We start from the raw sequence: 246,839 nt of genomic DNA, 5'->3' as shown, positions 1-246,839 counted from the left end.
CCCCATTACACGATGGTTAAGATTAGGGTTGTAGGAGGGTTATTTGACTCTTTGTGACCGATGCTGTGGGCATTACCTGATCTGTGTCATTGGTATTGCAGGCTGCAGATAGACACTTCTTAATTTAGCATCTGCTTGACAGTAAAAACACAAATAATTTGTTTTTATATAATTGTAAGTAAATTTAGGCAACAAGGGGTTAATTCCGTGGCTTGTCTCTGCTTTCATTCTGCAATAGCAGACATTTCCGACATTAATTTCCTCTTTTCTAAGATCACTGGTCAAATGTCTTGTGGACCTGAGCAGATCACCTTTCATCTTTCTTTATTTTCAGATATTGTGTGCTGGTCACATTTTGGCTCATTTTGTATCTCATTATTGTTTGGCTGCTAATTAAGGAAAAAAAGAAACGATTAAAGAGTCTGAGTCGATTAAGAAGTTCACAAGCAGCTAAAGCAGGTCACTAAATTAAGCAAAGGGGTCTGAATGAAAACCTGCAGTTTGGGGTTGGAGACCCCAGATTTAGGACTGTGACAGCACTACCGTGGGCGCGCCAGCCACCCAACCCAACAGAGACAGATTCAGGAGGCACACCGATTTTTAAAAAAAAAACACACATTTTTCTTCACCTCGTGGGAAACGTCTTTCCCGTTTCCCACAGCATGCAATACTTTTCTTGTTCTCTCTTGTCTTTTCTCCTGCATCCCTCCTAGGAAAACTTTGTCTCCCTCCTCCCAACTCTGGCTCCCCGAGTACTGTCTGCTGGCTCCTTTTATATGTTACCTGGATGTGCTCCAGGGGCTTGATGAGCTACTTCCGGGTGTGGTGAAATGATCACCCATACAGGCGCTGGAGCAGCTACAGCGCCCCCTGGTGGCACCCCCGGATTCCAACATGGCTGCAGATAACTCCATCTCCCATGAAGCCCTGCGGGAGTCCCAGGCACCACTGCAAACCATGGGGGCTGCCATCTAGCATCTCCTCCCCCGGTTCTCTCAGCAAAGAGCTGTACTGGCCTGGCAATGACCCCTGCCATCTGTGACAGGATATGTAAAATTCAAACTTCCTATTAAAAATATCACAACTGGCAAAAATCATTTACCAAACCTCTGGCATTCTCTCCTGTTAGTAGATCTTCTGAATCCGATCCCACCACACATCTACTTCCTCTTGTGCTAAATTCTTCCACTCGTCTGCTGGTATTTCATCTAGTCCTGTTGCCTTTCCATTCCTTCATTCTCTTTATTGCTTCCTTTACTTCCTCCCTCCTTATTCTTGGGACAAGCCCTTCATCTGAGACTGCACCCCCAAATTTGACCCTCGGCTTTTCTTCATTCAGCATCTTTTTCAAAGTGCCTCTTCTATCTGTTCTCGATCCTCTCGTGCTGATTCAAGACCACGTCCTACTCCTTTCTCATCTGCTTTACCCGACTCGGATCCTTCCCAGCCTCATTCCGAACCTTCGCTATTCTTAAAATCTTTCTCTCCCATCTTCTTTTGTCTGCCATTTTTTTGTTCTTTTTTTTTTTCTTTCAACCTCCAAGAAAGCGAGAGAGAGAGAGGTTAGGAGCAGACGCTGATACAGCGCGTCGTCGCCGCACACACCACGTGTCAAACCACCTCAGGATCCCAGATTAGGACCCGAGTGCAGCCATCCCACGGGTGACCCCTCAGCACCACACGAGTTCAGGTGGAATGGAACCAGTGGGAGGCTTTTTATGGTGACTGGAGTGCCAATTCTGCCATCTACCTCCAGGTGGCAGATTGGAGGGCCCACATGCGGGGCTGGATGCAGATTAACGTCATTCCCGGGACGCAGCAGTTGCAGGTTAACTCTTTTAGGGCTAATTTTTTTTTCTTTTCTCCCAGGGCTGAATATTTTTCCCAATACTCACTTTTTTTTAAAAAAAAAAAAAAGAACAACAAAGCAATTGTTTAACACACCAAATCAACAAAAAAATTTACTTTTGACAAATGTTACTGTCTTGAGCCTGCATACATACAGTATCTCACCAAAGTGAGTAGACCCCTCACATTTTTGTAAATATTTGATTCTGTCTTTTCATGGGACAACACTGAAGATAAGACACTTTGACACGATGTAAAGTAGTCCGTGTACAGCTTGTATAACAGTGTAAACGTGCTGTCCCCTCACAATAACTCAACACACAGCCATTAACACTAGAATTACCAGAGCCTATGAAAAAACTCATAGATCCATCCCACCAAAAATCCCTTCGCACCTCTCAGTCAGCGTCTTTTGTCCTTTAAATGTGTTGATAAGAAGCAAACAGTCTGCTATCACATCCCCACACTGGCGCACAGTTTTCTCAGCTCAGGTCTGTTTACCTGCGTGTCAGTTGTATAGAGTGAGAAGTCAAGTAAAATGACAACTTTTATAAATACTATATCGTTATTTGTAACGGATGAGTCCGTTTTGAAAAGTGAGTTGCTCGTATTCTTACTATTTTAGTATAAAAACATTTGATTCCAGTCTGTAATGGCCGGTGTAAATGTATAATACTTGGAAAGACTGGCTTTGTTTTTTTTATTTATTTTTTTAAATTCAGTTTTATTCTCTGTCTTGTGAAGTCCGGTAGCCAGTTTGGCTCCCACGGATCGATGTCTGGGTATTCCTCCCACGCAAACCTTGCCGTAGGTGCGTCGGCTGCGCGAATGGTGTCTGATCAGCTGATGCCAGTTCCTCACTCTCCTGCTCGATCTCCTGATCCCTGTCAACAAAATCAGGTTCTGAAAAATCGGACTAATAAGCAAAACATCATCTGGTGAGTATTTAGATTTCTGCACTCCCTCGTGAGATGTCGATGCCATCTTGCCTTTGTTTACATTTGTTTATATTCCGTAATTCACGCACACGCAAGGATTAGGTGCCGAGTCAATGATTCTTAACATTTCTCCGAGCAGAGAGGGAATGCCTGTGATGTTAACAGTGACTTTTGTCGCCATTAACAGCTGATTGTCGCCCTCTACCCCTGGATGTCGACTTTTGTCGACATACACCCTAAAAGAGTTAAGGGTCTTGCTCAAGGGCCCAGTGAAATAAGGTCACTGTTGGAGTTTATGATTACCAGTGCAGATCCCTAGTCACAGGGCCACCACACTAAGAAAATGTTTGTGTTCCATCAGTGTTTGTCTTGGCACTTTTAAAAGGTGGAAATGTGAGCGCGAGGTCCACGAATAGAGGCGAGCTGCTTGAGTGCAGAACAACTAACAGCTGACCTGACAAATAATGAAATGTAAAGGTTTATACAAACTCTTAAAGAGAACAAACTGAAAGTGGCCCACGGATGACTTTCTCGCCTAAAACTCTGATTTTAGAAGTAAAATAGTGCCAATACTACACTCATATGAAAAAGTTTGGGACCCCCTCTTAATTCTTTGGATTTTTGTTTCTCATTGGCTGAGCTTTCAAAGTATTAACTTCCTTTGAATATACGACATACCTTATGGACACAGTAGGATTTCAGCAGTGACATTACGTTTATTGGATTAACAGAAAATATGCATCCTAACAAAATTCGACAGGTGCATAAATGTGGGCACCCCAACAGAGATATGACATCAATACTCAGTTGAGCCTCCTTGCCCTCCTCGACGCTGTCCTCCTATAGCCTGTGATGAGTGTCTGGATTCTGGATGGAGGTATTTCTGACCATTCTTCATACAAGATCTCTCCAGTTCAGTTCAATTTGATGGACAGCCTGCTTCAAATCATCCCATAGATTGTCGATGATCTTCAAGTCAGGGGACTGTGACGGCCATTCCAGAACATTGTACTTCTCCCTCTGCATGAATGTCGTTGTAGATTTCCAACTGTGTTTTGGGTCATTGTCTTGTTGGACTATCCAACCCCTGCGTAACTTCAACTTTGTGACTGATACTTGAACATTATCTTGAAGAATCTGTTGCTATTGGGTTGAATTCATCCGACCCTCGACTTTAACAAGGGCCCCAGTCCCTGAACTGGCCACACAGCCTGACCGCATGATGGGACCTCCACCAAATCTGAAAGGAGGTAGCAGGTGTTTTTCTTGGCATGCGGTGTTCTTCTTCCACCATACAAATCGCTTTTTGTTCTGACCAAATAACTCCATGTTTGTCTCATCAGTCCAAAGCACTTTGTTCCCAAATGAATCTGGCTTGCCTAAATGAGCATTTGATACAACAAGCGACTCTGTTTGTGACGTGAGTGCAGAAAGGGCTTCTTTCTCCTCACCTTGCCATACAGATGTTCTGAATTTTAGAACAATGTACAGATACACCATCTGCAGCGAGATGTTCTTGCAGGTCTTTGGAGGTGATCTGTGGTTGTCTGTCACCATTCTCACAATCCTGTCATGTGTCACTCCTGTATTTGTCTTGACCTACCAGAACTGCTGGTTTAACATCAACTGTGCCTGTGGCCTTCCATTTCCTGATTCCATTCCTTACAGTTGATACTGACAGTTTAAACCTCTGAGATGGCTTTTTGTAGCCTTCCCCTAAACCAGGAGACTCAACAATCTTTGTTTTCAGATCTTTGGAGAGTTGCTTTGAGGATCCCATGCTGTCTGTCACTCTTGAGAGGAGAGTCAAAGGGAAGGAAGCACAACTTGCGACTGACCACCTTAAATACCTTTGACCACTCATGATTGGACACCCCTGTCTATGAAGTTCAAGGCTCAACGAGCTCATCCAACCAGTTTGGTGTTGTAAGTAATCAGCATTGAGCAGTGACAGCCATTCAAATCAGCACAATAACAAGGGGACCCACATTTGTGCACAGCTAGTTTTTGATATTTGATTTCATTTCATAACTAAATACTGCGTCACTAAAAATCTTTGTTCTGAAAACACCGCAGTGGTCAGATGTTCCTAGGAAATGAAAGACACACCACTGGTATCTTTGTTGTTGACAGGACAGTCCATTATTATGCAGGCTGAGAGGGGTTCCCAAACTTTTTCATATTACTGTATGTTTATTGATTGTTCACCAGTTAGGGGACAGAGTCAATGTGCACAGAAATAAGAAAATCGCACAGTCAATATGTCTGTTGTGGTGGGCTGCTGGAATTCTTGCCCTGCCAGGACGCTCAGAGTGTGGAAAGGCCAGGCAGAGAGTATTTTCAGGACAGTTGCTGCCCCAGGCCAACAGAGGGCAGCCACCTTTGTTTCCAGTGGGTCCTGTTGGAACCCATGGCCCCCACCTGGGGGCACATGGAAATTTCCAGGGCCTTATTTGGCCACACTTCTGCCACACCCCAAAGTGTGACCGGAAGAAGTTTGTTGGACACCTGGAGTCCTTCCGGGTGCCCTAGAAAAAGGTGCCAGTCCCCACCATTCAATGGCCAGAGTTGGGAGGAAGAGGACAAAGCCTGAGAAAGAGTGGAGGGGGAAGGATTGTTGGCAAGAAGGGACTGTGTATTGGTGTGTTGGTGCTGGTGATTGTGCACTTTAACACTGTAAGTATACCAGGTGTTGTGTTGACCCCGTGTCCTGCCTGTGTGTGTCCGGGTTAGGGTGGCTGAACACGTCATAGTGGCTCATGCTGTGTAATTGAAATCTGTCGGAGTGGTTTTGGTCATTTATTGTGCAGGACTGTAGTGCCCACTGCACATGGAGGGTTTTTATCTTGTTTGGTTAATTCCAGAAAACAACCACAACTCCTCAGCTCCCATGGTCAGATCCCATTCATCCGTTTTCTTCACCTGGGGTCACAGGAAGTTCCAGAAGTAAGGCAAATATCAACCTGAGAATGCATGCCAGTCCACTGCAGGGTACCCTGGGCACACACTTCCACACTCGGAAGCACCGGACAATGACTAACACAGCAAACACATGCAGGAGATGAGCATCCAGCAGAGGGTGCTCTCTTCCCTGGGATGTGTTTTCTTGATGCAGAATTGACTGCCATCCCTTTAGTACCCATGGCGGAAAATAATTACAAGAGAGAAATACGAAACAAAAAGAGAGATCTGTATTTAACTTGCTTCACAAGGAAAAATTCACTCCTAGAATATAATGAATAATCCTGCAGGAATATGTATTTGGGGTGGAGAGAAGTATAGGGACATCACAGCCAAGTAGGAGAATGTCGACAAATCAGATGTCCCATCCAGCAACAGCGGCACTATAGTGAGACACTTCTGATGTTGTGCTGGATCCTCTGCATTAAAAACACTCACATAATTATATATTCGTATATTCACAGAATTCATGTCAGATATGAGTGACTAGCAGAAGGACTGGCTGGCTATTAATACCTTCACCTGTTCTCATCATTTATCACAGACTCAGATATGGGGTTTGAACCATATTGGTCAAGCAGACATCAAACTGCAGACATTTCTAAAAGAACCTGCTTGTGTGTCCTTTACAGGCCAAGTCTGCCATACCTGATGCACAGCTGCCATTTGTCCGTCTCCCTGGCACTCTCTCTCTCTTTCTCTCTCTGCCTTTCTTTCTTTCTCTCTCTCTCCCTTTCTTTTTCTCTCTCTCTCTATCTATGCCTTTCTCTTTCTTTCTCTCTCTGCCTGCCTTTCTTTCTTTCTTTCTCTTTCTTTCTTTCTTTCTTTCTCTTTTATGCTTTTCTCTCTTTCTATACCTTTCTCTCTTTCTGTCTCTTTGCCTTTCTTTCTTTCTCTGCCTTTCTCTCTCTCTCTGTCTCTGACTTTCTCTCTCTTTCTCTCTCTATGCCTTTTTCTCTATTTCTTTCACTCTCTCTCTGTCTCTTTCTTTCTCTCTTTCTATGCCTCTCTCTCTCTCTCTCTCTCTCTCTCTCTCTCTCTCTCTCTCTCTCTCTCTGTCTGTCTCTTTCTTTCTCTCAGCCACATTTCATTTGGCACAGATAACCTCCTTGCTGCAGATGGTGAAACGGAGAAGGCAGGAGGACGACATGAAGGGCCACACACAATGTGGACAGAGCAGGAATGTGACCTCGGTGTAAGGCAGCACCAAGCAGTGTGACAGATGCATTTTTTTTAATAGTTTATTACCCAAAATAATACTAATAACTAAAGTATATTATTGCAGGATTCCTGGAGAATCGTCGTTCCTCTGTGCCTTCATTTGCTGGCTGCGCTCCTCCGTACAGACAGCAAAAGATGCAGAAGCTGAAGAAATCAACGAGAGGAGCAGAGGAGGAGACAGCAGCTCCCTCCCGGTATCACTGTCTGCCTGCGGACCACCCAACACAGACGGAAGCCCCCGATCCTGACCAGAATCAAGTCCATAATACGGATCGTGAGGCTTTATACGTGAGCCAAAAAGCTGACTGTGAAAATCAGCTCATTCACTCCGTTCCGAAGCCATTTGCCTGTTCGGTTTGTGGCCGACAGTGTGCTACTCATCGCAGCCTCCAAAGACATAGGCAGGTTCATTCTAGAAAACGGCTCTGTACTTGTTCTGAATGTGGCAAACGTTTCTTTGACTGTAACACCCTGCGGCGTCACACAAGAGTTCATACTGGAGAGAAGCCCTATGCCTGTTCTGATTGTGGTAAACGATTCACATTTTTAAGTAATTTTCATAACCATTTGAGAATCCACAGTGGAGAGAAGCCTTATGGTTGTAGTGAATGTCACAAACGGTTCTCACAAATAGGCCACCTTCGGACCCACACAAGAATCCACACTGGAGAGAAGCCATATTGCTGTTCTGAATGCGACAGACAATTCTCAGATATTAGTGCCCTTCAAAACCACAGAAAGTTTCACACTGGAGAACAAATGTATTGCTGTTCAGAATGTGGCCGACGATGTGCTAATCCAAGTAGTCTCCAACGACACATGCGTGTTCACACTGGAGAGAGGCCGTGCATTTGTGGTGAATGTGGCAAACAATTCTTTGATCGCAACACTCTTCAGCGGCACACACGGATTCATACAGGAGAGAAACCCTATTGCTGCTCTGAATGTGGTAAACGATTCTCTTACAGTAGCTCTCTTCAGGCACATCAACAAATTCACACTGGAGAGAAGCCGTATGTCTGTTCGGAATGTGGCAAACGATTTCCACACAGAAATAGTCTGCACAGACATGAAAAAATTCACACTGGCGGGAGAAAATCCTGCAGCCCAGAATGTGGCAAGCAATTTGGCTGTAATAGTGCTCTCCGGCGGCACACGCACATTCATACCGGAGAGAAACCGTACAGCTGTGCCAAATGCAACAAGAGATTTTCTTATAAGAGCAGTCTTTACAATCATTCAAAAATTCACAATGAAGAAAAATCTTATTGCTGTTCTGAGTGTGGTAAACGATTGTCATGTTTAAGTCATTTTCATAGCCACTTGAGAATTCACAGTGCAGAAAGGCCTTATGGTTGTGACGAATGTGGTAAACGATTCTTACGAGAAAGAAGCCTACGGATGCACATTAGAATCCATACAGGAGAGAGGCCATATTGCTGTTCAGAATGTGGCAAAATATTCTGCGAACGAAGCAGTCTTAAAAGGCACACACGAATCCACACTGGAGAAAAACCGTATGGCTGCGCTGAATGTGGTAAACGATTCTCTGACAGGAGCTCTCTTCAGAGCCACACAAGGCTTCACACTGGAGACAAACCATACCGCTGTTCAGAATGTGGCCGGCGATGTGCTAATCCTAGCAGTCTCCAACGACACATGTGAGTTCATACCGGGGAAAGGCCATGTTCCTGTTCTGAATGTGGCAAACAATTCTTTGACCGTAACACTCTTCTGCGGCATACACGGATTCATACGGGAGAGAAACCTTACTGCTGTCCTGAATGTGGCAAGAGTTTTTCTTACAGTGGCTCTCTTCAGAAGCACAGACGAATTCACACAGGAGAGAAGCCATATTGCTGTTCTGAATGTGGCAAACAGTTCCTGGACAGTAGTTCTCTTCGACAGCACACACAAACTCACATGGGAGAGAAGCCATACTGTTGTTCTGAATGTGGGAAAAGATTTTCACAAAAAAACAACCTTAAATATCACTCAAATATTCACAATCGAGAGAAAAGAACATCAGTTCTAAGCTAGCTGACTAAAAATGAACAAAAAATGAAAAACTGAACCTTTGCTGGAAAAGAAACTTCCAGGAGATAGATATATAGATAGAATTTAATTTTAATATAGTAGGCAGGATTAGATAGATAGATATATAGATAGGTGAAAGGCACTTTATAATAGATAGATATGAAAGGCACTACATGATAGATAAAGTGAAAGGCACTATTAGATAGATAGATACTTTATTAATCCCAAGGGGAAATTCGCATACTCCAGCGGCAGCATACTAATGATAAAAAAAAAAACAATATTAAAGAGTGATAACAATGCAGGTATAACAGACAATAACTTTGTATAATGTTAACGTTTAACCCCCCAACCATCACCACCACCCACGGGTGGAATTGAAGAGTCGCATAGTGTGGGGTCTGCTCAGACTGTCAGTGGAGCAGGATGGTGACAGCAGTGTGTCGCTGAAGCTGCTCCTCTGTCTGGAGATGATCCTGTTCAGTGGATGCAGTGGATTCTCCATGATTGACAGGAGTCTGCTCAGCGCCCGCTGCTCTGCCATGGATGTCAAACTGTCCAGCTCCATGCCTACAATAGAGCCTGCCTTCCTCACCAGTTTGTTCAGGCGTGAGGCGTTCTTCTTCTTTATGCTGCCTCCCCAGCACACCACCGCGTAGAAGAGGGCGCTCACCACAACCGTCTAATAGAACATCTGCAGCATCTTATTGCAGATGTTGAAGGACAACAGTCTTCTAATGAAGTATAGTCGGCTCTGTCCTCTCTTGCACTGTGCATCAGTAATGGATTTGATACCTTCCTACCCATTACTATCACTTTATATCAAATGAATAAGGAGGCATAATTAGCAAAACTTTTCTGATGCTAAAAGCCGGGTCTTGCTGGAAATTTACAGTAACAGCAGTTAGGGTCACATAACTGAAATGTCCTGCCTAAAGCACGACTGTTAGCACACAAAACCCATTGGGAGAAACTCACCTTGAAAGAATCCTCTTTGGTGTTCTGAATGTTGAGAAATGATTCTTACAAATAGCTGCATGTCATTAATACATGAAACGTAATTCATAGTGGACAGAACCTGGTGGGTAGAACACCTCTGTGGCTTTTCTCCATTGTTCAACAATTGGACAGATAGTTTGGTTCCATTTATGTTTGGAAGTACCTCAATTTCCTGTGTGTTTAGACAAATCTGTGTTTTTCTTTGTACTCCTCATGTCATTAGTAAAGTTTGTGTTTGAATTTGTTACCAAGTTCTGGGATGCACCCAGTGAAGAGCTTTAAACAGTAATAAACTGAATTGAACTGGACATGTTCTTGTTGTCCCTAGTGAACTAACAATTTTTATACTTTATTGGCCTTCATAGCCATTGAAAGGGAAGGTCTACAGGATGGTAGTGAGACCAACTATGTTATATGGGCTGGAGACGGTGGCACAGGAGACAGAGCTGGAGGTGGCAGAGCTAAAGAGGCTAAGATTTGCATTGGATGTGACAAGGGTGGACAGGATTAGAAATGAGGACATTAGAGGGTCAGCTCAGGTGGGGAGACAAAGTCAGAGATATGAGATTGCATTGGTTTGGACATGTGGAGAGGAGAGATGAGGGGTATATTGAGTGAAGGGTGCTAAGGATAGAGCTGCCAGGGAAGAGGAGAAGAGAAAGGCCTAAGCGAAGGTGGTGAGGAATGATGTGCAGGTGATGGGTGTGACAGAGCAAGATGATGAGGACAGAAAAATATGGAAGAAGATAATCTGCTGTAGAGACCTCTAACGGGAACAGTAGAAGAAGATTGGCCTTCATAGCCATTAAAGAAGTCATACTGGTAAGAAACCTCATATCTGTTCAAAATGTGGCAAGCGTTTCTCAAGCAACAACAGACTTAATAGCTACATGAGAATTCACACTGGTCAGGAATGAATACATCAATAAATAGATGAGGGTCCTCCCTGCGTGGAGTTTGCATGTTCTCCCCGTGTCTGCATGGGTTTCCTCCCACAGTCCAAAGATATGCAGGTCGGTTGGATTGGCGATTCTAAAATTGTCCCTAGTGTGTGCTTGGTGTGTGTGTGTGTGTGTGTGTGCCCTGTGGTGGGCTGGCACCCTGCCCGGGGTTTGTTTCCTGCCTTGCGCCCTGTGTTTGCTGGGATTGGCTCCAGCTGATCCCTGTGACCCTGTGTTAGGATATGGCGGGTTGGATAATGGACGGATGGATAAATAGATAAGATAAAATAAGATAGAAATGATAAAACAACAGAATGTGCAAACAGACATTTCCCAAATGTGGAAGAAGACCACCAATATCTTACCAGTGATTACGAGATCAAGAGGACTTAACAAATGAAATTTCCAAGCACATGCCCTACAAATTAATGTCATCACCTACAAATTAAAAAAAAAAAGGAGACACCCTGGGTATGAAGAAGGTACTGGGTCAACCCCTAATGGCAAACTTAAGAAAACAGCAACACCCTAAATGATTACAACTAAGGTCTTGTTAATTCTTGTCTAGACCACAAGGGAAGGTAACCTTTTCTGTAACAAAACTAACTCCAGAATGTGAAACTTACAAACGAGAAGCCTTCAGAGCCACATGGGGATCCGCAATGGAGAAGAGCCTCCATCGCTGCTCTCAATGTAGCAAATGATTTTCTGAGAGCAGAGGTTTCCAAAACCATACAAGAGTCCACACTGGAGAAAAGCCGTATTATTCTTTGACATGTGGTAAGAGATTCCCACAAATCAGCGTAGTCACACAAGCATTCATAGTACCACACAATATGTACTTCATAATAACAACCATTTTCCCATCTTCCATCTGTGCTTCTGCATTCTTCTCGACAGACCTATTGGAGAGCGCTTGGGTGATGCTCAGATGATCTGGTAAAGAACATGAGAGACTAACGAGTCAAAATGGGAACCTCGGGGTCAACAAAAGTTCTGGTATAGTTATGGAAAAAGCTCAAGTGTCTTCCATACTAAGGACCTCTTTGCAGCTTTCAAATGGTGGTGTCATCTCTTGGATAAGAAGATCTGGATTATAAATTTATAAATCCAGACATCATTACTATGAACATGGAGAGAAAGTTAATAAGCTTTTAGCTCAACAAATTCGCAAGCAAGAAGTCCGCAACGCAATCCCAGTAATCACCAACATGAACGGAGACAAAATCATCGACCATAAAAATATAATGCACACATTTAGAGACTACTATAAATCCTTATATACTACTGAGTTTAAAGAAGACAACACACAATTTAGTGCATTTCTGGATACGTTACAGATACCACAAATAGACACTTTTAGTGCGGAGGAACTCGATAAACCTCTGGCGTTATCAGAATTACTAGATGCTATAAAGTCAATTCAAGGGGGGAAAGCACCAGGCCCTGATGGCTACCCTGCAGAATTTTACAAGAAATTCTCTGCTCAGCTAGCTCCCCTCCTATTAGTAACATTTACAGAAGCCAGAGACAATCAAACTCCTCCTCAAACTTTTCGCCAAGCATTAATCACCGTTTTTCCAAAACAAAATAAGGACTTAATACAATGTGCATCATACAGACCAATTTCACTTCTGAATAATGACGCTAAGATACTCTCAAAAATCATAGCTGGAAGGATTGAGAAAGTGTTCCCTTTGGTAATATCACAAGATCAAACTGGATTTATCAAGGGCCGACACTTATCCTCAAATCTTTGACGCCTATTTAATGTAATATACTCACCAACTAAATCAAACACCCCAGAAATATTACTCTCATTGGATGGAGAAAAAGCATTTGACATGATTGAATGAAAAAACCTTTTTACTAAATTGGAGAAATTTGGGTTTGGCCCAAACATTTGTGCATGGATCAAACTACTTTATACCAATCCAGAAGCTTCCGTTTGTATCAACAGCATTTGTTCAGACTACTTTAAACTAGAACGTGGTACCAGACAAGGATGCCCCTTGTCACCACTACTGTTTGCAATCGCCATTGAACCACTGGCAGTTCACTGTCGAAATACTGATCAGATAAAGGGGATTACCAGGGGTGGGGTTTGACTTGTTTTCAATACTACTTTTTGTAAAAATTGATTGATTTGTATGGAATGAATGTAATAAAATTAATACAATTTCAAAAAAAAAAAAAAGATCTGGAGGAGTTGTCACCGTTAAAGGACCCTTGAGTTCAGCTGTGTGTGTGTGTCAGAGAGTTGAACATTTAGCATGAAGTCTGGTCACCCTGTCATGAGCAGGATACTGAAGTACAGCTGGCTTAAGTATCCACACGATAGAAACAGACACGAAGTGGAGAAAGTTACAATGTTGGAATGTCCGACGTAACCCCCATTGAGATGTTGTGAGTGAACTTGAGGCGAGTGTTTCACGCTTGAAGAATCCCAAAGTCTCTCCGAGCCGAAGCAGTTTTGAGAGGACGGGTGGGCCACCGCATTGTGAGACAAGGACAAGGAAGACTGGGAGGTGGGAGGTGTAAACTGGGGAAGCTGGGGGAATGGGTGTTGATTCTGGAGGGTGATTCACTTTTCAGATTAAATACTGCATTATTTTTAATAAAATAATGACGGATATTTTGGGTTATTTATTTATGCTTTGTTCCTGTTATTGAGTAACACTAATAATTAAGGATCACATTTGTCAAGCCTCCTACTCCAACACTCAAACACACACACACACTCAATTGACTGAATACTTCATGTTCAGATATGTCTTCATATACATATTGTAGCACAATAAAGATTACTTGCTTGTCTGCTCAGACCAGTTACAGTACTAACAAAATACTACAGAGACTGAAGCATATGCCGTATTTATAGAATTATATCAATATACTGTATATATATATATATATATATATATATATATATATATATATATATATATATATATATATATACACACAGTATATTTGCATGTATGTGTGTGTTTCTTTAGGTTATAATATTTGTTGTTCTGATTGGCTGTTCAGTACCCTCATTGACCTGTGGATGAAAGTTTTCACTGACACTACTGGTGCCAATGAAGAGGAGTGAGAGAAGGGGCTGCGCAAGATGGCTGAGCTCTTCAATCATCCTGTGTGCCTTTCTAAGGCGGTGAGTGTTGTGTCTGTAGAACACCAATGGCGTTTGTATAAACTGGAGTGAGCATTTTCAAATTCTAGAGAAACAATCAGGCGGGACACGTCAGACACATGAACCGACTAAGAAAAATGCAGGGCAGATGGACACGGCAACAGTTCTGATAGCTGAAGGGACACCGAGCGTGTGATCGGTTTAAATGATGGCATAATGAGGGCAGTAGTGTAATGTTGTTATGCTTCCAGAAAACAAATTAGAATTGTCGTTCTTATTATTTTTACTTTGAAGGGTCCCCAAGGAGAAATGTGGGCTTCATAACACATCAAATTCAATAAAGAATCAAAATGACGGTGATTTATTATAATTGCAGTGAAATCCAATGTCCTCCAAATCACAAACCCAACAGTGGCCTTCATAATGATTGAGACAAAGCCCCCCTCTGCTCCACAGTTTATAAAGACGACTCAAACAATTGAGACATTGTGATTAAAGTGCACATGGCAGACTTTCTCTTAACAATAACATTTATAATATTTTTATAACACATTTTCATACAAGTGATGAGGCTCAAAGTGTTTCACAGGATGAAGAAAGAGAAAAAAGACACAATCCAGAAATAAGATTAGGCAGGACTAATTAACACAGAATAAAAGTGAGGTCCGATGGCCAGGGTAGGGAGGACAGAAAAAACAAAACAAAAAAGAAAACTCCAGAGGGCTGGAGAAGAACAAAAAGAAAATCTGCAGGGGTCCCAGGCTACGAGACCACCCAACCCCTTCTCATTAGACATTCTGCCTAACATCAAAGATCTCATTCAGTCCTCACGGTTTTCAGGTTTCACATGGAAGAATTTGACAATGATGATGGTCATTTAAGGGGAAGATGCAGACATTTCGGTCACACAGCACTTTTTCTACACGGTCCACCCCCCATTTCCGGGCAGTATAATGTGTGGTGTCACAGGTGCTTGTGATCCCTCAGGTGGGTTTCATTTCTTCATAAGATATCCCGGCTTGCTTTGACCCTTCGGAGTCTGCAGCTGCCTTTGTTCAATATGAAGACAAGAGCTGTGACAGTGAAAGTCAAGGAAGCCATCATGAGGCTGATAAACAAGAATCAAACTATTGGGAAAACCTTAGGGTGAGCAAAATCAGGAATATCATGAAGAAGAACAAATGCACCAGTGGGCTCAGTAATCACAAATCAATGATAGGCCAAGGAAGACCTGCACTGATGATGACAGAAGAATCCTCACTATGGTCAAGAAAAAGCCCCCAAACGCCTGTGCAACCCATCAGAAACAGATTTCAGGGGGACGATGCGTGTGTGTCAGAGAGGACTATCAGCAGAAAACTGAAACACAGAGGAGGCCACACTGCAAGATGGAGACCACAGCAATAGGATGGACAGAGTAGTAGAGAAGTTTGGACTTCAATGAGCCTGCAGAATTCTCGGTGAAGGTCTTGTGGACAGACAAGAGGAAGATGAACCTCATCAGAGTGATGGCGAGAGAAAAGTGTGGAGACAACAAGGAAATGGCCAAGATCCAAAGCAGACCACCTCATCGGTTACACATGGCAGTGCTGGGGGTGTTATGGCTTGGGTATGCATGGCTGCCACAGGACCTGACTGACGCACTTCACTTCATCGATGATGGAACCTCTGATGGCACAGTGAATTCTGAGGCGAGTACAAACATCTGATCTGCTCCGGGTCCAGTTGAAGACTCCAAACTCCCTGGAAGGCGTTTCATCCTACAACAAGATAATGAGCCAAACAGACTGCTGAGGACACACAGGAGTTTATCAAGATGCTACAAAATGGAAAATTCTGGAATGGTCAAACCAGTCACCTGATTTCAGTCTGATTGAGCAGGCTTTCCATATGCTGAAGGGGGACAAGCCCCCCACCAAAACAAGAAGGAGCTGAAGATGAGAGGCTTGGCAGAGCATCAGCTGAGAAGACCCTCATTACCTGTGAGGGACACGTGACAAAGATCTAAATATGACAATGGCGTTAATGGACCTGCCATTCATTTCTGTGTCCCAAATATTATGAAATGGGGACGACCAAAATATCTGCAAATCCCCTTCAATGACAGTCTGCACTGTGCACTTTAATCCCAATTGAAGCCTTGCATTGAAATGCACAAGCCAAGCAATGAATGATGGGCTGCGTGTCATGTCAGCCTTACGGCACGTCACGCAGCGGGCAGCTTTAAAATGGGCACCGGAGCGGGCGCATTTCATTCACGTCATGTCTGCCGATTTACAAATTCTATACTAGAAATGCATCCACTTCAATGTCTAAAATCTTCACGTCCAAAAACGTGACCAATTGGACGACGACTTTAATAGACCCGCCACTCCTGTGTCTCCCAAACGTTACGGTGACCATGAAGAAAAAGTGCTGCGTGACTGGAACGCCTGCGAATCCCCTCTGATAAAAGTCTGCACTGTGCACTTTCATTGTTTGATTTTGTAATTGTAACTGTGGAGCAAAAAAATTAAATCAAGCAGATGTCCCAAACATTACTGGGGGTCCTGCATGCGCTCAAACTGCACGTTCGGTCCGAGTGACAAGTCACGACTCTGCATGTACAGGTGCATCTCAATAAATTAGAATATCATCAAAAGGTTCATTTATTTCAGCTAATTCAACTCAAAATGTGAACCTCAAATATTCCATGGATTCATTCCACACAGAGTGATATATTTCAAGCGTTTATTTCTTTTCATTTTGCTGATTGTGGCCTACAGGTAATGAAAACCCCAAATTCAGTATCTCAGACAATTAGAACATTGTTGACAAAGTTCCATATTGTCAACTCCTGGTGTGACACTCCACTCGGCTAATGACCCCAAATCACCTGCAGAGGGGTCCCGAGCCTTGGAATGGTCTCTCCGTCTGGTCCAGTAGGCCACACCATCAGACTGCTGACCTGACAGTTGTCCAGAAGACCGTCATTGAGACCCTCCCTCCACAAGGGGGCAAAGTCACTGCTAAAGAAGCTGGCTGTTCACAGAGTGCTGCATCCAAGAAGATTATTGGACAGTTGAGTGGAAGGAAAAAATGGTGCCCAAGCAATAGGGACAACCACAGCCTTGAGGGGACTGTGAAGAATTTAGGGGACTGCAGCTGGAGTTGGTGCTTCAAGTGCCACCACCACACAGACATGTGTATCCGGGACGGGGGCTACAACTGTCATAGCATTCCTGGTGTCGAGCCACTCCTGAACCAGAGAGAACGTCAGAAGCGTCTTACCTGGGCTAAGGTAGAAAACGGACCGGACTGTTAACAGCTCAGGGGTCCAAAGTTCTCGTGTCAGATGAAAGTCAATTTGGACATCAAGGCTCCCGAGTCTGGAGGAAGAGTGGAGAGGCACAGAATCCCAAGTTGCTTGAGGGTCCAGTGTGAAGTTTCCACAGTCAGTGATGATTTGGGGAGCCTGCTGGTGTTGATCCACTGAGTTTTATTTGGCAAGTCCAAAGTCAGTGCAGCCAGACATCTACCAGGAGATTTGAGCTTTATGGAGATGCTGATTTCATTTTCCAGCAGGACTTGGCACCTGCCCACACTGCCAAATGTACCAATAGCTGGTTTAATGGCCAATGGTGAGTATCACTGGGCTGGATTGGCCAATAAACTCGCCCATGAGGGACACCAGAGTCAACAATGCAGACGAGCTGAAGCATCCTGGGATTCCATAACACCTCAGCAGTGCCACAGGCTGATCGCCTCCATGCCACGCCGCGCTGATGCAGTCATCCATGCCAAAGGAGCTCCGACTGAGTATTGAGTGGCTACATGGGCAGACTGTTCAGTAGGCCAACATTTCTGTGTTAATCAGCTTGATGGCTGAGGTCTCCAGGACTCTAAAAACAAATCCAAATCCTATTATGGGATGTCATCTACTGTTAAATTCTGCTCTACACTTTTATTTTTATTTGATTTGTATACTGTATTGAGGATTTGTTCTGTGCTGTGTATTGTAATTCCCCCTTCTCTCTGACACCCACTGCATGCCCAACCTACCTGGAAAGGGGTCTCTCTTTGAACTGCTTTTCCTAAGGTTTCTTCCATTTATTTATTTTTTTTTCTTTGCCTTCAGAGAGAGTCAAGGCTGGGGTCTGTCAAAAGGCAGGGCCTGTTAAAGCCCATTGTGGCACTTCTTGTGTGATTTTGGACTATACAAAAATAAATTGTACTGCTGTGCATTGTACATATGTAGTTCTGAACCTCAGACTAATCATTTGGGTGGTTATCTACCAGGTAAAGCTTGTGGTTGGTCGGCCAGGCGTCAAACCTCTGCCACATCGTCTCAGTAGTAAGAAACAGCTCATATGTGATAGAGTATACCCACTGTATGATCTGCTTCTTACAACGGATAGGATGTTGCAGATGTCTGTCAACTGGCCGACCAAACCACAAGCGTTTCCTGGTAGGAAACCCCTCAAATAATCCGATTGCGATTCAGACTTACGGATGTAATTCTCCGATCTTCACCCTGTCAAGTAAGCAATCCAGCAACCGTGGCACAACATCAGAGGATGTTTGAAGTTTGATCCCCATAAGGAAAAGCAAAGCTGCGTCCGCCTGACCAGCCCCAATAAGGGCGAAACACGTGTCGTGTACTCTGTATTACTTGACAGGCGCTGTATAGCACATACTTTGTTAATGAACATGGGGAAATTAAAATTAGGGATTAGAAATGATTTCGTTTCCATTTTGGTTTGCATTGAACAGAATTGGCATCTTGACGTACCTGCTCCAGCGTTCCACCCCCGCTCTCTCCAGTTGTTGACCGGTTAGAATGCAATTGAAGAACGATTAGTAACATCCTTTGTATATGATGATAAGATAGACTGCTTAGGGGAAACATTGAAAGACTTGCCTCTGCAGATTAGAAACACTTTTATTTATTAAGCAGGTTTAAATACAACAGTCTGTATGGATTTTAAACAAAAACATATTGCTGCAATGTGAACACACAACAACTAATAATCAAAAGACCGGAAACAAGAGGATTGTGAGGCTTACACTATTACTGGCTGACGTACCTGCATCATCGATTAGACAGAATTATACTTGCCCCCCAGGGGGAAATTAGGCTGTTTATAAGATTGGTCGTATACTATTCAATACAAAAGGCAAAAAAAAAGACATCCCGATAAAGAATTCAGCAGCCTACATACTTTAGGAAAACTAAAACAGTAACCGTAACTGGTGGCATAATGTAGCTCAATATAATACAGCATATTCCTTGGTGTGGCTACAACTATAATAACATTTAAGTAGAAACCCAGGAAAAAGCATTTACAGCATCCATCATACACGTCTCACAGAACTTGAACACGGTGGACTTCTGTGATGAGATAGATAGATAGATGAACACGGTGGACTTCTGGGATGAGATAGATAGATAGATAGATAGATAGATAGATAGATGAACACGGTGGACTTCTGGGATTGGATGGATGGATGGATGGATGGATGGATGGATGGATAGATGGATAGGATACCGAAAGGGAATTTCAAACTTTACAGAAGCTCAGACAAATAAAAACGATGTCCTCCAAAATCATTACATTTCAATTTGTGCTCAATGGTGACAGAAAGTACGAGGTGGGAGTCAAGCTAAAGTTAGAAAATGGGGTTGATCAGAAAATGGAACGAACCTTCACAGAACTCATCATGTAGTTTCTCAATGTCGTCTCCATCCTTGACAATGCACTTGCACCACCTGCCTGGAAGTACCTGCAGAATTAAAGGCTTTGTCCTTGCCAGTCACTCGTGCACTGCTTTCTTCACGTCATCATCTGTCTTGATCCGACGACGCCCACCAAGATGGTTTTTCTGGGTGGTCCAAAAACGTGGAAATCACACGGTGCCAAATAAGGAGGATGTGGCAATACCTCAAACTTCAGTTTTTCCAGACAGGCCTTGGTGTTCTTAGCAGTGTGTGGGTGGGCATTATCTTGCAGAACCTAAAAGGACCCCTTGAGACAGCAGTCCCCACCACTTGGATCGAATAGCAGGCTTCGCATTGGTCTCCAGCAAGTCACAGTAACTTGGCACTAGTGACAGTAGGACCCCTCAGCATGTAGTGTTCAACAATAACTCGGTTGCACTTGTGGTGGCGAGGACGAAACAAAACCTGTTATTCTGCTGGTACTGCCAGGCAGGTAGTGCAAGTGCATCGAGAAGGGTGGAGATGACATTGAGAAATGAATGACAGCATCAGTTTTGTGAAGGGTCATTCCACTTTCTAATCAATCCCATTTTCTAACTTTAGCTTGACTCCCCCTTGTATTTAAGGCACACTCGACACAGATCCGAGTTGCAGGGAGAGGAAGCGCATCCCTTGCCGTTTTTGTACCCCTCACAACATGGCACCATATACAGAATTGATCACCGGCGATTAAATCAGTGCATCCCTCCGCCTTGCTGGTTGCACAGTCGAGCAGCAGCTAAAACATTTTTGTGTGGGTGATCGTGGTTTAACCCCATCTTTGATAATCAATTAGGTGCCGTTACTCCCAGTGACAAAATTCTGGATATTATATATATATATACTATTATTTCTTTTTTTTTTTTGTTTTCCAGTTTGTTACATCCAGTGAAAAATTAGGTTCTTCTGAGCTTTCCGTTTTGACTGAATGCAACATTTCTAATCCCGGTTTAAAATAACTTAAACACATCGCTGTTCTGTTATGTACAACACTGAACACTGTCTGTACTATTTCCTTTGGAAGGACAAGTTAAATTTGTACTTTGTGAAAAATTCCAAGTTCTCTCTTATTTGCTTTGGTACTGTTTTGCTATTGGTATTGAAGCCAACTTTTCAGTATCACTCCAACACTATTCTACTACAGCCTAACACCGGCAACATGCACTTTCTTAGTTATTTCTTTTTAAGGTTACTATATTTACAACAACAGTAAGATTTCTCTTCAGTGTGAATTTTTAATGATTATGAAATCTGTTGTCATGGGAAACCCTCCTCTCACATTCACAACTGCTTAATGGCGTGACTTCTTATGCGATTCTGTACACTGCTGTTATGGGAGAAGCGTTTGCCACATTGTGAACAGCATCGTGGCCTCTCTCTCAAGCATGAATCTGTGTGTGCCTCTGAAGAGAGCTACTGTGATAGAATCTTTTACCGCATTCCAAGCAGCTATATGGCTTCTCTCCTGTGTGGATCTGTACGTGCCTCTGAAGAGCACTGCTTTGAGAGAATCGTTTATCACATTTAGAACAATTGAAGGGCTTCTCTCCAGTATGAATTTGTGTGTGCCTCTGAAGGGAGCTACTGTGACTGAAATTCTTGCCACATTCGGGACAGACATATGGCTTCTCTCCAGCATGAGTTCTTTTGTGAGAATGAAGACTGCCACTGTTGCTGAACTGTTTGCCACATTCAGGGCAAACATAGGGTTTCTCTCCTGTGTGAATTCTTAAGTGGTTCTGAAGTCTGCTGTTGCGGGAGAATCGTTTGCCACACTCCGAACAGCAAAATGGTTTTTCTCCAGTATGGATTCTTGCATGTCTATGGAGACTGGAAAATTCAGAAAATCTTTTGCCACATTCAGAGCAGCAATAAGGCTTCTCCCCAGTATGAATTCTGATGTGGTTCTGAAGATGGCTACTGTAGTAAAATCTTTTACCACATTCAGAACAGCCATAGGGCCTCTCTCCAGTATGAATCCTTGTGTGGCACAGAAGTTGGCTACTGACAGTGAATCGTTTTCCACATTCAACACAGCCATAGGGCTTTTCTCCAGTATGAATTCTTGTGTGCCTTTGGAGGTTGTAACTGTCAGAAAATCGTTTGCCACATTCAGAACAGCAATGAGTTTTTTCCCCGGTATGAATACTTATTTGTGCCTGAAAACTGCTGTTATGGAGGAATCGTTTTACAAATTCAGAACAAGAATATGGACTTAGTGCTCTGTGGACCAGCTCATGATCTTTACAGTCAGATTGGTTATCAAATGTTTCTCCACAACCTTGGATGGGATGTAAAAACTCCTGATTTGTATGATATACCTGTTGTCCGTCAGTACCGACGACTCCCGTTTCTGCTAGTTTGCCAGCAAGGTAAGTACCATACTGCAAAGATGCCACAGTCATATTCTCTAATCCTCTTGTTGGTTTCTTCATCTTCCCATTATCCTGTTTCTCCTGCATTGTGCAATGAAGAAATGACTGAGCAGATGAAGACGTCGAGAAGCTGCCATTTTCTAGGATGTCTGCAATGAAACAAGCAGTTTTGTTAAATCTTTGAAATTCTCAGTTTGGTGAGATGCTATCATTTCTATGAAGCTGTGCCTCCTGATCTTTAACGTGACCCTTCAGTGGATGTGCCATCTTTAAATGATGGACTCAGACCAGAAGCTTATTTTGTAATTTGCATTCATATATTAAAGAGAGGATGGCACGGTGGGTAGAGCTGCTGCCTCGCAGTTAGGAGACCCGGGTTCGCTTCCCAGGTCCTCCCTGTGTGGAGTTTGCATGTTCTCCCACAGTCCAAAGACATGCAGGTTAGGTGTATTGGTGATCCTAAATTGTCCCTAGTGTGTGCTTGGTGTGTGTGTGTGTCCTGCCCGAGGTTTGTTTCCTGTGTTGGCTTGGATTTGCTCTAGCAGACCCCCGTGACCCTGTAGGTGGGATATAGCGGGTTGGATAATGGATGGATGGATGGATTGATTTTAAAGAGATGATCGGCATGTTTGATCAGACCAATTTTCAGGGTTTAACTAAAAATCACATCCTTTAGTTGTTTGACAGTGCAATAAGCAGGCCATAATATGCTGTGAACAACATTCTGCCCTGGAAGCAATTTCCACATACTTCTGGAAAATTCCCAGGTGCTTCCAAGGCCATTTAAGAAATTAACCCCTTGGTGGCCTTACTGAGTGAGGCAGGTAGAAAAGTGTCAATGCCACAAAGAGTGGCGGGGCTTAGAGCTGAACGTGGGGTGTGAGACGACACCCATAACCCCAGTCACACTGTGAGGGACGAAATGGCATTGTTAAAATCAAGATTTCATTAAATAAAGACAAAATTACAGCACATAAATGGTGAGTAAGTAACAAAATGATACAATCAAGGTGCAGCACGTGATATTATTTATAACATTAGAAGTCGCCAGATGAGAGTAGGCCATTCAGCAGAACAAAGCTCGCCAGTCCTCTCCACTTATTTCTTCCAAGGAAACATCAAGTCGAGTTTTGAAAGCCCCTAACGTCTTACTGTGTACCACACTACTTGGTCGCTTATTCCAAGTGTCTGTGTGTAAAGAAAAACTTCCTAATGTTGGGGTGGAATTTCCCCTTAACAAGTTTCCAACTGTGTCCCTGTGTTCTTGATGAACTCATTTTAAAATCTCGATCCACTGCACTAATTCACTTCATCATTTTAATCACTTCAGTCGGGTCTCCTCTTCATCTCCTTAAGGCTCAGCTCTTTTAATCTTTCCTCATAACTCATCCCCTGTAGACCTCAATCAGCCTAGTCGCTCTTCTCTGGACATTCTCCAGTGCTGCTACGTATGTCCTTTTGTAGTCCCAAACTGCACCCTGGACACCAGATGAGGCCTCACCAGTGTGTTATAAAGCTTGAGCAGAACCTCCTGTGACTTGTACTTCACACATCAAGGCGCTATATGACCTGACACTCTGTTAACCTTCTGAACACAATAGTGTCGAGTTCACTATGACTCCTAAATCCTTCTCCTAAGGTGTACTTAGAGCTCCCATCGTGTATTCAAACCTCACATTTTGACTTCCTATGTGTAATTATTTACATTTACTGACATTACATTTCAACCCCTGTAGCCCTGGAATCAGCCTATTCACTCGTCTCTGGACCTTCTCTTGTGCTGTTATGTCCTTTTAGTAGTATGGAGTCCCAAATTGCACCCCAGACTCCAGATGAGGCCTCAACAGTTATAAAGCCTGAGCAGAACCTCCTGTGACTTGTACTGCACACGTCAAGGTGCTATATGACCTGATATTCTGTTAGCTTTCTTAATGGCTTCTGAACACAATAGTGTCGAGTCCACTATGACTCCTAAATCCTTCTCATAAGGTGGACTCTCGATTTTCAGATCTCACATTGTGTATTCAAACCTCACATTTTTACTGTAATACATTTACTGACATTAAACTTCATCTGCCACAAATCTGCCCAAGCCTGTCAGCTGTCCAAGTCCTTCTGTGATGATAAAACGGATTCCAAATGATCTGCTAATCCACCTATCTTGGTATCGTCTGCAAATTTAACCAGCTTGTTACTTATATTTTAATATAAATAAATGATTTAGAGAGAAAATAGCAGCAGCCCCAGCTGGTCACCACTCTTAACATCACCCAGTTCTGATGAGGTTCCTCACACCATCATCACCCTCTGCTTCCTGTGTCTGAGCTAATTCTGCACCCATCTAAAAACATCACCCTGAACTCCCACTTCCTTTAGTTTGATGCCCAACCTCTCATGTGGCACCTTATCAAATGCTTTCTGAAAGTCCAGATAAATAATATCATAAGCTCCACTTTAATCAGATCCTTTTGTTGCCTCCTCATAAAATTCCAACATGTTAGTAAAACACGACCTCCCTCTTCTAAACCCATGCTGACTGTTCAGTAAACTCCTGTCCTTGCCATGTGTTGCTCAATCTTATCCTTAATAATTCCTTCCATTCATTTTCCTGTGATGCTTGTTAAGCTTACTGGCCTATAGTTGCTTGGATCTGCCCTGTCACCCTTTTTATATAATGGGATGATATTTGCCATTTTCCAGTCCTTTAGAATCTCTCCAGTGCGCAGTGACTTCCTAAAAATGTGTCAGTGGTTTCTATCTATGCTCACTAGCCTCCTTAAGAACACGAGGATAAATATTATCTGGTCCAGGGGCCTCATGTATAACGCCGTGCGTAGAACTCGCACTATAACATGGCGTAAGCACAAAGCACAAAAGCAGGAAATGTGTTTACATAAATCCCGATCAGAAAAATCCAGATGCAGGAATCCTCCCAGAATTCCGCCTCTTTGAATATGCAAATCAATATAAATCACCCTTAAGCGCAGCCTTCTGTGAAAAGACAATGGGAAAAGCACGGGGAAAATATAAGAATTTCAGCGAATACCAAGTGGAGGCAAAGGAAAAACATACTATTTGTTCAAATAAACCGCGGTATAATCAACAAAATGAAGTTGATCGAGTGACATAGCGTGTTGGAGAAACTTGAAAGCTCACATTCACAAAAGTCGCACAGTGCCGGAAATAAAAAGAAGTCACATATCAAAGTCGCTGTGAAAAGCCGAGTTGTAGCCCACTGTCTGAGTGTCATATGAAAGATTATTAGGGTACAGAGAAAAAAGGCACACGGTGGGGAAAAAGCACGAAATGTCAACTTCAATCTCGACATTTCCACTTTAATCTCGTAGTTTATTTTGTCATTAAAGTAGAACATTATAAACTTCATCTTAAAATCGTTTAATTAACCAGTTTCTCAAATCCCATCGTAATTAAAGTAGCACGTTAAATGCTTTGTTTTGTATTTGATCTTCTACTCGTATGTGCTCTGTGTGTGAATCACTACTTGCTTCTTAAACCGGCTCTCTTCCTCCAACTGGACACAGAGTCCATGACATTCGTGATATTACAGCTCTCTGAATAACTAAAATACTGAGATGTATACGTGATGTCATTTTCATGATGATAGGAGCTAAAGCACGTTATTAAACATGTGTTTCACTTCGATGAAATAATTTATTGCAGCAGTACAATCAGGGGCGGCTCTAGGCTTGTGGTGGCACTGGGCAGAGGAAGAATCGGTGGCTCCTTCGCCCGCCCGTCAGTAAGGTAGCTTATGCACGGTGGATGGCCACGTCCATTGCGGACACTGCATAGCCGCCTCATGCTCATGACACAAGCATTTAACTTTTGTCGAAATTTGTCGCTGCGTTTTTAGCTGTGTTGTTATTTTCTCTTTGTTTTATATTCAATATATATTGGCGTAGCCGTCACTGCAGTCCTTGCTTTTCTTTCCCCAAGTAACCAATCGCGATAAAATCAGCTCTGTAATAGAAGTTAAGCCATCTGTAAGCTTAGCGCCGATTCTTCAAAACGTTTAACACTAGAATTACCAGAGCCTACGAAAAACTCGTAATTCCGTCCCACCATAAATCGCTTCTTAAATCCCTTCACACCTCTCCGCCAGCGTCCTTTGTCCTCTAAATGTGCTGATAAAGAGAAGCTTGGAGCAGCCGGCTATTCATCCCACCACCAATTTAGAACGTGCACAAACCTTTTGATTCCCAAGCGGGGGCTGAGTCTCTTGAACCACGGAGGCAGTTACAATAAACGGCTGTCAATGTCGCATGTTAAGGCGGCTTTTTGTTTCTGCAGTTATATTTTTTGAATAAAAGCACAATTGTGTTATTCTTGTGAAAATGTTTCTTTGCTATTTGGACTTCAGGCTTCATACATTATATAGTTTATGTCTACATTTTGTCATCTACTACTAGAATATAAAAAACGTTTCTGTTTTAACAATGTGTGGACACAGATTACTGTAGAAACGGAACAGACATGAAATGCGTGTGTTCCAAACAACGATCTATGATTTCCACTCTAAAACTCCACTTCACTCCCAGATACTCAATCAAGGCCTGAGCTGAGAGAAGTTCGTTCACGTTCTGAATTGGTGAGGGGATGGAATAGCCGGCTGCTCAAAGCTTCTCTTTATCAGCACATTTAGAGGACAAAGGGCGCTGGCGGAGAGGTGTGAAGGGATTTAAGAAGCGATTTAAGGTGGGACGGAATTACAAGCTTTTTCATAGGCTCTGGTAATTCTAGTGTTAAAGAACATTGAAATATCTTCGTAGTACATGTTTAATTATTCTATCCTTCACGACACTCCCAGTGAAGAATAGAGATTATTTAAATGAAGTTAAAGTTTTATGTGTATAATTTAATAAACATTTTGCTGCATTTCACCTTAAAAATGATATCGTCATCATATGTAAATACGCGCTTTATAAAGTGGCTCAGGTTGTGAGATATTATAACTGTAGTGCAAGTTTACAGTGGGGTGATTGTACTTATAAGTACCAACAGTTCTACAAGGAGCACTTGATGGAGTGCATTTAAAGTTCTTGGGATGAAACTGTTTGTGAACCGCGAGGTCCGTACAGGACAGTCTTTAAAACGTTTTGCAGTGGCTGAGTCAGCGTGTCCTTAAAGCTTTATACCGATAATTCTCTTTACTATCAGCTGCTGCTGTGATTCACACTCAGATACAGTGATATAAATACTCCGAGTCGTGCAGTGAGAGTAATATGGAAAAAGATGATCCGCTGTGGCAACTCCTAACGGGAGGAGCTGAAAGAAGATGATGATGAAGAAGGAGGAGAAGAAGAAGAAGAAGAAGGTGCAGTGAGAGTAACAACGCTAAAGCAGTTCTGGTATTTGGAATACTATGGCTGTTCCCTGGACCATTATATTGTTACAAGTTAATTACAATCAGATGCATTACACTAATAAACAATATGCGGTTAGTTTCTGTGTATTTATAAAGCCATGAAAATAAAGAGTAATCACACAAGAACAGTACCATTGCTTTGACGCTGGGTGCCGCCAGTCTGCTAAACCGAGCGGAGAACTTGCGTACGACAAGGCATGAGGTACCGTGGAAAAGTGCGTGGCTTTACGCCAAGTGTAGGTTTTATACATCGCGATTTGAACGTGGAAAAGTTCTTACGTAACATTTCAGTGCGTACACACCGTTTTTACATGAGGCCCCAGGTTGTTTGTTTGAGTAAATGAAGGTGAAATGAAGAGAGACAGATGAGGAGCGACAGAGCACCTCTGCGGCAAGGAGCAAGAGGCAGGAGATTCAGGAGTGAGCTTCAGGGCTGCCGTAGCCTGATGCCAAAGAAAGGGCACTTCTACTGAGTCACTGCTAAGGAGCAGGAGGGGCCCGATATGCGGTGTCACCCGCAGACAGTGAGGGACTGGTGGGAGAGACCTATGCAGCTCGGCACGGCGCCCCAGGATTTCCTGAAAGGCCAGACAATGGGGAGGCGAGCAAGAATGGGATGATGGACTCGGTGGGAACGTCTCCTCCTCCTGTGAGGTCTGAACAGGATGAGGGAAGGAGGTGCCAGGTGAGAAAGGGCAGCACTGGGGCTCCGTTTTTGTGGAGTGCCCCTGGATTTTACTGGAACATGTTTATTATTCCTTTGAACCTTCACCTTCACACTGTTTAATGGACTATTTATTTCTTGGAGAGTTGGTGCACAGCACTGTTTTGTGGAATGATTTTAAACAAAATTACTAACTCACTTTTGCAGCTAGCCCTTGGCCGGAGGTGTGTGTCCTCATTTGCCCAGCTCATCTCAGTTACGGTAATCGATGGTAGGGGGTTCAAGGGGCTCCCCAAAAATACCAGGAGTGTGGTGCCAACCTGCTCCATCACAGGGGTCCATGAAGGAAAGGGAAGAAGGAGGGAGAAAGGATGGAAGCCAGGGGAGGATAGCAGATGGCATTTGACTTAGTAATAGTTTACATGCTCTTTCTTTGAGAAGAATTTAAAATCAACTTGTGAATTATAGGAATGGTAGAAAAGGAATCCAGACAAACTAATATGCAGAAGATGTAATTTGAAAGAGATAAAGAATCCCAAGGACATGAATGGGGAACGTGCGACAGCACAGCCTAAAGTGGTGGTGGGACTGGGAGATGAGATTCGGCAAGAGAATGAAACCGGAGCAAGCAGCACCAAGGATGGCGTGGAGGAGACGAGAAGAGGAAGAGCTTGAGTGCGGGTTTAGGGAGAACGTTTTAAATGAAGTGGAAAGTTGTATTGAAAGCAGGTGAAGTGGGACACCAGGAAGGAGCCCAACTGGGGACAAAGATACTACATGTGGTGGTGGAACAGAGAGGCGCAGGATGTGATGAAGGCTAAAGTTGGAACCAATCTTGGAATGTGAGACGATGTCCGAGGAGTGGAGATGAAGTGTACTGGTGCTGATATTTAAGAATAAGGGGATGTGCAGAGCTGCAGTAACTACAGGGGGATAAAACTGATGAGCCACAGCATGAAGTTATGGGAATGAGTAGTGGAAGCTCAGTTAAGAAGTGAGGTGATGATGAGTGAGCAGCAGGATGGTTTCATTCCAAGAAAGAGCACCACAGATGAGATGTTTGCTCTGAGGATGTTGATGGAGAAGTTTAGAGAGAAGGCCAGAAGGAGTTGCATTGCGTCTTTGTGAACCTTCAGAAAGCAAATGACAGGGTGAGTGAGATGAGCTGTGGTGTTGTATGAGGAAGTCAGGAGTGGCAGAGAAGTACATAGCAGTTGTACAGGATATGTACGAGGGAAGTGTGACCGTGGTGAGGTCTGAGGTAGGAGTGACGGAGGTGGGATTACATCAGGGATCAGCTCTGAGTCCTTTCTTATTAGCAATGGACAGGCTGACAGATGAGATTAGACAGGAGTCCCCGTGGACTGTGATGTTTGCTGATGACATTGTGATCTGTAGTGAGAGGAGGGAGCAGGATGAGGAGACCCTGGAGAGGTGGAGATATGAGAAGAGAGGAATGAAGGTCAGCAGGACCACCAAGACAGAATACATGTGTGTGAATGAGAGGAAGGTCAGTGGAATGGTGAGGATGAGGGAGTAGAGTTGGCAAAGGTGGAGGAGTTTAAATACTTAAGATCAACAGTACAGAGTAATGAGGATTGTGAAGAGAAGTGAAGAAGAGAGTGCAGGCAGGGTGGAGTGGGTGGAGAAGAGTGTCAGGAGTGATTAATGACAGACGGGTATCAGCAAGAGTGAAAGAGGTGGTCTACAGGACGGTAGTGAGACCAGCTATGTTATATGGGCTGGAGACGGTGGCACAGGAGACAGAGCTGGAGGCGGCAGAGTTAAAGATGATAAGATTGGCAATGAGGGTGGACAGGATTAGAAATGAGGACATTAGAGGGTCAGGTCAGGTGGGACAGTTGGGAGACAAAGTCAGAGAAACCAGTTTGCGCTCGGTTGGACATGTGCAGAGGAGAGATTCTGATTATATTGGGAGAAGGATGTTAACGATAGAGCTTCCAGGGAAGAGGAAAAGATGAAGGTCTACGAGGAGGTTTATGGATATGGCGAGAGAGGACATGCAGGTGATGGAGGTGACAGAACAAGAAGACGAGGACAGAAAAATATGGAAGAAGATGATCCACTGTGGCGAACCCTAACGGGAGCAGCCGAAAGAAGAAGTGGTATCCCAAGATTGAGAAATGGATGCAGAGATAATGCACAGAGTGGAAGAAGGTATCGGGAATATTGTGTGACTGAAGAATCAAGGCAAGGACTAACAGTTTTTAAGATGGAGATAAGACCAGAAATGATTTATGGAGCTGAGATATGGAAAGAAAATTAAGGAGAAGAAGTTGGATGGGGCAGAAAAGAGAATGTGGAAATGGATGTGTAGACTTACAAGAAAGGACAGAAGAGCTTTGGAAGATAGTGGATTAAAGATAAATAGGATGAAGACAGAATATCTTAGGTTTAATGATGATGATGATCAGGTCACAGCACAAAACAATATTAAAGACACAAAATGAACCAACACACAAACAACAACCTCAGTCCATCACACAATAAATGAAAATCAAGAAAGGTGACGGCCTGCTCACTAATGTTGATCTGCTCAGGTCCCCCAAAACATTTAGACAGCCAGCGCTCTTAGAAAAGAGAAAAACCAACAGTTTTGGAAATGTCTGCCATGGCAGAATGAGTGCCATGGAATTAAATAACGGGTTTAATGAGCAACGAGAATGGGCTTCAAATTAAGAAACTGAAGGAAGTGAAGTTGGTTGGAGTCTGAGGCCCCAACTTAGTTGCTCATCTGTTGGCTCACCTCACCTCAGAGTTATGTTTAAGGAAAAAAAAAAGAATCAACTCAGAGGTCAAAGTCTCATGAATTGCCAATAAGAATAAAGGGAAAGAGTTCATTAGCAGCAAAAACTGGTCACTGATTAGGAAAAGAGCCACAGTAGCTCTCCAGGACTGGAGTTGGAGACCCCTGCTCTAGAGGGAGAGTGTGCACCCCTAAGGTGCAATCATCCCTCCAAAGCTGGTTGTAAAACTGAGCAGGTTGGGCCTGAACGCCACCCTCTGCAATTGGATCCTGGACTTCTTGACAGAGAGGCCCCAGTCAGTTCGGATGGGCTGCAACACCTCCAGCAACATCACACTGAGCACTGGAGCACCGCAGGGCTGTGTGCTTAGTCCTCTGCTCTTCACCCTGCTGCCTCATGACTGCACAGCCACGCACAACACCAACCACGTCATCAAATTTTAGGATGATACGACGGTGCTGGGACTGATAAGCAGGGATGATGAAAGAGCATACAGATATCAGGTGGAACGGCTGTCTGCATTGGTGTGAAGGCAACAATCTATCTCTCAATGTCGACAAGACAAAAGAGATAATTGTGGACTTCAGAAAATCACGTCCTGCCCACATCCCGCTCAACATCAACGGTTCAGATGTGGAGACTATTAGGAGTACCAAGTTCCTCGGTGTGCACTTAACTGAGGAACTTACGTGGACACATAACACCTCATCACTAATCAAGAAAGCCCAGCAGAGACGACACTTCCTGAGGCGGCTGAATCAAGCACGTCTTCCCCCTTCCATCCTCACCATGTTCTACAGAAGGCACTATGGAGAGTTTTCTGACCAGCTGCATCACTGTCTGGTATGGCAACTGCGACATATCCGACCGCAAGGGCCTGTAAAGGATAGTGAAGACAGCAGAGAACATCATTGGTGTGCCTCTCCCTTCACTACAGGACATATTTTATAAACGCGGTGTCCGCAAGGCCTGCAGCATTGTGCAGGACCCCTTACACCCCTCACATGGACTGTTCACACTTCTGCCATCCAAGAGAAGATACTGCAGCATCAAAGCCAAATCTGCCAGGCTGCAGGAGAGTTTGTACCCCCAAGCTGTCAGACTCCTTAACATCAGGCTGCCCCCTGGGACCTTCCACACGGCCTCAACCACCACCTCTAAAAACAGAACTTTTATACATGAAAACCACTGTCCAGCTAAGAACTTTAAATCTCATACTGACCTCTAAGGATTTATGAAGCATTCTGACCTGTCATTGTTTACACACGTCTTAAACAACTATTATCATACACTGATAATTTCTGTATTATCTATATCTAATAATTAAGGGGCCTGAGTCTTAAGTTGTGAATCAATTATGAAGGCAAAGCAGCTCAATCTGGTCACTAATTAAGAAAAGGGTTAGAATGAAAACCTGTAGCCGCGGTAGCTCACTGGGACTGGAGTTGGAAACCCCTGCTGGTCGCCAGCTCCAGTCCTGGAGGACCAACATGGCCGCAGGTTTTCTTTTGTTTTTTATAGGTGAACTGTTTTTCCTGCTAATTAACTTCTTTTGAATTCATTTTAACAGACCTGCTCTTGAAGACTCAGATGCCTTAACTGTTTCTTTTTCCTTAATTAGCAACCAAACAATAATGAGATACAAAATGAGCCAAGACAAATGGTGTCCATAATACAATATCTGAAAATAAAGACAGATGAAGGTCTCAGGAATGTCAATCTGCTAAGGTCCACAAAACATTTTACCAGTGCTCTTAGAAAGAGATCATCAACAATTTTGGAAATGTCTGCTAATACACCATGAGAGCAGCAACAAGCCACAGAATTAAAGAACTGGTGTAATTAACGACAAGAATCAGCGCCTAATTAAGCAACTGGTTGGAGTGAATTTGGTTGGAGTTTGAGGCCCTGACTTAGACATTTCATTTCTGTTTGGGTGTCGTTTAAGGAAAGAAATGAAGTAATTCAGAGGAACAAACCTTAAAAAAGCAATTCACTGATAATGAATTCACAAGAAGTTATTTAGCAGCACAAACAGAGTAGAGTAGAATGAAAACCTGCAGCCCCGGTGGTCCTCCAGGATCAAACTTTGCGACCCCTGATCTAGAGGACACCTGAGGCAGGTCCGCCAATTCTTTACTGCAATGCAGGTCAGCTGGCATCTCCTGCAGATGTAGCCCTGTTAGAAGACTGGCTTTTCCAAGCCTTCATCCAAAGAGTCCAATATCGAGCAGAGCTTTCATTGCACTGGCCGCATTATTAAAATCTAAGATTCTAAAACTAACTTAACTGTTTCTTTTTCTTCTTTTTTTAATAGAAATTAAGTTATTTAACTTAAATGGTACAACTTAAAAAAAAAAAAAAAAGCCAAAGAAATTAGATTGCAGAACCGCTGCTGCTATTTAACATGTTCTGTCCCCTTAAGCTTCTGGAATATTCTCCCTCTCAGCTGTATCCGGTTTGTCCTTCTGTGAGGTAAACTTTACTTTTCTGTCTCTGTTCTCCTAACTTTGCATTCCACTTATTTATTACGTAAACGCCTCTCCACTTGTACTGTTTGTATCTCCCCGTATTCATGAACCCTTACGCTGCCACCCGCTTAACTGTACCATCTCCGGATCGTTAAGAATTGTTCCTATTTAAAAATAAATAAAACTTGCGTAGTAAGGATCTGCTGCTAGTTAATTTCTTACTGTCTTATCCGCTCCTACAGCCCCTTGTGCCTGATCGGCGTCTTAACGCTGGCCGCTTATCTGCGCACCGCTGAGCATTCCCGTTTATCGCTTTTAAATCAGCCGCGCGCGCGGCTTTTATTTAAATTACGGAAACGCTCTTGCAGTTGCTTCTTAACTATTTAGTGATAAGACGCGGTTATTTACTTACAGAAGCTGCTGCTTTCTGCTGCCTCTTCGACGCTAGTTCAAATACAAATATAAGTACAAGTAACTTTTCCACCACCAAACACCCAGCTACTTTTGCTCACAGTGGCGTAGCTTCGAAGTTCGTCAGGCTCTGGGCGGGGCGATGCTTTAATGTGCAAATCTCTAACATATCTGAATATGTTAACCTATTTAAACAGAAAATTAAAATGACGTATTGAGGAAAAAGGAGGATGAATTTAGCATAGATTTATTCATATACATTGGGTACGGAAAGTATTCAGACCCCCTTCAATTTTTCACTCTTTGTTATATTGCAGCCATTTGCTAAAGTAATTTAAATTATTTTTTTTCCTCATTAATGTACACACAGCACCCCATATTGACAGACACAAAAAATATTTTTTGTAAATTGTTGCAGATTTATTAAAAAAAAAAAACCTGAAATATCGTATGGTCCCCTTTGCTGTGACACTGTGATATTTAACTCCGGTGCTTTCCATTTCTTCTGCTCATCCTTGAGATCCCTTCATTTGAGTCCAGCTGTGTTTGATTCTACTGACTGGACATGATTAGCAAAGCCACACACCTGTCTGTCTATATAAGACCTTACAGCTCACAATGCACGTCAGAGCAATGCTAATGGTGAACGGTTGTCTGCATTGGTGTGAAGGCAACAATCTATCTCTCAATGTCGACAAGACAAAAGAGATAATCGTGGACTTCAGAAAATCACGTCCTGCCCACATCCCGCTCAACATCAACGGTTCAGATGTGGAGACTATTAGGAGTACCAAGTTCCTCGGTGTGCACTTAACTGAGGAACTTACGTGGACACATAACACCTCATCACTAATCAAGAAAGCCCAGCAGAGCGACGACACTTCCTGAGGGGCTGAATCAAGCACGTCTTCCCCCTTCCATCCTCACCATGTTCTACAGAAGGCACTATGGAGAGTTTTCTGACCAGCTGCATCACTGTCTGGTATGGCAACTGCGACATATCCGACCGCAAGGGCCTGTAAAGGATAGTGAAGACAGCAGAGAACATCATTGGTGTGCCTCTCCCTTCACTACAGGACATATTTTATAAACGCGGTGTCCGCAAGGCCTGCAGCATTGTGCAGGACCCCTTACACCCCTCACATGGACTGTTCACACTTCTGCCATCCAAGAGAAGATACTGCAGCATCAAAGCCAAATCTGCCAGGCTGCAGGAGAGTTTGTACCCCAAGCTGTCAGACTCCTTAACATCAGGCTGCCCCCTGGGACCTTCCACACGGCCTCAACCACCACCTCTAAAAACAGAACTTTTATACATGAAAACCACTGTCCAGCTAAGAACTTTAAATCTCATACTGACCTCTAAGGATTTATGAAGCATTCTGACCTGTCATTGTTTACACACGTCTTAAACAACTATTATCATACACTGATAATTTCTGTATTATCTATATCTAATAATTAAGGGGCCTGAGTCTTAAGTTGTGAATCAATTATGAAGGCAAAGCAGCTCAATCTGGTCACTAATTAAGAAAAGGGTTAGAATGAAAACCTGTAGCCGCGGTAGCTCACTGGGACTGGAGTTGGAAACCCCTGCTGGTCGCCAGCTCCAGTCCTGGAGGACCAACATGGCCGCAGGTTTTCTTTTGTTTTTTATAGGTGAACTGTTTTTCCTGCTAATTAACTTCTTTTGAATTCATTTTAACAGACCTGCTCTTGAAGACTCAGATGCCTTAACTGTTTCTTTTTCCTTAATTAGCAACCAAACAATAATGAGATACAAAATGAGCCAAGACAAATGGTGTCCATAATACAATATCTGAAAATAAAGACAGATGAAGGTCTCAGGAATGTCAATCTGCTAAGGTCCACAAAACATTTTACCAGTGCTCTTAGAAAGAGATCATTAACAATTTTGGAAATGTCTGCTAATACACCATGAGAGCAGCAACAAGCCACAGAATTAAAGAACTGGTGTAATGCTGACAAGAATCAGCGCCTAATTAAGCAACTGGTTGGAGTGAATTTGGTTGGAGTTTGAGGCCCTGACTTAGACATTTCATTTCTGTTTGGGTGTCGTTTAAGGAAAGAAATGAAGTAATTCAGAGGAACAAACCTTAAAAAAGCAATTCACTGATAATGAATTCACAAGAAGTTATTTAGCAGCACAAACAGAGTAGAGTAGAATGAAAACCTGCAGCCCCGGTGGTCCTCCAGGATCAAACTTTGCGACCCCTGATCTAGAGGACACCTGAGGCAGGTCCGCCAATTCTTTACTGCAATGCAGGTCAGCTGGCATCTCCTGCAGATGTAGCCCTGTTAGAAGACTGGCTTTTCCAAGCCTTCATCCAAAGAGTCCAATATCGAGCAGAGCTTTCATTGCACTGGCCGCATTATTAAAATCTAAGATTCTAAAACTAACTTAACTGTTTCTTTTTCTTCTTTTTTTAATAGAAATTAAGTTATTTAACTTAAATGGTACAACTTAAAAAAAAAAAAAAAGCCAAAGAAATTAGATTGCAGAACCGCTGCTGCTATTTAACATGTTCTGTCCCCTTAAGCTTCTGGAATATACTATTTAGTGATAAGACGCGGTTATTTACTTACAGAAGCTGCTGCTTTCTGCCCTGCCTCTTCGACGCTAGTTCAAATACAAATATAAGTACAAGTAACTTTTCCACCACTAAACACCCAGCTACTTTTGCTCACAGTGGCGTAGCTCGAGTTCGTCAGGCTCTGGGCGGGGCGATGCTTTAATGTGCCACCCTCTAACATATCTGAATATGTTAACCTATTTAAACAGAAAATTAAAATGACGTATTGAGGAAAAAGGAGGATGAATTTAGCATAGATTTATTCATATACAGTGGGTACGGAAAGTATTCAGACCCCCTTCAATTTTTCACTCTTTGTTATATTGCAGCCATTTGCTAAAGTCATTTAAATTATTTTTTTTCCTCATTAATGTACACACAGCACCCCATATTGACAGACACAAAAAATATTTTTTGTAAATTGTTGCAGATTTATTAAAAAAAAAAACCTGAAATATCGTATGGTCCCCTTTGCTGTGACACTCGTATATTTAACTCCGGTGCTTTCCATTTCTTCTGCTCATCCTTGAGATCTCCTTCATTTGAGTCCAGCTGTGTTTGATTCTACTGACTGGACTTGATTAGCAAAGCCACACACCTGTCTGTCTATATAAGACCTTACGGCTCACAATGCACGTCAGAGCAAATGAGAATCAGGAGGTCAAAGGAACTGCCTGAAGAGCTCAGAGACAGAATTGTGGCAAGGCACAGATCTGGCCAAGGTTACACAAAAATTTCTGCTGCACTTAAGGTTCCCAAGAGCACAGTGGCCTCCATAATCCTTAAATGGGAGACGTTTGGGACGACCAGAACCCTTCCTAGAGCTGGCGTCCGGCCAAGCTGAGCTACCGGGGGAGAACAGCCTTGGTGAGAGAGGTAAAGAAGAACCCAAAGATCACTTTGCCTGAGCTCCAGAGATGCAGTCAGGAGATGGGAGAAAGTTGTAGAAAGTCAACCATCACTGCAGCCCTCCACCAGTCAGGGCTTTATGGCAGAGTGGCCTGTCGGAAGCCTCTCCTCAGTGCAAGACACATGACAGCCCGCATGGAGTTTGCTAAAAGACACCTGAAGGACTCTGGATGGTGAGAAATAAGATTCTCTGGTCTGATGAGACCAAGATAGAACTTTTTGGCCTCAATTCTAAGCATTATGTGTGGAGACAACCAGGCACTTCCCATCACTTGTCCAATACAGTCCCCACAGTGAAGCATGGCGGTGGCAGCATCATGCTGTGGGGGTGTTTTTCAGCTGCAGGGACAGGACGACTGGTTGCAATCGAGGAAAAGATGAATGCGGCCAAGTACAGGGATATCCTGGACAAAAACCTTCTCCAGAGTGCTAAGGACCTCAGACTGGGCCGAAGGTTTACCTTCCAACAAGACAATGACCCTAAGCACACAGCTAAAATAATGAAGGAGTGGCTTCACAACAACTCTGTGACTGTTCTTGAATGGCCCAGCCAGAGCCCTGACTTAAACCCAATGGAGCATCTCTGGAGAGACCTAAAAATGGCTGTCCACCAACGTTTACCATCCAACCTGACACAACTGGAGAGGATCTGCAAGGAGGAATGGCAGAAGATCTCCAAATCAGGTGTGAAAAACTTGTTGCATCTTTCATAAGAAGACTCCTGGCTGTATGAGCTCAAAAGGGGGCTTCTACTAAATACTGAGCAAAGGGGCTGAATACTTAGGACCAGGTGATATTTCAGTTTGTCTTTTTTAATAAATCTGCAACAAATTCAAAAATCCTTTTTTTTGTCTGTCAATATGGGGTGCAGTGTGTACATTAATGAGGAAAAAAATTAATTTAAATGACTTTAGCAAATGGCTGCAATATAACAAAGAGTGAAAAACTCCTCCTTGAACCGTCACCTTATCGTGGTGGAGGGGTTTGCGTGTCCCAATGATCCTAGGAGCTATGTTGTCCGGGGCTTTATGCCCCTGGTAGGGCCACCCAAGGCAAACTGGTCCTAGGTGAGGGATGAGACAGAGCGGTTCAATAAACCTTCAATGAAAATAAAACTTGGACAACGCTTTCCCTTGCCCGACGCTGGTCACCGGGCCCCCTCTGGAGCCAGGCCTGGAGGTGGGGCTCGATGGCGCGCCTGGTGGCCGGGCCTGCACCCATGGGGCTCGGCCGGGCACAGCCCAAGAGGTAACGTGGGTCCTCCTCCCCATGGGCTCACCACCTATGGGAGGGGCCAAGGAGGTTGGGTGCAGTGTGAGTTGGGTGGTGGCCGGAGGCGGGGACCTTGGCGGTCTGATCCTCGGCTACAGAAACTGTCTCTTGGGACATGGAATGTCACCTCTCTGAAGGGAAGGAGCCTGAGCTTAGTGCGCGAGGTCGAGAGGTTCTGGCTAGATATAGTCGGACTCACCTCGACGCACAGCTTGGACTCTGGAACCAATCTCCTTGAGAGGGGCTGGACTCTCTACCACTCTGGAGTTGCCCCCGGTGAGAGGTGCCGAGCAGGTGTGGGCATACTTATTGCCCCCACTGGAGCCTGTGCATTGGGGTTTACCCCGTGGACGAGAGGGTGGCCTCCCTCCGCCGGGTGGGGAAGGGTCCTGACTGTTGTTTGTGCGTATAACAGCAGTTTGGAGTATCCACCCTTTTTGGAGTCTCTGGAGGGGTTGCTAGAGGGCATACCTTCTGGGGATTCCCTCGTTTTGCTGGGAGACTTCAATGCTCACGTGGGCAATGACAGTGAGACCTGGAAGGGTGTGATTGGGAGGAATGGCCCCCCCGATCTGAACCCGAGCGGTGTTTTGTTATTGGACTTCTGTGCTCGTCATGGATTGTCCATAACGAACACCATGTTCAAGCATAAGGGTGTTCATATGTGCACTTGGCACCAGGACACCCTAGGCCTCAGGTCGATGATCGACTTTGTGGTCGTGTCGCCGGACTTGCGCCATATGTCTTGGACACTCGGGTGAAGAGAGGGGCGGAGCTGTCAACTGATCACCACCTGGTGGTGAGTTGGCTTCATGGTGGGGAAGATGCCGGTCAGACCTGGTAGGCCCAAACGTGTTGTGAGGGTCTGCTGGGAACGGCTGGCAGAGTCCCCTGTCAGAAGTAGCTTCAACTCCCACCTCCGCAGAACTTCAACCACGCCCCGAGGGAGGTGGGGACATTGAGTCCAATGGGCCATGTTCCGTGCCTCTATTGTTGAGGCGGCTGACCGAGCTGTGGCCGCAAGGTGGTCGGTGCCTGTCGTGGCGGCAATCCCCAACCCGTTGGTGGACACCGCGGTGAGGATGCCGTCAAGCTGAAGAAGGAGTCCTATAGGACTTTTTGTCCTGTGGGTCTCTGGAGGCAGCTGATAGGTACCGCAGGCCAAGCGAACGCTGCTTCGGTTGTTGCTGAGGCAAAACTTCGGGCATGGGAGGAGTTTGAGAGGCCATGGAGAACGACTTTGGACGGCTTCGAGGAGATTCTGGTCCACCGTCCGGCGTCTCAGGAGGGGAAGCAGTGCAGTGTCAACACCGTATATGGTGGGGATGGTGCGCTGCTGACCTCGACTTGGGGCGCTAGGGTCGGTGGGAGGAGTACTTCAAGACCTCCTCAATCCCACTAACATGCCTTCCAATGAGGAAGCAGAGCCTGGGGACTCTGAGGTGGGCTCTCCCATCTCTGGGACTGAAGTCACCGAGGTGGTCAAAAAACTCCTTGGTGGCAGGGCCCCGGGTGGATGAGATACCGGAGTTCCTTAAGGCTCTGGATGTTGTAGGACTGTCTTGGTTGACACGTCTCTGCAACATCGCATGGACATCGGGACAGTGCCTCTGGATTGGCAGACCGGGGTGGTGGTCCCCTCTTTAAAAGGGGACGGAGGGTGTGTTCCAACTATAGAGGGATCACACTCCTCAGCCTCCCTGGAAAAGTCTATTCGGGGTTCTGGAGAGGAGGGTCCGTCGGATAGTGAACCTCGGATTCAGGAGGAACAGTGTGGTTTTCGGCCTGGTCGGAACAGTGGACCAGCTCTTCACCCTTAGCAGAGTCCTGGAGGGTGCATGGGAGTTTGCCCGACCGGTCTACATGTGTTTTGTGGACTTGGAAAAGGCATTGACCGTGTCCCTCGGGAATCCTGTGGGGGTGCTCGGGAGTATGGGGTACCGGACCCCATGATAAGAGCTGTTCAGTCTCTGTACAACCGGTGTCAGAGCTTGGTCCGCATTGCCCGTTTCCAGTGAGAGTTGGACTCCGCCAGGGCTGCCCTTTGTCACCGATTCTGTTCATAACTTTTATGGACAGAATTTCTAGGCGCAGCCAGGGTGTTGAAGGGGTCCGGTTTGGTGGACTCAGGATTGGGTCACTGCTTTTTGCAGATGATGTTGTCCTGTTTGCTTCATCAGGCCGTGATCTTCAGCTCTCTGGATCGGTTCGCAGCTGAGTGTGAAGCGGCTGGGATGAGAATCAGCACCTCCAAATCCGAGAGCATGGTCCTCAGCCGGAAAAGGGTGGAGTGCCCTCTCAGGGTTGGGGGAGAGATCCTGCCCCAAGTGGAGGAGTTCAAGTATCTCGGGGTCTTGTTCACGAGTGAGGGAAGAATGGAGCGTGAGATCGACAGGCGGATCGGTGCGGCATCCACAGTGATGCGGCTCTGCATCGGTCTGTCGTGGTGAAAAGGAGCTGAGCCGTAAGGCAAAGCTCTCAATTTACCAGTCGATCTACGCTCCTACCCTCACCTATGGTCATGAGCTATGGGTAGTGACCAAAAAAACGAGATCGCGAATACAAGCGGCTGAAATGAGTTTCCTCCGCAGGGTGTCTGGGCTTTCCCTTAAAGATAGGGTCAGAAGCTCAGTCATCCGGGAGGGGCTCAGAGTAGAGCCGCTGCTCCTCCGCATCGAGAGGAGTCAGATGAAGTGGCTCGGGCATCTGATCAGGATGCCTCCTGGGCGCCTCCCTGGTGAGGTGTTCCGGGCACGTCCAACCGGGAGGAGACCCCGGGGAAGACCCAGGACACGCTGGAGGGACTATGTCTCCCGGCTGGCCTGGGAACGCCTTTGGGATTCTCCCGGAAGAGCTGGAAGAAGTGGCGGGGAGAGGGAAGTCTGGGCCTCTCTGCTTGCTGCTGCCCCCGCGACCCGACCTCGGATAAGCGGAAGAGGATGGATGGAATGGATGGATGGTGAAAAATTGAAAGGGGGTCTGAATACTTTCCGTACCCACTGTATATGAATAAATTTATGCAAAATTCATCCTCATTTTTCCTCAATACGTCATTTTAATTTTCTGTTTAAATAGGTTAACATATTCAGATATGTTAGAGGGTGGCACATTAAAGCATCGCCCCGCCCAGAGCCTGACGAACTCGAGCTACGCCACTGTGAGCAAAAGTAGCTGGGTGTTTGGTGGTGGAAAAAGTTACTTGTACTTATATTTGTACTTTATTTTTTTTTTTTTTCATTTAAATTAATTTAAATGATTTTAGCAAATGGCTGCAATATAACAAAGAGTGAAAGATTGACGGGGATCTGAATACTTTCCGTACCCACTGCATATTTACAAACAGCGGTACTTGTGTACTGCACGGACCCTTTTCTATCATCGTGACGCAAATCAGATTTTCGTTTTTAACAAAAGGCACCCAAAGGAGACATTAACATTAGGGACCTATAGGCAACTATGCTCCACCCCCACTAACTTTAAGGTTAGTATTTGTGGTTGGGGTGGTCAGTCTAATAAATTAAACTCCAAAAGTTAAGCAACCGGGGCGCATTGCCTACGGAATCCAACACTAGAATGGGTAGGAACGGCCGTCCGCTTAGTACACAAGTACCGAAACAGCAATCATTTCTCACATATAAATTACACATAAGCATCAAGTAGTTAATAATTAGAACACGGCTTATCCATCCATCGATTATCCACCGCTTATCCAAGGTCGGGTCCCGGGGGCAGCAGCCTAAGCAGGGAAGCCCAGACCTCCCTCTCCCCGGCAACCTCCTCCAGCTCTTCTGGGAGGACCCCAAGGCGTTCCAAGGCCAGCCAGGAGATATAATCCCTCCAGAGTGTCCTTCTCCCAGTGGGGCATGCCCGGAACACCCCCCTAGGGAGGCGTCCAGGGGGCCATCCTAACCAGATGCCCGAATCACCTCAACTGGCTCAACTCAATGCGGAGGAGCAGCGGGCTCTACTCTGAGTCTCTCCGGGATAACTGAACTCCTCAACCTGTCTCGAAGGGAAAGTCCAGCCACCCTGCGGAGAAAACTCATTCCGCGATCTTGGCTCTTTCGGTCAGTGACCAAAAGGTCGTGGCCATAGGCGAGGGCAGGAACGTAGATCGACTGGTAAATCGACAGACTCAACTTTTGGCTCAGCTCTCTCTTTTCACCAAGATGGACCGTTGCAGAGCCCGCAAATCCGTCGCTTATCAGCGAGTCTACACTATATATACAGTAATCCCTCCTCGATAACGGAGGTTGCGTTCCAGAACCCCCCGCGATAGGTGAAAATCCGCGAAGTAGAAACCATATGTTTGTATGGTTATTTTTAGATATTTTAAGCCCTTATAAACTCTCCCACCCTGTTAACATTATTAGAGCCCTCTAGACATGAAATAACACCCATTAGTCAAAAGTTTAATCTGTCCTCCATGACAAGACAGAGATGACAGTTCTTTCTCACAATTAAAAGAATTCAAACATATCTTCCTCTTCAAAGGAGCGCCGTCAGGAGCGGAGAATTTCAGAGAGAGAGAGAAAAGCAAACAATCAAAAATCAATACGTGCTGTTTGGGCTTTGAAGTGTGCAAAGCAATGAAGGGATCAATGTGAAGGTAGCCTTTCAGCATTTTTAGAGGAGCGTCCGTCCGTATCTTCTAAGCAAACAGCCCCTCCGTCAGGCGCAGAGAGAGTGAGAGAGACAGAGAAAAGCAAACAATCAAGCACTGAACGGGAAGAATATCTTATATCATTGAGGAGTTTTAGTTAATACGTAATATATGCTCTGATTGGGTAGCTTCTCAGCCATCCGCCAATAGCGTCCCTTGTATGAAATCAACTGGGCAAAGCAACTGAGGAAGCGTGTAACCTAAATTAAAAGACCCAGTGTCCGCAGAAATCCGCGAAGCAGCGAAAAATCCGTGATATATATTTAGATGTGCTTACATTTAAAATCCGCGATGGAGTGAAGCCGTGAAAGTCGAAGCGCGATATAGCGGGGGATCACTGTTTTAGTTTAATATAATTACGCTGTGAAAACTAGAACCGGCGTCGAGTACAAGTGATAGGTGGGGATGTTTTCTGCGCAGTGCAAGAACGCATTCGGATTGATAACGAAGCGAAATTATAAATTGTAAATGAGTTGTTTATCTTCCACGAAATTATTAATCGGTGTAATGTTTAAGTTTGTTTGTGTTATTGTCTCGTACATGTCAACTGCTGTGTCTGATGCCGTCACAGAAGGACAGACTGAAAACAATTGTTGAAGTATTTGTGGTTACAAATCAGAGAATTTGACTTGAGTGTTGTGATGTAAGATTTTGCATATAACCTGATAAATGCTTTTTACATCTTTATTTATAATGTAATTATAATTTAGGCAAAGCAATGTAATTTAGTGTTACTGTGGTGAGAGGCATTCGTGTTTGCCCACCCCCTTTACGACTAAGTCTCTTTGTAATTTTACGACAGGATTTGGGAGATGTGTCTTAAACCAGTTTGTCGAGTGTTTCTTTGCTAAAGTCTTTCTACCCCCGCAAGTAGGCTAAGGTGTACTTTAACATACGGTTTGGGGGCTGGCAGGTGATAAGATGTTCCATTTCCCCCATTGGTCTGAGGTATGGCTGTTTGGAATTGGCTTGTCTCAGAGGCCTCTAAGTACCATGATGTCCTATTGGCTGTAGGGGTTGGACAGAAAAATCATAAATTTGCTGGCTTTATCTCACTCTCTTTCTTTTACTAACATCTGATGAAGAAGACAACACAATGGACAGCACAGCTTGGCAGCCATATTGAACAGACATGTGGCAGAAAGCTGAGCACCAACGATTCCTTAACTAGAGACATTTTGATTAACTGCAAGTCTGTGTGCCGCCTGAATTACACATCACCATTTTATCAGGTGGTATGGTTGCCAATATTCAAATGTACTTTGCATTTTGTTATTATTTATGAATATTATCAGTAATACATTATTTTATGTGTGACTTAACTCCCTCTTGTCTTTTTACTACATCTAATTGTCTGAGGTTATAGATATAGAAGGGAAGGTGGGGAGAAGTTATATAAAATAATATCCTATAAACAGTGGCAAGTCTGTGGGATTAGGTATTCTAAGGCTGCATATTAATAATACAATAGGGGGAAGTAGAGCAATACAGTGGTGTGAAAAACTATTTGCCCCCTTCCTGATTTCTTATTCTTTTGCATGTTTGTCACACAAAATGTTTCTGATCATCAAACACATTTAACCATTAGTCAAATATAACACAAGTAAACACAAAATGCAGTTTTTAAATGATGGTTTTTATTATTTAGGGAGAAAACAAAATCCAAACCTACATGGCCCTGTGTGAAAAAGTAATTGCCCCCTGAACCTAATAGCTGGTTGGGCCACCCTTAGCAGCAATAACTGCAATCAAGCGTTTGATAACTTGCAATGAGTCTTTTACAGCGCTCTGGAGGAATTTTGGCCCAATCATCTTTGCAGAATTGTTGTAATTCAGCTTTATTTGAGGGTTTTCTAGCATGAAGCGCCTTTTTAAGGTCATGCCATAGCATCTCAATTGGATTCAGGTCAGGACTTTGACTAGGCCACTCCAAAGTCTTCATTTTGTTTTTCTTCAGCCATTCACAGGTGGATTTGCTGGTGTGTTTTGGGTCATTGTCCTGTTGCAGCACCCAAGATCGCTTCAGCTTGAGTTGACGAACAGATGGCCGGACATTCTCCTTCAGGATTTTTTGGTAGACAGTAGAATTCATGGTTCCATCTATCACAGCAAGCCTTCCAGGTCCTGAAGCAGCAAAACAACCCCAGACCATCACACTCCCACCACCATATTTTACTGTTGGTATGATGTTCTTTTTCTGAAATGCTGTGTTCCTTTTACGCCAGATGTAACGGGACATTTGCCTTCCAAAAAGTTCAACTTTTGTCTCATCAGTCCACAAGGTATTTTCCCAAAAGTCTTGGCAATCATTGAGATGTTTCTTAGCAAAACTGAGACGAGCCCTAATGTTCTTTTTGCTTAACAGTGGTTTGCGTCTTGGAAATCTGCCATGCAGGTCGTTTTTGCAGGCCAGTCTCTTTCTTATGGTGGAGTCGTGAACACTGACCTTAAATGAGGCAAGTGAGGCCTGCAGTTCTTTAGACGTTGTCCTGGGGTCTTTTGTGACCTCTCGGATGAGTCGTCTCTGCGCTCTTGGGGTCATTTTGGTCGGCCGCCACTCCTGGGAAGGTTCACCACTGTTCCATGTTTTTGCCATTTGTGGATAATGGCTCTCACTGTGGTTCACTGGAGTCCCAAAGCTTTAGAAATGGCTTTATAACCTTTACCAGACTGATAGATCTCAATGACTTCTGTTCTCATTTGTTCCTGAATTTCTTTGGATCTTGGCATGATGTCTAGCTTTTGAGGTGCTTTTGGTCTACTTCTCTGTGTCAGGCAGCTCCTATTGAAGTGATTTCTTGATTGAAACAGGTGTGGCAGTAATCAGGCCTGGGGGTGGCTACGGAAATTGAACTCAGGTGTGATACACCACAGTTAGGTGATTTTTGAACAAGGGGGCAATTACTTTTTCACACAGGGCCATGTAGGTTTGGATTTTTTCTCCCTAAATAATAAAAACCATCATTTAAAAACTGCATTTTGTGTTTAATTGTGTTATATTTGACTAATGGTTAAATGTGTTTGATGATCAGAAACATTTTGTGTAAATAAAACATGCAAAAGAATAAGAATTCAGGAAGGGGGCAAATAGTTTTTCACACCACTGTATGTATATTATTCTACCAAGATAAAACAATGAGTGATATTTGTCCGAAACCTGTTGCTTACACACGAATTGTACAGAGCCTTTTGGCTAATAATGCCGGCGCTTAAAAAAATGGGTCACCCCTGTTTGGGAGAAACAAAAAAAAAGCAAAACCTTCTAAAGCGGGGGAAGCTTCAAGAATTCCTTAGCGACAACCACAACCCATGTTTACAGGAGCAAACTGCCATTTCAATTAACTCTCACACCACAGAAAACACAACAACTCAGCAGCCGCTCTCGTCTCAGCGTGAGTTATTCAGCAATCTGATCGGCTGTTCAAATGAAATCGAGCGTGTGTCCCGCCCTGAGTTACACCAACTAAAAGTGGAAAGACAACCACACAGAACATTGAAATGTTATTACGTATTCACCTTCTTTTCCGTTGACTCTTACCACCTACCTGTTCCCACGCTCCCAGATGACTCATCTGCTTCCCTCCTGTTTCCCCTTTTGACTTTCTCCTCAAACTCAGATTTCAGTTTCATTGAATTCTGCCGGGAGGCCAGTTGCCCCGTGTGAGTAACAACCCAATGCTGTACGCTGGAGTGAAACTCTTCACAGGCCTCTTGTTTGAAAACCTGCTCCGGTTCGTGGTTTTGCAGTTCAGGGCCCGCAGAGAAATCTTCTGAATCCTCGGCTTTAATGTCAATAGTCTTCTCCTTTTTACAAACTGAAATGGTTCCTTCGAAATCCTCCAGCTTCACGCACAAATTGTCGGGCGCAGCCCACTCGCAGTCCTCTTTTTTAATGTGTGCCAGTCTTTTACCCCAGTCAGTTTCTTCGGCTGAGGCCATGCCTGGTGGAAAACTCTTCTCTCCTGCCCAACTGTCTGCTCTTCACTTCTAAGATCTCCTTCTCACACTGACAGCCCGGGCCCGGAGGCCATCAAGACACCTCAACTGCACGGCCATGTAAACCGAGGAGGCGGCTCCTTTTCTGACCTGTCGAAATAGAAAAGTGATAAAATTACTTCATAAAAAAAAAAAAAGTCATTAAGAAAATTACTGAGAGCAGTTCCAGAAAACAAACAACTGAGTTTTGCGAGAGTTTTGAAATGCTGTGAACCCTCCATGTTAGGCTAAGAAGCAGACTTCGAGTGAAGACCAAGCCAAGAAAATGGAGAGATGAGAAACAGCAGCAACAACATTTATTTCTATAGCACATTTTCAAACACAGTGTAGCTCAGCGGTTCTCAAACTGGGGTCCACGTGACCGTGAGAAAGGACTGCACATTTATACTATTTATATTTTTAGAATTATTAACCTTTACCATCCGAGGGGAAGTAAGTGACTGAGCTCCGTCGTTACCCGCCAGCACCAATCCGCTGTTCCATTATTTGCTGCCACCGCATTGTTTCCCCACCATTATGGCTCGGCCCAAACCAGCCCCTTATTATTTCTATCATAATCAAAAATGATCGATTCTTTGGTAGAATCCAAACACTCGCGAACAGTTTTCGGATATTTTAGAAGCGAATAAGAGCGCTAGAGGTGGACACACATAATCCACAAACAACATATTTTACATGTTTTGTGTTTTTAAGTGGCGAGATTGCCCGCTCAACGCAAATGACGTAAAAGTGCTCATAATGAATCAATTCAAAATAAGAAGCGGCTAAAAAAAAAATCGACAATGAAGAAAAGAGTCTGGTCGTTCCATTGATTTTGATTTGAATTTTAAGGTCTCACTGAAGCAGAACAGTGGATAGAATTAGATAAGATCCAAATTCATCCATCCATCCATCCATTTTCCAACCCGCTGAATCTGAACACAGGGTCACGGGGGTCTGCTGGAGCCAATCCCAGCCAACACAGGGCACAAAGGCAGGAACCAAACCGGGCAGGGTGCCAAACACACACTAGGGCCAATTTAGAATCGCCGATCCACCTAAACCGGCATGTCTTTGGACTGTGGGAGGAAACCCACGCAGACACGGGGAGAACAAGCAGACTCCACGCAGGGAGGACCCGGGAAGCGAACCACAGGTCTCCTAACTGTGAGGCAGCAGTGCTACCCACTGCGCCACCGTGCCACCCAAGATCCAAACTCTTCTTGTGAAATAGTGTTTTGTTGCTAAAAAGAAATATTATTATTATTAATTCATTACATTTATATAGCGCTTTCCTCAGTACTCAAAGCGCTGTCCACACAGGGAGGAACCAGGAAGCGAACCCACAACCTTCCACAGTCTCCTAACTGTGAGGCAGCAGCACTACCACTGCGCCACCGTGCCGCCCAAGATCCAAATTCTTCTTGTGAAATGGTGCTTTTTTTGTTGCTAAAAAGAAATAATAACAATAATAATAATTCATTACATTTATATAGCACTTTTCTCAGTACTCAAAGCGCTGTCCACACAGGGAGGAACCAGGAAGCGAACCCACAACCTTCCACAGTCTCCTTACTGCAAAGCAGCACTACCACTACCACCTGTGAGGAGTAGGAAATAGGAAAAATATTTAAGCTTAGGAACTTCATACTACCCGAACTCTAGGAAAACAATCGCCCTCTGAGAGTAAACACCCATCCTTCTATAGAAAAGCGGTCGGGACTGTCCTTCCATTCCTTGAGTGCTACGCAGGCATGGAGTTTCACACACGCCCCGTCCATTTTGCAATGCATGATGGGATTTGTAGTTTTGTTTTTCCAGGTAAAAAATGATTTTCTACTCTAGACTGTGCGATTTCTTCTTCTTCTTTCTTACTATATAAAAGCAGTCGGGATTGTCCTTCCGTCCCGTGAGTGGAAAGCATAGCGGTATTCCGCTTATCACAGACTTATTACTTGCAGCTTGCGGTACGAAGCGACGTGATGTGAGCAGAGTTCTGGTGCTCCCATCGTTCCCTTGCTTTTGTGCACGATGCGCTGGAAAAATAGACAAAATGATGTCTCTGGAAATAATTCATGTTGATGGAGTACAAATGCCTCACCGCGTACTAAATATCAGGGGGGTTCAAAAGGGCGACCTCAATATAGAAAAAAAAGTTTACATTTCATCACAAAAACAACAGAAACTACGAGTATTAACGTAATACCGCTCAAATGCAATATAACCAAATGAATGAGTTTGTATAAAATATCAAATTGATCTACATATTGAATTGCCTTAAGAAGTGGTCAACTTAAAAGGCGGGTCAGCCTAGTATTGCATATTTTCAGTTAATCCAATAAACTTCATGTCACTTCTGAAATCCTTCTATTACCATAAGGCATGTCAGATATTAAAAGGAAGTTCATACTTTGAAAGCTCAGCCAATGAGAAGCAAAAATCCAAAGAATTAAGAGGGGGTCCCAAACTTTTTCATATGACTGTATATGTACATTTTTTTACTATATATTAATTCAATCAGAGTGCCATTGAAAATCGTTCCACGTGCCACAGGTTGCCGACCCCTGTTCAATACGATCTGAAATTGGAAAAGAATCGAATTCTCACACAGAGGATCTGCTCGAAACATTTTAAAATATGGCAACAAAAAAATGGATTCCCACCCCCACCCCCGAGTCCAGTGTGAAGTTCAGTGGCCTACCAGACAGAAACTGGAAATCTGCCTGCAAACGTGCTTCGATGTCGTGGTGGGCATCATTGCGTTCAAATGAAATCTGTTATTGTGATAACATTGATCTCGACAGTTTTTTTTTTTTTGGGGGGGCAGAGCAGTCTTAACATATGGGCACTGGTCGGAGGTCCACGATATTTTTTGACGCCTATATATGTTTCTATTTAGCTATCAAAACAGGGACCCCAGTGCACTACTTTGCCCGGGGGGTGGTAACACATTATAAGGGACAATAACCCTGGCCAATATGAGTTGATTTTTTTTTTTAAATAGGCAGTAGTGTCCGTTTTCCACAATTTACACAAAAGCAGAACTCACAAGTTTTGGGCCTCCTTTAATTTAATGATTATTTACGTCAGCTTCAATTTTGGAGATAAGATATTTATAACAAAAATGTTCGATTGTATAACGTCATTAGTGACAAAAAAAAACTTGAATTATAAGAAAAGACCGTCCTGAAGGGTTTTTTCCAAAAATAACTTGAGTAGCTGAAAACAGCACTGGCGCCTAAAGTGGGACTTCTGTGAAGATCTGCGGATATTTCGTTTTGATTGTTTATACAGTAAGTGTTGTGCTTATCGTGGCTCAAGTCTAATTGACTGTTAGAATTGTTTTCACAATTTTTTTGATAGGTTTTACTTCAAATATCTTCTTCTCTATTTTGGGTTTTACTTCAAATATCTTCTTCTCTATATGTTAAATAAAAGTAGACTTCGACGGGATACACTCCTGACTAGTTTTTAACTACTAAACTTGTGACTAGTATTACTGCATACTAAAGATGTTTTTTCTTTTTTTGCTTAGTATGCAATCACCTTACAAATACTTCGATTCTGCCAAGTACTGGACAAGAGGCTGCCGATTCCGGAGTGGTGATGGTCGAGCCTTTGGCTTCCCCGAGAGACCCGAGTTTGTGCGAAGGGGTTCGGCTCAAGTACTGCGAGAAGATTGTGGCGAAGTGCCGTCAACCTCTTCGATGAGTGATCGCCAGCCATTTCTGGACCAAATTACTCAGTCCAGAGCCTGGCTGTCCACTTCTAAACAGGATGGTCAAGAGAACTGCAGACGTATCGTGGCTATGTATAGGATCGGACTCCGAGATACCTGCCCGCTCCAGGTGAGGCCCGAGTGTGTTTTGCTAGCCTGATAAACTCCGGCGGAACGCCAATCGCGGGATGGTAGGGACGACCGTGCAAGTCGGGTGCCGTTCTTGCTTAAAACTAATGGACTTGTGCACACTGCCGTGACTCGCTTTTTCGCGTTTTCACTCCATCCTTCGGGCTTCCTTTATTTCTCCACCTTTCCCCATTCATCGCCCACACGCCGCTCTTGCCTTTCAGTCATCCCTCGAAAGTCGTTACCTGCTCCGCTTCTCTTCCTTCTCCCCTTCCACCCGGTATTCTCTTCCCTCGGCTCGATGCTTTTGTTCTTACCGTTACGCCTCCTTTTCAGCGCTGTTTCTCTCCTCCTCTTTCTTTCTAATTTCTCTTCTATTGTTCGCTCTTGTCCCAGATGTGCGACTCGTATGTCAGTCCGAGCAGCCCGCCTGCTGAATCAAACAAAGAGAAACAAAACGAGTCATCAGAGAGCGACTCGAGAGAAAGTTGTTAGGAAAAACAAGCGATAAACATCGGGTAAATACTGCCATCTACTGGGCGGAGGGAGGATTATGTACGAAATATTCGTATTCCTCTGTTGCTAATACGGAATGGCATTGGTGACATAATGAAATACATAAAATGGCAATGATTAAATAAATTAGCGCATGCAAACGTACCGCGGCGTATATAAATGATTCAAAATTATGAAATAAAGGGGACATAAATAAAAAAATAATCTAATTATTACTAAATGTTGTCTAATTATCGTGAATTACAATGTCATTCTCTATATGCTCTATACCAGTGTTTCCCAAACTCGGTCCTGGGGACCCCTGTGGCTGCAGGTTTTTGATCCAACCAGCTTCTTTTTTTAATTGAACTCCTGGGCTAATTAAGTGAACTGATATTTCCCAAGTTCTGTGTTTAGGGAACTAATATAGAAATTAGAAAACTAAGTTTGCGAAAAAAAAATATTAAAATGTACCAAGTAGTTATATATGAATGTTTTTTGTTTTCTTTTTAACAGTATTTTCATCTTGATTTTCATTCTACTTTTCTAGGTGTTCTAATTGATTAATGAATCCATTATTTACTAATCAGTGGGTCTGACTCTAAAGTAGTTGTAGCCTTTGATTATTCAGTGTTGTTTGCCTGGGTGTCTGATCTGCTTGTTTTAAATTGTCATTATTAAGATACAACGAATGGGGAAAAACTGCACAGAGAAAGGGCAAAGTATAATGAAATCAACAAAAGAGAGTTAAGCATTTAAATCTATAGCAAAAGCACAAATATTTATAAATGTCTTATGAATGTAAAAATCATGCTGCTGTGCTTTTCTCAATGTCGAATAAAAGAAAAAAAAATACCAGCTAATTAAATGAAATCAGTGTTATCAGGTGTTGTCACTGATTAAGAATCCGGTTGGAACAAAAACCTGCAGCCACAGGGGGTCCCCAGGACCGAGTTGGGGAAACACTGCTCTATACCGTTCCTTTGCAAAACTACCGCAGAGAGATAGATAGATAGATAGATAGATAGATAGATAGATAGATAGATAGATAGATGTGAAAGGCACTATATAATAATAGATAGATAGATAGACGTGAAAGACACTATATAATAATAGATAGATAGATAGATAGGAACGGCAGAATATAATTGATAGATATAAAAGGCACTATAGATAGATAGATAGATAGATAGATAAAATGGCCGTATATAATAATAGATAGATAGACATATAGATAGGAAAGGCAGAATATAATTGATAGATATGAAAGGCGCTATAGATAGATAGATATATTTTTTTAAACAACCTTTATTATAAACATAAAAAACCCTCAATATAAAAATATACACAGTCAAATGACAAAAAAGCCAAATTTCAGAATAAACAAAAGAACCATACATCAGACCACCATTACTCCCCCTTTACAGTCCTCCTACTCCGCACATTAATAAGAAAATCAAATGTTAATTCATTATAACACAAAGACCACCATTACACCCCCTTTACACTCCTCCCACTCCACACATTAATAGATTATTTTAAAATTAAAAATTAAACTTTACTTTGTGCAATGACAAAAAACATGAACACAGCAGTCATATGCAGTTAATAAATATGTTGCATTACTCCACTACTATTGCCCCATACACGCTTCCTACTCCACACATAAAGTACAGAATTTCCATAATAAATAGTTCATAATTTGTTCATTAACCCACTATTCCCTTAAACATGCCTCCTGATCCACACATAAATAATAAATAATTGTCCATAATAAACACACAATTCATAATCAGTTTACTCCACCATCACTCCCCCTGTACTCGTCTCCTACTCCGTACATCGCTCTCCATTATACACACAGCATTGCATTCCCCAGGAGTCTCCTATTCTGCGCTTTCAATCAACCATGATTTAAATATTTTGAAGGACATTTAAAGAAGTCACCACCCAGTCACCAGCTTGCCCTTCTCAACAGAGCACAAAGCCCCCCCAAGCCCCCATAAATCACAGAAGGTCTGCATGTCTCCAATGAGTTGATGGTAAGTGAATTCCAACTTCAATCAGCACTTCACCAGCACTTTAAACATCACAAGCACATCGGTGGTCTTTCAGTTTTTCTCTGTTTCTCCTGGTTTTGAGGATTGACAGTTTTGCTTGGCCCAGTAGATAATTTCCCAGCACACACTTGTTTCTCTGTCTCTGAGTATACTTAATACCAAAAATAAAGCCAACAGTTGACAATGACAGTCCTATTCTATCCAAAAGTGTCTTGAGAAATGTAAAAAATGGTTCGAGCCGTTTGCAGTTAACAAAAAGATGAAAGACAGTCTCTCGCTGTTGACAAAACGGACAACAGTCAGATGTTCCCGGTGAAATAACCGATAAAAAGGAGTTGGTGGTGAGAGCCCCATGAAGAATCCTCCATTGCAGGTCGCCAATTCTTTTTTGCAGTGGTTGTTTGTAAAAAGTTCTCCACGCTGGAGTTTCATTCACTCCAACATGCAGTTCTTGTCTCCACCGTGTGTCTGGCAAGTCTCTAAGAAATTTATAAAAAGTCACCTTAACACACACCTGGTAGAGCTCATTTTTTCCCATCGTGTCAAACTGCTTGTCTATTAAGTTGCCAAATATCAGAATGGATCCTGGACGGTCAGTGCAGTCTGTGACGTTGGGCTTGACTTGGATGACGAGCTCTGTGACTACTGAGTTGAAGATCGGATTGTCTGGAGAGACGCTCTGGCACAGTGACCCTGCTCCTAAGTTGACCAAGGCTTCCTTAAACTGGCACAGAAAGTGGTGTACGAGACGTTCAGACCTCACGCCCAGGACCGATGTGAGGTGTGCTGCGGTGTGCCATGTGCTAGTGTGGTTATTTAAAAGATGGCCAATCTTCATGATTCCACTTTTAATAAGGTTTGAGGTGAAGTGACAAGAGAAGAGCAGAGGAGATTTCAGCACATTATTCCAAATCAGAGGTTCCTCTAAAAACAATGAAGATTGCCAAAAACAAAACGAGATCTCATAAGTTTACTATGCCAGGTAAGCAACATGGACTGATAAAATTTTGCCAAAACTGATAAAGTTAGTTTGGAGACGTCTAAGAGGAGTAGCTGTTTGTCAAATTTTAACTCGCTCACTTTGTGTAAAATTACAAACGCCAGGTCTCTCCAAGGCAGGCCGTCTGGACCATAGAACAGCCTCTGCAGCGTCTGGAGCCTGAAGGCCTCGATTTTACTCCTGACGTCAATCAGTCCCTGCCCTCCTTCTGCCACTGGTAGGTGCAGCACACCTCTCTGGACCCAGTGTAGACTGTCCCAAAAAAAGTCAAGGATGATCGTCTGTACGGATTTGATCAGAGCTACTGGTGGATCAGCACACCTGAGCTTGTGCCAAAACATGGAGGCCATCAAGTTATTCAGGATTAACACCCTGCCTCTACATGAAATGTCCCTCAGAAGCCACTTCCAACGGTTCAGCCTTGCTTGGATCAGATCTGTCCACCCCACCCAATTGTCTACAGCGGTGCCATTTGTGCCTAAATACACCCCCAGGTACTTAAACACGTTTTTATTCCATTGGAGGGTCTCAGGAAGAGCTGGAGGAGACGCGAGTTCCCAGTCACCCAGCAAGAAAGCATTGCTCTTGAGCCAATTGACTTTCGCTGTCGTCAGTCTTTGAAAAACGTCTAAGCAGTTGACTAAAGTGTCCACCTCAGATGAAGAAGACACAAACACAGTCACATCATCTGCGTAGGCAACGACTTTAAAACAAGTAGTGGGGCAAACTGGGATGCTGAGACCAGAAAGACGACGCCTGAGCTGCTCTAGGAGGGGCTCAATTGACAGAGAGTAGAGCAACCCTGGCAAATACCCTTGGTGACAGAGAAGGGGGCTGCCAGGGCACCGTTAATCTTCAGAACGCCAAATATATTTGAGAAAAGCATTTCAATGTATTTGGAGAAGGAGGACCCAAACCCAAAAGCTTGTAGGACTCTGAACAGATATTGGTGATCCACTCTGTCAAAAGCTTTTTCTTGATCCCAGGAGATCATTCCTGCCTTTAAACCGAGAAGCTTTGAAGTCGTAATCAGGTCTCGCACCAGAGATAGATAGATAGATAGATAGATAGATAGATAGATAGATAGATAGATAGATAGATAGATAGATAGATAGATAGATAGATAGATAGATAGATAGATAGATAGATAGATAGATAGATAGATAGATAGATAGATAGATAGATAGATAGATAGATACACAGAATGATAGATACAGTTATATAAAAAAGTTTGGGACCCCCTCTCAGCCTGCATAATAATGGACTCTCCTTTCAACCAAAAAGATACCAGTGGTCTGTCTTTCATTTCCTAGGAACATCTGAGCACTGCGGTGTTTTCCGAACAAAGATTTTTAGCGACGCAGTATTTAGTTATGAAATTAAACCAAATGTGAAAAACTGGCTGTGCACAAATGTGGGTCCCCTTGTCATTGTGCTGATTTGAATGGCTGTCACTGCTTAATGCTGATTACTGACAACACCAAATTGGTTGGATGAGCTCATCAAGCCTTGAACTTCACAGACAGGAGTGTCCAATCACGAGTGGTCAAAGGTATTTAAGTTGGTCCATTGCAAGTTGTGCTTCCTTCCCTTTGACTCTCCTCTGAAGAGTAACAGACAGCATGGGATCCTCAAAGCAACTCTTAAAAGATCTGAAAACAAAGATTGTTGAGTCCCCTGGTTTAGGGGAAGGCTACAAAAAGCCATCTCAGAGGTTTAAACTGTCAGTTTCAAGTGTAAGGAATGGAATCAGGAAATGGAAGGCCACAGGCACAGTTGCTGTTAAACCAACCCAGCACGTCTGGCAGGCCAAGAAAAATACAGGAGCAGCAAATGAAGAGGCAGGATTGTGAGAATGGTTACAGACAACCCACAGATCACCTCCAAAGACCTGCAAGAACATCTCGCTGCAGATGGTGTGTCTGTACATCGTTCTACAAGTCAGCGCAATTTGAACAAAGAACATCTGTATGGCAGGGTGATGAGAAAGAAGCCCTTTCTGCACTCACGCCACAAAGAGAGTCGCTTGTGGTATCAAATGCTCATTTAGACAATCCAGATTCATTTGGGAACAAAGTGCTTTGGACTGATGAGACAGAAATGGAGTTATTTGGTCAGAACAAAAAGTGATTTGCATGGCGGAAGAAGAACACTGCAGTCCAAGAAAAACCCCTGCTACCTCCTGTCAAATTTGGTGGAGGTCCCATCATGCTGTGGGGCTGTGTGGCCAGTTCAGGGACTGGGGCCCTTGTTAAAGTCGAGGGTCGGATGAATTCAACCCAATATCAACCAATTCTTCAGGATAATGTTCAGGCATCAGTCACAAAGTTGAAGTTATGCAGGGGTTGGATAGTCCAACAAGACAATGACCCAAAACACAGTTGGAAATCTACAAAGGCATTCATGCAGAGGGAGAAGTACGATGTTCTGCAATGACCGTCAGAGTCCCCTGACTTGAATATCGAACATCAAAAATGTATGGGATGATTTGAAGCAGGCTGTCCGTACTCGGCAGCCATCAAATTGACCTGAACTGGAGAGATTTTGTATGAAGAATGGTCAGAAATACCTCCATCCAGAATCCAGACACTCACCACAGGCTATAGGAGGACAGCGTCGAGAGGCAAAAGGAGGCTCAACTGAGTATTGATGTCATATCTCTGTTGCGGTGCCCACATTTATGCACCTGTCTAATCTGGTTTTGAAGCACATTGCATATTTTCTGTTAATCCAATAAACTTAATGTCACTGCTTAAATCCCACTGTTTCCATAAGGCATGTCGTATATTAAAAGGAAATTGCTACTTTGAAAGCTCAGCCAATGAGAAACAAAAATCCAAAGAATTAAGAGGGGGTCCCAAACTGTTTCATATGACTGTATAGGAGCATCAAAATCAAGACTAATAGACTGAATAGCAGTTTCTACCCTATTGCTATTAGGGCCAGAGACGTAGGGTTTTCAGCGCCCGGGGACAACTGAAGATTTTGCGCCCTCTCCTGTTTGCCAACAATGCAATGGGGAAGCGAAAGAAATTTTTTTAAAATGTATTTAAAATAATAGTATTTTTTAAAAAAAATCCTATTTTTTATTTTAAATAGTTTTAAATTTTTAAATATTTAAATTTTTTAAAGCACTTTTATGCCTATATTTTCAAGGTTTCGCTAAATTTATAAAGATAGACCGAAGTAAAATAATTAAGACAACAATGGTAGTTCGAAAATATAATTATCTATATAATAAATGCCCAGCGCGGTGTCCGTGTCCGTGTCCTGTTCAGCGTTCCTTTTGGCTTTATAGCCGCCCCGTAGAAAAGTCCCAGTCCCTCGCAAGAAACGGACACTCAGCATTCACACAGATTAGCTCAATGACGCGTCTCTGCCGCACAACGAAAGGCAACTGAAACCCCTGCAGAGAGAGAAGACAGATTACGCCGTGATCGCGATAGAAAGACGCAAAAGCGTGCGAATGAGACACCCGACGAGAGGTCCTTACGATCGAGTCCTTCAACTGTGGTCATCCAACACGCAGCGTAGCGCGCGGCAAGTTCCAAGTTCTAAAATATTATTCAAATATAACATTGCAAAAACTTAAACATTACATTGGATATAATAGTATAATAACCTGAAAATGAAGTTAGTATAAAGAAAAAAATAGTTTGATTTATAATGCTTTAAATGTAATTGTTAACTTCAAAGAGAAATTTTCCTAGCCTTTGCTGCTGCAAATTTATCGATTAGTTCATCAAAATGTCTGCTGTCGGTATGCTGCAGCATCTTTTGTTACAAAAATCAAGAATATGTATATAATAATTAAAAATGTATATGTTACTTATCCCTTAAACTATGTTGTCTGAAACATGAAAAAAAAATGAAAGAATGCATGAGATCCTGATTAACTTATTGTAATTTAGAAGTCAAATGTTTGTACGGGTTTGTATAATTTAATAAATCAAAAGTCTCCAAAAATGATAATACCGCCTAATGTTCTTTAAAATCTAAATCCGTCATTAGTTTTTGTAAGAAAAAAATCGTTTTCCGCATTTAAAAATTATTTTAAAGAAAGTATATAGCAAATTGAAAAAGCAACAGTATATTTATAAAAACTGCATTACTTACAATTTATTCGTACGAAAATATGATGGGGAAACGTCTAGACCTTCGCAGCCATCTATTGCAATACTTCACCGCAGCCCAATCAATTTTCTATCAAACATATAAACACAAATCACTTGGCACACAGAAATGGCGTTTGCAACAACTTAAGACAATGATACACTAATGCCTGATGTCAGTCTCGCGACCTGTTTAATAATGTCAGAAGTGTTTCTGGGTGGGAGTCAAGCATGTTAGAGTAGTGGAGGGGATAAATTATTGTCTGTTGGGTATATAGAACTAATACGTGCTTCGAAATCAGAAAGAGATAAAAAAAAAAAAATTGGAAAAAGATACCCTCATACTGATTTATGTAAATATTTTTTTATGTACTTTTTAGTGCATTTAAGAATGGAAAACGTTTCATTTTAAAATTTTGTAAGATCAATTTGGCGCCCCCTGGATGCTGCGCCTGGGGACAGATGTCCCCCCCTTGAGCTATGCCACTGATTAGGGCACTGAATGCCACCTAATTACCTCCAATGCAGCAGTGCAATAGATGACATCTTGTGTAATAGAGTTTCATGTGAAATAAGGTTTTGTGTTGAATGTTTGTGTATCTTCTTATCCTTTTGTAACTACTATTTATTTATTTATATTTTGTCACCACAGGGACTGCACCTAATTTGGTTGTATTTGTTACAATGACAATAGATTTTCTGATTCTGATATTCAATAAAATGAACAAAACATAAGAATATAAACCAAAAAATGGATTCTTATTTCATTTTTTATTAGAGAAAACTGTGCAATATTTAACATACAAAGTGACTGCCCCCCCTGGACTCAATACCTGTTCCCCCAGCTCTCCCAGTTCCATATCACTCAGTGTCTCACCATGCGGTGCCCCATTCATCCTCACAGAAAAGATTCAACCCAGGGGCATTTTGGGAGTTTTCTATCATGAAATACTCACTTTGGGTTTTGCCACATCGTCTAACTTGGGATTACGTTGGCTATTCCAACATTCTAACTTTGCTTTTCTTCCTCTCTATGTGTAGTTTGGATTATCGTATTGATACATAACCCAGCTTTACTTTAAGAATCCCGTTCATGACTTGATGTCCTGAGTTCATGCTCAATAGTCCTCGGACATGTAAGTGTTGCCAACTCCTCCAGATCTCTTATCTAAAAGTAACAAAAATAATTTGACAGCTGCATTGCGGTTCTTACTACGCAATGCATGTTAGCAGAATTTTTATTGGGACAAAGGCTCCCATTTTGGGTTGTAGTATACTTTTTCAGACCCCCTTAGTATTACCCAAGCACGTGGACACAAATGTAAGATTGTCCAGAGTAAATCATAAAGCATCAGCTTTTTGTTTTTCCTTGTACTGTATGATATTGTCAATTCTTGTGTGACTGTGCTAATTTGTGGGAATCGTTTACCTCATTCTATAGTGAGGCTTTTCTTCACTGTGATCTCTTCAGAAACCATTGCGGTCAGAAAATCACTTGACACATTTAGCATGGTAATACAGATTATCATCAGCATGGATTCTTGGGTGGCTCAGATGGCCTTTTTTTGTTTATGAGTGTTGATTGTCATATTCAGGACTGTCACGGGGAATCTCTTGAGGACTGGTTTCTATACAAAGGATTATGTTTTGTTTATAGTCTGGACAAGAATTAATGTCACACGTGCACCCCACCACAATGTCTGTGTTTGATTCTTTTCTCTAGTGTCAATGTTTAAGTGGTAGTTAAGGCTGCTTCTTTGTCAAAATCGTTTACCAGATTCAGGACAGCAAATATCGCTTCTGTCCAATATGAATTTGTGTGCTGCCTAACACCACCACAGTCAAAGAATTATTTGTCACACTCAGAATAAGAAAATGGCCTTTCTCCAGTATGAAACTGCATGTGCGTTTAGAGACTGCAAGGACTAGCACATTATCTGCCACCTTCTAAACAGCTATATGTTTTTTTTTCTCTCTAGTGTGAAACCGTGTGTGGCTCTGAAGAGCACTACTATTAGTGAATCGTTTACTGCATACAGAACAGCAATACGGCTTTGCCGTAGTGTGAATTCGAGTGTGTTGCCGAAGATTGCCAATGTCATTGAATCGTTTACCACATTCAGAACACACATAGGGCTTTTCGCCAGTGTGAATGCGTGTGTGCCTCTGAAGTGTGCTAGCATGAGAGAATCGTTTGCCGCACTCTGAACAACAGTGAGGTTTCTCTCCAGTGTGAATTCTGATGTGACTCTGTAGGCCACTTTCTCGTATGAATCGTTTGCCACATTCATTGCAACCATAAGGCTTCTCTCCACTATGAATTCTCAAGTGGATATGAAAAGTACTTAAAACTGAGAATCCTTTACCACATTCAGAACAGCAGTATGGCTTTGCCGTAGTGTGAATTCGTGCATGCTGCCGGAGATTGCGGCTGTCAGGGAATCCTTTACCACATTCAGAACAGACATACGGCTTTTCTCCAGTGTGAATTTGTGTGTGCCTCTGAAGATTGCGACTGTCAGTGAATCCTTTACCGCACTGAGGACAGACATGTGGCTTTTCTCTAGTGTGAATGCGTATATGCCTCAGAAGTGTGCTACCATGAGAGAATCGTTTGCCACATTCTGAACAACAGTGAGGTTTCACTCCAGTGTGAATTCTGATGTGGCTCCGTAGGCCGCTTCCTCGTATGAACCGTTTGCCACATTCACTGCAACAATAAGGCTTCTCTCCGCTGTGAATTCTCAAGTGGATATGAAAAGTATTTAAAACTGAGAATTCTTTACCACATTCAGGACAGCAATAAGGTTTTTCTCCAGTGTGAATTTTTGTATGATTTTGAAGGCTGCTGTTATCTGAAAATCTTTTGCCACATTCGGCACAGCCAAATGGCTTCTCTCCAGTATGAACGCGTGTGTGCCGCTGAAGAGCGCTGTTTCGAGGGAATCGTTTGCCACACTCTGGGCAGCAGTGGGGCTTTTCTCCAGAGTGAATTTTTTTATGTCTGTGTAGACTGTTTCTGTGTGAAAATACTTTGCCACATTCAGAGCAGACATGTGGCTTTTGAACTGTATGAATCGATTTATCAGAGTCAGAGTTGTTTGCAAATGTTTTTCTATTCTTCTCGTTGGTATGCAGGGCTTGTTGGTGTGCATTATGTACTGCTTGCTGGTCACTGTCGATGGCTTCTGTCTGTGTCAGTTTGGCAGCAGGAAGAGAACTGCACGGTAAAGAGGCTGCTATCAAATTCTCGGATCCTCTTGATGATTTCTTCATCTCCTGCTCGTGTTTCTGTTGCAGGCTGCAATGATGTGTTGTCTGACCAAATGAAGATGGGGAGAAGCTGCTGGTCTCCTGGAAATCTGAAATGCAAACAGTTCATTTTTTTATACATATTATATTTAAAAAGATATATTTGTCCTACTGGTTTAGTGCTGCTGCCTCACCCCTCCAGTTCCATTTCTGCTCTGTCCCCTGGGAACGTGGACTTTACAGATGCTGAGAAATTAATTCACACGTTTGTTTTCAGTCGACTAGATTACTGTAACGCACTCCTCTCAGGACCACCCAAAAAAAGACATAAATCGTTTGCAACGAGTGCAGAATGCAGCTGCTAGAATCCTAACTAGGAAAAGAAAATCCGAACACATTTCTCCAGTTTTGATGTCACTACACTGGTTACCTGTGTCATTCAGAATTGACTTTAAAATACTGCTTATGGTTTATTAAGCCTTAAATAATCTCGCTCCATCTTATATATCGGAATGTCTGACACCTTATATTCCAAATCGTAACCTCAGATCTTCAAATGAGTGTCTGCTTAGAATTCCAAGAGCAAAACTTAAAGAAGTGGTGAGGCGGGCGGCCTTCTGCTGTTATGCACCTAAAATCTGGAATTACTGACTGATAGAAATTCGCCAAGCACTTTAAAAAAAACTGCTAAAAACTCATTACTTTAACGTAGCTTTCTCAGAGCTTCATCTTGGTTTAATCCTGATGCTCTGTATATTCAATTAATTACCATTACTATCCATGGCTCCAAAATCCAGACTAACCCCTACTCTCTCTTCTGTTCTTTTTCCGGTTTTCTGTGATCTGCACCACCACCTGATCAAAGCACCGTGATGTCCTTACATTGATGGATTAAAGGCCAGAGGTCCACATGACCGTCATCATCAAGTCCTTCCATGAGAACCCTGAATACCATGAGGACTGATTGAGGTCATTGATGTCAGGTAGAATGCCTAGAGGGGGGCTGGTCAGGTGGTCTCATGGTCTGGACCCCCTACAGATTTTATTTATTTTTTGTTTTTTCTGTCCTCCCTGGCCATCGGACCTTACTGTTATTCTATGTTAATGAGTTTTGTGTTTTTTTCTCTTTCTTCATCATGTAAAGCACTTTGAACTCCATTATTTGTATGAAAATGTGCTATAGAAATAAAGGTTGTTGTTGCCTGCCTGTTCACCTCTTGTCTGTCAAGTTCTTCCATCTTCCTCTCATAACCCAACAGTTGTGTAAGCTGTGCTAATCACCATCGGGTGTGACTGAGTGTGGATGTGTGTGTGCCAGTTGCCTTGCAGTGGACTGGCATCTATTCTCAGGGTTATATCTGCCTGTGACCCCAGGTCAAGACAATGGATGAATGGGATTCTGATGAGAGGAGTTAATGAACCGTGTCTGCCACGAGCATTCAGCTTAACTGAGGCTTAAGCTCCTCCGTGTCCTCTGGGCACTATCACACCCTGACTATTTGATATTTCCGCTGCACTTTGTAAGCTTCCTCCTCGTGTTGATCCTCCTGATCTTTAACAGGACCCCGCAGTAGACATCTCGTCTTCAGTGATGGACTCCGTGCCAGAGCTGCGTCTTTTACCAGCCTCACCTCAGAAGGGCTGGGTGAACAGACAATCTACAGCACGGGTGTCAAACTCCAAGCCTGGAGGGCGGCAGTGGCTACAGGTTTTCATTCTCACCCTATTCCTAATCAGTTTTCACAGCTAATTCACTTCTTTCTCGTCCTTTTAATAGCCCTGGTAGAAGGATTCAGTCCTCTGAATTGATACTTATCTTCATTAAATCGCAGCAAAACAGAAATGAGATGTGATACGAGCCGACACATGACCAGCTAAACTGGGGCTTCAAACTCCAACCAGTCTCTCAATGAGAAGCTGATTCTCGCTGTTAATTAAGCCCGTTATTTAATTCCATCGCCTGTTGCTGCTCTCATTCTGCCACATCAGACATTTCCAGAACTGTTGATTTTCTGGGTTTTTTTTTCCGTCAAAAGGTTTTGGTGACCTGAGAGATCAGCCTTACTGAGACCTTCGCCTTTCTTTATATTCAGATGTTGTGTGATGGGCACAGGTGAGCTGGTCATGTGGTGACTCGTTTTGTGTCTCGTTATTGTCTGGCTGCTAATTAAGGAAAAACAAACAACTAAAGGGCCAGTCAAGTTAATTAAAAGAAGTAATCAGCAGCAAAAATGGGTTACTAATGAAGAAGGTGGGAAGAATGAAAACCTGCAGCCACTGCGGCCCTCCGGGACTGGAGTTCGACACCCCTGATATACAGTAATAGCAATCTGGGACAGACACTTGGGTCTTCTACAGTTTATTTATGAAATAAACAAAAAGAAGAGATGTTTTAAAAACCTATCTCGAAGTAAAAAAGTAAGTATAGCTATACATTGTCTTACATTAGTAAGGCCCAGTGCTTAGCATATACACTTTAGGCTCCAACTCAGTGCTTTGTGAAGAAACCATTGGGGGGTTTAGGGTGTATGTGTGTGTGACGGCGGTCAGCTGACCAACAGCAACTGGAATATGACAGGTCAGTTTGGCTGCCTCTGCTGACGCAGGGTTCAAACTGTATGGACTTCACATGTTCTCTGTATGTCTGCACAAGTCATCCCCAGGAAACTCTGGTTCTTGTTTTACAGTGGGGGTATGGAAAGTATTCAGACCCCCTTCAATTTTTCACTCTTTGTTATATTGCAGCTATTTGCTAAAATCATTTAAATTCCTCATTAATGTACACACTGCACCCCATATTGACAGACAAAAAAAACAGAATTTTTGAAATTGTTGCAGATTTATTAAAAATGACAAACTGAACTATCACCTGGTCCTAAGTATTCAGCCCCTTTGCTCAGTATTTAGTAGAAGCCCCCTTTTGAGCTCATACAGCCAGGAGTCTTCTTGGGAAAGATGCAACAAGTTTTTCACGCCTGGATTTGGGGATCCTCTGCCATTCCTCCTTGCAGATCCTCTCCAGTTCTGTCAGGTTGGATGGTAAACGTTGGTGGACAGCCATCTTTAGGTCTCTCCAGAGATGCTCCATTGGGTTTAAGTCAGAGCTCTGGCTGGGCCATTCAAGAACAGTCACAGAGTTGTTGTGAAGCCACTCCTTCGTTATTTTAGCTGTGTGCTTAGGGTCATTGTCTTGTTGGAAGGTAAACCTTTGGCCCAGTCTGAGGTCCTTAGCACTCTGGAGAAGGTTTTTGTCCAGGATATCCCTGTACTTGGCTGCATTCATCTTTCCCTCGATTGCAACCAGTCGTCCTGTCCCTGCAGCTGAAAAACACCCCCACAGCATGATGCTGCCACCACCATGCTTCACTGTGGAGACTGTATTGGACAAGTGATGAGCAGTGCCTGGTTGTCTCCACACATACCGCTTAGAATTAAGGCCAAAAAGTTCTATCTTGGTCTCATCACCATCTCAGAGTCCTTCAGGTGTCTTTTAGCAAACTCCATGCGGGCTGTCATGTGTCTTGCATTGAGGAGAGGCGTCCGACAGGCCACTCTGCCATAAAGCCCTGACTGGTGGAGGGCTGCAGTGATGGTTGACTTTCTACAACTTTCTCCCATCTCCTGACTACATCTCTGGAGCTCAGCCAAAGTGATCTTTGGGTTCTCCTTTACCTCTCTCACCAAGGCTCTTCTCCCCCGGTAGCTCAGCTTGGCTGGACGGCCAGCTCTAGGAAGTGCTCTGGTCATCCCAAACGTCTCCCATTTAAGGATTATGGAGGCCACTGTGCTCTTGGGAACCTTAAGTGCAGCAGAAATTTTTGTGTAACCTTGGCCAGATCTGTGCCTTGCCACAATTCTGTCTCTGAGCTCTTCAGGCAGTTCCTTTGACCTCCTGATTCTCATTTGCTCTGACGTGCATTCTGAGCTGTAAGGTCTTATATAGACAGACAGGTGTGTGGCTTTGCTAATCAAGTCCAGTCAGTAGAATCAAACACAGCTGGACTCAAATGAAGGAGATCTCAAGGATGAGCAGAAGAAATGGAAAGCACCGGAGTTAAATATACGAGTGTCACAGCAAAGGGGCTGAATACTTAGGACCATGCGATATTTCAGTTTTTCTTTTTTAGTAAATCTGTAACAATTTCAAAAATTATTTTTTGTGTCCGTCAATATGGGGTGCTGTGTGTACATTAATGAGGAAAAAAAATAATTTAAATAATTTTAGCAAATGGCTGCAATATAACAAAGAGTGAAAGATTGAAGGGGGTCTGAATACTTTCCGTACCCACTGTATATATTTAGTCTCATTACTTACTTATTCCAACACTCCCAGGTGGCTTCTGCTCTTCTTCTCTCCCACGTCCTTCATTGGCTTTCTCCTCCAACTTAGAAAACTCCGATTTCGGGTCCACTGAATTCTGCTGGGTAGCGGCCAGTTGTCCCGTATTAGTAACCCAATGCTGTAAAATGGATTGCGAGCCTACAAAAAACTCTTGCTTGACATCACTTCCCGTTTCGAGGGGCTGCAGTTCAAGACTCCCTGAGAAACTTCCAGAATCCTCAGCTTTCATTTCACCCGTCTCCGCGTGGCACTCCTCATCCTTAAAAATGGAAATCTTTCCTTCACAAGTCTCCCCCTTCGAACACAAATCATCTGGCGAGCCCCAGTCGCTGTCCTCTTGTTTAATGGGTGTCATTCTTTGATTCGTGCCGTTATCCGAGGCCATCATTTTTGTAGACCTCTTCTCTCCCCCAAGATGCACTTTTTTAATGGCCTGCCTGGAGGCTGTTAGACACTTCACTGCATGGGCCTGGTAATCTGGGGATGAGGCTCTTTGTTACCTGTCAAAATAAGAGAGAGAGAGAGAATTACTTCATAGACACAAGCATATCGTGTGAGAGGTAACGTCCAGTTTTTAAACACACACACAGAAAACTATTAACTACATTTTTACAATGGACCTAAAACGCTCATCGGGGAATCCTGTGGGGGGTGCTCCCGGAGTATGGGGTACCGGACCCCCTGACCGGTGTCAGAGCTTGGTCCGCATTGTTGGCAGTAAGTCAAACCCGTTTCCAGTGAGAGGGCTACCCTTTGTCACCGATTCTGTTCATAACTTTTATGGACAGAAGTTCTAGGCGCAGCCAGGGTGTTGAAGGGGTCCGGTTTGGTGGACTCAGGATTGGGTCACTGCTTTTTGCAGATGATGTTGTCCTGTTTGCTTCATCAGGCCGTGATCTTCAGCTCTCTGAATCGGTTCGCAGCTGAGTGTGGCGGCTGGGATGAGAATCAGCACCTCCAAATCCGAGAGCATGGTCCTCAGCCGGAAAAGGGTGGAGTGCCCTCTCAGGGTTGGGGGAGAGATCCTGCCCCAAGTGGAGGAGTTCAAGTATCTCGGGGTCTTGTTCACGAGTGAGGGAAGAATGGAGCGTGAGATCGACAGGCGGATCGGTGCGGCGTCCACAGTGATGTGGGCTCTGCATCAGTCTGTCGTGGTGAAAAAGGAGCTGAGCTGTAAGGCAAAGCTCTCAATTTACCAGTTGATCTACGCTCCTACCCTCACCTATGGTCATGAGCTATGGGTAGTGACCAAAAGAACGAGATCGCTGAATACAAGCAGCTGAAATGAGTTTCCTCCGCAGGGGTGTCTGGGCTTTCCCTTAAAGATAGGGTGAGAAGCTCAGAGTCAGACCGCTCCTCCGGAGAGGCTCAGATGAGGTGGCTCGCTGCAGGATGCCTCCTGGACGCCTCCCTGGTGAGGTGTTCCGGGCACGTCCAACCGGGAGGAGGCCCCGGGGAAGACCCAGGACACGCTGGAGGGACAATGTCTCCCGACCGGCCTGGGAACGCCTTGGGATTCTCCCGGAAGAGCTGGAGGAAGTGGCCGGGGAGAGTGAAGTCTGGGCCTCTCTGCTTAAGCTGCTGCCCCCGCGACCCGACCTCGGATAAGCGGAAGAGGATGGAGGGATGGATGGATGGACCTAAAACGCTGTGAACTTTCTGTGATAGCCAAAGAAGATCTCAGCAGAGGAGAAAAATGGACTTGGCAGGATAACCAACTTGAACTGACTGAGACAAAGCAAAGACACGGGAAAAGCGGGGAAAGTTTTATTTTATTTTTTTTTTTAAAAACGGCTTTTTTATTTTTAATCATTTCATACTGGTGGCACTCAAGTCTAGTAAAAATATAACAAAAACAAAACCTGAATTTGACTTAAATTGTGCGGACCACCAGGAGGCACACCAACACCCACAGATGTGGGACAGAAAGGTAAGCACACTCTTATTTTTTTTTCCTTGTGGGAAACGCCTTCCCTGTCTCCCACCTGTATGGCACAGTTAAATACGACCAGGGTGCATGCAATTCTCTTTCTTCCTTTGTCCTTCGCTTCTTTCCCTCTCTCTTCCTCCACTCCATCTGGCAAGCTTCATCTTCTCCCACCCGACTCTGGCTTCTGGAGTAATGGATGCTGGATCATTTTTGATAAGTGCTCCAGGTACTCGTTGACCTACTTTTGGCAGCACTTCTGCCACACCCGGGCTGTGGTCCCTCATGACCCTCTCCATGCCAATCAGGTACCGCTGTGCTGTGACAGCTCTGTGCCCCCTACCCCAAACCTGTTTGGTACAACCACACAAAAGTGAGCAGAAAGAATGTAACAGGAGAGAAAAAGAAAACGCACATAAAAGCAACATCACAAATGAAATTGAACCGAAACAGAAAGTGTTGAGCTCAAACCCGAACTAAACATTTGGAGCGGAGTGGTGGCTCTGAGGCGAAGGATCTGTGTTGGTATCCAGAAGGCGGCCGGTTCCAATCCCCGTCACTGCCAAAAGAGATCCTACTCTGCTGGGCCCTTGAGCAAGACCCTAAACCTTCAATTGCTCCTGCGCTCAGACCCCAAGAGGTATGCGAAAACGAACAATTTCCTAATACAAGAAATTGTATAAGGCGAAAAATAAAGAACTCGACCTTGTAAGCTCCGTAATGGCCACACAATTCAGAGACACTCAAAGGATGAAGAACAGGACAGCGTGACACAGAAGACAAATGAATACCACAGAAGTCTTTTTTATAACAAACTCGTCTCAAGAGCCAGGCCTTTAATGACCTCTTGGGCACGGCCATCAGCAGTGTGCCTGTCTGAAGAGAGAGTGTCGACCTCATTGAGAGGTTTACTTACCTTGGCAGTGACATTCTTCCTATGAAGTCAGTAGATGGATTGTGAGAGCATGGGGGTTCATGAGGTCGCTGGAAAGGAGTGTGTGGCATAAGGTCCAAGCCTTTAGAGTCCTGATGCTTCCTGTTTGTGAGACATGGACCTGAGATGAAGACTGGACTCCTTCACGTGTGTCTCTTCAGAGAATCCTCGGGTCATGCTGGTTTGACTTTGTGTTGCTCACGGAGTCCCGAATGAGGCACATGACCTGCATTGTGATGGGGAGTCAGTTATGGCACTACGGCCGTGTGGAGCGATTACCCGAGGGCGATCCCACTTGTTGAGGGCTCCAGTGGCTGGACCAGGCCGTGGGGATGCCCATGTGATGCCTGGCAGCGGCAGATAGAGGGTCATTTCTGGCTCACAGAACCATCATTGCTGAGGCCGAGGAGACACCCACGTAACGCCTGGCTGCGACAGACAGAGGGTCATTTCTGGAGGATGGGAGTGGACCGCGTGTCTGCCTTTGGGTTTTCCAACCAGGATCCCAAGCTGTTTCGTCGTGTGGTGGCTGTGGCAACATGCTATACCAGTGCGAGCCCCCACAAGCCGACCAATTTGGCCATCTAGTCCAAACATTCTCAACCTATTCTTTTCCTGTGCCCCCATTCCCAATTTGTAACATGAAGGCCATTACTCGTAATCCCCCCATTACACATTTCTTCTTTTACCAACTGATTGTCTACAAACTTATCAAAGCCATGTTTGCAAATACCGTATACATACTCGCGGATAAGTCAGGACTTGATTTTACCGTATAATTTCGGGTATTTTATAATGTCGGTCGTATAAGTCGAATGCGGAAAGCTCATGCTATTGGTCCAAGAGATTATGATATGCTAACGCCCACCTGAGAGAGTAACCGTGGAGCACACGGCCTCTTTACTCTACGTGGGTGCGGCAAAGCGATGTATCAGCGTGTACTCCTCTCTCTCCGTCTCTCTATCGTGCCTACATGACCACACGGTAATACCCAAACTATTCCGAAGCGACTGCTTTGTGTTTTTTGTATCTCACACCCTCATACACCTTTATCGTAAGAGCATCCCTTATCTACGATGGAGCGTTCGATCAGAAGAAAATATGAAAAAGTCGTTGAAGTGGCGTGAGAAATTGGTGACCGCACTGCTGCGACAAAATTTGATGCGTCTGAGAAACTGGTGTGAAATTAGAGGAGGCAAGAAGAACGGGCGTACGAGTCGGGGGCGGATTTCATGACCTTTTTTATGACTTACACGCGAGTATATACGGTAAGCCGTTTTGTTTGATGTGCGGTATGTTCAGCTAATGGAGTAGAGTTGAGTTTTCACTTCACCGGACTCGTTTAAGTCCACTGCCCTTCAGTCCAACTGTCTCGGGTCACAAAAAGGAGACGTCTACTCAAACGTTTCACACACTGCAGAATTTTGGTCATTGCAAATCGGCCGCCAGATTAACGGGACTCTCGACAGTTTTCTGAGGGTTTGCACTTGGCTGTTTCGTTGTACTTTATTAGAAATTAGCCGCAGTGGCAAAGGAGAAAAGGAGCACGCAACTGTCAAAAAGCTAGACGGATCAATGCCTAGCTCTCAAGGTGAATTACTCGAAGAATGGACCAAGTACTTCGAGAATCTTCCAAATGGAAACCTCCCCTCAGCCACCGACACACTCCCAAGTCCAGCCGCCAGGGACCTCCCGATCGAGACCAACAACTTTTCGCGGGCTGAATTTGATGCTGCTGCTGTTGACCAACTGAAGGAGCACAAATCCCCTGGTATTGACTATGCGTTCTCGCCTGAAGTTCTTAAAGAAGGTGGCGATTTCATTCGTACAAAGCTACTCACGATTTGCCGATATGTTTACGAAAACAACACGGCGCCGAAGCAATGGACTACTAACATCGTAGTTCCTATACCTAAAAAAAGGCAACCTACAACTTATGACAAACTATCGAGGCATATCATTAATGCCAAGTGTACAACGTTATGCTACTCAATCGAATTCAATCTGAAGTCGACACTCTATTACGTCCCAATCAAGTTGGTTTTTCGCAAAGGGCGCAGTTGCACTCAACAAATCCACATCCTCCGCCGCTTATTCGAAGGTGCAGCTAGCAAAAATCTTCTTTCGGCGACTCTAGAAAAGCTTTTGATTCGGTCAAACGAACATTTATGTTTGCAATTCTTCGCCACTACGGCCTCCAAGAGAAAGCAGTCAACGCAATTCAAACTCTCTATATTGATTCAACCAGCAAAGTGCTTGTAGACAATCACCTCTCAAGCAAGTTTACGACTAGAACCGGAGTACTCCAAGGCGACGTTTTCATTATCGTCATCGATTCCGTCATTGCGTAAGTCAGCAGGAGACTATGGTTTTGTTACTCGTCCTCGCCTCGAACAGAAAATCAACGATTTGGATTTTGCCGATGACATCGGACTGCTTGAAGGCAGTCGCGAAAAAGCCCAACGACAACTTGAACGCGTCAGCAATGAAGGGCAAGTAGTTGGCTTAGAAACAGATGATAGTAAATGCTGATTTCGGCCCTCAACTTCCACTTGTTCTTAGTAACGAGTACATCGAAATAGTGAGCGATTTCAAATATCTCGGTTCGATGGTAGCCACTACGTCGAATGACGTCGAGATACGTAAAGGACAAGCATTGGGCGCTGTTATGGTGTATAAAATCTGTACATTTTGGTTTCCATTATATTTTGTTCAAGATAAGACAACAGATGAAATTAACAAATTAAAGCAGGTTTTCTTCCCTTACACCTTACTTTTATAACACTTGTTCATAGCTTCGTGCTAATTTGGTTTTATAGCCTGGGAAAGGATGCTGAGCTGATACCTCAGGCTATTGACGGATGGACATCTGGAACAACAATTTGCTTTATAGCCTGGGACAGGAAGAACTACTGATGCCTCCGAGTACATCAAAGGTTTTGTTGTGTGGGAAAACGGACTGTGAATTAATTCATCAATCATTTGGACAGCCAGCCAATCAGGTGCATGTGTTGTGAAACCAAGGCTTGACATTTCATAATAAATATGCATTGGTTTGGAAAGAAGAAGAGAGAAGCAAAGGGAGAAGAAAGAGAAGCAAAGGGAGAAGAAGAAGAGGAACGGACGAAGACGGCCCTGGTCGTCAGAAAGGCATCATGAACATTGATTGCTAAATCAAACGCCTCCCTGGGACATTCATCCTTGTCATCTGTAACTTTTTCGTAAGCTTTTTCTAAAGACTATATATATTCAGACTTTCCTATCACTACCTGTTTTCTAGTATTCTTTGTTCTTGTGGTATTATTATTATTCTTGTAATAAATACCATGCTGTTTTTAACTTTTAATGCTTTGTCTTAATGTCTAGAGTGATTGAAGTAATAAGTTAGATTTCTTTGAGCACCTGGTGACAGCCGGATTTCTGCCATTATTTCTGTGCTGCGAGGTTTATATGGCTGAGAGTGAAGAGCGCTATACTCAACAGAAGGGACAGATACGATAAAGAAGGTATTCTTGGCTGATGAATGGCCTATAGTCAAGAGTGCTGAGTCTTTGTATGTTTAAATGTATTCTTGTAGACCAAAAGTAATATTTAGGTCTGAGATATCACTAAAACATCGTATTGTTGTTCGTGCCGATAATAAGTAAGTCTCTTGAAGTGCTGAATGACAGGCTGTTATTCCTATAGCACTTGTGTGGTTTAAAGTGCTAAGGGTTAATCAGCGTGTGTGTGTCATTCATGGAGCACTGTTGTGGTTAGGGTCTGTGTGTGTGTGTTCATCTTAAAGTGCAACAGTAGACCAACCCGAGAACGAACTTGACGAGAACATTTACCTTTGAGGAAACAGGTAAAAGGGCAAGTGGAGGGAAATACCACGATAATACAGGCGCCTTTTGGAAAGTAAAAAGCATCTGGCAAGCCAACAACATCCCCATACGCCTCAAAGTGCCCCCGTTTAAAGCCTCCTGTCTAAGCATACTCCAATACGGCAGCGAAGCTCGGATCATAACAAACCAGCTCAAAAACACTCTCGACAGTTTCGCAACCAACTGCTATCGAGTAATCCTCAACATCGAGCGAATCGATCACATACCTGTCTCGGAAATCGTGTCGAACGACAACCACTATCAACTACAGTCCTAGAGCGTCAACTGACATGGGTCGCCCAACCAGATGAATTAATCAGGAAATATGCATTGTACGTCCCACCAGTACAACTAGGCAAGGCCCGCGCTCACATATGCCCAGTACATCTCCAATTCTATCTGCAACGAGAGAAGGACTGTGACAGAGATCGAAAAGGCGGCCCAGGACCGGGTTGCGTGGCGGAAGATCGTTCTCGCCTGCACAAGCACCATCACGTAGTGATACTCGCATGAGCAGCAGACCGATGATGATGATGATGATGATAATGATGATGAGCTTATGAAGACAGGCAATAGAACAATTTTAGAAACGTTTGCAATCTCTCGCCCTACTCTTGTACCTTCAGCGCCTTTCATCGGTATCCGCGTGTGCGTCTGAACATCTCCTGACCGGCGCGTCCTCTCTCGAGCTCGTCCTTGCAACGCCTGCGTCTTAGACTCTTCCATTATCTTCGAGGCGCCCTGATCACCTCCTCCTGCCTGCTTTCACTCTTTTTTTGCTGAGGCACGCGGAGGGTCTTTGGAGAGCCTCCCCTGCCGTGGCTACTCCTCGCGAGACAGGCCAGGCTGAGCACTCAGACGGACGGGACACACAGACTTTAGTGCTTTACTATACGGCAGAGAGATTTTTCCCTTCTCCATTGACCGAGTAATTCACAAGTCCTCGTGACCCCAGAATTTGTTTTTTTAGGGTGCGTGTGTGTGTGTGTGTGTGTGTGTGTGTGTGTGAGATGGCTCGTTTCAGAAAATCACTCAAATTCAGCAGTCCTGGGTGAGGAATTCTGAGTCCTGGATAACAGCTCACCTTCAGTAAGTGAACGTGTGACACCAAGCAGTGTAGAAGGAAAAATGTTATATTAACATAAAGAATAGCAAAGAGCCATAAAAAAAAGTAATTAAAATCTTCTAAAACATTAAGATTACGCATAGATTAGAATGTTAAGCAAATAAGATAGGTCGAGCAAATAGTTAACTAAAAAAATCAGTTATATTGCATTATTTTTTAGGCTTACAGTAAAATTTCCAGAGTAAGAAAAGAACAGCAAATTGACGCACCGAGACCAGCTTTGGACAGGATAAGAGTTTGAGAAGACCAGCGATTCAAGGCTAGCAAGCGATAACACAGAGAAGATGCCTCTGAAAGGCGCGTATCGAAAACCAGCTGGGCTGACGAATCAGCAGAAAGGCAACAAAAAGGCTTTTGCCGTAAGCAGGGTCACGCTGACACAATGCATGAAGAGAAAACCTTAGTAAATTCAGGCATTAGCAAAAATACTAGAAGAATATATTAGCAATTAACTTTAGTGTAGAAATCAAGACAAATCAAGCATGCCAAGCAATGATTAAATGAAAGCACATACTATACTTCTTTTTAATTAAAAGCGGGGTCATTTTTGCTAAATCGCTTGTAATTCGACCTCTCCAAATTAGAATCATTGCTGTTATTGAACTATCTGGAGTATAAACACATGTTTGGTCTCTTTGTAAAGGTCACATTCTCTAGTTTCACCCTTAGTAGTCAGAATCACTGTAGGTGTGACTGATCAAAAGTTATGCACATTAGAGCTCACAGGAAAAATGAATTTTTTTGTTCTCGCCTAAGTTTTTTTGTGAAAATAAAGGAAAATAAAGCTGCAGTAGGTAGGTGGGGACAGAAACACACTATGTACCAACAGAATAACTTGTTGACTACTCACATTTCAAATTTGAAAAGAATACCAGTCAAAATGACATTTTTACACCAGTTTTTATGTGGGCATGCCCAGGGGCTTTTTAGAGGGACCATTATCCACATTTTGGAACGTATGGAAAAAGTGTAATAACTTTTGAATGCTTCAACCCACAGATATCAATGAGGGCTCGACTGAAAGCTCACACCTAAAGGAATCTATATCTACATACAGTGTCACTCTATTAGTTATAAAAATAATAAAAACAATAAAAAATACACATTTCTATGTAAAAATAGTCAATACAAGTCTTATGGGCCAAAAAAATATTTATATATATATATTTATATATATATATATATATATATATATATATATATATATTTTATTTTTACTTTTTTTTAATAAAATGCACACAAACTATATACATTTTGTTACAAACTGTTACAATACAGCTCAGCGTTTTTCCACGTGCCACTGATTGTAGCAATCGTTAGCAGGCAGAAAGCACAAGGGCGTGGCACATGTCGCTCTCTGCCATTAGACGTCTCCTGGTCGATCGATAACTGTCACGGCGCGTACATGCATCTATTATTTAATCGAGAGTGTATTTACGTTTATCTGTACTTTTATCCATATTTAAAATGCGAAAAAACTTGGTGAAATCACAATAAACAACCACGCAGACTGCAGACTGGCACGAATGCCAGCTTCGCGCAGCTCCGATCGGTTTTGTTTACAAGTTGGCATGGCAAGTTACATATCGACGTGCTCAGCTGCTCATTGGCTGTAAGTTTGGAGTGACACTCACAGCGTCCAATCAAACTGGTAGATTCTACCAGGGTTTGGAGTTGTGCGTCATCGTTCAGCTGTCTCTGACACTCGTTGGCTATACGAGGTGCCAGTCACCCCCCAGACCCCTCATAATTGGCCAACTTAGGTGTCGATCAGAAGCTAACACTTCCGTGTAACATGCTTTAGCATGGTTATTGCCGACAGAAACAAATTACATCTGATATGACCAAGCTAGTCGAGCTAGTCTCGAGTTAAGAAACGTTTTCTGGAGTTTTTGTCCCTTTGAGGATCTATCGTGTGTTTTGGACCTAATCATTTTACTGGACTTTATTCCCGGGAGCCTTACGGACAGAATGAGATCAATATTGCTCGGAAATATTGATGTTTGACTTGCAGAGAGCCTTCAAAGGTAGGAAAAGTCAGATCTTAAAAAGTATTTACTTCTCTGTAAAAAAGGATTTAGTGTCAGTGCTGTGGTTGTTGTGTGTCAAAATGGTTTATATCATCGGAAAGACGAGACTCTGAATTTTCATTTGATGTGTAGTATGTCGAGGTCCATGACAGAGGGGCATGCACACATGGCTGTGATATGATTGTGACGTCGTAAAATCGTCGTTATGTACCGGGACCGGTACGTGTGCATGTTAAGTCCTTCAGTTCACTATTATAAAAAGTTTGGAAGGTTTAAGAAAGAAAATGATGAGAGGAAAACCATATATATGGAATTGAAGCCTTGGCCAGTTAGAGAAAATGGGAACAAAATAGAAAAATAGAAATACCACGAGGGGGCCAGTGATAGGAAAGTAAGGAGATGATAAGGGTTCCCATGGAAACTCAAGGCTCGGCCGGACAGGAATAGAAGGGAGTCAGAGAAGACGGGCAAGAGAGCGAGGTCAGAAAAGATCGGGAATGACATAAGAAAAGCCCAAAGATGGTAAGAGGAAGCCATCCACCCAGTCTTAGACCAATCAAAATAAGCCAAACAGACACCAAGAGGAACAATGGACAGTAAAACCAGGTGCAGGATGAGCTAATCGAACGAGGCCAAAATGACAAGAAATTGTTATAAAAACTTCAATTGCTGTAATGTTCGGGGCTCAATCTCACTCGGCCGAATTGAGTTGAGTCCATGTGGTTGATTTATTGCAATAAAGCCTTAAAACTCTGTCTGTCTATCTCGAGTCCTATTAGCCTTTATTATTAGGTAAAAAGCCTTCTGATGATTCATTTTTTGCCACGACAACAGCAGATGTCTCCTTCACGTTTGAGCTTTTCTCTTTGCCTTACGTTATCATCATCATCATCGGGTGCAAACCTTTCCACTCAGTTAGATGTGTTACTTGGACACGACATGGATTTTTTTTTTTTTTTAAACATAAGCCGTTTTTCCATTTTGATTACTGTGTATATAAAAGCCCTGCATGAATGAATGAATGAATGAATGAATGAATGAACAGGCGGAAACACCACTGATTGTACAAAATGGAAGACAAAAGCTGATCTGGTGGCCCTCACTCCAGTTATCATGAAGTGTTTCGAAACAACTGGTCCGACGACACGTCACTGTGGATCCACACCAGTACGCGTACAGAACAAACAGGTCCACCAGCCATCTCCACAGCCTTGCCTGCTGCACCGTTTCTCATCTTGTGCGGATGCTCTTTGTTTCTAAAACATTTGTATTCCAGATAGACGAGTTCACAAAACTCGCTGGCTTAGGACTTTCACAATCCGTCTGCCACTGGATCAAAGACTTTCCGACTAACCACCCCCAGGTGGTTAGATTAGGCCTCTACTTCTCCTGCATACTGAACACCAGAGCCCTGCAAGGCTATGTGCTGAGCCCTCTCCTTATATGCATTCTATATAGTCATATGAAAAACTTTGGGAACCCCTCTCAGCCTGCATAATAATGGACTCTCCTTTCAACAATAAACATACCAGTGGTCTGTCTTTCATTTCCTAGGAACATCTGAGCACTGCTGTGTTTTCCGAACAAAGGTTTTTCGTGAAGCAGTATTTAGTTGTATGAAATGAAATCAAATGTGAAAAACTGGCTGTGCACAAATGTGGGTCCCCTTGTCATTGTGCTGATTGGAATGGCTGTCACTGCTCAGTGCTGATTACTTGGTTGGATGAGCTCGTTGAGCCTTGAACTTCATAGACAGGAGTGTCCAATCACGAGTGGTCAAAGGTATTTAAGGTGGTCCATTGCAAGTTGTGCTTCCTTCCCTTTGACTCTCCTCTGAAGAGTGACAGACAGCATGGGATCCTCAAAGCAACTCTCCAAAGATCTGAAAACAAAGATTGTTGAGTCTCCTGGTTTAGGTGAAGGCTACAAAAAGCTACCTCAGACGTTTAAACTGTCAGTTTCAACTGTAAGGAATGGAATCAGGAAATGGAAGGCCACAGGCACAGTTGCTGTTAAACCAACCCAGCAGGTCTGACAGGCCAAGAAAAATACAGGAGCGGCATATGAGCAGGATTGTGAGAATGCTTACAGACAACCCACAGATCACCTCCAGAGACCTGCAAGAACGTCTCGCTGCAGATGGTGTATCTGTACATCGTTCTACAATTCAGAGCAACAGTATGGCAGGGTGATGAGAAAGAAGCAAACAAACAGAGTCGCTTGTTGTATTCAATGCTCATTTAGACAAGACAGAATTATTTTGGAAACAAAGTGCTTTGGACTGATGAGACAACAATGGAGTTATTTGGTCAGAACAAAAAGTGCTTTGTATGGCGAAAGAAGAACACCGCATTCCAAGAAAAACACCTGCTACCTCCTGTCAGATTTGCTGGAGGTCCATCATGCTGTGTGGCTAGTTCAGGGACTGGGGCCCTTGTTAAAGTCGAGGGTCGGAGGAATTCAACCCAATATCAACAAATTCTTCAGGATAATGTTCAAGCATCAGTCACAAAGTTGAAGTTACGCAGGGGTTGGATAGTCCAACAAGACAACGAGCCAAAACACAAAGGCATTCATGCAGAGGGAGAAGTACAATGTTCTAGAATGGCCGTCACAGTCTCCTGACTTGAATATCGAACATCGAAAATCTATTGGATGATTTGAAGCAGGCTGTCCATGCCTGGCAGCCATCACATTGAACTGAACTGGAGAGATCTTGTATGAAGAATGGTCAGAAATACCTCCATCCAGAATCCAGACACTCATCACAGGCTATAGGAGGACAGCGTCGAGAGGCAAAAGGAGGCTCCACTGAGTATTGATGTCATATCTCTGTTGGGGTGCCCACATTTATGCACCTGTCTAATTTTGTTACGATGCATATTGCATATTTTCTGTTAATCCAATAAACTTAATGTCACTGCTGAAATACTAATGTTTCCATAAGGCAGGTCAGATATTAAAAGGAAGTTGCTACTTTGAAAGCTCAGCCAATGAGAAACAAAAATCCAAAGAATTAAGAGGGGGTCCCAAACTTTTTCATATGACTGTATCTATGACTCTGTTCCCTCTCATTCCACCAACACCATCATTAAGTTCATGGATGACATGACAGGACCAGGCAGGCAGTGTGGTGTCGTGGTTAAGGCTTTGGACTTCCAACCCTGTGTGACACCACTGCGTGAACCTGAGCAAGTCACTTGACCTGCCTGGTCTCCATCTGGAAAACTAGAATTGGAACCAGTTGTATTAGGTAAAGGCGCTAGCCAAATGTGTAAAAATGCCTGTAATTGGACTCATTTCTGAGACCACCTATAGGGATGAGGTCCAAAGACTGCACTGAGGAGAACCTCGCCCTGAACTCTACTAAACCAACAGAACTTATAAAAGACTTCCAGAGTCACAACTCAAACCACAACCTGATATACAGTACATCGGTGGAGACTGTGTGTTTGTGGGTGCACACAATGCAGAACATTTCTCCTGGTCCAGAATCTTCTACTAACTGAGGATCCTCAGAACAAAACAACCTGCTGGCATCCTTTTACCGCTGCTCCACTGAGAGTGCGCGGTCGTGCCGGCAGCTCAATGAGCCCTTGAGAAGATCACAAACTCTGCCCAGAAAACGTTTGGCTGCACCACATCACTCTCTTTGGAGAAACTCTTCAGCTCTCACTGTCTCAACAGAGCAGCCGACATCATAAAAGAGCCTCACCACCCTGGATGCCACCTGCTTGAGTTGCTGCCCTCTGGTGTGCTCTTCAGGTCCATCCAATGGCAGGCGAACAGATTGAAGGACGGTTTGTACCCCAGAGCCGTACGAGAACTGAAAACTGTTAAACGCTTCCATCCATCATCTAACCTGCTATATCCTAACTACAGGGTCACGGGGGTCTACTGGAGCCAATCCCAGCCAACACAGGGCACAAGGCAGGAAACAAACCCCGGGCAGGGTGCCAGCCCACCGCAGGGCACACACAACCACAATTTAGAATCGCCAATGCACCTAACCTGCGTTTCTTTGGACTGTGGGAGGAAACCCAGGCAGACACGCAGGGAGGACCCAGGAAGCGAATTCAGGTCTCCTAACTGCGAAACAGCAGCACTACCCACTGCGCCACCATGCCGCCCTAAACACTTCGAATGATTGACAATGGCCAACATAGCAGCAGTCACTCGTATTTCTTTGCAAATTCTATTATTTATCTATTGCTATTATTGCACTCAGTTCATATGTGCATTAAACCCAAGAGCAATATTTAGTTACTCTATTAGATTGTATTATATTGTACGTAGGCAGGGATCGCACGTTGTCGCCCCCACCACACAACGGACCACCAGGATTGGGACCCGAGACCCGTATTATGTGTGAATGTACCTTTAGGGTTGCAGCAATTTCGCTGTACTAAGTGCAATGACAAAAAATAAGGGAATTGGAAGAGGAATAAAGTGACAGGTGCTACTGAAACCCTGCCCTGCTATCTCAGCAGACGCATAGTGCGGTGGAAATCGACATCCTTCATCAAAGTAAGAAACTCATCGATAAAATCCTTTTGGGTCATAATCAGGCAGGTTGAAAAGCGTGTCCATCTGCGTCAGCACCGAGCTGAGGAAGGAACATCTACCACAGCAGTCTGACCGATCGGTCACCATCTATTCACTGTATGGTTGCTGTTATGAATCGAAAAAAGTGAAGGTGCTTTCTGGAACCTTCACACGGATGGGTCATCTGGGAACCAGCAATGATTCCTCTATGGCAGCGGTCCTGGGGACGCCCTGTGGTTGGAGGTTTTTGTTCCAAGCAGCTTCTGTTTTTAATTGAACTCCTGGGCTGATTAAGCGAGATGTTGTTTCTCCAAGTTCTGTGTTTTGGGAACAATATAGAAATTAGAAAACTAAGTTTGCTAAAAAAAAAAATATATATTAAAATGTGCCAAGCAGTTCTATAGGAATAATGTATTTTTGATTTCGTTTTAACAGTATTTTCATCTTGATTTTCATTCTACTTTTCTAGGTGTTCTAATTGTTTAATTAATCCATTATTCACTAATTGTTGCGTCTGACTTTAATATTCTGTCTGATCTGCTCCTTTTAAATTGTCATTATTAAGATACAACGAAGGGGGAAAAACTGCATGGAGAAAAGGGTAAAATATAATGAAATCAACAAAAGTGAGTTCAGCATTTAAATCTATAGCAAACTCAGAAATATTTCTAAATGTCTTATAAATGTAAAAATCAGGCTGCTGGGCTTTTCTGAATGTCGAATTGTCGAGGGAAAAAAAAAAATTACCAGCTCAGCTCAGCTCAGCGTTATCAGGTGTTGTCATTGATTAGGACTCTGGGTGGGACAAAAACCTGCAGCGACAGGGGGGTCAACAGGACCGAGTCTGGGAAACGCTGCTCTATGGGATGGCTCTGATGAAGCGCTCTGGCACCTTGAAGTTTTAAGGGTGTAGGCCACCTCGTGGGATACAAGCAGATCAAGAAAACTGAAGTCCGTCTTAGTCAGGAACCTGTTGTTATTATGGAGCTACACAAACAAAAGATCGTTCTGGAACCTGCACGTGGATAATTCTATAGGGCACCAAAACTGGTACCACCCACTCAACTCCCCCTTTCTATAGGCCACCAAATCTAGTACCCCCCCCCACCTTCATTAGGGCACCCAAACTAGTACCATCTCCTCAACTCCCCTTCTATAGGGCACCAAAACTAGTACCACATCCTTAACTCCCCTTCTATAGGGCACCAAAACTAGTACCACCCCTCAACTCCCCTCTATAGGGCACCAAAACTAGTACCCCCTTTAGGGCAACAAACCCCAACCCTGATATCCAAAAGGAATCGCTCTGAGGAACCACTTCTTTATTTTTAGGAGTGCAGGCGACCAATTTAGAGCCAGAAGTGATTCTCTGCAATCGGCAGCAACTATACAGTGTGCTATGTACAAGCATTTTTTTTTAAATAATTCAAATATTATAATATGCAATTTGTATTTATTTTTATTACCCTATGTACCTAACAAGTTATGTTGCATTACTGCTTTAATCTTTTTTTTTCTTTTTTTCTGCTCTCGATGCAAACGCACTTATTGTTTTGTTTAATTTACTGTAGAGAATCCGTTTTTCACAAAATTACAAAGGATGTGTGATTATTAAATGCTCCTTGTTGATAATACTGTATCAACTTGGGCTTTGCGCTAAAATAATGCCAATAAATATTACGGTTTTGACACGATGAGGGAACCCCCGAGTCAGCACTGCGTCACAGCAGCCCACCAGGTCCAGCAAGCAGGGACGTTCTTAGGCATACGCGAACTACGCATCCGCGCAGCTAGGGCCCCGACTTACAATTTTATTTATTTACTAGGCTGACCCGCCTTTTAAGATGACCACTTCTTAAGGCAATTCAATATGTAGATCAATTTGATATTTTATACAAACTCATTCATTTGGTTATATTGCATTTGAGCGGTATTACTTTAATACTCGTAGTTTCTGTTGTTTTTTGTGATGAAATTTAAACTTTTTTTCTATATTGAGGTCGCCCTTTTGAACCCCCCTGATATTTACTACGCGGTGAGGCATTTGTACTCCATCAACATTAATTATTTCCAGAGACATAATTTTGTCTATTTTTCCAGCGCATCGCGCACAAAAGCAAGGGAACGATGGGAGCACCAGAACTCTGCTCACATCATGTCCCTTCGTACCGCAAGCTGCAAGTAGTAAGTCTGTGATAAGCAGAATACCGCTACGCTTTCCACTCACGGGACTGAAGGCCAATCCCGACCGCTTTTATATAGTAAGAAAGAAGAAGAAGATATCGCACAGTCTGGAGCAGAAAATCATCTTTTGCCTGGAAAAACGAAACATGCATTGCAAAATGGACGGGGCGTGTGTGAAGCTCCGCGCCTGCGTAGTACTCACGGGACGGAAGGACAATCCCGACTGCATTTATATAGTTGGATTTTGTTGTCGGGCTGTGGGCCTGAGGCCCCTGTCATGCCCCATGGCACTGCAGCCGTCTGTGCCGTCCTTTACCAGATCCAGAACAAAATCAATATTTTACCACTCTGCATACACACACGCGTACATGTAGGCCTACTGGTCATCTAAGGCCTTTTCCTGAAATTTTATTAGAACACCTTCCTGAGCTCAGGAAGGGATCCAGGGATCCCCCCCCTCCAAGCCCTGCGCATTTCTTAACCGCGTAGGGCGCCCAAACTGCTTAAGAACGGCCCTGCAGCAAGGTCGCACGGACCTTTGAATTCGAGGGACTTGTTTATATATATTAAAAAAAAAAAAACTTGTGACTAACTGGTGAAGATTTTGATGAGTTTTCTTGTTACTGTTGTTTCATTGTCATAGTATCACTTTCTCTATTTATAACATAAAAAGACGTTGAACAATGTGCCGCATGTAGCGAGCTGCAGCTCCTTACTCGATCGCTCAGTATCCCAGCAGCCAATAGGCCGGCCGCCAAGTACTTGAATATGCGCTGTACGTGAACTGCTACGCGCGCCGTCTAAATTTAGTTAACGTGGGCGTGTGTAAGTCAGTGAAATAATCAGGTAACTTTTTCGCCACATTGCGGCGATTGTATGTTTTTTTTGTCAGTGGATCGTATAGGTTCAAGTGAAATGGCTTGCTTTGCAACATGATCAGCATCCAACAGAACGAGTACTTGAATTAAAGCAGCTGGCAGATAGATACACGTTGGGCTTCACAAATGTTTGCGCGTGACGCGGTCGGGAATCGTTTTGTTGGTTTGCTAAAACTGCTGAACTCAATACAAGAGGAAAACAAGCGTGATTCGTGCCTACGAGGCCAAAGCGTCGATCTGTCTCATTGACTTTAATTTTGTTTCCAGTCTAACGGTTTTCGGAGAAGTCCTGAAACTTACGAGGAGTCTGATCGGCTGCAAAACAGAAAGCTCCTAATTAGTCGTGGATGCAATTTAGTTCAAACGCTCGCGCAAGCTTTCAGTGATAAGAGAAATCAACTTCGGTGCGACGGATTTGTTACAAAAGCAAAGGGCATTTTTAACAGTGCCCATAGGGATTGTTGTCTGCGGAAAGACGGAGAAAAGTGCCAAAGCGTATTGCTGAATTAGTTGTTACTAGACCGATTGGTGTTGACGACGGCAGATGTAGTGGCGAAGAAACTTTAAATTATATGAGTATGGGATTCTTGATAACGCTTTATGTGAATTAGAGCGTCGCTTTTCATCTAGCAATGTTCGCGTGATCTCAGCAATAGATTCTTTCGTACCAAGCAGTGAAAAGTTCTTAGATGTTGAGGATTTGACTCATCTGGCGGAGCAATTACAAAACAAACGCCACCGCTTTAGACATTGAAATAAAGCAACTACGCGGCGTTTAGTCGCGCGAAAGAAGAGTTGTGAATTTGTAACCACTTCTTTGCTGGACGTGTTGCAATTCGTTGAAAAATATGAAGACGCTTTCTACGTAACAAAACGACTACCGCGTGTACAATACCAGAGACATCTCCTGAGACCGAGAGATCATTCAGTAAACTTAAGTTGATCAAAACGATCAACAATGACAGACGTGCGCTTGTCAAATATTGCAATAATTTCCATACATGCTGAGAGAATGCCAAGAAATTAGATTTGGATCGTGTGATTGACAAATGCATTCAAATATTTCCTAATTTTCGCATTATGCTAAAATGAACATACACCTGCGGACTGCTGGACTAGTATGAAAAGTCAAGAATGTGTTAACTTGCTGTACTGACCTACTGAAATAGCAAGCCATGCACGACGCATTGTTTCAGTTTTTGCATATATAATTGTGTTCTGTGTTTGCTTCATTGCCTGCCGAGGACCTGTTGATTTGAACTGACTGGCGCCGCCATTCCACCCTCTTTTCCCGAGAAGTCCAACTTTGATACCCACCGAGTCAGACTGCACGTCCAAGGCGTCTTTATTTTCTCGTTATATGAAAACGGTACTTTTTTTAGTGCGCCTTAACCCGACCCTACCCACACGTCCCCATGGCATTCCCTCGTAATGAAAACGCTAGTCCTTGGGAAACATGGAGTCTCTGATTTGTGTTTAATTTCTCCGCACAATACGCTCGCACTGAACGACGAGCGAGTGGCTTACACCGCGGCCTGGGGAGACTCGGACGGTGTTCTGTTGAACCACGGAACATATGGAAATGTTTTACGCATGCGCATTATGCGTTTATTCGAAAACGGTCAATAAATAAGTTTAAGTACATTTAATTAAAACTGAACCTGCTAAAATTATTATTTGCCTTTTAAGCCATTAGGAGTAAACGTATTCAATGCCTCAATCCAATGCATTTCCGATTTTAATCTGTTTGTTGTCCAGCATTGTTGGAATTGTAAATCGAAATGATTGGTATGTGCAACCTTAGGGAAAAAAAATGGCTGATGATGAGTAATACCATAAAAATGCTGTGTTCATTTCAACGTTTGAAAATGTGCACGTGTATCTTATTTCGACAAGGCAGGACAAATCGACAGAGCGCCGGCGTAAAAGGAAACGGGAAAGTCGGAGTGTGCGGCAGAGGGACGGCGAGCTATCATCTCTAAAAAGGTCGGGAGGACTGACTTGCACGGCCTATCGCTGCTCTCTCTTTCAGTCTGCTTCTTACTTTATTCGTTTTTTCTATCCCTCATCCCGATTACATCGTCCACGCAAACTCTTCGTTTTTTCTGTCCAAACCCCGACATTCCTTCCCTCTCCCACCCGGTATTTCCTTCTTTGCTCGATGCTCTCTCGTTGCTTACCGATACTTCTCTTCACTGCCTTTTCTCTCTCTCTCTTTTTCTTTTCTTTCTTTTGCTCACTTTCGTCCCTGAAGATCACAGATTTCCCACAGCAATACGATTAGCACGCCGGAGGAATTTAGCAAAGAGAAACAAAACGAGTCATCAGAGAGCGACCTATTGGGAAGGTGTTTGTAAAGTGATACAAATCGGGTGCACAGTGCCATCCACTGGCCGGAGGGAGGATTCTTTGTGTTTGTTTTCTCTAGTCTTAAAATTCGTCGCTTTCGAATAATGCAGTACAACTCAATAATTAAAACTCGCGAAGGATTGGCATGTGACCGACAGTAATCATTTTACCAATTCAGGAACAGCCTTTATTCAGTTGCCTACTTGACTTTAATATGCTTTTATACAGAAGCTCCGCCGAGTCGTTAAGGTTAACACACAGCGCGTCCTTACTGCACAAACTGCTGTTTCCAACCTTGCGCCCAGTGCCGCCAGGGGGGTATTCCAGAAAGCTTGGTTAACTTACCATTTGGTAAATCATAACCTCTGCGTTGATTTACCCCAAACCCGCATACCATGAGTATGTCGGTTCCAAAACACCTGAGAAGAGTAATTTTAATCAACCTCCTACTGGTTACCCAGAGTTAATGCGCGTGCACCGTGCATACCTAAAGACGTTTTCAATGGATCGCCGATTTCACGAGTCCAAATGGAAGATCAAGGAGAAAAAAAGCGAGCGGCATATTTCACAGAGGTGGAGTTGGAGGTGTTAATGCAGGCGTTTGAAGAATTCAAGCCTATCATAATGAAAAAAAGTAATACGGCTGCATCGGCTAAAGAAATAGAGTTGGCTTGGCAAAAAATAACGGACAGAGTAAATGCGTGAGTGTACTAAATTGCAAAATTGACATCGCCTCCCTTTTATTATACTGTAAAATAATGAAACACCCCTTCCGCACCCTTTTCACTGTTAAATCACTTTGAATGCATTCACTTTTCCTGCCATTCATTTCTTTAGGTTAAAATAACAATGTGTATTGACTAGGAATATATGGTTTCTTATTTAATAAGGTGTAATCCGTCTGGATGCAGAAGAACTTTGAGGCAAGTCAAAATGAAACATAAAAACATACTGCAAAAAGGTAATAGTTGATTACACGATCACTGAACTATTGATTAAACACGATTTAGTATATTCTGTCTGTCATGTAGCTAATAGAAAGCAAGCTGAAGCCCGTCTAACTGGCGGGGCCCACCACCACCTCCCCTCACCCCATCTGAGGAGCTGGCTCTGTCCCTTAATAAAGGGCGACCAGTGGTTGCTGGCATTCCAGGGGGCACTTCGTCACACACACCATGCACCACAAGTAGCATGGTGAAATGTAAGTTTACCACTGTGATTTGTTTTCATTATATGACTTAATAAATTACTATCTCTGTCACTTAAAGGCTTCTTCAACATGCTTAATGTTTTTATGCAGGCTGACTTTATTGAACTGCATATGCTGTGTAGGCTACTGTGTGCTTAGTTGTATTACTGTGACATGTTTTTTTCCTGCATTTTTGGTTTTTCTTTGATAATATTGAGAATTTAATGGGTTGTATTTTCCTATAGATACTGATAGAGGGATTGTATTATTGGACCCTACAGAAAGGACACAGTCTGTCACAGCTGTAAGTGTTTTGTTGTCAGGTACCTTTAGTTGCTTTTAGATATTTTTTTTCTTTTTGCCAGATAATGTATACTTGCATATTTCCTCTATAGGTTGAAGATGACGATGAAGAGACCACATCTGCTGTGACAGAAGTGGACAATGCTGGTGGATCCACTGAGGTATGATGCATACCATTATAATGCATGCCCCCTTTTTACATTAGAGTAACAAACTGTCATTGTCCTTTCACAGTACATACCTGGGGATTTGCCCACAGATGACGGTCCTTCAACCTCAATGCACGATCTAAGCAGTGTAAGAATTTATGTGCATTTGTCCATATTTTAATGTTATTGTCTGACAGAATCTCATTCATTTAATTATTTTTGGCTTCCTAGTTGCCAGCAAAGGAGCTGTATAAGGTCCATCTTCAAAAACAAATAAGAAAAAGTGACATGGAGATGGACCTTATACAGCTTCAAATGGAGGCGAAAAGGCTATCCATAAAAAAAAAGCAACATTAGAAATAGAATTACTGGAGCATCGCCTTAAGGTGAGAACTTGTGTGATTATTAATCTGTTGCATGTTAAACGTGTGTGTGTGTGTGTGTGTGTATATATATATATATATATATATATATATATATATATAAGCAATGTAATACAAAAAACACATTTTATTTCACTTTCATTGTTTTTCAGGAAATAAAGAAATGAACCACACCGCAGACCAGTGCACACAATTTAATAAAAGTAATTCTGAGAAATCCTGTCTCTCAAAAGTCTTCCATCTCTGTTGTATGGAAAAATCTGTAGGGGTTCCTCTGGGCCATCTTCTTCAATACAAGGAGGGTGGCTCTCTCCTCTTATAGTGGCAATGTTGTGAAGCACAACACAAGCCACTATGATGTCGCATGCCCTCTCTGGACTGACCCGGAGCCCACACAGACACTGAAACCTAGACTTGAGGATCCCTATGGTCATCTCCACCTTGGCCCGTGTTCGGCTGTGAGCCAGGTTGAAGCGTGTCTGTGGTCCAGGATCAGGTTCAGGGTAGGGTGTCATTAAGCAGGGCAGACAAGGGTATCCTCTGTCCCCCAGCAAGTAACCATTGTACTGTCCTGTAATGATTCAAGTGTACAACACAAATATAGTGCAAAAGGGAAAAAAAAACAATATTTCATAAAGCGAAACATACCCTGCTGAAATGTCTGGCATAATGATGACTCATGGAAAATTCTGGCATCGTGCACAGATCCTGGCCATTTTGCCTCAACATTAGTAATAATGTGGGTTGCCTCACATATTACCTGTGGTTGAAAAGTGGAAAACTGTAATGAGTTTACTGATTTTAACAAGGCAAAAAATTAAGGACACAAAATCCAGTTCTTACCTGCACATTGATACTATGAATAGATTTCCTATTAACATAGTCTCCCTCATTCATTGAAGGAGCTTTAATAGGAATGTGGGTGCCATCAATGCACCCAATTACATTTGGAAACCCTGAAATAGAAAGTCATATAGGGAAGTATCAAGTGTGTGTGCAGGATGAATACATCTATAGATATAAATAGTATGACTACATATTAAATATGCGTCATGAATTTTACTACAAAGGACAAACCTGCCACTCTGTGGAATTCCTCTTTAATTACACGCAGAGGTTTATGGCCAGGGAACTGTACAAACTTGTGTAAGAAGTGTTTCAGTGCCAGACATACTGTGCGAACGGCTCTACACACAGTTGCCTTTCCCACATGCTCTGCATCGCCCACATTATACAAAAAATGCCCTGAGGCAACAAAACCGAAGTGCTATGCACAGAATGTTTTCTGTGCTAAGCGCAGACCCGCGGTTTGGGACATGTGCAATATGCGGTGCCAAGAGATGGGTCAAGTAGATTAACGATTCTTTTGAAAACCGATAACGCTCTTTTAAAAAATCATTTGGAAATGAAAAGACATCAATACGCGGTCTTATTACTCTCTCCCGGCGGACAAAACCTCGGATAATTTGTGCTTCCACGTCCACAGGATCTTCATCAAAAGGGCACGCAATGCTCAGTAACCTTCTGAAAGAAACTTACCCTGGAACATAACCTGCTCGGTGGCAGGTTATCTTCAGAGAGTAAGCTGCTATGGTTACATACATACCCAGAAAGTTACCTCCGTTTTTGGAACCGAAAGTTGAGGTTATCCACTAACTTACCCTTAAACTTACCCGGGTATGTCACATAACCTGCTTTCTGGAATACCCCCCAGGACTGGTTCCAGTCTCCTGTGATGCTGAACTGGATTAGGTAGGTTTGAGTGTGACAATGGCTATTATAATGGAGTTCATAATGAACTTCTCAACAGATTTAATGTGTATGACGATGGTTGAATGGAGAGTCAGCAACAAAATTAAGTTCAAGGTAATGTTTGTCTCTCTGTTTTCCTGGGTAAGCGTACTCTACTTTGTCTCATGCCTCAGGACCCTCCTGAGCTGTACTGGGGTGAATGTAGAAAAGTGTAAACTTACTATATGTAATTTTAGTTATAAACGTCCCCAAAATAAACGGTTCTTGTAAATAATTGGTAGCCTACGGATGGTACGTTTTAGTACAGGCACTAATTAACATTACACCTCATGGACCGCGTTTCCATGCTAAGCCGCTAGAAGCACAGTTGCTGCAGGGGGCATTGGGGAGTATCTGTTTGTGTGACGCCCTGTTCTCCTTTTTCTGCTTCTGGAAAGTAAAAATAAAAAATAAAATGGATAGATAGATCGAGAAAAAACTTCTGTTTGGTCCCGACGTGCCCCTGAGTTGACTTGCCTTTACACAATGCGGAGCAGGACAGATTCCAGTCAGTTAAACAAATAGAGAGACATCACAACTCGCGTGCGAGAAGCGTAAAAAATCAGTTCACGGGCGCGAGGCGGAAATCTTTCATTTACAATCATACACCGGGTGGGGGTTGAATTCTGTCTGTTTAAGCTTTTGTGTGTGTTTAATTATTTATTTATTTATTTATATTGTTTTTATTCTAGTTTGACTATGCAGCCATTTTGATCGACTTGATTGTATGCAATTTTATTTCCTTCAAAAAAAGAAGAAAAAAGATAAAGTTATTTAACAGATATTCCTTATGTTGTCAAGTTAAATGTACGATCAAAAGTATTTATTTTCCATAAAAATAAGTCAAAACATTTTTCAAATCAGTGCTCAACGTATGTAAAACAGCTCTAGGACTACAAATATGTTAATATGAATTCACAGTATACCTATGGTAAAATCTTAAAACAATATATCTTTAGCTAAAGACCCAATAATTACATTAGTATATTTCAATTGGTTAAAAGGCTTTAAATATTTAGTAGTAGTATTACCAAAAAATCAAAATAAACTAGAATGCTTCTTAATTTGCAATATGCACTTTGACATTATCTAATTATTCATTAGAATTTATAAATCTTTCCAGTTAAAGTAAATGAATATGTTATATCTATCTACCGACAGTGGGTACGGAAAGTATTCAGACCCCCTTCAATTTTTCACTCTTTGTTATACTGCAGCCATTTGCTAAAATCATTTAAATTATTTTTTTCCTCATTAATGTACACACAGCACCCCATATTGACAGACAAAAAATAATTTTTGAAATTGTTGCAGATTTATTAAAAAAGAAAACCTGAACTATCACCTGGTCCTAAGTATTCAGCCCCTTTGCTGTGACACTCATATATTTCACTCCGGTGCTTTCCATTTCTTCTGATCCTCCTTGAGATCCCCTTCATTTGAGTCCAGCTGTGTTTGATTCTACTGACTGGACTTGATTAGCAAAGCCACACACCTGTCTGTCTATATAAGACCTTACGGCTCACAATGCACGTCAGAGCAAATGAGAATCAGGAGGTCATTGAACTGCCTGAAGAGCTCAGAGACAGAATTGTGGCAAGGCACAGATCTGGCCAAGGTTACACAAAAATTTCTGCTGCACTTAAGGTTCCCAAGAGCACAGTGGCCTCCATAATCCTTAAATGGAAGACGTTTGGGACGACCAGAACCCTTCCTAGAGCTGGTCGTCCGGCCAAGCTGACCTACCAGGGGAGAAGAGCCTTGGTGAGAGAGGTAAAGGAAAACCCAAAGATCACTTTGGCTGAGCTCCAGAGATGCAGTCAGGAGATGGGAGAAAGTTGTAGAAAGTCAACCATCACTGCAGCCCTCCAGCAGTCAGGGCTTTATGGCAGAGTGGCCTGTTGGACGCCTCTCCTCAGTGCAAGACACATGACAGCCCGCATGGAGTTTGCTAAAAGACACCTGAAGGACTCTGAGATGGTGAGAAATAAGATTCTCTGGTCTGATGAGACCAAGATAGAACTTTTTGGCCTCAATTCTAAGCGGTATGTGTGGAGACAACCAGGCACTGCTCATCACTTGTCCAATACAGTCCCCACAGTGAAGCATGGTGGTGGAGCATCATGCTGTGGGGGGGGTTTTCAGCTGCATGGACAGGACGACTGGTTGCAATTGTAAGGGTGGCTTTTTCAGTTATGATTGTGAAGACAATTCCCATTTGGGATTCAACATTCAGAAACATCATTAAGTGGAGCGTAACGACTCTCTGGGGCAAGTCTACACCCCCCAGGGGCTGAAAATGGGTCCGCAGAGAACGACAGGCTCAGCAAAGTGAATTATGTGAATTTCCCCTTGGGATTAATAAAGTATCTCTATCTATCTATCAATCAAAGTAAAGTTCACAACTTGTCTCTTTCTTTCAAATGGTTGAAGCACACAACAACTGTTTCCTTTTATTTTTAACCATCTGAAAGCAACATGGATTTGGTGTTTTGCCTTACATGTTTAATTTCAAGATGCCGAACAACACTTGGTAACATTTTTACGTGAAAAGGTGACAAAACTGGCAGGTATGAAGGCTTTTTCCTTGACAAAGATCCACTGTATGTGGCAAGAAAAAAGTTCATTCATTCATTTTTCTACAGCTTATCCGAGGTCGGGGGGGGCAACAACCTTAATGGTGAGGCCCACATTTCCCTTTCCCCTGCCACACTTCTCAACTCGGACTGTGGGAAGGCCATCTGGGAGATATAATCCTCCCAGTGACTCCTGGTTCTTCGCTCAGCTTGTTGTGCAAGTAAAACCTCCACATTTAAGGCATCTGTACCTCAATTGGTTCCTCTTGATTAGGAGGGTCAGGAGACATTCCACCTCCCAAGAGTCAGTTTATGAGTCTGGGTTTCCAGTCTGCTAAGGCCGCTCTGGTCGCAATGCACCCAGCCCCTATTCCTCCTGCAGGTAGTGGGTACACAGGGGGGCATTTCATCTGCTCGCATGTGGGCATTTCTTGAAGGCCTGGCTCCTGGAGGAGGCCCCCAGTAACCCCATACAAGGCAGGGAACTCTTTAAATTTATGGGTTTCTATTACTAGGGGCTTTGAGACCGATTTGTCTTGGGAGGTCCCATAAAATGGCACCCAGGGTCACAAGGGGCACCCATCCACCGCGACAAGGTGGCAATTCCCAGAGAGGTCACAAACAAAATATTTTTAAAATTTAGAAAAAAGCTTCAGAACACAGTTTTATGGGTCAAATGAATATATAACATGAGTGTGAAGAAAACACTTTGACTTGAAAAACATTGAATTTATACCTGAACTCGTATTGCTTTATTTGAAAGAACGCGCAAAACACCTCATCCACAAAATGAGAGCTAGTAGCAGACTTCCAAACTATGATTTATTTATTGATGACCTTAATTCTTATATAGATCCTGTCAAGAATATTAAAAATAGTAAGGAAATTGAAGCATTACATTTGTTTTCCAAATATAAATTTATTTAATATGTACATATACAGTTTAAAAATGTTATGTATGACAATATTCCCCTGACATTATGTCGTTCTTGGAATGTTTTGTACTTTGTATATTTTGTTATCTGTATTGCAATGATATAATGTATAAATAATAATAATAACTCCGGTTTTTTCCCACAGTCCAAAGACATGCAGGTTGGGTGCATTGGCGATCCTAAATTGTGCCTAGTTGTGTGCTTGGTGTGTCCGTATGTGTGTGCCCTGCGGTGCGCTGGCGTCCTGCACGGTGTTTGTTTCCTGCCTTGTGCCCTGTGTTGGCTGGGATTGGCTCCAGCAGACCCCCGTGACCCTGTAGTTAGGATATAGTGGGTTGGATAATGGATAGATAATAATAATCATAATTAATCATAATTTAAATATGTTATATATGACAATATTCCCCTGGCACATGTCATTCTTGGAGTGTTTTGTACTTTGTATATTTTATCTGTATTGCAATGATATAATGCATAAATGATGATAACAGGCTTTAAAGAATAGAGAACACCGCAACGTTTATAAGAACCCTCCCTCCGCCCAGTAGATGGCAGTGTTGACCTGACGGCCATCACTTTTTTTCCACCGAGTCGCTCGTTGATGTCTCGTTTTGTTTCTCTTTGTTTAATGTCGCCGGTGAGCTGCTCGGAGTGCCGTACGCGACTCGCGCGCACTTCGGAGATAAAATCGAACAGAAAAAGAGATGAGAAAACCAAAAATACAGTGAAGAGAAGAAGTGTTGGTAAGCGACAGGAGCATTAAGCGGTGGAGAGGGGAAACGGACAAGGGAAAAGCTGGGGTGGCGAGGGAGCGATTTATGAAGTGAGAGACAGAGAGATGGGGTGATTCAAAGAGAAGAAAGAAAAGGGTCAGGCGGTCCACGTAAGACCCATCGGGTTTGGTGCCCACTCTCCCTTTTTATGCAGGCCAAGTCTACAGGCTGTCGTGTATTCTCGCTCGCTCGCTCGCCCGCCCAGTCGGTACTTGTCATCCCGCCCGTGTTAATTTCACTAAAACACGAGACTGCAAGTTTCACAACAACTTTTTCCCAAGCAGCGTTTGCGATACAACTAGAGTACCGGAAGGGAACACCTCCGGATAGGGCCGGCTTAAAGCACTGCATGAAAACGGCGGGCGTGCGCGCGCATGGCAGAGATTTTTTTTTTTTGTTTGTTTAAATGTAATGCATTTTCGAGTACTTGAGCAAATTGCGGTGCTTTCTTTATCTTTAAAAAATAAACCATAGAAACGTTTAGAACTAAAAAGTCCATTTTCTTTGTTTCACAAAACCTGAAGCGGCTCGACTCGTCTGTGAGCGCGGGTACTCCACTCCGACGGCTCTCATGGCAGGATCTCTCTTCCTGATCGCCCGTCACTTTAAAGGCTTTATTCTGCCATTTTGTACAAACAGCGGCGTTACCTTCCTTATAGTCATTCATTTCTTCACATTTCTCCTAAAATGATTTTCAGATACTTGGTAATCAAAAGAGTAAAGTGGGTCAAGTTAAAAAAAAAAAATCAAATATCCCATTTCATCTGTAATCTAATCGATCGACTGGTGTGATTTGCGCTATAAGCTGATGATAAACATCAAAGTACAAACTCTTATCGGAAAAACGGCTGTGAAAACAAATTCCTTTATATACTCTCGTGTTAAAATATATTTATCAACAATCGACTGGCGCCATAAGAGAATCGTAAGAGAAGTAGCACTTATCACAATAAAAAAAATTGCTGATTGGCTTTGGCACAGCACGCAGAGAGTAATGGGGGACATTAGGCAATCATGGCAGCACTGGAAATAAGGCAGGAACCAACCCCGGATAGGATGCTAGTGTGCCATCCACCGGGCACATAAACATACACAGTGATGCTGAATTAGTTCAGACTCCTCACTCGGCTTAATCTTCACACCTTTAGGGATCGTTTATACTTCACGCCCAGAACGCGCACGCATGCCCAGCGTTCATTTGACGTGTCCAACGAGCAGGTCCTCAAAAATTAACTCGACGTGTGCGCGAGTTGCAATACCAGCAAAAAGTCGGGGGGCGCAGTGTGATAAAAGTCGGAACGTGACGTCAGAGTCTCTTTACTATCTACATGTGACAGAAAGCTGCTTTGCGGAAGCACATATCGATGTGCGCGCTTCCATGTTTGATGAATGGTTCGATGTGGTGAAGCAAAATGCCGACATACAGATGCATTCGTGGGGCTTTTATATTCAAGCGTCGCATATTCCCGATCGTAATGACACGATACGTTTTAAAACATACCATCTTTTGTGCAGTCTTTTTTTCTGTAGCTTCATCCTGACAGCAGCGGCAAACAGCAATAGTTTACCACACAGAACACCATAAATGTATGATATTCTAACTCTCTGCACATTAAGGCCGGGTTTCTACTTCACGCGACGCATGCTGCAGCGGACGCTCCTGCTACGCAAGCGTTGTAGCGTTTATACTTGCGCGCGTACTTTACGTAAATCTTGAGGAATCCACCAGGTGGCAGTGTGAGATATTATCACGGTGAGAACAGGTTCGGCGTCGCTGTGTTGTGAATTGCCTAGAACACGCATTAAATTCCGATGACACCTTACAGCAATATCTCTGAAAATGATGTTTATTGATAAAATCCATTAATCCAGGGATGTGTCCATTCCAGCGAGCATTGGGTACGAGTAAGAAACAATCCCTGTGCGAGGCCTCGGCTCATCGCAATGTGAATACAAGCACACACATACACTGGTGTCATTTTAGCGACACCAAATTCCCAAATCTGCATATCTTTGGAAGGAAACCGGAGTACAGTGAGGAATACAAGCAGGAAATACGAGCAACATAACTCCCTGCGAGACAGCAGTGCTATTGCTCCGCCACCGTGACACCCCTATGTGTGTAATTATTAACAGTATTCATTATTTAAATGAAATTATATGTAAAATGTAACATACACACTTTAATGCATTTCATCATGAAAGTGACATCAAGTATAAATCTAAAGATTCTAAATGTGCAGAGAGCTGGAATATCAGACATTTCATTTGTTCTGTGTGGTGATCTGTTGCTGTTTGCCGCTGCTGTCAGGTCCAAGAAGCTCGTAGCGATTAAAAACTGGGATGACGTTTTTACGAAGGTCTGCTTTAACACTAGAATTACCAGAGCCTACGAAAAAACTCGTAATTCCGTCCCACCTTAAATCGCTTCTTAAATCTTTTCACACCTCTCCGCCAGCGTCTTTTGTCTTCTAAATGTGCTGATAAAGAGAAGCTATGAGCAGCCGGCTATTCCATCCCCTCGCCAATTCAGAACGTGCACAAACTTCTCTCAGCTCACGCCTTGATTGATTATCTGGGAGTGAAGTGGAGTTTTAGAGTGGAAATAATAGATCATTATTTGGAACACACATTTCATGTGTGTTCCGTTTCTACAGTAATCCGTGTAAACACATTTTTAAAACAGAAACGTTTTTCATATTGTAGAAGTAAACGACAAAATGTAAGCATAAACTAATATAATGTATGAAGCCTAAAGTCCAAATATCAAACACTTCCACAAAAGGTACAAATATAATAGAACAAATATGCTTTTATTCAAAAATATAACTGCAGAAAAAAGCCACCTTAGCAAGCCATATTGACACATACTACAGCTGCCACGATAGCGTAATGGTATCAGCCGCTGACTAGTATCCAAAAGGTCATGAGTTCGATCCCACATGGTTCAGTTTTGAGAAGTAAACTGCTCTTATTCTTAATATTTTAGAATAAAAACACGCATTTGATTTCAGTGTGTAACAGCCAATAATTTATGATACTTGTAAAGGTTAGTTTGTTTTTTTTTATTCACTTTTCATTCTCTGTCTCAGTCGTGTTCAGGATACTTCCCTACCCCCCCATCTGAGAATGCTGTTTTCACATAAAGATGTGCTGTGGCTCTGCAGCGTACTTGTGACTGCATTCTCGTACCAATGCTTGCGAACTGAAGTGCCTGCGTGCGCTTTTCGTGGCATTACACGTCTATTTTTGAGCATGCCCGTGTCGCTCATACACAGGAACATATGTTGGTGTACAAGAATAAAAAACAAGTGCACTTTTATTCTAGATTATAAGTGAAGAAAAAATAAAGCAAGTTACAGTAGGCGGTTGATACGACAGCTTGCGTGGTGCAATGCTAAGAACTGCTGATTTCCGATCCGTGCTATATAAAATCATCACATTCAAATATTAACAATTCCCACACACCCTTCCTACATTCACGACATGTGTACTTGTTGCAGTGTACACATCTCTCTGTGCTGTGGTTCCTATTACACTGAATGAGCACCTGACATTGTACTTTCTTCCCTATATAAATAACATTCGAGTTATAGCGCATCTCCAAATAAATCACATTTGAGTTATAGCGCGTCTCCAAATAAATCACATTCGAGTTATAGCGCGTCTCCAAATAAATCACATTTGAGTTATAGCGCGTCTCCAAATAAATCACATTTGAGTATAGCGCATCTCCACATAAATCACATTTGAGTTATAGCGCGTCTCCAAATAAATCACATTTGAGTTATAGCGCGTCTCCAAATAAATCACATTTGAGTATAACGCATCTCCACATAAATCACATTTGAGTTATAGCGCGTCTCCAAATAAATCACATTTGAGTTATAGCGCGTCTTTATGTGAAAACAGCATTGTCAGATTTTGTGGGGCGAGGGATCGTGAACGCGACTGAGAGAATGGAACTGAATTTATTCAGTGCAGCAGGATCAACGCACAGTACATGCAATATGATTTGAAAACGAACCACGTCCGATCGGGCGCATATTCAAACCCGATCTGACGCTGTTTGTTTTCAAATAATATTGCATTAGTGTGATGATGTTTTTACATATATTGTCTCTTTCATTCATCTTGCGGTTTATAATCAGTGACCGCTGTTTTTCCCGATCTTGCCAGTTCGCACATGTTGCTGTATGGTGCTGTTTCTTTTGTACTCCAGGACATGCAGGGGACAGAATAGTACAGAGCAGTAAGTTCAGCACTATATGCAATCAGACAGACAGACAGGCAGAGAAGGCACTAGATATATAAATAAACAGGGAAGGCACTATATAATAGATATATAAAAAACAGCTATGGGGATAGATATATTGATAGGTAGGAAGGAAAGGCACTATATGATAGGCAGACAGGGAAGCTCCTATATAATAATAAAATTACTGTTATTACTATGTAGATAGACAGGGAGTTCACCGTCGCAGCGAGTATTCAAACCCGATCTGACGCTGTTTGTTTTCAAATAATATTGCATGTACTTAACTATTTTAGAATAAAAACATACATTTGATTTCAGTCAGTCTGTAAGAGCCAGTGTAAATGCATGATAATTGTAAAGGTTAGCTTTTTTTTTTAATTCAGTTCCATTCTCTCAGTTGCGTTCACGATTCCTCCCCAAATCTGACAATGCTGTTTTCACATAAAGACGCGCTATAACTCAAATGTGATTTATTTGGAGACGCTATAACTCAAATGTGATTTATTTGGAGACGCGCTATAACTCAAATGTGATTTATTTGGAGACGCGCTATAACTCAAATGTGATTTATTTGGAGACGCTATAACTCAATGTGATTTATTTGGAGACGCTATAACTCAAATGTGATTTATTTGGAGACGCTTTATAACTCAATGTGATTTATTTGGAGACGCTATAACTCAAATGTGATTTATTTGAGATGCGCTTATAACTCGAATGTTATTTATATAGGGAAGAAAGTACAATGTCAGGTGCTCATTCAGTGTAATAGGAACCACAGCACAGAGAGATGTGTACACTGCAACAAGTACACATGTCGTGAATGTAGGAAGGGTGTGTGGGAATTGTTAATATTTGAATGTGATGATTTTATATAGCACGGATCGAAATCAGCAGTTCTTAGCATTGCACCACGCAAGCTGTCGTGATCAACCGCCTACTGTAACTTGCTTTATTTTTTCTTCACTTATAATCTAGAATAAAAGTGGACTTGTTTTTTATTCTTGTACACCAACATATGTTCCTGTGTTTGAGCGACACGGGCATGCTCAAAAAAATAGACGTGTAATGCCACGAAAAGCGAACGCAGGCACTTCAGTTTGCAAGCATTGGTACGAGAATGCAGTCACAAGTACGCTGCAGAGCCACAGCGCATCTTTATGTGAAAACAGCATTCTCAGATGGGGGGTAGGGAAGGACCCTGAACACGACTGAGACTGAGAATGAAAAGTGAATAAAAAAAAAAAATAATAATAACCTTTACAAGTATCATAAATTACTGGCTGTTACACACTGAAATCAAATGTGTGTTTTTATTCTAAAATAGTAAGAATAAGAGCAGTTTACTTCTCAAAACTGAACCATGTGGGATGAACTCATGACCTTTTGGATACTAGTCAGCGGCTGATACCATTACGCTACCGTGGCAGCTGTAGTAAGTATGTGTCAATATGGCTTGCTAAGGTGGCTTTTTTCTGCAGTTATATTTTTGAATAAAAGCATACTTGTTCTGTTATATTTGTACCTTTTGTGGAAGTGTTTGATATTTGGACTTTAGGCTTCATACATTATATTAGTTTATGCTTACATTTTGTCATTTACTTCTACAATATGAAAAACGTTTCTGTTTTAAAAATGTGTTTACACGGATTACTGTAGAAACGGAACACACGTGAAATGCGTGTATTCCAAATAACGATCTATTATCCACTTCACTCCCAGATAATCAATGAAGGCATGAGCTGGGAGAAGTTTGTGCACGTTTTAAATCGGTGGGGGGATGGAATAGCCGGCTGCTTGCAGCCTGATTTTTATCAGCACATTTAGATGACAAAGGACGCTGGTGGAGAGCTGTGAACGATTTTAAGATGCGATTTAAGGTGGGACGGAATTATGAGTTTTTTCGTTAGCTCTGGTAATTCTAGTGTTAATGATAAAGTTAACTACGAGGGTAAAATGGACATTTCGAGATTAAAGCAGAAATTTCCACTTTAATCACAAAATACACGTTCTCACCATGTCCTTTATTTTTTCTCAGTGGCTCAAATACAGCGCTATACATTATGTTGCTGTTGTTAAGTTGCAAAAATAAAAAGATGGTATGTGAGAGTGCATGGTGTGCAAGAGGCTTTCTGTCAGTTGTAGATAGTAAACAGAGACTCTGACGTCACATACCAACTTTTAGCACACTGCGCCCCCCGACTTTTTTTCTGGTACTGCAACTCACGCACGCGTCGCATTCATCTCAGAGGACACGTCAAATGAACGTGTGGGAGCCATGATGCGAGCGCGTACGCGTTCTGAGCATGAAGTATAAACCGGCCCTAAATCTTTAAGGATTCTAAATGTGCAGAGAGTTGGAGTATCATACATTTAAGGTGTTCTGTGTGATGATCTGTTGCTGTTTGCCGCTGCTGTCAGGTCCAAGAAGCTCGTAGCGATTAAAAACTGGGATGACGTTTTTACGAAGGTCTGCTTTAATAATAAAGTAAACTACGAGGTTAAAGTGGACATTTCGAGATTAAAGCCGAAATTTCCACTTTAATCACAAAATACACGTTTTCACCGTGTCCTTTATTTTTTTCTCAGTGGCTCAAATACAGCGCTATACATTATGTTGCTGTTGTGAAGTTGCAAAAAAAAAAAAAAGATGGAATATGCGACCCTTGAATATAAAAGCACCACGAATGCATCTGTATGTCGGCATTTTGCTTCATCACATCGAACCATTCATCAAACTGAGAAGCGCGCACATCGATCCCCGCAGGATCTGCATAGAGGCTTTCTGTCAGTTGTAGATAGTAAACAGAGACTCTGACGTCACATACCAACTTTTAGCACACTGCGCCCCCCGAGTTTTTTCTGGTACTGCAACTCGCGCACGCGTCTCATTCATTTCTGAGGACCTGCTCGGAGGACACGTCAAATGAACGTGTGGGAGCCATGATGCGAGCGCGTGCGCGTTCTGAGCGTGAAGTATAAACCGGCCCTAAATCTTTAAGGATTCTAAATGTGCAGAGAGTTGGAGTATCATACATTTAAGGTGTTCTGTGTGATGATCTATTGCTGTTTGCCGCTGCTGTCAGGGGGAAGCCACAGAAAAAAAAAGATGGTATGTGAGACTTTTAAAACATATCGTGTCATTATGATCGGGAATATGCGATGCTTGAATATAAAGGCACCACGAATGCATCTGTATGTCGGCATTTTGTTTCACCACATCGAAGCGCACACACCGATCTCGTAGGAGCTTTCTGTCGCATGTAAACAGAGACTCTGACGTCACATTCCTACTTTTAGCACACTGCGCCCCCTTCCGACTTCTTGCTGGTACTGCAACTCGAGCACGCATCGCGTTAGTTTCTGAGCACCTGCTCAGAGGACGCGTGAAATGAACGTGTGGTAGCCATGATGCGGGCGGGTACGACTTCTGAGCATGAAGTATAAACGAGCCCTTAGAATCCTTAGATTTATACTTGATATCACTTTAATGATGACATGCATTAATGTTACATTTTACAGATAAATCGTTCATTTCATTTAAATAATGAATACTGTTAATAATTGCACACGTAGGGGTGACACGGTGGCAGAGCAGTAGCACTGCTGTCTCACAGGGAGTCACGTCGCTGGTGTTCCCTGCCTGCAGTTTGCATGTTTTTCCTGCTGGGTTTCCACACTGGGCTCCGGTTTCCGTCATGCCGGTTTGGTGACACTAAAATGACGCCAGTGTAAGTGTCTGTTTGTATTCACTGAAGCTCCGACTAGGGATTGTTTCTGCCTCGTGCTGGAATAGAAACATCCATGGATTGATGGATTTAATCATTAAACATCCTTTTCAGAGTTATTGCGGTAAGGTGTCATCGAAATTCAATGGCAGTTCCAGGCAATTCACAACACAGGGAAGCCAAAACTCTTCTCACCGTGATGAGATCTCGCACTGCCACCTGGTGGATTCTTCCAGATTTACGTAAAGTACGCGGCGCGCAAGTATAAACAGTGCGCTTGCATAGCAGGAGTGTCCGCTGGAGCATGAAGTATAATCACTGGAGAAGATTAAATGGAGCGCATGGAAACTCTGAACAGGCAGCAGCTCTGAGTGGCAACCAAACCCAAGGACACTGGAGCCATTAATGGTGTAAAAGTAATTCTCCCTCCATACAGAATACAGTGCCTTGTGAAAGTATCCCCATTGGGGGTTCTTCCTGTTTTGTCGCATTACAATCTGGAATTAAAGTGGAGTTTTGAGGGGGTTAGCATCATTTGATTTGCACGGCATGCCTACCAAATGGAAGGTGAAAATATATATATATTTTTTTATTGTGACACAAATAAGACCCCAAAACAGAAATTCCTGAGTGTTCATAAGTATCCTGCATCCCCCCCCCCAAAAAAAAATCAGTCCTTTGTAGATCCCCCTTTGTAATTCCAGCTGCAAGTCTCTTGTTGAACGTCTCTATTAGCTTTGCACCCCTGGCCACTGGGATTGTTGCCCGTTCCTCAAAGCCAAACTGCTCCGACTCCTTCAAGTCTGGCGGGCTGTGTTGGTGTCTGCCGGTCTTCAAGACGTGCCATCGATTCTACTGTACATTGGACGTCTGGACTTTGATGTGGCCATTCTAAGACATTTTCAAGGTTTCCCTTTAAACCACTCCAGTGTCGCTTTAGTCGTATGTTGAGGGTCTTGTCCTGCTGGAGGATGAACTGTCACCCCAGTCTCAAATCCCTGGCAGACTCAGGAATCTGCTTGTATTTAGTGCTGTCCATCTTTTCTTCAATCCTGATCAGTTTTCCTGCCCTCACAGTGTGATGCTGCCACCACCACACTTTGCTGTGGGAATGGTGTTCTCTGGCTGATGGGCAGTGTTGGGTTTGCGCCACACATGGCCAAAATGTTCTTTTCTAGTCCCATCAGACTTGACAACCTTCTTCCATATGTTTGGGTAGTCGGCCACATGCTGGTGGGCAAACTCCAAATGTGTTGTCTTGTTCATTTCCTTCAGTGAAGGCTTGTTTTTCTTCCATCAAGCCCCACTCTGAGGAGTGTACAGCTTAAAGTGGTCCTATGGACAGATACCCTCATCTCTGCTGTGAACCTTCGCAGCTCCTTCAGTGTTATCCTTGGGGTGTTTGTTGCATCTCTGATTGATGCCCTCCTTGCCCTGGTATGTGACCTTTTCTTGGCAGGTTTGTAGTGGTGCCATAGTCTTTCCATTATCTTATAATGGATTTAATGGTGCATCTGTGTGGATATTCAAAGTTTGGGATTTTTCTGTTTTGAATAACCCATCCTGATCAAGGATCAATATGCCTTGTTATTGGCTTTTAGAACTATTGGCTATTTAAAGGAGCCTGGTGGCTCAGACAGGCACTATTATTTTACAGGCCACTGCTTTTGTTTTTAATGTCGCCTGCTTGTTTTGCACTTTTTTTTTTTTTTTTTTTTTTTTTTTGGACCAGGGAAGCTGTTTTTTTTTTTTGTGGGAACTGAGGAAACAAACTTTTGTTTTGGGACATGGCGGCTCTGCTGGGCCTTTTGACTCACCAACGTCTAAATGAGTAGGCATGCATGCTAAACGCAACATCCATTATCCAACCCGCTATATCCTAACACAGGGTTACAGGGGGTTTGCTGGAGCCAATCCCAGCCAGCACAGAGCTCAAGGCAGGAACAAACCCCGGGCAGAGCGCCAGCCCACCACAGGCCAGACTTTGTCTTCCTGTCAATTCAGTTATCACTTTAATTCTGCTGAGAGCTTCCTAGGCTAACATGGGGGCTTCGGCGCATTTCAAATCCTGCGTAAAGCTTAGCTGGTAGTTTTCTCCGTTTGCTTAAAACTGGAAGTTAGCCCTGCAATGTGCTATATAATTATCTTTGGTGACTCTATGAAGTAATTCTATCATTTTTACATTTGCAGGGTATAAAAGAACCTCCTTGGCCGTTCACATGTCAGTTCAGAGAGGTGTCTGATGGCCTCCAGTCCTGATGTGAGGAAGGAATCTTAGAAGATTGGAGATTTGAAGAGAGAGAGAAGAGTTTAACACGGACCATGGCCTCAGCCAAAGAGAATGGCGTGGATCAAAGCCTGGCCCACATTAAACAAGAGGACTGTGAGTGGGGTGCGCTATACGGTCTGTCTGTGAAGCTGGAGGAATGTGAAGGAGAAATCTCCATTTTTAAAGAGGAGGAGTGCAAGGGGGGGATTGTTGAAGTTAAAGTGGAGGAAGAAAAGTTGTCAGTTAGTCTTGAACTGCAGAACCCCGCAACCCAGAATATTTTCAAGCAAGAGAATTTTGAAGAATCTAATTCCGGTTTACAGCCCTGGCCCGCTAATGTCGGACAGCCGGCTACCCAGCAGGACTCTGTAGAGCTGAAATCGGAGCTCCCCGAGTTTGAAGCGAAAGTCAAGGAAGGAAACCGGAGAGAAGGGGAAGAGCCGCAGTCATCTCGGAGTGTGGGAATGAGTAAGTAATGTGATTAAACAGAAGAGAGGGTGCAGCTGATCCCATTTGCAAGTTCCTCCTGTGCACGTTGTGGTGTCTCTGGTAGGTGGAAGCGAGCTTGAGATGCACACATCGAGACGAGCTGCTTGGGTGCAAAACAACTTGCAGTAGCTGACTGAAGAAGTCCTAAACTGTAAAGGTATAGAATAGCTGAATGTCTCCAACACGTGACTCTCCCACACAGAGCTGTCATTTTAAGCAGTTAAACATCACCGATACGAGGGGCAGTCAAAAAGCTCCCGGAATTGTGATATAGCGGGAGAGTGAGAGATCAGATGGATCAGATCCCAGTGTTGTGGAGGGGAGCGCAGCAGGTCTGCAGGGCAGTTACAACAGGTCTGGGTTGGTTTTGGCGTGTAGTATTAATGAGTCAGAAAAATACCATTTTTGGAAGTGTGTGTAAACCAACCAAATTTACAAGTACTGGGTACAAAACGTAGATTTCTGTCAACTTTGGGGCTATTGCTGCTAATAAAGTATCCTATCTATCTATCTATCTATCTATCTATCTATCTATTATATAGTGCCTTATCTATCTATCTATCTATTATATAGTGCCTTATCTATCTATCTATCTATCTATCTATCTATCTATCTATCTATCTATCTATCTATCTATCTATCTATCTATCTTATAGTGCCTTTCATATCTATCTCTGTCTCTGTCTGCGAGACCCGATTACGACTTCAAGCTTTTGACAGAGTGGATCACCAATATCTGTTCAGAGTCTGACAAGCTTTTGCTTTGGGTTCTCCTTCTCCAAATGTGTTCAGATGCTTTACTCAAATATATTTGGCGTTCTGAAGATTAACGGTGCCCTGACAGCCCCCTTCTCTGTCACCAGGGGTATTTGCCAGGGTTGCTCTACTCTCTGTCAATTGAGCCCCTCCTAGAGCAGCTCAGGCGTCGTCTTTCTGGTCTCAGCATCCCAGTTTGCCCCACTACTTGTTTTAAGGTCGTTGCCTACGCAGATGATGTGACTGTGTTTGTGTCTTCTTCATCTGAGGTAAACACTTTAGTCAACTGCTTAGACGTTTTTTAAGGACTGACGACAGCGAAAGTCAATTGGCTCAACAGCAATGCTTTCTTGCTGGGTGACTGGGGACTCGCGTCTTTTCCGGCTCTTCCTGAGACCCTCCAATGGAATAAAAACGCGTTTAAGTACCTGGGGGTGTATTTAGGCACAAATGGCACCGCTGTAGACAATTGGGTGGGGTGGACAGATCTGATCCAAGCAAGGCTGAACCGTTGGAAGTGGCTTCTGAAGGGACATTTCATGTAGAGGCAGGGTGTTAATCCTGAATAACTTGATGGCCTCCATGTTTTGGCACAAGCTCAGGTGTGCTGATCCACCAGTAGCTCTGATCAAATCCGTACAGACGATCATCCTTGACTTTTTTTGGGACAGTCTACACTGGGTCCAGAGAGGTGTGCTGCACCTACCAGTGGCAGAAGGAGGGCAGGGACTGATTGACGTCAGGAGTAAAATCGAGGCCTTCAGGCTCCAGACGCTGTTCTATGGTCCAGACGGCCTGCCCTGCCTTGTCTGTCTGTCTATCAGAAAATGTAATTTTCCCATTATATTTCAAAGCTGAACATGGGACAGTATCTATTTAGTGACATGCTCAGTTCTCCTTTTTCATGCTTAATGTCTGATTTAAGCCATTTGCAAGAGCAACAGATACTTCAACGTGTCCGAGCCTGGCCCGTATTTCGTAACAAACACTTTTTTTTTTTTTTTTTTATCAATCACTTCATAAAGTCTCCTGAATTATTTCCAGTAATACACACATTTAACAGTGCTCAAAATATTTATCAAGCATGTCAATTTATAATAAGCACAAATTAAATCTTCCATTTTTCAGATAGCTTTTATTCCAATTCTGTCCACCCAAACCATCCTATTTTTTTTTAATAGTAACTTATAAGGATTTGCCTCTTCCGTACGCAGTGGTCGCTTTTTTCTTTTGGGTTAGGGTTAGTTTGCATGTTCTCCCCGTGTCTGCGTGGGTTTCCTCCTGCTACTCCAGTTTCCTCCCACAGTCCAAAGACATGCAGGTTAGATGGACTGGCGATTCTAAATTGTGGTTGTGTGTGCCCTGCGGTGGGCTGGCACCCTGCCCCCGGGTTTGTTTCCTGCCTTGTGCCCTGTGTTGGCTGGGATTGGCTCCAGCAGACCCCCCCCCCCCCCGTGACCCTGTAGTTAGGATATAGCGGGTTGCATGATGGATGAAAATGCAAACCTTCCTCAAAAAGGTGGAGTTAAAATTTCCACTTTCACGTTTACTAATTTGATGAAACTGTTATTTCTTTTGATAAAATCACAGCCTCATTTTGAACTTTGTATGTTTTGCCATTTTTAATGCAGCTTGGTGCTTGTCGCTTCTTTATTAACTCTTTTAGGGCGGATGTCGACTTTTGTCGACAGGAGGGGTTGAGGGTGCATGTCGACTAAAGTCGACATCCAGGGATAGAGGGAGATAATCGGCTGTTAATGGCGACAAATCTCACTGTCACGTCACAGCATTCCCTCTGTGCTTGGAGGAATGATAGACTCATCGACTTGGCAACTAATCCTAGCGTGTGCGTGAGTTGCGAAATGTAAACGATGGCAAGATGGCATCGACATGCGACAAGGGAGCGAAGCGAGTGCAGAAAAGAAATCACTTGGCAGACAATGTTTTGCGTATTATCGCGGAGTCGGACTCTGATTTTTCAGAATCGGATTTTATTGACAGTGATCAGGAGATCGAGCAAGAGAGTGAGCTGATCAAACACCAGCCGATGCCACGCCAGCGGATCTGCTGCCAGTTGAGTGCCTTCACGCAGCCGATCTACGGCAAGGTTCGCGTGGGATAAATACACAGACATTGATCCGTTGAGAGCCGATCTGGCTGCTGGACTTCACAAGACGGCATGGCTTGCTGTTGGACACGACAGATCACCAGCTGCTGTACTTCAGGCTGCTCTCTCCTGATGCTGCTTTTCAGCTACCGTCAGACGAGACAAACAGGTAGGCAGAGAAATGTTTTGAATCGCGGGCTGCGTTTGCATCGCATTCTCGTTTTTCAAAGTGTAAACCCACAACAAAAGATGAGATGAAGCGTGCTGTGGTATTACAAATAGAGATGGGACAGAACTGGTGATATCACTTCTGGGAGCACTGGTCCAAACGTGCTTTGTCCCCTGGTGGCTTTGGACAGTTTATGCAGCATGGTGATAGGTATGTGCTGCTGCAAAGCTTTATTCACTTCTGTAATAAATAGAAGCAAACCCCATGGCGTGAGCCAGGCTATAATGCCATGCATAAAGTTCATAAAGTTTCAGAAGATGAAAAGAGGTGACAATACGGTTTTCATGCGGGCAGAAAACTTGGTGGCAGTGGAATGGCACGATGGCAAAAGGGTGACTTGTCTCTCTACAGTACACACTAACAATATGTGTGAGAAAGTGCAGCAACAGACAATTGAAAAGTAGGCACCAAAGCAACACGTATTGTAAGCAGTGCAATGTGGCAATGACTGAAATCGGCTGCTTTGAGCGACATCAGACTGCGCAGGACTTTGCTGTGTAAAATGATTGTGAAATCATCGAGTATGCAGGCTCATACAACATGCAAGACAGGAACATTTGTCAAAAGTAAATATTTGTTGTTGATTTGATATGTTAAACAATTGCTTTGTGTTCTTTTTAAAAAAAATGTTAGTTTTTGGAAAAATATTCAGCCCTGGGAGATAAGAAACAAAAAAAAACAAATTAGCCCTAAAAGAGTTAAATAATGTCGAAAAGCCACAGCTGCATTGCTACCAACCTGTGAAACCAAATGAAACAATCAATTAGGGTGCTAAAACGTAGCCTGGTGTGTCATGTGCTCTGAATTACAAAGTCTAATTACAAAGAGAAGAGTCCGAGTTGGTGGTACCACAACTTGAGGGGTCGGAGTCGGAGGTTTTGTGTACCGAATGCTCCCAAGTCTGGCATTTTAACATTGTGAACTTGTAAATTTGCAACCAAACTGGACAATTCAAAGGAAGCGTTTTCCTAATTCAGATAATGCCTTTAACATTATGCCGTGCACAAATTCAGAACCGTAATGTACTCGGGTATCGGTCTTCTATAGATTAGCACACGGCCTCTCTGACTTTCTTATCAGTGGACATCTTTCCCTTGAGTTACTGTAGATCGAGGATTATTTGTTAAACATCTGCTGAAGCGACAACTGCTCTCTCTGTTACATGTTCTCCTTTAATTTCACAAATTAAAAACTCTTCCAAGCTGTCCCATAATACACCATGTATGCCGTCAGCGTCACTGTTAAAGTCCAGGGCACGCTCCTGCAGGTATCACACACTCTTCTTTGTGAGCCCTCATTGATGTTCTTGATGATCTTTTTGGGGGCTGCTTAAATGTCTTGAGTGCTCATGTAATGGATTGCCTTGGCTCATCTTGAAGTCGTGGTAAACGCTTTCCATTTGTGAAAACGGTTGAGCCTCAGTTTGGAAAGGAGGCCTATTCAAGTCCTTACTCGTAAGCGCTCTTCTTGGAATACCCCAGAAAAATGGAAGTGAAAGGGTGAGACAGAAACGCCAACTAGTGTGCCACTTATCACGTGTTAAGCTTTAATTTATGTTAAAATACTTTAACTAAACTCCTTGTTTCGTTGCAGATTTACAAGAGCAAGAGTCTTCCTTTGCTGAGACGTCTCTTCAGGGCAAACTGCAAGACAAGCAGGACAAGAAGATGAAGAAATCTACAAGAAGGTGTGAGAATCTGATAGCAGCCTCTTCACAGAGTATTTCTCCTCTCTCAAAGGACACCATCGGCACTGACCAACAACAAGGGTGTAACACAGATCAGGAAGGTGAGCAAACATTTAAAAACAAACCTGACTGTGAAGATCAGAAGTCAGTTTATACAAAACCAAAGCCATATTGCTGTTCGGAATGTGGCAAACGATTCCTCCATAACTGCAGGCTTCAGGCACACTTAAAAATTCATACTGGTGAAAAGTCTCATTCCTGCTCTGAATGTGGCAAACGACTTTCTGACATTTACAGTCTCCAAAGACATTTAAGACTCCACACTGGAGAAAAGCCGTATGGCTGTGCTGAATGTGGGAAACGATTTATTCAAAGTAGCCATCTTCAGAGCCACAAAGGCATTCATACTGGAGAGAAGCCGTTTGGCTGTTCAGAATGTGGCAAAACATTCCTCTATAACAGCAATCTTCTGGCACACATAAGAATTCATGTTGGAGAAAAATCTCATTGCTGCTCTGATTGTGGCAAACGGTTTTCTGACAGTCGTAGTCTCCAAAGACATGCCAGAATCCACACTGGAGAAAAGTTGTATGGCTGTGCTGAATGCGGGAAAAGATTTTTTAAAATTAGCAGTCTACAAAGCCACACAAGAATTCATACTGGAGAGAAGCCATATGGCTGCTCTAAATGTGGCAAAAGATTCGCTCAAAGTAGCAATCTTCTGAGCCACACCAGAATTCATACAGGAGAGAAGCCCTATGGCTGTTCTGTGTGTGGCAAACGCTTCACTCAAAGCAGCAGTCTTCAGAGTCACGCAAGAATTCATACAGGAGAGAAGCCATATATTTGTTCTGAATGTGGGAAAAGATTCACTTACCATAGTGCTCTTTGGCATCATAAACAAATTCATACCGGAGAGAAGCCATATTGCTGTTCTGAGTGTGGCAAACGATTCAACAGCAGCAGTCATCTCCATAGCCACTCAAGAATTCATACAGGGGAGAAGCCATATGGCTGTTCTGAATGTGGCAAACGATTCACCCAGAGTAGCAGTCTTCAGAAACACATACGAATGCACACTGTTGTGCAGTTGTGATTGTGGCAGGTGATTTTTCACATAACTGCACCCTTTTCAGTCATTCAGAAATTCTTGCTTAAGAAAAATCTTATTGTTCTAAATGTGCTAAAGGATTCACACGTTTACGTAATTCCCAAGGATCTTTCAGAATTCAAAGTAGTAAAAAGCCTTATTGTTGTACTGAATGTGGTAAATGATTCTCAAAGAGTAATGGAATTCATGGCTGTAAAAAGACTTCACAATGGCAAGAAGCCTCTGAATGGTGGCAAGTGTTTCCCAGACACCAGTCTTTAATGACCACCCTGGAGAGGCCAAGATAAACCGTACTTATTGTGTTCAGATCAAAAGGACCCTTAAAGAAATACCCATCTTGACATCCTGCAAATGACCATAAGTCCATATGAAATGAAAAATGAAGCTTTAATAGGAACAATCCTGGTGCTACACTGAGCCCTCACTGCAAACTGAAAGGAGTAAGAGATCAAGAGAAGCAACGCAACTGTCTTAAGAGTGAGGTTCAGACCACTCTTGATAGTAAGCACACCACAAAAGTTTGGAGGAGCAAACTCTGAGGGTCACGAATGAACGGAGGACAGAAAAGTAACCCTACTTCAGTCTTTGTGAGTACCTTCATGTGGTGGGCTTTGCTTTAGAAGACTGAAAACAAAAGTGATCAAGGTGAACCTACTTTTTACCACATCAAGAGGACTGCACGTCTCTCCCCAGGATTTGAAAGGTGCCCAACGCCTGCTTGGACATTGGTTTTGGGTGATGGTTGGTAATGATTCTGCGATGTGAATTGAAGGCCTACCTCTCCCCCTCATTTTTAGTCAAGAACCTGTCTTCAATTGAAAAACTCAATCCCAAAAGGCAGGGGTGGCCAACTCCGGTCCTGGTGGGCCGCATTGGCTGCAGGTTTTCATTTTCACTGCTAATTTAACTCCTTTTCCTTTCATTTTAATGGCCCTGTTTTTAAGGATTTGGTCCTCTGAATTGATTCCTTTCTTCATTAAATGACAGCCAAACAGAAAGGAGACGTGAAACGAGCCGACAGATGAACTTCAAACTCCAGCCAATTTCACTCCAACCAATAATGAGAAGTCGATTATGGCTGTTTATTAAACCCGTTATTTAATTCCACAGCTTGTTGCTGCTCTCATTCTGCCGCAGCAGACATTTCCAACACTGTTGATTTTCTGTTTTTCCCAAGAACTCCGTCAAAATGTTTGGGTGACCTGAGAGATCAGCATTACTGAGACCTTCGTCCTCCTTTATTTTCAGATACTGTGTGATAGGCACCGGTGAGCTGCTCATGTGGCGGCTCGTTTCGTGTCTCATTATTGTTTGGCTGCTAATTAAGGAAAAAGAAACAACTCAGGGGGCCGGAGACAAGTGAATTAAAACAAAGGCAAAAAAGGTTAACCATTGAAGAGGACGGTCTTTCCAGCAGGGGGCGCTAGCTTCCTGTTTGGAATAGGCTCCTTTGTAATTGCGGCATTTTAAGCAACCCGAAACTATACAGATACAATACTAAAAGGCGATATCCCTCTCATAGTGATACGGCGGTAAGAAATCACATTGGAGAAAATGACTTGGCTTTCTTTAATGATGATTTACGTGGCATAACAGACGAAAGGAAGCCAAATGACAAGCCCATGTGAGAGTCTGCCATTTTTCGTCGCTGCGCTGGAAGGATTTTCAGGATCGGCTGACGTCCTCTCCCATCCGTCCGTCTGCTTCAAAGGTGTGCCGGGCAATGTTCCAAGGTTTTATACCCTTTCTCCATGTGCAGGCCCTCATGCCATTCCAAACAAGACAAAGAGAGGATTCAATTTCATGCACGCAGAAATAGTACAATGCCCATTTTCGCAGTTGTCCCTTTCTCGTCTTCTAATGCTTGCCTAGCAGTTCTAAATGATGAACCCCTTTGTACTAAATCTGGCTCAGCTGTGCACGTGGAAAGGAAAGAAAAAACATTTAAAATATTTGCACAGAGCACAGTGACATTAGGGGGCGGCAGGGTGGCGCAGTGGGTAGCGCTTCTGCCTCGCAGTTAGGAGACCCGGGGTTTGCATGTTCTCCAAAGTTGTTCAGTCCAAAGACATGCAGGTTAGGTGCATTGGTCGATTCTAAATTGTCCCGTGTGTGTGTGTGTGTGTGTGTGTGCCCTGCAGTGGGCTGGCGCCCTGCCCGGGGTTTGTTTCCTGCCTTGCACCCTGTGTTGGCTGGGATTGGCTCCAGCAGACCCCCGTGACCCTGTAGTTAGGATATAGCGGGTTGGATAATGGATGGATGGACAGTGACATTAAACTTATATTCTGATTACAGACGCTTAGAATGACAACCTGCAGCCACTGCGGCCCTCCAGGACCGGAGTCTGACACCCGTGCCCATAAGGCTTAGTTTCCTTGTTTATGATGTGCGACTGATTTTTCCAGAAGTTTCTATTTAACAATATTTTAGCAAAACAAAATGTGTTTTGTAGATTTTGAGCATCCCACTGTATAGCTGATATGGACGTTGTGGCACAAATTAACATGAGTTTTTCTTTTGCCATAGATGTTTTTTCACATTTTTGCTCTCCTTCACCATTGGTCACTATTGCCTTGCTTGTCTAATGTCCTCAACCTTTCTCTCCCTGTTCTGCATGAGAACATCAGATTAAAAATCTCTCTCTCCCATCAATACAAACTACATGTGGTGAGTCCATCGTCTTCATCTTCTTCCCACTTCCGTGTGGGTTTGATGCGCTTGATCGACCTTCTCCATTCAGCTCGGTCCTGCTCCTCCTCCTCCTCCTCCCCAGTCCGACCCTTTTTCTTTCTCTTGATCCATCCTCTTCCCTTTCTGTCGCCCTGCCACTTCCATTCCCATCCCTCTTTTGCTCCCGTTTTCATTGTCTCTCTCGTAGCACTACAACCTCCTTTTCCTGTAGGTATCTTTCTGGCTTGTGTTGTACCTCTGCTTGTCTCGTCTCCTTTGTAACTCCACACGTCCATCTCGGTGTTCTCAATCCTGTTCACGTCCAACTTCTTCTCCTGCTGTGTTCCCGTCTCTCGGCTCCGTACATCATTGCTGGTCTTACAAACCTGACCTTTACCCTTCAGCTCAATTATTTGTTCATCCTGATGCCTTCTTGTAATTGACTCATCCACACTGCACTCTCTGGGTGGTCTCTGCGTCTAGTTTTCCATCACATGGCTACCCCTGATTTTAGATCTTTCAACTCTTTTCTGTAGCCCTTCCTGCAGGCTAACCTGTGAATCCTGATCATCATTAAACCTCAGATATTCTTTTCCTCTTCCAGTTTATCATCAGTCTTCCATCTTCCAAAGCTTGCTTTCTTGCTGCTACACAACACAACGTCATCAGCAAAAAGCCTGCACCTGGGAGGATTGGTCATTCATCTCAGAAGACAACACACCCATAACCAGATCAAAGAGGTCAGGACTTCAAGAAGATCCCTGGTGCAGACCTCCTCAAACTGGTGTATTGTCTGTTAACCCAAGCCCCATACATGCACTAGATGATCCTCACAAGCTTCTCTGGTCCTCCTTTCTCTCTCATGCACTTCCAGACCTCTTGACGTGGCACTCCATCAGAAGCCTTTTCCAAGTCAATAAACACCATAGGCACTCTGTGCTTCTCTATCAGACATCTCAATGCAACGGCAATGCGGTTCTTCCTCTCCCTGGCATAAAACCAAACTGCTTCTCCCCTATAGCGCCTTCTTTCTGTAAGTGTTCACGGTGTGTGACATCAACTTTATCCCTCTGTAGTTTTCAGAATCCTGATTATCGCCCTTCTCCTTATAATCTTCCTCATCCTCCAATATTATCTCAATGCTCATAGACATTCTGCATGAACTCCCAACACCCATCAACTCCCCCTTGTGCTAAACTCTTCAACTCCTTAAACTGGTGTTGCGTTGCTTCTTAAATTATGTTCAATAAGTAGCATATTAACATTTTTGGGGTGGCACGTTCCTTTAATACACTGCCATGTCCTGCACGTGACATCCTCCATAATAGTAGGTTTGCGCTGATCGGTGAAAGCCCCAGCAGAGATGGGCAGCAAATCTTACAGAGTCTGGTAAACAAGAGGATTGACAGAAGAAGCACAAAGAAGAAAATGGCAAAAAAAAAAAAAAAAAGTGGGCTGCCTCGTTAAGAAGCAACTGGACTCTGGTGAGACTTGAACCAGTGTGGTCAGCTAGGGAAGCTGGCCAACCGGTAACAACTTTGAAAATTCAGCATTGATTGCAACCACATCCACCGACCCACCATTTCCCTAAGCTGAATTCTCTTTAAAAAAAAAAAAAAAAGATCTGCATATCAATGGAATGGTTTTATTACAGGTAAACAATAAAATAATTTGATAAAGGGAGATGAAAATACAAGTAAAATTCTGTTACAATGAACTGCAAGGGACCTCAAAAGATATTTCGTAGTAATGAGTCTGTATTTGTCACTATCTTTAACTTGTGATCAGGCGTTTGCAATCATTTCAATAGCTTCTATCACGTTAATTGTATTATTATTACCACGCTGCTTTTAACTTCAAGTCAAGTCGAGCTTTATTGTCATCCTAACGATATACTTACAGTACACAGTAGGACGAAATATCGTCCTTCAGAGTCAAAAGGTGCAATACACAAGATGTATACAGTGTTATGTAGTGCTATGTAATCCAGAGAGTGTAAGGAGTAAAGAGTCCAGTGTGGAGGAGGGCAGCATGGTGTTCAGGAGCCGGACTGCTTGAGGAAAGAAACTATTGCACAATCTAGCAGACCTGCTCCTGGTGCTGCAGAGTCGTCTTCCAGATGGAAGAGGAGTAAACAGTTGGTTGGAGGGGTGGTAAGGATCTGCCATGATGATAGTGGCTTCATGAAGGCAGCGTGAGGTGTAGATCTCCTGCAGACTGGGCAGTGGACTGCCAATAATGTGCTCAGCGGTCCGCACAATCCTCTGAAGGGCTTTGAGGTCGGAGGCATGGCAGTTTCCATACCAGACTGTGATGCAGCTGGTCAGGACGCTTACTATGTTGCCTCTGTAGAAGGTGCTAAGTATGGGTTTAGGGAGGAGCACCTTCTTCAGTCGTCATAGGAAGCAGAGAAGCTGCTGGGCTCTTTTTGTAAGATGGGTGGTGTTTTTGGTCCAGGGCAGGTCCTCTGTGAATGCTGAGTGGAAGATGGGCAGCCTTGGTCTTCCTGAAGTCAACAATCCACTCTTTTGTCTTTTCAACATTAAGAGACAGATTATTGTCTTTGCACCAAAGTGCCAGCCGTTCCACCTCTTCTCTGTACGCCGCATCATCGTCGTTCTCGATGAGTCCCACTACTGTAGTAGTGGTTTGTGTCAGAGTTGGAAGTGCCATCATGGGTCAGCAGCGTGAAGAGTAGCGGGCTCAGCACACAACCCTGGGGGGGCACCTGTGCTCAGTGTGATGGTGTTAGATCTTATATTCCCAATCTGTACTGTTTGGGGTCTTTCAGGGAGAAAGTCCAGAATCCACTTGCAGGTGGAGGTGTTAAGTCCGAGCAGATTCAGCTTACTGATCAGCTGCCTGGGGATGATAGTATTGAATGCTGAGCTGAAGTCAATGAACAGCATTCTTACACGTGCATTACGGTGATCCAGGTGTGACAAAGTCCGGTGGAGTGCCATTGAAATCGTCATCGTCAGTTGATCGGTTTGATTGATATGCAAACTGTAAAGGGTCCAGTTTGGGGGGCAGCTGGTTCTTTATGTGGCTCAAGACTAACTGCTCAAAGCACTTCATAATGATGGAAGTAAGTGCCACTGGGCGGCAGTCATTGAGTTCCGAAGCTGTGGCCGTCTTTGGGACAGGTCTGATGATGGTATTTTTCAAACATTGTGGCACAACAGCCTGGCTCAGGGAGATGTTGCAGATGTCCACTAGGACATCAGTCAGCTGGTCAGCACAGACTCTGAGCACACGTCCAGGTATGTTATCTGGTCCAGCCGCTTTGTGTGGGGTTGACCTTGGTGAGAGTCCTTCTCACACTAGCTGCAGACAGGGACAGGACTTGATTGTCTGGCGAGGGGGTGGTCTTCCATGCTGGTTTGTTGTTCTGTGTCTCAAACCTGGCATAGAAGGTGTTAAGAGCGTCTAGAAGAGAGGGGTCATTAACACACATACGCGGTGGGGCCTTATAATCCGTGATGGTTTGGATGCCCTGCCACATTTGCCGAGAATCTCTCGAGCAGGCGAAGTGATGTCCGGTACAAATCTTGTAATCGATATTGAACCCACTTCCTATTATCCAAATGACTTGCAATTGTGCACACTTACTCACTTCTGATGACAATACATGAATCAATAATTAGTTTCACTAATTGATCAAGTCATCCATGTTAATTAAGAAATGAAATTTTCTTATGAAGAATTGTGCAAGATTTCACCAATAGATGGTGCTAGTAAAAGAGAGAAATATTAAGACCCCTTCTTAAGCGGGGTCATTTTTGCTAAATCGCTTGTAATTCGACCTCTCCAAATTAGAATCATTGCTGTTATTGAACTATCTGGAGTATAAACACATGTTTGGTCTCTTTGTAAAGGTAACATTCTCTAGTTTCACCCTTAGTAGTCAGAATCACTGTAGGTGTGACTGATCAAAAGTTATGCACATTAGAACTCACAAAAATGATTTTTTTTGTTCTCGCCTAAGTTTTTTATGAAAATAAAGGAAAATAAAGCTGCAGTAGGTAGGTGGGGACAGAAACACACTATGTACCAACAGAATAACTTGTTGACTACTCACATTTCAAATTTGAAAAGAATACCTGTAAAATGACATTTTAGCACCAGTTGTTATGTGGGCATGTCCAGGTGCTTTTTAGAGGGACCATTATCCACATTTTGGAACGTATGGAAAAAGTGTAATAACTTTTGAATGCTTCAACCCACAGATATCAATGAGGGCTCTACTGAAAGCTTACACCTAAAGGAATCTATATCTACACACAGTGTCACTCTATTAGTTATAAAAATAATAAAAACAATAAAAAATACACATTTCTATGTAAAAATAGTCAATACAAGTCTTATGGGCCAAAAATATATATATATTTTTTTTTTTTTTTTTTATAAAATGCACACAAACTATATACATTTCTTTTACAAACTGTTACAACACAGCTCAGCGTTTTTCCATGTGCCACTTGATGGCAGCAATCACTAGCAAGCAGAAAGCACAAGGGCGTGGCACATGTCGCTCTCTGCCATTAGACGTCTCCTGGGCGGTTGATTACTTTCACGCGTACATGCATCTATTATTTAATCGAGAGTGTATTTACGTTTATCTTCTACTTTATTCATATTTAAAATGCGAAAAACTTGGCGAAATCACAATAAACAACCACGCACCAACTCTGCAGACTGGCACAAATGCCACCTTCACACAGCTCTGATCGTTTTGTTTACAAGTTAGTATGGCAAGTTACATATCAAAATGCTCGGCTGCTCATTGGCTGTAAGTTTTGAGTGTCAGTCACAGTGTCCAATCAAACTGGTAGATTCTACCAGAGTTCAGCTATACGTCATCCTCAAAGCTGTCTGTGACACTGGTTGGCTATACGAGGTGCCAGTCAACCCCAGACCCGTCGTAATTGGCCAACTTAGGTGTCGATCAGAAGCTAACACTTCCGTGTTTCATGCGGTAGCATGGTTATCGCCGACAGAAACAAATTACGTCTGATATGAGCAATAGAAATGAAAAAAAATTACGTAGCTAGTCTCAAGTTATGAAACGTTTTCTGGAGTTTTTGTCCCTTTGAGAATATATCGTGTGTTTTGGACCTAATCGTTTTACTGGATTATATTCGCTGGAGCCTTACGGACACAATGGGATCAATACTGCTCGGAAATATTGATGTTTGACTTGCAGGGGGTCTTCAAAGGTAGGGACAGTCAACTCTTAAAAGTATGTACTTCTCTGTAAAAAGGCTTTAGTGTCAGTGCTGTGGTTGTTGTGTGTCAAAATGGTTTATATCATCGGAAAGACGAGACTTTGAAGTTTCATTTGATGGGTAGGGTGTCGAGATGCATGGCAGAGGGGCATGCACACATTACTGTGACATCGTCAAAACGCTGTTATGTCCCGGGACCGGCACGTGTGCGCATTAAAGGAAGGAAGTTTTTAAATATTGATTACAAAATTATACTAAAAAAAACCCAATATACTCATATATATATATATATATATATATATATATATATATATATATATATATATATATATATATATATATATATAAATAAGTCACACTTATATTACGTTAAAAAGTATAGTAAAAAGTAGAAAATAAGTCTCTCATACATCACTCGTAAAATAAAAGGGTGGGCACTTTTGCTAAGATTTTATTGATTTATGTAAAGTGCTTTTTAACGTAATATAAGTGTGGCTTTTAAAAAGTATTTTTTACCGTATCTCACAAAAGTGAGTAGACCCCTGACATTTTTCTAAATGTTTGATTCTATCTTTTGATGGGACAACACTGAAGATGTGACACCGTGACACAATGTAAAGTAGTTCATGTACAGCTTGTATCACAGTGTAAACTTGCTGTCCCCTCAAAATAACTCAACACACAGCCATTAATGTCAAACAACAAAAGTGAGTAGACCCACAAGTGAAAAATGTCCAAAGTGTGCCCGATTCGCCATTTTCCCTGCCCGCTGTCATGTGACTCGTTTGTGTTACAAGGTCTCAGGTGTGTTACATTTGCTGTTCTCGCTCTCACACTCTCTGGAAGTGCAACATGGCACCTCATGGCAAAGAACTCCCTGAGGATCTGAAAACAAGAACTGTTGCTCTCCATAAAGATGGCCGAGGCGATAAGAAGATTGGCAACACCCTGAAACTGAGCTGCAGCACGGCGGCCGAGACCACACAGTGACAGGCTCCACTCAGAACAGGCCTCGCCATTGAGTGCCAATGCTCGGCGTCATATCCAGAGGTGGTCTTTTAAAATCAGACGTATGAGTGCTGCCAGCATTGCTGCAGAGGGGGGTCAGCCTGGCAGTACTCAGACCACACGCCCACCGCACATGGCATCAAATTGGTCTGCATGGCTGTCATCCCAGATCTTCTAAAGATGATACACAAGAAAGACAAGCAGATGAAGGACATGGAGTACTGGAACTGATGAGACCGAGAGCAACTGTGGATAAGATGGTGTCAAGTGTGTGTGGGGGCAATCAGGTGAGGAGTACAAAGACAAGCGTGTCTCGCCTACAGTCCAGCATGGTGGTGGGAGTGTCATGGTTTGGGGCGGCATGAGTGCTGCCGGCACTGGGGACCTACAGTTCATTGAGGGCACCATGAATGCCAACATGTACTGTGACCTACTAAAGTAGAGCGTGATCCCCTCCCTGGGCCGCAGGGCAGTAGGCCAACATGATAACCTCCGAGATGACCACCGCCTTGCTAAAGAAACTGAGGGTAAAGGTGCTGGACTGGCCAAGCATGTCTCCAGACCTAAACCCTGTTGAGCGTCTGTGGGGAAGGTGGAGGAGCACAAGGTCTCTAACATCCACCAGCTCTGTGATGTCGTCATGGAGGAGAGGCAACCTGTGACGCTCGTGTGAACTCCATGCCCAAGAGAGTTAAGGCAGTGCTGGAAAATAATGGTGGGTGGCCACACAAAATATGGACACTTTGGGCACAATTTGGACATCTTCAGCCATTCAGAGGTGGATTTGCTGGTGTGTTTTGGGTCATTGTCCTGTTGCAGCACCCAAGATCGCTTCAGCTTGAGTTGACGAACAGATGGCCGGACATTCTCCTTCAGGATTTTTTGGTAGACAGTAGAATTCATGGTTCCATCTATCACAGCAAGCCTTCCAGGTCCTGAAGCAGCAAAACAACCCCAGACCATCACACTGCCACCATCATATTTTACTGTTGGTAGGATGTTCTTTTTCTGAAATGCTGTGTTCCTTTTACGCCAGATGTAACGGGACATTTGCCTTACAAAAAGTTCAACTTTTGTCTCATCAGTCCACAAGGTATTTTCCCAAAAGTCTTGGCAATCATTGAGATGTTTCTTAGCAAAATTGAGACGAGCCCTAATGTTCTTTTTGCTTAACAGTGGTTTGCGTCTTGGAAATCTGCCATGCAGGCTGTTTTTGCAGGCCAGTCTCTTTCTTATGGTGGAGTTGTGAACACTGACCTTAATTGAGGCAAGTGAGGCCTGCAGTTCTTTAGAAGTTGTCCTGGGGTCTTTTGTGACCTCTCGGATGAGTCGTCTCTGCGCTCTTGGGGTAATTTTGGTCGGCCAGCCACTCCTGGGAAGGTTCACCACTGTTCCATGTTTTTGCCATTTGTGGATAATGGCTCTCGCTGTGTGGTTTGCTGGAGTCCCAAAGCTTTAGAAATGGCTTTATAACCTTTACCAGACTGATAGATCTCAATGACTTCTGTTCTCATTTGTTCCTGAATGTCTTTGGATCTTGGCATGATGTGTAGCTTTTGAGGTGCTTTTGGTCTACTTCTCTGTGTCAGGCAGCTCCTATTGAAGTGATTTCTTGATTGAAACAGGAGTGGCAGTAATCAGGCCTGGGGTGGCTACGGAAATTGAACTCAGGTGTGATACACCGCAGTTAGGTGATTTTTGAACAAGGGGGCAATTACTTTTTCACACAGGGCCATGTAGGTTTGGTAAATAATAAAAACCATCATTTAAAAACTGCATTTTGTGTTTACTTGTGTTATATTTGACTAATGGTTAAATGTGTTTGATGATCAGAAACAAGGGGGAAGGGGGCAAATAGTTTTTCACACCACTGTGTATATGTGTATATATATATATATATATATATATATATATATATATATATATATACTGCTCCAAAAATTAAAGGAACACTTTGAAAACACATCAGATCTCAATGGGAAAAAGAAATCCTCCTGAATATCTATACTGATCCAGAGGGCTGTTCCACGAAGCGAGCTTATAAAATCGAGGATTATTTGTAATAGCCTCGCTTGAGTTAGCCTAACAGTTCACTTCAGGCTCATTGAGTTCCACGAACAAAATTCAGGTGTATTTAATCTCCGCTAATTCAAGCCAAGCTTGATAAGCGAGGCTCGTGTGCGTCCCACGCGATATAAAAGGCAGCCTTGTTAATTGATGCTGGATAAGTAAGAATGGAAACTAAGAAAAGAGCTGCGTTTTTTAAGAATTATTATTACAAGCCTATGAGGACTACAAAGCTATAATAACTAGAAAGGGGAACACGAGCTGTATTATCAAAGCTCGTGAGGCTGCATGGCAGAAAATAGCTCACAAGTTAAATGCGTAAGAACATGATTTTAGTAACTTTTGTGTTAGGATGTCAAACTATTTAACAACTAAATGAGAACAGTTTCAAGCCTTCAAAATGTATAGTCATTAAAATTTCCTTTTACATATGCATTTTGTTACCAGTTGTAAGGTACTTTAAGGTTATTTTAACACATTGATAAACAGGACAGCATGTTAATTATATGGGTTCATCTTGGATAAAAAGTGATATATAATTGTAATTATTAATATAATTTTTAATAATGCTTGGTTTCAGGAGCAACATGGGTGGAACGAAAAGGTCCTGGCAGCAAGTGAAGAATGCGTCATTATTGGCATACGCTCCTGCTGCAGTATTGCCACATTATGCAAACTGCACAGGCTACTACAATGTCACGCTCTGTCTGGTGTAACTCGAGATGCCGCAGGCAGTTAAACCTGGATTTTAACTGTCCAAATGTCATTTCAATGCGTGCCCTTGTCTTACAATGGGCATGGTTGAAATGTCTTTCTGCTTGTGTTGCAGGATCTGTATATGGTGTGAGAAGAAACGGTAGACATGGGTATCCTCTGTCACCAAGCAGCACACCAGGAAAAATTCCTATAATGGAAAGTAGACACATTAGACTGTAGTATAATAAACTATAGTATATTTGTGAATTTTAGTTGACTTGCCTTGTCTGAGGCTTTGAGCCAGTGAAGACTCTAAAAAAATTCTGGCATCATGTACTGATCCTGGCCATTTTGCCACAATGTTTGAAATTAGATGTTCAGCAGTGCATACCATCTGAAACATTTTAGGAAATGGTAATGACATACATTGCTAATGTTGGACGACTACACTTTCACCTCTTGTATATAAATGTGAGATATTATCAGTACTTACCTGTACATTAATACTGTGATATGATTTGCGGTTTATGTAATCAGGCTCTGTTGGACCTGCTGGAGCCTTTATCCTCACGTGTGTACAGTCAATGGCTCCAATGACGTTAGGAAAGCCTGACAAATTAAATTCAGTTACTTATCAGGTAATGATTTATGTGCTGTAAATGAGTAGATGTTTAAAGATTAAGCACCATTAATTCCAAAGAAAGTTTCCTTAATGGCAAGAATTCCTCGGTGGCCAGGAAAGGTAATGAATATATTTAAAAGGACTTTAATGCAACGCAAACCTTCCTGATTTCACGGCACACTGTAGCTTTGCTTAAATGTTCAGCATCCCCCACACTGTACAGAAATGAACCACTGGCAAAATAACGCAAAGCGATACACAAAGACTGTGCAACCGTAAGGGCTTTAGAGCGACGTGTGTTTTTAGAAATGTAAGGTTCCAAGAACTGACACAAATATGCAATACTGTGTCTACTAAATCTATAGCGCTCAGTATAAATAATCATCCAAAATGCAACGGATCTATCCTGGGCGAAGTAATTGTGGAACCTGTTGCCTTAAAGCTCTACGAATGAGCCTCGCTCCCTCATCAACTGGATTATGAATAAATGGGCACGCCATGGTTATTCATGTAAAAGCCTTCAATGCACTCCTTGTCATTTTATACTTTCTAAGTAATTAGAATCGCCTGCATGTAATCTGTAATAATTTTATATTGGAGGGTCGATGTGTGCGAAAGAGGGAGTGAACAGCAGCAGAATAATCCAAGCTCCGCAGAATGTCGTGCTGTGACATCACATGGCTTGTCCAATCATATTCATCAAGCTAAGATAAGCTTCACAACTAACCTGCCACGGAGCAGGCTTGTCCAAGAGCATATGTTGGCATAGTAATTAAGCGGAGCTTCAGGTTAGCCTCGTTCGTGGAACCGAATTTGGAGAAATTAAACCGGGATTATCGAAATAAACCTGGATTTTGAGGTTAGCTCGCTTCGTGGAACAGCCCTATAGACTGGGTAATGTGTTAGGAACGAAAGGATGCCACATCGTTTGATGGACATGAAAATGATCAACCTACAGAACCCTGAATTCAAAGACGCCCCAAAAATCAGAGTGAAAACATGATGTGGCAGGCTAGTCCATTTTGTCAAAATTGAACTGCAGCAACTCCAAATTGTATGCAGCACTTTGTATGGCCCCTGTGTTCTTGTATACATGCCTGACAACATCGTGCATGCTTCTAATGAGATGACAGATGGTGGTGTGGGGATCTCCTCCCAGATCTGGACCAGGGCATCACTGAGCTCCTGGACAGTCTGAGGTGCAACCTGGTGGCATTGGATGGACCAAAACATAATGTCCCAGAGGTGTTCTATTGGATTTAGGTCAGGAAAGTGTGGTGGCCAGTCAATGGTATCAATTCCTTCATCCTCCAGGAACTGCCTGCATACTCTCACCACATGAGGCCAGGAATTGTCGTGCACCAGGAGCCACTGTACCAGCATAGGGTCTGACAATGGGTCCAAGGATTTCATCCTGATACCTAATGGCAGCCAAGGTGCCTTTGTCAAGCCTGTAGCGGTCTGTGTGACCCTCCATGGATATGCCTCCCCAGACAATCATTAACCCACCACCAAACTGCTCATGCTGAATGATGTTACAGGCAGCATAATGTTCTCCATGGCTTCTCCAGACCCTTTCACTTCTGTCACGTGCTCAGGGTGAACCTGCTCTCATCTGTAAAGCCCAGGGCACCAGTGGTGCATCTGCCAATTCTGGTATTCTATGGCGAATGCCAATCGAGCTGCATGCTGCTGGGCAGTGAGCTCAGGGCCCATTAGAGGACATGGGGCCCTTGGGTCACCCTCATGAAGTCTTTCTGGTTGTTTGGTCAGAGACATTCACACCAGTGGCCTGCTGGAGGTCATTTTGTAGGGCTCTGGCAGTGCTCATCCTGTTCCTCCTTGCCCAAAGGAGCAGATACTGGTCCTGCTGATGGGTTATGGACCTTCTATGGCCCTCTCCAGCTCTCCTAGAGTAACTGCTTGTCTCCTAGAATCTCCTCCATGCCCTTGAGACTGTGCAGGGAGACACAGCAAACCTTCTGGCAATGACACGTATTGATGTGCCATCCTGGAGAAGTTGGACTACCTGTGCAACCTCTGTAGGGTCCAGGTATCGCCTCATGCTACCAGTAGTGACACTGACTGTAGCCAAATGCAAAACTAGTGAAGAAACAGTCAGAAAAGATGAGGAGGGAAAATGTCAGTGGCCTCCACCTGTTAAACCATTCATTCCTGTTTTGGGGGTCATCTCATTGTTGCCCCTCTAGTGCATCTGTTGTTCATTTCATTAACACCACAGCAGCTGAAACTGATTAACAACCCCCTCTGCTACTTAACTGACCAGATTAATATCCCATAAGTTTCATTGACTTTATGCTATACTCTGATTCAAAAGTGTTCCTTTAATTCTTTTGAGCAGTATATATATATATATATATCATTAAGCTCCTCCTGTCTACTGGTTACTGCGGTGGGCTGGCAACTTGCCCAGGGTTTGTTTCCTGCCTTGCGCCCTGTGTTAGCTGGGATTGGCTCCAGCAGACCCCCGTGAACCTGTAGATATGATATAGCGGGTAGGAAAATGGATGGATGGATGAATAGACGGAGAGGAGGGCTGCATGGTGGTGCAGTGGGTAGCGCTGCTGCTTACCAGGTCCTCCCTGTGTGGAGTTTGCATGTTCTCCATGTGGCTACATTGGTTTCCTCCTGCAGTTCAAAGACATGCAGGTTAGGTGCATTGGTCATCCTAAATTGTCCCTAGTCTGCATGCTTGGTGTGTGTGTGTTTGTGTGTGTATGTGCGACCTGCCTGGGGATTTGTTCCTGCCTCGCACCCTGTGCTGGCTGGGATTGGCTCCAGCAGACCCCCATGACCCTATGTTAGGATATAGCAGGTTGGATAATGACTGACTGACTGATATTCTCACTGCTAGTTCTGGCTTTAGTGCTATTTTTCATGAACCCCATTAACCCGTCATAACCACTCCCCGATCACTAACTGCTCTTCAACAGCACTGTTAGGAATTGCGGGTTTGATGCACACGTCAGATAAGGAATGAGAGCTCAGCAACGACTCACAAACCAAAGGCCACACTTTCAGGAGATGTTCATGACATGACAAGCTAACTTTAGAACCAATTTTGACCTCACTCCCCTCTGATGAATGTGGGGTGGAGCATTGGCATTTATTTTCCATCTATCCATTATCCAACCTGCTATATCCTAACTATAGGGTCACAGGGGTCTGCTGGAGCCAATCCCAGCCAACACAGGGCACAAGGCAGGAAACAAACTCCGGGCAGGGCACCAGACTACCGCAGGGCACACACACACACACACACCAAGCACACACTAGGGACAATTTAGGATGGCCAATGCACCTAACCTGCATGTCTTTGGACTTTGGGAGGAAACCCATACAGACACGGGGAGAACACGAAGGGAGGACCTGGGAAGTGAACCCGGGTCTCCTAACTGCAAGGCTGGCATTTATTAGCCAGAGTTGAATGGGATCTTCTCACAGCAGCCAAAAAGTGTGGCAGGCACAGGTGCCACTGATGAAGCTTCTGCCCCATTTCAGTGTAGCATAATCGGGACCTTCATTAACGTCATTACTTACACCTGCGCTTGCCGTACTACTTCAAGTCAATATGGCTACCATGAGAAAGGCCCATTAGTGATATGGAACCAGGTGAAGCCACCTTAAGTAATGAGAGCTCAGCAACGACTCACCAACCCAAGGCCACACTGTGGTATAGCGGGTCCACGGCTCAGATGAAAAAGCCCAGTTTTTAAATAGATAATCGCCGCACTCGAGGCTTATATAGGGGGCGTGATAGTGTGGCTGGAGCGCTTTGTGATGCGGGCGTTTCCTCACTTAAGTGCACAGTTGAAGAATCGTCTGCGTCCATAATTGATGCTGGGAACTGGCAATCGTCACACCTGAGCCACGTCCCCATGATATGTAGTAGGAGCGCAAGTGTGAAGGGGAGAGAAAAAATAAAAAAAGAAAGAAAGCGAACTGAGGGTAACGGGGAAGATGGCGGCAGAAAGCCGGTGCACAAGCAAGTGAAGACACACTCGCCGTTGAGAATAGAAGGCAGATGAGAAGTGAGCCCTGGCAGGGTGTTTGGCCAGCGCCCGGGGCGGTCGGTAGTCACTCCTGCTGGGGAACCCAAGTCTCAGTCTGGGGAGTGCAGAATGAAACCAGGGATCGGGAAGCCACGAGACCAGTAAGCGGAGAAGGTCAGCTGCCTGGTGCCAAGCCTGGATGGGAGAAGCAGGGGGGTCGCCAGCAGATGAAGGCACCAGCTTGTATTTTAAAGGACTGCTTCCAGCTATTGTTTTAACCTCACTTTGAAAAGGAATTATCTATTGGATTTTAACCTCCACTGATTCACCCGTTTTAGTGGATTATTTATTAAATTCCGCTCTGTTGGGAACGCTGCACTATTTATTTTGCGGTTTTTAAATAAAAGCATTTTTGCATTTTTTCACCTTTACGCACCTTGCTTCGTGGTGTACTCACTGATCAGTTCATCCAGTGACATTACCGACGGTGTCGGGTTTAAAAGCTGGGAGCACAGAGAAGAACCCGCTTCATCACACATATTTTCTGGAGGTGTTCATGGCATGATAAGCTACCTTTGGTAAATACGGACCAATTTTGTCTTCACTCCCCTCTGATGAATGCCAGGCAGAGCTTTGACATTTATTAGTCACAGTAGAATGGGCCCGTCTCATGGCAGCCATTTTGATATGAAACAGTATGGCAGGCACAGGTGTCACTAATGGCGTAGAAGAAGCTTCTGTTCAGTTTCAGTGTAGCATAGCTGGGACCTTCATTAACGTCATTACTTATACCTGCGCTTGCCGTACTACTTCAAGTCAATATGGCTGCCATGACAAAGGCCCCTTAATGATATGAAACCAGGTGATGCCACCTGTAAGGAACGAGAGCTCAGCAACGACTCCAAAGCAAGAGGCCACACTTTCTGGAGATGTTCATGACATGATAAGCTAGTTTTGCTAAACAAATTTTGACCTCACTCCCCCCTGAATAATGCAGGGCAGAGCATTGGCATGTATTAGCCACAGTGGAATGGGCCCGTCTCATGGCAGCCATTTTGACATGAAACAGTATGGCAGGCACAGGTGTCACTAGTGGTGTAGATGAAGCTTCTGCTCAATTTGAGTGTAGCATAACTGGCACCTTCATTAACGTCATTACTTATACCTGCGCTTGCCGTACTACTTCAAGTCAATATGGCTGCCATGACAAAGGCCCCTTAATGATATGAAACCAGGTGATGCCACCTGTAAGGAACGAGAGCTCAGCAACGACTCCAAAGCAAGAGGCCACACTTTCTGGAAATGTTCATGACATGATAAGCTAGCTTTGGTTAAAACTGACCAAATTTTGACCTCACTCCCCTCTGATGAATGGTGGGCAGAGCATTGGCATGTATTAGCCACAGTGGAATGGGCCCTTCTCACGGCAGCCATTTTGACATGAAACAGTATGGCTGGCACAGGTGTCACTAGTGGTGTAGATGAAGCTTCTGCTCAATTTGAGTGCAGCATAACTGGCACCTTCATTAAAGTCATTACTTACACCTGTGCTTACACCTACTATTTCATGTCAATATGGCTGCCATGAGAAAGGCCCATTAGTGATATGAAACCAGGTGATGCCACCTTAAGTAATGAGAGCTCAGCAACGACTCACAAACCAAAGACCACATCTTCTGGAGATGTTCATGACATGATAGGATACCTTTAGTAAAGAAATGACCTCACTCCCCTCTGATGAATGCTGGGAGGAGCTTTGACATTTATTAGCCACAGTAGAATGAGCCCTTCTCACGGCAGCCATTTTGACATGAAACAGTATGGCAGGCACAGGTGTCACTAATGGTGTAGATGAAGCTTCTGTTTAGTTTCAGTGTAGCATAACTGGCACCTTCATTAACATTGTTACTAACACCTGTGCTTGATGTACTACTTCATGTCAATATGGCTGCCATGAGAAAGGCCCATTAGTGATATGAAACCAGGTGATGCCACCTGTAAATAATGAGAGCTCAGCAACGACTCCAAAACCAGAGGCCACACTTTCTGGAGATGTTCATGGCATGATAAGCTATCTTTGGTTAAAATTGACCAAATGTTGACCTTACTCTCCTCTGATGAATGCTGGGCAGAGCATTGGCATGTATTAGCCACAGTGGAATGGACTCTTTTTATAGCAGCCAAATATTATGGCAAGCACAGGTGTCACTAATGACATTGATGAAACTTCTGCTCAATTTCAGTGTGACATAATCGGGACCTTCATTAACGTCATTACTTATACCTGTGCTTGCCGTACTACTTCATGTCAATATGGCGGCCATGAGAAAGGCCCATTAGTGATATGAAACCAGGTCATGCCACTTGTAAGTAATGACATCTCAACAATGACTCACAAACCAAAGGCCACATTTGCTGGAGATGTTTATGACACGATAGCTTTAGTAAAGAAATGACCTCACTCCTCTCTGACGAATGCTGGGTTTATTAGCCACAGTAGAATGGGCCCTTCTCACGGCAGCCATTTTGAAATGAAACAGTATGGCAGGCATGGGTGTCACTAATGGCGTAGATGAAGCTTCTGTTCCATTTCAGTGTAGCGTATCTGGCACCATACTTCATCTGTGCTTGCTGTACTATTTCATGTCAATATGGCTGCCATGAGAAAGGCGCATTAGTGATATGAAACCATGTGATGCCAACTTAAGCAATTAGAGCTCAGCAACGACTCAAAAACCAAAGACCACACTTTCTGGAAACATTCATGACATTATAAGCTAGCCTTAATAAAAAAATAAATAAATAAAAAATGGACCAATTATTTTTTTTTTTTTTGCTATTCCATTTTTAACATTATAATCCCTCATAACATGGTCATTTTCATTTTTGGGATAACATAAGATTTACACAAAACATACAGAGCTGGAAAAGAGCTTTAAAACAATACGGGAACCATTTCTGTACAACTAATAGGTAGCCAGTCATAACCCACAAACACACACCTCCATAAGTTCCCACTTAGCTGAAACCTCCCTTAATTTTGACCCGAGACGCGTGCCATTTCAGTTCCATGGGTTACTCATATGACCAAATCAGCAGGTCAAGTTTCATTAAAATTAGTGACGATGACGTCCAGAAGTGGGACATGGAATTACGGACCACTTTAACTGTTTGTGCTGTAAATTCACAGCATGGTCACGCTGTAGCACCTGAACTGTTCCTAATGTTGGCTTTTTTTGCAGTTTGTACAGGGTGGCGCTAATTGGTAGGGAAACAAGAACATTCTGGAAGCTTTTTTTTTTTTTGAGGTGATCTTCTGTACTCGGCAACCCAACACGGTTTCAGGTGTTTTTTTCCACGCCTACCTCAGTTCTCAGTTTCTCTCGAGCGTGGATATTTGAGTGGTAGTTAAGGTTGCTCATTTGTGAAAAGCGTTTACCACATTCGGAGCAGCAGTACGGCTTCTCTCCAGTATGAATCCGCGTGTGCTGCCGGAGAGTGCTTCGGTCAGCAAATTGTTTGCCACACTCAGAGCAGCAATAAGGCTTCTCTCCCGTATGAATCCGCGTGTGCCGCTGAAGAGTGTTGAGGTCAAAGAATTGCTTGCCACATTCAGAACAAGAACATGGCCTTTCTCCAGTATGAATCCTCATGTGTCTCTGGAGACTGCTAGGATTAGCACATCGTCTGCCACATTCTGAACAGCAATACGGCTTTTCTCCCGTGTGGAATCTGCTGTGGCTGTGAAGAGCGCTACTATCCGTGAATCGTTTGCCACATTCAGAACAGCCATATGGCTTTTCTCCCGTATGAATGCGTGTGTGCTTCTGAAGAGCGCTCGACAAAGAGAATCGTTTGCCACATTCCGAACAACAGTGAGGCTTCTCTCCAGTGTGAATTCGGATGTGCCTCCGTAGATCGCTTGCTTGTATGAACCGTTTACCACATTCACTGCAACAATAAGGCTTCTCGCCGCTGTGAATTCTCAAGTGGTTATGAAAATTACCTAAAAAGGAGAATCCTTTACCACATTCAGAACAGCAATAAGGCTTTTCTCCCATGTGAGTTTTCGAATGATTATGAAGACTGCTGTAATGAGAAAATGTTTTTCCGCATTCGGCACATCCATACGGCTTCTCTCCGGTATGAACGCGTGTGTGCCGCTGAAGAGCGCTGTTATGGGGGAACTGCCTACCACACTCAGCACAATGGTAGGGCTTTTCACCAGTGTGAATTCTTTTATGCGTCTGAAGACGGTTTCTGTGCGGAAATAGTTTGCCACATTCAGAACATGCATACTGCTTCTGAATTGTATGCATCGACTTACTTTTACAGTCAGATTTGTTTCTAAAGGCTTCTTCACACTTCTTGCTGGTGTATAAAGCCTCTTGGTCTGTGTTAAGTCCTTGCGGTCGGTTAGGGGTGATGACTTCCATCGGAGTCAGTTTTACAACATTTGGTGAAGATGTCTGCAGAGAAGTTGATGTCTTTGATCCTCTTGTCGATTTCTTCATCTTCCCGTTGTCCTGTTTCTGCTTCAGGCCGCACTGAGGGGAAGTCTGAGCAGACGAAGACACGGGGAAGCTGCAATTCTCCAAGATATCTGCAAATGACACAAACAGGTTATTTTAATTAATTGTTATAAAATATAATTGTTATACAGTTGTGCTTGAAAGTTTGTGAACCCTTTAGAAGTTTCTACATTTCTGCATAAATATGACCTAAAACATCATCAGATTTTCACTCAAGTCCTAAAAGTAGATAAAGAGAAACCAGTTAAACAAATGAGGCAAAAATATTATACTTGGTCATTTATTTATTGAGGAAAATGATCGAATATTACATATTTGTGAGTGGCAAAAGTATGTGAACCTTTGCTTTCAGTATCTGGTGTGACCCCCCAATAACTGCAACTAAACTTTTCCGGTAACTTCTGATCATTCCTGCACACCGGCTTGGAGGAATTTTCGCCCATTTCTCCGTACAGAACAGCTTCAACTCTGGGATGTTGGTGGGTTTCCTCACATGAACTGCTCTCTTCAGGTCCTTCCACAACATTTCAATTGGATTAAGGTCAGGACTTTGACTTGGCCATTCCAGAACATTCACTTTATTCTTCTTTAACCATTCTTTGGTAGAACGACTTGTGTGCTTAGGGTCGTTGTCTTGCTGCATGACCCACCTTCTCCTGAGATTCAGTTCATGGACAGATGTCCTGACATTTTCCTTTACAATTCTCTGATATAATTCATTGTTCCATCAATGAAGTCAAGCTGTCCTGGCCAGGATGCAGCCAAACACGCCCAAACCATGATACTACCACCGCCATGTTTCACAGATGAGATGAGGTTCTTATGCTGGAATGCAGTGTTTTCCTTTCTCCAAACATAACGCTTTTCATTTAAACCAAAAAGTTCTATTTTGGTCTCATCCGTCCACAAAACATTCTTCCAATAGCCTTCTGGTTTGTCCACGTGATCTTTAGCAAACTGCAGATGAGCAATGTTTTTTGGAGAGCAGTGGCTTTCTCCTTGCAACCCTGCCATGCACACCATTGTTGTTCAGTGTTCTCCTGATGGTGGACTCATGAACATGAACATTAGCCAATGTGAGAGAGGCCTTCAGTTGCTTAGAAGTTACCCTGGGGTCCTTTGTGACCTCGCCGACTATTACATGTGTGCCTTGCTCTTGGAGTGATCTTTGTTGGTCGACCACTCCTGGGGAGGGTAACAATGGTCTTGAATTTCCTCCATTTGTACACAATCTGTCTGACTGTGGATTGGTGGAGTCCAAACTCTTTAGAGATGGTTTGGTAACCTTTTTCAGCCTGATGAGCATCAACAACTCTTTTTGTGAGGTCCTCAGAAATCTCCTTTTGTTTGTGCCATGATACACGTCCATAAACATGTGTTGTGAAGAGCAGACTTTGATAGATCCTGTTCTTTAAATGACACAGGGTGCCCACTCACACCTGATTGGCATCCCATTGATTGAATTTCACCTTCAAACTAACTGATCATCCGAGAGGTTCACATACTTTTGCCACTCACTAATATGTAATATTCAATCATTTTCCTCAATAAATAAATGACCAAGTGTAATATTGTTGTCTCGTTTGTTTAACTGGTTTCTCTTTATCTACTTTTAGGACTTGAGTGAAAATCTGATGAAGTTTTAGATGAAATTTATGCAGAAATATAGACAACTAGCCAACCCGCGGTGTACCATACGCCGCATAATCAGGCCGGTTTTTTAATTATTTTTAAGCACAGGGAGAAAATTAACATTTGAAAAATCGATAATGTAATAAATCAGCAAGAAAAGCAGCATTGTAACAATGCACGGAACGGACCAACACACAATCGTCCATGTGGTGCTCAGGGTGGAACAGGAGGAGAGGAGAAGGACGTCCACTCCACTCCCTCCGTCATGCTAGTCTGCTGATTTCTCGTTCAGTATGCACTGCCTGCTCATGTGCCCACCTCTAACTCGTCACTCGAGTCGTTGTCGTCTTTGTACAGTCCAGATGCACCTGTGGCTCACGTAGACTTTTCATTGCTCTGTGCGGTTTTGGTTGCCTTTGTATATATAATCCACCTGACCACGGTGTGTACAAAGTGCAGGAGTATCTAAGAAGACGCATGTTTGTTGCGGATGCAAATCGCTGTATGTAGCGTGTAAAACAGTTTGCTATGGTCACACGGTCGAGCGTCATAACCAAAAACTCGGTTTTTAAAGACTGCTTACTTCATTGTGTTTTAACCTCAGTTGTAAAGGAACGTTTTAAGGATCCCATGGGATTCCCCTCGCAAACAGTTTTACACGCGCGCATATGGCGATTCACCTCCGCGAGAAACATGCCTCTATTAACAGTCAGCGTGGGTCGGAGCTGCATGTGACCTCTATGACAGACGGATGTAAATGACGCCGGTTTTTCTGTGTCGTCACGTCCGAGTTGGTGGCCGTGGCTCTGTAAGTTGTCGTCGTATCCAATGGTCTTGGAGTTGGTGGGCGTGGCTCCTTCCTGCGTGCGCCATAGGTGTCTCACTTGTCGGCGGCTTAGTGAATCCACGCCCTTCAGTGCTTTCCTGGTTGTCTTGCCTTAGTGAATTATATATATATATATATATATATATATATATATATATATTTATTTATTATATATATATATATATATATATATACACACACATACATATACATTATATATATATATATATACACACACACACACACACACACACACACATACATACATACATACATACATACATACATACATACATACATACATACATATATATATATATATATATATATATATATATACATATACATACATATATAGATTCTAAAGGGTTCACAAACTTTCAAGCACCACTGTACCCGCCTCTCTGGTTACCGCTGCTTTCTCACACTGAGACTCCATTCCTGCTCTAATTTGTCTGTGGGGGCCTTCTGTGTTCTCCCGGCGTCTACTCAATTGGTTCATCTTCCTCTCTTATTCCACAGATGTCTGAGCTGTGCTAATCATGATCTGATAAGCTGGAGTGTGGATGTGTGTGCCAGTGTGCCCGGCAGTGGCCTGGCATCCATTCCTGGGTTACAAATCTGCCTCTGGCCCCAGGTGAAGAAAATGGAGATGGATAGAATCTGAACAGTGGAACTGGCACAGGGTGGCTTTTATGTGGATTCGGGCAGACTCAAGCTCAAGCCCCTTCATCTTCAGTGGTCCCGGTTGCCCCTCACTCTTTGTTATTTTTCAGTGCTCTTCCTTATCTCAGTCCTGCTAATCTTTAGCCGGGCCCCGCAGAGGACGTGTCGCCTATAATGACAGACTCGGCCCCCACGCCATGTCTTATTTCTCCAGAACCGTTGACATTCGCCTCCATGATGCTGCTGGGGTAGGCCTCTGGCCTCCAGTATGTGACGCTCAGTTGGATTAAAAGTGTTTGACAATATTATGGGATGTATGTTAAAGACCCAAGTGTACATTGAATCATCAAACCCTCCCCTCACATTCTGTCAGCTTACATTACATAATAATGTCCGCAAGGAAAGCAACGTGAGCTGCGTAAAATGTGTGCGGCTTTACAGTTTTTAAGATATCTCTGTGTGTGTGTGTGTGTGTGTGTGTGTGGACACGACATCCCAAAAGTGAATCCGTCAATCTGAAGGGAACTCATACGACAGAAGTCTGCCGAGTCTGACCAAAAAATGGCTTACATTGATGGAGCTGTGCAGAGGGAACGATTGTCTGCTTCTTTTGTGCACATTTGTGCCTTCACTGCAGCAGCTCCACTGAGGAAGTGCACGTTTCTTGACACGATTTCCGGCTTTTAAAACACAATAGCGGCCTACATTGCTTCACGGTCAACGGCAGGGCTTTATACGCAGGAAGTCACATGCTGGGCACTTTAGATTGGTTGACGCTCAGTTAGATTTGATCAATTTCTTATTTGCGAGGTGAGCTGCTGTTAGGCGTCATTCACCCAAGCAAGTCGTCTCCTCCATTCTGTGGTGTAGTGGGTCCACAGCGCATGGAACAAAAGGGCCACTTTTAAATAAGCCTCACCTAAGTGCACAGGTGAGAAACTGTCCGCATCCGTGACTGTTTCTGGGGCCGCTGATTTGCCACAGCTGCCATGCCCTCTTGATAAATAGAGGCGCGAGTCGGCTAAGGAGAGGAAAGAAAAGGAAGAGAGACAAAGAAAGATGGAGGTTGCTGGAGAACAGGAAGCAGTGCGAGCGAGCGAGAGAGAGAGAGAGAGAGAGAACGAGTGCAGGCTCACAGGTAGGCAGCTGGGCGTGAGCCCCAAGAAGGGTGTTTTGGGGGCAGAAGGAAACGGTCGCTCCAGCTGAGAGAGCAAGGAGCTGGAGTGACCAGTTGAAGGACGACAGGCTGCGTAAGGCTCTGAAGGCAGCAGGAGTCGGGAGGCTTGGTGGGTGAAGTCCTTGACGTGAGCGTCCTGGTCATCAAGGAAACCAAATCTCGGTCTGGGATGAGGGCGCAAACCGAAGCCAGGGATCGGCCAGACCAGTCGAGCGGAGAAAAGGTCAGCAGCTGAGAGGGCGACTGTCCTGTTGAGGGGCCCAGACGGAAGAAACAGGAGAGACACCAAGTAAAAGATACCGGGCTTTGGATTGCGTTTTAGCCTCGTTGTTTTTAGGAGATTTTTCTAATGGACTTTAACCTCCACGTTCAGCACTTGCTTTTATGGATTATTTATTTGGATTTTTGAAGACGCTGCACGTTATTTCATTTGAACATTGTTTTTGCTGTTGTTGTTTTAATAAAAGCACTTGACACTTGTGCACCATCCCCTTGCTATGCTGTTGCCTCACTGCTAAGCTCGTCAATGACATTATTGACGGTGACAGGTTCAAGGGCTTCCGGACAGATGATGGGAGCATGCAGCGAATCCGCATCGTCACACTTTCAGATTCAATCAAATGTGCATCTTACTCTTAGTCCTACTTACTAAAAATGACAGGGTAAGACTTGGCAAATGTCCTCGGTTCCACTTTGTTTTATGCTCAACCACAGGACTCACTTCTTTCAACACTTCTAGAGGACTTCTGCTCTGCCACTTCTCTCCCATTTCCTCCAAAAACAAACACCACGACGAACACAGGAAGAACTTGAAAATGTGACCAGCCTCACGTTCTTTATACGTTTAATCACGTTACTCACCCGCTGCCACACTCCGAGGCGACTGCTGCTCTTCTCCTTCCTCGATTTTCTCTTCAGGCTCAGATTTTGGCTCTAGAAGATTCTGCTGGGTAGCCTTCGTGGCCCAGGGCTGTAAACAGGAATGCCATTCTTCACCGATACGCCACTTTAAAATATTCCCACTTTCATGCTTTGGCAGCTCCAGCCCCATGGACAAATCTTCCGAATCCTCGACTTTGACCGCAAGGATCTCCCCCTTGGGTTCTTCCTCTTTGAAAACCGAAATCCTTCCTTCACAATCCTCCAGTTTCACACACAAATCCTCCGGTGCACCCCACTCACAGTCCTCTTCTTTAATGTGGGCCAGCGTCGCATCCCTGCCGTCCTCTTTCGCCGAGGCCATGCTCTGTGTGAAACTCTTCACTCCCCTTATGGGTCTCGTCTCACATGGGCAGCCCCGGCCTGGAGGCCATTGGACACACCTCACTGCGTGGCCACTGGTGGGGACAGGGGGACAAGGGGAGGTGGCGCCTTTAGACTCTGCAAATAGAAATGGGATAGAATCACTTCATACACTCGCCAAAAACGACCTGAGCAGCTATTTTTCAGGCTTAACGTACAGGTTATCAAATACAAAGAAAACTACAAGACATTTAAAATACCGGGAATCCCTCATTTTAGCAGATTTGTTGTGAAAACCTACTTGAGACAGAAACACAAAGCCAAGAACAGGGAAAGGGGAGAAAATGCATTTTATCCCCTCCACTTGGACGTGTTGTGATGGACGGTCGGCAGCTCATCCTGGCCGCTAGATGGCATCTTCCCTGCAGCATGGAGGTGCCCCGGATTCCCGCAGGGCACCATGGGAGATGGAGTTTGGCTTCACGGCCCTTATGGGTGCCGTGGGTGCCATCGTGTGACGCTGCAGGGAGACGCAGGGATTTTTATTTTCCCTGTAGCCCGGAAGTACTCCCAAGTCACGGGGACGGAAGAACAGAAGTACTTCCGGGGTGAAGAAAATAGAAGTCTTTATCCGACCCGGAAGTGCTATTGAATCACACGGACAGAAGGACTGGACTGGGTCATGGACTATTTAAAGGACTGATCGAGACCCAACAGGTGGAGCCGGAGTTGGGAGGGAGTGTGACCGAGCTGCTGGGAGCAGAGGAGGATAATTATTGTGTTACTGATCATTGATTTATTGTGTATTGTGGTGGTGGAGGTGCTTGAAAAGCACATTATTTCAAGGAGAAAAGAAATGAAAATATTTCTAGTGCTTTTACCAGCTGTCTGGACGTTTTGTCTGTGGGGTTTGAGGAGCGACATCGCCCTCTAGTGTCAGTATAAAATGGTTCAAATACAGGCTGGTCCAAAATGACAACGAAGCGCCTCGCCGCCTGTCCTCGGCAGAGTTTTCCATTTCCTGAAGAGGAGTCTCGCCGATCAAACGGCATGTGAAGTCGCACATCATCGTCGTCACGCCCTCTTCTAGCGATCAGATTGGAGGCATTCCGCTGGGCAGATAAACCACCGGATTACTGCACAGTGCGGCAGGGCACAAGCACAGCTCCTCTCAACTCCAACCAAGATAACATTTCACAGGAAAGAATCAATTCTGCCCAATAAAAGAAGTCTGTGACGCCCGGGCATTTTTGAGGAGTGTGAGAGTTCACCTCATGAAATGCAACGGAGCCCATCTGGAGATTGAAACAAAGAAATGAATCCTCACCTGAACTGGTGCAAAGCAAGGAATCTGAAAACATCTTAAGACTAAACTGCCACACATCAAGTGCAGGTGGCGCGTTGGCGTGGTGGGTAGTGCTGCTGCATCGCAGTTAGGAGACCCGGGTTCGCTTCCCGGGTCCTCCCTGCGTGGGTTTCCTCCCACAGTCCAAAGACATGCAGGTTAGGTGCATTGGCTCTAGTGGCGCCTTGCCCGGGGTTTCCTGCCTTTTTGGCTGACCCCCCTGTGATCCTGTAATTAGGATATAGTGGGTTGGATACTGGATGGATGGACATCAAGCGCAGAAATCGGGGGATGGTGGTGTGGTGGAAATTAGGACATGAATGTCAGCAGGCTTGGCACCCTCAGAACCGAGTCACCCAAACTCTTCTAGAACATTTCAGTCATTAGTTATCGTTCTGATGCCGATCTTTCAGAACATGGAGTAGGTGCTTACGGCAGCACCCGACGAGAAGAATTCATCATTCATTGCAGAATTCCAATATTTTAGGGTTCCTCTAGAGCAGGGGGTTCTCGCCTGGTCTGGCTTTGGGACTCACCATCACCCCATAATGACAAGCCGCAACCGAAAATTTTCAACGTCTCAAATTTATTGAATGAAAAGATGGTGCAGTTTGAACCTGAGATGGTAGAATTGAATATCACAGTATGCCAAACCAAGAAAATCGAATGATAAACCAAAATGACCAGCAGGTGGCGATGCCAGAGCGGGAGAAATGTACAGTAATCCCCTGCTCTATCACGGTTCAGCTATCGCGCCCCCGCTACATTATGGATTTATTAATACTATTATTATTACTTGGGGGCTCCGCTCGCCCATCCCCTCGTTTGGTTTACCGGATAAACAATTTAAAGAGATTGTTATTTTCATGGCCATTGTTACATATCCATTATTTTCATTTTTACTTTAAAACTTTTGTAAAAACTATAGTTGTCCTTTATTTCTCGCCCCGGGCGTGGTTGAATCTCTTTCTCGCGGCACTTATAATGCTCCCCGCGTTGTGAAATCGGGGTGTGTCTGAACGCAGGCGAAAGAGATGCGATCGGTTCAGCTGGTGTCTCGCTGCTGCTGGCCAGCAGCGTGTTGTGGTTGTCGTGCTTTGCTTCAATCACTTAAACGCCTGTAAAGTAGCTGTCCCTTTTCCACTTCGTGTCTCTGTAGCACTCTTTGTGCTGCTTCTGCCAAGATTACTGTTCTGTTTGCTCTGTGCGTTCTTAAAGAGAATTGGGTGGGGGATAGGGGGGGACGGGGGAGTTGTGTGACGGCTGAACGCACGCTAAAGAGAGGTACCCGGATCTGGTCACGATCGCTTCGCTCCAACCCCCCTCAGGGCTGTGACCCGAATTTTAAATCGCATATTAAATCAGAGGGCGGCACGGGGGCCAGCAGTGGTAGCGCTGCTGCCTCGCAGTTAGGAGACCCGGGTTCGCTTCCCGGGTCCTCCCTGCGTGGAGTTTGCATATTCACCCCATGTCACTTCCTGCTGGCGCTCCAGGTTTCCTCCCACAGTTCAAAGACATGCAGGTTAGGTGGATTTTAAATTGGCCCTAGTGTGTGCTTGGTGTGGGGGTGCCCAGGATTGGATTCCTGCCTTGTGCCCTGTGTTGGCTGGGATTGGCTCCAGCAGACTCTCGTGACCCTGTGTTCAGATTCAGCGGGTTGGAAAATGGATGGATGGATGGATGAATGGATATCAAATATGGCAAAAAATGGGGTGGTCAATAATATTAGCCCCATGTTAATGTTTGCTTTCAAAACACGCCTACACTAATTAACCAATCGGCTTTGAAACCACACCTGTGCAATCAATTGGCTTCCTAACAACACTCAATCAGCATAAAGAGACTCCCAAGGAACAGGGCTCTTGAACACATGAGCGGGACTACTGTTACTGACCATGCCCAAGACAAAGGAAATCAGTCTGGAGCTCAGAAAGAAGAGAGTAGAGGCTTGTGATAAGGGGCAAGGCTACACTGCCATTTCCAAGCGATTCACAGAGTCTGGAACGGCTGTACGTTGCATCATTGCCAAGTACAAGGAGACAAATTCTGTTAGAAACAAACCTGGCCGTGGCCGTGAGCGCAAGATTTCAAGAACTCTGGAGAGAAAAATAGTCAGAGATGTCAGCAAGGAACCCCGGACATCTGCCAAGATGATTGTTGCCGACCTGGCCTCTTCTGAAAGAAGAAACACAGTTGTGAGGGCTCTTCACCGTGGTGGGCTTCACGGCCATCGTCCCAGAAGAACCCCTTTACTCAAAGAGCGGCACATCACAGCCCGACTGAACATTTGAAATGTAAAGATGATTTTTGGAAGTCTGTGCTTTGGTCTGATGAGACGAAACTGGAACTGTTTGGGCACATGGATGTTGCTTATGTTTGGCGAAGAAAGGGACGGGCCTTCAACCCTAGGAACACAGTTGCCACAGTTAAACATGGTGGTGGGAGCATCATGGTGGTGGGAGCATCATGCTGTGGGGCTGTTTTGCAGCCTCAGGCACAGGGAAGCCTTGCTCGGGTGCATGGCATCATGAAAAAAAGAAAATGATGTTGACATTCTGAGGGAGAATATGCAGAAATCTGCTCGTAGTCTAGGCTTAGGTCGTCGCTGGGTCTTCCAGAAAGACAATGACCCAAAGCATACATCAAAATGAGTTCAACAGTTTTTCAAGGATACCAAAACCAAGATCTTGGAGTGGCCCGCACAGAGCCCAGACCTCAATCCCACTGAGAATCTGCGGCAAGTGCTCAAAACTCGGAAACCACGCAATTTGGACCAGCTAGAACAATCTGCGATGGAGGAACGGACCAAAATCCCTCAGGAGACCTGTGCTAATCTAGTAAAGACCTGCTCTAATAGATTGTTGTCAGTATTGACTATTAATGGGCATGGGGCTAATAATTTTGGATGTCTCATTTTTGCCCTTTCTTGTTTCCACTCAGTGTGTCAATAAAATATCCAAACTACAATTAGTGGACCTTGTTATTTTGGACACCGATACGCTTTAAAAAAACAAACATTTGTTGTTAATAGTCATTTTCATATTGGAATCAGGAGTGTTGCCTAATTTCATAAGGGGGGCCTAATAATTTTGGCCATAACTGTAAATCACCGTCATCCTTGACGGTGTAAATCTTAGCGGCCCCTGACCTAGACGACTACAACCAACGGGGCGACGCACACTCCGTATGGACTGGGTCTTTAGGAGAGAAGTCTCGCCAGCGCGGCACTCAGGGGCGGAATAGTCAGACCCCTCAATCAGAGCCTCCATTGCGGACGATGCTGTGAGCTGCGTGGAGTCGAAGTCAAGATCAGTGAATCTGTCTTCACTAACTGATGCCCCCCACGACCCCACCCAACACTCAGTCCATGCAAGCATTGAACAGAGTAGGAGAATGGACGCACCCCCCCGACGGACCCCAGAATCAGTTGGGAAAAAAAACGCAGAGGGTCTGCCTCCACTCTTCCCAGCACCATATAACCATTTTGCAGATTTATAATCTCACGTATATATATATATATATATATATATATATATATATATAGTGGTGTGAAAAACTATTTGCCCCCTTCCTGATTTCTTATTCCTTTGTATGTTTGTCACACAAAATGTTTCTGATCATCAAACACATTTAACCATTAGTCAAATATAACACAAGTAAACACAAAATGCAGTTTTTAAATGATGGTTTTATTATTTACGGAGAAAAAAAGTCCAAACCTACATGGCCCTGTGTGAAAAAGTAATTGCCCCCTAACTGTGGTGTATCACACCTGAGTTCAATTTCGTAGCCACCCCAGGCCTGATTACTGCCACACCTGTTTCAATCAAGAAATCACTTCAATAGGAGCTGCCTGACACAGAGAAGTAGACCAAAAGCACCTCAAAAGCTAGACATCATGCCAAGATCCAAAGAAATTCAGGAACAAATGAGAACAGAAGTCATTGAGATCTATCAGTCTGGTAAAGGTTATAAAGCCATTTCTACAGCTTTGGGACTCCAGCGAACCACAGTGAGAGCCATTATCCACAAATGGCAAAAACATGGAACAGTGGTGAACCTTCAATGGAGTGGCCGGCCGACCAAAATTACCCCAAGAGCGCAGAGACGACTCATCCGAGAGGTCACAAAAGACCCCAGGACAACGTCTAAAGAACTGCAGGCCTCACTTGCCTCAATTAAGGTCAGTGTTCACGACTCCACCATAAGAAAGAGACTGGCCTGCAAAAACGGCCTGCATGGCAGATTTCCAAGGCGCAAACCACTGTTAAGCAAAAGAACATTAGGGCTCGTCTCAATTTTGCTAAGAAACATCTCAATGATTGCCAAGACTTTTGGGAAAATTCCTTGTGGACTGATGAGACAAAAGTTGAACTTTTTGGAAGGCAAATGTCCCGTTACATCTGGCGTAAAAGGAACACAGCATTTCAGAAAAGAACATCATACCAACAGTAAAATATGGTGGTGGTAGTGTGATGGTCTGGGGTTGTTTTGCTGCTTCAGGACCTGGAAGGCTTGCTGTGATAGATGGAACCATGAATTCTACTGTCTACCAAAAATCCTGAAGGAGAATGTCCGGCCATCTGTTCGTCAACTCAAGCTGAAGCGATCTTGGGTGCTGCAACAGGACAATGACCCAAAACACACCAGCAAATCCACCTCTGAATGGCTGAAGAAAAACAAAATGAAGACTTTGGAGTGGCCTAGTCAAAGTCCTGACCTGAATCCAATTGAGATGCTATGGCATGACCTTAAAAAGGCGCTTCATGCTAGAAAACCCTCAAATAAAGCTGAATTACAACAATTCTGCAAAGATGAGTGGGCCAAAATTCCTCCAGAGCGCTGTAAAAGACTCATTGCAAGTTATCGCAAATGCTTGATTGCAGTTATTGCTGCTAAGGGTGGCCCAACCAGTTATTAGGTTCAGGGGGCAATTACTTTTCACACAGGGCCATGTAGGTTTGGATTTTTTCTCCTAAATAATAAAACCATCATTTAAAAACTGCATTTTGTGTTTACTTGTGTTATATTTGACTAATGGTTAAATGTGTTTGATGATCAGAAACATTTTGTGTGACAAACATGCAAAAGAATAAGAAATCAGGAAGGGGGCAAATAGTTTTTCACACCACTGTATATAAACGTCTACACATGGAAGTGTGTGTCGGTCTGTCAAGCCCAGAAGTGCGAGGCTACAGCAATGAAGCTCAAAGGAAGCGACTCTGAAACCAAAGAGAAATCGCTGCCGCGAATACACAAGCGAGGTGAGCACATCGGCAAAACGAAATCTCCGAGGACAGAGAAAGTCGCTTGGCCGCCGACATACAAGGGGGACGAGCAGGTCGGCAGAACGAAACTGACGAGGAGCTGCGAATACACAACTGATGAGATTGACTGACTGATTGATTGATTGATTGATTGAAGTGCAGGAATCCATGGTGTCTTTTTACAGCACGGGCTAACGCAGCTAATACATATAAACTGCTCCAAAAACTGAAAGGACCACTTTGAAAACACCTCAGATCTCGATGGGGAAAACAAATCCTGCTGCGTATCTCTACTGCCATGGACTGATATGGTGATGTATCAGGAACAAAAAGGATGGCAAAGAAAATGATCAACCGACAGAGAGAGGGGGAGAAATCAAAGAAACCCCGGAAATCAAAGGGAACAAATGATGGGGCAGGCAGGCCGGCGAGTCCATTATGCCAACCAAATTGTACTCTGTAGTTTGTATGCCCCTCCCATGCCTGACAACATCCTAATAAGATGACGGATGGTGTCCTGTGGGAATCTCCTCCCACATCTGGACCAGGGCATCACTGAGCTCCTGGACAGTCTGGGGTGTCAGATGGACCCAAACATAATGACCCACCCAGAGGTGTTCTATTGGATTGAGGTCAGGCGAGTGAGCGTGGAGGGGGGAGATAGTCAATGGTATCAATTCCTTCATCCTCTCGCGACATGAGGCTGGGCATTGTCGTGTACCAGGAGGAACCCAGGAGCCACTGCACCAGCATAGGGTCTGACAATGGGTGGTCCAAGGATTTCATCCCGATACCCAATGGCAGTCAAGATGCCATTGTCTAGCCTGTAGAGGTCTGTGCATCCCTCCATGGATATGCCTCCTCAGATATACCATCACTGACCCACCACCAAACCGGTCATGCTGAACGAGGTCACTGGCAGGCTAAACGCCATCCACGGCTTCTCCAGACCCTTTCACGTCTGTCACATGTGCTCTCATCTATGAAAGCACAGGTCGCCCACCAGTGGTGGACCTGCCAATTCTGGTATTCTATGGCAAATGCCAATTGAGCTCCACGGTGCCCACTAGAGGACGTCAGGCCCTCAGGCCACTCTCATGAAGTCCGTTTCTGATTGTTTGCTCAGAGACATTCACACCAGTGGCCTGCCTGCCAGCTGGATGTCATTTTGTAGGCTCTCTGCCAGTGCTCATCCTGTTCCTCCTCACACAAAGGAGCAGATACTGGTGGGTCCTGTTGATGGTTTAAGGTCCTTCTACGAGGGGCCCTGTCCAGCTCTCCTGGAGTAACTGCCTGTCTGTCTCCTGGAATCTCCTCCATGCCCTTCAGACTGTGCTGGGAGACACAACAGACCTTCTGGCAATGCTACGTATTGATGTGCCTGCCATCCAGGAGAAGTTGGACTACCTGTGCCATCAAAAACTGTAAGGTCCAGGTATGGACTCATGTTACCAGTAGTGACACTGGCCGTAGCCAAATGCAAAATGTGTGACAAAACAGAGGAGGAGGGACAAATGTCAGTGGCCTCCCTCCATGAGGGCCTCTTCCAGTGTAAAAAGAGGGGTACAGTAGAAATGTAAGTGATATAGGAGACCTCCTATGATTTTTTTTTTAAATAAATGTTGGAAAATGTTATCCCTCCAAGGTTCACTAGGCATGGGACACACATTTCCACCGCCATAGTCCTGTCATGGAAATGCAGGTCCCCTCCAACAGTCAGATTAGCAGTAGAGTAAAATGTCCTATTGAAGGTCGCACGTGAGCTTTGTAAAGATATCGTGGTCACTTTCATTCTTCCATTTGTTGCCAGCAGCCACAGTAAAGACTCAGCCACAGAAATAATTGTCCTCAATGACAGATTCATTGAAGGGGCACAGAGGAGAAGCAAGGGTTATAAAGGGTTGCTTCAAAACGTATTAAAGAAGCTGAGCACAATTCCATCTATCCAATGTTCATTTTGCAGGCAGCAGCCGGGAATGAGTGACCCTTCCAGTGCGAAAGGACAGCGAATTCCACAAGGCACCGATGTATTCGTATCATAAATCGGACTTCACAAAGGCGGCGGCGAGGTGACTGACTGAGCGGCTGCGCGTGCACGAGATCGGCGGGCAAGACGGCGATAAATCAGCAGGAGAAACGGCGGGCAGAAGTGCACGAGCAAGATGAGGTCAATACAACTGGCAGCCTTTTTTTCCGCACTCTGACATCTTCAAAACGTACCAACATCGAGTAAGAACACTCACAAAGCAACTGGAAATGAGTACCGAGCGCAGTTAGAAGCAAACTAATGAAGCCTCCATTAAATTGTCTTTATTTATTATCTAAAAACCCGGCGTGAGAAATCTCCTACAATCTGGAGCTCCTCGGCGTGTCTCCCTATCCGGATTCCCACCCGTACTCGACTCCCGCGTCCGTCATTGTCATACCTTGCGCACTTTCTGTTCTTCTTGTGGTCTGATAGAAATCTGAACAAGAGTATCACACTAAGCGTGAGCTCGAGGAAACAGAAAGATCTGTAGTCAGATACTCTTGAAATAGACGGAAACAAAACTACACTCGTGACGTCATCAACATGCGACGATGATTCGTTACCGCGCTGCGCATCCGCAGAAGGCGATACCGCTCTTAGCGTCAGATTACTCCGACGTCCATGCTAGGCGCCTGTCAGCAAAATGGAGAAGAAATAAAAAAGAAAGACGGGAGAGAGAGGACGACAAGGAGGAGGATAAAAAGGAGAAGAGGTTCTGGTGAGTAACGGGCGAATCGGGTGGGGAGAGAATACCGGGTGGGAAACGAAAGGAAAGTGCAGCAAAACAGGGGCAGACATGGCGGAATGGCAACTGCCGCGTAGGACCAATGAATGTGAAAAGCAGAAGAATAAAATTTAGCTGCGGCAGTCCGCAAAAGTCAATGCGTTTTAGTGATGAGTTCCACCCTTCCGTTTACGTTCACACTGGCCCAGGTCGCCAGACTTCCGTGTACGCTCCTGTCCTGTCCCGTGCTTGTCATCCAGTCATTGTTTAACGTGCGTAAGAATTCACAAAAATCTGAGATCCCAGATTGGAAGTTTCACAAGGACTTTAAACCAAGTAACCCTTTCAGTACAAACGGAGTGTCCGCCTAACCCCTGTAGACACGGGGAGGGCTGTGGGGTCCTTAGCTCAGACTTGTAGTATCAAATACAACCAATTCATCACAGGACACGTTAGCACACACCGCACTCGTGTTTGATTGGACTTCCAGAAGAGAATTAAAATCATACAGACTCCCAGAAGACTTTAGAGAAAGCGTAATAGGAGTTTATCTTGATCAAAGCAGAAATAACACTGAGAAGGTCAGTAACAATGGTGGGCAGACTTGGAAAAAGTACTCCGACGTGATGCTTGAGTCAAAATTAAAGTACTTCCATTAAAATAGCAAGTATTTAATTAAAAAAAAAATAAGGATATAGATAGATATAGATAGATATAGGTAGATATTGAAAACACATCAGATCTCAATGGGGAAAAAAATCCGGCTGGCTATCTCTACTGCTATGGACTGATATGGTAATGTGTGAGGAACAAAAGACTGGAAATGAAAACGTTGAAACCGACAGAGAGAGGGCTGAATTCAAAGACACCCTGAAAATCAAAGTGAAAAAAGGATGCAGCGGCAGGCGAGTCCATTTGGTCGAAATTTCATTACAGCAACTCCAAATCATACTCAGTAGTTTGTATGGCCCTCACTTTTGAATGAGAGAATAGCATCAAGTGAGTGACACTTGCGGGCTATTGATCTGGTCAGTGAAGTAGCAGAGGGGCTTGCTCATCAGTTTCAGCTGCTTTGGTGCACTAGAGGGGCAACACTGAGATGACCCCCAAAACAGGAATGAATGGTTTAACAGGTGGAGGGAGGCCACTGACATTTTTCCCTCCTCATCTGTTTTGTCACTCATTTTACATTTGGCTATGGTCAGTGTCACTACTGGTAGCATGAGTTCATACCTGAACCCTACAGAGTTTGGTGGCACAGGGAGTTCAACTTCTCCAGAATGGCAGGCACATCAATACCAAGTGCCATTGCCAGAAGGTTTGCTGTCTCCTAGCACAGTCTGAAGGGCATGGAGGAGATTCCAGGAGACAGACAGGCAGTTCCTCTAGGACAGCTGGACAGGGCCCCTCGTAGAAAGTCCTTAACACATCAGCAGGACCCACTGATATCTGCTCCTTCAGCCAAGGAGGAACAGGATGAGCACTGGCAGAGCCTACAAAATGACCTCCAGCTGGCAGGCAGGCCACTGGTGTGAATGTCTCTGACCAAACAATCAGAAACAGACTTCATGAGGGTGGCCTGAGGGACCGACTATGTCCTCTAGTGGGCAGCATGGAGCTCGATTGGCATTTGCCAGAGAATATCCACTGGTCCACTGGTGGACGCACTGTGCTTTTCACAAATGAGAGAAAGTTTACCCTGAGCACATGTGACAGACGTGAAAGGGTCTTGTGAAGCTGTGGAGAACATTATGCTGCCTGTGACATTGTTCAGCATGACCAGTGTGGTGGGGGGTCAGTGATAGTATATCCGAGGAGGCATATCCATGGAGGGACGCACAGACCTCTACAGGCTAGACAACGGCATCTTGACTGCCATTAGGTATCAGGATGAAATCCTTGGACCACCCATTGTCAGACCCTATGCTGGTGCACGACAATGCCCGGCCTCATGTGGATAGAAGTATGAAGGAATTGATGCCATTGACTGGCACCTCCCCTCCACGCTCACTCGCCTGACCTCAATCCAATGGAACACCTCTGGATGGGACACTATGTCTAGATCTCTCTCTCTCTCTCTCTCTCTCTCTCTCTCTCTCTCTCTCTCTCTCTCTCTCTCTCTCTCTCTCTCTCTCTCTCTCTCTCTCTCTCTCTCTCTCTCTCTCTATATATATATATATATATATATATATATATATATATATATATATATATAATTATTATTTTTTTTTTTTTTATTAGGCTGACCCGCCTTTTAGGATGACCACTTCTTAAGGCAATTCAATATGTAGATCAATTTGATATTTTATACAAACTCATTCATTGGGTTATATTGCATTTGAGCGGTATTACTTTAATACTCGTAGTTTCTGTTATTTTTGTGATGAAATTTAAACTTTTTTTCTATATTGAGGTGAGCCCTTTTGAACCCCCCCTGATATTTACTACTGCGTGAGGCATTTGTTCTCCATCAACATTAATTATTTCCAGAGACATAATTTTGTCTATTTTTCCAGCGCATCGCGCACAAAAAGCAAGGAGCGATGGGAGCACCAGAACTCTGCTCACATCATGTAAACTAGATGCAAGCTGCAAGTAGTAAGTCTGTGATAAGCAGAATACCGCTACGCTTTGCACTCACGGGACGGAAGGACAATCCCGACTGCTTTCATATAGAAGGAGTTATAGATATATATAGATGGATATAGAGATATATAGATGGAGATAGAGATATATATATACAGTGGTGTGAAAAACTATTTGCCCCCTTCCTGATTTCTTATTCTTTTGCAGGTTTGTCACACAAAATGTTTCTGATCATCAAACACATTTAACCATTAGTCAAATATAACACAAGTAAACACAAAATGCAGTTTTGAAATGATGGTTTTTATTATTTAGGGAGAAAAAAAAATCCAAACCTACATGGCTCTGTGTGAAAAAGTAATTGCCCCCTTGTTCTAAAATCACCTAACTGTGGTGTATCACACCTGAGTTCAATTTCGTAGCCACCCCCAGGCCTGATTACTGCCACACCTGTTTCAATCAAGAAATCACTTCAATAGGAGCTGCCTGACACAGAGAAGTAGACCAAAAGCACCTCAAAAGCTAGACATCATGCCAAGATCCAAAGAAATTCAGGAACAAATGAGAACAGAAGTAATTGAGATCTATCAGTCTGGTAAAGGTTATAAAGCCATTTCTAAAGCTTTGGGACTCCAGCGAACCACAGTGAGAGCCATTATCCACAAATGGCAAAAACATGGAACAGTGGTGAACCTTCCCAGGAGTGGCGGCCGACCAAAATTACCCCAAGAGCGCAGAGGCGACTCATCCGAGAGGTCACAAAAGACCCCAGGACAACGTCTAAAGAACTGCAGGCCTCACTTGCCTCAATTAAGGTCAGTGTTCACGACTCCACCATAAGAAAGAGACTGGCCTGCAAAAACGGCCTGCATGGCAGATTTCCAAGACGCAAACCACTGTTAAGCAAAAAGAACATTAGGGCTCGTCTCAATTTTGCTAAGAAACATCTCAATGATTGCCAAGACTTTTGGAAAAATACCTTGTGGACTGATGAGACAAAAGTTGAACTTTTGGAAGGCAAATGTCCCATTACATCTGGCGTAAAAGGAACACAGCATTTCAGGAAAAGAACATCATACCAACAGTAAAATATGGTGGTGGTAGTGTGATGGTCTGGGGTTGTTTTGCTGCTTCAGGACCTGGAAGGCTTGCTGTGATAGATGGAACCATGAATTCTACTGTCTACCAAAAATCCTGAAGGAGAATGTCCGGCCATCTGTTCGTCAACTCAAGCTGAAGCGATCTTGGGTGCTGCAACAGGACAATGACCCAAAACACACCAGCAAATCCACCTCTGAATGGCTGAAGAAAAACAAAATGAAGACTTTGGAGTGGCCTAGTCAAAGTCCTGACCTGAATCCAATTGAGATGCTATGGCATGACCTTAAAAAGGCGGTTCATGCTAGAAAACCCTCAAATAAAGCTGAATTACAACAATTCTGCAAAGATGAGTGGGCCAAAATTCCTCCAGAGCGCTGGAAAAGACTCATTGCAAGTTATCGCAAATGCTTGATTGCAGTTATTGCTGCTAAGGGTGGCCCAACCAGTTATTAGGTTCAGGGGGCAATTACTTTTTCACACAGGGCCATGTAGGTTTGGATTTTTTTCTCCCTAAATAATAAAACCATCATTTAAAAACTGCATTTTGTGTTTACTTGTGTTATATTTGACTAATGGTTAAATGTGTTTGATGATCAGAAACATTTTGTGTGACAAACATGCAAAAGAATAAGAAATCAGGAAGGGGGCAAATAGTTTTTTACACCACTGTAGATATATAGATATATAATATAGATATATAGATATATAGATAATATATATATATATATATATATATATTATACACAGTAATCCCTCCTCGATCGCGGGGGTTGCGTTCCAGACCCCGCCCGTGATAGATGAAAATCAGTGAAGTAGAAACCATATGTTTCTATGGTTATTTTTATATATTTTAAGCCCTTATAAACTCTCCCACACTGTTTATAAATATTCCCCGCAGAGTTATACAGCATAAACCCTTTGTATTCTCTTAGATATTAGGTAAGATTCATTGAAATTATGTATGTATATACAGTAAAACCTAAATATTATTTTAAAGAAATCGAGTGTCTCCGATATCATATGTTACAGCCATTACAATAGACATGCCACCAGCAATAAATACATTACAAGCAAGAAAAATAGTATATAGTAAATGTGTGTACAGTGACACTAAGCGTCGCGTACATGTACTTAGTACTGTAAGTAGAAAATTAATTACGGTTACTCACCAACAATGACACGATGACTTGTCCGATAACAATGAGTTTAGTTTTACTGCACAACAAAGGAGAGCGTTACAGCCCTTAAAGGAGCCACTTCAGGCGACTGTGTAGCACCGCCGTTGTTCTTCTTCAATCCAAATCCCTAAAGCAGATTCCATCCAGACTACTGCCTTATTACATCCACTTACAACTTGTTTTGCACCCTGGTTAAAAGGACACTGCGGCCGTAGATCTTATATTCCTTTCCTACTTTTTAAATAAGAATCGTAGCCTCATTGAAGCAGGAGCAGATCGTTTTGAAGCCATAATGAAGGCCTTGACTATGCACAAAGGTTAACTCTTTACACAGCGAAACACGTTGATGCTGAATGAGCGTAACGAGACTTCCTGGTTAACACTGCATTCAGCACACAGGAACTTTGCTGCGTGCTCTATTTGGTTAGCTTCTCCGCCATCTGCCAATAGCGTCCCTTGTATGAAATCAACTGGGCAAACCAACTGAGGAAGCATGTACAGGAAGTAAAAAGACACATTGTCCACAGAACCCGCGAAGCAGCGAAAAATCAGCGTTATATATTTAGTTATGCTTACATATAAAATCCGCGATAGAGTGAAGCCGCGAAAGTCGAAGCGCAATATAGCGAAGGATTACTGTATATATATATACACATACATACACACACACACACGTTGACAAAATTGTTGGTACCCTTCAGTCAATGAAAGAAAAACTCAAAATGGTCACAGAAATAACTTTAATCTGACAAAAGTAATAATAAATAAAAATTCTATGAAATTTAACTAATAAAAGTCAGACATTGCTTTTCAACCATGCTTCAACAGAATTATTTAAAAAAATAAACTCATGAAACAGACCTGGACAAAAATGATGGTACCCCTAGAAAAGCCTGAAAATAATGTGACCAAAGGGACATGTTAATCCAAGGTGTGTCCACTAATTAGCATCACAGGTGTCTACAATCTTGTAATCAGTCAGTGGACCTATATATAGGGCTCCAGGTAGTCACTGTGTTGTTTGGTGACATGGTGTGTACCACACTCAACATGGACCAGAGGAAGCGAAGGAAAGAGTTGTCTCAGGAGATTAGAAAGAAAATTATAGACAAGCATGTCAAAGGTAAAGGCTATAAGACCATCTCGAAGCAGCTTGATGTTCCTGTGACTACAGTTGCACATATTATTCAGAAATTTAAGATCCATGGGACTGTAGCCAACCTCCTGGACGTGGCGCAGGAGGAAAATTGATGACAAATCAAAGAGACGGATAATACGAATGGTAACAAAAGAGCCCAGAAAAACTTCTAAAGAGATCCAAGGTGAACTTCAAGCTCAAGGAACATCAGTGTCAGATCGCACCATCCATCGTTGTTTGAGCCAAAGTGGACTTCATGGGAGACGACCAAGGAGGACACCATTGTTGAAAACAAATCATAAAAAGCCAGACTGGAATTTGCCAAACTACATGTGGACAAGCCACAAAGATTCTGGGAGAATGTCCTATGGACAGATGAGACAAAAATTGAACTTTTTGCCAAGGCACATCAGCTCTATGTTCACAGACGGAAAAATGAAGCATATCAAGAAAAGAACACTGTCCCTTCTGTGAAACATGGAGGAGGCTCTGTTATGTTCTGGGGCTGCTTTGCTGCATCTGGCACAGGGTGTCTTGAATCTGTGCAGGGTACAATGAAATCTCAAGACTATCAAGGGATTCTAGAGAGAAATGTGCTGGCCAGTGTCAGAAAGCTTGGTCTCAGTCGCAGGTCATGGGTCTTGCAACAGGACAATGACCCAAAACACACAGCTAAAAACACCCAAGAATGGCTAAGAGGAAAACATTGGACTATTCTAAAGTGGCCTTCTATGAGCCCTGACCTCAATCCTATTGAGCATCTTTGGAAAGAGCTGAAACATGCCGTCTGGAAAAGGCACCCTTCAAACCTGAGACAACTGGAGCAGTTTGCTCATGAGGAGTGGGCCAAAATACCTGCTGAGAAGTGCAGAAGTCTCATTGACAGTTACAGGAATCGTTTGATTGCAGTGATTGCCTCAAAAGGTTGTGCAACAAAATATTAAGTTAGGGTACCATCATTTTGTCCAGGCCTGTTTCATGAGTTTATTTTTTAAATAATTCTGTTGAAGCATGGTTGAAAATCAATGTCTGACTTTCATTGGTTAAATTTCATAGAATTTTTATTTATTATTACTTTTGTCAGATTAAAGTTATTTCTGTGACCATTTTGAGTTTTTCTTTCATTGACTGAAGGGTACCAACAATTTTGTCCGTGTGTGTGTGTGTGTGTGTGTATGTATATATATTGTATATATATATTGTATATACACATACTAATATAAGGCAAAGCCCTCACTGACTGACTCATCACTAATTCTCCAACTTCCCGTGTAGGTAGAAGGCTGACATTTCGCAGGCTCATTCCTTACAGCTTACTTACAAAAGTTAAGCAGGTTTCATTTGGAAATTCTACGCCTAATGGTCATAACTGAATCCTACTTACGTACATATATATGGTCATAGCCTGCAGCTCAGTCGCCGTGTGAGGGGTTAAATCCGCATCATCACACTTCCCACGTAATTGAGTGCCTGCCCATATAAGGCCGTCTGTCAGCAGCTATCCAATAGACACGCTGCTGCGAAATATTCACGGGTGAAGGACTGTGCTTCTGCAAATGAAGATGAGATGGTCAGGCAAAAACTCCGAGAAAGTGCGAGAGAAACTTTTAAGTGCCGGGTCTTAGTTAACATTAAATAAAGCCGTGAACATCTCACGACATAGCACAAGCACAGCTGAGAATCTTCGATGCATGTACTCCAAGCAGCTCACGTGAACTGACTTTGCAGGACTGGGAAATGTAAACCCATGCATGCAGTGTGTGATGTAACAACCCTCTGACGCTGAACAAGCCTTTTGTAGACATATCAATAGGAAAGCAAGGTGTAAAGCTCAAGTTTAAATTACGTTCATAGGCTGCCGCTGGCGTTTGACATGCCTACGACAAATGCGATATTCACGAGATACAAGTTTAATGAGAAGACGCTGGGTATAAACGAGACTTTTGTTCACTTTGTAATGGAGTGAAAATTGCTGGTGAAGGACTGTGCTTATGCAAACGAATAGGACAGCAGGGTGTAAAGCTTAAGTTTAAATGAAGTTCATAGACACGCTGCCGCTGGCGTTTGTCATGCCTATGATGAATACGATATTCACGAGATACAAGTTTACTGAGAGGATGCAGGGTATAAACGAGACTTTTGTTCACTTTGTAACAGAGTTAAAATTGCTGGTGAAGGACTGTGCTTATGCAAACGAAGATGAGATGGTCAGGGATAGAATAGTGTTTGGCACAAACTCAGCGAAAGTGCGAGAGAATCTTTTAAGTGCCGGGTCTGAGCGAACATTAAATGAAGCCGTGGACATCGCACGAGAGAGCACAAGCACAGCTGAGAACCTTCGATGTACTCTGAGCGGCTCACGTGAACTGACTGTGAACGCAGTACGCAGACAACAAGCAGGAGCTCCAAAGAGCGCTGAACAAAAAACGTATTACGCCATTGAGAAGGCAGCAAAAGAATATGAAGCGAGTGACGCATACAAGCATATTCATAAGTGCAGCTACTGCGGAAACAAAGCACACGGTGTAAACCGTAAGTTTAAATGAAGTTCATAGACAGGCTGCCACTGGCATTTGTCATGCCTAAGACGAATACGATATTCACGAGATACAAGTTTACTGAGAAGACGCAGGGTATAAACGAGACTTTTGATCACTTTGTAACAGAGTTAAAATTGCTGTAATGGAGTGAAAATTGCTAGTGAAGGACTGTGCTTATGCAAACGAATAGGAAAGCAGGGTGTAAAGCTTAAGTTTAAATGAAGTTCATAGACACGCTGCCGCTGGCGTTTGTCATGCCTATGATGAATACGATATTCACGAGATAGATCGCACGAGATAGCACAAGCACAACTGAGAAGTTATATATATATATGTGTGTGTGTGTGTGTGTGTGTGTGTATATATATATATATTTATGTGTGTGTGTGTGTGTGTATATATATATATATATATATATATATATATATATATATATATATATATATATATATATATATATATATATATATATATATATATATATATACAGGCACACACACATACAGTGAGGTCCATAAATATTTGGACAGAGACCACTTTTTTCTAATTTTGGTTCTCTACATCACCACAATGAATTTGAAATGAAACTTGGAATTTGTCCAATTACTTCTGAGCCCCTGAAATGTTCAAAAATTACTTTAGTTGCCTCAAATTTTTGTTTAATCGTTTTGTTCAACCTACTGAATTAAAGCTGAAAGTCTGCACTTCAACTGGAGTTGTTTCATTTCAAATTCATTGTGGTAATGTAGAGAACCAAAATGAGAAAAGAGTTGTCTCCGTCCAAATATTTATGGACCTCGCTGTATATATTTGCAGCTGGAGATCCACAAAGGGAGATACAATTATTCACGCATCATAAAGTAGTTTTTATTCCTGAACTTTCAGCCCCTGCCAGGGGCCTTCATCAGAGGGTAATGATTAGAGTTACAAGAATCAAAGGCAATATATAGCAAAAGTAGCAGGGTGGTGAAGGCTGGGCGTCGGGGGTTTGGTCAGTGTTGGGGTTAGGAGGGTGTTGGTTGTAAAGTCTTGTTTATTATGAATAAGTTCTTCTTAAGTTTGCATATGCTGGGTTTATGTCCAAGTGTCTGTTGATGGCGTCCTCATTTGATAGCCAAGATTCGGCCAGCTCTCTGGCACTTTAAATCTTCCTTGTGCGTTGTCCCAGTTAAATGTGTGTCCTGTTGATTTAGCGTGCGTATAGATCAGTGATCGGGAGTCCCTTCTTCTGATGTCATTGCGATGCTCCTGTATACGTGTTGCGATTCTTTTTGACGTTTGTCTTGCGTATACCGCTGGGCATGAACTGCACTGAATGCTCTAAACTGCGTTTCGTGTCTCTGCTGCCCATTTCTTGTTTTTTGCCACAGGTTGTTCGAAGGCTTGTGTGCTGTTCTGATGCCCGATTTGGACAGGATGCGCGCTGCACCTTCTGACACTCCGTGGTGATAAGGAAGTGCCAGGTGAGATTTGGGGTCTGGTTCGAGTCGATTGTATGCTGAGTTCTCTGGCGTCTCCTGTGTAGGTATTGTTTAATGAATGTCTTTGAGTATCCGCTTGAAGTGAAAAGATGGAAAAGCGTCTTTCGTTCGTTTTTGTCTCCTTCGTATTACAATTCTTCTGAATAGAGTTTTAACACAGCTCCGTTTATGAGATACGGGGTGGTTGCTGGCGAAGTGTAATATCTTGTCTGCATAGCATTCCTTACAGTAGACCCTTGTGATCAGGGTGGTGTCGTTACTTCTTTCAATGGAGATGTCCACAAAGTTGATGTGTTGGTTCATTTCTTTTTCCATTGTGAATTGCATTGCAGGGAATATTGTGTTAATGTGTTGTGTAGAAATCGTTCAGCTGGTCGTTTTTTAACATGACAAATGTGTCGTCTACGTAGCGAATCCACATTTTGGGTGTGAACTGAGATAGAGCCACGTTTTCAAATCACTGCGTTACCAGTTCCGCTAGGAGTCCTGATAACGGCGATCCCATTGGCATGCCTTCTTTTTGATCGTAGTATTTTCTGTTGAAATGAAAGTGAGTTTTTCACGGAGACTCTCTGACGACCTCATTACGTAATTCTGTCACTTTTATTTTTAAAGGGAGCCCTGCTTCTCAGGTCACATGGCTGTGCAGTGAGGTGTCCGATTGCCCCCCGCATCCCCCCACCCCCCCAGGCCTGGCTCCTAAATGTGAAAAGGGAAGCGAGGAAGCAGACACTTGTGGAAAGGGAAGAGTTTCCCACGCAGAACATGGCTTCAAACGAAGAGGACGTCGTGGATGAAAAACTGGCACACATTAAGCAAGAGGACTGTGAGTGGGGGGCACCAGAGGGTGTGCCTGTCAAGCTGGAGACTTGTGAGGGAAGAGTTTCATCCTTTAAAGAGGAGGATTGCAAGGGGGAGACGGTTGAAGTTAAAGTTGAGCAGTTTGAAGATTTCTCGGCTAGTCTTGGACTTCTAAACCATGAAAGTGTGGATTTTGCCAAGGAAGGCATCGGTGACGAATCCCACCCCAGTTTACAGCCCTGGGTCACCAATACGGGACAAGTGGCCACCGAGCAGAATGCTATGGACGTGAAATCGGAGTTGGAAGAGGAAATCGCACAAGGAAATGGGAGAGAGGAAGAGCAGAGGTCATCCAGGGATGGTGGAACAGGTAAGTAATGTGGTTAAATGTCAAAGAAGGTAACATTTATAACAGGGGTGTCCAACTCCGGTCCTGGACTGCACCCTTTCCTGATCAGCCAGAAGTTTTCACTGCTAATTAACTCCTTTTCCCTTCATTTTAATAGCCCTAAATTGTCCTCTGAATCGATTTGTTTCTTCATTAAATGACAGCCAAACAGAAATGAGATGTGAAACGAGCTGACAGATTGACCCGCTAAACTGGAACGTCAAACTCCAGCCACTTTCACTCCAACCAGTTTCGTAATGAGAAGCCGATTCTCACTGTTAATTAAAGCCGTTATTGAATATCATAACTTGTTGCTGCTCTCGTTCTGCCACAGCAGACTGTTGAGTTTCTGTGTTTTTTGGTTTTCTAAGACCACCGTCAAGATGTTTTGGTGACCTCAGCAGCCCAACGTGACCAAGACCTTCACCTTTCTTTATTTTCAGGTGAGCTGGTCGTATGGCGGCTTCTCATTATTGTCTCCTTTACTTCCCCTCTCCTTGTTCTTGGTACTATCCCTTCACGGGGACACAGTTGGAAATATTTTAAGGGTTAAAACGTGAGGACGTTTTTCTTCACACAGAGAACCCACAGAGACATGGGGTAAGTGACCAAGGAGTGTGGTGACAGTAGGACTTTAGGGGCACCTCATTATTGTTTGGCTGCTCATTAAGGAATAGAGAAACAACACAGGGGGTCTGAATCACGTCAATTAAAACGAGTTAATGAGCAGCACAAAACGGCTCGGTTAATTAAGGAGATGGTGAGAATGAAAACCTGCAGCCATTGCGGCCCACCAGGACCAGAGTTGGACACCCCTGCTCTTATAGTGCCTACAATCCTGATTATCTTCCTTCTCCTTATAAATCTGTACAACCCCACTGTTCCTCCACTCCTCTTCCATTCTCTCCTGTTCATGGATCTTATAAATTCGATCCCACCACGTATCTACTCCCTGTATCCTCCTAAACCCCCGCCACTCTTCTGCTGGTGTTCCATCCGGTCCTGTGGACTTTCCATTTATCCTTCTTTTTAGTATCACCTATACCTCCCCTCTCCTTGTTCTTGGTACTGTCCCTTCATGGGGATACAGTTGGAAATATTTTAAGGGTTAAAACATGAGGACGTTTTTCTTCACACAGAGACATGGGGTAAGTGACCAAGGAGTGTGGTGACAGAAGGACTTTAGGGGCTCCTCATTATTGTTTGGCTGCTCATTAAAGAATAGAGAAACAACTAAGGAGGTCTGAATCACGTCAAATAAAATGAGTTAATGAGCAGCACAAAACGACTCGCTAATTAAGGAGATGGTGACGATGAAAACCTGCAGCCACTGCGGCCCACCAGGACCAGAGTCCGACACCGCTGAACTAAAGGGGGTCTGAGTTACTTCAATTAAAACGGAGGCAAACCAAGTGAATCGGCAACAAAAAAAGGCTCACTAATTAACACTAGAATTACCAGAGCCTACGAAAAAACTTGTAGATCCGTCCCACCTTAAATTGCTTCGCACCTCTCCATCAGCGTCTTTTGTCCTTTAAATGTGTTGATAAACAGCAAGCAGCCTGCTATCACATCCCCCCTACCGGTGCACAGTTTTCTCAGCTCAAGTCTGTTTATCTGCGTGTCAGTTGCTTGGAGTTGTATAGAGTGAGAGGTCAAGCAAAATGACATCTTTTATAAATATTATATCGTTATTTGGAACACTTGCATTTCATGTGTGTTCCGTGTCTACAACCACCTATGAACGGTAAACACATCGTTAAAACAGAAATGTTTTTCATGTTTAGTAATAATTGACTAAATGTAGACATGAAGTTTATAATGTGTGAAGCCTGAAGTGCAAATATCAAAGAAACACTTTCACAAAAGCTACAAATATAACAGAACAAGTGCGCTTTTATTCAAAAATATAACCGCAGAAAAATAACCCGAATTAGGGTGCGACATTGACACACATTTACTACGACAGCTTCGGTGGTGCAACGGTATCAACTGTTGACTGGTAATCGAAACTTCACGGGTATGATCCCGGAGGAGTCCGTTTTGCTGCTCGTATTCTTTCTATTTTATAAAGGAGTTGACGGTCGACTCCGTGACTACAAGGTGCTCGGCTGCTGTGCCTGCAAAACGAGTCCAAATCCACCGTGTCATTACTTATTTAAGAAGGGAATGGCATTAAAGTTCATGCGTGTGGAAAGGCAGGCGTCCCAATACGTTTGGTAACAGAGTTGTATCGGCACAAATCCTTCATGCCAAGTGTCAGGCCCGGCGGTGGAGGGAGAGCTGAGGATTTGGACTCGTGGTGCAGGCACCTGAGCACCTTGTAATCACGGAGTCGGCCGTCAACTCCTCCTGTATGCCAAAGTATTCGAGAGTCAAATGTGAGGCCATCGGTCCGACAGCTAAAGCGGAGTCATGCAATAATCCCAAGTACACCAGCAACTCTACAACAGAAAGGCTGAAAAAGAAAAGAAGCGAGACGTCAAGTCAAAGTCCAGACCGCCACTGTGGTGGAGAGAGCTGTGCAGACACGAATGGCCGCAAACTGCAACGGACCGAAGTAACGGGGCAAAGAAGAGCGGGTGGAAATTGAGAGAGAGAGAGACTGGTAAAGTCCGGCAGAAGACGAGGACTTCAAGTCGGTGCTGCTGCTAGAGGTGCTTCTACCGGCTACTGAATCATAGGGTGTGCTTAGTTTAACACCACTCGATTCTCCATTCTGGCTTCATTTTTTGTTAAATAAGTAAAGACACGGTGGAATCTGCTGTGCGTCATTTGCCCCCATTTTAAAAAAAAAAAATTAGGACCTGGTAAGAGACAGGTATTCATTTTATTACAATGTCTGGATACAACTCTGTTGTCAAAAGTATTGGGACACCTGCCTGCCTGCCTTTCCACTCACATGAACTTTAATGCCATCCCATAGACTTTAATAAGGAGTCGGCCCACCCTTGGCAGCTCTTCTTCCCACAAGTGTGTTGATGGGAGTTGGTGACCAGGAGAGCCTTTGTGAGCTCAGGCACTGACGTTGGCTCGCTCGCCGTCTCCCAGAGGTGTTTTGTCAGGTTGAGGTCAGGGGCCTCTGTGTTCCTCCACACCAAACCCGCTCCTCCATTTCTTTACAGCCATTGCTTTGCCCACTGGTGTGTGTGTGCCCAGTCGTGTTGCCATCCCCAAACTGAAATTGTTCAAAATGGCTTTGTAGGCTGAAGCATTAAGAGTTCCTTTCATTGATACTAAGGGTGCCCACACCATAATCCAAAAACTTTCCCCTTGGCACAATGCGGTCAGGCGAGTCCCGTTCTCCAGTCCAGACTCGCCCATCGGATTGCGTGAATCGTCACTCCACGTCTGCCCTGCTCTCGAGTCCAGTGCCGTCTGGTGGGCTTTACTCCTCTGCAATCCGAAGCTTTGCATTGCACTTGGTGATGTCAGGCTCGGCCGTGGAGACCCAGTCATTCCATGAAGCTCTCAATGCTGCATTGTTCTTGAGCTTTTGGAGGTCTGTAGCTATCGACTCTGCAGAAAATTGGCGACTTATACTCACCTCAGCATGCGCTGTCCTCGCTCTGTGGCCTACCACTTTGTGGCTTTTCTTTATGCTGCCTCCCCAGCACACCACCGCGTAGAAGAGGACGCTCGCCACAACCATCTGATAGAACATCTGCAGTATCTTAGTGCAGATGTTGAAGGACGCCAACCTTCTAAGGAAATATAGTCGGCTCTGTCCTCTCTTGCACAGAGCAGCACCACTGCCTCTGTCCAAGTGTTGCCTTCCCCAAACTGAAATTGTCCAAAGTGGCTTTGTATGCTGAAGCATTCAGAGTTCCTTTCACAGAAGCTAAGGGTGCCCACACCATAATCCCCCACCAAATTTTCCACTTGGCACAATGTGGTCAGGCGAGTCTCGTTCTCCAGTCCAGACTCGTCCCTCAGATTGCGTGATTCGTCACTCCACGTCTGCCCTGCTCTCGAGTCCAGTGTCGTCTGGTGGGCTTTACTCCTCTGCCATCTGACGCTTTGCATTGCACTTGGTGATGTCAGGCTTGGCTGCAGCTGCTTGGCCGTGGAGACTCTGCAGAAAGTTGGTGACTTCTGCCCACCTCCGCATGCGCTGTCCCGTCTCTGTGTCCTTCCACTTCACGGCTGAGTTGCTGTTGTTCCCAATTGCTTCCACTGACAGTTGAATATTTAGTAGGGAGGACATTTCACAAATGGACTTGCTGCACAGGTGGCATCCTCTCACGGTACCAACTTAAATTCACTGAACTCCTGAGAGCGGCCCGTTCTGTCACAAATGTTGGTAGAAGCCAGCAGTCTGCATGCCGAGGGGCTTGATGTGATACCCCTGTGGCCATGGAAGGGATTGAAACACCGGAATTCAATGATTCGGACGGGAGGTCCCAGTACTTTTCACAATATAGTGTATAAACGTTTATTACCAAACTGCTGGTTTAGACATGTGGTGATGTCAGTTCCGCCCTGAAACTGCTGGCCTGGACCTGCGGTGACGTATGGCCCTCTGGCTCTGGAGGTCGATACATCTCGGTCCTGTTAAAGATTCGAATAGCATAGAAATGACAGGAACAGCAAGAAAACGTGGCTTAGTAAGAGAAGTGAAGGGACAATAGTGACTACGGGACATGAGGGAGCTTGAGCTTGAGTCGGGCATGAAGCCTCACTTCACCAGCTCCACTTTTCTCAGATCCTGCCCATCCATTTCCTTAACTTTGGAGTTGTCGGCAGCTTGTAAATACGGCAGCCATCCACCTGAGAATAAATTGCAGAGCACACTGGCGCACACATCCACATTTAGTCACACCTGGCAATTGTAGAGATGTTGATTGACACGCAGGACGCACTTTTGACGTATGAGGGGGAAGATGGATAAAGTTGAACAGATGCCAGGAGTGGAACCTCAGCATGAGGTGACAACACCAACCAGTGTGCTGCCCGACTCTTTTTGTCATTTCTCTGTTGAAAACATTTAACTAAGCTGATTTGTTTTTACAGATTTCCCGGAGAACTGCAGCGTCTCCCCAGCTTTATTTGCCGAGACATCTCTTCAGGACAAGGCGGCGAAGATGAAGAAATCAACAAGACGATCAGAAAATGTGACCTCGGCCTCTTTGAAGTGTAGTTCTCTAAATGGTGTCAAACTAGTACAGAGAGAAGCTAGTAGCACTGATCAGAAACAGAAATATAATACGAATGAAGAGAACAGAAAATGCAGAAAAATGTTCAAAAACACTCCGGACGGCAGAGATCACACATTGATTCATACGAGCCAGAAGCCCTATGCCTGTTCTGAGTGTGGCAAATGGTTCCCTTACAGCAGCTTGCTTAATAAACACATGAGAATTCACACTAAAGAGAAACCTTATTGTTGCTCGGACTGTGGGAAAGGATTCTCGCAAGTAAGCCATCTTCAGACCCACAGAAGGATCCACACTGGAGAGAAGCCATATTGCTGTTCTGAATGTGGGAAGCGGTTCTCAGTACTGAGCCATCTTCAGAGGCACGCAAAGATCCACTACACTGGAGAGAAATCTTATGGCTGTTTGGAATGTGGCAAAGTATTCAGTGACAGCAGCGCCCTTGAGACGCATACAGAAATTCATAACGGAGAGAAGCCGTATTCCTGTTCTGAGTGTGGCATACTGTACTCCAACTATAACAGTCTTTCTGAACACAAAAGAATTCACATTAGAGAGAAACTTTACAGTTGTTCTGAATGTGGCAAACAGTTCCATTACTGCAGCGGCCTTAACAGACACATGAGAATTCACACTGACGAGAAACCTTATTGTTGTTCTGAATGTGGAAAAGCTTTCTCGCAAGTAATCCATCTTCAGACCCACAGAAGGATCCACACTGGGGAGAAACCTTATTGCTGCTCTGAATGTGGGAAAGGATTCTCACAAATAAGCAGTCTTCATAGGCACACAAGAATCCACACCGGAGAGAAGCCATACTGCTGTTCAGAATGTGGCAAACGATTCATTGACAATAGTGCTCTTTACCGTCACGCGCAAATTCATACTGGGAAGATCAAATTAAGAAAAAAAAAGAAAAGAAATTCTAGGCTTGTCTAGATGCCCTATTAATGACCATAATTCCATATGCAATATTAGGGACAAGGCAAGTACTGCGCAGAGTCCTGGCAACCAACTTAAGAGAATAAAAATGTCAGCAGTGCAGCAATCACTCGAGGAAAAACAGCCACGCTTCAGGACTCGAGAATGGGGTTCACTTTTTTACTGAATGTAAGGAAACTAAATCATCATTGAGAAATTATTCCCCAAGAGAAACAATTTTGCTGTTCTTAATGTGCCAAATGATTCCCAGTCCTATGCCATCTTTAGAGGAATACACACTGGAGAGAAACCTTAGGGCTGTTCTGAAAGTGGCAAAGTATTCTCTGATATCGGTGAACAGAAATTAAACTGGAGATGACCATATTTCTGTTCTGAATGTGGCAAACAGTTCCATTAATACAGCTTGCCTAACATGATTATTCACACTGAAGAGAAGCTGTATTGTTATTCTGAATGTGGGAAAGGATTCTCAATAGTAAGCCATCTACAGATGCCACAGAAGGATTCACAGTACAAGTACTACGCAGAGCCCTGGCAGCAAATCTAAGAGAATAATAGCAAAAGCCATGCAAAAATCGCCACAAGAGTGAGTCCTGGAATGTAAGGAAGCAAAACCATTGTTGAGAAATTAATCCCCGAGGGAAACCCAATTGCTGTTTTGAATGTGGGAAACGATTACCACAATTAATAAGTCTTCAGAGGTATACAAGAAATCCCAATGGAGAGTAGCCATACTGCATTTTTGAATGTGGCAAGCGATACTCTAACAGTGGCACAAGTTCATAGTGGAGAGAAGCCGTCTTCTTCTACATTCATCAGTTACGGAATTCTTCAAGTATCCCAAAGAAACACACATTTGGAGAGAAACCTCATTGTTGTTCTAAAACTAGCAAACAATTTTCTGACAGTAGAACTGTTCAAATCACACACAAATTAAAACTGGAGATAAAGACCACCTTAAAGTGAACGTTAGAGGGGAAGAAGGAGAAAGACTCCAAATGTCACTCACCTAACCACTCAGGTTCTGATGAGTATCTTCACGGCGTGGACTTTGCTGCATAAGACTGGATGAGGGGGGAGAAAAGCTTGAAACTGCCTGTATATTGACTTTGGAACACCCTGACTTACCATCCATCCATTATCCAACCCGATATATCCTAATTACAGGGTCACGGGGGGTCTGCTGGAGCCAATCCCAGGCAACACAGGGCCCAAGGCAGGAAACAAACCCTGGGCAAGGCGCCAGCCCACGCACACACCATGGACACACTAGGGCCAATTTAGAATCACCAATGCACCTAACCTGCTTGTCTTTTGGATTGTGGGAGGAAACCCACCCAGACACGGGGAGAACATGCAAACTCCACGCAGGGAGGACCCGGGAAGCGAACCACAGGTCTCCTTACTGCGAGGCAGCAGCGCCACCGTGCCGCCCTTCTTTGTACCAACACATTTCAATTAGAAAATGAGATCATCTGTCACATCTGGCTTTATATTTTGCTCTCTGGTAATAGTTTACATATAAAAAGTCTTGCTTCTTTTAACCAGATATTTACTTATGACTTTTAATATGTTTAACTAATTTGAGGTTTTACATAATGTCTAATGGCATAAGGGGTGTTTCTGGAATATACCATTTATCTGTATGCTGATTGGTGTAAATTAAAACATATTGAAACTTGTTATGTAAATAACCCTAAATGAAAAGACTCTGCTCTGTCAGATTTCTTCAGTCTGTCATGTTGCATTAAAAGCAGCACATGGGACCCCACCATGTTGGAGTTTCATTTTTTATGGTGGCTCAGGACTCTTCTTTATTTATTGAGTATGTTCACAACTGTTTGGTTCCCTCGTCTCACCACAGTCCTCTTACCTGAATCAGATGTGAGTTAGGTGATCTCGCTCCGAGGCTGGTTTGCCACAGAATAATAAACCTGCCTGCCTCATATCATCTTTTTGGACGGGAGTTTGTTAATTGGTGGACGGGCGTGATGATGGAGGTCAAGTCAGATGACTGAATAAGTCGAGAACTCTTGGTGAGTGTGTTTTTTAAGAATCGTTTATTGTTTTGAGGACTTCACTGCTGTAGTCTATTATAATAGAAAGTGGGGCTTTGAAACGTTAAGAGAGGTAATATACTATATGTGATCGTACAAGATGAGTCGTGCCGAGTAACCTGACCATGCTAAAGACCCAGTTAGGCTCGGGTTTCAGTGGCAGGGCAATTGTGAAAAGTCCATTGTTTTAGAAAGGAAAACATTGGAATGCTTTTTTCTACTTTCCTCTGAGATGCTGTACTTCGCCTTCATCTTTTATCTTGGAGCTGCTGCAGTCCACTGTCATCTCAAGGACTTGGATCTCATTCTGATTGGGACTGCTGCAGTCTGCATTTACTTGAATTCGTACTTTTTCCTCACCATTTGTAAAGATTCTTTCCAAAATGTAAGTTCTCTTTCTGCTTTGCATTTACATTTTCAAAGAATGGGGCAGTGTTATTTTGAATCATTTTTATATTCCACAGTATTGCTGTTATAATAAATCCTCCAATAATACAGGAGACATAATAAAATTAACTAAAAGGTGACAAGTAACGCATTCACCGCGACGACCAATAGTTGGGTCATCCAAGTCAGTCGGGTGTGTGTTTGTCCTGATCAGTGCGGTAAGAAAGTTTGTTTAAAGTTAAACATGTCAGCAAGTCTCCAGTTGCTTTTGGCTGAGCTTTTAGAGGAGTTAGCTGGTTCTTCTGGGGAGTTTGTTTCTATCCATTTCTTTTCATGTGATGATTTAATTCTCAGTAAATAGACAGTGGTGTCTTAATTTATAGAGAGAATGAAAACAACACAATGAGAAACATGGCTCATGTAAAGACTTCAGATATAGAATACCTGAAGGAAAAATATAAATAAATACTGAGTGGGCTTAATAGTGTTGGATAGTTTAAGTGACCATGAGAATATTATGCAGTGCGTGAGTGGGATTTCTGTGACTGAAGTGAATTAGAAGAAGATTAAGTGAGTCTGAGAATATTGTGTGTTAAAGACCCTGTGTAAAAATATGTGGTGCCATTTGAATTGATTAAGTAATTGCTGTAATTGTGTGGGGCGGAGTGGTGGCTCTGAGGCTAAGGATCTGCTCTGGTATCCCGAAGGTTGCCGGTTCAAATCCCCATCACTGCTGGGCCCTTGAGCAAGATCCTAAACCTGTAATTGCTCCAGGGGCGATGTACAATGGCTGACCCCAAGGGGTATGCGAAAACTAACAAATTCCTAATACAAGAAATTGTATAAGGTGAAATAAAGAACGAAAAAAAAAACACAAAACTTATGAACGTGTGTGCTGTTTGTTTGAATACAAATGAGCTGTGAAAGGCACTATATAATAATAGATAGATAGAATTTGGTATAGTAGGCAGGATTGCATAGATAGATGTGAAATGAACTATATAATAGATGGATGTGAAATGAACCATATAATAGATAGATGTGAAAGGCACTATGTAATAATAGATAGAATTTGGTATAGTAGGCAGGATTGCATAGATAGATGTGAAATGCACTATATAATGATAGCTAGATGTGAAAGGCCCTATATCATAATAGATAGATAGATGTGAAAGGCACTATATGATAAATAGATGTGAAATGAACTATATAATAATAGAATTTGTTATAGTAGGTAGGATTGCATAGATAGATGTGAAAGGCACTATATGATAAATAGATGTGAAATGCACTATATAATAATAGATAGAATTTGGTATAGTAGGCAGGATTGCATCGATAGATGGATGTGAAATGCACTATATAATGATAGATAGATGTGAACGGTGCTGTATAAAGACAGATAGATGTGAAATGAGCTTTATAATAGATAGATGTGAAAGGCACTATATAATAATAGAAAATAGCTAGATAGAATTTGGTATAGTAGGCAGGATTCTATAGATGGATGTGAAATGCACTATATAATGATGGATAGATAGATGTGAAAGGTGCTGTATAAAGATAGATAGATAGATAGATAGATAGATGTGAAATTAACTATATAATAAATAGATGTGAAATGCACTATATAATAATAGATAGAATTTGGTATAGTAGGCAGGATTGCATAGATAGATGGATGTGAAATGCACTATATAATGATGGATAGATTGATGTGAAAGGTGCTATATAAAGATAGATAGATAGATAGATAGATGTGAAAGGCATTATATAATAATAGAAAGATAGAATTTGGTATAGTAGGCAGGATTGCACAGACGGACAGAATTTAATGTTAGTATAGTAGGCAGGATTAGATAGATACAATACAATATAATTTATTTTTGTATTGCCCCAAATCACTCAAGAAGTGCTGCAGTGGGCTTTAACAGGCCCTGCCTCTTGACAGCCCCCCAGCCTTGACTCTCTAAAAAGACAAGGAAAACCCTTGAAGGGGAAAAAATGGAAGAAACCTTAGGAAAGGCAGTTCAGAGAGAGACCCCTTTCCAGGAAGGTTGGGTGTGCAGTGGGTGTCAAAATAAAGGGGGTCAATACAATACAATACAATACACAGAACAAATCCTCAATACAGTATACAAATAAAAATTTTAGAAGTATGCAGCAGAATTTAACAGTAGATGATATCAGATAATATAGATAGATATCCATCCATTATCCAACCCACTATATCCTAACTATGGGGTCCCAGGGGTCTGCTGGAGCCAATCCCAGCCAGCACAGGGTGCAAGGCAGGAAACAAACCTGGGCAGGGTGCCAACCCCAGGGCAGGGTGTGCACAAACACACACACATTCACACACAAACACACACACATTCACACACAAACACACACACATTCACACAAGGGTCAATTTAGGATCGCAAATGCACCTAACCTGCATGTCCTTGGACTGTGGGAGGAAACCCACTCAGACACGAGGAGAACATGCAGACTCCATGCAGGGAGGACCCGGGAAGCGAACCCAGGGCTCTTTAATGGAAGGCAGCACCGCTACCCACTGTGCCACTGTGCTGCCCGGATATATAGATAGTGGCCACTAGGAGGATGTAACTGAGCCCCAAGCACATGGCAGAACTACACAGCAACTAGTCCTGGGTTCCAGTCAGTCCTTTATATTAAACAGAACACATTTACACAGCATATTCTTCTTTCTCTTTTTCTTCCACTCCTCTCCAGTGAGCTTTGTCTCTTCCTTCTGACACTGACACCCAAGGTAAAGTTGAGGGTTATCTTTTAAAAGTAAACAGGGAGTACATCTGGTGCCCAAGTTACCATCTCTGGGAAGCACTTCTGGGTCAGATAGAACCACCCTGGAACAGGGTATTCGTATTCTGATCGCTCCTCCTGTCAGCCCCCACAGGACCCAACAGAGTAACCCTAGGTGAATGTGTCATTGTGATATTTCCCTTTACTTACCCTTTACTTGTTTTCTTCAGGAATGAGGGTACTCGTAGAGTTTATCATGTTGGTCTACTGTCACACTATAAGATTAACACACACATACAGTAGATTGAGTGACACATACACACAGACCCTAACCACAAAAGTCCCGTATGAAAGATGTATCCACATGCATGTTATTCCCACACAAGTACCGTATGAATAACAAAAGCACAGTCCACTTTCCCCTTGTATTCCAAGAGACTTACTTATCATAGGCACAAACAGTGTGCGATGTCTTAGATATATCTCAGACCTAAATATTATCTTTCGTCTCCAAGAATATTTTCAAACATACAAAGGCTCCACATCCCTGGCTAGAGACCATTTATCAACCATTGAATGTCTAACTTTAATGCACTGTTCATTATTGGACAGAACTCTTTGTCCTTGGCTCGATAAACTTCGCAGATTGGATCATATGGTACTGCTCCAGATGCTCGTAATAAAAAAAAAAAACCTTATCTCAATCACTCTTGATATGCAGACAATGTATAGAATGTAAAAAGCAATAAAGTATTACCAATAATACCAGTAGTGATAAGCATAAAAGAAAATGTGACTAGCACAGTCTGGATATATATACTGGGTGGTCCAGATCGTCTGCAGTGAGATTCCAGTTCAGCGCAAAGATGATTCTTCATGTCGTCAGTTCACACACTTCTCGATGCACAGGGATTTTTTGGGTGATTTTCTCTGTAAAAAACTTAATAAGTTATAGCATAATGAAAATTGTATAATTAGATCTGGACCACCCTACAGTCTTTAGAAAAAAGCTTACAAAAAGTTAACAATGTCAAACATGAATGTCCCGGGAGGCTTGTGATCTTAGCACTCAAAGTTGCCAAAATCAGCAATACAGCTTGTGGCGTCTCCTGAATTCCAGCTCTGTTCAAACAGATGTTACTGTGACTGATGCTGGTACAATTTAGAAACACAGAATGCTTTGATATTAAACTGCCCATGCAAGTGTCCTATATTTAAGTTCTTCTTGTTTGGCTTGTGCAAAATACAATGAAAATAGAGCCAAAAATATGAAAATTTTGCACACCACAAACAGGGACCAAAACTTCTGTGCTGCCTTGTTTCTTCACCCAGCTTGTCCATCCACTATGCACCCACTGTGTAACATCTCCCTTTCTGATTATCCATTATTCTGGCCTCCCAGCCAGGTAAGGGAAAAGGGTCTATATCTATCTATTTATCTATCTATCTATGCGATCCTGCCTACTCTACTAAATTTTATCTATCTGTCTATCTATCTATGCGATCCTGCCTACTCTGCCAAATCTTTCTATCCATATGATCCTACCTACTCTACCAAATTCTATCTATCTATGCGATCCTGCCTACTATACCAAATTATATCTATCTACCTATCCTGCCTACTCTACCAAATTCTTTCTATCTATGCGATCCTGCCTACTATACCAAATTATATCTATCTATCATCTATCTATACGATCCTGCCTACTCTACCAAATTCTATCTATCTATACGATCCTGCCTACTATATCAAATTCTTTCTATTAATCCATCTATCTATGCAATCCTGCCTACTATACCAAATTCTCTCTATCTATCTATCCTGCCTACTCTACCAAATTATATCTATCTGTCTATCCATCTATCCTGCCTACTACACTACACTAAAATTAAACTCTACCTACCTACCCACTCCCTCCCCACCACCACATCTTTTTCTGTTCTTTTTTCTTTTTGTTTCTTTGTTTTTTTTTTTTATGTTTTTTTTCTCTGTGTAGATAAGAGAAAAAGTTAATTATACAACCAGGCAGCAGAACTGTCAGACAGGCCTTTAATCCATCAATGTAGGGACATCACAGTGCTTTGATTAGGTGGCGATGGTGCAGATCACACCACAGAAAATCAGAAAAAGAACAGAAGAGAGAGTATGGGTCAGTACGGGTTGTGGAGTCACCATGAATAGTAAAGATAATAAATTGAATATACAGAGTATCAGGATTAAATTAAAATGAAGTTATGAGAAAGCAATGTTTAAGTAGTGTGTTTTCAGCAGTGTTTTAAAGTGCTCCACCATATCAGCCTGCCAAATTTCTATTGTCAGGCTATTCCAGATTTTAGGTGACTAACAGCAGAAGGCCGCCTGCCTCACCACCTCTTTTAAGTTTTGTTCTTGGAATTCTAAGGAGACACTCATTTGAGGATCTGAGGTTATGATTTGGAATATAAGGTGTCAGACACTCTGATATATAAGATGGAGCAGATTATTTAAGGCTTTATAAACCATAAGCAGTATTTTAAAGTCAATCCTGAATGACACAGGCAACCAGTGTAGTGACATCAAAACTGGAGAAATGTGTTTGGATTTTCTTTTCCTAGTTAGGATTCTAGCCATTGCCGCCAGGATTTAATTCAGGGGGGTGCATAAAGAGATTTTTTTCTTTCTTCGCCCCCCCCGCAACAAAAACTTTTTTTGTATATGTATGTGCCCATTAAATACCTGCCAATACAGTCGCTATCTCTGAACAGTACAGAGCAGTCAGTTTTTGCATAGATAGATTAACCACTTAAGGCATGACCTAATTTTTAATTTTCTGACAAAAAATCATCGACTTTTTTTTGTTATCATATGATCACTGGAATATAGTTAAAAATGTTATTGATGTATTCAGTGGCATAGGTAGTGCTTTTTTCCTTAAGTTTTTAATGTAATTTTGTAAGCACTTACATACAGCTAGACCTCTTTTTACGCCGGTTAATAGTTCCGATTTCTGGAGAATAGTACACTTTAGAGAAAAATATTTCAAATAAAAATTGTAGACATTGATAAGTTCTACAACTTTTATGATAAATATTTTCTCTAAAGCGCACTGTTCTGTTTAGAGAGAGCACTTACGCGATCTTTGATTCCTAATATTCCTCTGTTTTGTGAAACACGTTGGTCGGCAAAGTATAAAAGTATCAGAATATTTTCTGAGAACTTTTTGGTAATTGTCCAAGCGCTAGAAAAGCTTACAGAGGACAGTGCGAACAAAAACACAAAGGTTAAGGCTCATTTGCTGTTCACTGCTATTACAACTCCAACTTACATTTTGACGCTTTTAGTAATTGCTACTTATTCGCTAAACTCGAACCTGTGTGCAATCAGTTGCAGCAAGTAAATATGAACATTAAAGATGTAACTGCTCATATAATTCAATTAATAGATGTGCTGCAATCCCATCGAGACAATGTTTCTGAAGAGTTTTCATTGATTTTCAAAAAAGCACAATCGATTTGTGAAGAATTAGACATTGAATTAAAACAGCCACGGTTAAATAAAAGGCAAGTTCACAGATCGAATTTACTTTCTGAAAACGCAGAAGAATATTTTAGGAGGTCCATTTTCATCCCTTATTTGGATTCTATAATATCTTCTACAAATTCGGTATTCTTTTACACAAGAGAAAGCATTTTCACTTTTACAACTTCACCCAAAAGAAATGAGTAAATTGGATAAATCATCATTTTAATAGTTCTGGAAGACATTAACAGTCTGTATGGTGATATTCTTCCAAACTTTATATCTGATGCTACCACATGGTATGAGATGTGGAAAAATAAAAACATTGCAAACGAAATTACCGATTGCATGAGTTTAATTGAAGAGGCTACGAAGTTTTATCCGGCTGTTTCCGAGGCACTCAAGATTGGCATGACACTTCCTGCAACAACCTGCAGTATTGAAAGATCTTTTAGCACATTACGGCGCATCAAAACTTGGAACCGATCTGCAATGAGTGACGATAGATTAAGTGGATTATGTATGCTTAGTGTACACAAAAAAAGAATAAATAATTGTCCAAAATTTATCGACAAAGTTGTAGACAAGTTTGGACAACAAAAAAGAAGGCTTGAGATGCTCTTTTAGAAACAAAGTGAATGATTGTTTATGTATAGTTGTAAAATGTAAACGTCTAATTGTAATTTAAAATTTAAAATAAAACTATTTTTTTGCGTTTTTTCTTATTATTGAAAGATTTATTTTTTTTCTCCATTTCCTTTTTTTTCAAAAGCTAGTTGGGTGCACGTGCACCTACTTGCACCCCCCTGCCGGCGCCCATGATTCTAGCAGCTGCATTCTGCACTCATAATAGATTTATGTGTTTTTCTGGGTGGTCCTGAGAGGAGTGCGTTACAGTAATCTAGTCGACTGAAAACAAACGCGTGAACTCCTTTCTCAGCATCTTTCAATGATATAAGAGGTCTAACTTTTGTTATGTTTCTTAAGTGAAAAAATGCTGTCCTAATGATCTGATTAATATGTGATTTAAAATTCAGATTACAGTCAACAGTTACCACTAAATTCTTTACCCCCATCTTGACTTTTAATCCTAATGCATCACGTTTATTTCTAATAACCTCATTAGATCCATTATTTCCAATCACTAAAATTTCAGTTTTTTCTTTATTTAGCTTGAGAAAGTTACTATTCATTCATTCTGAGACACAAGTCAGTCATTGTGTTAGTGAATCAATAGAGTCTGGGTCATCAGGTGCTATTGGTAAGTACAGCTGTGTGTCATCAGCATAGCTGTGGTAGCTCACGTTGTGCCCTGAGATAATCTGACCTAACAGAAGCACGTAGATCGAAAAGAGTAGCGAACCCAGGATAGAGCCTTTGTGGACCACCATATAGGATATCAGGGGTCTATGAGTTATAATTACCACAACTAACACATAATTTTCTACCTGCCAGGTAGGATTCAAACCAATTTAAGACATTACCAGATGGGCTTACCCACTGACTAAGGCGATTTCTAAGAAGACTTTACTTGAGTAAATTTCATTTAGGGCTACTTTAACTTTTAATTCACTACATTTCTAGAACATTAGAACCTTAGAACAATCACAACAAAAATATGGCCAGTCAGTCGACTCCACTTAATAAATCCATAGAGTGGTCCAGATCTAATTATGCAATTTTCATTACGCTATAACTTAAGTTTATTACATAGAAAATCACCCGAAAAATCCCGGACCATCGAGAAGTGTGCAAACTGACGACATGAAGATTCGTCTTCGCGCCAAACTGGAATCATCCCCGCATAAATCAAAGTCATCCAGACGATCTGGATCTGCATAATTAAATCTGGACCACCCTGTAAAAGAACATCAAGTCGAGTTTTGAAAGTCCCTAAAGTCCTACTCTCACCACACTCCTGGGTCACTTATTCTATGTCTCTGTGGTTCTCTTTGTGAAGAAAAACTTCAAGTAGAGGTTATGTAAAGGAGACACTCAAAAGAAGGACAAATGGAAAGTCCACAGGACCAGATGGAATACCAGCAGAATTGTGGGGGAGTTTAGGAAGAGACAGGGAGTAGAAACGTGGTGGGATTGAATGTAGAAGATCCATGATCAGGATAAAACAGCAGAAGAGTAGAGGAACAGTGGCATTGTACAATTTTATAAGGAAAAGGAAGATAATCAGGATTGTAGGCACTATAAGAGCAGGGGTGTCCAACTCTGGTCCCGGTGGACCTCAGTGGCTGCAGATTTTCATTCTCTCCAACTTCTTAATTAGTGAGCTGTTTTGTGCTGCTGATTCACTTGTTGTGCCTCCGTTTTAATTGATGTGACTCGGACCCCTCAGTTCAAAGTGTCCAACTGTAGTCCTGGTGGGCCGCAGGGGCTGCAGATTTCCATTCTAACCATTCTTCTTAATCAGTGAGCAGTTTTTGCTGCTGATTCACTTGTTTTGCCTCAATGTTAACTGACATGACTCAGACCCCCTTAGTTGTTCCTTTTCCCTTAATGAAAAGCAGCCACACGGCCAGCTCACCTGGAAATAAAGAAAGGTGAAGGTGTCGGTCGTGTTGGTCTGCTCAGGTCATCAAAACATCTTGACGGTGGTCTTGGAAAAAAACAGAAACTCAACAGGTCTGCTGTGTCAGAAGGAGAGCAGCAACAAGTCCTGATATTCAATAACAGCAAGAATGGGCTTCTCATTAAGAAACTGGTTTGATGTTCTGATTTAGCTGGTCATCTGTCAGCTTGTTTCACGTCTCATTTCTGTTTGGCTGACATTTAAAGAAGAAACAAATCGATTCAGAGGACTGAATCCTTAAAAACAGGGCTATGAAAATGGAATGTAAAAGGAGTTAATTAGCAGTAAAAACCGCTCACTGGTTAGGAAAAGGGTGAGAGTGAAAACCTGCAGCCACTGCGGCCCTCCAGGACCATAGTTGGACACCCCTGCTATTCAGGGATGAAGCTGATGTCACACACCATGAAAATGTGAGAAAGCATTACAGAGACAAGGTTTTAGGAAAGGGACCAGCATAGGGAAAGAGCAGTTTGGTGTCATGTCTGGATAACATGATAGAGCGCCACGTCAAGGGGTCTGGAGGTGCATGAGAGGAAAAGGAGGACACATGATATCCGATATGGTGTTCCACAAGGCTTTATCCTGGTCCGCTGCTCTTCTCGATCTACATGCTTCCGTTAGGTCAGATTATCTCAGGGCACAACGTGAGCTACCACAGCTATGCTGATGACACACAGCTGTACTTATCAATAGCACCTGATGACCCCAACTCTCTTGATTCACTAACACAATGTCTGACTTGTATCTCAGATTGGATGAATAGTAACTTTCTCAAGTTAAATAAAGAGAAAACTGAAATCTTAGTGATTAGCAATAATGGATACAATGAGGCTATTAGAAATAAACTGGATACATTAGGATTAAAAGTCAAGACGGAGGTAAAAAACTTAGGGGTAACTGTTGACTGTATTCTGAATTTTAAATCACATATTCATCAGACCACTAGGACAGCATTTTTTCACTTAAGAAACATAGCAAAAGTTAGACCTCTTATATCACTGAAAGATGCTGAGAAGTTAGTTCACGCGTTTGTTTTCAGTCGACTAGATTACTGTAACGCACTCCTCTCAGGACCACCCAAAAAAGACATAAATCGTTTGCAACGAGTGCAGAATGCAGCTGCTAGAATCCTAACTAGGAAAAGAAAATCCGAACACATTTCTCCAGTTTTAATGTCACTACACTGGTTGCCTGTGTCATTCAGGATTGACTTTAAAATTCTGCTTATGGTTTATAAAGCCTTAAATAATCTCGCCCCATCTTATATATCAGAGTGTCTGACACCTTATATTCCAAATCGTAACCTCAGATCCTCAAATGAGTGTCTCCTTAGAATTCCAAGAGCAAAACTTAAAAGAAGTGGTGAGGCGGCCTTCTGCTGTTATGCACCTAAAATCTGGAATAGCCTGCCAATAGGAATTCGCCAGGCTGATACAGTAGAGCACTTTAAAACACTGCTGAAAACACATTACTTTAACACGGCCTTCTCCTAACTTCACTTTAACTTAATCCTGATACTCTGTATGTTCAATTCATCATAACTTTTCATGGCGGCTCTAAAATCCGTACTGACCCCAACTCTCTCTTCTGTTTCCTTTTCCGGTTTCTTTGTGCTGGCGGCCTGCGCCACCTCCACCTACTCAAAGCATCCTGATGCACCAACATTGATGGACTGAAAGCCAGAAGTCTACGTGACCATCATCATCAGGTCCTTCCATGAAAACCCTAAATACAAAGAGGACTGTTTGACTTATGTTAGGTAGATTGTCCAGAGGGGACTGGGAGGTCTTGTGGTCTGGAACCCCTGCAGATTTTATTTTTTTTCTCCAGCCTTTGGAGTTATTTTTTGTTGTTTCTGTCCACCCTGGCCATCGGACCTTACTCTTATTTTATGTTAATTAATGTTGACTTATGTTTATTTTTTATTGTGTCTTCTATTTTTCTATTCATTTTGTAAAGCACTTTGAGCTACATTTTTTTGTATGAATATGTGCTATATAAATAAATGTTGATTGATTGATTCATTGATTGATTGACCAGAGACGTGTGTGAGGATTTTCCAAGATATGCATGAGGGAGGGAAAACTGGATGTCAGATAACAGACAAGATCTCAGGGATCTTCTTGAAGTCCCGACTTCTTCGACCTGGACCGCCACATTTGACAGTCGCAGCCAGGTGTGCCTTTCTGCTGAAGATAATCACCTTCTGAATAAAGTCACGGGTCTGTACCTGCCAGTTCAGCAGTAAAGATTTTGGACCTTGGAAACCTGATCACTTAGCTGGTAATGGTAATTCATGACTTATTCTTTATTTCACATTAAACAATGTCTTGCATTAGGAATTTGCCAGTTCTCACATATCCCATTGAGGTCAGTCATTGTACAGCGTCCAGCCCAGAGACATTGCAGGTTAAGGGCCTTCCTTAAGGGCCCAGCAGAGAGTGATCCAGTCAGTATTTTCCCTAAATTTGCCAGGGCAGATGCACAGTGCAGCCAGGGTTTAGACCATTGGTTTCCAACTCCGTCAAGGTGGGTCGCAGTGCCTGCAGGTCCAACCAGCTTCTGGTTCTGGACTCCTGTGCTAATGAAGTGAGGTGTTATTTCCCCAAGTTCTGTGGTTTGGGAAGAATACAGAAATAAGAAAGATAAGTTTGGTAAGAAAAACATTGTATATATATATATATATATATATATATATATATATATATATATATATATATATACACATATATATATATATATATATATATATATATATACATATATATATATATATATATATATATATATATATATATATACATATATATATATATATATATATATACACATATATATATATATATATACATATATATATATATATATATATATACACATATATATATATATATATATATATATATATATATATATACATATACATATATATATATATATATATATATATATATATATATATATATATATATACATATATATATATATATATATATATATATATATATATATATACATATATATATATATATATATATATATATATATACATATATATATATATATATATATATATATATATATATATATATATATATATATATATATATATATATATATATATATATACATATATATATATATATATATATATATATATATATATATATATATATATATATATATATATATATATATATATATATATATATATATATATATATATATATATATATATATATATATATATATATATATATATATATATATATATATATATATATATATATATATATATATATATATATATATATGTATATATATATATATATATATATATATATATATATATATATATATATATATATATATATATATATATATATATATATATATATATATATATATATATATATATATATATATGTACAACGTCTGCCATGTTGAACTTTCTTATTTATGGCCCCATCTTCTCGAAATTTGGTAGGCGGCTTCCCTGCACTAACCAAAACCAATGTACGTAGTTATTTCGGTGGTATGACGCCACTGTCGGCTGCCATATTGAACTTTTCAACAGTCTTTGTTACTTATGGGCCCATCTTCAAGAAATTTGGTACACGGGTTCCCAATGCTAACTGAATCCTACTTACGTACATATATACGTCCATAGCCTGCAGCTCGGTCACCATGTGAGGCGGCGTTGGGTCCCCCATCTCAACGCCTCCCACGTTGTTGGCCAGCTGCCTGCCTATATAAGACTGTCCGTCGCTCCGGTCTCTACATTCCCTTCCTTGCTTCGCCACGGGATTCACGTCTCCCTACTGATAACTACAGCCCTAATTTGTTTAATCCACTGCTTCTCCGCTGTTTTATTGTTTGTTTATTACAATTATAGTTACTGTGTAGGTATTTTAGACTTACTTTACATTGTTCAGGTACCCATTTCCTTTATCATTCCAATCGTACCCCCATTAACATGTCTATCGAGATGATCACCATCGATCAAAGAACTGTCACTTACCGAGTGGTTTCCTGCCCGGAGATGGCACCTACCTTTTCCATTCTCTTTGTTAAATATTGCACGGCCATATCAGGCTCACTCTTGATATTCATTGTGTCTTATGTATTGACTGACTGGGACAGGTTCAAGGTGTGGACTGATGATGGTACAGGAGATAATTAGACTTCACAGGAGCACTAGAAGAGTGAAATGCTTAAGCCCTTCACCTATGGATCTGCATGTGAGTTGATGGCTGCCGCTGAATTGTTCGGTTGTCGCTTTCAAGTGTACTGAAATGGCCAAATATTTTACACCTTTGGACAACCGCCAATGCCTCTTAAACATCTTAGATTCACAGGTGACGATTTCAGTAGTGGACACTTTGATGTTTATGAATGTTTAAACTCTCAAAAGCTGGGTGTGAAGTTATTGATTAAACAGGTTGTATACTTACAACGCCTGACAGATGCCGAATGTCACTTCAACACAAGTCCTACAAATACTGTCGTAAGTTAAACAAACCATGAAACTCAAACCGATTATGACAGCAGCAATCCAAGCTGTGAGATTTGAGACAAGATTACTGTTCACATGGCCGACTGTACGTTGCATGCTCAAGAGTAAGCTCAGCGCACAGCTTGGTCATATTACAAAGAGATCCTTAACAAATAATTATTGGCATATTTTCCCTCACTTTAAAAAGGTTTAATTTTCTTCTTAATAAAAATTTTAAGGCAGTACTTCACCGCTGCTTAGCGCTGGTATTTTGCTAGTATATATATATATATATATATATATATATGTATATATACTGTCATATGAACAAGTTTGGGACCCCCCCTCAGCCTGCATAATAATGGACTCTCCTGTCAACAATAAAGATACCAGTGGTCTGTCTTTCATTTCCTAGGAACATCTGAGCACTGCGGTGTTTTCCGAACAAAGATTTTTAGTGACGCCGAAATTAAATCAAATGTGAAAAACTGGCTGTGCACAAATGTGGGTCCCCTTGTCATTGTGCTGATTTGAATGGCTGTCACTGCTCAATGCTGATTACTGACAACACCAAATTGGTTGGATGAGCTCGTTAAGCCTTGAACTTCATAGACAGGAGTGTCCAATCATGAGTGGTCAAAGGTATTTAAGGTGGTCAATTGCAAGTTGTGCTTCCTTCCCTTTGACTCTCCTCTGAAGAGTGACAGACAGCATGGGATCCTCAAAGCAACTCTCCAAAGATCTGAAAACAAAGATTGTTGAGTCTCCTGGTTTAGGGGAAGGCTACAAAAAGCCATCTCAGAGGTTTAAACTGTCAGTTTCAACTGTAAGGAATGGAATCAGGAAATGGAAGGCCACAGGCACAGTTGCTGTTAAACCAGCAGGTCTGGCAGGCCAAGAAAAATACAGGAGCGGCATATGAGCAGGATTGTGAGAATGGTTACAGACAACCCACAGATCACCTCCAAAGACCTGCAAGAACATCTCGCTGCAGATGGTGTATCTGTACATCGTTCTACAAGTCAGAACATCAGTATGGCAGGGTGAGGAGAAAGAACCCTTTCTGCACAACAAACAGAGTCGCTTGTTGTATCAAATGCTCATTTAGACAAGTCAGATTCATTTGGGAACAAAGTGCTTTGGACTGATGAGACAAAATGAGTTATTTGGTCAGAACAAAAAGCACTTTGCACGGCAGAAGAAGGACACAGCATTCCAAGACAAACACCTGCTACCTCCTGTCAAATTTGGTGGAGGTCCCATCATGCTGTGGGGCTGTGTGGCTAGTTCAGAGACTGGGGCCCTTGTTAAAGTCGAGGGTCCGATGAATTCAACCCAATATCAACAAATTCTTCAGGATAATGTTTAAGCATCAGTCACAAAGCTGAAGTTACACAGGGGTTGGATAGTCCAACAAGACAATGACCCGAAACACAGTTGAAAATCTACAAAGGCATTCATGCAGAGGGAGAAGTACAATGTTCTGAAATGGCCGTCACAGTCGCCTGACTTGAAGATCATTAAAAATCTATGGGATGATTTGAAGCAGGCTGTCCATCAAATTGAACTGAACTGGAGAGATCTTGTATGAAGAATGGTCAGAAATACCTCCATCAAGAATCCAGACACTCATCACAGGCTATAGGAGGACAGCGTCGAGAGGCAAAAGGAGGCTCCACTGAGTATTGATGTCATATCTCTGTTGCGGTGCCCCCATTTATGCCCCTGTCTAATTTTGTTAGGATGCATATTGGATATTTTCTGTTAATCCAATAAACTTAATATCACTGCTGAACTCCTACTGTGTCCATAAGGTATGTCAGATATTCAAAGGAAGTTGCTACTTTGAAAGCTCAGCCAATGAGAAACAAAAATCCAAAGAATTAAGAGGGGGTCCCAAACTTTTTCATGTGACTGTATATACAAAAATATACCAAGCAGTTATATGGGAGTAATGTATTTTTTCTTTTTAACAATATTTCCATCTTGATTTTCATTTTTCTACTTTTCTAGGTGTTTTAAATTCTTTAATTAATCCATTATTAACTAGCGAGTGGGTCTGATGCTAAAGTAGTTGCAGTCTTTGATTAGTCCGTGTTGTTTGCCAGCGTGGCCGCTCTGCTCGTTTTTAATTGTCATTAATAAGGTACAACAAAGGGGGCAAACTACACAGAGAAAGGACAAAACAGAATGAAATCAACAAAAGAGACTTCAGCATTTCAATCTATAGGAAAAGCAGAAATATTTCTAGATGTCTTATAAATGTAAAAATCAGGCTGCTGTGCTTATCTGAATGTCGAATAAAAGAAAAATAAAATCCCAGCACATTACATGAGCTCAGTGCTCTCAGGTGTCGTCCCCAATTAGGACTCTGGTTGGAACAAAAACCTGCAGCCACCGGGGGTCCCCAGGACCGAGGTTGGGAAACACTTGTTTAGACCACGGGTGTCCAACTCCAGGCCTGGTGGGCCGCAGTGGCTACAGGTTTTCATTCTCACCTTCTTCCTAATCTGCCAGCAGTTTTCGCTTCTAATTAAGTCCTTTTACATTCCATTTTGGTGGCCCGGTTTTTAAGGATTCAGTCCTCTGATTCGATTTGTTTCTTCATTAAATGGCAGCCAAACAGAAATGAGATGTGAAACGAGCCGACAGATGAGCCGCTAAACTGGGATTTCAAACTCAATCCAGTCTCTTAATGAGAAGCCGATTCTTGCTGTGCATTAACCCCGTGATTTAATTCCACGGCTTGTTGCTGCTCTCATTCCGCCACAGCAGACATTTCTAAAACGGTTGATTTTTCGGTTTTTCCTAAAATGTTTTGGTGACCCGAGAGGTCAGACTTACCGAGACCTTCACCTTTCTTTATTTTCAGATATTGTGTGATGGGCACCAGTGAGCCGGTCACGTGGCGGCATTATTGTTTGGCTGCTAATTCAGGAAAAAAGAAACAACTAAGGGCTCGGAGTCAAGTGAATTAAAAGTAAAGCAAAAGAAGTTAATTAGCAGCAAAAACTGGTCACTAATGAAGAAGAGGGTTAGAATGAAAGGCTGCAGCCACTGCGGCCCTCCAGGACTGGAGTCCGACACCCGCGGTTTAGACAAAGAAGGGGCTGCCGACACATTCAAAGGGGACTTCCTGCTTTATCAGTGTCTTCAAAATTGAAGTTGAAAAGAAACAACCAATAAAAAAAAATCAATCGAGTTTACAATACTGATAGGAAAATACAAGCGAGTCCAGCAATGTCCAGTAGACGACACACTTATAGCTGAAGTCAGAAGTTTCTATCTACTTTGGGGTGAATTCTTCCAAACTCCCGTTCTAAGCCCTCCAGCATTTTGAGACTAACAGACCGACGTTGAAGACGGGGGGCAATGACAGAAGTCATTTGTTTCCACCAATGTTCCCAGACCTCCTTTTATTGACCACATCACAATTCCAGTGGGTCACAAGTTCTCATACACTTTGTTAACTGGGCCTTTAAATAGCTTGGAAAATTCCAGAAAATGATGTCATGCCTTTATGGAATTAGACAGTGAGCTTCCGATAGCCAGTTAGCCTCATTGGAGTCAACGTGTGGATGGACGTTAAGGCCGACCGTCAAACTCACTGCCTCTTTGCTTGACATGATGGGGGAAAAAAATCAAAAGAAATCAGCTGAGACCTCAAACAATAAATGGTGGACCACCACACACCTGGTTCATCCTTGGGCACAATTTCCAAAAAGAAATCAGCCGAGACCTCAAACAATAAATGGTGGACCACCACACACCTGGTTCATCCTTGGACACAATTTACAAAGAGAAATGAGCCAAGACCTCAAACAATAAATGGTGGACCACCACACACCTGGTTCATCCTTGGACACAATTTCCAAAAAGAAATCAGCCGAGACCTCAAACAATAAATGGTGGACCACCACACACCTGGTTCATTCTTGGGCATGATTTCCAAAAAGAAATCAGCTGAGACCTCAAACAATAAATGGTGGACCACCACACACCTGGTTCATCCTTGGGCACAATTTCCAAAAAGAAATCAGCCGAGACCTCAAACAATAAATGGTGGACCACCACACACCTGGTTCATCCTTGGGCACAATTTCCAAAAAGAAATCAGCCGAGACCTCAAACAATAAATGGTGGACCACCACACACCTGGTTCATCCTTGGACACAATTTCCAAAGAGAAATGAGCCAAGACCTAAACCAATAAATGGTGGACCACCACACACCTGGTTCATCCTTGGGCACAATTTCCAAAAAGAAATCAGCCGAGACCTCAAACAATAAATGGTGGACCACCACACACCTGGTTCATCCTTGGACACAATTTCCAAAAAGAAATCAGCCGAGACCTCAAACAATAAATGGTGGACCACCACACACCTGGTTCATCCTTGGGCATGATTTCCAAAAATAAATCAGCTGAGACCTCAAACAATAAATGGTGGACCACCACACACCTGGTTCATCCTTGGGCACAATTTCCAAAAAGAAATCAGCCGAGACCTCAAACAATAAATGGTGGACCACCACACACCTGGTTCATCCTTGGGCACAATTTCCAAATGCCTGAAGGTTCCACGTTCATCTGTAAAAACAACAACACACAAGTATAAACATGATGGGACCACCCAGCCGTCACACCGCTCAGGAAGGAGACGCATTGTGTCTCCTAGAGAAGAGCGGACTTTGGCACGAAAAGTGCAAATCAATCCCAGAACAACAGCAGAGGACCTCGTGAAGGTGCTGGAGGACACAGGTAGACGAGTGTCGATATCCACAGTAAAACGAGTCAGACATCGACAGCACCTGAAAGGTTGCTCAGCCAGGAAGAACAAGCCCACTGCTCCAAAGACGCCATCAAAAAGCCAGAGTGCAGTCTGCAAAGGCACCTGGGGACAAAGAGATGACCTTCTGGAGAAATGTCCTCTGGCCTGATGACTCCAAGATCCAACTGTTTGGCCAGAATGACCACCGTGATGTTTGAAGGACAAAGGAGTGTCATGTTGTCGGGGGCTGCAGGGGTCTGGCGCACTTCACTAAATAGATGGCATCATAAGGATAGACAATGATGGAGACACACTGCAGCAACATCTCAAGAGCTCAGCCAGGAAGAAGACCCCCGCACCAAAGACACCATCAAAAAGCCAGGCTGCAGTGTGCAGTGACACATGGGGGACAAAGATCTGAGCTTCTGGGCTGATGACCAGCGATATGTTTGGAGTTAACGGGTGAGGCTGGCAAGCCAAAGAACAAGCATGTGGGTCGGAGAGTCATGTTGTGAGGGGCTGCAGGAGGGTCTGGCGAACTTCACAAAATAGATGGCATCAGGAGGATAGACAATGATGGAGACACACTGCAGGAATATCTCAAGAGCTCAGCATGGAAGGTGAAGGTCAGTCACAAATGGGTCTTCCAACTGGACAAGGACCCCAAGCAGACCTCCAAAGCTGTGGCAAAGTGGCTTAAGGGCAACAAAGTCAAGGTACTGGAGTGGCCATCACAAAGCTGTGACCTCAATCTGATTGAACTGAACGAGTGTGTTTGAGCGAGGAGGCCTACCAACCTGTCCCAGTAAAACTAGTTCTGTCTGCAGGAATGGGACAAAACACCAGCAACTTACTGGAAGGAGCTCATGGAAGGCAACGATAAACATTTGGCTTAAGAGAAACAATTTGAAGGCAATGCGAGCAAATATGAACAAAGTGACCCTCTGGAATTGTGATGTGGTCAATAAAAAGTGAAACACTTGGAGGTCTGTGGATATTGCTGGACTTTTGTCCTTCACAGAGTCGACGTCTGAAATGATGTGACAAATTCATAGATTAGGAGTATAAAGTCTGTGCAGGGAGTCTAAGAGAATTCATCCCAAGTGGAAGGAAACGTTTGACTTCAAGTATAAATGAGAGGCGACAACTCATCTAAAAAATGTTTGTGTCCTCTAGTGTGGAAAGAAAAGAAAGAAAGAAAGAAAGAAAGAAAGAAAGAAAGAAACATTGGATTTATGAAGGCAAGAAAGAAAAAAAAGAAAAAGAAAGAATCAATCATTGGATTTATGAAGGCAGGCAAGAAAGAAAGAAAGAATCATTAGATTTATGAAAGAAAGAAAGAGAAATAATACATTTTATTTATATAGCGCCTTTCCCATGCTCAAGGTGCTCTTCATATGTATAATGGATAGTCATAAGACCAAATTCTGTTTTTTGTGATGTGTTATAAAATTGTATATATTGTAAAGATAAGACTCCTAATGGATAGAAATAGGTTTGTTAACAACCTCATGAAAGTCCCCAAGGACCAAGGAAGAAAGAGAATCAATCATTGGATTTATGAAAGAAAGAAAGAATCAATTATTGGATGTATGAAAGAAAGAAAGAAAGAAAGAAAGAAAGAAAGAAAGAAAGAAAGAAAGAAAGAAAGAAAGAAAGTACCAATCATTGGATTTATGAAAGAAAGAAAGAAAGAAAGAAAGAAAGAAAGAAAGAAAGAACCAATCATTAGATTTATGAAAGAAAGAAAGAGAAATAATACATTTTATTTATATAGCGCCTTTCCCATGCTCAAGGTGCTCTTCATATGTATAATGGATAGTCATAAGACCAAATTCTGTTTTTTGTGATGTGTTATAAAATTGTATATATTGTAAAGATAAGACTCCTAATGGATAGAAATAGGTTTCTTAACAACCTCATGAAAGTCCCCAAGGACCAAGGAAGAAAGAGAATCAATCATTGGATTTATGAAAGAAAGAAAGAATCAATTATTGGATGTATGAAAGAAAGAAAGAAAGAAAGAAAGAACCAATCATTGGATTTATGAAGGAAAGAAAGAAAGAAAGAAAGAAAAAATCAATCATTGGATTTATGAAAGAAAGAAAGAAAGAAAGAAAGAAAGAAAGAAAGAAAGAAAGAACCAATCATTGGATTTATGAAGGCAAGTGTAAAGTTTTCAAACCCCAAATGCCCCTCTGTGTGTCAGGGTATCGTGTCGTAAACCCCCAGGCTCTGTATCTTCCAGGTCAGGTCCAAAGATGTCTTACTTGCAGGCAGATTTCCTCAGTAAACAGTCAGGAATACGACACCAACAGAAGACATTAAAAGGTAGAAGAGCTTACAAAATAAAAAATGGCAACATATACTGTGGACTTGAGGTGAGCTGCACCCAAACTTAATTGATGACCAGAAAGACCAAAGTAATAAAAGAGAAGGGGCTTTACTGACAAAACAAGGGGGCATTAAGAGCAATGAATGAAACAACAAAAGACCAAGCCTTCTGGCCCCTCTGAACACATGCAGGACAGCTGACCACCGGCGTGGGGGGCTATTCCACTTGCCAATGGCCCCCTTGCTGTGTTTTACGTATGCATTCAGGTCGTCCAACTTACAGGGAAAACTTGGGGGTCGGTGGCAGGTTTGGCACCCCAGCCACTGTAAAAAAATAAATCTCCCACTGTTCCCAGTGTGGTGCTGGGTTGTCACCTGCTGCACTCGGATGCCAATCCAGGTGGTTTGTCATGTGGCGGGTGCAGCGACGCACTATTGGTGCATGCACCCAACCAAGAAGCCTATTGAGCCCCCGTCACCTGCCATGCCCCACCTCCAAGTTCTAAGTGTACTTACGGACTAAAAGGGGCTTTTTGGAATGGCTCCAAGGACCCCCACAGGGAAAGCCTTTCTAAGTAATTCAGGGTTACCTGACTACCACTCAAAGGGATGTTGGCCGCCAGTGGCACCAGGTATCTCCACACAATCCCTATAGTACAGAGTGTGACTGAAGAGTGCCAAACTGGCTGTTATAATGCACAGCACCATCTAGTGGCCTTGGGGACTTTCATGAGGTTGTTAACAAACCTATTTCTATCCATTAGGAGTCTTATCTTTACAATATATACAATTTTATAACACATCACAAAAAACAGAATTTGGTCTTATGACTATCCATTAACCATATGAAGAGCACCTTGAGCATGGGAAAGGCGCTATATAAGTAAAATGTATTATTATTTTTATTACTACCTGAATCTATTGGTGTGAGCACCAATGAAGAGGAGTGACAAAAGGGGCTGTGTGGAATGGGCCCAGTTCTTTAGCAATCCACTTTGTCTCTTAAACACGGTCTGTATGAACAGGTGGCAGCCAGGTGCCAGTCCAATTCTGTGTCACCTTCACCACCACCTCTCGTGCCGTGTAGCCCTGGGCTGAGCAGGTGCCTTACTAGGATGTGACTGGTATCCTCTGGTTCTTATTTTAATTATTACAGGCATCCCCTGCAATGTTACATGGTGGTTTCTAGTTCCTATTTGTGGTTTTGTAACGCTATCATTTGAGGGTCAGGGTGTTTTTCCGTTAGTCACATCTTACTGTTTCTGCACGTGTACTGCCATTTTGGGACACTTTGGTGGTCATATTGTTGTTCTGGAAGGAATGTTTGGGGTGCTCAGCACATGACATCACTATCTTGGTGGTATAAAGGTCAACAACGTGGACTTTCCGGATATACAAGATGATCAATGAGACTTGTTCTGTCTGCTTCCATTTCTTATGTTTTAGCCCTCAGCTTGGTTAGAATTTCAGTAATCTTTGGTTAATGCCTTGGTTTTGACGATTAGATATTCTGATTATTATGGTTTCAACTCAATTTTTCAAAATATCTGCAACCTTCTTCAGTAGCTGAACAGTGCGGATGGCCTCCCGTGTCGATATGTAGGAGTCTGTAAGAGCAGATGGAGAAATTCACATCTACCTCAGATGTCTGCAGTGTCGACACACTGGTGAGCCTTCTTAATGTGTTGTGTCCACTTTGACACAATCAACCCAAAGTCCACAAGCCGGCGTGTCAACTGAACTGGACATGCAGAACCAGAATGTTGCTTTTATAGTCATCAACGCTGAACCTCATAGTGTTATGAGGCCATGGACACCTTAACAAATATAAAAGTCTTCTACAGACACAATCTGACCGATGCGTGATGAAACTTCACCATGTGAGGTCTCCAAAACAAAAAACACAAGGACACCAACTACAGTGAAGGCACAGATCATGACACCCATTGGGAAGGAACACACAGACATTCAAAGAGAACAGGCAAACTCCAGATGAGCAACCACCCGGCGCAGGATACTGAATGTGTGAAACAGCAGTGCTAACCGCTTCACCAACATGCCACCCTGTAGCAATGCCAAGGCACGTTGGTTTTTGTGTAAGGTCACAGACTAAGAGCTCGTGATCAAGTGATTTATATGGAAGCTCCGTGAAATCAAGTGGATTTTTTTTCATTTATACAGTTGTGGTTGAAAGTTTGTGAACCCTTTAGAATTTTCTGTATTTCTGCATAAATATGACCTGAAACATCATCAGATTTTCACTCAAGTCCTAAAAGTAGATAAAGAGAAACCAGTTAAACAAATGAGACAAAAATATTATACTTGGTCATTTATTTATTAAGGAAAATGATCAAATATTACATATTTGTGAGTGGCAAAAGTATGTGAACCTCTCGGATGATCAGTTAGTTTGAAGGTGAGGTGTCAGGTGTTCTCAATCAATGGGATGCCAATCAGGTGTGAGTGGGCACCCTGTGTCATTTAAAGAACAGGATCTATCAAAGTCTGCTCTTCACAACATGTTTGTGGAAGTGTATCATGGCACAAACAAAAGGAGATTTCTGAGGACCTCAGATAAAGAGTCGCTGATGCTCATCAGGCTGTAAAAGGTTACAAAACCATCTCTAAAGAGTTTGACTCCACCAATCCACAGTCAGACAGATTGTGTACAAATGGAGGAAATTCAAGACCATTGTTACCCTCCCCAGGAGTGGTCGACCAACAAAGATCACTCCAAGAGCAAGGCACACGTAATAGTCGGCGAGGTCACAAAGGACCCCAGGGTAACTTCTAAGCACTGAAGGCCTCTCTCACATTGGCTAATGTTCATGTTCATGAGTCCACCATCAGGAGAACACTGAACAACAATGGTGTGCATGGCAGGGTTGCAAGGAGAAAGCCACTGCTCTCCAAAAAACACTTTGCTGCTTGTCTGCAGTTTGCTAAAGATCACGTGGACAAACCAGAAGGCTATTGGAAGAATGTTTTGTGGACGGATGAGACCAAAATAGAACTTTTTGGTTTAAATGAAAAGCGTTATGTTTGGAGAAAGGAAAACACTGCATTCCAGCATAAGAACCTTATCCCATCTGTGAAACATGGTGGTGGTGGTATCATGGTTTGGGCCTGTTTTGCTGCATCTGGGCCAGGACAGCTTGCCTTCATTGATGGAACAATGAATTCTGAATTATATCAGAGAATTCTAAAGGAAAATGTCAGGACATCTGTCCATGAACTGAATCTCAAGAGAAGGTGGGTCATGCAGCAAGACAACAACCCTAAGCACACAAGTCGTTCTACCAAAGAATGGTTAAAGAAGAATAAAGTGAATGTTCTGGAATGGCCAAGTCAAAGTCTTGACCTTAATCCAATTAAATGTTCGTGGAAGGACCTGTAATGAGCAGTTCATGTGTAAGGAAACCCACCAACATCCCAGAGTTGAAGCTGTTCTGTACGGAGGAATGGGCGAAAATTCATCCAAGCCGGTGTGCAGGAATGAGCAAAAGTTACCAGAAACGTTTAGTCGCAGTTATTGGTGCAAAGGGGGGACACGCCAGATACTGAAAGAAAAGGTTCACATACTTTTGCCATCACAAATATGTAATATTCGTTCATTTTCCTCAATAAATGACCAAGTATAATATTTTTTGTCTCATTTGTTTAACTGATTTCTCTTTATCTACTTTTAGGACTTGAGTGAAAATCTGATGATGTTTTAGGTCATATTTATGCAGAAATCTAGAAAATTCTAAAGGGTTCACAAACTTTCAAGCACAACTGTATCTATTTGAATTTGGAAAATGTACCTTTGTTTGAAAAACGATTCTTTTTCTCTGTGACCTTGTAAAATCTGTATGCAAGACTCCTAGAAGTGTGTAAACGATGGCTCTCATGCTCAACTTAGAGGGAACATTGACCTACAGGCAGAACAAAAAAAACCCTAACCCCAAACCTTTCTCGTATACTCAGATATGGAGATGGATATTTGAGGAGTAAAGCCGCAAGACAAGGATTATATTTTTATATCATGTACATTAAAGAACCATCAGCAACAAATCAAATCAAATTAATAATATATTGAACAGTTATTATAAATGTCAAGTTGAATAAATCAGACTCTGCAGCTGCATAAATAAATAAAAAAATAATAATAAAAAAAAAGAGTATGTGTTACAGTAAAGTACCACTTCCGTTTAGTGGAAATAGCCCAAAAGTTGATCGAAATCTACATACTTGTATGCAAAATTTTGTTGACCTAAGTGAACACGAACTCAAGTTGCTGTGTTTACACACACACATGCATAATTGTTCGCCGTGTTTCTACACACACACACACACACACACACACACACAATTCCAAAAATGGTATTTTCGGACTCAGGGAGGTCTAAAACATCGAGATTCATCAAACTCTTAAAATGGAATTTTGGAGGATTTCAATACTTTCCCTATACTATGCATACAAGAAAGTCAGGGAGGTCTAAAACATGGAGATTCATCAAAATCTCGACATCTGATTTCTGGACAATTAGAATACTTTCCCTAGTATTCATACACTAGAAAGTAAAAAAAAAAAGGGGATTGACAGAAGGAGACAGGCAGAGTGTGGAGCGGTCAGTAGCAGTAGATCAGGAGGAGCCGGCCACCCATCACAAGGGGTATGAAGGTGTGCAAATGTCACAAAATTAAAACATAAAGACCAGAGTTACGAAAGCAATGAGGGGAGACGGACAATGATAAAATTCTCAAGGCTGTCAAGAAACATAAACACAATAACCAAACAGCCCTGACAAGAAATACTAACAGGAGTGAAATCTGAACAAAGGAGGACATCTTAGGAGTCACAAAGAGAAGACGAGAAGCAAACCTATGGCACCGAAACCAGCGAGTCTCTTAAATAGTCCACAGGACCACGGGGGGTGGTTGGTCACATACAGTATGTGAAGACAAAAAGAGGACAAACGTGTGGTTAAGAGACCTTAGGTTGGCATCAGTCACCTTCTCTTGTTTGGGAGTCGATTTCACTTTCCAGTCAATTGTTGCATATAAGCAGCAGTACTTGTCCTCCTCTTTATCTGTGTCCAGTCCTCAAAATTTCTTGCTGAAGTGGAGCTTTTCCATCACAGTGTGTCCAGCAACACTATCCATTTGGAGTGACACCACAATGGAGGTTGTTCTTCATCTTCATCTTCCACCATTATTTACCCTAGTGCAGACACCAGGGTTGGACGAGTTTTAATCCTGGGTTACATGTGGCCAATACACAACTTTTTTGGGTCCGTAACAATAAGAGTAGCTTTGCCCGATGGGATCTGGTATATATCTTGTACAACAAAGCCCACCATGTAAAGCGTGCCCATCAAAACGTGACAAGTCTGGAGAATTACATTTCACCTCCACTGTACTCCCTCCTCACGGCTTCTCTCCTGCATGAACTCGTCTGTGTTTCTGAAGAGAGGAACTGTAAGAGAATTGTGTGCCACACTCAAAACAGCAGTAACGCTTCTCTCCGGTGTGAATGCGCGTGTGCCGCTGGAGATTGCCACTAGCGGCGAATCGTTTGCCACATTCAGAACAGCCATACGGCTTTTCTCCAGTGTGTGTTCTTTTGTGGTTCAGAAGGCTGCTGATTTGTGAGAATCGTTTGCCACATTCTGAACAACAGTGAGGCTTCTCTCCGGTGTGAGTTCTCAAGTGGTTCTGAAAATTGGTTAAAAATGAAAATTCTTTTCCACACTCAGAACAGCAATAGGGTTTGTTTCCAGTGTGAATTTTGGAAAGGCCGTCGAGATTGTCACGTTCGGAACAGGCATTTGGCTGCTGTCTTGTGTGAATCGATTTATCTTTAAAACTTTTCCCACTGATATACAAGGCCTCTTGGTCTGTGCTATTCTCTTGTTTTGGATCAATGCTGATGGCTTCTACACGCTGTGGTTTGGCATCGGGAAGCGAACTACACTGCAAAAAGGCTGCTGTCAAATCCTCCGATCCTCTTGTTGATTTCTCCATCTTCTGCCTGCCCTGCTTCTGCTGCAGTCTGCACTGAGGAGGGGTCGGAGCAATGGATGGGGGGGAGAAGCTGAAGTTATCCTGCCAATCTGCAATAATACAAACAGTTTAGTGTTTTGCTTTTTTGTTAAAATAAATTATTATAAAAGATGTTTCACGTTTTGATGTTGTTGCCTCAACCCCTCAGTACCATTTCCTGGGGTGCAATTTATAAAACTTGTGAATACACAAAGAGAGGCTCAATATGTTCCTATGAAGCTTGCCACATCAAATTATGAAAAGAAATCTGATGGAAGAACATGCAAATATTTCCATCAACCCTGACCCTAACGGACAGAGCGTTACCGAGAACCTGGGAAATGGCGACACCCCTGATAAAGCGTGGAATTGCAGCCAAATCAGCGGTTCTCAAACTTACTTGTGTGGCGGACCCTTTAAAAACATTGTTCGATGGCTTGCGGACCCTTTTATTAAAAAATTATTTCAAGAAAATTAGGGGCACCAAATACTTTGCACAAGGGTGCCACATAGCATTTTTTGACAAACAACTATCTATTCAGAAAATATTACGTACATCTCAGTTATTCAAGTTAAAATTTGAATGGGATGGATGCATTGCGCTCTTATTTGCTTCTAAAATATACGAAAACTGTTCGCGAGTGTTTTGATTCTATGAAAGAATCGATAATTTTTGATTATGATAAAAATAATAAGGGCTGGTTTGTGCCGAGCGATAACGGTGGGAAAACAATGCAGTGGCAGCGAATAATGGAGCAGCGGATTAGTGGTCGGGTCTAGGTTAACGACGGAGCTCAGTCACTTACTTCCCCTCGGATGGTAAAGGTTAATAGTTATAAAAATATAAATAGTATAAATATACAATCATTTCTCACGGTCCCACCGAAACCTAGGGGACCGCAGACCCCAGTTTGAGCAAAATGAAGACTCGCACGCACAATAAATCACATCACTAAGCCATTAGTAGATTGCGCTGGATGTGACAAACGTATCAAGCCTTCGAGAGTGATGAATATGATGTACAGGGGGCATGCAAACGCTTGGGCCCCCTTGCTTAACACGTGAGCAGAAGATAAGCTGATCACCACAAGACATCAAGTTCAAGATGACGCATTTCTTTTCAGCACGTTAGGCAAGATTTGTTGTTTTTGTTTTGTACCGTGCACAAGTTTGGGCCCCCCTCACCAAGGTATCGGAGGTCTCAGATGACTTTACCCAAGGTGGTCTCAGACCTTCATTAGCTCATCAGGACTATCGTTAGGAAACCCCCAATGATGCAAATGTCAAAGCTGTAGAAATTCTCAGACCCCCTCACACCTTCTGCCAACAATCAGCAACCGTGGGCTCCTCTAAGCAACTGCCCGGCAACCTGAGATTATAAAACAATGGAGGCTCACAAAGCAGGAGGAGGAGGTGACAAGAAGACGGGAAAGCGTTTGAAGAAAGGTGGAGGTCTGACGGAACTGCTCGTTGGATTGCTAGAAAGGCAGATCAAGACCCCCGTTTGACGGCAGAAGCCCGTCAGGAAGATCTGGCCAACTTTGGAGTGGTGGTCCACTGTTCCACAAAGAGGACCCTCATGGTGGAGTCAGCAGAGGAAAACTTTGCCGCATCATCAGCACCTGAAGTAAACAAGCCTGATGCATTTTGGGAACATATGGACTCATGAAGTCACAATGGAACTTCATGGCCTCAATACATACAATATATAAACCCTTGACACATATTTTTAGGACGTCACTGAGCAGTGGAGAGATTCCAAAGGACTGGAAAATGACAAATATCATCCCATTATATAAAAAGGGTGACAGGGCAGATCAGAGCAACTACAGGCCAGTAAGCGTAATACGCATCGGAAATGAATGGAAGGAATTATTAAGGATAAGATTGAGCAACACATGGCAAGGACAGGAGTTTACTGAACAGTCAGGATGGGGTCAGAAGAGGGAGGTCGTGTTTTACTAACATGTTGGAATTTTATGAGGAGGCAACAAAAGGATACGACCAGAGAGGAGCAGATGAGATTATTGATCTGGACTTTCAGAAAGGATTTGATAAGGTGCCACATAAGAGGTTGGGCATCAAGTTAAAAGAAGATGTTGTTAGATGGGTGCAGAATTGGCTCAGACACAGGAAGCAGAAGGTGATGGTGTGAGGAACCTCATCAGAACTGGCCAATGTTAAGAGTGGTGACCAGCAGGGGGCAGTGTGGAACCGCTGCTATTTTTAATATCTATGAATGATTTAGATAGGAATATAAGTAACAAGCTGGTTGAGTTTGCAGATGATGCCAAGATAGGTGGATTAGCAGATAATTTGGAATCCGTTATATCATCACAGAAGGACTTGGATAGCATACAGGCTTGGGCAGATGAAATGTACTGTCCGTAAATGTAAAGAATTACAAATAGGAAGTAAAAATGTGAAGTTTGAATACATGATGGGCGGTCGGAAAATCGAGAGTCCACCTTATGAGAAGGATTTAGGAGTCGTAGTGGACTCTGAGATATCGACTTCCGGACAGTGTTCAGAAGCCATTAAGAAGACTACCAGAATGTCAGGTTATATAGCGCCTTGATGTGTGGAGTGCAAGTCACAGGAGGTTCTGCTCAACCTTTATAACTCACTGGTGAGATCTCATCTGGAGTCCTGTGTGCAGTTTTGGTCTCCAGACTACAAAAAGGACATAGCAGCACAAGAGAAGGTCCAGAGAAGAGCGACTAGGCTGATTCAGGGGCTAGATTAAAAGAGCCGAGCCTTTACAGTTTAAGTGTAAGAAGATTAAGAGGTGACATGAGTGAAGTGTTTGAAATTATGAAGGGAATTATTACAGTGGATCGAGACTTGTATTTTAAAATGAGCTCATCAAGAACACGGGGACACAGTTGGAAACTTGTGAAGGGTAAATTTCGCACAAATATTAGGAGGTTTTTCTTTACACAAAGAACGATAGACACTTGGAATAAGAGACCAAATAGTGTGGTAGACAGTAAGACGTTAGGGACTTTCAAAACTGGACTTGATGTTTTCTTGGAGGAAATAAGTGGATAGGACTGGGGAGCTTTGTTGGGCTGAATGGCCTGTTCTCGTCTAGATTGTTCTAATGTTCTGATGTGCAAAAGGTAGGTTTTGGAGACAAAAGGGGGGCCGAATTCCAGAAAAAGAACACGTCTGCAGCTATGAAGCATGGCGGTGGATCAATCCGGCTGTGGGCTTGTGTGCCAGTCAGTGGCACTGGAGGGGACACGTCATCGGGATTGGGAAGAATGGAGTCAAATAAATAGCAGCAAATTCTGCAAGGAAACATTGCGCCATCAGTTAGTGCAGCGGTTCCCAAACTCGGTCTTGGCTGGGGACCCCTCTTGTGGCTGCAGGTTTTTGTTCCAACCAACTTTCATTTTTTTTATTGGACTCTTTGCCTAATTAAGTGAGTGATTGTTTGCCAGTTTCTGTGTTTTGGCATCAATGTAGAAATCACAAGGTAAGTTTTATTATTAAAATGTACTAAGCAGTTACAGTGGGTATAGAAAAGAATCCCCCCCCCCTTTGAAATATTCCCATTTTTTAGTTTTACAGCCTTAAATGAAGACACACAAACTAATATTTCTTCCCAGGTTTACTTACTCAATGCACCCTCTAACATCCAAGTGAAAGAAATCACAGCTCCAATTCAGAAGAATTATAACAAATCAAAACACAAGACCTACTGAGATGAAAAAAGGACCACCCGCTAAACTCAATCAGGTGTCAGTGCCCACCATTCCCATTGCAGACCCTGGTCACTGACTGTGCTCGATAGTAATGAGTGTGATTAATGAAGATGTTCCTGGTCCATTCATTCCCTTGCTTGGTAGAGCAACTGACAGCAAACACCTGACTATGAGTGGCAAGCGACTTTCAAAAGATCTCAGGGACAGAGTGGTGGACAGACATAAGGCAGGCAGGAGATGGAGACCAAAACATCTCAAAGGCTTCATCAATCCCAATTAGCCTAGTAAAGTCCATCGTAAAGAAGTGTTTGGTACTACTAGGACCCTCCCAACTGGATGGAAGAGCAAGGAGGACACTGGTAAGAGAGGCTACGGAGAGGCCACTGTAAAGGAGTGACATGATTTGATGGTCATTAATGGTGTGCCTGTGACAACAACTTCACAAGTGCTCCACCATGGTGGCTTGTTCAGGAGGGTCGCACTTCTCAAGAAAGGCTCGTTTGAGCTTTGACAGGATGCACCTTGAAGATTCTGATGCCAAGTGTAAAAAAGATCTTCTGGTCAGAGGAGACCAAAATCAAACTATTTGGCCTCAACACCAAACGGTCCACCAATGCAGCTCACCATCCACAACACACCATACCTACAGTAAAGCATGGAGGGGGCAGCATCCTGTTGTGGGCTCTCGTTAGGGTAGAAGGAGAAATGGAGGGGGCAAAGTACCATTAAAGTCTAGAGGAAAACCTGCTACCCTCTGGAAGAAAGTTGAAGATGTGCAGAATGTTCACCTTTCAACACGACGACGACACGAAGCACACAGCAAAATGGACCACACAGTGGCTGACGGACACAAAAGTGAATGTCCTGGTGTTGGCATTCAGAGCCCAGACCTAAATCACACTGAAAATCTGTGGAGAGATCTGAAGATAGCAGACCACCAACGCTCACCAACCAATGTGAGTGAACTTGAACAGTTCAACTGTAAAGAAGAGTGGGGGGCAAATATTGAGGGGGCTCAATCTAGGAGTGCAAAGCTGATAAAGAAGAATCAACAGACTCAAGGCTGGCATTAAAGCAAAAGGGGGGTCAACAAAATGACGTGAGGGGGGTCCTTTATTCATCTCAGTAGGTCTTGTGTTTGATTTGTTATCATTCTTCTGAACTGGAGTTGTGATTTCTTTCACTTGGATGTTAGAGGGTGCATTGAGTAAGTAAAGCTGGGAAGAAATATTAGTTTGTGTGTTTACATTTAAGGCTGTAAAGCAAAACAAAATGGGAATATTTCAAAGGGGGGGGTTTCTTTTATACCCACTGTATATGGGAATGTTTTTTTTTTCTTTTTCTTTAAGTCATTACCAGTATATTCAACCCCATTTTGATTCTTCTTTTCCAGTTGTCCTGGTTATTTAATTGATGATTTACTAACTAGCGAGGCTGACACTGAACTCATCGCTGCCTTCATCACCCCGGGTGTCTGCTGTGCTGGTCACTCTTAGGGTTAAATGAAGGGAGCAAACAACACAGGAAAACAATAGGAAAATGACAAAAGAGAGGTAAGCATTCATAGCTTTAGAAAGAAAAAAAAACAAAAAAAATTATATATATATATATATATATATATATATATATATATATATATATATATATATATATATATATATATATATATTTCTAAATGTCTTCTAAATGTAAAAACCATACTGTGTTGTTTTACCGAATGCAGAATAAGAGAAGAGTAAAAGAGAGCAGCTGATGAAATGAGATCAGTTGTTATCGATCATTACCAACCGATTGTGAACCTGATGGGAACAAAAACCTGCAACCACGAGGGGGTCCCCCAAGAACGAGTCTGGGAACCGACTGTATTAGAAAGTTACAAGAAAATGATGTGAAACCCACCTCACAATCAACAATGGAAAACCTCAAGAGGCGCAAGCTGACCCTCACAACCGCCCGCATTATAGGGGGGGTCAAGATCTAATAATGCAATTTTCATTACGCTATAACTTATTACATTTATTACACAGAAAATCACCCGAACAATCCCGGACCATCGAGAAGTGCGAACTGACGACATGAAGAATCATCTTCGTGCCGAACTGGAATCGTCCCCGCATAAATCAAAGTCATCCAGACGATCTGGATCTGCATAATTGGATCTGGACCACCCTGTACACATCATTGACAATCTGTGGAGATTTCAGAAGAGCAGGGCGGGCAAGACGGCCCAAGGGTCTCACAGAATTAGAAGCCTGGGTGGGTGGCAAGACCCCCAAGTAAGAACTCAAAGACCACAAAAAGCATTTAGAAGCTGTGATTCTCGCCAAAGGGGGTCTTAAAAGGACTGACCATGTTGGGGGCCTAAACTTTCAGTTTTTTTGGTATTTTGTACTTGTGAATGGTGGAAATAAAAATGTCCTCTTGGTTCAAATATTCAACAAACGTGTCCACCTTGATGATCACCTGCTGCTCACTTCACTATTCACTTAAGGCAAGGGGGCCTAAACTTTTGCATGCCACTGTACTGGTAGTTTTGAATTGCCATTTCAATGCCGTGCATTTGCACCGAGTGACTTTTTCAGAGAGTGCAGGCAGGGTGGAGATGGTGGAGAAGAGTGTCAGGAGTGACTTGTGACAGACGGGTATCAGCAAGAGTCAAAGGGAAGGTCTACAGGACGGTAGTGAGACCAGCTGCGTTATATGGGCTGGAGACGGTGGCACAGGAGACAGAGCTGGAGGTGGTGGAGATAAAGATGTTACATTGGGGGTGACGAGGACGGACAGAATTAGAAATGAGGACATTAGAGGGTCAGGTCAAAGTCAGAGAGGCAAGATTGCGTTGGTTTGGATATGTGCAGTGGAGAGATGATGGGTATATTGGGAGAAGGATGCCAAGGATAGAGCTGACAGGTAAGAGGAGAAGAGGAAGGCCTAAGAGAAGGTTTATGGGTGTGGTGAGAAAGGACATGCAGGTGATGGGTGTGACAGAGCAAGATGGATGTCACAGGCAGCATAACGTTCTCCACGGCTCCTCCAGACCCTTTCACGTCTGTCACATGCGCTCAGGGTGAACCTGCTCTTATCTGTGAAAAGCACAGGGCGCCCGCCAGTGGTGGACCTGACAATTCTGGTATTCTCTGACAAATGCCAATCGACCTCCACGGTGCCCACTAGAGGACGTCGGGCCCTCAGGCCACCCTCATGAAGTCCGTTTCTGATTGTTTGGTCAGAGACATTCACACCAGTGGCCTGCCTGCCTGCCTGCGAGCTGGAGGTCATTTTGTAGGCTCTGCCAGTGCTCATCCTGTTCCTCCTCACCCAAAGGAGCAGATAGTGGTGGTGGGTTAAGGACCTTCTATGAGGGGCCCTGTCCAGCTCTCCCGGACTAACTGCCTGTCTGTCTCCTGGAATCTCCTCCATACCCTTGAGACTGTGCTGACCCAGCAGACCTTCTGGCAATGCCATGTATTGATGTGCCCGCCATCCTGGAGAAGTTGGACTACCTGTGCCACCAAACTCTGTAGGATCCAGGTATGGCCTCATGCTACCAGTAGTGACACGGACCATAGCCAAATGCAAAATGAGTGACAAAACAGACAAGGAGGGACAAATGTCCGTGGCCTCCCTCCACCTGTTAACCCATTCATTCCTGTTTAGGGGGTCGTCTCATTGTTGCCCCTCTAGTGCACCAAAGCAGCTGAAACTGATGAACAAGCCCCTCTGCTACTTAACTGACCAGATCATTAGCCCACTGGTGTCACTCACTTGATGCTATCCTTGCGTTTCGTTTCTTTGAGCAGGATTGTTTGTTAGTCTAAAATCTGTGGAGGGCTAAGAAAGCGAGTTTGAAAGAATTCACCTGAAGTATATGCAGATGTCCGACTTCAACTTTCTAGAATACTCAGCATAAGGCCAGGGCCGTGTTTTACAAATACACTTGCAGAGCCAATGTCTGTCTGTGTGCGGATTCGATTCCGTGGACCCTCGCGCCACAGACAAGTCACTAGACCTGAAGGATGCTGGTCAACAGCATGAAGAAATGAAGCGTTCTGACAAAAATAATTTCAGTACATTAAGCTTCACAGACAGAAAGATCTTGGGATTTGTTTTTGTGTGAATATGACCCGTAATTGGAGCACAATTGATAGAATATAAATGTCTAATATGACACGCCTGTTCATTTCATTTCACATAGCATTGGTGATTTCTTGCTGCTAGGAGGACACCTTTACGTGGGAAAGTCACGTACCGGACACTGTCAGTTTTTTATTGTGTTTACACAAACGTTTCCAGTTTACTAAATTTGATGGCCTGCTGTTGTTAGTCACCACGTACTTGAGAACTTGCTCTTTATTTATAAACCTCACCCTCCTTTCCAAATTCTAAAAAAACATCAAGGGAAGCACCTTGAATTTGTAAAATGTATCACTTTCTTTCACATTTAATCACATTACTTACTCTTACACGACTGCTGCTCTTCTGCTTCTCTCCTGTGTCCTTCATTGATTTTCTCCTCAAACTCCGATAACTCGGATTTCACTTCCAGTTGCCCCGTATCGGTGACCCAATACTGTAAGCTGGGTTGAGATTCTTCAAAGATCTCTGGTTTGAAAACATTCCCGGTTTCAAGGTTTTGAGGTTCAGCACTCACTGGGAAATCTTCCAGATCCTCCACTTTAACTTCAGCGTGCCCCCCTTTGCACTCCTCCTCTTTGAAAACTGAAATTCTTCCTTCGCAATCCTCTGACTTCACCCACAGTTCCTCTGGTGCACCCCACTCACAGTCCTCTTGCTTAACACGTGGCAGTTTTTCATCCGCACCATCCTCTTTGGCTGAAGCCATGTTCTGTGTCAAACTCTTCTCTTCCCATCGAGTGTCTCCTCTTCTCGTCCAGGAATCACATTGGACACCTCCACTGCATGACCATGAAAAACTGGGAAGGGGTCTCCCTTTTTTTAGTCTGTAAAAATAAAAATGGATATTATTTCATGATGTCACCAAAAAATAAGCCCTGCTGTGGGATTTGTTCCTGCCTTGCTCCCTGTGTTGGCTAGGATTGGCGCCAGCAGACCCCTGTGACCCTGTGTTAGGGTATAAAAGGTTAGAAAATGACTGGCTGACCAAAAAATAATTTCAGCACATTTCAGGGTTAACTTACAAACAGCAAAAGCTACCAGGCCAAGGTTTACGTGAGATACCTGAAATGCTCCATGTGAACCTAAGATCCATCCATCCATCCATTTTCCAACCTGCTGAATCTGAACACAGGGTCACGGGGGTCTGCTGGAGCCAATCCCAGTCAACACAGGGCACAAGGCAGGAACCAATCCTGGGCAGGGTGCCAACCCACCGCAGGATGAACCTAAGATGCTCTCTGCAAATGTGGAGTGTGAGTCGACTTGACAGGAAGACAAAGTCCAGCTGAACAATACAAAGCAAAGAACAATGAAAGGGAAGAAAGTTGTAAAACGTCAGGCTTTCCATTTTTGTGCACATTGTTCCTATTTAACTGCATGTGTGCGAGAGACGAGTAAACTCTTGAATCACTTCATACAGGCAGCACAAGTCTCCTCAGATCTACTCAAAATTCCAAGTTTTTTCGTAGGCTCTGGTAATTCTAGCGTTAATGACCTCTTGGGCACGGCCATCAGCAGCGTGTCTGTCTGCGCAGAGAGTGTCGACCTCATCGAAAGGTTTACTTACCATTCACGTGACTCTTCCTATGAAGTCGGTAGACGGATTGGGAAAGCATGGGGGGGGTCATGAGGTCACTGGGAAGGGGGGTGAGTTGCTCCTGATATCTCAGCAAAAAGGACAGTCTGTATAGAGTCCTGGCACCCCGTTTGTGAGACATGGACGCTATCCAGTGACCTGAGATGAAGACCGGACCCCTGTGTCTCTTCAGAGAGTCCTTGGGTCCCGCTGGTTTGACTTTGTGTTGCTCACGGAGTCCCCAATGAGGCACATGACCTGCAGTGTGAGGGAGCGTCAGTTACGGCACTACGGCCATGTGGCGCAATTACCCGAGGATGATCCGGATCAGCAGACCCGAGTGGCTGGACCAGGCAGATAGAGGGTCATTTCTAGAGAATGCGTCTGGACCGCATGTCTGCCTGGGGGTTGCCAACTGGCATCCTGAGCCGTTTCGTTGTGTGGTGGGTGCAGCGAAGTGCTGTACCAGTGCAGGCTCCCCAACCTTGCTTTATTAGAAATTCTGGACTTGATCTTAACAAAGATGTAGTCTGCATTGTGATGGGTAGATATGACAACTTAATCGGCAGTAAGACTAACAGAGACGCTGAAGAGGAAGCGTTTAACACAAACGTCTTCAAGTGCTGCTATGTCTTTCTTACAGTGCGGTGACCAGACTTAAACATTCCAGATATGTTCTCACTATATAGTCCAAGCATAACGTCACTTGATTTATATTCGACAGTTCTTTACGAGCGAACCTAACATTTTATTAGCCTTTTTGAACTGTTTCCGCACATTGCCTAGACAAGGTAAGCATTGTGTCAAGATAAACTTTGCTTTCTCCGCATCTTCAGAAGGTCCATTTCCAATTCTGTGTTTTTCATCACCATTCTGAGGTTTTTCTATTTTTTTCCCCCCTTACCTCCCTGGAAGCTCTAAACTGGTTGGTGATGGCCGAGTGGGTTTCTGTGACAGATTGGCGCCCCCCCTCCAGGACTGCTTTCCACCTTGTGCCCCATGAGGCCTGTGTCTGCCGGATCTCATAATGGAGGGATGGCTAGCAGTCCATAAAGCAATGGCCGTGCTGTATGAATACCCACCATGTTACTGGATCACCTCAGTGTCATCTCTAACTTGTTTAAGATGAACTCCTCGTGCTTCTTCTCTTCCAATACACCTTTCTACTTCCTGTCCTTTGGATGTTTGAGTGGTTTTGGGACTCTTTCTAAAGTTGAAATAAATTGTGGATACTGGAGGATAAAAACAGTTCATGCATACAATGGAGGGTCTGATCGTCTGGGCTTGTGAGGGTCCTGATAAAAACCAAAGAGCCAAGTCTTTAATGACCTCTTGGGCACGGCCATCAGCAGGGTGTCTGTCTGCGGAGAGAGTGTCGACCTCGTCGAGAGGTTTGCTTACCATTCAGGTGTCTGGGGACTCTTCCTATGAATTCCGTAGATGGATTTGGAGAGTTCATGAGGTCGCTGGAAAGGGGTGTGTGGCGCTCCCGATATCTCAGCAAAAGGAAGAAGGCCCAAGCCTTTAGCGTCCTGGTACCCCCTGTTTGTGAGACGTGGATGCTATCCGGTGACCTGAGATGAAGACCGGACCCCTGTGTCTCTTCAGAGAGTCCTTGGGTCCCGCTGGTTTGACTTTGTGTTGCCAATGAGGCACATGACCTGCATCGTGAGGGTGCGTCAGTTACGGCAATACAGCCATGTGGCGCGATTACCCGAGGACGATCCGGATCAGGGAACCCAAGTGGCTGGACCAGGCAGATAGAGGGTCATTTCTAGAGAATGGGACTGGAGCGCGTGTCTGCCTGGGGGTTGCCACCTGGCATCCCAAGCCGTTTCGTCGTGTGGTGGGTGCGGCGAAGTGCTGCACCAGTGCAGGCTCCCTAACCTGACCTGATTTGTGCTTTACTAGAAATTCTCCTTTTTTTTTTTTGCTCCGTTTTCACACTGACCGTGTAACTCACCATTCATACGATATCAGAATTATATTCAAATCCCGTCGATTTTTTTAGCGCATGCGTGCGTGTGCTCCGTTTCTAAACGTCCCTTAAGTTGCACACATTTTAAGCTGCCACGGGTAAGGAATGTTGACAAAAAAAAAAGGCCGTGGGTAGGAGCCGCACCTTTAATACGCGAGCATAACGTCCAAATCACCTTGTGGGTTTCACGTGACGTTCAGCTAAGTGCTTGACCTTTGCCTCTCTGCCTTACGTCTGTTATCTTCTGCAAACCAATGTAACCGACCTGTCAAAATTTGTCGCTTAAAAAAAAAAAAAAATGAACATGAGACACATTTCCATCTTCATTGCGGAGCATTTAAAAGGATTGTTAGGAGGTCTGCGCGTGTGTTGTGAGGTTTCTGAGACCCCCCGAACACCCCCAGCTGCGCGGAGCGCCGACACTATCAACGCAGGCAGGGATTGCAAGTCCGTCGCCAAGGCAACCGCAGGTTCGCAGCCTCCCTGCGTAACGCGCCGGTCGGCCGCTGATTAATGGGGGGAAACGTTCTAAGCCGGCCACTGAGCTGGCACCGTTACTGCTGTGTGTATTGGAGTGGTACTTAACACAACCGGACTATAAAAAAAAAAAAAATATATCAGAATAAAGCTGTTCAAGTACTGAAGTCCTTTCTGCAGTCATGGGCGATCCGCTTTAACAGACAAGTCGAGCTGCTTTAGGCGCCCCCGTTTTGAGATCCAGCATTACAGGGCCGCTATTTAAATAATTTGTGCTATTTTATTATTATTTTTTTATTTTAATGTGACAGCCACGCGCCCCTCCACTCTCTTAGCTAACACCGAGACCCCAGTTTAAGCCCCATTGTATTAATCCGGTCCTGTCCGTATGTCCACATTTCATTTCCTCCCGCACTCTATTCGTATTGTAAACGTTATTTCATTTAAAAAAATGTGAAATTCTCTGATTTTTGTTGATTCCCCCGCACACCGAACTCGACCTGAATAACGAGCCGGGACGGGACGAGCGAGCGGCTTACACGGCAAGACTGCAGACTCGGCCAGCGTGCATCAAAGCTGCCTTGTGCGGACTACCACGACTCACTCCCTCCCTGCCCTGCTCTCTTTCTCCTTTTTCATCTCCTCTCTCTTGGCATTCACCGCCTAAAACGTGGAACTCATTTTCCTGTCTCCTCGACATTCTCGATCCTCTTTCCTCTCCTCTCCTCTAACTCTAGCCAGTATTCTGTCCAACCCGCTCGATGCTCTCGTTCTTACCGACACTCCTCCTCTTCACCGCTCTTTCTCTCTTTTCGTTCTTCGCGTTTGTCTCTGAAAGTGCACACGCGTGTCTCATAGGGAAGTCCTTGACGCTTGCCGGCGGAATTAAGCAAAGAAGAGAAACAAAACGAGTCATCAAACCGCGACTTAAAGGAAAGCGATTAGAAAAATGGCACTGATTGGGTAAACACTGCCATCTACTGGACGGAGGGATAATTATTGATTTACGTTTCGATTCAAGTAGTCAGTCATTTTCTAAACCGGGGGTTTCTTTTCCATCCCGCCTTCTGTTTTTAATTTGACTCATGGACTAATTAGCTGAACTGTTATTTCCCAGTTTCTATTTTTGGGAACAATATAGTAATTAGAAAAATAAGTTTGATAAAAAAAAAAAAAAATGTACTAAGCAGTTATATGGGAATGATGCTTTTCTTCTTCTTTTTAACAATATTTTTGTCAGAGCTGGCTCTTGCTATATGTTGACTATGTCGATGTATAATATTTAGGAAGGGCGGCAAGGTGGCGCAGTGGGTAGCACTGCTGCCGTCGCTTCCCGAGTCCTCCCTGCATGGAGTTTGCATGTTCTCCCCGTATCTGCGTGGGTTTCCTCCCACAGTCCAAAGACATGCAGGTTAGGTGCATTGGTGATCCTAAATTGTCCCTACTATGTGCTTGGTGTGTGTGTGTGTCCTGCGGTGGGCTGGCGCCCTGCCCGGTGTTTGTTTCCTGCCTTGCGCCCTGTGTTGGCTGGGATTGGCTCCAGCAGACCCCTGTGACCGTGTAGTTAGGATATATGGGATGACTTTACCTTTTTATCAGTATACTGCTGCTGGATTATGTGAATTTCCCCTTGGGATTAATAAAGTATCTATCTATCTATGGATGGATATATTTAGGAAGTATAACATTACCTGGGGCGGCACGGTGGCGCAGTGGTAGCGCTGCTGCCTCGCAGTACAGAGACAGAAATGTCTGCTATTACACAATGAGAGCAGCAACAAGCCATGGAATTAAAGAACGAGTTTAATTAACAAGAAGATTCAACGCCTAAATGAAGCAACTGGTTTAGAGCTTGAGGCCCTGGCTTAGTTGGCTCACTCACCTCACATTTAATTTCTGTTTGGGTGCCATTTCAGGAAAGAAACAAAGCAATTCACAGGAAGAAAAAAGAAGTTCTGGGGTACAAATTTTTAAAAATTAGTCAAAAAAATAAAAGGAAAAGAGTTAGAATGAAATCCTGCAGCCCTCTAGGACTGCAGTTTGAGACCACTGGATTCAGAGACCCCGCACTTAGCTTGTGTTACCGTACGCAGCAAGAGTCCTTTGACATCCACAACCCATTGTCATTTCACAAATCTCTTACCATCTGTTCCTGTTTATTTACTGCATGGAGCCCGCCATGGATCTACTGTCACACACGTGCGCATGGGAGGCAGCTAAAGGGCTCGGGTAAGGACAGTTCTGAGACATACCAGCACGTGGCAGAGTGCACTGACTCTTTTTAATCCTTGCCTGCAGGCCATTCCCGGGAGATTCCGCCTGGCTCTTCTGACGTCACTTCCAGGACTGAGCCTATCGAAGGAGACCTTGCCGGCTCCGGCCCCTGTGATGTCACATCCGGGCTCGAACCAATGGCTGAAGACCTCAATGAGCCCGACCCCTATGATCTCAAAACCTCCTCCTTTTCCCTATGCCCTCCGTGCTGTATCGGACTCGGTTTTGTGCACAGCAGTGCTATCATTTGAAAAGAACGCTTTTGCAGCCAGGAAAACAAATTATACGGGTGGCTGCCCCAAACCTTGCTTTGTCTCATCGTGGCTTTTGTGACACTACATAAATGAACGGCTATTTCTATATAGCCTTCACGTGGATGGGTGTTTTGGAAACCAAAACTGGTTCTCCTGTGGCAACACACTGAAAAACCACTCGGGTTCCTTCATTTTTATGGGTGGTTGTGTCACTCTCCATGTAAGTAAAAAAGAAAATCACAAAAAGATTGCAGCAAGGCTATTTGAAACATACCTACGGCATTGTGCTGTACTAGTTAAGGCACGGGTGTCGAACTCCGGTCCTGGAGGGCCGCAGTGGCTGCTGGTTTTCATCCTCACCCTTTTCCTATTCAGTGACCAGTTTTAGCTGCTAATTAACTCCTGTTCCCTTCATTTCAATAGCCCTGTTCTTAAGGATTCATTCCTTTCTTCATTAAATGGCAGCCAAACAGAAATGAGGCATGAAACGAGCCAACAGATGACCAGCTAAATCGGGGCTTCAGACTCCAACCAGTTTCACAATGAGGAGCCGATTCTCGCTGTTAATTAAACCCGTTATTTCATTCCATGGCCTGTTGCTGCTCTCATTCTGCCACAGCAGACGTTTCCAGAACTGTTGATTTTCTGTTTTTTTTCCCCATCAAAAGGTTTTGGTGACCTGAGAGATCAGCCATACTGAGACCTCCACCTTTCTTTATTTTCACATATTTTGTGGTGGGCACAGGTGAGCTGGTCATAGGGACTCTTGTTTTGTGTCCCGTTATCGTTCGGCTGCTAATTGAGAGAAAGGAAACAACATATAAGAGGCCTGAGTGAAGGTCATTAAAATTAAGGCAAAAGAAGGTAATTGGCAGCAAAAAACTGGTCACAAATTAAGAGGATGGTTAGAATGAAAACCTGCAGCCACTGAGGCCTTCCAGGACCGGAGTTCGACACCCGTGAGTTGAGGATTGAAATAGGAAAGTCTTCAGATTAGCACCATCTAGTGGTGAAATTTCAACATTGCATCACTTGAACAGCCTGTCTCTGGGCAATAATGTCATAAAGCTGCGCCCCAGAGAGTAAAACCAAACGGAGAGCACAGGTTTGTCTCACTTCGTTTTGCTTTGAATGTTCAGTTTGGGGGCGCAGTGGAATCGCTGCTGCCGCCCAGTAAGGAGACCAGTGGTTCGCTTCCCGGGTCCTCCCTGCGTGGAGTTTACATGTTCTCCCCGTGTCTGCGTGGGTTTCCTTCCAACGACATACAGATTAGGTGGATTGGCGATTCTTCATTGTCCCTAATGTGTGCTTGGTGTGTGTGTGTGTGTGCCCTGTGGTGGGTTGGGGGTTGGTTCCTGTCTTGCGCCCTGTGTTGGCTGGGATTGGCTCCAGCAGACCCCCGTGACCTTGTGTTTGGATTCAGCGGGTTGGAAAATGGATGGATGGATAACATTACCTGCCTGTTTGTAACCAGCTGATAAATAAACTGTGAATATAAGAGACATATCCTTTGTCAATGTCAGCGCCCGGATTAACACCCGCAGGACTTCAGCCCTCTCTCCTGACATGAGATCTGCTTTCGAGCACACGTGTTGTCTCTCCAAACATTTGAAGTCAGAGAGCCGCTATTCTCCTGTCCGACCGACACTCTGACGCTGCTCACAATGGGTGTTCTGCTGGTCGTGGGCTGTGGTAAAATCCGACACAATCTGTGTGGGCATCCGCATCAATGGCATCCTTGGCTGTTCTTAGAATAAAGCTAAACGCTTATCTTTCTCCTTGTGGCCGTTTTAGGGAATCACGCTTTCCGGGTTCACCATGCGTGGAATCTGCATATTCTCCCCGTGTCGGCGAGGTTTTCCTCCCACAGTCCAAAGACATGTAGGTTAGGGGGATTGGTGATTCTAAATTGTGCTTGGTGTGTGTGTGCCCTGCAGATGATGACTGACTTTTATTTGTGACATTAATGCCTGTCCTGCCCAGCCTGAGTCGACAGTCAGATGAACTCCCTTCCAATGACCACACCGACAAGAGTTTCCAGTTTGCTTTCTTTACTGGAGCCAGTGGGAATAGGGGAAAACAATAAGGAAATTGTAAATACAATAATGTGAGAAATTCTTACGTACAAACTCACACAATAAGATTAATGGCATAATTATTTATTTATTAGAAATATATATAAAAAAAATTAAAGGAAATAACATTCACTTGAATGGCTAACATTATCTGTGTACACTCTGACAAAGGTACGCTCACAATGCAGTGAAAACTCTGATAACAACGGTAAGTTTCAAAAACTTTATACCTTCAAAACACTTCATTAAATAACTTTAACTAATTAACAGACTCACAAACATGCATCAATACGGAAAAATAAACATTTCTACGTATGGATAACACCAATCTGAACCTTCAGTCAGTCAGTCATTGTCCAACCCGCTACATCCTAACACAGGGTCACGGGGGTCTGCTGGAGCCAATACAGGGCACAAGGCAGGAACCAAACCCCGGGTGCCAGCCCACCGCAGGGCACACCTGGCCTGCATGTCTTTAGACTGTGGCAGGAAACCCACACAGACACGGGGAGAACATGCAAACTCCACCAGTGAGGACCTGGGAAGCGAACCACTGGTCTCCTTACTGTGAGGCAGCAGCGATACCACTACGCCGCCAAACTGAACATTCAAAGCATAAGGAAGTGAGACAAACCTGTGCTCTCCGTTTGTTGTTACCATAGACATACAGAGCATCTGGAAAGTATTCACAGCACATCACTTTCTCCACATTTTGTTATGTTACAGCCTTATTCCAAAATGGATTCAATTCATTTTTTTCCTCAGAATTCTACACACAACACCCAATAATGACAACATGAAAAAAAGTTTACTTGCGGTTTTTGCAAATTTATTAAAAATAAAAAAAACTGAGAAATCCCATGTCCATAAGTATTCACAGCCTTTGCTCAATACTTTGTCGGTGCCCCTTTAGCACCAATTCCAGCCTCAAGTCTTTTTGAATGTGATGCCACAAGCTTGGCACACCTATCCTTGGCCAGTTTGGCCCATTCCTCTTTGCAGCACCTATCAAGCTCCATCAGGTTGGATGGGAAGCGTTGGTGCACAGCCATTTTAAGATCTCTCCAGAGATGTTCAATCAGATTCAAGTCTGGGCCACTCAAGGACATTCACAGAGTTGTCCTGAAGCCACTCCTTTGATATCTTGGCTGTGTGCTTAGGGTCGTTGTCCTGCTGAAAGATGAACCCTCGCCCCAGTCTGAGGTCAAGAGCGCTCTGGAGCAGGTTTTCATCCAGGATGTCTCTGTACGTTGCTCCAGTCATCTTTCCCTTTATCCTGACTAGTCTCCCAGTTCCATCCCCACAGTATGATGCTGCCACCACCACGCTTCACTGTAGGGATGGTATTGGCCTGGTGATGAGCGGTGCCTGGTTTCCTCCAAACGTGACGCCTGCCATTCGCATCAAAGAGTTCACTCTTTGTCTCATCAGACCAGAGAATTTTGTTTCTCATGGTCGGAGAGTCCTTCAGGTGCCTTTTGACAAACTTCAGGTGGGCTGCCATGTGCCTTTTACTAAGGAGTGGCTTCCGCCTGGCCACTCTACCATACAGGCCTGATTGGTGGATTGCTGCAGAGATGGTTGTCCTTCTGTAAGGTTCTCCTCTCTCCACAGAGGACCTCTGGAGCTCTGACACAGTGACCATCGGGTTCTTGGTCACCTCCCTGACTAAGGCCCTTCTCCCCCGATCGCTCAGTTTAGATGGCCGGCCAGCTCTAGGAAGAGTCCTGGTGGTTTCAAACTTCTTCCACTTATGGATGATGGAGGCCACTGTGCTCATTGGGACCTTCAAAGCAGCAGACATTTTTCTGTAACCTTCCCCAGATTTGTGCCTCGAGACAATCCTGTCTCGGAGGTCTACAGACAATTCCTTTGACTTCATGCTTGGTTTGTGCTCTGACATGAACTGTCAACTGTGGGACCTTCTATAGACAGGTGTGTGCCTTTCCAAATCATGTCACATCAACTCCAAGTGTGTGCTTGGTGTTTGTGTGTGTCCTGCGGTGGGTTGGCACCCTGCCCAGGATTGGTTCCTGCCTTGTGCCCTGTGTTGGCTGGGATTGGTTCCAGCAGGCCCCCCGTGACCCTGTGTTTGGATTCAGTGGGTTGGAAAATGGATGGATGGATCTCATAGGTTCCTGCGGTCTGCAATTACACTCTACTGCACGGGTGTCGAACTCCAAGCCTGGAGGGTTGCAGGTTTCCATTCTAACCCTTTTCCTAATTTGTGACCAGTATTCACTGCTAACTAAATTCTTTTCCCTTCATGTTTTTAAAGATTCAGTCCTCTGAACTGATCCTTTTCTTCATTAAATGGCACCCAAACACAAATGAGACGTGAAACAAGCTGGCAGATGACCAGCTAAATTGGGGTTTTAAACACCAATTTCTCTCCATCCAGTTTCTTAACGAGAAACCGATTCTTGCTGTTAATTAAACCCGTTATTCAATTCCATGGCTCGTTGCTGCTCTCATTCTGCCACAGCAGACATTTCCAAAACTGTTGATTTTCTGGTTTTTTTTTAGAACATCGTCACGTTTTGGTGACCTGAGAGATCAACCTCAATGAGTCCTTCACCTTCCTTTATTTTCAGATATTGTGTGATGGCCACAGGCAAGCTGGTCATGTGGTGGCTTGTTTTATGCCTCATTATTGTTTGGCGGCTGATTAAGGAAAAAGAAACAACTAAGGGTTCTGAGTCAAGTTAATTGAATCTAAGGCAAAATAAGTTAATTAGTAGCAAAAACTGCTCACTAATTAAGGAGATGGTTAGAATGAAAACCTGCAGCCACAGCAGCCCTCCAGCTCCTGCACTATTGCTTTAAGCAGGTCAGCACAGATGCGCAGGGGCTTATGGGAATTGTAGTGTGTGTAGTTGTACACTCTTCTAACGGCATGCTGGCTCTTTAATAACACATTATGGTTCTTGTGCCTTTCCTCGTAGACCAACTGCTTGTCCAAAGAAAATTTCATTGTGAGAGGAGCTCTTTGTAAACATGAAGTTGGTTCTTTGTGCTTTGAAAAACCGTCCTAATGCGTAAGAAAAAAAAGCTGAAATTTTTAATGTATGGTAGGCTACCTAACAGGACACTGACAGATTAAGAAATTCCAAACTTATCTTTGTGTTATTACATGAAGCGAGAGACCTTTAACAATCACGAGCCATTGGTATTTCACAGATCTGTCAACATCTATTGTAGGAAGAGGATAATTAACAGATCTAAATACATAAAAAAGTTCCTTCCAGAACCTTCATGTGGATGGGTCTTTATGGAACCAAAAATGGTTCTCCTATTGAGCACAGGAAAGGTGATATATAAAATAATCCATCCATCCATTATCCAACCCACTATATCCTAAGTACAGGATCACAGGGGTCTGCTGGAGCCAATCCCAGCCAACACAGGGCGCAAGGCAGGGAACAAACCCGGGCAGGGTGCGTGCCCACACACCAGGCACAATTTAGAATCGCCAGTGCACCTAACCTGCATGTCTTTGGACTGTGGGAGGAAACCCACGTGGAGAACATGCAAACGAGGACCCAGGTCTCCTAACTGTGAGGCAGCAGCGCTACCCACTGCGCCACCTACAGTGGTGTGAAAAACTATTTGCCCCCTTCCTGATTTCGTATTCTTTTGCATGTTTGTCACACAAAATGTTTCTGATCATCAAACACATTTAACCATTAGTCAAATACAACACAAGTAAACACAAAATGCAGTTTTTAAATGATGGTTTTTATTATTTAGGGAGAAAAAAAATCCAAACCTACATGGCCCTGTGTGAAAAAGTAATTGCCCCTTGTTCAAAAATCACCTACCTGTGGTGTATCACACCTGAGTTCAATTTCCGTAGCCACCCCCAGGCCTGATTACTGCCACACCTGTTTCAATCAAGAAATCACTTCAATAGGAGCTGCCTGACACAGAGAAGTAGACCAAAAGCACCTCAAAAGCTAGACATCATGCCAAGATCCAAAGAAATTCAGGAACAAATGAGAACAGAAGTCATTGAGATCTATCAGTCTGGTAAAGGTTATAAAGCCATTTCTAAAGCTTTGGGACTCCAGCGAACCACAGTGAGAGCCATTATCCACAAATGGCAAAAACATGGAACAGTGGTGAACCTTCCCAGGAGTGGCCGGCCGACCAAAATTACCCCAAGAGCGCAGAGACGACTCATCCGAGAGGTCACAAAAGACCCCAGGACAACGTCTAAAGAACTGCAGGCCTCACTTGCCTCAATTAAGGTCAGTGTTCACGACTCCACGATAAGAAAGAGACTGGCAAAAACGGCCTGCATGGCAGATTTCCAAGACGCAAACCACTGTTAAACAAAAAGAACATTAGGGTTCGTCTCAATTTTGCTAAGAAACATCTCAATGATTGCCAAGACTTTTGGGAAAATACCTTGTGGACTGATGAGACAAAAGTTGAACTTTTTGGAAGGCAAATGTCCCGTTACATCTGCGTAAAAGGAACACAGCATTTCAGAAAAAGAACATCATACCAACAGTAAAATATGGTGGTGGTAGTGTGATGGTCTGGGGTTGTTTTGCTGCTTCAGGACCTGGAAGGCTTGCTGTGATAGATGGAACCATGAATTCTACTGTCTACCAAAAATCCTGAAGGAGAATGTCCGGCCATCTGTTCGCAAACTCAAGCTGAAGCGATCTTGGGTGCTGCAACAGGACAATGACCCAAAACACACCAGCAAATCCACCTCTGAATGGCTGAAGAAAAACAAAATGAAGACTTTGGAGTGGCCTAGTCAAAGTCCTGACCTGAATCCAATTGAGATGCTATGGCATGACCTTAAAAAGGCGGTCATGCTAGAAAACCCTCAAATAAAGCTGAATTACAACAATTCTGCAAAGATGAGTGGGCCAAAATTCCTCCAGAGCGCTGTAAAAGACTCATTGCAAGTTATCGCAAACGCTTGATGGCAGTTATTGCTGCTAAGGGTGGCCCAACCAGTTATTAGGTTCGGGGGCAATTACTTTTTCACACAGGGCCATGTAGGTTTGGATTTTTTTTTCTCCCTAAATAATAAAAACCATCATTTAAAAACTGCATTTTGTGTTTACTTGTGTTATATTTGACTAATGGTTAAATGTGTTTGATGATCAGAAACATTTTGTGTGACAAACATGCAAAAGAATAAGAAATCAGGAAGGGGGCAAATAGTTTTTCACACCACTGTATGTAAATGATTATTATTATTATTATTGATATTAAATAATAATAATTGTATATAATAAAGTAACACACTCCTAGTTGGGATATTAACACTAGAATTACCAGAGCCTACGAAAAAACTCGTAATTCCATCCCACCTTAAACTGCTTCTTAAATCCCTTCACACCTCTCCGCCAGCGCCCTTTGTTCTCTAAATGTGCTGATAAAGAGAAGCCGGCTATTCCATCCCCTCACCAATTTAGAACGTGAACGAACTTCTCTCAGCTCACGCCTTGATTGAGTATCTGGGAGTGAAGTGGAGTTTTAGAGTGGAAATCATAGATCGTTATTTGGAACACACGCATTTCATGTCTGTTCCGTTTCTACAGTAATCTGTGTACACACATTGTTAAAACAGAAACGTTTTTTATATTCTAGTAGTAGATGACAAAATGTAGGCATAAACTATATAATATATGAAGCCTAAAGTCCAAATATCAAAGAAACCTTTTCACAAGAGGTACAAATATAACACAATAATTACGCTTTTATTCAAAAATATAACTGCAGAAACAAAAATCCACCTTAACATGCGACATTGACAGCAGTTTATTATGACTGCCTCCGTGGTGCAATAGAATCAGCCACTGACTAGGAATCAAAAGGTCGTGAGTTTGATCCTGCACCCCTCCGTTTTGAGAAGTAAACTGCTCTTAGTCTTACTGTTTTAGAATAAAAGCCTACATTTGATTTCAGTCTGTAACAGCCGGTGCAATTTATGATCCTTGTAAAGGTTAGCTTTGTTTTTTTTTTTTTTTATTCACTTTTCATTCTCTCAGTCACGTTCAGAATCAATCCATACAACCCCATCTGACACGGCTGTTTTCACTAAAGACGCGCTATAGCTCTGCAGTGTACCACGATGCATACTAACGCCAACCAAAGGGTTCTGACACACAAACGCTGGCGAAGCTGCCTTCTTCGTATCTCATCGTCACTTGATTTTCTTTTTATTCAGTTTTATTGAGTGTTCCTGCCAGTCCCCGCATGTTGCTGTATTCTGTTTCTTTTGTACTCCAGGGCATGCAGAGGAGAGAATAGTAAAGAGCAGTACGTTCGGCGCTATATGCAATCATCAGACACTCCCCATCTGCCCGTTGTTTTGTTATACTTTACAATACTTTTTATACTGCTCAAACGAGCATGCTCAAAAGATACACGTGTAATGCCACGAAAAGTGCACGCAGACACTTCATTTCGCAAACAAAACAAGTGCACTTTTATTCAAGACTACCTGTATAACCGAAGAAAAAAGACAGCAAGTTACAGTAGGTGATTGATACGACATCTTGCATGGTGCAATGCTAAGAATTGCAGATTTTCATTCTGTGTTATATAAAATCATCACATTCAAATATTAACAGTTTCCATACACCCAAGGACCGTCCTTCCTACATTTACGACACGTGTACTTGTTGCCGTGTACACACCTCTCTGTGCTATGGTTTCTATTACACTGAATGAGCACCTGACACTGTACTTTCTTCCCTGGCTGAAGGTCCCACATCAGAGAATTTCCAGTTCCTGCATAAATTCACACCCGATCTGACGCTGTTCGTTTTCAAATAATATTGCATTAGTGCGATGATATTTTCACATGTATTGTCTCTTTCTTTCAGGTGTGTAATAGAAACCACAGCATAGAGAGAAGTGTGTACACTGCTTCTTACAGGAAAAGGCGATGGAAAAAGTGCACTTGAATAAAAGTGCACTTTTGTTATACTTTTACACCAATATATGTTCCTGTATTTGAACGACACGGGCAGATGGGGAGTGTCTGATGATTGCATATAGCGCCGAAGTTACTGCTCTTTACTATTCTCTCCTCTGCATGTCCTGGAGTACAAAAGAGACAGAATACAGCAAACATGCGGGGACTGGCAGGAACACTCAATAAAACTGAATAAAAAGAAAAGCAAGTGATGGTGAGATACGAAGAAGGCAGCTTCGCCAGCGTCTGTGTGTCAGAACCCTTTGGTTGGCGTTAGTATGCATCGTGGTACACTGCAGAGCTATAGCGCGTCTTTACTGAAAACAGCCGTGTCAGATGGGGTTGTATGGATTGATTCTGAACGCGACTGAGAGAATGAAAAGTGAATAAAAAAAAAAAGCTAACCTTTACAAGGATCATAAATTGCACCGGCTGTCACAGACTGAAATCAAATGTATGCTTTAATTCTAAAATAGTAAGACTAAGAGCAGTTTACTTCTCAAAACGGAGTGGTGCAGGATCAAACTCGTGACCTTTTGATTCCTAGTCAGTGGCTGATTCTATTGCACCATGGAGGCAGTTACAATAAACGGCTGTCAATGTCGCATGTTAAGGCGGCTTTTTCTTTCTGCAGTTATATTTTTGAATAAAAGTGCAATTGTTTTGTTATATTTGTACCTCTTGTGAAAAAGTTTCTTTGATATTTGGACTTCAGGCTTCATATATTATATAGTGTCAGACACGTGTGCATGGGAAGCAGCTGAAGGGCTTAGACAATACTGCTTATACATCTGCCCGGGGGGGGAAGGGGGGCGGGGTACACTGAGTTCTCTGCAGGTCTTACCCGGGAAATCCCAACAGGAGCCGCCATTTCCAGGAAGGACACATCACTTCCGGTTCCGGCCCCAAGGATGAGGTCACTTCCGGTTCCGGCCCAGAGGACGACATCATTTCCACCCTCTGTGCTATAAAGCTCACTGCCTTTGCTTAGGCAGGCAGTTCTGTTTTGGACTCTTGTTGTTGTACCAACTGTTTACAATGCCTCAAAGACTTTTGCAGCCGGGAAACCGAATTAAACGGGTGGCTTCCCCAAACCTTTCCACGCCTCTGGTCTCCGCTTATTACAATAGTTTATGTCTACATTTTGTCATCTACTACTAGAATATAAAAAACGTTTCTGTTTTAACAATGTGTGTACACAGATTACTGTAGAAACGGAACAGACATGAAATGCGTGCGTTCCAAATAACGATCTATGATTTCCACTCTAAAACTCCACTTCACTCCCAGATACTCAATCAAGGCCTGAGCTGAGAGAAGTTCGTTCACGTTCTAAACTGGTGGGGGGATGGAATAGCCGGCTGCTCCAAGCTTCTCTTTATCAGCACATTTAGAGGACAAAGGACGCTGGCGGAGAGGTGTGAAGGGATTTAAGAGGCGATTTACGGTGGGACGGAATTACGAGTTTTTTCGTAGGCTCTGGTAATTCTAGTGTTAAAAGTAAGCCTCAGTGACAACGTTTTTTTTTTTCTTTTCTTTGGGTAATGCAGCAGCAGAGATATGATTGGTGCAATTTAAGACCAATCAAAGAATAGCGCACTGTTAAACGCCAATGATATTTGTTTTTTCTTGGCGAAGTGAGAAGAAGAGCGTGTGGAGACAGAGCGAGGTGGGGGAGAGTGTTGAACTTGCGTATAAGAAAAGAAAAAAGAGAAGAAATCCGGTACTAAGGTTGAAGAGAGCTGTGGTGTTATGGGTCCACAGCTCACTGAGCAAAGGCTGTTTATTTTAAATAAATAAGCACCGCCCTCACGGCTTCGTGGAGGGAGCCTTGGGCCGTAGCAAGCCACGTTTCTCACCTAGTGCACAACTGAGGGACTGCCCACATCCATGATTGTCCCCGTGGCTAATGTGCCGCAGCTGCTATGGCCCCTCGCATTATAAAAGAAGGCGAGAGTCGGTTGGGAGAAAGATCTGGAAAAGAGAGGTTACAGGGAGTGAGGATGCAAGTCGGTGAGAGAGAGAGACACACAAGGAACGTGTGGTTGAGCGAACGAGCGCTCGTGGGCAGCTGCGAGGAAGCTGGGTGTTAGGCCGACGCCCAGGAATTGTAGTTGATGTCGCTCCCGCTGAGCGAACAGGTAGCGGGAATGACCAGGGAAAGGCGACTGGCCACGGAAGGTCAGAAAGGCAGCGGGCGTCCGAAGTCCTTGATATGGGCGTCCTGGAAATCCAGGTTCCAAGTCTCAGGTCTGGGATGCGTGCCAGACCGAAGCCAGGATCGGGATGTCTCCAGACCTGTGATAGGGAATGTTGGAGGGCAGCTGCAGAGAGCGTCTCGCCTGCTACAAAGCCTAGTCGGGAGACGCTAGCACAGAAGTAGTAGTATGTTTATAGTATTATAGTATATTTGTAGTATTTTTAACCTCCACGTTTTTCTTTTATTGGATTATTTATTTGAACTTTGAAGGCACTGCACTTTATTGAACACTTTGTCTTCTTAATAAAAGCACTTTGCACATTTATACCATCCCCTTGCTCAATTGTTTATTGCCCTCAACTGTCTAGCTCATCGGTGACATTACCGACAGTACTGGGTTCAAGGGCTCCTGAACAGCAATGGGAGCATGGAGTCGAACCCGCATCGTCACAAGAGCGAGAAAAAAAAAAAAAAACAGACGAAAAACAGTTTTTTGGTGGCCAGTGTTGAACGTGAGATTCATTTAGATGGGTTTGGCTCATTGGAAGGGGGATGAAAAGCGGAGCTCGGCTTTGGACAAAAAAAGAGCGACAGGCTAGCGAAGAGTTGGATGCCTACTTTACAGAAATTTGTAGTCTAAAGGAAATCCGAAAAAAGGGAACGCAAATAAACCCCGCCAAGCTACCGGCATCTTCTCAGACGGAGCTGCGAGATTCCTGTGTTTCACCACGGAGGCAAATGTGAAGTGCGGCAAATTAATGGAGTCAAGTTAAACTGTGATAATATCCCTTGAGTGGCGTGTTTAATAAATGTGTTTTATTAATATCAGTAGCAGTAGTAGTAGTAGTATTAGTATTGTTATTATTGTTGCCTATCCATGTTTGTGTGGAGTGCTTACATGGTGGTTGCATTCAAATAATTAATGAAAAGAGTGAGTGTCTACAAATCATTACTTTGAAATATTTTAACAGCAGGGATAAATATAATTTGTTTCATTGGACCCATTGGTTATTACAATTTATTGCGATGTCTTTAATGTGGATCCCACCAGTGAAATTTCATCGGGTAACATGCCAGTTCAACGGTGGGGAGGGCTACAATAATCAATAATGAAGATGATCAAATCTGGCACCTTTAGTTTTAAGAGCGTAGCCGCCGTACATTTAAAATAGGAAGAGAAGGACGTGGCGGGTGTAGTTAAGAACCAGATAAGCAAGGTAAATACAGGTGCTGGTCATAAAATTAGAATATCATGACAAAGTTGATTTATTTCAAAAAGTGAAACTTGTATATTAGATTCATTCATTACACACAGACTCAATGTATTTCAAATGTTTATTTCTTTTAATTTTGATGATTATAACTGACAACTAATGAAAGTCCCAAATTCAGTATCTCATAAATTAGAATATCAATTAAGACCAATGTAAAAAAAAGGATTTTTAGAAATGTTGGCCAACTGAAAGGTATGAACATGAAAAGTATGAGCGTGTACAGCACTCAATATTTAGTTGGCCTGGATTACTGCAGCAATGCGGCGTGGCATGGAGTCGATCAGTCTGTGGCACTGCTCAGGTGTTATGAGAGCCCATGTTGCTCTGATAGTGGCCTTCAGCTCTTCTGAATTGTTGGGTCTGGCGTATTGCATCTTCCTCTTCACAATACCCCATAGATTTTCTATGGGGTTAAGGTCAGGCGAGTTTGCTGGCCAATCAAGAACAGGGATACCATGGTCCTTAAACCAGGTACTGGTAGCTTTGGCACTGTGTGCAGGTGCCAGGTCCTGTTGGAAAATGAAATCTGCATCTCCATAAAGTTCGTCAGCAGCAGGAAGCATGAAGTGCTCTAAAACTTCCTGGTAGATGGCTGCGTTGACCTTGGACCTCAGAAAACACAATGGACCAACACCAGCAGATGACATGGCACCCCAAACCATCACTGACTGTGGAAACTTTACACTGGACCTCAAGCAACGTGGATTCTGTGCCTCTCCTCTCTTCCTCCAGACTCTGGGACCTTGATTTCCAAAGGAAATGCAAAATTTACTTCCATCAGAGAACAGAACTTTGGACCACTCAGCAGCAGTCCAGTTGAGATGCTTCTGACGCTGTCTCTTATTCAAGAGTGGATTGACACAAGGACTGTGACAGCTGAAGCCCATGTCTTGCATACGTCTGTGCGTGGTGGTTCTTGAAGCACTGACTCCAGCTGCAGTCCACTCTTTGTGAATCTCCCCCACAGTTTTGTTTCACAATCCTCTCCAGGGTACAAGCGGTTATCTCTATTGCTTGTACATTTTTTTCTACCACATCTTGTCCTTCCCTTCACCTCTCTATCAATGTGCTTGAACACAGAGCTCTGTGAACAGCCAGCCTCTTTAGCAATGACCTTCTGTGTCTTGCCCTCCTTGTGCAAGGTGTCAATGGTCGTCTTTTGGACAACTGTCAAGTCAGCAGTCTTCCCCATGATTGTGTAGCCTACAGAACTCGACTGAGAGACCATTTAAAGGCTTTTGAGTTAATTAGCTGATTAGAGTGTGGCACCAGGTGTCTTCAATATCGAACCTTCTCACAATATTCTAATTTACGAGATACTGAATTTGGGACTTGCATTAGTTGTCAGTTAAAATCATCAAAATTAAAAGAAATAAACATTTGAAATACATCAGTCTGTGTGTAATGAATGAATCTAATATACAAGTTTCACTTTCTGAATGGAATTACTGAAATAAATCAACTTTGTCATGATATTCTAATTTTATGACCAGCACCTGTATATGAACCGTAGGGGGAGTAAAATGAGGTGAGGGGATAGCAACAGAGAGTAATGGAGAGGGGCGTCTTTTGTAAAGTTCTGTTTCATGTGTTTTAATAAATCAAAACCTTTGCACTGAATCATTTACGGAAGCTTCCAGAGTGAATATTCAATATTACAGCGAAACATTTGGACTTTTCTATTTTCCACCAATATCATCATTGTTTGCAGCCAAAAAAAGTAAAAAACCTTTTTTGAACTGGATGTTTGTATTTGAGTATTTCGCACGCAGGGACGGCATTTTCTTTTTTTTTTTCTCTCTCCCCAGTTGGAAACTCAGAAGATCATTCACCTTCTGAACTCTGGTTGTGACGGACTGTTACTCATGTGGTAATGCACGGCCTTTCCAATTTAAGTTGATGGGGGTTTTGGTTTGAAGGCGCGTGGTCGTCTTGACGGGTGCGCGCTGCGCGGTACGGCGTGTCCGAGCACACTAGGGCGGAGCCTCTATAAATGGCCAATATACGGGCTCCCTTGCAGGTGTTCTGCTTCACTAGCCGGTTTCCTTAGAGCCAGCCATGTCGATGGAAGTTTAAGATTCGGCGCGCCTGGAAGTTAAAGACAAGCGGGTCCTATATCTCAAGTTAATTCTTTTCATTTTTATTACTATTTAATTTAATATTGTTTCTTTATATCAGTATACTGCTGCTGGATTATGTGAATTTCCCCTTGGGATTAATAAAGTATCTATCTATCTATCTATCTATCTAAGTGAATTAAGGTTTACTCGTCGGCGCGCCCGACCTCAGCACAGGCGTTGGCTGTCCGTTAGGCTTACGTGCGCGTGCGCGATCGGCGTGTGTTTGGTTTCAAATAGAAAGTTGTTCGGGGCGTGTCAGGCGGCTACCTGAATAGGTGGTGTAGTAGACGGGGTTGCGGATTGGTTGAATGATCTTGCGGGATATGTTTAAGGAGTTGTCGGCCAACAGGGAATGAGCGACTCTTCAATTCCACCCGGGGGGTTAAAGGTTAACATTATACAACTGTCTGTTGTACCCGCATTTTTTAACTTGCATTGCATTTTTATCACTATTTAATCAATATTGTTTTTATCAGTATGGTGCTGCTGGAGTATGTGAATTTCCCCTTGGGGATTAATCAAGTTTATCTAAATAGGATGCAGGTATAGGTACTGCTGAGCTACAGAAGGATTTTGGATTCTTGATGGCTTTGTAAATATGTTTGTACATCTATATCTACGAGTAATAGTTTTGGTGGAGGTACATGTTTGTCACAATCTTGAACCCGAAAGATAAGACCGAGCCCAAAGGTTCCCTCCTTCAAGTGAAAACAGTAACAAGACAGGGTATTTATTAGAACGGGAGCTTTCATTACAGACACAACACACGAGCAGTGACGTCATCGGTCGTCCTGCCTTGGCTCCCTTCTTCAGGATCAGGAACAGATACTCATCCTCCTCATCGGGCAAGTCCACCGGCTTCGGGTCATCCTGAAGGAGAGAAGACAGACGTTCATGAAAGCTAAAGTGGGGACCGTCAGCCTCATTTAAACTCATTTTGACCAGAAATAAACAAGCTACGTACCTAAAGAAAAAAAACCCTGCAGATTGCAGGTTCGCTCATCCATCAAAGTTTGGAATGATATCTGCAGCGCTTCCATGCGTCGCTCTCCATCTAAACAACAAAAGACATTCTTTTATCACTGGAAAAAGTGAATTGTTCTAAGTGTACATGTAATGCGTATTGTCAAACATCTGTACTCCGATTTTTCTATCCTCCATGCAGACTCACATGGCAGATATCTGAATGCAATTTCTCAACTAAGGAACAGCGAGACTAATAATAACTAAGAAATGCAGTCCGGACACATTTAATTTAAAACTATGGGCCTTTCTATACCGGCAAGAAATAACATTAAAAAAAAAGACAAAGACACTCAGTAGAATGCACAGAACCTCATATTGATATGATCCAATAATGGATAAAATTCACACACAATGACGTGGCGATTATATTATATTGAAAGCTCTTCTGCATCACGCTTCAAATAATTGGATTAAACCGTAAAAAAATAAAGAACATGTATGGGTTCTGTGAAGTGGGTGGGCTTTTCTGGTTCCAGCCAGAACCCCCCTGTATGACTCTTTTGAGCTGCGTGCATTCAACGGGAAGGCTGGCGCCATCTCTGGTGTTCAATGTTTTGACACGTTGTTTTATGTCATGTTCTCGATTTATTTCACAGTCCAAAGTGTCGCCCTCAAATAGGAGCGGGCACGTCAGAAAGAGTCTATCTTTAGTCAGAGAATTTATTTTCTTTTAATTTGTTTTTTTTTTTTTTTATCTTGTTTTGTATATCAGTAAAAACATGACGCGCCTTGAGCGCGCAGCCATTATTGTCTTCGTCTTGTTCCGCTTGAACCTCCCTTCTTACTGGGCATATACGGAGAAGTACCTTGAGCTTGGGAAAGGCAAAATATTAGATCCTGATTAATAATCATTTTATTTATAAGTCAAGAAGCTTCCTTTCATATTCCGCTTCCCAACATTTTCCGACTCTACTTAAAAAGCATTTAAAAAGCATGAGCCCCTCACTTTTTGGACCCACCGCCACATACGCGGGGTCAATTGTCTCAACACTCATTCATAGATCACCCTGCGCGTTTGCAAATAATGTGACCCTGAAGAGAAGTAAGCGGATCTGACAGCGATATGCATCGGAGTGTAAAATTATAATCAGCCTTAATTATGCACTTTGTCAGTAAATCTAACGGTAAAAATGGTAAAAAGTTAAACACCTTTTCTGAGAAAAAAGGAAAGTTACCCTATGTTCTACTGAAATTACCTACATATCTTAAACAAAACATTTCATTATTTTGTACAGCCACGTTCTGTAAAATCGATATTTTTCTACCTTCAAAATATGCTGTATACCGTTTACTGATACACACTGAAAAAATGGCTGTTAATTTGTACAGTTTAAAACTGTTAAGTAGCGAAGGTAAAATGTAAAACGGTAAAGCGCTGTTTCAAGTAACAGTGAAGTTACAATATTTGCATAAAGAAACGCCCCCTTTACCGTATTGTTCCTAGTGAACCACATACCTTGCAATGTTTTGCATAAGGAGACTCCCCCTTTTACCACACTGTTCCTGATCAACCACATGCCTTACGATATTTGCATAAGGACACGCCCCCCTCCCTTTAATGCCAAAAGGGACTCTGCTCTGTTGGGCCCTTGAACAAGGCCATTAACCTGCAATTGCTGAGTGCTTTGAGTAGTGAGAAAAGCTATATATAAATGTTAAGAATTAATTATTATCCATAGGCCTGTCCTGCTGTGTTCCTTCATTTAGAAGCATCAATATCTTTATGTATTGATTAGTTGTGCTATGTCTGTAAGACAGGATCAATGTCGACCTCAGCAGTAATATTTGCAGAGTGACATGCAATGCATATGTCTCTGTTGTATGCCATTTGGTATGGAATTTGTACAAAACTGTTAATGTTTGTGATGCGCCATTTGCTGGAATGACAAATGCAATGCATGTCACTTGTTATATGCTACTTGGTATAGGATTTGTAAAAGAAGTGCTACTGTTTGTGATGTGCCATCTGTTGGAATAGCCAGTACAATAAATATGTTATATGTCACTTAGTGTGGGATTTGTTAAAAAGAGTGGTAATATTTGTGATGTGCCCGCCATCTGTTGGAATGACCAATACAATAAATATGTCTCTGTTATATGCTACTTGGTATAGGATTTGTAAAAGAAGTGCTACTGTTTGTGATGTGCCATCTGTTGGAATTGCCAATACAATAAATATGTTATATGTCACTTAGTGTGGGATTTGTTAAAAAGAGTGGTAATATTTGTGATGTGCCCGCCATCTGTTGGAATGACCAATACAATAAATATGTCTCAGTTATATGCCATTTGGTACAGGATTTTTAAAAGAAGTGCTACTGTTTGTGATGTGCCATCTGTTGGTATAGCCAATGCAATAAATATGTCTCCGTTATATGCTACTTGGTATAAGATTTGTAAAAGTGCTACTGTTTGTGATGTGCCATCTGTTGGAATGACCAATGCAATAAATATATCTGTTATATGCCAATTGGTGTGGGATTTGTAAAATCAGTGTTAATGTTTGTGATGTGTTATATGTTGGAACGACATTTTTTGTTTTGTTGGTGACTATTAGTCCTTTATACATCATACACAGTTCCTTGTATTATAAATGTGTCATTTTCTGTATGTGTTTATGTTCCTGAGACACACAGGGGTCAGAGTGCAGGGTCAGCCATTTGTATAGTGCCCCTGGAGCAAGCTCAAGGGCCCAATGGTGTAGCATGCCTTCTGTCACTGCCAGGATTTGAACCGGCAACCTTAGAATTACCAACCCAGAACTTTTAGCCAGAGAGCCACCACTCAATGCATTATATCTCTGTTATGCGCTATTTGGTATAGGATTTGTAAAAGCAGTGTTAATTTTTGTGACGTGCCATCCGTTGGAATAACAGAGGACACTCAGTGCCCTAAACCTCAAAGAGGGGTAACAAGAAGAACACAGTAAAGGCAAAAACCAATGAAATAAAACTAGAAAAGGAAAGGAGAAATTCAAACCTGCAGTCGCTCCTGTGCCAAAACTCACAACTCGAAAGAAAGAAAGAAAGAAAAGAAAAAGAAAGAAAGAGCATCAATATGAGATGGCTTTGGATTTCTGAATTCAAAAACTGAACAATGAGATGTGCAACTGCTGCCCATGTCTTTAGCCAAAGTCCCGAAGAACAGATCAGCGTCTGGATGTACTTACTGTTCTGTGTTAAACTCTTATAATAAAACACTTCAGACATTAGCAGCGTACCTTCAATGCTATTCATTTCTCTCATCAGATCAGACAGCTGGATTCCTCGTCTTTCCGTTCTCTCTTGCTTGATGGTCATTTTAGTCCCATCACGCTAAAGACAGAGGACACGGTCTCATTATTATATCTGGCCATGTTAAAATGAAGAATGAATGACAGCGGAAAGCTCGATTGTCGGCACTACATTCACGATAGAGCCAGAATGGTGTGCAATCATGAAAGGACTACGTGAAGCAAGAGAGCTGTGGCAATTAAAAAAGCTACTCTTAAAAATCTTTTCTTTTCTAGGATTTTCTGTTCTGCCCTTGTGAGGAATTCTTCATTTAAATTAGAACTCTGGAAAGCAGTTGAAGTTTCTTTCAGTATAACTTATAGAGATAATATATTTGTTGTTCGAAATAATCATTTGACTGGTTTGCTTTGAAAAGAAAAAAAAAAACTTTTCAGGCTACACACAAAGTCAATCGATATCCTCGTGAGATGTAATCTTGTCTGTAGAAGAGCCCTGATCTGCCTCAAAAGCTTGCATATTGTCAATAAAAGGGGTCATTTGGCTTGATTTCTCATTGCATCCATAATGGCTAACACAGACCCTACTACTAAAGGCACAGTTAACAATGTGTACGTAAGCCATTTGGAAAATCACCCGTCGTCTGCTCGGGCACTGCGCCTTCTGTGTGAACAGTACGGGCTGTAGGACATGTGGAGGGCAATGAATGGAGGCACCAGACTGTATATGTGGGTGCAGGTGAGAGGCAGCTCTCTCTCCCCACCTCCCCCTTCACTCTCTCTCTCACCCCCCCTCTCTCTCTCTCTCACCCCACCTCCCCCTTCTCTCTCACCCCACCTCCCCCCCTCTCTCTCTCCCCCCCCTCTCTCTCTCACCCCACCTCCCCCTTCTCTCTCTCTCACCCCCTCTCTCTCTCTCTCCTGCCACCTCCCCTTCTCTCTCTCCTGCCACCTCCCCCTTCACTTTCTCTCTCACCCCCCCTTTCTCTCTCTCCTGCCACCTCCCCCTTCACTCTCTCTTTCACCCCACCTCCCCTTCACTCTCTCTCTCACCCCACCTCCCCTTCACTTTCTCTCACCCCTCTCTCTCCCTGCCACCTCACCCCCCTTTCTCTCTCTCCTGCCACCTCCCCTTCTCTCTCTCCTGCCACCTCCCCTTCACTCTCTCTCTCACCCCACATCCCCCTTCACTCTCTCTCTCACCCCCTTCTTTCACTGACCAGACGGTTTAGGTTTAAACTTGTGATGTGCTGTGGTTGTGATCTGATCAATAATGAGTGAAATTCTGTGAGCTCTGTGGGCTTTACTGGAAAACAGACTTTTGACAAAGCTGTGGTCTTATACGATATGCCAAATTTATAGTTTGTTTAAAGTCCGCTTTAAAGATGCATGCAAACTTTTGACTTCAACTGTATTTATTAGGATAATATAATCCCCTCATCAAGAAATGAATTATACTGAATAAAAAACCTCATGTGCCATGGTGGATGGCATCCCTTGGAATTCTCACAACATGTAACCGAAGCATCCCCACGTCCATTTCTCTCTTGACTGATTTTGGTCGATCAGAGAGTGTAGGACCTTTCAAGCAGCAATCCATGACTTCCTGTGTCACCGGGGAATATATCTGAGGTGGCACTCACGAAGGCCAAATTCCCTCCTTCATTCATCAACCTGGGAGACATACTAAAAACACCGGCTGGAGATCTCTGCTCCATCGAGGAGGTCCTCACTTTGTAGGATACATCACTGATGTGCCTGGTGACACTGTGGATACGGTTAGGGTTGGGGGAGGAGTTATCGGACTCAAGGCAAGTAAACCAGGTGACAAAAGCCTGCACTCCAATTGGCTGCCCGGTGGAGCTGCCTAATCGCAGAGCTGTGGAGGTCTACAGCTGGACCCCCATCTTGAAAGATAAGAGAATCATCTGCTTTGGCTTTCAGCTGCTCCCATTAGGGGTTGTCGCAGCAGATCATCTTCTTCCATATTTTTCTGTCCTCTGCATCTTGCTCTGTTACACCCATCACTATATACAGGTGTTGCTCATAAAATTAGAATATCACGACAAAGTTGATTTATTTCAGTAATTCCATTCAGAAAGTGAAACTTGTATATTAGATTCATTCATTACACACAGACTGATGTATTTCAGATGTTTATTTCTTTTAATTTTGAGGATTATAACTGACAACTAATGAAAGTCTCAAATTCAGTATCTCGTAAATTAGAATATTGTGAGAAGGTTCAACATTGAAGACACCTGGTGCCACACTCACTCTAATCAGCTAATTAACTCAAAACACCTGCAAAAGCCTTTAAATGGTCTCTCAGTCTAGTTCTGTAGGCTACACAATCATGGGGAAGACTGCTGACTTGACAGTTGTCCAAAAGACGACCATTGACACCTTGCACAAGGAGGGCAAGACACAAAGGTCATTGCTAAAGAGGCTGGCTGTTCACAGAGCTCTGTGTCCAAGCACATTAATAGAGAGGTGAAGGGAAGGACAAGATGTGGTAGAAAAAAAGTGTACAAGCAATAGGGATAACCGCACCCTGGAGAGGATTGTGAAACAAAACTGTGATGGAGATTCACAAAGAGGGGACTGCAGCTGGAGTCAGAGCTTCAAGAACGTATGCAAGACATGGGCTTCAGCTGTCACAGTCCTTGTGTCAAGCCACTCTTGAACAACAGACAGCGTCAGAAGTGTCTCGACTGGACTGCTGCTGAGTGGTCCAAAGTTATGTTCTCTGATGAAAGTAAATTTTGCATTTCCTTTGGAAATCAAGGTCCCAGAGTCTGGAGGAAGAGAGGAGAGGCACAGAATCCACGTTGCTTGAGGTCCAGTGTAAAGTTTCCACAGTCAGTGATGGTTTGGGGTGCCATGTCATCTGCTGGTGTTGGTCCATTGTGTTTTCTGAGGTCCAAGGTCAACGCAGCCGTCTACCAGGAAGTTTTAGAGCACTTCATGCTTCCTGCTGCTGACGAACTTTATGGAGATGCAGATTTCATTTTCTAACAGGACCTGACACCTGCACACAGTGCCAAAGCTACCAGTACCTGGTTTAAGGACCATGGTATCCCTGTTCTTGATTGGCCAGCAAACTCGCCTGACCTTAACCCCATAGAAAATCTATGGGTATTGTGAAGAGGAAGATGCAATACGCCAGACCCAACAATTCAGAAGAGCTGAAGGCCACCATCAGAGCAACATGGGCTCTCATAACACCTGAGCAGTGCCACAGACTGGTCGACTCCATGCCACGCCGCATTGCTGCAGTAATCCAGGCCAACTAAATATTGAGTGCTGTACACGCTCAGACTTTTCATGTTCATACCTTTCAGTTGGCCAACATTTCTAAAAATCCTTTTTTTTACATTGGTCTTAATTGATATTCTAATTATGCGAGATACTGAATTTGGGACTTTCATTAGTTGTCAGTTATAATCATCAAAATTAAAAGAAATAAATCAGTCTGTGTGTAATAAATGAATCAAATATACAAGTTTCACTTTTTGAAATAAATCAACTTTTTCATGATATTCGAATTTTATGACCAGCACCTGTATTCTCTGCAGTCATTAAAGATGCCCAGGTATCCTTTAGTGAAGAGCAGGATGTGTACACCCCAATGTCCAGGCTGAATTAGATATTCTGGACTCTTAATCTTCTCCTGTCTAAATTGGACTATCTCCGTCACTCCTTCACATTGGCTACATTAGTCATTCTAGACCCATAATCATCCTGTCTCTATTGGGCTGTCACCCCTTCACCTCCTAACATCTCACATGCACTGAGTGAATTGATGTAAAAATGGCTGCTGTCGCCTCATTCAGGTGGATACAACTCATTGGTGGTGGTTAAAAATGGCTCCTCACGCACTGAATCACCTTGAGTAGTGGGAAAAGTGCTATTTAAATGTAAAGAATTAATAATAAATAGTAATTATTATTAACAAACACTCCTAGTGGGTTTGGCATAAAAAGGAGGATGGCTGTACTGAAAACAACCTGATCCTGACTGTCAGGTATGGTGGACGTTCTTTTTCCTCCAAATGACCCTGAAAACCTTGTCAGTGGACATGGGACAATAGACTCTGTGAAATTCCAAGAGAGTTTAAGCATAACTCTGGCTGCCTCCACCAAGACACTTAAACTGGGTCCTTGGTACACCTCCCACCAGGTCAAGGATTCCGTACGGGTGTCCAAATCAACACATGGAAAATGGCCAAAGGAACACAAAATCAAGTCCTCTCAGTCCCCAGACCTGAACTCCATTGGAAACCTGTGGGGTGAGCTGAAGAGGGGAAGACACAAGAGAGGAAGGACCTCAGGCACTGTGAGGTCTGGAGAGCATCTGTAAAGAGGGGTGGTCTCCGATCCCCCACTTGATATTCTCCAACCTTATAGGAGTTGACTCCGGGCTGTCCTATTGGCAAAAGTATGAAATACAGGGGTGCTGATAATCGTGGCGCGGGTGGTTTTATTAAACATGAATTATTTCTTGAGGAGGATCAATTAAATTTCCCTCCGTTAAAGTTTAAATTTTATCATTTTTCCAGTGTGAAATGAAGGGAACTCACCAAAAGGGGATGTGTTTTTATATAACCCTTTAACAGGGGCGCCAATAACTGTGGAGGGGGACTGTGTGATCAGAGGCAACTTAAACTGAACGCTCTATGAAACAAAACATCAAATTGTAAATCACATAGCACATTATAGAGATCTCCAAAATCTCTGGAAAAAACTGAATAAATAAATTGTAGGTACTTAAAAATCTCATTTTTGACCAGAATCAGACATACTGTACACTATAGATATCTCAGTTTCACATTGTTTCTAGTCAACACTACATCTTAAAATCTGTAAAATATAAATGTGACTTATAGAGCCTATTACAAGCATCTCAACGGACCTTTCATGTTTAATCATTTTATGACATTCAGTCCCCGTTGATCTAATGACACTCACGTTATTATGTTTGAGAATTTATGAAATGTAAATTTGACTCATCAGAGCCTATTCAAAAGTACCATAATGGACCTTTCATGTTTTAGCAGAATTGTCCCAGTGGAGTTTGTTGGGCTTCTCTGATGCTGATCATCAGACAAAAACTTTCAAATGTCAAAATTCAAAGAGATTTCCACAAATTGATCTGCATTGATTACAATTATTGATCAACACCAGAAAATCATCATCATCATCATCATCAGTTTGAAACTGAAACTCAAGAACTTTGGTGTCTTCCATCTATTAGATACAAAACAGTTCAGGGTTTGATATTTCAATATCACTTAAAGACAGCACAGTCAGCAACTCAATGTGGGTAGTTTGTAGACTTCTAGTTTTTATAATGCCAATAATTTGCAATTAATAAAATATGTATTTAAATAATAATTACCTCAAAATTTAAACTTTCAGACAGACACTTTAACTCTTTCAGAACATCTGCAGCTTTTTGGTTTAGTGCATTCAATTTCTGATGATCATATTCCTCCTGTTTTGATGAAAAGGAAAATTTTTTTAATATTAAAACATATCTACCTATTTATGTATGTATTTATTTTAAGAAATATCTACCTGTCTATCTACCATATTGTGCCTTTCATAGATTCTATCCATCTATCTATTATATAGTGCCTTTCATAGATATCTACCTATTAATTATATAGTGCCTTTCATAGATTTTATCTATCTAGCTATTATATAGTGTCTATCTATAGATTCATCTATCCATCTATAATATGCCTTTCATAGATTTTATCTATCTAGTGTCTATCTTTTCATCTATCCATCTATGATATAGTGCCTTTCATAAAGTGCCTTTCTTAGAATCTATGAAAGGCACTATATTATAGATGGATAGATGAATCTATAGATAGACACTATATAATAGCTGGATAGATAAAATCTATGAAAGGCACTATATAATTAATAGGTAGATAATCTATAAAAGGCACTATATAATAGAATCTACGAAAGGCACTATCTATCATATAGTGCCTTTAAAAGATTATATCTATATATTATATAGTGCCTTTCATATATTCTATCTATCCATTATATAGTGCCTTTCATCGATTCTATCTATCTATCTTATAATACCTTTGGGCTACTTCCGTGTTACTTTACCTTTTATTCTTGCATCTGCAGAGTCCGATTTGTTCAACCTTACTTTTTAATAATTATTCAATATATTATTCACTAGCCCCACGGCTTCACCAGACATAGTAATAACACAGGACAAACTTTAAAAATTAATAGACGTTGGCACTTCTGGCAGCTCTGACAGGAGAGCATTCCCCGCATGGGGAGAAAAGCAAGCTCCATGCATGGTCGCGATATCTGTGGCAATCAGCAGCTACCCTCTAAAACACACAGAGCGCTGATCTCTCTCTCAAAACATGTCAAACGTTACTCCTTAACAATCTCTAGGTGATAATGTCTGCTGAACAAACAGGTATCGCTAGCTAAGTGGAGGCGAGGTGCACTCCATCACGTGGCGACAGGTACAGCGACTCGAATGGAGGCTGGTGAGTGAATGAGGAAGGCTCCGCCCCCTTCTCTCTGCCCACAGCCACTCTGTTGGATTTGCATAGATACATCAGTACCGCAAGCGAACTCTGGTACTTAGCGCGATGAGAGAAGTCGCAAAATCAACTGGAAAGTTCAAGCAAATTATAGAAAACAGACAGATCTAAATCCGTCAAGTAGTTGTCTCGTGAAAAGCGGAATGCGCTTGGACCACAAAATTTTGAAAACCGTTTCTTAGCAAGCACCTATGGGCCAAGGGTAACCTCCATTCCAAATGTCAAGACTCAAGTCCTTGTGGTTCGCGAGATTTCATGATGAACGAGTCAGTGGTATGTGGCTTTATATACATACTGTAGATTTGATTTGTTGTTGTTGGTTCTTTAATGTACAGAATATAAAAATTGAATCATTGTCTTCTGGTTTACTTCTCAAATATCCATCTCCATATGTGAGTATTTTATTTTTTTGTTTTTGTAGCCCAGACAGTCTGCTCCATCCACGGGTCCCGTTAATGGTAGCACATTTTATGTACTTTAGATGGCCAGAGGGGAGCTGGATGGTTTTTCGGCCTTGGAAATCCACGGGTTTATGTTCTCCAACATCCTGCCGACTTGCCATTGCCATCTGTTTGGTCCTGCTGGCCATCTGACTGTACTTAAGTTATTTAGCAGGATATTAAATGTTCTCTACCCTATTCTTTAGTTTTTATACTTTGTTTCGTAACTCTGTTTAGCCATCCTGATGATCAAGCACTTTGAGATGCCTACATGAAGACATGCCGTTGTTCTAACTTCACGTCGTATGATGGTGTCTCCTGTAAGCCCAATCACACGACTCTTGGCTCAGTAAAGTCACTAAAGAACTAAAGTTCTGCTCCTCCATTCCTGCATCCTTTTCCCCTAAAAAACTCTTCACATGCTGCGAATGTCCTGAAGTCACATATCCAGTTGACACAGTTTCCATTCTTCTGGCCTCCCCTCTGATAGCCCATCTGTTCCTCATATTCTCTAACCCTTTCACCTTTCTGGTCTTTTCTTTGGCAGACATTGTTCTCTTCTGCAAAGTCAGCTCGAGATGTGTGTGCGCGCGAAACCTCTGGCCTCTCCACCATGTTAATCCTGGAAATCCTCTCCTGCTCTTTGGTGTCTCTGCTGCTAGGATTAATGGTGCCAACCAGCTCAGATATTTCAAAGTGGTGGTCCTGTGGGCATCTTGTTCAGACTCACTTCATTCATTCATTGATCTGGTGTATAGCGAGCGGCGCCTCCTCTCATCTGTGACTCCCCTCTGCTTCTTCAGGTAGTGGAATGGCGGGTGGCTGTTTTTTAAGATCTTGTCGATGCTCTCATGGTCCTGACTGATTTGATAACTAGAAGTGCCAAGTGGAATATACAAGAATCCCGACCCGGAGACGGCAAGGTTCCTCACCCGGATGGGAAGCCCCAAGTGGATGGACAGGAGTCCCGGCCTAATGTGTTTTCAATTTGTCTCCTGCCCGGGATGCCCGTCCATCCTGTTTGGACTCTCACATAACCTAATGAAGCTCCTTTTAATTTTACTTCCTCATCATTTTCTTTATTCTACTCACCATCATCTGCTCCTGTATCTTCTTCTGTTCTTTGATGGACTTTGTTGTCTCAGTCAGAATTGCAACTTTTGCTTCCTGTTTGGAAACACAAGGAGACACGCAATAACAGAGGATGATGAACAGATTCAAGATGGGGTTGGGGTTGGGGGGTCTGGCTGACATGTCAGCTCCTGATAGTTAGGTTTGGAGAAGATCTCACCATGGGGGATGAGGAAATCAGAAATCAAAACGAATGTCACAGGGTGTTGTGCAAACTTCTGTTAAGATGGCAAACAAGGTGTGGCACTCAATGTCCAATAACAATTCCTTACATTTATGGAGCACTTTGAGTGAATGGGGAAACACTGTAACCACCACCAAGGAGTAGCACCCACCTGGATGATGGGATGGCAGCCAATAATGCGCCAGTAGGCTCACCACACCATTAGCTATTAGGTTGTGAAGGAGTGAAAGAGACAGAGAGATATAGCCAGATCAGAGACCGGGCAGGATTAGAGTGCCATGGATGGAAATTTAGCCGGGACATCATTTTGGTGTTGCGCAATTGCACAGTGAAAAAAGGGAAAGGAACCCCAAGCACAATATTTGAGGCCTCAGATGACTTTCCCCAAGGTGGTCTCAGACCTTCATCAGCTCATTAGTTCTATGGCTTTTTCACAGTCATCATCAAGAAACCCCCCAGTGATGCGAATGTCACAGCTGTAGAAATTCTCAGACCCCTCAAACCAACAATCCACAGCCATGGGCTCCTCTAAGCGGCTGCCAGGCACTCTGACAAATCAGAAGAACCGAGGCTCACAAAGCAGGAGAAGGAAACAAGAAGACAGTGTGGCGGCCGGCCGGGACACCCCTTCTATTTATGTTCCGGGGGAGCAGCCAGGGGCTCCTCAGTACCTCCCCCAGGAAGCTTGGTGGTAGCCTCCCTGGTTCATGATGGTGCCTCAGCTTCCTGCAGGGTTTCATGGGAGTTGGAGTTCTCCCCAACCCTGTGGGGATCTGGGGTGGCCACCAGGGTGGGCTGCAGGGATCCCGGAGCACTTCCGGGAGGGCTATAAAAAGGGACTACCTCCCTTCCAAGGGGAGCCAGAATTGAGAGGAAGAGGACGAGGTTTCCTGGGAGGAGTGGTGGTACCAAGGTGGAGGACTGTGTGTACTGTTTGAACTGGTTGAGTGCTTCTGGGCCTGTGTAGTACCTGTGGGTCATGGGGAAGACGTGTGCCGGCAGGGGAAGAAAAATAAAAAGTCTTTGTGTGTTGACACAAGCCTCTGGGTCAGTCTGTGCCAGGTCGGGCGCAATATAGCGCCTTTATCACAACAGCAAAGTGTTTTAAGAAATGAAGAAATGGCAGTGAGCAGAAACGGTGGAGGTCAAGTGGAGGTCTATAAGACAAATAAGACTTTCTGACAGAACTGCTCATGGGATTGCTAGAAAGACAAATCAATACTGCCAAAGACCTTCGTGAAGGTTTAGCAGACTCTAGAGTGGTGGTCTGCTGTTCTACTGGGCAGCGACACCTCCACAAATATAACCCTCATATGGTAGGGTCAGCAGAAGAAAACCTTTGCTGTGTCTGAACCACAAAAGTCAGAGCACTGAAGTTAGCAAATGAACATCTAAACGTGAAGATTTAGCAGACCCTGGAGTGGTGGTCCGCTGTTCTACTGGGCAGCGACTCCTCAAAGATGACCTCCATGGTGGAGTCGGCAGAAGAAAACCTTTGCTGCGTCTGGGCCACAAAATTCAGCACCTGGAGTGTGCAGCTGAACATCTAAACCAGCCTGATGCATTCTGGGAACACAGCCTGTGGACTGATACTGTGAAACCACTGCAAAGTCAGCTCGAGACGTGCGTGCGCGAAACCTCTGGGCTCTCCACCATGTTGTCACAGTTTCTACTCTTCTGGCCTCCCCTCTAATAGCCCATCTGCTCCTCATATTCTCCTACTCTTTCATCTTTCTCTTTTCTCTGGTCTTTCTCCGGCAGACATTGGTCTCTTCTGAGACGTGCGTGAGCGAAACCTCTGGAAATCCTCGCCTGCTCTTTGGTGTCTCTGCTGCTAGGATTGATGGTGCCAACCAGCTCAGACATTTCAAAGTGGTGGTCCTGTGGGCATCTTGTTCAGACTCACTCAATGTTAATTCATTTATCTGGTGTACAGCGACACCACCAAGTGGATGGACGGGCATCCCGACCAGATGCGTTTTCAGGTCGTCTCCTGCCCGGGATGCCCGCCCGTCCGTCCCGTTTGGACCCTGACATAACCTAACGAAGCTCCTGCTGCACCTCTTACTTTTCATGCATTTCCTCATCATTTCCGTTATTCTACTCACCATCTGATCCTGTATCTTCATCTGTTCGTCATACCACTTTCTCATATCAGCCAGTGTTGGTACTTTCTGTTTGGAAACACAAGGGGACACGCGTGTGCTTTATCACCATTTCTCACTTCCTACTTCCCTTTCTGAACTTCCCCCACTTTTCTAGAACAGACATTTCAGTGACAGCTTGACTTTTCCTCGTAATGTTTCTCTTCACGTTGGCGCAGTGTGTGGCGCACACACCATGTGGATTTGGAAAACAGTTGGGAATAACAGAGGAAGATGAACAGATTCAAGATGGAGTTGGGGTTGGGGGACTGGCTGACATGTCAGCTCCTAAAAAGTCAGGTTTGGAGAAGATCTCACCAAGGAGGACGAGGAACTTAGAAATCATAACAAATGTCACGGGTGTTCTGCAAACCTGTTAACATGGCAGGCAAGGCGTGGCACTCCATGTCTGATAACAATTCCTTACATTTATAGAGCTCTTTTAGTGAAGGGGAAACCACTGTAACCACCACCAATGAGTAGCACCCACACGGATGATGAATGGGATGGCAGCCATTATTGTGTCAGTAAGCTCACCACACCATTAGCTATTAGGTTATGAAGGGCTGAGAGAGACAGAGGGATAGCCAATCAGAACCTGGGGATGATTAGGGGGGGCAGAATAACAAAGCCATGGATGGAAATGTAGCCGGGACATCAAGATACCCCCCCTGGTCTTTTCAAAAAAGACCCCCAGGGATCTGAATGTTCTGAAGGACGGCGCCATATTTATAGCACTGTGTCCCCCGACATTTGGGATCCACAAACATACCACACAGTTGGCGGCCCCTGCTGGTCTCACCCACACCTCTTCTAGCAGCTTTCCCATCCAAGTTCTGGCCGGACCTGAACATGCGGAGCTTCAGGTGGATGAAACACATTTGTGCTATGGCTACCAAACAAGTTAATCATCTTAAAATTGCACATCAGGAGCATCGGTCCAGATTCAAGTCATCCTAAACGAATCGGGGGCCTGGACCCTAAGCGGTGTACCTTTGGCCCCATATAGGTCATATTGTCGGACTCTCCTGAACTGAAGACCATTTTGGGAGAAGAACTTTGCTTATCTGCTACTTACGGTCATTCCTGCTTTGGTGTCACAGCAGACGGAGTCACACCTTGAAGTGGCAAACTCAATGATTTCTGGCAAGACTTTGCTTATGTGGCATGAAAACATTTGGGATGCCCTTGCTTAAAATGTCTCTTACTGTCATTAGGGCCTGTTTTCTGATCTCTCTTTCCTTTTGGGAGAAGACCTTTGCTTCTCTGCCACATACGGTCATTCCTGCTCGTTTAATGGTAGGGTTTGGTGTTACAGCAGACGGAGTCACACGTTGGAGTGGCAAACAATGACCTCTGACAAGACTTTGCCTTTGGTGACATGAAAACATTTGGGACACCCGTTGCTTAAAATGTCTTGTTACTGTTAATTGACCAGCAAGATGATGATGAGCTGATCAACACAAGGCATCAACTTCAAGATTTCACATTTCTCTTTATCATTTTATACAAGGTTAGTTTGCTGTTACTGTGTTGCACAATTGTACAGTGAAACAAAGGTAAGGAGCACCAAGCACAGGTTTGGGCACCCCAAGATATTTCAAGCCTCAGATAACTTTTCCCCAAGGTGGTCTCAGACCTTCATTAGCTCATCATTACTCTCCTGAATGCAGACCATTTTGGGAGAAGACCTTTGCTTCTCTATCACGTACTGCTCCTTTAATGGCCGTGATTGGTGCCTCCGTAGAGATGGGTTATCAGGTCACCTCTGATGGACACCTGTGTTATATGATGGGAGTCCAGGCATGGCAGATCCTGGTCCAAGCTGGAAGTTCATAATGTGGGATTCAAGTGGCGAGTTTTGTGCAGCAACTGGTAAATTGGCTTTCTTGACAGGCCTAGCAGAATGGGGCAATGCCCACTTTGTCTTACAATGGCAAACAATAAAAAAACTAAACTCTATATACAGTGGCATACAAAAGTCTGAGCCCCCTCACTTAACAATGCGTTACGGTCATAAGGTCATCTTTTTCAGACTCTCCTTCCTTTTTGGAAAAGACCTTTGCTTATCTGCCACTTACGGTCATTCCTGCTCCTTTAATGACACTCTTTGGTGTCACAGCAGATGGAGTCACACATTGGAGTGGCAAACTCAATGATTTCTGACAAGACTTTGCTTATGGTGGCATGAAAACGTTTAGGCCCCCCCATTGCTTAAAATGTCTGATACTGTGAATTGACCCGTGAGACGAAGAAGGTGAGCTGATCACCACAAGGCATCAACTTCAAGATGTCACATTTCTCTTCATCATTTTATACAGGATTAATGTGTTGTTTTTGTGTTGCACAATTGTACAGTGAAAACAAGGAACGGAGCAGCATGCAAAAGTTTGGGTCGGTCCCAATCATGGACCCCATGATAACCAGAGGTGACTGTGCAGACCTATAAATACATGGGAGTGCAGCTGGACGATAAACTGGACTGGACTGCCAATACTGATGCTCTGTGCAAGAGAGGACAGAGCCGACTATACTTCATTAGAAGACTTGACGTCCTTCAACATCTGCAATAAGATGCTGCAGATGTTCTACCAGACGGTTGTGGTGAGCGCCCTCTTCTACGCGGTGGTGTGCTGGGGAGGCACCATAAAGAAAAGGGACGCCTCACGCCTGGACAAACTGGTGAGGAAGGCAGGCTCTATTGTAGGCACGGAGCTGGACAGTTTGACATCCGTGGCAGAGCGACGGGCGCTGAGCAGAATCCTGTCAATCATGGAGAATCCACTGAGCAGGATCATCTCCAGACAGAGGAGCAGCTTCAGCGACAGACTGACTGAGGAGATCGCTCCTCCCCCCCACACTATGGGACTTTTCACTTCCACCCGGCGGGGTAAACGTGAACATTAAACAAAGTTATTGTCTGTTTTACTTGCATTTTTGTCAGTCTTTAATTTAATATTGTTCTTTATCAGTACTAGGGGGGTTCGCTTCACTCGCCATCTCCCGTTTTCGTTTTTCCCCATACGCACTTTCAAGATTTTTTTTCTTTCTTTGAATTGTTGCTATTTCATTAGTTTCACTTTTATTTTAGAACTTCTGTAAAAACAATATTTGGAATCTTTCGTGCCCCAATATGCTGAATCTTTTAAATGGGGTCTGTGAGACTTTAATGTGTTTAATGACTTTTGTACCATAATGTAGGAAAGGTTTCTCTGTTTGGAGTTTCAGCACAAACAAAACGATCCACATCATTAGCAGTTAATAATTGTTTTTGCAAAGTAACCAATAAATGCATGCGAGTTAAACCCCGTTTTTGAAATTCTGTGATTAAAACTTAATTTCCTTTTGTTTTTGTCAATGCGATCTGTGCTATCTTTTTTTTTTTTTGATACTGTAGTGACTGACGTAATAAAGTGTCACAAAAGTTCTACTTTAACAATCGGCGACTGCGTAACCCCAAACACAACTTTCTAGCGCGCTCGCCAACCCCTCCTCCCACGGGTCTCGCCTCCCCCTTACCGCATCAATCAGCACCCAGCTATCAGTCTACCGTGCTGTACTGCGCCCTCCCTCGATCGGACGTAACAGTCACTTAAAACAAAAAAGGCTTCAGCTTGGCTGGGACGCTAAAATACGTTCGACTGTAACCGCTTTCATATTCTGTACCTTTCTCTGCATATGCATCTCTTTTCTCCGCACTGCGCTTTCTTCTTTGCTGAGAGCGTGACTTACATGACTGAATGTTTTGCTGCCAGTCCGAGCTCTTAATTGATGAGAAGGGCGTGTCTTGCAAGACTCTTATGTTCCACGTCCCCGCGAGACTGCCCTGGGACGATCTCTTGGCACCAAGTCTCGTGTTTAGGGTTCCCGCGAGACGCTCCGTGGCCCGTCTTTGTTGTCTCGCGGGTCTTTAAAATGTCTTTCGAGAACTTCCGTGAAGTTCACGCCTGGCTTTTACATGGCTTTACATTTATATATATATATATATATATAGAGAGAGAGAGAGAGAGAGAGAGAGAGAGAGATGCTGCTGCTGGAGTATGTGAATTTCCCCTTGAGATTAATAAAGTACCTATCTATCTATCATTACGGATGCGTATTAAAAAAAATACAGACACAGTGAAGGAAAAAAGTGTTGGTCGAGAATAAAGTCGATATGTTGACTTTATTCTATTAGTTTATTTTGTCATTAAAAATAGAACATTGTAAACTAAACTTCATCTTAAAATGAATGTTCACTTTACTAGATTTTCTCAAACCATAAGTTAGTGTAACACATTAAATGCTTTATATCATGTTAATCGTACGTGCTTCTTAAACGAATTTCCTCGTGCACCGAGAGGAGGCGCTGTTAGCGATCACTACACAGAATCCATTCACTTTATCATATTTCTGCTCTCTGAACATTTAGATTTCCAAGATAAATAACCGATTATATTTTTTATGATGAAATTCATTAACGCATGTGTTAAACATGCACCGTGGCGTGGAGGTTGCGCTGGTGCCTTGCAGTAAAAGGTGTTCCCTGCCTTGAGTTTGCATGTTTTTCAGGTGGGTTTACTCAACGTGCTTCAGTTTCCTTTCAAAGTCATGTAGGATGAGTGGTTTTGTTCTGCTGTTGACCCCTAGTGTGTACAGTATGCGTGAGCTCCTATTCACCCTGCGATGAGCTGGCGTCCCGTCCAGGATTTGTTCCTGCCTCGCACACGATGGGATGTGCACAACCCTGAATGGATGTCATAATTAAACATGTATAACGAAGATTTTTGTAAAAGTTCTGAACACTCCGTGGTCTAAGTTTATAACTTACTTTCACAAAGACGTTTACCGTGCGGTGACTGGTTATGTGGAGAAAGAAACAGGAATGATAGGAACTGAGGGGTTTGGTACGTCAGATAGAGAACAGCACTCATGAAATAAAGAAAACCTGCTCAGAAGAACATCCATTGAATTCTGTGTTCGTGTCTCCGATTACCAGCTCACAAACCCAACATTTACACCAGTGCGACGCCCATTCATACATCCAGCTTTGTGGAGCCTCGTCACACCGGTCATAAAGGTTCTCTACACTGAATGTACACCTGAGGGGCGGTGGTTTAGCTAAGAGATCTTGCCAGGCGGGCGGGGCGGGGCTTCAATTCGCCGCCCTCCAACATATCTGAATATGTTAACCTGTTTAAATAGAAAATTAAAATGACGTATAGAGAAAAATCAAGATACATTTTGCATAGATTTATTCAAATATAAAGAAACCGCAATAATTTCACATATAATTATAAAGTATCAACTTGACAAGAATATCGTATACACGCACTGATAAGCCGTATTCTAATCAGTAGTACGCTGAGAAAACCCGAAGCAGTGTAGTGTACAAGTACTTGCTAGGTGGGGATGTTTTCTGCGCAGAGCAAGAATGCATTCGGATTGATAACGAAACGAAATTATTAATTGTAAATTAGTTGTTTATCTTCCACGAAATTATTATCGGTGTAATGTTTATTTTTGTTATTGCCTCATGCATTTACATGTCAACTGCTGTGTCTGATGCCGTCACAGAAGGACAGTCTGAAAATGATTTTTGAAGCATTTGTGGGTAAAAATCAGAGAAATTTAACTTTTTCGCATTCGTGAGTGATATTTTTCCGAGCCCTGCTGCTTACACATGAATTGTACCGAGTCTTTTGGCCAATAATGCCGTCCCCAAAAACGTACCGCCCCCTCCTAGCTACGCCACTGGACCTGGGCACCCCTTACTGTGAGGAAGCAGCACTAACGCCATGCACGCCACCGTGCATGTTTAATACATGCATTAATGCATTTCGTCATGAAAATGATATCAAATATTTATCTTCGCATTCTAAAATGTTCAGAGAGCAGGAATATCAGGAAGTGAATGGATTCTTTGCGACGATCACTGTCTGCGCCACTTCAGTGCAAACGCGTAGCGATTAACAACCGGGTCGGGGAATACACTGCATTAACTTATGACGGGGTTTGAGAAAATCTAGTAAAGTGAATATTCATTTTAAGACGAAGTTTAATTTAAAACGTCCTACTTTAATGACAATACGAGAATACATCAACATGTCGACTTTAATCTGTTTAAAAGCCAAATACCACTGACTCACTCATCACGAAATCTCCCGAACCATGAGGACTTGGGATGTGAAATTTGGAATGGATGGTTACCCTCGGCCCATAGGTGCTCCCTAAGAATAGGTTTTAAAAATGTCGTGGTGCAAGCGCGTTCTGTCTGTATGTCTGTCCGCTTTTCGCGAAAGAATTATTTAACGGATTTAGATCTGGTTGTTTTCTATATTTTGCTTGAACTTTCCGGTTGATTTTGTGACTTCTGTCATCGCGCTATGTACCAGAGTTCGCTTGAGGTCCCGAAGTATTTATGCATATCTACGAGAGTGACTGTGGGCCGAGAGCGCGCCGGCCTCTGTTCAAGTCGCTGTACGTCTCGCCACGTGTTGGAGTGCACCTCTCCTCCGCTAACGATACCGGTTTGTACAGCAGACGTTAGTTATCACAATGTTAAGGAGTAACGTTTTTTTGAGAGAGAGAGAGAGAGAGAGAGAGAGAGACCAGAGCTCCGTGTCTTTTAGAGGGTAGATGCCGATTGCCAGAGATATCACGGCCATGTGCTTCTCTCTCCAGACCGGGGACGCTTTCCCGTCAGAGCTGAACACGATCAGATACAGTGCTAACGTCTATTGATTTTTAAAGTTTGTCCTATGTCACTACTATGTATCCGCTAGTCTCATCATAAACGGAGAGAATAAAGTCCAACATGTCGACTTTATTCTCGACATACACTTTTTTTCTTCACTGTGTCCGTATTTTTTATTTTTTCTCTGTGGCGGTGGCCCGAATACGCTTCCGTATATTTTAGAGTAAAACGTGGTGCCATGGAACAAATGAAAGTATAAGGAAGTAGTAACAGGTGGAAGTTATGGAGTGAGTGTAATACAGAAAGAGAAGAGTGGGAGACAACGAGAACACCACGGAGAACAGAGGTGTGACACACACACACGCACAAGGTCTCAGCAGCAAGGGACATGACTTGAACAAAGATATTCATTTAGACTGGGAGATCAACAGAAAGACAGACTCACTTGCATAAGGAGCTCCTCAAACCGCGATGATTCAGAAAACTGCATGGTGAAAACAGGCGCTATAAATAAAAAGAAACGAAGGAAAAGTGTGGCTTAGAAACTGTTCGGTGCACACTGATTAACAAAACTGGTTGGGTCAAATATCACACAAAGTGATGCGCAGGTAACAATAAACAAATTCCTGAAGACCCTTAAAAAGCCCCACTCCATACCCAGCACACCCGCTCTGTGTTTTAAAAGACAATAATTGTAGACTTACGAGCTCTCGCTTTCTTTCTTGACTTTCTCCGTAGACTGGCGGGCTCACAACTTTATTTCTTGGCTGTACCTCTTCAGTTCCTCTTTAAAAAGCCAGGCTAGCCGAGAGACCTCAGAGAAGCTTAAGATCCTGATAAGAATGAGTAAACAGGAACGTGCGGAGTGTCTTTAAAGGGTTTAGTCATCAAGCGCCTTGGGGGTGAGGTGGGAGGTGGGGAGGGTCTAGAAATTTCTGTCCTGCTGAAATTGACTTTGTGTCCAAACAGAACTTTAACAGAGTTTGACATTCCACAGGGGGCTGCACGGTGGCGCAGTGTTAGCGCTTCCCGGGTCCTCCCTGCGTGGAGTTTGCATGTTCTCCCCGTGTCGGCGTGGGTTTCCTCCGGGTACTCCAGTTTCCTCCCACAGTCCAAAGCCATACAGGTTAGATGCATCGGCGATTCTAAATTGTCCCTAGCTGTGTGTTGTGTGTGTTTGCGCCCTGCCCAGGGTTTGTTTCCTGCCTTGCGCCCTGTGTTGGCTGGGATTGGCTCCAGTGGACCCCCGTGACCCTGTCGTTAGGATATAGCGGGTTAGATGATGGATGGATGGATGGACTTTCCAGAGGCTTCAGTCCTCTGTGAAGGTAAAGCTGTGGACCTCCAGAAGCCATCATTGGCATTTTTGTCACAGGGCCTGCCTTCTTAGCAATGAGTGGCTGTGTGTTGATGCTGCTCAGTCTGTCGTGGTGAAAGCAGGCACTAATATATTTATATATATATATATATATATATATATATATATTTATATATATATATATATATATAAAGCGTGTATAGACGGTATAGAGTTGTAGTCTGATATGCTCCTTAAATGTCAATGAAAGCCTAGAAACATGAGGACAGGGGTCTCTAATAGCATCCAGGGTCAGGAAATTTAAAGATGTATACAGTCGTGTGAAAAAGTAAGTGCACCCCAATGTTTTTCTTCTGTGGATTTGATCTATAGATAAAGGTAATATATACTAATACACTCCTGGCTACATTTCAAATATGTAATCCAATGTATAATTTAAATACACAATTGCAATTTTCACAAATTGAAAAAGTAAATACACCCCTATATTTATCACCACCTCCAAACCCTCAATTAAGAATCAGGTGTGATTTCACAATGGAAAGTCCTGTCATTAGCTGTTCTCATATTTACTCTGACTCAAATATTTAGTTTATTCTTAAACTGGGGGTGTTATCACTATGTCATGATAGCTATTGGTTTGATATGCATTGGAGTCTAAGAAGGGATGTCAACAGATCTCCACAGTACTGGAAATCGACCAGTCCACTGCCTGGCAGGACAAGTGGAGAAGATTTAAAACAACTGCCAATGTGCCACCCCATAAAGTTTAGCCCGAGGATGGAAAATACACACACGATGCTGAACACACACAAACAGTCTCTAAGAAGCCCAGAATTACATCTCTTGTTAATGTTGATTTAAAGTCTACCATTAGAAAGATGGTAATCTGCACAAATTAGATTTGCATTACAAGTTGTCCAGAAGAATACCAGAAATAACAGCAGGGCATGACTAAAGTATGCCCAAGAATCCCTAGGCAAAAGGCAGAACTCCAGGAACAACGTGTTCCGGACAGACGAGGCAAAGATGGCATCACTTGGCCACAGTACTAGGGATGGATGGATGAATAGATAGGATAGGCACTATATAATAGTTAAATATGAAAGGCACTACATTATAGATAGATAGATAGATATGAAAGGCACTATATGATTAATAGATGTGAAAGGCACTATGCAACAGAGCCTCGCAGTAAGGAGTCCCGGGTTCACTTCCCGGGTCCTCCCTTTGTGGAGATTGCATGTTCTCCCCGTGTCTGAGTGGGTTTCCTCCCACAGTCCAAAGACATGCAGGTTAGGTGCATTGGTGATCCTAAATTGTCCCTAGTGTGTGCCCTGCACTGGGCTGGCGCCCTGCCTGGGATTTGTTCCTGCCTTGCCCCCTGTGCTGGCTGGGATTGGCTGCAGCAGACCCCTGTGTTAGGATAAAGTGGGTTGGAAAATGCCAAATGCAGGGCTGGATGGCATATGTAGTGGGACCAAACGACCTACTGAAGTACTTAGGGGCCACTTGAGAGAGCCACTAGTGGACAACTGATATGTAATCTGAGGGGACTCCATCTGAGCTACACCTCTGAAAGGCCCCAGATTGTCCAAGGCTTGGATTGGAAAAAAAAAATAAATACATAAAACTTGTTCAAGTTCAGGTGTTAGTGGAACAGGACAACACTGATGTAGAGAAGAACAAGAAGACAAAATAATTATGTAAACATAAAGAGTCTTTATGAACCAAAGACGTATCTGTAGTAGTTGTGTTCTGGTTTGTGATGTGAGAAAGAGAGAGAGAGAGAGAGAGAGAGAGAGACGCCCACCATTCAAACATCTATTGTCACCTGTCACCAATCTGTGACCAGCAGAACACCTTCCAACCAACATTAAAACCACCTAATCCAAAAGGTGGAGGAGGTAGTTATTAAGCTCATTATGCTCATCATTAAAATTCTCGGACACACTTAAATTCCAAATTAGGACCACAAGGGCCCACAGCCTAACCTGGCCGCATCTGGCAGAAGGCTGGAACCTCCCCCTATTAGTGACCCTGAGCTCCTGTGGTACTCACACCTTGATTGCCTGCTGCAGGACTTTAACTGTGGTGTTGGGTGGAGTGTGTG

The 246,839-nt window shown here is 43.2% G+C and overlaps 5 protein-coding genes and 2 pseudogenes across 5 annotated transcripts; 2 read left to right on the top strand and 5 right to left on the bottom strand.

Annotated features, from left to right (window-relative positions):
• The first annotated feature begins 6,799 nt into the window (after positions 1-6,799).
• On the top strand, positions 6,800-9,133 carry LOC120528201 (annotated as a pseudogene).
• A 10,434-nt stretch (positions 9,134-19,567) lies between these two features.
• LOC120528910 (zinc finger protein 347-like) lies at positions 19,568-86,301 on the bottom strand. The gene is made up of 7 exons (XM_039752986.1): positions 86,085-86,301; positions 66,388-66,914; positions 60,771-62,182; positions 54,223-54,432; positions 47,371-47,417; positions 46,877-47,310; positions 19,568-22,342 (listed from the first exon to the last, which is right to left on the bottom strand). The coding sequence occupies exons 2-7, from the start codon at positions 66,800-66,802 to the stop codon at positions 21,198-21,200; spliced, it is 3,663 nt and encodes a 1,220-aa protein (XP_039608920.1). The 5' UTR covers positions 66,803-66,914; positions 86,085-86,301; the 3' UTR covers positions 19,568-21,197.
• Positions 86,302-88,471: 2,170 nt separating this feature from the next.
• Positions 88,472-89,237, bottom strand: LOC120528909 (putative nuclease HARBI1; the record flags this gene model as incomplete). Its single annotated transcript, XM_039752985.1, has 3 exons — positions 88,472-88,848; positions 88,926-89,037; positions 89,121-89,237. Coding segments are annotated over 3 exons (606 nt in total), but the record flags the coding sequence as incomplete, so codon positions are not given.
• A 4,978-nt stretch (positions 89,238-94,215) lies between these two features.
• On the top strand, positions 94,216-165,241 carry LOC120528218 (zinc finger protein 665-like). Its single transcript, XM_039752319.1, has 4 exons — positions 94,216-94,322; positions 104,529-105,075; positions 109,782-110,941; positions 163,298-165,241. The coding sequence occupies exons 2-4, from the start codon at positions 104,661-104,663 to the stop codon at positions 164,036-164,038; spliced, it is 2,316 nt and encodes a 771-aa protein (XP_039608253.1). The 5' UTR covers positions 94,216-94,322; positions 104,529-104,660; the 3' UTR covers positions 164,039-165,241.
• On the bottom strand, positions 122,602-123,777 carry LOC120528214 (annotated as a pseudogene).
• On the bottom strand, positions 130,583-146,723 carry LOC120528205 (zinc finger protein 3 homolog). The gene is made up of 3 exons (XM_039752290.1): positions 146,404-146,723; positions 136,985-137,503; positions 130,583-131,893 (listed from the first exon to the last, which is right to left on the bottom strand). Exons 2-3 carry the CDS (start codon positions 137,364-137,366, stop codon positions 130,632-130,634), a joined length of 1,644 nt encoding a protein of 547 aa, XP_039608224.1. The 5' UTR covers positions 137,367-137,503; positions 146,404-146,723; the 3' UTR covers positions 130,583-130,631.
• A 26,451-nt stretch (positions 165,242-191,692) lies between the features above and the next one.
• LOC120528213 (zinc finger and SCAN domain-containing protein 31-like) lies at positions 191,693-205,720 on the bottom strand. The gene is made up of 3 exons (XM_039752312.1): positions 205,621-205,720; positions 201,134-201,636; positions 191,693-193,036 (listed from the first exon to the last, which is right to left on the bottom strand). Exons 2-3 carry the CDS (start codon positions 201,516-201,518, stop codon positions 192,351-192,353), a joined length of 1,071 nt encoding a protein of 356 aa, XP_039608246.1. The 5' UTR covers positions 201,519-201,636; positions 205,621-205,720; the 3' UTR covers positions 191,693-192,350.
• Between the last annotated feature and the right edge of the window lie 41,119 nt (positions 205,721-246,839).

The sequence above is a fragment of the Polypterus senegalus genome, chromosome 4 (assembly GCF_016835505.1).
Source record: "Polypterus senegalus isolate Bchr_013 chromosome 4, ASM1683550v1, whole genome shotgun sequence".
NCBI lineage: Eukaryota > Metazoa > Chordata > Cladistia > Polypteriformes > Polypteridae > Polypterus > Polypterus senegalus.
Note: the sequence above shows the minus strand (reverse complement) of the source record. Positions and strands in the feature narration are given on the sequence as shown.

Excerpts from the sequence above, each read along its gene's own strand:
- LOC120528218 (XM_039752319.1), top strand. The coding sequence starts at position 104,661 with ATGGCCTCAGCCAAAGAGAATGGCGTGGATCAAAGCCTGGCCCACATT. Across the intron at positions 105,076-109,781 it reads ATCTCGGAGTGTGGGAATGA|ATTTACAAGAGCAAGAGTCT; the intron begins GTAAGTAATGTG and ends GTTTCGTTGCAG. Across the intron at positions 110,942-163,297 it reads GTAGCAGTCTTCAGAAACAC|ATGAGAATTCACACTAAAGA; the intron begins ATACGAATGCAC and ends CTTAATAAACAC.
- LOC120528205 (XM_039752290.1), bottom strand. The coding sequence starts at position 137,366 with ATGGCCTCGGCGAAAGAGGACGGCAGGGATGCGACGCTGGCCCACATT. Across the intron at positions 131,894-136,984 it reads GCCTCGGAGTGTGGCAGCGG|ATATCTTGGAGAATTGCAGC; the intron begins GTGAGTAACGTG and ends TGTCATTTGCAG.
- LOC120528213 (XM_039752312.1), bottom strand. The coding sequence starts at position 201,518 with ATGGCTTCAGCCAAAGAGGATGGTGCGGATGAAAAACTGCCACGTGTT. Across the intron at positions 193,037-201,133 it reads AGAGCAGCAGTCGTGTAAGA|ATTGGCAGGATAACTTCAGC; the intron begins GTAAGTAATGTG and ends GTATTATTGCAG.
- LOC120528910 (XM_039752986.1), bottom strand. The coding sequence starts at position 66,802 with ATGATGGCCTCGGATAACGGCACGAATCAAAGAATGACACCCATTAAA. Across the intron at positions 47,418-54,222 it reads GAAAAAATGAGCTCTACCAG|GTCAGAAAAGGAGCCGCCTC; the intron begins GTGTGTGTTAAG and ends CTATTTCGACAG. Across the intron at positions 22,343-46,876 it reads ATCTGGGAGCGTGGGAACAG|ACATCCTAGAAAATGGCAGC; the intron begins GTAGGTGGTAAG and ends GTTTCATTGCAG.